This window comes from Staurois parvus, unplaced genomic scaffold, assembly GCF_062004578.1.
Source record: "Staurois parvus isolate SC_StPar_1 unplaced genomic scaffold, SC_StPar_1.0 ptg000303l, whole genome shotgun sequence".
Lineage (NCBI taxonomy): Eukaryota > Metazoa > Chordata > Amphibia > Anura > Ranidae > Staurois > Staurois parvus.
The window spans coordinates 4606038-4822175 of NW_028318099.1; the positions used below are offsets into that span (position 1 = coordinate 4606038).

General features: G+C 42.0%; 2 protein-coding genes and 1 long non-coding RNA gene across 5 annotated transcripts; 1 reads left to right on the forward strand and 2 right to left on the reverse strand.

Moving 5' to 3' along the window:
* Positions 1-17146: 17146 nt before the first annotated feature.
* Positions 17147-127192, reverse strand: SLC16A9 (solute carrier family 16 member 9). 3 transcript variants are annotated; one of them, XM_089683162.1, is made up of 7 exons: positions 127128-127192; positions 51884-51941; positions 48787-49003; positions 32215-32358; positions 27733-27828; positions 24086-24961; positions 17147-21658 (listed from the first exon to the last, which is right to left on the reverse strand). In XM_089683162.1, the coding sequence occupies exons 3-7, from the start codon at positions 48977-48979 to the stop codon at positions 21480-21482; spliced, it is 1488 nt and encodes a 495-aa protein (XP_089539288.1). In that variant the 5' UTR covers positions 48980-49003; positions 51884-51941; positions 127128-127192; the 3' UTR covers positions 17147-21479. The 3 variants fall into 3 exon arrangements, with proteins under 3 accessions (XP_089539288.1, XP_089539289.1, XP_089539287.1); XM_089683163.1 differs by lacking the exon at positions 127128-127192 and adding an exon at positions 67842-68150 and having other exon boundaries at positions 24371-24961; XM_089683161.1 differs by lacking the exon at positions 127128-127192 and adding an exon at positions 67842-68150.
* On the forward strand, positions 18929-96631 carry LOC149457736 (uncharacterized). The gene is made up of 3 exons (XR_016313567.1): positions 18929-19202; positions 40544-40791; positions 96456-96631. It is a non-coding gene; the product is annotated as an uncharacterized LOC149457736 (long non-coding RNA).
* Positions 127193-133656: 6464 nt separating the features above from the next.
* On the reverse strand, positions 133657-205416 carry CCDC6 (coiled-coil domain containing 6). Its single transcript, XM_089683165.1, has 9 exons — positions 205048-205416; positions 171121-171270; positions 163831-163959; positions 155381-155484; positions 151896-152056; positions 143668-143824; positions 142097-142197; positions 138351-138475; positions 133657-135143 (listed from the first exon to the last, which is right to left on the reverse strand). The coding sequence occupies exons 1-9, from the start codon at positions 205303-205305 to the stop codon at positions 134955-134957; spliced, it is 1374 nt and encodes a 457-aa protein (XP_089539291.1). The 5' UTR covers positions 205306-205416; the 3' UTR covers positions 133657-134954.
* Positions 205417-216138: the final 10722 nt, after the last annotated feature.

The following is a 216138-nucleotide window of genomic DNA, read 5'->3' on the forward strand; positions in this document are numbered from 1 at the left end:
CTGAGGGACACAGAATTGTTACTCAGGGACACAGAATTGTTACTCAGGGACAGACACAGAATTGTTACTCAGGGACAGACACAGAATTGTTACTGAGGGACACAGAATTGTTACTGAGGGCCACAGAACTGTTACTTAGGGCCAGAGAAACGTTACTCAGGGACACAGAATTGTTACTCAGGGACAGACACAGAATTGTTACTCAGGGACAGACACAGAATTGTTACTGAGGGACACAGAATTGTTACTGAGGGACACAGAATTGTTACTGAGGGACACATAACTGTTACTTAGGGCCACAGAAACGTTACTCAGGCACACAGAATTGTTACTCAGGGACAGACACAGAATTGTTACTCAGGGACACAGAATCGTTTAATTAAAGAGTATGTCAGACAACATGCAGAGGAGTGGCAGAGGAAGCAATGTTTTAGGAGCGAGCAGACGTGGCAGCAAAGGAAGGGGTCAAGGCAGCACTATTCGCAGCCAGAGGCCAGTGCTCCCGGTGTCATCCAGCGGTCGTGTCTCCACCGACAACCCTGCCGTCATCGATTGGTTGGCTCGGTCGTCTTCCTCTTCCCAGGTCACCTCTGACACCTACAGCCAACGGTCAGTGGGTACGTCAGACACAACCGTTAGTTGGCATGGCCTGGGAGCAAGCCCACTGAAATCACGTGTCCTCTACCTGCCCCTGTCCTTTGGTGTTCCCTCACCAAGCGAAGTATCGCATGCTGTGGGCTCAGCCCCACTGTACAGTGAGGAAGAGCTAACAGAGGGCGGTCAGGAATGGGGGGAGACATCCGCCTCTTCAGCAGCCAGGCGAAGAAGTAGTGGCGAGGAGAGTGGCTCGGTAGCCGGTCTAGAGACTGGTCTGTCTCCTGACCCACACGCAGCCGAGGGGGCTAGTAGTGAGGCGGAGACCCTAATTGATGATGATGAGGCTGATCGCACTTGGCAGCCTCGTCGTCATCAGGCTATTGCTTCCGCATCATCAGGAGAAGAGGGTGGCAGCTTGACAGCGAGCAAAACAGTCGGTGGGTTGCCCAGGAGGCAGCAGGGTCGCAGCAGTGTCAGTGGAGGCAAACGGCCACGGAGTACAGCACCAGCTCCACTGCAGCCTACCACCACGGCCAGTAGTGGTGCTGGTGTGCACGGAGGAAGCAGCAGTCAGCCAGTGAGGAGTATCGGGGGCAAAGTTTCCTACTCGGCGGTGTGGCAATTTTTTGTCAAGCCGCCCGAGGAAGTAAACGTAGCCGTATGTCGACTATGTGGCCAGAAAGTCAAGCGTGGCCAGGGGGCCCATGTTGGGACTACAGCGTTGCGGCAGCATATGCAGCGTCGCCATTTGGTGGCCTGGGAAAACCGTGATAAAGATACGGCGGTTCTGCCCGCCCCAGCCCCCGCTCCATCACCCGCTCCGTTACTTGCTCCGTCACCCGACGTCAATCGCCCTCTATCAGCCAGTCAAGGCTCCAACACCTCTGCTGAGGGGATTTGTCGCTCGTTGCCATCTTCCGCTCGTTCAGATGCTCCTTCTCCTGCTACTCCTCTTCACGGATTCCGTCAGCAGTCTTTCTTGGAATCCGTTTCCAAGAGACAACAGTTTGCGAGCACGCACCCGACGGTGCAAAAGCTGAACGTCCTCCTGTCCAAGTTGCTGGTGCTGCAGTCCCTCCCTTTCCAAGTGGTGGACTCAGCACCTTTCCGAGAAATGATGGCTTGTGCCGCGCCGCGGTGGAGAGTGCCAAGCCGTCATTTCTTTGCCAAAAAGGCAGTGCCAGCCCTGCATTCACATGTAGAAGAGATGGTGGGCCAGTCTTTGAGCATGTCGGTCTCTGCCAAAGTGCACGGCAGCGCCGACGTGTGGAGCTGTAACTACGGTCAGGGACAGTACATGTCATTTACGGCCCACTGGGTGAACGTGGTGCCGTCACAGCCGCACCAGCAACTTGGACAGGTCACGCCGCTTTTGCCTCCACGTTTGCACGTCCTTGGTCCACAAAAGATGTCCGCCTCTACCACCTCTTCTTCCTTCGTGTCCTCAGCCGCCACCCCCGTGCCAAGTCCCATTACCCGACCGGCATATCACATGTGCAGGGCGCAACGGTGTCACGCTGTGCTGCACCTGGTATGCCTTGGCGAACGTAGTCACACAGGGGAGGAACTTCTCAGTGTAATGAACAGAGAAATCGACAGATGGCTGTCTCCGCGCAAACTGAAAATCGGAACCATGTTGACCGACAACGGAAAGAACATGGTGTCTGCTCTGCGTCAAGGAAGGTTGTGCCATGCGCCATGCATGGCTCACGTGTTCAATCTGGTTGTCAAGCGGTTCCTAAAATCCACCATCCCACTGCAAGACATCCTTAAAATGTCACGTAAACTTTGCATGCATTTCAGCCATTCCTACACCGCAAAGCACACCCTCCTTGAGCTGCAGCGGCAGAACGGAATTCCACAGCATCACCTGATCTGCGACGTTGCAACAAGGTGGAATTCAACCCTACACATGTTAGACCGCCTTTACGGACAGCGAAAGGCCATCACCGATTTCCTGATGTTACAAGCGGATAAAGGTACTCCCCTGTGTAACTTCGATGTCAGCCATTGGCAGCTCATGCGTGACACCTGCCGCTTGCTCAGGCCCTTTGAGGAGGCCACGCTATTCGTGAGTCGGCAGGACTATGGGATGAATGACGTCATTCCTCTGTTGCACGTCCTGGAACAAATGCTGTTAACAATGGCTGGTCAGGGTGCGGTAGACGTGGCGCACAGATCTCAACGCCACATGACCCCTGTGGGGGCAGGACAGGAAGAAGAGGAGGAGGTAGAGGAGGACATTGGTGCTCAGGAATTATTGAGTGAAATGGGTGGTTTTTCCACTCAGCGGACAGGAGTGGAGGAGCAGGAGCATCTGGTAGAGGAGGAGGAGGAGGAGACAGAGGACCCAGACGCACCGTGGCAGTATGCTGTGGAGATGGAGGCAGGGAGTCCCTCGCATTCCTTGGCACAAATGGCCCATAGCATGCTCGCTTGCTTGCGTACCGACAGCCGAATAATAACCATCAGACAGAGGGATGACTTTTGGCTGTCCACCTTGTTGGACCCTCGCTACCGTTCAAAAATGGTGGCCTTTTTCACACCTGCTGAGAGGGAGGCCAAAATAACGTACTATAAAAACCACCTATGTAGTCAGTTGGTCTCTGCCTTTGTGCGCCAACGTCCATCCTCAGACACTGTGGGCCCTGTGCGCTCGCGTTCCGCTGCCATGGCAGCAGGGGAGGGGTGGGGTGGTAGGAGCAGTGGTAGCTCCACCAGCAGAGGCTGCCTCAGTCTGCAGTCGATGATGAGTAGCTTTCTTCACCAGCGCAGTGAGGAAACTACTAACCAGCCGCAGCAGCAGCAGCATCAGGTGGACCTGGAGCAGGACCTCAAACAACAGGCTTGGGCCTACTTGGACAGCACCCTGCCAACCGAGGTAGACAATCCCCTTGACTACTGGGCAACGAAACTTGACCTTTGGCCCCAACTAGCTGAATTTGCCCTTGAAAGGCTGTCATGCCCGGCCAGTAGCGTGGCATCGGAGCGCGTGTTTAGTGCGGCAGGAGGTATTGTAACTCCGCGGAGGACACGACTGTCCACCCAAAGTGTGGAGAGACTCACGTTTGTGAAAATGAATCAGGCGTGGATTAGTCTGGATTTCAAACCACCAGTTCCTGACACAACTGACTAAATCCGCCATGAATCATGCCCCTGCCATGTGCCACTTTCAGGTCTCCTCACACACTGCTGGTGTGTTCAATTTTTTGACATAGGGTGCTGGCAGATTACGGGCCTCCCATAGCTGCTGCCAGGCCCCTAATCTGCCATGGGCCCCTATACCGCCTCCTCATGCTGCTGCCAAGTCCAGAGTCTCTCATGGGTCCCTGTACGGCCTCCCATTGCTGCTGTCTCCATCGCCACACTCTGCCATGTGCCACTTTCAGGTCTCCTCACACACTGCTGGTGTGTTCAATTTTTTGACATAGGGTGCTGGCAGATTACGGGCCTCCCATAGCTGCTGCCAGGCCCCTAATCTGCCATGGGCCCCTATACCGCCTCCTCATGCTGCTGCCAGGTCCACAGTGTCTCATGCCATGTGCCACTTTCAGGTCTCCTCACACTGCTGGTGTGTTCAATTTTTTGACATAGGGTGCTGGCAGATTACGGGCCTCCCATAGCTGCTGCCAGGCCCCTAATCTGCCATGGGCCCCTATACCGCCTCCTCTTGCTGCTGCCAAGTCCAGAGTCTGTCATGGGTCCCTGTACGGCCTCCCATTGCTGCTGTCTCCATCGCCACACTCTGCCATGTGCCACTTTCAGGTCTCCTCACACACTGCTGGTGTGTTCAATTTTTTGACATAGGGTGCTGGCAGATTACGGGCCTCCCATAGCTGCTGCCAGGCCCCTAATCTGCCATGGGCCCCTATACCGCCTCCTCATGCTGCTGCCAAGTCCAGAGTCTCTCATGGGTCCCTGTACGGCCTCCCATTGCTGCTGTCTCCATCGCCACACTCTGCCATGTGCCACTTTCAGGTCTCCTCACACACTGCTGGTGTGTTCAATTTTTTGACATAGGGTGCTGGCAGATTACGGGCCTCCCATAGCTGCTGCCAGGCCCCTAATCTGCCATGGGCCCCTATACCGCCTCCTCATGCTGCTGCCAAGTCCAGAGTCTCTCATGGGTCCCTGTACGGCCTCCCATTGCTGCTGTCTCCATCGCCACACTCTGCCATGTGCCACTTTCAGGTCTCCTCACACACTGCTGGTGTGTTCAATTTTTTAACATAGGGTGCTGGCAGATTACGGGCCTCCCATAGCTGCTGCCAGGCCCCTAATCTGCCATGGGCCCCTATACCGCCTCCTCATGCTGCTGCCAGGTCCACAGTGTCTCATGCCATGTGCCACTTTCAGGTCTCCTCACACTGCTGGTGTGTTCCATTTTTTGTCATAGGGTGCTGGCAGATTACGGGCCTCCTATAGCTGCTGCCAGGCCCCTAATCTGCCATGGGCCCCTATACCGCCTCCTCATGCTGCTGCCAAGTCCAGAGTCTGTCATGGGTCCCTGTACGGCCTCCCATTGCTGCTGTCTCCATCGCCACACTCTGCCATGTGCCACTTTCAGGTCTCCTCACACACTGCTGGTGTGTTCAATTTTTTGACATAGGGTGCTGGCAGATTACGGGCCTCCCATAGCTGCTGCCAGGCCCCTAATCTGCCATGGGCCCCTATACCGCCTCCTCATGCTGCTGCCAAGTCCAGAGTCTGTCATGGGTCCCTGTACGGCCTCCCTTTGCTGCTGTCTCCATCGCCACACTGTGCCATGTGCCACTTTCAGGTCTCCTCACACACTGCTGGTGTGTTCAATTTTTTGACATAGGGTGCTGTCAGATTACGGGCCTCCCATAGCTGCTGCCAGGCCCCTAATCTGCCATGGGCCCCTGTACCGCCTCCTCATGCTGCTGCCAGGTCCACAGTGTCTCATGCCATGTGCCACTTTCAGGTCTCCTCACACTGCTGGTGTGTTCAATTTTTTGACATAGGGTGCTGGCAGATTACGGGCCTCCCATAGCTGCTGCCAGGCCCCTAATCTGCCACGGGCCCCTATACCGCCTCCTCATGCTGCTGCCAAGTCCAGAGTCTGTCATGGGTCCCTGTACGGCCTCCCATTGCTGCTGTCTCCATCGCCACACTCTGCCATGTGCCACTTTCAGGTCTCCTCACACACTGCTGGTGTGTTCAATTTTTTGTCATAGGGTGCTGGCAGATTACGGGCCTCCCATTGCTGCTGCCAGGCCCGTAATCTGCCATGGGCCCCTGTACCGCCTCTTCATGCTGCTGCCAGGTCCAGAGTGTGTCATGGGTCCCTGTACGGCCTCCCATTGCTGCTGTCTCCATCGCCACACTCTGCCATGTGCCACTTTCAGATCTCCTCACACTGCTGGTGTGTTACATTTTTTGTCATAGGGTGCTGGCAGATTACGGGCCTCCCATTGCTGCTGCCAGGCCCGTAATCTGCCATGGGCCCCCGTACCGACTCCTCATGCTGTGACGTTGCAACAAGGTGGAATTCAACCCTACATATGTTAGACCGCCTTTACGAACAGCAAAAGGCCATCACAGATTTCCTGATGTTAAAAGCGGATAAAGGTACTCCCTGTGTAACTTAGATGTCAGCCATTGGCAGCTCATGCGTGACACCTGCGCTTGCTCAGGCCCTTTGAGGAGGCCACGCTATTCGTGAGTCGGCAGGACTATGGGATGAACGACGTCATTCCTCTGTTGCACGTCCTGGAACAAATGCTGTTAACAATGGCTGGTCAGGGTGCGGTAGACGTGGCGCACAGATCTCAACGCCACATGACCCCTGTGGGGGCAGGACAGGAAGAAGAGGAGGAGGTAGAGGAGGACATTGGTGCTCAGGAATTATTGAGTGAAATGGGTGGTTTTTCCACTCAGCGGACAGGAGTGGAGGAGCAGGAGCATCTGGTAGAGGAGGAGGAAGAGGAGACAGAGGACCCAGACGCACCGTGGCAGTATGCTGTGGAGATGGAGGCAGGGAGTCCCTCGCATTCCTTGGCACAAATGGCCCATAGCATGCTCGGTTGCTTGCGTAGCGACAGCCGAATAATAACCATCAGACAGAGGGATGACTTTTGGCTGTCCACCTTGTTGGACCCTCGCTACCGTTCAAAAATGGTGGCCTTTTTCACACCTGCTGAGAGGGAGGCCAAAATAACGTACTATAAAAACCACCTATGTAGTCAGCTGGTCTCTGCCTTTGTGCGCCAACGTCCATCCTCAGACACTGTGGGCCCTGTGCGCTCGGGTTCCGCTGCCATGGCAGCAGGGGAGGGGTGGGGTGGTAGGAGCAGTGGCAGCTCCACCAGCAGCAGCTGCCTCAGTCTGCAGTCGATGATGAGTAGCTTTTTTCACCAGCGCAGTGAGGAAACTACTAACCAGCCGCAGCAGCAGCAGCAGCAGCAGCAGCAGCATCAGGTGGACCTGGAGCAGGACCTCAAACAACAGGCTTAGGCCTACTTGGACAGCACCCTGCCAACCGAGGTAGACAATCCCCTTGACTACTGGGCAACGAAACTTGACCTTTGGCCCCAACTAGCTGAATTTGCCCTTGAAAGGCTGTCATGCCCGGCCAGTAGCGTGGCATAGGAGCGCGTGTTTAGTGCGGCAGGAGGTATTGCAACTCCGCGGAGGACACGACTGTCCACCCAAAGTGTGGAGAGACTCACGTTTGTGAAAATGAATCAGGCGTGGATTAGTCTGGATTTCAAACCACCAGTTCCTGACACAACTGACTAAATCCGCCATGAATCATGCCCCTGCCATGTGCCACTTTCAGGTCTACTCACACTGCTGGTGTGTTCCATTTTTTGTCATAGGGTGCTGGCAGATTACGGGCCTCCCATAGCTGCTGCCAGGCCCCTAATCTGCCATGGGCCCCTATACCGCCTCCTCATGCTGCTGCCAAGTCCAGAGTCTCTCATGGGTCCCTGTACGGCCTCCCATTGCTGCTGTCTCCATCGCCACACTCTGCCATGTGCCACTTTCAGGTCTCCTCACACTGCTGGTGTGTTCCATTTTTGTCATAGGGTGCTGGCAGATTACGGGCCTCCCATAGCTGCTGCCAGGCCCCTAATCTGCCATGGGCCCCTATACCGCCTCCTCATGCTGCTGCCAGGTCCAGAGTCTCTCATGGGTCCCTGTACGGCCTCCCATTGCTGCTGTCTCCATCGCCACACTCTGCCATGTGCCACTTTCAGGTCTCCTCACACTGCTGGTGTGTTCCATTTTTTGTCATAGGGTGCTGGCAGATTACGGGCCTCCCATAGCTGCTGCCAGGCCCCTAATTGCCATGGGCCCCCGTACCGACTCCTCATGCTGCTGCCAGGCCCGTAATCTGTCATGGGCCCCTGTACCACCTCCTCATGCTGCTGCCAAGTCCAGAGTCTGTCATGGGTCCCTGTACGGCCTCCCATTGCTGCTGTCTCCATCGCCACACTCTGCCATGTGCCACTTTCAGGTCTCCTCACACTGCTGGTGGTTTCCATTTTTGTCATAGGGTGCTGTATGGCCTCCCATTGCTGCTGCCTCCACCGCCACACTGTGGCTCCACACTCTGGTTTTGGCCCCGTGACTACCCAAATGAGTGAAGTGTGCGGTGATTCTAAGATCGACGGCACTCATCTGCATGTCATGCTGACTGTCAGTATTATTTCTCTTCCCCAGCAGACTCCAAGGGCATTTAAATTAAAGGTACAGTGTTCTGCACTAATATAAAGGCTCTCTGAAGCCTAGAAACACCCTTTTATAAGTTAAATTCGCAGCGAATATATTCGACTCGAATCGAAATTTTTCCACGAATTCGCCGAATCAGTCGAATCGAATTTTTGAATACTTCGCTCATCTCTAATAATAAACATTGAGAAGTGAAGCAGGCAGAGCAGGTGACCAAGCCAGAAAGGGTAAGAACATGGGAAAAATGTAAATGGCTTTCCAAAGGTGGCTGAGGATTTTCTTATGGTCTGGAGGACAATGGGCTTTCGCCTGGAATTTTTCTTCCATCTGTGTTTCACACAGTGCCAAGAAAATTCTAACCCTGCTTACCTTTTGCAGCTAGTCCAGAGACAACATCCGATCACCTAGAACAGTGGTGGGCAACCTTTTTTTTCAACTGAGCCAAATCTCGCCAAAACCACGATTGAAATTTATTTTGAGAGCCACATTTTTAAAACTGAAAATACATCCCCCATATAGTAATTTATCCCCCATAGTAATTCATCCCCCATAGTAATTCATCCTCCATATAGTAATTCATCCCCCATAGTAATTCATCCCCCATATAGTAATTCATCCTCCATAGTAATTCATCCCCCATATAGTAATTCATCCCCCATAGTAATTCATCCCCCATATAGTAATTCATCCCCCATAGTAATTCATCCCCCATATAGTAATTCATCCCCCATATAGTAATTCATCCCCCCATATAGTAATTCATCCCCCATATAGTAATTCATCCCCCACAGTAATTAATCCCCCATAGTAATTAATCCCCCATATAGTAATTCATCCCCCATAGTAATTCATCCCCCATATAGTAATTCATCCCCCATAGTAATTCATCCCCCATAGTAATTCATCCCCCATATAGTAATTCATCCCCCATATAGTAATTCATCCCCCCATATAGTAATTCATCCCCCATATAGTAATTCATCCCCCACAGTAATTAATCCCCCATAGTAATTAATCCCCCATATAGTAATTCATCCCCCATAGTAATTCATCCCCCATATAGTAATTCATCCCCCATAGTAATTCATCCCCCATAGTAATTCATCCCCCATATAGTAATTCATCCCCCCATATAGTAATTCATCCCCAATAGTAATTCATCCCCCATATAGTAATTCATCCCCCATAGTAATTCATCCCCCATATAGTAATTCATCCCCCATATAGTAATTCATCCCACCATATAGTAATTCATCCCCCATGGTAATTCATCCCCCATGGTAATTCATCCCCCATATAGTAATTCATCCCCCATAGTAATTAATCCCCCATAGTAATTCATCCCCCCATATAGTAATTCATCCCCCATATAGTAATTCATCCCCCACAGTAATTAATCCCCCATATAGTAATTCATCCCCCATAGTAATTCATCCCCCATATAGTAATTCATCCCCCATAGTAATTCATCCCCCATAGTAATTCATCCCCCATATAGTAATTCATCCCCCATAGTAATTCATCCCCCATATAGTAATTCATCCCCCATAGTAATTCATCCCCCATATAGTAATTCATCCCCCATATAGTAATTCATCCCACCATATAGTAATTCATCCCCCATGGTAATTCATCCCCCATGGTAATTAATCCCCCATATAGTAATTCATCCCCCATAGTAATTAATCCCCCATAGTAATTCATCCCCCATATAGTAATTAATCCCCCATAGTAATTAATCCCCCATATAGTAATTCATCCCCCATAGTAATTCATCCCCCATATAGTAATTCATCCTCCATATAGTAATTCATCCCCCATAGTAATTCATCCCCCATATAGTAATTCATCCCCCCTATAGTAATTCATTCCCCATATTGTGTCAATTCACTTACCTTTGCTCCGCGCGTTCCTCTTGCCGTGTTCCCGCGCCGTTCCGGTCTTCAGGGCGGACTGTGAGAGGAGAGGAGTTCGTCACGCTGCCCCGCCTACATCCTGATAGCCAATGTTTGCCACGCTCCGCGGTCCGGATTAAAAGTCCTGACTTTTGGGGCGGCCGCCCGAGAGGAGGGAGGGGAGCGGGTGCCCGGCACACAGAAGAGCCGCATTAGAGTGTGTAAAGAGCCGCATGTGGCTCGCGAGCCGCGGCTTGCCGACCACTGACCTAGAACATATGGAAGTCAAAATTGAATTTTTTCCTCTCTTTTACAATATGCGGGGTTTATTTCACCCTTTTCTGAACAAATGCTTATAAAACTGCTGAGAATTGCGAAGTTTCCAATTTTTCCTATAATATACTATAAAAATCAAGAGGTGGAATGTGTTGCTATGGCTATAATAGTGATTTTTTTTAGCAAAATATAAGAAAGATGCAGTTAGATTAATGTATTGTTTTTAGAAGCCAGGCTTCCTGTCAGGGATCTCCTCGATCCCCGCCGCGATGGTCCCGGCGCAGGCGCAGTGCACCGCCCTGTGAAGGGACACGGGCACTAGGTCCGGGCCGGCCGCGGCGTTCGAGTTCGCGCATGCGCAGTAGAAGCCGCGGCCGCCCGCTGGGCACCAATGGCAGCGCAGGGCGGGATATTTAAATGGCCCTGAGCTGTCATTCAGTGCCTTCTGGTCTTTCCTGCATCCTGTATCCTGCGAACCTGTAACCTGTAAGTTTTTGACCCGGATTGTACCTGACCTTGCTGCTTTCTCCTATTCTGACCCTTGCTTTGCCTGACCTCTCTCCTGAATGCCCCCTATTGGATTTGACCTGCTGTTGCTGACCTGGCGTGTGACCCGACCATTCTATGCCCGCTGCCTTGTACCTTGCCGTCCTCTCTGTTACCGACCCGACCCGTCTGACCTTGCTCATCCATCCATCCATCCATCCCTTGCAGTGGGGTCTTCTGACCTCCTCATACCAGACTCTTCCCCGTGGGAGCCCTTGGCACATACCACTACCACTGACGGACGCACCCAGTAGCCACGACCTGGTCTCGGGGGGCTCCAAGTCCATCCCCACCATCAGGGGCCCTGGTGAACAAGCACCCTGGGACTTAGACTCCGTGCGCTGGGGACGCCTATTCAGTGGAGTGCTAGTGGTACCACCAGGCGGTCCCTTACATTACCAGAAAGCCATGACTGAGTCTAGAGGAGGGCCCTCGCCGCTTGAGGAGATCTGCAGGCACCTGTCTAATTTGACACAGGCCGTATCGGCCCTGCAGGACAGATGTCAGCAGATTGAAAATCAATTCCAGATCTGCACTATATCCGTTCCTGCCCCACAGGCCGCGGTCCCCGCACCCCCGGCCGTAGCAGCCCCTGTGCCGGTTTCTGGGGCGTCCGCACCACTTCCGGCGGCCGAACCCCGAGTACCCTTACCGGAACGTTTTCACGGGGACCGCACACGCTTCAGGTCATTCCGTGAGTCCTGTCTTCTCTACTTTGAGTTACAACCCCGGACCTTCGTGACTGAATCCGTGAAGGTGGGGTTCGTCTTCTCCCTCCTGCAGGGTGAACCCCAAGACTGGGCCCACCGACTGCGGGGAAAAAATGACCCTCACCTTAGTTCGGTTGACAATTTTTTTGACGCAATGGCCATCCTATACGATGACCCACAGCGGGCAGCTTCTGCTGAAGCTACTTTGTACACGCTCCGGCAAGGCCGCCGAGCGGCGGAGGAGTACGCGTCTGAGTTTAGGCGCTGGATGGGGGACACACGCTGGAATGAGTTCGCACTCCTGCATCAGTTCCGTATAGGCCTATCAGAAGGCCTGAAAGATGAGCTTGCCCGGGTGGAGGTGCCTGAGACTTTAGAGGACTTAATTGCGCTGACCATTAAGATTGACCGTAGACTGCGGGAATGCAGGTTTGAGAGGTCCGGCCAGGGTCATGGAAATCCCTGGGGGTCATTTCAAGGTCCCAGTCAAGCACCTAGGCCAAACATCCAGAACCGGCCACCTGGAGATATCCCTGAACCCATGCAACTCGGCCTGGCACGGCCTAAACTATCTCCAGAGGAACACCAGCGCAGACGATCCCAGAACCTGTGCCTCTACTGTGGTGAAGCTGGTCATATGGTACGATCCTGCCTGCAGAAACTGAGTAAGTGCAACTCTTCTTCCTTATCCATTGGCAATGTTGGTCCATCCCAATACTTAGTGGTGCCCCTTTCCTTTCAGCTTCCAGAAAGGACCGTGGAAGTATCGGCCATAGTTGATTCGGGGGCATGCAGCTGCTTCTTGGACATTAATTTTGCTCACCAGCAGGGTATTCCTCTCCAATTGAAACAGAAGGGGTTCAATATTTATTTGGCCGACGGTTCCCGAATAAAATCGGGGGTAGTGAACCAGGAAACCCCCTCCATCGCCACTGTCATTGCCGGCCAGCACCAGGAACTCCTCCGCCTGGATGCTATAGCTTCACCCCTCTTCCCAGTCATTTTGGGGCTCCCATGGTTACGGGCCCATAACCCCCAAATTGACTGGGAGACCGGAGTAATCTCGTTCCCTTCCCCATACTGTCGGGTATACTGCCGCACTTCGGGCCCGGGGGTCCCCCATATCCTCCTGTGCTCTGAGGGGGAAGCCGAATTAAAACAAGTAATCCCTGCAGCCTACCATGAGTTTCTAGATGTGTTCAGCAAACGGGGAGCCGGTACTCTACCCCCCCACCGCCCTTATGACTGTCCCGTTGACCTGTTACCCGGTTCAGAAATTCCTTTTGGGCGAAACTTCCCCCTTTTCAGAGCTTGAATTGGGGGCCCTGAAGGAATATATCGAGGATAGCCTCCAGAAGGGGTTCATCCGCCCCTCCACTTCACCGGCAGGGGCGGGAATTTTCTTTGTTGAAAAGAAGGACAAAACCTTAAGGCCGTGTATCGATTACCGGGAATTGAACAGGGTCACGATAAAGAACCGTTACCCACTGCCGTTAGTACCGGAGTTATTCCAAAGTTTAAAAACAGCAGTGGTTTTTACAAAGCTGGATTTGAGGGGAGCGTACAACTTGGTTCGCATAAGGGAGGGGGACGAGTGGAAGACGGCCTTCCGCACCCGCTTCGGCCATTTTGAATATTTGGTCATGCCGTTCGGGTTGTGCAATGCTCCGGCCACTTTTCAACACTTTGTGAATGATATTTTTAGGGACTTTCTGGATGTCTTTGTTATCGTCTATTTAGACGACATTTTGATTTTCTCCCCTTCTTTGGGGGAACACAGAATACATGTAGCGAGGGTATTGGGGCGATTGCGGCAGCATGGGTTGTACGCCAAGGCAGAGAAATGTTGTTTCGAACAATCCAGCATTACTTTCTTGGGCCTGATTATCTCCATCGCGGGGGTCGCGATGGATCCTCAGAAAGTCGCTGCAATACTGGATTGGCCTGAACCCACGGACAGGAAAGGCATCCAACGATTTATCGGTTTTGCAAATTTTTACCAGAAGTTCATCAAGAACTTCTCGGGTCTGGTCTCCCCCATTACTCAGCTAACCAAGCTGGGAACCCAATTCAGATGGACACCAGAGGCGCAGGAAGCTTTTGAAGCCTTGAAGAAGCTGTTCACCTCGGCACCCATTTTGGGTCACCCAGACGCCGCCCTGCCCTATATCTTGGAGGTGGATGCATCGGAGAATGCGGTAGGTTCCATCCTCTCCCAGCGGAAAGGCACAAAGGAATTGCTCCATCCTGTAGCATTCTTCTCACGGAAGCTTACCCCAGCGGAGAAGAATTATGATATCGGTGATCGAGAGCTACTGGCGATCAAAACGGTGTTAGAGAAATGGAGGTACCTGCTGGAAGGTGCGGTGCACCCCATCTTAATATTTACTGACCACAAAAACCTGGAATATCTGAGAACCGCCAAGCGTCTACGCCCGCGACAGGCAAGATGGGCACTATTCTTTTCAAGATTCAACTTCCACATTAGGTACCGGCCTGGATCAAAGAACACTAAGCCAGATGCGTTATCACGTATGTACGAGGACGCCAAGGAGATCCCAGTACCCGACACCATCCTGTCCTCGGGTAACTTCTTGGCCCTTCAGTCGGACCTTCGTTCCAAGATAATGGAGGCATCCACAACCGTCTCTACCCCAGGCGGAGGGCCCCTCCAGAACAAGGGGGGACTCCTATGGAGGGAAGATCGAATTGTGGTGCCGGAGGAAGCCCGAACCCTGGTCTTGGGGCATTGCCATGACACCCGATGGCGGGGCACTTTGGCCCAGAAAAGACCCTGGAACTTCTCCGACGCTCCTTCTGGTGGCCGGACATGGCTAAAGATTGTAAGGGCTATGTAAGGTCCTGTATCACCTGCCAGAAGAACAAGCCATCAAGAAACAAAGTTTGGGGTCTGCTGCGACCCTCACCGATTCCTGAACGGCCTTGGCAAAAGATCTCGTTAGACTTTATAGTCGAGCTTCCGCCATCACTAGACCACACGGCAATCCTGGTGGTCGTGGACCGCTTGTCCAAGATGGCCCACTTCATCCCGTTGAAGAAAACCCCCTCGGCGGCCGAGACTGCGCGAGTCTTCATTCGTGAGGTAGTAAGGCTGCATGGGGTCCCCGAAGACATTGTCTCGGACCGGGGGGTCCAGTTCACGTCAAGATTTTGGAGAGCACTGTGCAAAGCCCTGGACATCAAATTGTCCCTCTCCTCTGCGTTCCACCCTCAAACTAACGGTCAAACCGAAAGGACCAATCAGACCCTGGAGCAATACTTAAGATGCTACACTTCGTTTACTCAAGATGACTGGATGCCACTTCTACCCCTAGTGGAATTCGCGTACAACAACGCCCGCCACTCAGCGACGGGACAGTCCCCGTTCTTTGCCAACTATGGTTTTCACCCAGTCTTCCTCCCGGATTTGGTCTCGGAATGCCCAGTACCAGCAACGCAAGATGTGGTAACATTTTTCTCCGCGAACAATAAGAAGCTTCAAGAGGCCATCAGTCGGGCCCAGGAAGACTACAGGAAGGCATTCAACAGGAAACGGAGGGGAGATCTGGTGTTGTGGCCTGGGGAGAAGGTTTGGCTAGCGACGTCCAATTTAAAGATGCTTTGCCCGTCGAAGAAATTGGGACCCAAATTTATAGGCCCCTTCTGCATTAAACGGATGGTTAACGAAGTGGCCTACGAACTCGTCCTTCCTGACACGCTCAAGATCCACCCAGTCTTCCATGTGTCCCTGCTGAAGCCAGTAATCCCAGATGCCTTCCCTGACCGAGAATCTAGACCCTCGGAAGCCATAACGGTCGAGGGAGAAGAAGAATTTGAGGTAGAAACAATCCTGAAGTGCCGAAGGAGGGGAGGCCAGACCCAATTCCTTATCAAATGGAAGGGCTATGGCCCTGAGGACAATTCTTGGGAGCCAGCCCATAATGTCCATTCACCCAGACTTGTCCGGAGGTTTTTTCGCGATCACCCGTGGTGGAGAGATCAGGTGGGCATCCGGAGGTTGCCCGTAGGGGGGGGGGCAATGTCAGGGATCTCCTCGATCCCCGCCGCGATGGTCCCGGTGCAGGCGCAGTGCACCGCCCTGTGCAGGGACACGGGCACTAGGTCTGGGCCGGCCGCGGCGTTCGAGTTCGCGCATGCGCAGTAGAAGCCGCGGCCGCCCGCTGGGCACCAATGGCAGCACAGGGCGGGATATTTAAATGGCCCTGAGCTGTCATTCAGTGCCTTCTGGTCTTTCCTGCATCCTGTATCCTGCGAACCTGTACCCTGTAAGTTTTTGACCCGGATTGTACCTGACCTTGCTGCTTTCTCCTATTCTGACCCTTGCTTTGCCTGACCTCTCTCCTGAATGCCCCCTATTGGATTTGACCTGCTGTTGCTGACCTGGCGTGTGACCCGACCATTCTATGCCCGCTGCCTTGTACCTTGCCGTCCTCTCTGTTACCGACCCGGCCCGTCTGACCTTGCTCATCCATCCATCCATCCCTTGCAGTGGGGTCTTCTGACCTCCTCATACCAGACTCTTCCCCGTGGGAGCCCTTGGCACATACCACTACCACTGACGGACGCACCCAGTAGCCACGACCTGGTCTCGGGGGGCTCCAAGTCCATCCCCACCATCAGGGGCCCTGGTGAACAAGCACCCTGGGACTTAGACTCCGTGCGCTGGGGACGCCTATTCAGTGGAGTGCTAGTGGTACCGCCAGGCGGTCCCTTACACTTCCCTTATTCATATACTAATGAACTCATTAGACTGGTGCATGAGCTCAGGACAGGAAGTAATGCTACAGGTAGGAGGAGGGGAAATATTTTCTTATGCAATACATTGAGATAGAGAATTCCACTTTTACTATTGGAGTCCCCAAGCGATGTAAACCTATGTGTGATTTCTTTCATGACCAAAGGAACAACCTTGACACTGTAGTGCTAAGAGATTCTTGAGAAACCAAATGGACTGTAGTGGACAGTCACCATCAGCTCTCAACCTAGACCAGTGTGCAACGTGAATGCTGCCCTCAGGAGATGACGGAATCTTGAAATAACATAAACAAAATAGAATGGCACAAGAGTCTAGTGCATTATCATCAACATTTGTTTAGGAAATAAGAACCAATAAGTGCAAACTAACAAAAGCCAATGATTAAACCAGTGTTGTACATACACCCAGGTGACAATTGTGTCTTCCAAGATATGGAACTCACATGGCCATGACATAGGTCAGACTACCAGCTGACGCATTTCAAGGGTCATACCCTCTTCTTCAGAATAAAGCCAGTGAGTTCCATCTCCTGAAAGACCATATTGTCCCCTGGGTTCATGTACAACGCTGGCTTAATCATTAGCTTTTTAATAACATTAACATTAATGTTCATGCTACTACGGTATAAACCACCCATTTTCACTTCCTACATATTTACATTTTTTTATTTTTAAGTGTTATGTTACACAAAACATTTGAAAGAAGACACACAGACGCAGTATACCAGAAAACGTTATTGTTGAATCTATACCACATGAAAACTTTCAAACATACAGAGTTCCACCTTGACCTGTCTAAGTTAGTCTAATCTTTAAATGTCAAATCCACCAAAAATTATACATCAGTTTTGGGTGGGCACTGGTAGGGATAATGATCTAGTGGGAATCTTAGGAGAGTGCCATTCCCTGAATGATAAAACGTATCTTTTGAAATTGCCAAATTAGTATACCCTACAAAATTCTTGACCATTTATATGCAAACAAATATTTACCCATTTGTACAAAAATTATCTATAAAAAAGTTGCTAATAAAAAGACATACTAAATGTCACTATATAAATTAGATATAAATCATACACTTTGAAAAGCTAATTTATACATAGAATGTGCAGTCTTTATAACAGATGAGGAATATAGACAGATTAGAGAGAGGGATGAACAAATGTTCTGTCCAAAAGATGTAAGGCATATAAGCCTGAATTGTACATTCATAATGATTTATGGCATGAATAAATTTGTATACCTACGAAGGTCATTGGTACTATGTTTATCTTCTCTATTGGACCTTGAATTTTTTCTTTGTCTGGACAAGAATTGGAATAGTTTGTGTGACCTATACAGATAAGGCAGTTGCATAGTAATTATCATTTAATTATCAACAATCATTTGATGTTGAGTTCTGGGCACGGATTGTGTTTTCCAGTGTAAATTTCAGGTCAGTGTCAAGACCATGACTCTGTCCCCTCCTCCGACCTTGTCCGTTTACTTCGTGTTTGGACGTTATGTTCACTTAAGTACAATATGTACATTTAAGTTTTTGGCATTTTGCTGGTAGAGTAGGGAGTGGCTGGCACTTTGATACAGCTGGCCATCTTGAAATTGTATTGCAATATAGTGTATGTGGCTGAGGAGTCCCCTGTTTTTGTGTAGCATTTACTAGAAGGGTGTGTAGCAATGTGAAGAGGGTTCATTTAGAATACTGGTCACAGCTGCCCCCACAATGCAATGGCAGAACTGCTAAATCCAATGTTCAGGTAATAACAAAAGCACACTTTCCAGGAATCTTTTGTATAAATGTTCCTGCAACTGTTAGTTTGTTTCCAATAATGGATGTGGGGAGAGATATATTAACATTTATTCTTGTTTTCAGTTTTTCATGTATTTGGAAATGATAAAATTTAAATTATATTCTTTTTTTGCCTAAACATCTTTCATAGTCAACTAAGCCAATATGCTCTGATTACTATAGCCATATCCAATGCACAATAAACATGACACATTAAACATGATAATAATTGTATTTTCATTTTGTTTCTCAGGTATATGGGCATTTCAAAAGGACTCTCAATTCAAGCGAGTATTTATTTTATCAATTAGTCAATGAGTCAATAACCCCGATAACACATTTAAACTGACTGATCTCTCTCTCTCTCTCTCTCTCTCTCTCTCTCTCTCTATCTATCTATATATATATATATATATATATCCTCCAGGTTAACCAGATACCAGTTTGTTGTTTTATTTTTTTAGGCAGAGGCTGAGTAGCAGCCTGGGAGTGAGGTAGTGAGTAGTGAGGTTACCTTAGGACAGACTAGGGAGGTTCTGAAGGTCAGAGCTTCTGGAGCCCTCCTAGCTCTCCAGAAACCTGAGAGCTTGATGGAGGAGGGGAGAAAGCACAGATATGCATACTTGTGAGTCCTTTGCCAATCCCCTGGAAGGAGGCTGGGTATGGTGACTGAGGCAACCCTTAAGTATTGCAGAGCCTGGGTGTAAGGGGGCAGTGTCGGGTGAAAGATGGAGTGAGAATCTGGAGTGTGGGAGGGGGTCCAGAGAAGGAGACTACCTGTGGGCAGGTGCTGGAGAAGAGGATCTCCACTGTACCACCGTCTTTAAGGGAGGACATCCTGAGCAGCAGGGAAAGAGCCATCTCAGCAAAAGGCCTGAAGACAGCCACCAACCCATCAAGCTATCAGGAGAGGATAGTGTGAGTACTCTTACACACTCTGGGCCAGATAAGGGGAGAGGGCGGTCAACTGGAAAACTAACTAGCTTCTCATCTGGGGATGCTAAGCTGATTTGGCAACTTCTAGGCCCCCTTGCCCAGGGAGCACCCTCTGGCAGCTGGGCAAAGAGGAGGATTCATCTGGGGTCTGAGGATGTACACCAGAGAGCTGGAATGCTTTTAAAGGAAAGACTATTTTGTCCACATCTGTACGTAGTTACGAAGTTGTTTGTCCTCAAGTTTGCAGTTTCCTTGGGCATCTTATACACCCCTAAACCCCATCAAAGTCTTAATAAAATCACAAAACCAAGCTCAAGGACTGTTTACTGACTCCAAGTGCAAAATGTGGAAGAAAATGCATGTTGCCTGGCTGTGCAGAGTTAGGGGGACTCTAAAGTGAGTCCATAGGGGGGTAGTGCTATCTATCGCTCTCTCTATATATATATATATTTATATATAAAATCTTTACAACAGCCTTTATCAGCCAAGTGTGTCAAGACAAACATTTATTTTTACAGGTATATACAGTATATTTAATTTTTCCCTCTAGTAACTGTGTATGAATGCATGGGTTTCAGAACCATTTCCTGAAGGGTGTAAAGCCTAAAGAATGGATCTAAGTTATTCTACAATCTTGTATCTTCCAGTTTAAGTTAGTCGATAAATGGGTATCACTTCAACTGAAAACTTTCAGCATCAAACCAATTTTAACAGAATATAGGTAAAAAAGCTACATAAACACTGTTTTGGATTCTATAGCACATTTGTTGGTTAAGCTGGCCATATATTTAGCCAGTTCAGCCTACGGGCTTAACAAAAGAAATCCAACAGATTCCACCATCCACACTAAAGAGCAGGGACGGATGAACCTTTCTTGTTGGATCCTATATTCTGAAAATTGGCCACTGCAATTGTCAGAATACACAAACAGTGTCTGCATCTACAACTGCAAGCACTGTTCAGGGGACAATTTCACACCCAGCTCCTTCAATAAAAGTCAAATGAGCAACATCTGTCAAGCTGGGTTGTGCTGACAGGAGCCTTTGAATTTTGGCTGATTTAGCAGGATTTAGACAAAGTTTGCGCTGTACATAGCAATCCTTAGTTTTGACCAACAGAACACTAGGTGTAGCCTTTCCAGTTACATTTATCAATATGTAAGGATAAACTGATATCTATAAAAAAAACAGCACCAATCAGAAAGAACTGGTATACTTCCCAGCATAAGATAATTGCAAATTAATAAAGGGAACACATATTGCATTTCCCTCAGGGAATATAATTCTGTTTGTTGTGTGGTAAAACATATGTATGACATATTACTATTTTTATCACTAATACATGTAGCTGAAAACTGCTTATCAGATCCACTGAGTCTTTTTCAGCTTTGAAGAATAGCATTGCACACGGAAGAATCTAAAGTATTATCTCAAAAATCTGATATAATATAGTAGAACTCGGACATATTATTGCAGGGAGCTCTAAAAGATTATTGCAGAATTCTGATAATAAGTTCTGATGGTAAGTTCTATGCAAATTAAAATACTTTTTTTAGGTGGACTCTGGGCTTAGATCTTTTCTGAAAGCTTAGAAAAATGTTGGCCCAAAATGGCAGACATGGCATTAGTTTTCTTTCTTCTCACCTATAAAACATTTAGATTACAAAAAAATACTTCTGCTATTTAATCCAAGGACTGACAGGAATGAACATATAATTATGGTACTGGTTAAACGTATACATTTCCTGAGAAGGTGCCTTCTGAGATAGAGGCATACGCATATCAAGTTAATAAAACACTGTATTGATTTTTAGTTGTCATCTAAATAAACTTTCACGATGTATTACAGGAAAAGCACAACAATCTCTTGCGTATATAAAAGAAAAAAGCACCAATATTCCCTGGGTGTTTGCTAGCTCCCTGTTCCACTGACATCCCCATAACCTTTGCAGCCTTCTTTATTTTTCTATGTGAAACACAGTGTTATAGCAAACCATCTGATGTATGTGCTGGTGGACTATGATGGCACCTCCATGACATCGCCTGATATATGCAGCAGGATCTGTAATCAGAATTTACCTAAAAAAGGAGCACAAGCTGGAGCAGTCCAAGCACACAGGTATAACATCTTATAGATGCCATGTGTACTGATGCCAAGTTGAAGGCATTTGTCATGCAGTATATTAAAGAGCATTAATCCTTTAACAATAAGACATTGTTCTTCAATCCTTTTAACAATAAAACATTGTTCTTTAGCCTCTCAGACACTTGCAGCAACTTTATAAGAGTAACTCTTTGAAAACGGCTCTGACTTATTTGATCCACAGTTCTTCCAAAATGGTAGTGCCACAAGGAACAAGGCAAGGCCTCCCATAAGAACACAAATGCCGCAAAAGTAAAAGGCAATATCATACGTTCCCGTCCAGTCAAAGAACCAACCTAAAAAAGAGCAACAATAATTGTAAACATTAATTTGTCATTAATTGATAACTCAGAATAAAATATAAGAATGCTATAAGTAAGAGCAACTTCACAGTATATCAATTCACAGCATTAGCCTACAGACTCTGCCTTTTTTATGTTAGTATTGTGACATTACAGGGAATATATCTTCCTTTGTTAAGTTTTTTACATTTTATGTGAATCCAATTCTCAATATGTAACGATACAGAACAGAAGTGATTGGATGTAAACAAAATGCAAGTCTGTTTACACCCAAATACCTACAGATCGAATATAAGTCCAGAAAGCTCCAGTTTTTAAAGGAGAATGGCCAAAGCTCTTCTGGCCATACTTCTCCTGTGGGTCACAGGAGTGCACCTACTACCTAAAGCCCACTGGCGGCGGATGTCACAGAGCCGGGCTAGGATCTGCAGGGATCCTGATCAGGTGATCTGCCCATAATGTCAGGCTCTACCCAGATTCCTGACCAGCAGCTGGCTCTACCTCTTAGTGAGTCACTGCCTGAGTCAGAAGCTCCTGCCTCTCCACAGCTGGGCCCTTCAGTGAGCGCTGGAGCGGCAGAGCACAGAGCGGTGACTGACAGTCACCGCTCTGTGCTCAGAGTAGATCCGAGAACTGAGCAATAATCCTTTTTTGATCACTCAAAAAGTGTAGAGCTAGGGAGGAACAGCATCAAATTGATGCTGTAGCCATCTAGGTGAGTAAGTAGGGTTTTTCTTTTTTTTTTTTAATCATGCACTTCTCTTTTAAATGCAGAAAAAAAAAAAGTATCAGACATGGGTGTCACAAAAATAACTTCTGTTCTGTTCTGATTCAGCAGGGAATCCGTTTACAGATCCCATGATGATTTCACCAGGGGTCTAAGTGATAAAAAATAAATAAAATTCAGCAGCAGAAAAATTCTGAAAAAGTGTTCTTTCAATGAACTTTCCCTGTGGTTTACTTAATACACAGAGCCCACAGCTTTCCAGTTTTCACCAGAAGCACTATGGATAAACAGAAAGTGTACCAGCAATGTGTGACACCATTATCAAACAATTATTTATAAAATGGCATAGGCCAGTACTCACAAATGCCTCTTTATGAACCTGTCTTGTCAATTAAAAAAATCTAGGAAGACACCCATTTCACCTTTGGTGCATTCAATAAATCTTTCTAACTGATCCTGTTTGCACAGCATACAGTTACCATCTACTGCATGTATTTCCACTGACCAGTTTCAAGGGCAAACCCTCTTCATCAGAACCCTGTTTATAAAGAGATGTTTGTGAGTACCAGTCCATGTCATTTAATAATGTTTTTTTTTTTTAAGGTGTCACACGATGCTAGTGTGCTTTCTATCTATCATAAATTGTAATTATATGTTAGCAAAAAATGTATTTTGACTTATAAAACTAAGGAGCTTGCTATATTTGTTTATTACAGAAACATGTTACTACCTCACTGAAAGCCTGCAAATGGTTCAAGAAAGAAAGCTTCATTGAAATATGCGGACTTTCATTTGGCAAAGCCAGTTCAGATCAGTCCCAACACAGTGTGCATTATACCCTATGCAGATCGTATTGTCTCACTTACAGTTAAAGGACACTTATACCTTAGGGGGTTAAACAACAATTGTTTTGGAAGTAGTACAACCTGTTAGGGTTTAAATGCTATCTGCCTTCCCACAGAGGAGATTTCACTTTTCTTCCTGTTCTTTTTGGCATCACTCCGCCCCCCCGATGCAGTGATCTTTATTGTGCAGCCCTGCTGGGTCCTCTGCATACTTGGCATGCACACCGCTGCTTTTCTGATTTCTATGGGAAAAGTCATACTTCACAGGATGTCTGAAGGCAGCCATGGGTATGGCTCCCCATATAAATTAATTGGGATGTGGAGCACTTGTGCAGGAAGAAAGAGACCCAATGGGGGCACTTTTAGAAGAAATTGTATGCAGGTCCAGGCAGGGCAAAACAGTGAAGATTGCTAGAATGGGGACAGAGGTAAGTATTGCACTAGGTGCACTGCTCTCAGGGGTCGGCTGCATGCCTTAAAGGACAACTTGTACTAGAAGTACAGCTGTCCTCTAAGTGTGACCTTTAATAGCAATATATATATATATATATATATATATATATATATATATATATATATATATGATATATGCCTAGTACCATCATTAAAGGTATGACAACAAACAGGAATCCAGACTTATGAGATTCATGTCAAAAATGAAAATGTAAATGCCACAAAAGTAGACGCATCTGTTTTTTCACTGACATATTGAGAATATGTGACAATTATTCTTCAATTTGTGTACAGTTTTTTTTAAATTTCTTTTACTGTAAACGATCTTCTCCTAAAGAACGGGAAAGTCCTAAATAACTATCCAATGAGTGGGTTACAACATAAACAATAGCTTACCAACTACAGGTGGTCCAAGGCAATTCCCGACACCAGCAAAGAACATCAGTATCCCATAGGCGTGAGTGAGTTTATCTAGGCCAACAGTGTTTGTTGTTACGTATGGAAATATTGACCAATTGCCAGTAAAAAATCCTACTGTCCCAGCAATAATAGCCAGGGTGGCATATGTCTTGGCGAAAGGGACTGCAAATATTGCCAAGCCTGTTGCCACTATAGTAAAGACATAAAGATATAAGGCATTCATCCACTTAAAATCAGCCAGGATGCCCAAGATGAGCTTACCGATGGCCATCATGACGCCAAGGATGAACACTAGGGGCACTGCCATCTCTTCTTTGCTTATATTGGCACTTTTGGCTACATCTTCCAAAAGAAATCCTGGAGGAAACCCTCCTGTGTCAAAAAGCAGAATGTTTATGAAAAGAGCCGCAAACACTTTGTTTTTGAAAAGGTTTTGAGTGTCCTCCCAATAATCAAGGTAGCTGTGGCACTTGTTTTTAATGAACTGTTTGCAGCTTTGTTTCTCTGCAGCTCCATGGTTGATGTTAACCTTTTCTATATCAAGCTGAGTGGTAGTTTTATTATCTTGAGAGTTGCAGTTTTCATTTAATGTGTGGGATTTCACAAGCATCCCCAGCTGTTCCTCAGTGTTGAGTTCTTTTTCATGATAAATGAGGTAGGTATCTGGAGCTCTCTCTTTGTCTGCTTTCTCTTTTCTGTTGCTTGATACTTGTGGCAATGGCCTCATCAGAATGCCACATGCCAATATATTCAATGACAGAGCCCCAACGATCAGCAAACACCCATCTATTCCATAGATAGATATCAACTCTTTCTGCAGGCTTGCATATATAAAGGTTCCAACGCTAGAACCTAAAAAGTGTAAATACAAACAATTATGTATATTTAATGTATTTTTATCCCCATGTTTAAAGGACAACTATTATTAAAAAGCAGTACTTACTGGTGTGCTTGTGTGTACCATATTTACCTTCAAGCTCAAGCACAAAGACCCAAAAAGGCTTAATTAATGATAGAAAAATAATAACCATGCCTGTTTTGGTGACATGCATGCTCAGTATCATTAGTCTATCCCTGAATCTAAACAGAGCAATATAGTTAAAAAGGAATTCTGGGTATGGATATTTTATACAGTACATAGTTACATTGGTCTGGCTTAGACCAATATAACAATGCATATACATATACAATACCTGGCCAATGCCCCTGGAAGCTCGAAATCACTTAAAGTAGAACTACACTGCATCTGAGCACCCCAACCCAATATGCTATTTAATTTTTATTATCCAAAGCAAACACATCAATCCATCCACGTCTCCATGCATTATTTTTCTGAGAAAATATTTTTAAAAACACCCCCTAGCATTTCTGGCAATAGCCATCTAGCATTTATTTCCTGTAATCCATCTGCCCTTGGCTGAACCATGCAGGCAGGATGGTGTGCATAGCTAAGAAAACCCTCCTTCCCTCCTGAAAAATCCTATCTATTTCCTATCTATTTACTAATGCTATCAGCATAAGAATTAAAAATAGTCAATGTTGATTGATAGACTGAAGTCCCGTTTTAAGAAATAGACAGCGCTAATCCAGTGATCTCCACTTTCTTCTGAGTCCCGTGCTGAGTGGCTTGCCTGCTGTATTCTGAACACAGAAGGTTGGATACTTAGCACAGGTGCAGTTCAGAGAATAAATTGCATTTTCTGAATTAATACAAAGTGTTCTCTAAATGGACGAGAAAAGGTGGGGAAGAGATGTCACAGTGGACCAATGTAACTGTAAAAAAATACAGGTACCCTACCTGGAATCTATTGTACGTACTTATACTTGTAGCTATTAAATTATGTTTCCTAATTCCTAAAAGATACAGAAGTATATTTATTTGTATTTGCTGCCATTGCTGGGAACCTTCTGAAAATGCTGGTTGTCTGTGTCTGTATCAGTATTTCTAAATCACCACCCTGAAACTATAAAACGGCACATGAGTTTCACAAAAGTCTCAGGGCTCCTTATCGCTATACTTGTTCCAGGTTAGAAGATATTGAAGCCAAAGCATAAACATGTAAGTCAGACAGCTAGCATTTTTAAAAAGAGAGATCAGAAATGGTAACCAATATATATACACTCACCAGCCACGTTATTTGGTACACCTTGCCAGAGGCAGACTGACCATTTGGAAACTCGGGCACTTCCCGAGGGCCCGGGGTCAATAGGGGGCCCCATGAGATGCCCCTGGTACCTTTTTCATAGGCTTTTTTGAGTTTGGGCAAGGACACAGGGGCCCCATGATCCCCTATTTCCCCATGAGTTGTCAGTCCGCCCCTGCACCTTGCTAGTACCGGTTTGGACCCACTTTCACCTTCAGAACTGCCTTAATTCCTCATGGCATAGATTCAACAAGGTGTTGGAAACATTCCTCAGAGATTTTGGTCCATATTAATATGATAGCATCACACAGTTCCTGCAGATTTGTTGCCTGCATATCCATGATGCAAATTTCCTGTTCCACAACATCCCAAAGGCGCTCTATTTGATTGAGATCTGGTGACTGTGGAGGCCATTGAAGTACATTGAACTCATTATCATGGTCAAGAAACCAGTTGGAGATGATTTGAGCTTGGTGACATGGGGCATTATCCTGCTGGAAGTAGTTATCAGAAGATGCGTACACTATAGTCATAAAGGGATGGACATTGTCAGCAGCAATACTCAACTAGACCGTGGCATTTAAACAATGCTCAACTGGTAGTAAGGAGCCCATTACACCACCAGCAGCCTGAACCATTGATACAAGGCAGGATTAATCCATGATTTCATGTTGTTTATGCCAAATTCTGATCCTACCATCTGAATGTTGCAGCTGAAATTGAAACTCATCAGACCAGGCAATGTTTTTCAAATCTTCTGTTGTCCAATTTTAGTGAGCCTGTGCAAATTGTAGCCTTCGTTTCCTGTTCTTAGCTTACAAAAGTATCACCCGGTGTGGGCTTCTGCTGCTTTAAAGTTAGACATGTTTTACGTTCAGAGATGGTATTCTGCATACCTTGGTTGTAACGAGTAGTTATTTGAGTTACTGTTGCCTTTCTATCATCTTGAACCAGTCTGCCCATTCTGATCTCTAACATCAACAAAGCATTTTTTGTCCACACAACTGCTGCTCACTGGATATTTTCTCTTTTTCTGACCATTCTCTGTAAACCCTAGAAATGGCTGTGCGTGAAAATCCTAGTAGATCAGCAGTTTTTTAAATACTCAGACCAGCCCATCTGACACCAACAACCATGCCATGTTCAAAGTCACTTTCACTTTAATCCGCTTTCTTCCCCATTCTGATGATGAACTTCAGCAAGTCATTTTCACCACGTCTAGATACCTAAATGCATTGCCATGTGATTGGCTGATTAGTGTTATTTGTGTCACCAAGCAACAGGTGTACCTAATAAAGAGGCCAGGGAGTGTATATAATCTCACTACAGATGTTTAATTACTTGAAATACATTCTGCGCATATGCATCTATAAACAGGTCAAGGTAGCTCTCCCTCCTCTCACTTATCACTTATATATGTGTAAGAAATACTAGAAATCTAATTTGCATTTAAATTTACAGCTGATAAATTTGTTATACCTGTTGAAACAATTCCAAGTGCAAGTCCTCGTCGCTTTTCAAAATACTGGCAAGTTGCAGTCACCGCAGCTGTATACAACAGGCCACACCCAAAACCTGAAAAAAAGAAATGACATCCTTAGATCCAAATGCAGTAGTACCTGTGCATGATTACACTTTGCTCTGCCTAATTAAAAGATAACATTACCAGACAGGGGCGGACTGACAACTCAAGGGGCCCCCGGGCAATAGGGGATCATGGGGCCCCTGTGTCCTTGCCCAAGCTCATAAAAGCCTATGAAAAAGGTACCAGGGGCATCTCATGGGACCCCCTACTGCCCCGGGCCCTCGGGCAGTGCCCGAGTTTCCAAATGGTCAGTCCGCCCCTGTTACCAGATCTTCTCCAGGTATTATCAAAGAAAAGAAAATGATACCATGGGGTCATAATAATATGTACATGTGAAGGGTTGTCTTCATCCACATGGGATGTTCAGACAGAATACATTCTGATCTGTCCATCAGACTCACACAGATGTACAATCTGGGATGCATTTGGATATCCCTGTAGGTCCATGCAGCCGGCACCTGTCATTGATTTCAACAGGCTGCCCGCACAAAACATCTATGCATCCCACATGGGTGAAGCCAGCCCTTAGCACAGTTGTGCGGATTGGTACATCTGTGTGAATGAGACTCAATGCTATTTCTAACATGATTTGCCTGTCAGACAAAAGCAGAATGTGTGTGGTTTAATGCCTTCCTTCCCTTTGAAAAAAAAAGATATGTTGGCACCATTGTACAGAACATTTTCTGCAGATTTGAACATTTCGAAGTGTAAGAATTTACACTTTTGACATAGAAAGCCTTCAATTTTTCACCCTAGGTAGCCTAAACAGACTGGTCATCACCTGATCATTCCTTTTTCCCCATTTATCTGTAGTGGGATTAGGCTGTTTATGGTTAAAACACATCCATGCTATGTCTAGCTTTATTTAGGAACTGGTCATGTACACAGTGGTCTCCATTCCAGATCCTTGTTAAACTGTATGTCAGGAAAAAAATGCAGTACATCTATGCAATTCATGCACATTTCTCCATGTTTTATTCCTTTGATGACTCTGCAAGCTCAGAACAATACCCATTGATCTACCAGGATTGCACTCAGCTCCTACATCCTGTTGCTGGCTGCAATTTTGTGATCTGAGTGGTGTCAGCCCTGCCCAGTTGTATTTTGTTATAGGATGTTTGAAAATCCTTTTAATTTTACATTTAACAGAGCAAATGGTAGTAAATAAGAGTAGTTAATTGTTAGGCTTTACATACGCTTTAGTTTATAATCAACATACAATACCCACAAAGAAGATAAAATGTAAACATGTCTGGCCATGGGAAATCTGAGTGAGCCTTGAGTCTCACATCCTCCTTGGCTAATACTTGCAAGTTGTTTTTAGCTGCATCAGTACTGGCAGGCAGCCAGCAGTTTTTTGCTGACTGTTCTATATGTGGTGTCACTTCTGTACACGCTGAATAACAGTTAACCCACAGAATACAGAAGCAGATGTGATCAAAGGTTTTCAGTTAATAGCATTAGCAAAGTAAGCGATTCACATCCGTTAAAATAAAACAATATCAAAGAGCAGATTAGTCTCACTTGCACTAGGCGAGAAAAATATGGGAACAAGCAGACCCATAAGAATATGCTGAAAATACTCTTTTTTTAAAAAGTTCATAGAGTACAAAAGCATATTAATGTGTAATTCACAATCAAAGGAAAAGATTTTAGACAACCAGTATATGCATTATGCCTAATATATAAGGCTCAGTGTACCAAATATATATGATAATGTATGTTTATTTACGTAAAAAGTTATTATCTGTAATTAGAATCTATACGATGCAATGTTCTTAATAGGTGTACTCAAATGTACAGCCTATGATGCACCTGGAAAAGATAGTATATCAAAGAAAAGCATTTGCATAAGCAACACAGTATCAGATAACGTTGTGCCTTCTATAGGGTTATAGGCTGAAGCATAATAATGTAGAATTGCAGATGTTGGTGGGAGGTACATGACCTTCCTTACAGTGGCATACCTTGGACTTTGCAAACTTATGCAAATATCAGGCAACACAGTGGCTCAGTGGTTAGCACCCCTGCCTCACAGCACTGGGGTCCTCGCTTTAAATCTCAACCAGGATACTGGAGGGACAGTTGGCACTTGGGTAAACGTCAAATGGCAGTTGCCCTTATTGTAATGACACTTCAAAAAAAGATACTGCCATTTGACATTTACCAAAGTATCGACTGTCCCTCCAGAGGTTCACAGTATATAGAAGCAGCAGCACCTGGTCTGAGCACCGGGTGGAGCTGAGGATTGAAGGAAGGTAGCAGCACCACTACACTTGTTTGCATTGATCAACCAGAACACTACCTGCATGGAGATGCCATGTTCTCCCTGTGCTTGTCTGGGTTACCTCCAGGTAATTCTATTTCCTTCCACACTCCAAAGATATGCTGGTAGGTTCATTTGCCCCTGTGTAAAATGGCCCTAGTATGTGTATGTATGAATGCTAGACCTTAAAGTGGTTGTAAAGGCCCAAGGTTTTTTACCTTCATGCATTGTATACACAAAGGTAAAAAACCTTCTGTGTGCAGTAGTATCCCCAGACCCTCAATACTTACCTGAGCCCCATCATGTGAATGGACACATGGAGCATCGGGCCCCCTCATAGCAAGCTGCTTGCCATCGGGCACCCAACAGGAAGGAGAGCCAAGAGAGCCTGTGGGGGACCCAAGAAGAGGAGGATCCAGGCTGCTCTGTGTAAAACCACTGCACACAGCAGGTAAGTATAATATGTTTGTTTTTTTCCCAAAAGAAAAATTAACCTTTAGAATAGCTTTAATATGTAAAATGCTGTGTAAACTGTCAGATATAGACCAATAAACTGTACAGATAAACTGTAGATATACCTGTAGTAATAATACTGATAATTTCTGTGTGGTTTAATCAGTAATTCATATTTTCCTGGATGTCATTTAGCAAGAGTACTCACTTACATTTAAATTAGATACTAGAGCTAAAAAAAAAGGTTTTATTCAAAAAAGAACAGTAATAACTTAAACTCAATCCTTTGTCCCTACTAGTTTTTCTTTCAAGCAGTGGTCTCCAAACTGTGGCCCAGAGGCCGGATGTGACCCTTTGCTTGCTTTTGTCTGGCCCGTGGAGTACTATTTTATTCACGGACACCAATGAAGGGCACAGTTCTTATTAAAGTCACCAATGATGGGGCAAAATTCCTCCCAATGACACCAACGGTGGAGTACAATTCCTCATAATGACACCAATGAGGGGGCACATTTCCTAATGACACCATTTCCTGATGACACTAATGAAGGGCACATTTCCTCCCAATGACACCAACAATGGGGCAGGCACAATTCCTCCCAATGATGATGGGGGATTGTTTACTCCCACTGATACTGGGACATTTTGTACTCCCAATGGCCACAGTCTGGCTCCCCTAAAGTCTGAAGAACAGTAAACTGGCCCTCTGTTTAGAAAGTTTGGAGCAGGGGCAGACTGACAACTCATGGGGCCCCTGGGTAATAGGGGATCATGGGATCCCTGTGTCCTTGCCAACACTCAAACTACATAAAAAAAAGCCTATGAAAGGTACCAGGGGCAACTCATGGGGCCCCCTACTGACCCTGGGCCCTCAGGCAGTGCCCCCTGGTTTGGAGACCCCTGCTTTCAAATAATTACAGTTCAGATATGCATAGTCAAAAAGTTTTAGAGTCTTTGGATAAAAAGACAGACCGGAATTGGCATTCTCACAAGAAAATGTCAGCAGTGGCAGCCTTCATATTTTCTCAGTCCAGGTTTCATTTAAGTCATAGTGACATACACACAGCATGTTTAAAGTGGTTCTAAAGGCTGAAGGTTTTTTTTATTTTAATGCATTCTCTGCATTAAGATAAAAAACACCTTCTGCATGAAGCTCTCCATCAGTCACCTCTTATGCTTACCTGAGCCTGATATTGATCCAGTGATGTGCATGAAAGCAGTGGCTCTCTTCCTCCTGATTGGCTCAGAGACAGCATCAGGAGCCATGTCCCGCTGCTGTCAGTCACAACCATTAAGGAGGAGGGGGGGCAGGCTGAGCCACACTCTGTGTCTATGGACTTGCTATGGTGGGCATTTAGTGGGGGGAGGAGCCAGGAGCAGTGGCCGGGACCCAAGAGAAGAAGGATCAGGGCTGCTCTGTGCAAAACCATTGTACAGAGCAAGCATGACAGGTTTGTTATTTTTTTAAATTAAAATTTCATCCTTTACAACCACTTTAATATCACTCAAACATAAGAGCAGTATATTATAAATTAAAAGTGTTTACACAATAATGTAAGTTGTGATCTCTATTTCACATACAATACATTAGCATTATGATCTTATTCCAGTGCATATTATAAATGAAACCTGTAGTTTCATGAAACATGTTACTTACCAACCATAAATCCATATGAAAAGTAAAGGAAGTAAATATTTGGAGCAAAGCTACTCAATATCAATCCCCCGCTTATCAAGAATCCGCTAAAAATGGCAACTGGTCTAGCACCAAAAGAAGAGACACAAGCGCTACACAGGGGACCTGCAAAGAAAAGATAATAAACTGTTTATAGTAGTTGTTTGGTTTCATCCTGTATATATAACAACTGTATCTATTTGAGTGGGACAATCAGAGTGCTAAGGCAACAAAGGAGTAGCATAGGGACAACTTGAAGCCCTGAAGCTATTGATGACATTCTTGTCCTTTTATGCCCTGTGCGTGGCCACTAAAGTAGAATAACAAGTCTAGTAATAGCATCTAGACCAGTGGTTCTTAACCTGGGTTCGATCGAACCCCAGGGGTTCAGTGAGTCAGTCTCGCGGGTTCGGCAGAGGTGAAGACCCACACCAGACTCATATGATTCGTGCAGTAAATATTCATTATTATGTTTTTGTTTTTGTGTGAAAATCATGTTTTAATGGTTTTGTTCTTTGTTCTTAACGGTTTTGTTCATTTTGTGCACCTATGTATAAATATATACCTATGTTTTGAATTTTAAAAATCATATTTTATTTTTCCAATTAAGAAGGGTTCGGTGAATGCGCATATGAAACTGGTGGGGTTCAGTACCTCCAACAAGGTTAAGAACCACTGATCTAGACAATCAATACAGATACCATTGATGTGCATACCTGTGTGTACAGTTCATGCACAGATACATAATTTTAGTACCTCATGCTTGTTACCACATTTAAAGGCAAATTTGTCTTTATTATTTTGCATAAATTTAACAGACATAGTATTAGAAGTATAAAGAACATGTACAAGTAGATAAACAAAAAAATAGATAAAAACATCACAGATGAGGTTATGATTCATATGGATGTATGAAAATGATGCAGTAAAACTGCAAGAGGAAAGGATCAATAACTTATATTACAGAGGTATAACATAATAAAGTATCAGGGGGGTATCCCTATGTGAGATGTCTGAAACAATATGAGAGAACTCCATATAACCAACAATGTAAACTAAAGAAAGAGGAAGATAGAATAAAAGGGGGGGGGGGAAGAAAAAAGCCAGCAGAAAGGAAAGCAAAAGAGGAGAAGAGAGAGAAGAGATTGGTTTGGGAGACGGGAACAGTAGAAAGCAACAGTAGGGTGGTTCCTCAACCGAATCTCACCGAAGCGAACCCGCTGCCCGCATCTCGGCACAGACCGCAGGGTCCAATTGGCGGATAAGCCAAAATGAAAATTAGTCCTGGGAGCAAGGCTCAACTCCACTAGAGCACAACAGGGGAACACATATCTCGGAGAGTCGCAGAGGAGGAGAAATGGAGCCAGATCGACCACAGCAACTTATGTTTATCATAGGTATCATTGGTAAACACCAGCATTTCCTCCATACACATGGTATCATTAAGCACACATTGGGAAAGGAGGGGGGGTGGCCATTTTCCAAAAGAGGGGTATCAATTGGGGGGGCCACAGACAGATAGAAGCGCAACAGACTTTTCTTTTGTGCTGCCCGTGTGCCCGGTAATATAGATAGAAGGGCAATTTCTGGTGAAGGGGCCAAGGACTCACTGTGAACCCGGTTATATACAGCAAAGACTTGTTGCCAGAAGGGTTGTATTTGATCGCAATCCCACCAGATTTGGAGCTGTGTACCAACAGCTCTATTACAGCGCCAACAAAGATCAGGTGTAGAAGGAATGATTTTGTGTAGGGAGAGGGGATTCCTGTACCATCGAGAAACAAACTTAAAATTCTTTTCTTGTGAGTAGCAGGAAATAGACGGTTTATGAGTAAAGTTGAACGACGTGGACCAATCTTCCGCCGAAGTGTCCTTACCTAGGTCTCGAGCCCACGTCTTAGTGTAGGGAGGGAGTTCAGAGTGAAGAGCATTGTGGAGCACGTTATAGAGAGAAGCTAGGACGTGCCTCGGTGGTTCAGAGAGGGAACAAAGCCGCTCAATCTCAGAAAGTGTTGAATGTTGGAGGAAGATTGCAATTGCTTGCAAAAGGAGGATAGGTGTAGTGTGGTTAACCAATCCCTAGACCCACCCTGAAGGAGCAAAAGACCTGATGTTACAACATTTAAAATGGCACAGGTCACAGCAGTGGGACTACCTTTAATGAAGAATTCTAGGTATGGCTATGTTATACATAATTACAGTGGCCCAGCTTGGGCCAATGTAACTAAACATATTCCATGCTCTCCATGTTGCTCAATCAGAGAACACATTGCATTTATTCAGAAAATGAACCCTCTGAATGGTGCCTCGTTTACAGAATAATGTCTGAATTTCACCACGATACCCAAACATTCAGGCATTTTAATTATCGCCTAGCACAGTCGTGAAAGTGCAAATATATAGATAAAACCCATTGTGATGTACAGAGCTGGCATGCCTCAGTATACTGACTGGTAGATTGGTAGAAGAATGGAGCTGCAGCACTGATATCACTGTTTGAAAGAAGTCTGTTCATCAGTGTACACAAGTGGATAGATGACTAATACTCTTATTGCTACTCAAAGGAAATTTGTCATAGTTTATATGTGAGTGTTTTAGACAGATTGCTTACCAGCAAACACTATTTATTTGGGCCCCATAAGTAAAAAACATCTGGTGCCTTTTTGTTGGTCACAGGTCACCCATGCTTGTATACATCACTACACTTAGTCAGGGAATATACATTCCCTGAATAGATTCTCCCACATGTTACATCAGTACCAAATTTAGACCTTGGGAGGCCTGGGACATTTCAAGTTTAGGGGCCCCTCAACATAGAAATTAAATTATATGACAAATAAAAAAGTGAACTGAAATTAATGATCAACCACATTTGTTCTAATAAAAATCTCTTATGTTTCGAAGGATACACATTGCATGGATAATTGGAACTGGAAAGTCATACATCACTTTTGCATTACACTATAATATTTACCAAAGTCCTTTCTTCCTGCACTTTTTTAATAAAAAAAAATAATTTAATCATTATTAATTTTTTTTTTTAACATACATGGATAAATGCTATGTTAGATTTGCAATAACATCATATAATTGTGTACAGTGTAGTGACTCATTAGGACAAACATAGTAGAAAAAGAACATATAGGACACAAAGGGTACACGTCAGTAAAACAGACACGTAAGGTACCGCTAATGATTCAGTGTCATAGGTGGAAGTACCTACAAAAAAAGCTAGGCTGATTTTACGATCAACAAACTTCATAACAGTATAATTAGGCATTATACAATTCAAGCCAAGGTTTCCAAGCTTTCTCAAAGCCAGGCAATGTGTCAAGTTGGACAGCTAGTAATCTTATAGATAATTGGTGTATAGTGTGCACAGCTTCTGACGGATTAGGAATTTTTTACATTTTTTTTATGAAGGAATTCTGAGGCCCCCTCTGGCAGGGGGGCCTGGGGCAATTTTGCCCCTTTTACCTTTTAATAAATCCAACACTGTCCTGCAGATTTTCCGGTGTGCAGGAATGTTTGACTTTGGAGGTTTTTGTTTTTTAATTAATTGTCTGGTTTCTTTAAAACCTATAAGGTTCAGGTGGTGATTGGATAAGATACATTACGAGAAATCACTGACTTCAATGCACACCTAAGCAGACCTATATTGGCTCTCTTTAACCCACAGTCTATTGCTTCTGAGTCCTGACTACTGAGATAAGAGCAGTGGCAGCAGTGTTTACTGAGCACACAAGCATGCGTAGGGTATGAGCATGTGTGCTTATGCACCTCTGTGACATCTAACTCCCTCCTTCATTGTAAAACACCAATCAGTCACTTTATACTGTAGTTTCTGCACACATTGCCTGATGGAAACCTCCTGAAATGAGGAGTCAACAATTAAAATGCCTATTAACCTGTGGCCATCTGTTCACCTTGTGCTAAATGTTGCTCAAATAGCTTTCATCATCATTAGCTACAACTAGACCAACACGCTAATTTCAAAGAACTGCCAAATAGCCATCTCAATAACTCTAACCTCCTAGTAAACAAGAATTCTGCTGACATGCTATATAGGGAAAGAACAGTCCTTAGGAAATCTGTCATGCGTTTCAATACAAATAGTAACTAAGAAACCAATACCATGCGCTCGTAGAAAAGTACAAGGAAATGTGCAATCAGCAGCTTTACCTGGAACATCCATTGCTGTATTCTGAGACAATGAAAACATACTAGAGCTATAATCAGAAACCCATAAGCTTTTATCACCCACTGTGTATTACTTTATTGCGCACGCATATAGATAATAACATAATGGTAAAACACACTGTTGTTTTATCATTTAAGTTTACTACTTTTATAGACAATTGCTAAACTTAAAGGAGAACTTCACCTGAAAAGGGAAGTTCCACTTTTTTTAATTGTTCCTCCTAACATTTTTGGAGATTTTTTTCTTTTTAGGGAGCAGGTACCTACTTCTGACAGGTACTCACTCCCACTTCCAAACCTCCTGGGACACATCACAGGTCCCAGGAGATTCACAAAGCACAGTGCAACTGACGCGCAGTGGATTGCTGGTGGACATCATTGAATCATTAATTGCCCTCTATGGAGCAGTGGATGCAAATAGACATGTGCCACATTTACACCCACCTGCATCCGATCCGATCTGCTAAAAATAGACTGGTGGAGGATCCTTTCCCTATCCATCTAGCAGATCAGATCAGATCGGATGACAGTCTGATGTAAACAGAAATGCAGTCCATTTACATCCGACATACAGGAAAGAGGGCTGTGTTCATGTCCACTCTGCATAAGCAAAGCATACACGGACCTGTCATCTGCCTGTTCAGCAGGGATCAGAGGACAGATGCCCCGCTGGTGGAGTTCACCCATGTAAAAAGGGCCTTAGCCTCTAAGACAAGTGGATAAAGGAAGCAACATATAGCAGACATAAATGGAGCTAAATAGCAAGGCTGCAAAGATAATTTTGCCACCACTCCTAACTTCTACTGTACATGGGCAATAACACAGGTTTACTTAAGGAAATGGTTTGTAGCTTTGTATATATTCTCTTTATTATGGCCAGGGTTCATAATACAAATTTTATTTTATTTTTTGGTAAATAAAATATGAATGTTTGTGAATATTTTGCATGGTCATTGCTCTCATAATTGAAACTTTGCAGAGTCATCTTTACACAGCACGAAGGAGCATTTGCTTATGTGTGAAGTTTAGTTTGAGCTATTGAGTTCTGTAAACATATGAAAAGGACCCTAGAGCTTTCCCTAATAGGAAGTATGGGAAGTCACTGCTCCTAAAAGTAGAAAGGGAAAATACAGTACAGGCCTGTTCATAATATTGGTAACCTCAAAATTCATCCCTATAGGGATTCTAGTTTCTAGAGTAAAAATCCAATACACCTCCCTTTCTATTCAACAGAGAGAAGCTCTCCCCTCCTCTAATCAGGTTATCAATCTCTGCACAAGAGATTCAGAATGGGATCCATGTCTGTTATCCATATGTCTTAATTTTGGAAATATGATCTTCAAAGCAATCACATAAATGCCTGGTCACCCTACCTACATACGTCAACATTTTATTATTATTATTATTATTATTATTATTATTATACAGGATTTATATAGCGCCAATAGTTTGCTCAGCGCTTTACATTATAATGGGAGACAATACATGAGACAGTACAGTAACAATACGATTCAATACACGAGGGGTTCAAGGGCCCTGCTCCTTGGAGCGTACAATCTAGGAGGGAGGGGATAGTGGTACAGGAGGAAACAACTGTGGGGGATGAAGTGGTAGGAAGAGTGGAGGAGTTCAGTAATTAGCTGAGGGCGGGGTAGGTTTCCCTGAAAAGATAGGTTTTCCAGGTGCGCCTAAAGGTGAGGAGAGTAGGCAATAGTCTGATGGATTAGGGTAGGGAGTTCCAGAGGATGGGGGAAGCCCTGGAGAAGTCCTGGAGGCAGGCATGGGAGGAGGACACCAGGGAACTAGAGATTAGGAGGTCTTGTGAGGAGCGGAGAGTAAGTTTTGGGTGGTATTTGGATACCATGTCACAACAAGTGACATGTCACAACATGTTACACAAGATGACTTAAACCAAACATCTTGTCTGACAATTACCTAATCGCTAAAAATGGAGAGAATGACCATTCTGACTAACAACAATAAGGGCACCAACCTGACTGAACATGAACTGAGTTGAATATCTGACTTAACAATAGGAGCACAGCTCGAACAATAATCAGATCCACACCTGATCATGCCCATAGTATACAGTCAGGTATTTTTCTACTTTAAGCCCTGGTTCTCACCAGTGTGGCTTTGAAATTATGCTACTCCATGCAACTTCACAGCTAACTATTCAGTGCAACTTCATTTAACAGATGTCAATGCAAGTTGCAATGAAGTCGCACATAAATAGTGCAGGAACCTTTTTCAAAGTCACTGTGACTTGAGTCACTGATTTGAACAGTTCCATTGTGCTAATGGGGTGCAACTTGTCATGCGACTTTAAACTCTCCGGTCGCAAGTTGCAATGGTGTGAACCAATGCTAAGAATTAAATAAACTGGGTGATAAAACATTTCCAATTGTTGATAGAAAGAAAGTCAATATCTACAAAGACACTATACATTCCATTTACCTCATACTACGGGGAATGTAGCAAAAGCACAGAGATTCTATTGCAAGTGTAAAAGGAAAATCCATGATTTCAGGGGACAATTCTAGTTATTTCCACAGAAGCCTTTGAATATATGGGAAGTCCATGGATGATTAACTCACCATTATCCTCCAAGTCATCTGGAGTGAAGGTGAAGGAGGAGAACCAGTTAGATTTTAACCTTAACCTTTAAATCTCCTCTAGAAATGAAATGAAATACCTTGTAGAGTCTCGTCCTGTTTTATAAATAGTCCCATTGGTGGTCCTCCACCTTAGATAGTGTGTCCTCTATTGAACTTACAAACTCTTTTATTTATATGACTTGCTAATAATTAATCAGATAACAACTCGAGATATTTAATATAAAGCTTTCCATAAGCTTAACACAATAATACAATAATGCTTTCTGTAATTCCTCTTTATTAAGGCATTCAGAGTGTTTGACTGTAACCACTACTTTCCACTGCTTCATACAAAGGAACCCTTGTAGAAATTTAACAGCCTCTCTACAAAAGCTACCCCGCACTTCCTGGGAACTGCAGATATTAGTCTCAAGAAGCTAACATAAGTGAACCCCTGAATGGCACAAATGTGTATTTGAATAAGAACTTATTCTCAATGGTTCTCAATGGTTGCAAATATGAGAGAATTTGCCTTTGAAAAGAACTTTTAGTAATCTTTTACAAAATCATATTTTAGTACTAACGCATATATTGTACCTATTTCAAACTAGGCAGTTAATGTCCCTGAACCAATGTTTTCCATTCAAAGCCTAAAACCTTTACTTTTTAGGAGAACCCTGGCACAACAAATAAGATAAACAAGAATGATTCATTAAAAGAAAAAAAACTGCTTTTGCTGCAATATTTAGCTTTAATTCCCAGTGACTGTGACCAGGCAGTGGGAAAAGCTAATAGAATTGTAGGATACATCACCAGCAGGAGGAAGGAGGTCCTGATTCCCCTTTATAGATCTTTAATTAGACCTCATTTAGAATACTGTTTCCAGTTCTGGAGATCTCACTTACAAAATGATATTGATAAAACAGAACTAGTCCAGGTAACAAAAATGGTGAAAGGTCTGAGGGATACAACATATCAGGAGAGACTTCAGGAACAAAAAGGGTAAGTTCCACTTTAAGGCCTCGTCCCCCGCTGCCCATTAAGGATTGGCACCTTTGGAGAGCGGGTACCCATTTTTGACAGGTACTCATTCCCACTTCTGCTGCAATCGCCTAGGCGATTGGAAGCAGAAGTTGTCCTCCCCTACTCCCTCCCAGTAATCTTCTGGAACACATGACATGTACGGGACCATTCACAAAGCACAGCGCTACTCGCACATGTGCAGTGCAAGCTGTCACAGCCAGGACCCACACTGAAGATGCTGGCACCGGGGAGAGAGGACGGCTGGTGAAGCCGGCTGTGTGCGTACATCGCTAGATCGAGGGACAGGTGAGTGCTTGTTTTTTGTAGCTGCTGACTTTTATTTTTTTACATTTACATACTTTAAATACATCAAGTGGTGAATGAGGTTCAGGAGGGCAGTATTTTCAATAGACCACTTGGTCTTTTTTCTGCCGTCACTTTTATATGTTTCTATGAGGTTTCCCTACTGTACTATTTTTTTCTGTTGCTAGATGGCCAGCATCATCCAACCAACGTCCTCCGAGTCTAGGTCATCATGGACCCACCCTAGCCTGTGACTGGACAGTGCATGGAGAAGACGCTCAGTGATAAGCCTGTCTCTCTATCACTCTGCTTTCTCTTCCTAGCAGCATGCAGCTTCCCAACACGTGAACTGATTTATCTCCTTGTATTGCCTTCCACTCACAATCCAGCTCTGCTATACAAGGACTTCAAGAGGCTAACACCAAGTCAAATTCAGGTACTTACACTGGGTGCATTTAAAAAATGCATTGAGTGTATTAATGAATACAGAGCTGCATTCATTTGTATCTGCCTAGGGTAAGCACCTACAATTTTTCATTTATAAGAGTGGAGCAGAAATAGGTATACAAAAGAAATATGAGTACATGTGTGCAATTTTATAAATCATTTATGTGTTTTTCAGTGTTATGCAGTTTCAGGCTCTGGCTTTAAAGTGTTACTAAACCCACAACAGTTAAATCAGTCGGTATATGCAGTAAAGCATGCTTGTTATACTCACTGTGGAACCTAAGGGGTTAATCCTCTGCATTGTGTAAAATGGCTGTTTGAACCTTTTTTTTTCTTGGGAAAGTGCATGTGATCAGCACAGGGCCAATCAAGATAGAGGACAGGGGTTTTACATCCTCCTAGAGCAAAAAGAAAACTCCTCCTACAAGCTCTAACTGCTGATGAGAAAAGGTATTTAGTAGTTTATATTTACTAAAATAATTGCATTTCCATATTCTGTGTACTGTGGGGGACCAGATATAGTGAATGCAGGGTCCTGGGTTGCATGCTTGTAATACTCACTGTGGAACCTCATGGGTTAATGCTCTGCATTGTGTAAAAAGGGCTTTTGCTGCTCCTTTCTTCTCTGATCCTCCCCTTCTTCCACAGTGCCTTGGGGGCAAGCTGCACATGTTCAGTTTGGTGTGTATTGCTAGAGAGTTGTTTTTTTTCTTCGGAGGGTACATGTGATCAGCACAGGGCCAATCAGCACTGTCCAGACCAGGGGTGGACTGACAACTCATGGGGCCCCCAGGCAATAGGGGATCATGGGGCCCCTGTGTCCTTGCCCAAACTCAAAAAAGCCTATGAAAAAGGTACCAGGGGCATCTCATGGAGCCCCCTACTGACCCTGGGCCCTCGGGCAGTGCCCGAGTTTCCAATTGGTCAGTCCGCCCCTGGTCCAGCCAGAGGGTCAGGGGTCCTATAGCCTCATAAGAGAATCAGGGGAGAATGAAAACTCCTCCTACAAGCTCTAACCAATGCTCTGCTGGACACTGATAGAAGTCACTAGACTGCTCTAACTGCTGATGAGAAAATGTATTTAGCAGTTTATATTTACTAAAATAATTTCATCTCCATGTTCTGTGTACTGTGGGAGACCAAATATAGTGAATGCAGGGTCCTGGGTTTAGTATTAAGTGGTCTTGGCTCTCACATTCATCTCTACGGAACCCAATATCACACAGATGTACTGATGCATAGGTGTCCAACTGAAAAAAAAATGTAAACAATCCCTGGTGCTTTGCAGAGCTAGGCAGTGGGGAGCGATGCACTACATATGAGGTCTGTGTGCATATTAAGTAGAAAAAGGATGCCCCCCCCCCAGGGTTTCTTTTACAAACATGAATTGGAATTTGTGTTTAATTTCAAGTTGAATCCCTGTATAGGAAAAGCACAGGCTTTTTGAAAACTTAGTATATAAATGTATTGCACTGTCGAAAAGTGATAAACATACACAGATACAGGTGTAACTCATTAAGGAGTATACATATACTGTAAATGAAATAACCCAAAGCCATAAATAAATAACATACAATTCATGAAAAATCCAACCACATATAGTACTATAAATAAAAATAAAGTCTGAAAAAATTCATTAAAAAAAAGTTCAGCTAAATAAAGTGCAGAGAAGATTCTGTGTAGAGTAGGTGCTCTTAGATAAGTAAAAAAAAACAGCCAAGTGTTCCTATGCAAACACAATCTTCATCAATGTGCATACCACCAAGAAGGACATTGAGGGTGAATACAGGAGGTCTAACAGCATTTTAGGGAGAAATCCCACAATGGATAGATGGATGGGTAAACAATCTCCTCTAATCCTACATACAGCCAGTAGGGTAAATGGATGGATGGGTGGAAAGTACATCTCCATTAGTACCGCCACTACTCACTGCTCAAGCTGTCCGCCCAAACTTAATCATACTGGCATACTCCGGGAATCAGTCACACTAAATCACCACTTTTTAGATGCTCTATTCTGAACTCTCCAGAATTTATAGCACTATATGTGGTTTGATTTTGGTTTAAGGTTGTTTCAGTTACAGTATATATATTCATGTTAATGAGTTACATCTGTATCTGTGCATGCTTATCACTTTTTGACATATACTGTAAACATATGTTTATATACTTGGTTACATTCTATATCTGGTGTATGGATAGCGTGAGTGCTGCTGTAGGTAGTCTGATGAGCTGGTTTAGCATTTGATATTGATTTGCACATATTTGATCATCAGACACTTTTAGCGCAAAGGAATTTTTAACTTTTAATCACTTGAAATCGTATTTACACTCTGGCCCTTCCTGGTGATTTTTGAGCATTTGGTAGGCATTTGGTTGATTCTAGCCTAGCACCTTGCAAATGGCAGGCATAAAGGTGTCTACTGGGCTAGGGAGAGGGCCATTGTGGTATCTGCAGTGTTTGAACAGTGAATGCCTATTGTTTGTTAAGGATTTACTCTAAAAAGATACCTATTGTATATTTCCATTACAGTCGAACTCCTGTAATTACACAAAAACACCCTTGGCATTGTACATTACTAGTGGCTCAGTGGTTAGTACGTTTGCCTTGCAGCACTGGGGTCCTCAATTTGAATCCTAACACTATTTGTATGGAGTTTGGATGTTCTGTGCTTCTGTGGGTTTCCCACGCTATAAAAGACATGCCAGTAGGGTATTTGGCTCAAACGAGTGTACTCCAGATGGCTGCCTCAATTCTTAAGAGCTTTGAATCCTCAAGGAGAAAAGTGCTGTATAAATATTAATTATTATTATTATACAGGATTTATATTGCGCCAACAGTTCGTTCAGCGCTTTACAATATAATGGGAGACAATACAGCAACAATACAGTTCAATACAAGAGGGAAAGGAGGGCCCTGCTCCTTGGAGCTTACAATCTAGGAATAAGGACTGTGTGATTATATTCATATTTAAGATTGCATTGGCCATTTGTTTTTAACTACCCACCCTGGCTGAACTGCCTACTGAGAGACCTGAAACAAGCACTGACAGGATTTTACATTTTCCAGACATAACAGTTTTTCTAGGTCAAGAACCTCCTAGATAATAAAGCCAAGGTTAGGATGACTAGAACCTGCACCTTCAAAAGCAAGTGAGAAATGGTGATGCCCATAATTCATTGCAAATACATTTCTATAGTGAATGCACTCCAATATTGCACCTGCAGATGCTCATACTTACCTGCCATTCATGTCCCCACCACTTCATTTGTCCATAGGAGCAAGAAATAGTGAGCCGGATAAACTGCAAGTTACAAGCTAGAGCATACACATGGCTGAGGACATTGCCCTATTATGCTGGATTCTTAAATGGTCAACCACATGTTCCACCAGACCCTCACGCAATTTGTCGCTCTTCACTTTCCTGAGCATGAAAAGCAAGTATTGACAGTTTAGAAGACCTGCTTGGGCACAGCACGTGTTCACTTGAAGCCAAATACATGTAAATATCTAAAATATATGTAAAACAAAAAACACGTTTGAATCCCTACTAATTCCTTAGAAAACCCACATTAATCTTGGCAAGAATTTCTATGGAGTAAACAACCGTTCAAAGCTTAGAGTCTGTGCTGCTAGAATTCTTTAGTAACTGCTCATTTTATACAGAAATTCTTCCCTGGATTTCACGCCATGCCATTAAGAAAATAGGAATCAAGAAATGGTGCCCACCAACAGTTTAAATCACTCAGTAATCACCTACACATGACCATTCTGATCAATATGATATTGTGAAATAGGATAGGGAAATAATCAAACATTATAGATCGCCTCTCTTGTTCACTCCTGCAAAGTCTCTTGAAATCTCTTTGTCTTATTCAGTAGCAAAATGTAAGATTTTTTATGTAAAACTATTAATATAAAACATTTTGTGTTGAAAGTCAATCAGGGAGCATTTTACTGACCACAAAAGTTATGTTAGATAACTGTGTCCACAATTTCTTAACCCCTTCCCATCATCGCCTCCTGACCCTTTAAGAGGTTCTAAATGCCCGGAGGCGAGCATTCTGTTCATGTGATTGCAGTGATTGGCAGTCACAGTGGTCACATGATCATAAAGCTCCCAATAACTGTGCTGGAAGCGCGCATTCTCAGCACAGAAAATCTTTACATTGCACATATGCAGCTTCTACCCTCTGAGAGGCCATATATATGCATATGCCCAGTGGGAACAGGTTAAAATAGTTGTAAACCTCAGATGTGTCATTTGAACAAAGCATATCCCTTTATACAGGCATACCTTGGTTTATGAACACATCGGTTAATGTAATTTTTGGTTTACGAATGAAAATCCATTGAAAATAATGGCTCAGTTTACAATTTATTTTTGCAATACGAACGGATTAATTGGTTTTCAAAGAGTTTTGAACAGATAAAATACTTTTTTTTTTTTTTACTATTTTCTGACTTCCAGAACAGATTAATTGGTTTTCAGTGCATTCCTATGGGAAACCGCGTTTCAGTTTACTAATTTTTCGCAATACAAAAAGTCCCGCAGAATGCATTAAATTCATAAACCGAGGTACCCCTGTAGTGTGTACTTGTCTCAATCCAAAGAACTACTGTAAGTGTTATTTCTGTCAGCATGAATCACTGATAAGTATTACTGACACCAAGAAATAAAAGGTGACAAGGGATGGATCTGAAGCACACAGCCCTTGATTGACAACCTCAGTTCTGTTCCTGTGCTGTGTGAAGGGGTGTGTGTTCCTTTCCTCCAATCAGCTCTCAGCACTCCCTTCACAGTTCATTGCAAAGTGTAGTTTCAGCTATCCCCCCCTCCATTTTCTGAAAGCTGTGTATCACTTCACTGGGTATACATAAGGGTTTACAAGCACCTTAAATCTGAACTACAGGCTAATCTAATATTTTCCAGCCATGCGTATTCTTACTTGGATTTGGTGTCCTATGTGTATTTCTTACAGATCTGTACATTAATTTCTTTAATAAGGACTGCCCCTGTATTATTCTGCATACAGACTGTAGTGGGAGGAGCTGCACAGGCTATCTACAGCACAGTGATGATGTCACTTTTAAGTTTACAAGCTAATATCTGGGTTTGGAAAGGTATTTGGTTTACACAAATTGACTTATGATTTATATAATACGTTGTTTTTGTTTCTGTCTGGTTTTACTGATATCTAGGGCTCCATTCAGAGCAGTATTTCCCAACTTTTTACAGTCACAGCACCCTTTTAGGGTATGCAAAATCTCGAGGCACCCCAATCTAAAATGTAAAAAGTCAGAAATGTTACTCATTAATTGGAAACCTGAGCCTTAGATGATGGACACCTCCACCCTGATGAAATGAACTTGTCTCACGCAGTCTCCCTATTATGGAGCCCCCATTCACACAGTTCCCCCATCACAGAGTCCCCCAATTACAGAGTGCTCCAATCACACTGCAGCACACAGCCCTCGATTGACAGCCTCAGTTCTGTTCCTGTGCTGTGCGAAGGGGTGTGTGTTCCTTTCCTCCAATCAGCTCTCAGCGCTCCCCTTGCAGTTCATTGCTAAGTGTAGTTTCAACTATCCCCCCCCTCTCCATTTTCTGAAAGCTGTGCATCACTTCACTGGGTATATGTAAGGGATTACAAGCAGAGCCCTACCTTTTGGCTTTGTGACAAAGGTTGAGAGGTAGAGCAGGTCTGGAAGAGGCACACTTCTGTCCCCTCCTAAATGCTGGGGGAGGCCCTGCATGCCGCTTGCTCTTGATCAACATCATGCATTGCCATGGTGTGGGTAGGCTGGACGTCAACACCATAGCAATGAATGACACCATGTATCGTGGCCATAGGGCATCATTGGTCATTATGGTGCTGTCAGCTGTCTGCCTGAACCATGGCAGTCCATGACACTGACCCAGGGCAAGCAGGGCACCCCAGTTGAGAAACACTGGTTTAGAGAGATTTCCTGTCACTTCCTGTTCTGCTGACAAAGGTCTCACCAGACCGAAAGTCAGGATAAATCTTAGCAATAGCAACTCCAATAGAAATACAAATGCTTTCATTTAGTAGAGTAGGGATGTCTATCAGAATTTATTGCTGTCTGTGACCTTGTTAAATATTTTCCCTTAGTGTTCGTTCACATATATGGGGAGTGGATGCGGTTTGATCCACATCCAATCTGCATGACATGTGAAATACCACTGCTTCCTATGGTGACTGTTCACATATGTCCGGCGCACGGCAGGTGCAGATTCAGTGCGGATTCAGTGCGGTTTTAAATGAGTCATGTCCGATTTCTGAGCAGTGGCTTCAGGTTTAAGTGCAGATTACAGGCTATTGATTTCTATGGGAACCGTTCCTAAACCACATATATGTGAACAAGATAAGATCCTGAGCTAATCCTGTCCTGAACCTGATGTAAACCTGATGTGAACCTGTGGACAGCTACACTATCAGTTAGCTGTGAAACCTGAGCTTCAATCCATACTGCATATGTGTGAATCAGATCTTACTTTCTTCTTTGTTAAACTCTTCTCCTGGATAGCAGTAAAACCTTACATGGAATCTAACGCTTTTCCACCCAAAAAAAAAAAATTTTGAATGTACAATTTTAAAGGCACTATTTAAAGTGTTACTAAAGGCTTGTGTTTTACTTTTTTTTAAATAACAAACATGTTATGTTTACCTGCTGTGTGCAATGGTCCTCTTCTTTTCCAGTACCCCACTGGTCATCCTGGCTCCTCCCACCTGCTGAGTGCCCCCAATAACAAGCCTCTTGCTATAGGGGCACTCGAGCAGGCTTGCTCCCAAGTCACGCTCCTGTAAATGGGCATTGTCCATTCACACACAGAGTACAGCTTGACCAAGCCCCCCATTTTTTCCTCATTGGCTCACTGGCTGTGATTGCCAGCAGCAGGAGCCAATACTTTCCATTGCTGTGTGACCCAGTGAGGAGAGAGAGACCCGGGAGAGCTGCTGCTCTCATGTACATAGCTGGATTGAGATGGGGCTCAGGTAAGTATAATGGGGGCTGCAGCCAGAAGGTTTTTTACTTTAATGCATAGAATACATTAAGATAAAAAAATCTTCTGCCTTTAGAACCACTTTAAATGTTCAATGCTTTTAAAATGCTGGTAATAAATTAATAAATATGCTAAAATGTGTGCAATGAAGGCAGCTTGTGTCATATTGCTAAAGTAGTAGAAGTCTCCTTTACTTACAGTACATTAGATCCTAGGAAATAACTTTGTGTAACATCATTTATCTACAATGTACAACTTTTATCAAAGACACTTCTACAGTTTACAAAGTGTTAGAAAGCAGCATATTGTCACAACTTTAAACCTTTTATTAAGCGTGTACTGGATCTATGCACCAGCTAATATTTACTACCCATTGTATACATACACGAGTACATAAAGTACATAAAAAGCTAAATGGTCTCATTCTTAATGGTTGACTTCAACTTTAAATAAATATTTTATTCCAGGAGGACAAGATGGAATTATACATGTAAACAAAACATGGGTGAAAAAAAAAAACTAAGAAAATCATTTATACCCTCCGTTGACACGAATTAGAGTTCTCTGATTTATATTTGTGCCTGATTAAACTGTCAATTCTAAAGTAAGTAGGAAAAGGCTAACAGAATGAACAGCTGTGTCCTGTCCCCATAATTAAAGAACAATATTCATACATAATTAATGAGTCATAAATGTGCAAAACAAATTAGGCTCTTCTTTGATCTCATTTTCAAATAAGAATTGTATATGATACAAAATATTGAGGTACCTCTGCAGCCTGTTTCACCCAACCTTTCCTTTTCTGATACACGCAATGGCCTACAAAGACTGACATACATGACACACAGAAATATCTATTGTACTATAGCTTTCTCCATGGATAAGCTCGAAGATAGCTTTGGCTGTATGCATCACTAGTAAATTCAAGCAGTTTCAGAAATAACTAAACAACTTACTTGCAAGCAGTCCCACTCCAGCCGCAAGTGACCCAACCCATGCAGTCTTCCCTTTTCCTTCATCAAAGACATCTAACCATTCCACGTACAAGACACCGACAGCTAATGGAGAACCATAGCACAGGAACTGAATAAAGAAGGATGCAGCAACAATGATCCAGCCCCATCCTCCATCTGGTGGCTTCTGATACATTATGAAGGCTGGCAGTCTAAAATTCTGTGATAACAAGAAAAAAAAAATCACATGGATATATATATATATATATATATATACACTACAAGAAAAGTAAAGTTTAGGCTTCAGTACCATTTATATGTGAAACAATAGTACTGGTAATATTAATAGTATAATTCAGTCAAGCATGGACATTTGACATTTAAGCTTGCTTAAGACACACAGCTTTTAAACGTTAAAGCGATCCGTCAGCCACTTTCAACCTTTAATTGTAAATGTCCGGTCTAAGGGGCTACAGTTCTTTTCTATGTTACCCAGAAACATCTCCCCTGTGTGTTCCTCTGATACTAGTTTCACTTTGTCACTCAGTGCTTGAATTTCTTAAATGTGGGTCTAACTTCTTGCAACCAGCTATTTCCCAGTAATTTCGGTCACTCTCGCTGGACAGGTGTACAGTGGGTGATGCTAATCCCCAATGTCAAGGAACGCAAGCTTTTTGTAACAAAGTCAAACCAAAATTAGAGAGGTGCAAAAGAAAGAATATACACTCACTGGCCACATTATTAGGTACACCTTGCTAGTACCGGGTTGGACCCACGTTTCCCTTCAGAACTGCCTTAATTATTCATGGCATAGATTTAACAAGGTTTTGGAAACATTCCTTTGAGATTTTGGTTCATATTGACATGAGTTACTGTTGCTTTTCTATCATCCCGAACCAGTCTGCCCATTCTCCTCTGACATCAACAAGGCATTTCCATCCACACAACTGACGCTCACTGGATATTTTTTCTTTTTCAGAACATTCTTTGTAAACCCTAGAGATGGTTGTGTGTGAAAATCCCAGTAGATCAGCAGCTTTTTAGATACTCAGACCAGCCCGTCTAGCACCAACAGTCATGCCACATTCAAAGTCACGTAAATCCCCTTTCTTCCCCAATCTGATGCTCAGTTTGAACTTCAGCAAGTCAACTTCACCACGACTAGATGTCTAAATACATTGAGTTGGTGCACGCGATTGGCTGATTAGCAATTTGTGTTACCAAGCAATTGAACAGGTGTACCTAATAAAGTGTCCGGTGACTGTATATCACAAATGCATATAAATAACATTTGAATGCATTATTTAGTAACTGTATTCTAGCACATTTTTTTTTTTTAATTTCCCGGTTCAGCCCCCTGGTCTCTGGTAGCCCCGAGGTATGTTTTTTTTTATAAACTTACCTTTTCTAGGAATCTTCATGCAGGTTATGTAGTGTACTGGTTCCTCCTTCTCCTTTCCCCCTTCTTTCTCAAATGTCTCTAATGGCGAGTGGTCCTTGATGATGCAGAGTGTGCATCACTACATCACTACACTGCAAATGAAGGGTTCTGTGTTGATGCCCCACAGGGGACAGGCTTATGACATCCCACATTCACAGTACGTCCTTAATCTTCCTGGTTCAGTCTTGCTGGGCTTTTTTCAACCCAGCAGACTGAGTGTATCTTGAGGAGAAAATCAAGTACTGTAGCGGAGAGCTCCAGATTGAAGGTGAGTATTTCAGAATATTTCAGTATGAGCTATTTTAGGCAGCTAGGACTTTGGTAAATCAGTGTACTGCCTAATAATTCCCTTACCTTGTGGTAAGGGTATCCCAGGTGGTACACTGACATGTTTAGGGGTATTTCCTAAATTCACTTCAACGTGATATTAAATTGTAACATTGAAATATAACAACATTAAATTATACGGGATTAATAAAATAAATTACATGGGAATAAAAATAAATAAATAAAATGTGTATATAAACCTAAAACCAAAAATGTAATATATTGCAGTTTACCATTACTTAGATTTGATGGCTGTTTTTTTTTTCCAGCCCTTTTTATTTTTATTTGGCAATCTAGTGAATAACAGACTTTTACCTCTTTGTGCCTTTACTATTTTTTATGGCATCTATTGACGGAGGCAAGCTGGACTTCAATTCTAACATGTCTCCATTGGATGGTGGATTGATAGGGTTAGTAGCTCTCACAAGAAAAAATAAGAAGGTTTCTTTTCAGCTTACAGAACATGACAAGGACACTGCATTCCTGACAAGATCAGCAGGTATTGTCTGAAGGTATTTTCTGCTGAAAATGTTTTTAGACTGGAAAATGAAAATGAATGCAGCCTCAGATCTGGTAAACTTAAATATTTTACACTTTTTATTAGATTTGGATATGCTTTAAAAGAAACCTGTACAAGAAACAATATAGAGGATGACCCTGCGTATCTCCTGGGGGAGATGAGGGGACTTAACTCTGAGCTCACTAACATAATGAATGTTCAAGCTGAATGACTCAAGATATTAATAAGGCCATTGGATTATCATGGCAGCAAAGCAACTATTATTTTCAGGAGGGCAACAGAATTGGTCAATTCCATTCCCTTTCCATTAAAAATAATTATCAGTACAGGCAAAACATGTACACACATTAAGGGGTTACTTGACATAATGTGACTCATACTGGGAGCACTGGCCCTGAAGATGTACTCAGTGTAATCAAGCTGATAAACATTGGCCTAGCACAGCTAGCAACTCTAGTACTAGATAAAGAAAACATTTACTTCCTTTCACCTACACATTTATAACCTTTTCATTTCACTACATTCTTCCATTAACAATAAAAAAAATACTATAAAGTAACTTTCCAACAAAAAACATGACCACCTACAGGAAATGAAATGTTAATTAGGTAAATCGGATGTCCTTCAATGAAATCTACAAAGAGAGAATATATGGTACCAAATAACAGTACTTTCTGCTATGATTTGCCTTTTAAACACTCGCTCAAAAAAACGTTGTTTTATAAATCAGACTTTTTGATATTTAATATATTTCCAAATATGATATCTCAAAACTTCCATATTTTAAGGACAAATATGAAGCTGTCACTTACAGATACTGATTTGGATGTCTTTGGTATTCTGAATATTTTCAGAGATCATCATTTAGATCTGTCAAAAGAGGAGAAGGCAGTGAGAACTATGGGACTGTAGGCAATATTCTATATTCTATACATTAAAGACCACAACTCTTTTTGTTTTGGTGCTAACTTGGCCACGGCAGTTTTATTATTGGTTTAAAAATCATTCTTTATAATAACACTTTATTTTTACATATTAGCTTACTAATAATTGTAAAACATTTTTACTTAAATTAATCTTACTCAAAAACTCCAGCTTAGTCACTACGACTCAAGCTGTACTTATTAACACAACACTTATCAACCATACTCATTAACCATACAACTTTTTTCAATTTACATACTTATGTATTTTACCATCATTAAATATGATACTTACCAATAATAATTGGCCATGACGAAAAGGGGCAGGTGGGAGGGAGCACCACAGAGATGCCTCCCAGATTTCTGATTTTTTCCATTAACGGACCCCCCTTTTATAGCCCTCTCCTATCTCCAATTCTTCTGCCTATTGGTCACTTTTTTCTTCCAGGATTGTCCAGGTGTAGTGGGGGGCTAAAAACTCCCAATTCTAGAATCTTCCCCATTATATAATATACCCTGGGGGGGGGCTTAAAACTTCACAGGTGTAGTGGGGGGCTTAAAACTCCTTTTTTCTAGAAGCTTCTCCATTATATTAGTATATCATGGGGGAACTTGAAACTTTAACAGTTTTTTCTCCTCCTCACACCAGTGGGGGGACTAAAAACCCTTCTGACCTTCTAGAATGTTCCCCCACTGTATTTATACAGTGGGGGGACTTGAAACCTTATTTCCCTGCTACAGTCCCATAACAAAACGGGGGGCCCTATTTATTCCCTCTCTCTTTTCCTATGCAGAATTGCATGCCATGCTTGCCCACATGTTCTGGATCATGGCTGTGGGCAGTGCTGGATTTAGAATTTGGGGGGACCAGGCAGTGGCATCCTGAGGCAGGTGCGGGGGGTGCGGTCTGCACCGGGTGACACCGACCGAATGGGGTGACACTGGACCCACTCCACAAAAAGGTAAGTTGTAAAGCATGCCCACGGTCCTCGTTGGCATGCAACCTATACGGTGTGGCGCCGGACCCGCTCCAAGAAAAGGTAAGTTGTAAAGAAATGGAATCAGATCCATTATGCTCAATCCGCAGATCTGATCCATTCTGCGGGGATCATCAGAGGGGGTGTCACCAAGTGTTACAGCACCGCGTGACACCTACCCTAGGGATGTCTCTGGGACCAGGGCACTTCAAGTTCAGGGGGAGGTCCCACAACTTGGAAATTAAATTATATGACCAATAAAAAAGTGAACTGAAATTAATGATAAACTACATTTGTTCTAAAAAAAGGTTAGGTTCGGAAAAAAACACTTGTCTGATTTTTTTTTCTCAAGTTTTATGACTGTAAGAATACAGATTGCACAGGTGACTGAAACTGGTAAGTCATACATCACAGTTATGCATCACAATACACTATTTACGAAAAGGTCTTTCTTCATGGACTTAGCATTTGCAAAATCTTTATCTTAAGCTGGCCATAGATGGATCGAATCCCAGCCAGTTCAGCATGCCGTCTATGGGCAAGCTGGTCAATCGATTGACTTACGGGCAAACAAGCTTGTCGGGTTTTTTTTACATGCGATTACTGCCAGCGGCTATAACTGCTAGCAGTAATCATTTTGTTATGTTTGCCCGGAAGGCTCCCCATGCCCCCCTCCTCCCTGCCGGCAAAACACAATAGGCATTTCTACATCAACACTGACTGTGTTGATGGGGGAATCAAGCAAGGCACAGAGTACCTAGTCTTTCATGGGTCATCATGGTTCTCAGATAATTCTTTATTGGTGCCAATATGCTGGATGACCTTTCTCCTGAACAGCTAGTAATTATCATGCTCAAATATATTCTAAGAGCTACAATAACACCTGGAAAGGTATCAGCAAGCCCATCATCATGTAATAAACCTGCCTGTTGAGATGGAGTGAGACACGACTGGAAGTTGGCAAAGGCTGCAAACTGGGCAATTTCCTCAATGAACACACTGATGAAGTCTCAAAGGAAAAAAGATTTCATCTTTTTTTAATAAAGGAAGTCTGCAGCCCCCTCTGGCAGGGGGGCCCGGGTCAATTGCCCCTTTCCCCCTTTTAAATCCAGCTCTGGCTGTGGGCACAAAATGGGTAATCCCAAAAAGAAAGGATAAGAATTTCAAAAACAAAGGATCCATGCTCCCATATGCCCCCGCAACCAACACAGACACACACAGCCTCATCCCTGGTTCACCAAAGCCCAAGCTGGGAGTGAAGCCTTGTGTCAACTGTTAAAGTGTAAGTTCATCTTTACCAAAGAGCCCACTATGCTGTCCCTTGTGGGTATATAAATATACTGTCCTAATTCTTCCTTCCAGCTAGGGCTCCATTTCGGTTTACAGAATGTAGTGCAAAACCACATTTAAAAGAGGCCACATTAAAATCTCCAGCCTGTGGAGATTTCTCCAGCCTGTGGTGGCCCTGTCCTGAGTTACTGTAGGGACAGAGCAGCCATTGGACCCAGCACCTCCTAGTGCCATGCATGCGCTGTATGTTCTCTCTCCTGCCAGTGATGATGAGCTCAGCAGCTGCAACAGGAGAAAGTACACACTGCACATATGCGTCCAGAAGAACGCGGCAATGCTCCCTCCTGTGGCACTAGGGGGTGCTAGTCCCAAAGGCTGTACCATCCCTAAAAAACTTGGGAATGAGCCATCACAGGCTGGAAAGGATGTTAAGAAGGCTCCATTTAAATGTGGTTTTGGACTACATTCTTTAAACAGAACAGGAGCCCTGGCTGAAAGGTAGGCTTAGCACACTATGCTGCTATGGGACAGCACAGTGTGCTTTTTGGTAAATGTGAACTTACACTTTAAACCATGTATGCCAAGTTAAAACAAAACGACAGCTGTATTTGGTAGCTGTGGTGCAGTGCACTTGCCAGAGCTCTACTCCAACCAAGAAGAAAAGAATAATTTACTGCCAATCACCTATGTTTTGTAGCATGATAATTGCACTCCATTTACTCTCACAGTAAGAACAGGAAAATATTTACTGCTTTTATCTAGGTGAATTGAATGTTAGAATTTGTTATGAATGAACGTACACAGGATATCTGCACCATGGGCCACATTTTAAAAGAAATATATTTTGGATCAAGAACAGCACTTTAAAACCCAAGGTTCTCCTCAAATCCCTTTCCCTCACCCTTTCAGCAGTTCTTAAAAAATAGTCATGTAAAACTTTTTTTGCACTTACCTAACTCTGCCATCCATGACCTTCGCCAACGCTGCTTCTGGGACTGAGGATTGGCGTTTCCAGTGCTGCAGTTTGCACCCATGCTGACTGGTAGCCTCTTCATAACATGACAGTGTCTCTCCACTGTAGAACGGGTCACATCACCTAGACAGTGACATGGGCACCTAACGATGGGCCCTCCTGCTCTGCAGCAATGAACATAAAAGCCTGGGGACCTAGCACATTTTGTGACTACATATTTATAGTAATTTGAGCTTTTAGCTGTTTTTTCTATTTTAAACTATGCCAACGATAAGTGAAGGGGGTAGTGCCCAAAGTTCAGTTTAGGTTAATCTTGCCTGATAGAAATACAGGTGCTGCTATTGCTCACATCCTTCTGAAATTCTAGTTGCTTGGCTATACAGGATTTAATACTTCACTGACAGATTATGAAATTCAGAGAAAGGTCAGATGTCCTTATGTATGTTAGAGACTCAAAGTACTGAAGCCTGAGGGTTAGCGTAACAGCCAGGGAACCAGAGTCTGCAAAAACGAGAGTCAGCAAAGCAACCACTTGTAAACTGCACCTTTATTGTATTAAAGCTAAAGAATTTTGTTTCACAACCAAAAATAATTCAACCACAAATGTGGCAACACTTTCTAAAGAACAAACATATTAAGTAGCCTGCTTCTGTGGTGTCCCACTTAATGGCAAAAGTATTTCAGTAGTATTCCCAGAAAGGTCCATGCTCATCATAATCTGCTTCTTAGGGGTAATTATAACTGCTTCGCTGGGCAATTCACCCAGAAAATAATGATCAAAACAAACAGCATACTCTCCTCTATGTGATTTGGTTTTAGAATTAATAATAATTACCCCAAGTGAGATTCAGTGGGATTCACCCTGAATTCCACAGTCATATTTACCCTAATTACAGTAGGATGAATATGTACTAGATGAATGCAGTTACTGGGGAACAGTTGTCAAACCTCACTTATACAGTGTCAGTGAAGTGCCAGATTTAGCCTATAGACTAGGGTTCATCAACCAGTGTTCCATAGACCCTGAGGGTTCCTCCAGAGGTTGTTAAGGGTTCTTTGAGCAATGAGCAATGCCTGCCTCAGTTGAGTTCCCACTGACACCATTGAACTTTTTAGCTATCTGAAAGGGGGTAATTCTTCCCAGTGACACCACAAGTGTGAAGAACATTCTTCCCACTAACCCTCACACTAGTGTATCATGAGTTGTAGATATAGTAACTTTTAGCAGGGATTTCTCAAGACCAGAAAATTAGTTCAAGGGTTCCTCCATGTTGAAAAGGTTGAGAAAGGCTGCTATAGACCAATCAATGGATAAATAGCTCTCCATGGTGCTGAAAATGTTTTTCAGGACAAGGAAAGGTAACTATCATTCATTTTTTTCAACATTAATCTGGAGACACTGTCAAATTCCATGAGAGCCAATGGAGCCTAATGATGACAGATGTCAGCTCCTGGGGCTTTAGAGCCCACTTGAAAATGGGTTTCTTTTTGTTTTCCAATCTCCTAAGCAAAAGCTAGAAGTGCTAACTGCTGCCTTAGATTTTGCATAACTGGGCATTAAAAGTCGAGGATGTATACACACGTTCGCCTGGTCAATCTAGGCCCTGGAGTTGCCACCTCTCATCAGTAAGCTCCAATTTGGTCTGGTCCCAGCCCTGAGCTAGATTTTGATCTCTTAAAATGTAATGAGGTAAAAATGTGAAAGTTCTTAGAGAGGCAGTCAAAGTGTAGGGATGTAATTGGTGCTTTGACAGTATAAGAATGGGGAGGTGGGAAGGCATCCTAGTAATCCAATTGCCAGTGATTATCAGCTTTACTAAATGTTGAGGAACTCCATTCTGCATGATGTGATTAGTTGGAGTATTGATGCTGTGATGGGAGTGACTTTTGGGGGTGGGAGGACCCCTTTATCATCTTCCCAAATTCTTATGTTTAACCTACCCTGTGCCTGTTAAGGGGTACAGGGTGGGAATGTCTTAGTATTGTGTATTGGTGTGGGGATTGTCCTTTGTTCACTACCATGTGGTTGTCCATTGTTCTCTGCCATGTGGTTGTCCATTGTTCACTGCCAGGTGGTTGTCCATTGTTCTCTGCCATGTGCTGTATCCTGTTGTTCTGTGTCTTGGTTGGGTAGGGAGTGTTTCCTGTAGCCCTTCCCACTGATGGGGTGGGCTGATGATGTGTTTCCTGTTCCTGGTTGTGTTTCTCCGCCCTGTGTATATATCTTGTGTTTGTGTAAAAATAAAGGAGTTGACTTCCTGTCTTAAGAAGAGTCTGGTCCAGTCTTATTTCCTGTATGGTCAGGGTGGTGTCCGGGAATCTGTGTTCAGACAGGGAAGTGAGAGTATAACGGAAATACCCAAGTGCGGTCTGGATTCGGTTCCATGACAGATGACTCTCCTGAAATCTTTTCTACAAGAACTATAAGTGAATAGACCACCTGCCAGTAACTTGGTTATAGATACTTTTTTGAAGTTTTCTTCCTGTCTTAATCATAGTCAGTATTCGTGTTATCTGCATCTCCAAAATTGATGCTTGAAGAGAAATAACTAAAACTGTAAGCTAAAGTCAACTCATTAATGTTGAGAACCAAATTTCTGTTCATATTTGTCTAACGAGTCCAAAATGTTTCTGCTATCTTTTCACTACAACAGTCCAGTAGAATTACTCAGCTTCACGAGTTCTTACATTTTTACCCCCAAACAGGATCTTGACCAGTGCCTTATGACGCATAGCCACTCAAAAAAACACAGCTATAATCAAGAGAACCCTGGTTACAGAATCCCAAAACCCATAGATTCCAACAGACTTACTGTGGTACCAGTGATGATGTAATATAGGGTTTGAGGGCAACATAGATCTGCAGGCAAGTGTTCATAAGAGATTTCAAACAGCTACTTTGGTGACTCCCCTGTATATTTAAACAAGACTAGAAGACAACTGGTCCAAATTTCTTTTTATCAACTTATTAAATTTAAAGTATAGGAAATGTGTAAATGTGCATCAGGAGCTAGATACACGGTTTCCTAACTAGTCAGTCAGAGTGGGGGGGACAGCAGGTGTCCTTTATTACTTTTAGCCCTGGTTCACACCAGTATGACTTGCCATGCGATTTGACAGTTTCAGATTGCACCCTATTGTCTGAAATTGAACTGTTCAAATCAGTGCGACTCTGACTCCATCAGAGTCGCGCCAATTTTGAAAGTAGTTCCTGCACTACTTTTTACGATTTCAGGTGCGACTTGCATAAGCATCTGTAGATGAAGTCACACATATGTCTTCCAAGTTGCACCTGAAGTCGCACTGCCATGCGACTTTGAAATTGTTTGACTTCAAATGAAGTCGCACAATTTGAAAGTCAGTTCCAGTGTAAACCAGATCTTAAACTTTCTACAAGTTGATATATAAGTGAGCAGGATTATTGTAGTAATGTGCACTGTTGTGTGGAGGGACTAAGATCGTGATTTTTCACAAGATGTCATTTATCACATGTCCAGCAGCTTCTATTGACCAGGGGAAAAAATTAGACAGCCTATGCAAGTGTGGTGGATTGGACAAATGTTTAAACAAATTCTCACATAATGCAGACATCGGTCAAAAATGTGAGAGAGAAAGAAAACAGTCACAGCAAAGGAGAGTATTACTGATGTATCACGGGGAAAGGCAATGACATGGGTGTGACATGGGTGTATTGCAGCCACTACATCTGCAGCTGCAAGTTTTCTAGCAAATGTTTTTGGAATCAGCTGCTGTCTCATTTCAGGTTTTTCCAGCAGCCAGTATGAACTTCTGTCCTGTTCTACTTGGCAGTCAACCCAGCACATTTTTAGCATATAGAGCGTATTTGTAATGTCTTGCTTTGTTTTGTTTTGCACAGTTAGTACAAGGTGCAAAATCGTGACATAAATGCAGAAAATTAAAAATGTTGAAAACAACAGGGACCATTGCTAAACAAAAGTAGTTCTATAGTTGTGTGACAAATGGTACATTTCTGCGATATGGTTCTTTACTTTTTAGAGATGCACACAGCATTCCCACTGTAATCACTGCACTGGAAAAAAGGAAATAAGCGTTAACCGTTGCTATTTGGCTATTTCCATTTTGTCAATGTTTTCCTTTTATGCATCAACTGGGGATGTACTGTACCACCTAAACCTTCATTCTGTGGCCGACTCTTTTAAACAAGGATGATATAGAGGTGTTGCTAAAGAATCGTGTCTCTCTGCTGCCCGACCCTCAACTCTGGGCCCAATTCGGTATTAAAACTCTGAAAGACATCTTTGCCTCGGGATCCCTCCTCTCCCTTTAGAGACTTCCTGAGCAAGTTTAGGATCCCTAGGTGGATGTACTTTAGATTCTTCCAATTACGACATACAGCTAGCGTACAGTTTCCTGTACCTTCTCAGTTGACTACTGAGGGCACTCACATGGCAGATGGGATTATTCCAGGCAGTGGTGTTTGAGCTCATCAATCTAAGACTGCAGTTGACCTTACCAGTCTGGCCAGCCTTGGCATTGCTTGGCATCCAGGATGATGAGCAAAGGCTTCAGTATACCAAATTGCTAATCTCTTACCTACTACACTACGCCAAGAAAGTAATTACACTTAAATCCTAGATTGTAAGCTCCAAGGAGCAGGGCCCTCCTATTCCTCTTGTATTGAACTGTATTGTTGCTGTATTGTCTCCTGTTATATTGTAAAGTGCTGGGCAAACTGTTGGCGCTATATAAATCCTGTATAATAATAATAATAATAAATGGAATGCATCCTCGCCCCTCTCCATTGATTCCTGGGAGAAAGCTGTCAATGATGTCCTTCCTATGTACAAATTGACATACATTAATAGGAACTGTCCACAAAAATTCAACAGGGTATGGCAGTCGTGGCTGGCCCAATAAGAGAGTCCCTCCCTCTGGCGATCCCTCCTGGTATGGGTATGGCCATGGCTGTGATTCCCTCTCAACTACACGTTGTGACCTATGTGGGTGTTTGCTTTTGTGATGCACTGTATTAGATGCCTAGTTCACTGCCAATACTTGTTTTCGTTTATCCCGATGTCTATGAATCGTGCCATTTCCTTCAATGAAGGAACATTTTGACTGTTATAAAAAAAAATAAATTGTGTCTTTTGCATTATTTCATAACGTTGAAATATGCTTGCGAGGTCAGGGTAAACATTGGGGACAAGCATTAGTAAGCAGCCCCTGCGGGGGTAGCATTACATAGAGACAAACTGCATATTTTTTTGCCCCTAAACGCAGATCTATGTTAGCCTATGTGGCTACGCACATCAGGCATTCACATCAGTATTGTAAGAGCAGCTTTTAGAGGAATAAAAAATGCACTGAAGCTGCGTTCAGAGAGGAGCTTATGCGCATGATGTAAGCACGTACGTGTGTAAACTTGCATAAACACGCATGTATGAGCGTAAAATTGAATCTAATAGCTAGAATAAATAAGTCCTTCAATCAAAATGATGTTGAGGGTATCTGGGGCAACCTGAGTATATACACTCACCGGCCACTTTATTAGGTACACCTTGCTAGTACCATGTTGGACCCCCTTTTACCTTCAGAACTGCCTTAATTCTTCATGGCATAGATTCAACAAGGTGTTGGAAACATTCCTCATTGATTTTTGTCCACATTGACCTGATAGCTTCATACAGTTGCTGCAGATTTGTCGACTGCACATCCGTGATGCAAATCTCCTGTTCTACCACATCCCAAAGGTGCTCGATTGGATTGAGATCTGGTGACTGTGGAGGCCATTGGAGTACGGTGAACGTGTCATGTTCAAGAAACCAGTTTGAGATGATTTGTGACATGGTGCATTATCCTGCTGGAAGTAGCCATCATAAGATGAGTACACTGGCACCCGGTGTGGTCTTCTGCTGCTGTAGCCCATCTGCTTCAAAGTTCATGTTGTGCATTCAGAGATAGTATTCAGCATACCTTGGCTGTAACGAGTGGTTATTTGAGTTACTGTTTCTTTTCTATCATCTCAACCCAGTCTGCCCATTTTCCTCTGACCTCTGACATCAACAAGGCATTTTCATCCACACAACAAATTTTCTCTTTTTGGACCATTCTCTGTAAACCCTAGAGATGGTTGTACGTGAAAATCCCAGTAGATCAGCAGTTTTTGAAATATTCCGACCAGATCATCTGGCACCAACAACCAACACATTCAAAGTCATTTAAATTCCCTTTCTTCCCCATTCTGATGCTCAGTTTGAACTTCAGCAAGTCGTCTTCACCATGACTAGATGCCTAAATGCACTGAGTTGCCGCTATGTGATTGGCTGATTAACAATTTGTGTTACCAAGCAATTGAACAGGTGTAAAGTGGCCAGTGAGTGTAATTATATTTAAATGTGCATACCCATAGTAAAGTTACTTCTGGGAATTGCACTTCCTGGTGCACATGCTTCTGTGTGAATGAATCCCCATATAATTCCCAGATACATCCACTCTACCAAAAAGCAGCCTTTCTCATCCTTTTTACCCCAGAGGTACTCTTTAAATAATTTTCAGGTCTTGGGGAACCTGTGCTAAAAGCAATTAATTGAGGGTCAGTTTGAAAATGCCCCTCACATTGCTGAACAGTGGAAAGAGTGTCCATTTAAAGTGGTGGTTAGACAGCTAAAATGATTATTGGTGTCATGTAGCTGGCTCTGCCAAGTGGTATCTGCCTTGGCACATTTCAACCATAATCAAATGGAAACTTTAGTCAGCCACAGCTCAAGGAACCCGTATCTACCTCTGGAGGAACCCTAAGGGTCCACAGAGCCCTGATTGAGGATGGCTGCATTATAGAGAACAAAGTCTACTGGAAAACAATCTTAAATATGCAGTGTCTCCAAATAAATATCTAATGGTGACATTAAATGCTTTACTCTGTTGTTTACAGGAACAGTAACTGATAACGTTATCGTATTTTTATGAATGCTCACTGCTAAATGTTTTGGAAAGAGTAAAGCAGATTATTGAGCGTGAACTGATCCCATACTGGATGTAAAATGATTCATCAACTCCAAGAAAGGACAGCTGTTGACTGGTAACTGAGGTACGCTGCAGGCTTGCTAGCACATGACTGAAAGTTACTGGTTATAAACAGAAAAACACAAGAGAATCCAATAAGACTGAAAAGACACCATTTTTATTCAGAATAACTGTGACTGAAACATTGCTTATTGTCAGTATTTCCAATACAAACATCATCTTTAAAATGGCACACGTTCTGATCATTTTATAACTCCTTAAAGCTGGACATAGATGGTTTGAATCTTGGCTGGTTCAGCAGGGACCAGCTGGGATTCAAAATATGGGCAGACTGAATGTACCCAAGTTGGTCAATCGATCACATTGGGTACAACCAGCCTGTCACATTTTACATGCGATTATTGCTAGCAGCTATTATAGCTGCAAACGGTAATCACTGTGTTCTCTGGGTGGGAATGGCTTCCCCCAGCACCAGGAGAACACAATGGCTCCACAGGAGGGATTCCCTCATCAACACTGACTGTGTTGATGGGGGAGTCGAGCGATTGTTTTTCCTGCAACCTTGGTCCAGCTTTATACATCCTCCTGAACATTTGAATAGTTTCCCTATCCATCTGAGACATCTATTGCTCCTCTTTTAAAGTAATATTAATCCCCCAAACCAAAAATGTAATATATTGCAGCTGACCAATCATTAGGTGTGGTGGCTGCATTTGTTTTCTTATTTTAGTTTTCACCTGGTGATCTGGTCAGAAACACACCTCCTATATTAGAGTGCCTCTACTCTGGATGAAGGAGCACCAGCGCACCTTTGGACAGTGGCATTATCAGGTCTGGAATTTAGATACACTAAGAAACTGAAGCCAAACTCCAGCTCACACTTTATAGGCAGTTACAGCAAACATTTGTTTTCTTATTGGGATAAAAGTTTTACAGGAATAAAAAAAAAAGCTGATCCTTGTAATTTTATATTTCTTTCATACAATTCATGCTGTGGCGCAGAGCTTGCAGTCCAGTCCAAGATATCACCTACACACCATGAATAGACAGAACACTTTAATGTCACCAAAAGAAAGCAGCAACATTTTGAGGTCACTGAGGGCTTCAGGCAGAAGACGCCCTAATGCAGGTGATACATGGGTCGAATTCCGAATTAATTTTCTTTAGAAAATCAGAAATTTAGTGCGTTTTGTAACCCGATGGTGCCACCATTGATTTTGAAATTCGACCAACCATGCCTTCAATTTCATCTCGTGTTGCTACAGAAAAGAATTTTTTGTGCCCAAGAATTTTATTTTCTTTCCAGGTCACAAATCACACTCGTTTCTTTTTTGTTCACATTTCTCGCACAATTCTCCCATCATTGTTTCAAAATTTGTTTGTTTTTAAAAAAATTTCCAACATGCACAATCACTCAAATTCGATGGTTGCACGAAAATCGGACGTTTCTCTGCCTCGCTAATGGAGCGAAATTCAAATGAAAATTCTTAGAAAAGATTTTCTAAATATAATAATTTTTCGGAATTCGACCCATGTATGGCCGGCTTTAGTGACCTTGAAATGTCCATGTTTTCTGATATGCTTACGTTTGGCAGCGCCATCTGCCATTCACCCCAGCACCCTTCTTTGACTGGGTCTCATGGCTGTACGACACATGCTAGATTCTTTGTATTTGTAGAGCCTGTAGTGTCTGACGGATGTACATTTGTAACACATACCGCTGGACTTCATGAGGCTGGTGTCAGAATGGCAATTCTGATGCAAAAATTAATCTCCAGTGTCAGATCCGCTAAAGGGACTGCCTGTCTGTCCCTATGAAATCGATCCCCCTATAGCCATACAGAGCACAATGTCGCTCTGTTACTGGCCTGAACACTGCTGAGTCTCAATCCCTAGTATTGAGAGCAACATCTAGCTGACTCACTTGTAGAGGAAGTGCTTCCATGGGGCAAACAGGCAGTCTCTGGGCAATCCTCCCGCTGATGGTTTTAACAAATTCAACATTTGAATAGCCAAGTTCATGTGTTCCTTATGTTTGGTAAATGCTTGTTTTTTTTATTTTCTGAAATATACACTACCTAAAATTTTAAACTAAAACAAACATTTAAAAACAAGGAGCTGTTAAATATGGCACATAATCAAATGGTGAGTATAGCTAGAACAGGATATGGAGGAGAACATATATAAACAAAATTGTTGTGCTCCTCCAATGATGGACTGTGCTGTCCATGAAAGAGCATGGAAAGTGCCCATTGCAGCATTACCAAATGTTCTGCTGTGATCTATTTACTATTGGATGAACATGAGCTTTATGTAGTTGAACATCAAGGATGCGCAGTGTACACAAGCATTTAAATTATTGTTATTATTCTTATTATTATAGCATTTATATAGTGCTAACAGTTTGAACGGTGCTTTATAACATAATTGGAGAAAGAACAAGAGGTTTAAGAGGGCCTTGTTCATGAGCACTTAAAATCTGAAGGGAAATTCCAATTTAACACGTATTTTCAGAAAACTAACATTTCTAATATAATTTCCTTAAAATTTAGATGTAAACAGTAGAAAATGAAACTTCTTATAGCTACGTGCTCATAAATGTGTCATTGTTCTGCTTTGCTACATGACAGTGCTTGTTTTCTTGGGCTTTTATCTTGGAACTATTATGCTGGGGCTCCCTAACAAATTACCAATACAGTGCTAAATATCCAAATGGACCTCATCTACAAATTCCACACATCTGGTCTAAATCATCTGAGATTCTTCAATCCCAAGAAGAATATGTAAACGGAGCATTTTTAGAAAGAATTATGTACATTTTTCACAGTAAGAGCTTCAAAAAAGTGCAAAGTGCAGTAAATAGCAAATCGTAGCAGCCAGTCAATTCCCAGTTTATTTAAATCAACCTATTCATACCTGATTGGTTGTTCTTGGTTGGGTGATTTTTCACAATGCCATTAAATATTTTTTAGATCGTTTTAATAGCATTTAAAGGAAAAGAAGTTGACACCTGCATATCTATTATGTGTACGATAGAGAACAGAATTATTATATGTGACATCTCCCTATTGTTCTAGCCCACATATGTCTTGCTCTGACAGCCTGGCCCAGGATACCTTGTATAAATCTACTGTAAATATTAGTAATATGATTAATGTTCTGCGGCTGGTTTTAAAAATATGCACACATTTCACACATCTGGTCTAAATCATCAAAGATTCTTCAATCCTAAGAAAAGTATGTAAACTGATCACCTTTAGAACACTTGTTTGTACAATTTTCACAATAAAAGCATTAATAATGCGCTAAGTGCAGTAAACTGCAAACCTAGCAGCCAATCAATTCCCAGTTTATTCAAATGAAACTATTTTTGGGACAGTGATATCTGATTGGTTGTTTTGGGTTGGGTAATTTTTCACAATGTCCTTAAATATTTATTAAATAACTGTAATAGCATTTAAAGGAAGAGAAATTGACATCTGCATATTTATAATGTGCATTCTACAAAACAGAATTATTATACAATCACGGCCACTTTATTAGGTACATCTGTTCAATTGCTTAGTAACACAAACTGCTTGTCAGTCAATCACATGGCAACAACTCAGTGCATTTAGGCATCTAGACATGGTGAAGATGATTTGCTGAAGTTCAGAATGGGGAAGAAAGTGGATTTAAGTGACTTTGAACGTGACATGGTTGTTGGTGCCAGATGGGCTGCTCTGAGTATTTCAAAAACTGCTGATAGACTGAGATTTTCATGCACAACCATCTATAGGGTTTACAGGGAATGGTCCGAAAAAGAGAAAATAACTAGTGAACAGAAGTTGTGTAGACAAAAACATCTTGTTGATGACAGAGGAGAATGGGCAGACTGGTTCGTGATGATAGAAAGGCATGCTATTATGTCAATATGCTCCAAAATCTCTGAGGAATGTTTCCAACACCTTGTTGAATCTATGCCATGAAGAATTAAGGCAGTTCTGAAGGCAAAAGGGGGTCCAACCCGGTACTAGCAAGGTGTACCTAATAAAGTGACCGGTGAGTGCATGTGACATCTCATTATTCTTCTAACCCACATATGTCTTGCTCTGACGGCATGGCTCAGGATACCTTGTATAAATCTATTGTAAATATTAGTAATATGAGTAATGTTCTGCGGTTGTTTTTAAAAATATGCACATTAGTTTGTGAAAAAAAAATAAAATAAAAAGAATAAAGAAGCCATATAGCCTAGACCAGTAAACATGTAAGAAGTCCATTCATCTACAATGGCTCCATTACAACAAAACTTGACATTTTTATTTGCCACTATATTTAAGGCTAGACTCCAGGCAAACAGCTAAATACACCATTGAAATACACCTTGAGGGCAGGGACTGATGTGAATGTACAAATATACATGTAAAGTGCTGCCTACATTAACAGCGCTATAAAAGTACCTATAATAATAATAATCATAATATGGTTGCACTGTTTTACTCTTGAGAAGAGGAGATTAAGGGGAGATATGATCAACATGTATAATACATCAGTGGTTCATACAGTGAACTCGGTGTAGAGTTATTCACCCTGAGGTCATCACAGAGGACAAGGGGGCACTCTTTACGTCTGGAGGAAAAGAAATGTAATCTCCAAACATGGAAAGGTTTCTTCACAGTAAGAGCAGTGAAAATGTGGAACAGACTCCCTCAAGAGTTGGTTCTGGTCAGCTCAGTGGATTGCTTTAAAAAAGGCCTGGATTATTTCTTGGATACACAGAATATAACTGGATATAACATTTATAGGTAAAGTTGATCCAAGGAATATCCGATTGCCTCTTGGGGGATCAGGAATTAATTTTTTCCCTGCAGGAGCAAATTGGATCATGCTTTGCCTTCCTCTGGATGAACTATGGGTGTAGGATTATAACTTTTTTTTTTAATGCTTGAACTGGATGGACTTTTGTCTTTTTTCAGCCAGACTAACTATGTAACATGAATCTGTAATTTTGTTTAGCCAGGCTTGTGGTTCAGCCACCGCTACCTGACAGCAGAGCAGCGCCTGCGACCTTAGCTACAGCACTATATCAGAACCTGAACACACCTCCAGCTAGACAATGGGGCAATGATAGAGAAACAGAATAATGAGGAGGTCATCCCTCTGCTCTCTTCTCCTGTCAACATGTGCACTGTGGAAGGCCTTGATTGGTTCCAAGTGCTTGCCCTCTATCTCAGTCTAAGTTCTGCTCTACAAAGGATCACAGGTGACTGGCACATTTTGCTACTTACACCAGGAATATTTAAATTACATTTAAACAAACCGAAAACTGCAATAATTGTTTAGTATGAGTATATCTGCCTGCAGAGCATCTCGTTGCTGACAATCCCCTTAGCTGAATTAGTTGTAATGCAAACTAATAGTCAATTATAGGTTTACAGTCCTAACACCTGTCATCTGGAGCATTGCTGGCATTCCTCAGAAGAGTTTGCAGCATCACCAGCGATACAATCAGATAAGTACAGAGGAGAACATAATAGTATAGTAATTTACTGCACTCTACATAATACTAAAGCAATAGTAAACCAGCCTTAAGGCAAAAAGGGTGATTGTGCTGCTTTACCTGTGTATGCTGCTGGCACAGAGGATCTCATTGGGGGAAGGCTTCAGCTGTCAGAGTGATGACATTGACAACCAGCACAGGACTTCCAGCTACTCCCTCCTGCTCTCTAGGACAGCTCAGTGCACTCAGTGAAAGCAATAGTTCTCTTTTCTGTTTTGTATCTCCTATTTATTGCGTCCTCCTCCTCCTTCTCCACCCCGCTTTACCTCCTTTCCTTGGCTGACATCAGTCCAGTCTGAACCGGTTCCTATGAGTGCAGAATGTGGCAGATAATGAGCTCGGGGAGGGGGTGCTGCCAATGCAGTGACAACCCAGGAGCTTTGCCTGGTGCTGGGAAGGAGCTCACTGGATGCTACCTGGATCTAATAGTCACCAGTGACAAAGTACCAGCAGCTGCACAGACCAGGGATTAGAGGCATCCTGCTTGTCAATCAGTCCATGCTGCTGTCGGCTTGTAATTGCATTGCTTGTTTTCTTCTTCTTATTATTATTATTATATAGGAACAATTTTTTCAGTGTTATAAAAAAAAATAAAGGGAGTTAAGCTGCTTTCACACTGATCCATTAAAAAAAAGCGGAAGAAAAACACGTGCCCAGGGGTGGACTGACAACTCATGGGGCCCCCAGGCAATAGGGGATCATGGGGCCCCTGTGTCCTTGCCCAAACTCAAAAAAGCCTATGAAAAAGGTACCAGGGGCATCTCATGGGGCCCCCTACTGACCCTGGGCCCTCGGGCAGTGCCCAAGTTTCCAAATGGTCAGTCCGCCCCTGCACGTGACCATGTATTCCTATGGAACTCTTCACACTGATCCCTTGCAGGTCTGATGTGTTTTTCAAAGTCCTGCTTGCTGCATTTGTGTTGCAGGTTTGGGGCGGTAAAAAAACTGCACCAAAAACGCACCTCCCCATTGAAAATCAATGGAAAACACATCAAAAATGCACCTGCATTGTGTTTTTGGTGCGGTTTTTGAGTCACGTGTCTTTTCTAAAACACAAAAACACGGTACTAATGCATATGCGCTTTTGTCGTGTTTTTTCCATGGATCAGTGTTAAAATAGCCTTAGGACTGCTTCACATGTGTGCGGTGTGTTTTTGTCGCGGATCGTTTTTATACCATTTTGACACGTATTTTTAGCAGCATTAACATTGAAATCTATTACAATGCACACTTTAATGAAAGCACATCAAGGATGCAGCATGCAGGATTTTGAAGCACTTTCGTCAAAACGCATGTTCTAGTAGAGTTTAATGTTAGCCTGGCTGTAGTTGCATGTAAAACTCGCATAAAAAAGTGCCAGTCCACACACATGTGAATGGGCCCTTAAGACTTTTTCTACAGCTGCAGTCAAAGGGAAGTAAAGGGCAGTAAAAATGGCAGTTAAGCTGCATTTTTAAGCTGTGGGCTTGTTATTACATTGGTTGTATTATTATTTTTATTACTATTATATAGGAACAATTTTTTCAGTGTTATAAAAAAATAAAGGGATTAAGCTGCTTTCACACTGATCCGTTTAACAAAAAAAAAAAAGCGGAAGAAAAACACATGACCATGTATTCCTATGGAACTCTTCACACTGATCCCTTGCGGGTCTGATGTGTTTTTCAAAGTCCTGCTTGCTGCATTTCTGTTGCAGGTTTGGGGCGGTAAAAAAACTGCACCAAAAACGCACCTCCCCATTGAAAATCAATGGAAAACACATAAAAAAATGCACCTGCATTGTGTTTTTGGTGCGGTTTTTGAGTCACGTGTCTTTTCTAAAACACAAAAACACGGTACTAATGCATATGCGCTTTTGTCACGTTTTTTGCCATGGATCAGTGTTAAAATAGCCTTAGGACTGGTTCACATGTGTGCAGTGCGTTTTTGTCGCGGATCGTTTTTATACCATTTTGACACGTATTTTTAGCAGCATTAACATTGAAATCTATTACAATGCACGCATTAATGAAAACACATCAAGGATGCAGCATGCAGGATTTTGAAGCACTTTCGTCAAAACGCATGTTCTAGTAGAGTTTAATGTTAGCCTGGCTGTAGTTGCATGTAAAACTTGCATAAAAAAGTGCCAGACCACACACATGTGAATGGGCCCTTAAGACTTTTTTTACAGCTGCAGTCAAAGGGAAGTAAAGGGCAGTAAAAATGGCAGTTAAGCTGCATTTTTAAGCTGTGGGCTTGTTATTACATTGGCTGTATTATTATTATTATTATATAGGAACAGTTTTTGCAGTGTTGTAAAAAATAAAAGGAGTTAAGCTGCTTTCACAATGATCCGTTTAAAAAAAAAAAAAAAAAAGCATAAGAAAACCGCATGACCATGTATTCCTATGGAACTCTTCACAATGATCCCTTTCTGATATGCTTTTCAAAGTCCTGCTTGCTGCATTTGTAGTGCAGGTTTGGTGTGGTAAAAAAAATGCACCAAAAACGCACCTCCCCATTGAAAATCAATGGAAAACACATCAAAATGCACCTGCATTGTGTTTTTGAGTCACATGTCTTTTATAAAACGCAAAAACACGATGCTAATGCATATGCGCTTTTGTCGCATTTTTGCCATAGATCAGTGTGAACATAGCCTTAGGACTGGTTCACATGTGTGCGGTGCGTTTTTTGTCACGGATTGTTTTTATACGATTTTGACATGCATTTTTAGCAGCACTAACATTGAACTCTATTACAATGCACATTTTAATGAAAACACATAGATGTATGTAAAACGCGCATAAAAATGTGCCAGACCACATACATGTGAACTGGCCCTTAAGGCTTATTTACAGTTGTAGTCAGAGGGCAGTAAAGAAATGTAGTTAAGCCAGATTTTTAACTCCACCCTTAAGCTGCAAAGGCAACTGGGAAGGGATGTACACACGGTGCAGCAAAAATTTTACCCCTTGCTACGTTCGTTATGCAGTACCACCAGAGAACATGACCCATTTAAGTGAATGGGGCCACAGCCGTATGAAGTGCATGTGGCTGCAGTGCTGCCCATTTACAGACTACTTAAAACAGGCACCTAGGGGGTGACACATCGCCTTCTTATCACCTGTCAAATGCCTTTGAAAGGCAACCCACCGCAGATTGCTTTTCAAAATGCCATAGTGGGAATGGGGCCTGAAGGGTTCAAGTGCCATCAGTGTAAGGGTCCATACACACTGATTTAGAAAATGCTGCTTCTGCAGGAATTTAGCATTTTGCCTGTAGAAGCAGCTAATGTTATCCTCTGTGTCTATGCACATTAGGATGTTTAGGGGCATATTTTAAGCTCAGCATTTAGTGGTAGAAAAAAAAACCCTTCTTTTGTGTGTTTTTGAGAGCAGTTTTCTGGCAGAAAGAATTGCTAAACACACCTAAACATTTGTAAAAAAAAATACTCAAAATGATTGTTTTTTTCTGTCAAGAGCCAGAGGCATCCTGAGACACGTGAGGGGGGTGCACGCTGCACCAGGTGACACCTACCGCACGGGGTGACACCAGACCCGCTCCACGAAAAGGTAAGCCGACGATCCCCGCAGGATGGATCAGATTCATCCTTCAGGGATCGTCAGCTTTCTTTACAACTTACCTTTTCGTGGAGCGACCCGCTCGATCCCCGCATGATGGATCAGATCTGCGGATTGGGGAGCATAATGGATCGGACTCCTATCCATTATGTTCAATCTGCAGATCCGATCCATTCTGCGGGGATCGTCGGCATGCAACCTAAACGGGGTGACACCGGACCCGCTCCTAGAAAAGGTAAGTTGTAAAGCAAGCCGACAATCCCCGCAGGATGGATCAGATTCATCCTTCAGGACTCGTCAGCTTTCTTTACAACTTACCTTTTCATGGAACGACCCGCTCGATCCCCGCATGATGGATCAGATCTGCGGATTGGGGAGCATAATGGATCGGACTCCTATCCATTATGTTCAATCTGCAGATCCAATCCATTCTGCAGGGATCATCAGCATGCAACCTATACGGGGTGACACCGGACCCGCTCCACGAAAAGGTAAGTTGTGAAGAAAGCCCATGATCCATTATGCTCAATCTGCAGATCCGATCCATTCTGCGGGAATCGTCGGCATGCAACCTATACGGGGTGACACCGGACGCCCTCCACGAAAAGGTAAATTGTAAAGAAAGCCCATGATCCATTATGCTCAATCCGCAGATCCGATCCATTCTGTGGGGATCGTCGGAGGAGGTGTCACCAAGTGTTATTGCACCGGGTGACACCAACCCTAGGGACGCCCCTGTCAAGAGCACTGGCCTTTTTTTTTTAGCCAGTGTGCATGGACCCTAAACTCAACCAAGGATTACAAAGAATTGACGTGTGAGTTGCTGCCCGCTTCTAAGTCTGGAGTTGTGTCTTAATGTTGATTTCACATGACAGCAAACTCCTACCTAATGTTTAGGCATTGCCGAGTGCAGTTTCTTACTGCCCCACTCACATGTTGCTCCCTCCGACCCCCCTTTAAACCTTTACCTGAGCCTGCACTCGATCCAGCGCTGTGCCCTTCTGCACCAGCTCTTCTCCCTGCTCTCTCTCTCTTTTCACAGCATACTCAGACACAGTGGTAGCCAGTGGTTCCTCCTGTTGTCAGTCAAATCCTGTGAGGAGGAAGTGGGGGACGTGTAAAAGCCACACTGCATGTGTCTGTAGGCGCACACAGCCCGGCTTGGGATTTAACCTGCACAAGTGCCCCCATAGAAAGTGGTTAGAAGAGGAGGAACCAAAACTGGCAGCAGGGGACCTTAGAAGATAAGGTTTAAGGTCACTCTGTACAAAATCATTACACAGAACAGGGAAGTACAGCATGTTCATTATTTTGAGACAAAACAAAAAGCTTTACATTTACTTTAGCTTTCTGAGTCGCTAACCCAGAGCCAGTTGCGAAAAAAAGCAGACTAAAATGGCCTTAATGTGATTAGACCCTGAAAAAAAAAATATCAACTTCAGGATTTACACGTGATAAATAGCCAGCCGCTCACACATTCTTTAATTGTCCCTTAGTGTTGTTTCCCATGCATGCTTGGAGGCCTCTTACTAAAGAGAAACCTTTTATCTTAATCTTTTCAAAGAGCAACCAAGACAAGCTAAGCAGTTTTAATAACAGAACATTAGGACTTAAAATCATTAACGCCATTAGCTAAGATAAACAGAACTGAAGAGTGAAATATGCCATGTACCAGATTGTGGGAAGATGTGTAAACACGTGAAATAACTGTGTAGACATGTTTGTTGGTAGGAGGAAATATGTACAGAAATAAATCACCTATAAGGTGGAGCATACAGCTGTACCAAATAGTGGAAAAAAAAAGAAAAAAACAATGAGGTGGTGCATGGTGTAACATAAATTGGTAAATCGGTGACAGCTGGCAAGTATATCGGAATGACTTTGGGTTCTTATCGGTGTTAGTCATAGCCTGCACTGCTTATCACCCAGAACTTCTGCATCCAAGATCACAAAGCAGGATAAGGGTGATTGCTACACTTAACGCCACATCAGAAAAACATATGATTTGATTTGTACCAAAATAATGCTGGAAATTGCAATAAAATGTAGCTTGATATGTGAAAGTGATGGGGTGGCATCATTATAACAGTCATATGATGTGGTGTACAGGCAGGCGCCATGTAAAATATGGAGCACTGTACTGATATCTGTGGTGAAGGTAGCACACGTGGGTGTGTGCAGCATGGTGCTGTGGCTGAGAACACAGTCTGGTTATCATATAAAAATCAGTGTTGTGCTAAGAGTGAACAAATATAAACAAAAAATGTTAATAAATACACAATAAAGTGCTCTAAACACACAAGTGACAACAGTCGTTGAGGGACCCTATAGTGCTCAAAGTCCACATATGCAAAGAACAATCAAAAAACAATCCTTGTGAGTGCAAGACAATTTCTTGAATTAACAAGCAATGGTGAGTATTCTTCATTCCATCCAAAAATCACCAATGCGACTGGCTACCACCATGTTAGCAGGTCAAAGGCTTACCGGATTCTCAGACCCCTTAATTATAGGAGGTCGAATTGGGCTCAGTGTGTATATGAATCCATCCGGACAGATAAACTATAATAGAACCGGTGCTCTGCTCCGATACAGTCAAGCCATTCTAATAGTAAGGATCAGGTTGGCTCATAAAAAACAATACAGAGGTGCCTCTCATAGTGCAGTAAAATCAATTACTTAATTGAAACAAACAAGATTGCACTTACAACAGTGCTGAAGATACAGGCATCAATCTTTACATATGGGTGTTCCAAGATGTTGGACAACACGATGACGTCAGAAGGGAGGCTCCACCCGTTTTGTCATAAACAGACATCTTCCGAGGCCCTCTGTCACCGTGTTAATATAGACCAAAACCAAGCCTCAATCTGGAATAAACCAACTTCAGGATATTTCAGGATATTACAGAAAACAGAAGGAAAAAACACATCCGGAAGTAAAAGGCTATTATAAAAATGGAAAACAGTGCGATTCAAGTCTTTCTATCGTTACTAAATTTAGAATCAAGAATTAGTTGTTTGATTGATAAAAAATACCGTATCAACATCGAAAACAGCCAATTAATGATTCATGAAACTAAGAGGTATGACACCATAATTAGATCTAGTAATTAAATAAATCATTAGATATTCCAAATTAATGGCATTGGATGATCGAAGAACTAAAATGCCAGGGAGCCATCTAATGGTTAAAAACCACTACACTGATGAACAAATTAAAAAATAAATAATAAACACATTATGGGTTTGCAGTTAACTTAAAGGAACAGTTCAAAGATACAAACAGCCCAGCTGGAAGGCTTCTGGCTGGTAACACTCACAGTTCTGTGCCAAAAATGTAGAGCAGACTAGGTTCTGATGCACCGACAGCATCTGTCTCCGAGGTTGGAATGCAACCTGGTCAGTCTGAGCCCAATATGGGAGGTTTCCTAGCAGGGGCGGACTGACAACTCATGGGGCCCCCTGGGCAATAGGGGATCATGGGGCCCCTGTGTCCTTGCCCAAACTCAAAAAAGCCTATGAAAAAGGTACCAGGGGCATCTCATGGGGCCCCCTACTGACCCCAGGCCCTCGGGCAGTGCCCGAGTTTCCAAATGGTCAGTCCGCCCCTGATTCCTAGGAAGGATAGCGTGTCCCTATCCTGATCCCACTCTGGAACCTTTCCCGTCATTTACTTTACCGTCATTTACTTTACCTGACAGATGGGTAACCTGTCCCTACCCTGTCCACTTGCAAAATGTGCAGCAAGCCCAGGACCCAGGGTCTTAAATAGACTCTGCCTGACCCAAGATGGCTGCCAGAGTCACATAGGGTGGCAGCATTCAACCAGATCACTTCTCCAGGAACCCAGGAAGACATAGAGGAATATGTTTCTCATGACCTTCTCTCCCTCTGCAGTACTGCTGTGGTTTAGCGCCACCTGCAGTAGAGAAAAGAGACTGCACGACCCTACACACGTATACCATTCTACCCTTTCTATCCAAAACTCCACTGTAAAGACCAATTCGGTTGAAATTAGAGTTGAAGAGTCCTCACAAAATATATGTTTTCATGCACTATCCAAAGCATTTTCCAAAGCTGTTTTGGGATTTTTCTTATTGATAGCATGCCCAAAGCACAATGTTGTCAGGCTACAAACCAGTTATGTGCTCTGCCCCTCACAGAATAAATAGGGGCTTAATATATTCCATTACAGATTGAGCTGTCTATTGCCTAATAATCACATGCCTGTTTGCTAACCTGCTGTACAGTTCACTTTCCCTAAGGATCAAGAATGACAAATCATGTTATTTGGAATGGGTTCTTAATAGTCTAATACCAATTCAAAATGTAAATGTATCACTGGGAAAAAACCAAGACCCTCTGAAATAATTTGATGTGTCACACCCTATAGGTGTTTGAATTCACACATGAAACTGTTTGGCTAGAAAAGGTTTACCTATGCACATATTCTAGTAATACAGAATATATACCAAAAAAAGTGCAAGTAGCTCAGTTCAAGGATAGGGATGTCTATTGCTTAATAATCACATGCTTGGCTGCTAATTTATAGTACAGTTTACTTAATTTCCCAGGATCAAGAATGAACAGATTATGTTATTTGTAATTAGTCCTTAATAGTTCAATAGCAATCCAAGAAGAAAAGAAAAAACCTCTCTTGTTAAATATAAATATTGCCAAAACCCATATTAGACATGACCCAGGGGACCACTCGGCACAGTGATTATACAAATGTAAACCTTTTGATATCAAATAGCACTAGACAAAATCTATCCTAGCCACAATACCTGATAAAACAATTGGCCAAGTATTAAAAAAAACAAAACAAGGAGAACCCAGCAGCAGCTGCAGAAGTAAGCACCCCTCAAGGACAAAATATATCCTCTATATAACGTTAAGAGACAAAAACCAATATCCAAAACACAGATAACAGATTTCTCAGTAATGTGTAGCCCAATAAGGGTCTATATGTAGCATCCCTCTAGTTAGCTAGGGGCAGCTAGATAGGTTTTGTTTTTTTTTCAACTAGGAAGGCTGAATAGCAGCCTGGGCTGAGACAGAGGGTTATTTCAGGTCAGGGCTGAGAGGCTCTGCAGATCAGTTCCTTGATGCTCTAGAGATCTTGGAGACAATTTTAGAAGCAGTGGGCAGGGGTGAGAAGGGGCTGACCTGCACACTTAGGGGACCCTGGCCAATCCCCAAGCAGGAGGCTTGGCATGGGGCCAGGGCATCCCTTAAATGTGAGAAAGCCTGCTAAGCAGTGGAAGAGTTCGGATGGCAGAGGAAGTGAGAGGCTGGAGACAGGAGCCTGGGAGGGGGCCAAGATGGGAAGGGGCTCACCTACAGGCAGAGGAGCTGGAAAGGATGAAAGTTGAGGACCTCATTGGCATCCAGTGCGAGGACCATCTGTGCAGCAGGGAAGGAGCAGTTCAGCAAAAGCCCTGAGAGCAGCCACCGATCCATCAGCTCACAGACAGAGGACTGAATGAGTAGACCTACACCCCCTGGGCCAGAAGGCCAGAAAGGAGCACTCTAATAGGAAGCTGGTTTAGCTTGCAACCCGGGACTGTCTTGCAATTTAAAGTGACAGGCGCGGGATCCCCTGCCAACAGAATCCTTCAGACAGCTGGATAGAGGCGTATCTAGAGTCTGGCGTGGTACACAAGGAGATGTTGGATAGCTCTCCTAGAAAATAATGTTGCTCTTAAAGAGACTTCCGTGGGCATCCCATACACCTTTTACTCCATCCAAGTTTGAAATCCCCTAATAAAATCCAAAAAAAAACCAAACTCATAGACTGGTTACTGTCTCCTGGATGCAAGTCTGTGTGGAAAATGTGTGTTGCCTGGCTGTGCAGGACTACAGGGGGACTCAAAACTTCACCAACTCCTAAGAGGCACTGTTCCTCCCACTGATATGAGACATTATTCCTCCCCCTGACACCAATAATGGGGTACTTTGCCTCCCACTGTGACCAATAATGGGGCGCTATTCCGCCCACTGGCACTGATGACTGGGCATTATTCCTCCTACTGAAGCAAATGATGGGACGTGATTTCTCCCACTACCAATGACGGGGTACTATTCCTCCCATTCACACAAATTTCAGGCCCCCCCTAAAGTCTGAAGAATAGTAAACTGGTCCTTTGTTAAGAAAGTTTGGAGACCCCCATCCTAATAAAACAACAAAACCAAGCCCATGGATTGGTCATTGCCTTTGGATGCAAGTCTGTATGAGAAATACCTGTTGCTTGGCTGTGCAGAGAGATGCTTAGGGATACCCACTACATAGCGGTCCTCACCAGGTTACCTCTACAGAGGAAAGCTTGGGACCTCATCAGCCCCCAGAGCGAGGACCATCTGTGCAGAAGGGAAGGAGCGGCCCATCAGAAGGCCTGAGAGCAGCCACCGACCCTTCAGTTCACAGACAGAGGACTGAATGAGAAGACTTACACAGCCTGGGCCAGAAAGGGGAGGGACCACTCTAGTGGGAAACTGGATTAGCTTGCTACCTGGCACTGTCTTGCAATTGAAAGTGACAAATACTGGATCCCTGGCCCAGGGAATCCTTAAGACAGCTGGATAGAGGAGTATCTGCAGTCTGGTGTGGTACACCAGAAAATGTTGGCTAGCTCTCTTAGAAGAAAATTTTGCTGTTAAAAAGACTTGTATATAGATAGTCCCAGGAGGATTGTCCTCAGTTACCATTCCCTTGGGCAACTCATACACCCTTACCCCATCCAAGTTCAAAATCCCCTAATAAAATCCAAAAAAAAAACACAAGCTCAGGGACTGGTTACTGACTCCTGGATGCAAGTCTGTGTGGAAAACAGTGTATATGTGTTGCCTGGCTGTGCAGGACTACAGGGGGACTCAAAACTTCAGCAACTCCTAAGGGGGTAGTGCTACATATATAACAGAGAGAAAATGTGTACACAGTTCCATACAAAATATATGAAACAGGGGTTGTATCACTGGAGACATGTAGCTCCAATGTACCATAGTATGAGAAAAAAAAAACTACAAGTCCCCGGTTATGATTCACGTGAACTTATATGCATATATGGGTGGTTTGTACTGTATACCTTCGCAAAGGATATTATATTATTGAATATACTTGATTATATTATTGCATTGAAAAAAAGCAATCCAAAGTATATTATATAATACAAAGATGGTTTGTACAGTCCCATAGTCCTCCATGATATGATAGCTATATGGAAAAGTACTAAAAGTACTACAAGTCCTAGATTTCAGACTCAATGAACCACCATCATCACATGAGCTCTTCATGGATGGATTTATATTGGACATTGTTGTACATGTGGTAGCATAGATTCACCATCATAGATTTAATGCATTTAGCCTGAATCCTCTATGGTATATAGACTGTAGCTAAAAAGGAAAGATACTGAAAGACTCAAGTTTCAGGTTTAATAGGACTCCATGGTTTCACACACACACACACACACACACACACACATATATATATATATATATATATATATATATATATATATATATACACACATACACTATATTGCCAAAAGAATTGGGACGCCTGCCTTTATACATACATGAACTTTAATGGCATCCTATTCTTAGTCCATAGGGTTCACTATTGAGTTGGCCAACCCTTTGCAGATATAACAGCTTCAACTCGTCTGGGAAGACTGTCCACAAGATTTAAGAGTGTGTCGTGTCTATGGGAATCTTCCTGAAGCGCATTTGTGAGGTCAGGCACTGATGTCGGATAAGAAGGCCTGGCTAGCAGTCTCCGCTCTGCTTCATCCCAAAGGTGTTCTATCGGGTTTAGGTCAGGACTCTGTGCTGGTCAGTCAAGTTCCTCCACCCCAAACTCGCTCATCCATGTCTATATGGACCTTGCTTTGTGCAATGGTGTGCATTCATGTTGGAACAGGAAGGGGCCATCCCCAAACTATTCACACAAAGTTGGGAGCATGAAATTGTCCAAAATGTCTTGGTATGCTGATGCCTTAAGAGTTCCCTTCACTGGAACTAGGGCGCCAAGCCCAACCCCTGAAAAACAACCCCACACCATAATACCCCCTCCACCAAAATTTACACTGCCACACCCAGACACATCCATAGGATTTCCAGACAGAGAAGCGTGATTCATCACTCTAAAGAACATGCCTCCACTACTCTAGAGTCCAGTGGTGGCATGCTTTACACCACTGCATCCAACACTTTGCATTGCACTTGGTGATGTAAGGCTTGGATGCAGCTGCTCGGCCATGGAAACCTATTTCATGAAGCTCTCTACACACTTTTGTTGTGCTAATTTGAAGGTCACACCAAGTTTGGAGGTCTTTAGTTATTGACTCTGCAGACAGTTGGTGACTTCAGTGCACAAATAAAACTTCAGCGCAACAAATAACTCCTTAAATTCCTGTGTATACCAGTGCTGCTGACACTTACATGCGTTTCCACACACAAAAGATATATCATAAAATAGTGCCACGCATATATCTCTATAACCTGATATATGAATTGAAGCATCCAAACCATGTGATTATACATCAATAGTGAATACACTGAATACAACTTAAAAGTCCATAATGTGTGCTTGATCCATGCGTTTATAATTTGTTCCCAAATAGGTGCTCTTTATTGCTTATATCCACATATATTCCTATAGGTGCTCATCCACCAGAGACATACATATATACTCTCACCTCCTTTTATGACCCAAATTGCAGAGGTCAAATACCGCCTTTCCCTTTTAACCCGGGTAGGCATACTGCGTAGATGACTCCACTTTCCTCATCACTCTGCTGCAAATGGTCCCGTCTCCTCTTTATCCCACAAATTCTCCGCATATGTAAACAGAAACGCTTGCCATAGTGTAGTATATAAATATAGTGTGATTTATTAAAAAAAACAAAGTGCACTCACATTTAAAAGTTTCCTGCTGGGACACCACAGTAAAAACCTTGTTATAATGCGTTTTCAATGTGTTCAGGAATTTACAAGATGGCGGCTCGTAAACTTCCTGTTTAGCAGCTTGATGTCATTGGCCCACTCTATGCGTTACATCACATCACGTGACTTCCTCAGTTTACGAGCTGCCACATTGAAAATACTTTATAACTGTACGCTTCAGCATGCACTGACCCTGCTCTGTCATGTTACGTGGCCTACCACTTCGTGGCTGAGTTACTGTTCCCAGTTGCTTCGACTTTGTTATAATACCACTAACAGTTGCCCATGGAATATTTACAGCAAGGAAATTTCACAGGTGGACTTATTGCACAGGTGGCAACCTATCACGGTACCATGCTTGAATTCACTGAGCTCCTGAGAGCGACCCATTCTTCCACAAATGGTTGTAGCAGCAGTCTGCATGCCTAGGGGCTTGTTTTTTTACATCTGTGGCCATGGAGGTGATTGGAACACCTGAATCCAATGATTTGGAGGGGGGTCCCAATACTTTTGGCAATATACTGTAGTGTGTGTGTGTCACTTGAAATTTATGTAATTCAATGCATCTGTATATTATAGTAAGATGAGTCCTCCATAATCTTAGGCGTAAGTCGTTATATTAAAGCAGGGGTCTTCAAACTATGGTCCGCAGGCCAGACATGGCCCGCCAAAGATGTTTATCCGGCCTGCCGGAAAATAGCTAGGCTGCTTGCTGGGTCCTCGGCCACGAGGACCCAGCGAGCAGAAGCCTGCAAGCCCAGGATTTCACCTGCTGCAGCCAGAGGAGCAACAAGACAGGAGGAGAGCATACTAGGCACCAGGTACAGTGCATTGCGGTGTCCAGTGTATCATTGTCCAATGCGTTACAGAGTACAATGCATTACTGTGTCCAATGCATTACAGTGTACAGTGCATTGCGGTGTCCAGAGCATTACAGAGTACAGTGTATTGCGGTATCCAGAGCATTACAGTGTACAGTGCATTGCGGTGTCCAGTGCGTTACAGTGTACAGTGCATGGCAGTGTCCAGAGCATTACAGTGTACAGTGCATTGCAGTGTCCAGTGCGTTACAGTGTACAGTGCATGGTGGTGCTAAGTGCGTTACAGTGTACAGTGCATGGCAGTGTCCAGATCATTAGAGTACAGTGCATTGCGGTGTCCAGTGCCTTTCAGTGTACAGTGCATGGCGGTGCCAACTGCGTTACAGTGTACAGTGCATGGCAGTGTCCAGATTAGAGATGAGCGAATCGAACCAGGCGAAGTGGAATTCGTTTCGAATTTCAGGAAAAATTTGATTCGCGTCGAATCCGAATATTAGCATACTTCGGGTGCGCAAATCGGATTTTTCCCGATCAGCCGGCAAAAGTGTCCCTGCAGAGAGCTCCGCTATTTCTGACAGTTCTCTGACAGTTCCTTCACATGTACAGCGGTTGAAACATTGTATCTATTTGTTTCCATTTATGATACAGATGTTTTTATTCGGAAACAGATACAATGTTTCAACCGCTGTAAATGTGAAGGAACTGTCAGAGAACTGTCAGAAATAGCGGAGCTCTCTGCAGATACACTTTTTGCTGTACTGGAATACTTCTTCTTTTCATTCTTTTTTTCATTCTTCTCATTCTTCTTTTCATTCTTCTTTTTATTCTTCTTCTCATTCTTCTTTTCATTCTTCTTCTTCTTTTCATTCTTCTTTTCATTCTTCTCATTCTTCTTTATGAAAAGAAGAATGAGAAGAAGAATGAAAAGAAGAATGAAAAGAAGAATGAGAAGAATGAAAAGAAGAATGAAAAGAAGAAGAAGAATGAAAAGAAGAATGAGAAGAAGAATGAAAAGAAGAATGAGAAGAAGAATGAGAAGAATGAAAAGAAGAATGAGAAGAATGAAAAGAAGAATGAAAAGAAGAAGAATGAAAAGAAGAAGAAGAATGAAAAGAAGAATGAAAAGAAGAAGAAGAAGAATCTTTTCATTCTTCTCATTCTTCTTTTCATTCTTCTTTTCATTCTTCTTCTTCTTCTTTTCATTCTTCTTCTTCTTTTCATTCTTCTTTTCATTCTTCTTCTTCTTTTTCTTCTTTTCATTCTTCTCATTCTTCTTTTCATTCTTCTTCTTCTTCTTTTCATTCTTCTCATTCTTCTTTTCATTCTTCTTCTTTTCATTCTTCTTCTTCTTTTCATTCTTCTTCTTCTTTTCATTCTTCTTTTCATTCTTCTTCTTCTTCTTTTCATTCTTCTTTTCATTCTTCTTCTTCTTTTCATTCTTCTTCTTCTTCTTTTCATTCTTCTTTTCATTCTTCTCATTCTTCTTTTCATTCTTCTCATTCTTCTTTTCATTCTTCTTTTCATTCTTCTTCTCATTCTTCTTTTCATTCTTCTTCTTTTCATTCTTCTCATTCTTCGTTTCTTCTTCATGAAAAGAAGAATGAGAAGAAGAATGAAAAGAAGAATGAAAAGAAGAATGAGAAGAATGAAAAGAAGAATGAAAAGAAGAAGAAGAATGAAAAGAAGAATGAGAAGAAGAATGAAAAGAAGAATGAAAAGAAGAATGAGAAGAATGAAAAGAAGAATGAAAAGAAGAAGAAGAATGAAAAGAAGAATGAAAAGAAGAATGAGAAGAAGAATGAAAAGAAGAATGAGAAGAAGAATGAGAAGAATGAAAAGAAGAATGAGAAGAATGAAAAGAAGAATGAAAAGAAGAAGAAGAAGAATGAAAAGAAGAAGAAGAATGAAAATAAGAATGAAAAGAAGAAGAAGAAGAATCTTTTCATTCTTCTCATTCTTCTTTTCATTCTTCTTTTCATTCTTCTTCTTCTTTTCATTCTTCTTCTTCTTTTCATTCTTCTTTTCATTCTTCTTCTTTTCATTCTTCTTCTTCTTCTTTTCATTCTTCTTTTCATTCTTCTTCTTCTTCTTTTCATTCTTCTTTTCATTCTTCTTTTCATTCTTCTCATTCTTCTTTTCATTCTTCTTTTCATTCTTCTTCTCATTCTTCTTTTCATCCTTCTTCTCATTCTTCTTTTCATTCTTCTCATTCTTCTTTTCTTCTTCATGAAAAGAAGAATGAGAAGAAGAATGAGAAGAAGAATGAAAAGAAGAATGAAAAGAAGAAGAAGAATGAAAAGAAGAATGAGAAGAATGAAAAGAAGAATGAAAAGAAGAAGAATGAAAAGAAGAATGAGAAGAAGAATGAAAAGAAGAATGAGAAGAAGAATGAGAAGAATGAAAAAAAGAATGAGAAGAATGAAAAGAAGAATGAAAAGAAGAAGAAGAAGAATGAAAAGAAGAATGAATGAAAAGAAGAATGAAAAGAAGAAGAATGAAAAGAAGAATGAGAAGAAGAATGAAAAGAAGAATGAAAAGAAGAATGAGAAGAATGAAAAGAAGAATGAAAAGAAGAAGAAGAATGAAAAGAAGAATGAAAAGAAGAATGAGAAGAAGAATGAGAAGAATGAAAACAAGAATGAGAATAATGAAAAGAAGAATGAAAAGAAGAAGAAGAAGAATGAAAAGAAGAAGAAGAATGAAAAGAAGAAGAATGAAAAGAAGAATGAAAAGAAGAAGAAGAAGAATCTTTTCATTCTTCTCATTCTTCTTTTCATTCTTCTTCTTCTTCTTTTCATTCTCTTCTTCTTTTCATTCTTCTTTTCATTCTTCTTCTTCTTCTTTTCATTCTTCTTCTTCTTCTGAGGATGAGGATGAAGAAGAAGAAGAAGAAGTAGGATGAAAATAAGAAGAATTCCAAGCCGGCAAAAAGTGTATCTGCAGAGCTCCGCTAAGTGTATCTGCAGAGCTCCGCTAAGTGTATCTGCAGAGCTCAGCGGTTGAAACATTGTATCTATTTGTTTCCATTTATGGAAACAAATAGATACAATGTTTCAACCGCTGTAAATGTGAATGTCAGAGAACTGTCAGAAATAGAGGAGCTCTGCAGATACACTTAGCGGAGCTCTGCAGATACACTTTTTGCCGGTTTGGAATTCTTCTTATTTTCATCCTACTTCTTCTTCTTCTTCTTCTTCATCCTCATCCTCAGAAGAAGAAGAAGAGGATGAGGATGAAGAAGAAGAAGAAGAAGTAGGATGAAAATAAGAAGAATTCCAAGCCGGCAAAAAGTGTATCTGCAGAGCTCCGCTAAGTGTATCTGCAGAGCTCCGCTAAGAAATAGCGGAGCTCTGCAGATAAACTTTTTGCCGGCTTGGAATTCTCCTTCTTCTCATCCTCCTTCTTCTTCTCATCCTTCTTCTTCTTCTCATCCTTCTCCTTCTTCTCATCCTTCTTCTTCTTCTTCTCATCCTTCTTCTTCTTCTCATCCTTCTCCTTCTTCTCATCCTTCTTCTTCTTCTCATCCTTCTTCTTCTCATCCTTCTTCTTCTTCTCATCCTTCTCCTTCTTCTCATCCTTCTTCTTCTTCTCATCCTTCTTCTTCTCATCCTTCTCCTTCTTCTCATCCTTCTTCTCATCCTTCTTCTCATCCTTCTCCTTCTTCTCATCCTTCTCCTTCTTCTCATCCTTCTCCTTCTCCTTCTTCTCATCCTTCTCCTTCTTCTCATCCTTCTCCTTCTCCTTCTTCTCATCCTTCTCCTTCTCCTTCTTCTCATCCTTCTCCTTCTCCTTCTTCTCATCCTTCTCCTTCTCCTTCTTCTCATCCTTCTCCTTCTCCTTCTTCTCATCCTTCTCCTTCTTCTCATCCTTCTCCTTCTTCTCCTTCTTCTCATCCTTCTCCTTCTTCTCATCCTTCTCCTTCTCCTTCTTCTCATCCTTCTCCTTCTCCTTCTCCTTCTCCTTCCTCATCTCCAAGGGCATTTAAATTAAAGGTACAGTGTTCTGCACTAATTTAAAGGCTCTCTGAAGCCTAGAAACCCTTTTTATAAGTTAAATTCGTAGCGAATAAATTCGCATCGAATCGAATTTCTTCCTCAAATTCGGCGAATCAGCCGAATCGAATTTTTGAATAATTCGCTCATCTCTAGTCCAGATCATTACAGAGTACAGTGCATTGCGGTGTCCAGTGCGTTACAATGTACAGTGCATTGCGGTGTCCAGTGCGTTACAATGTACAGTGCATTGTGGTGTCCAGTGTGTTACAATGTACAGTGCATTGTGGTGTCCAGTGTGTTACAATGTACAGTGCATTGTGGTGTCCAGTGTGTTACAATGTACAGTGCATTGCAGTGTTAAGTGCATTACAGAGAACAGTGTATTTTAAATATTGTATTGTTTTTTTCCTGTTTTTTTTGCACTACAAATACAATATGTGCGGTGTGCATAGGAATTTGTTCATATTTTTTTCAAACTATAGTTTGGCCCCCCAACAGTGTGAAGGTCCGTGAACTGGCTCCCTGTTTAAAAAGTTTGAGGAGCCCTGTATTAGAGCATAGATCAGTATTCCTCGGTAAGTAATCAGGTATTGTTTCAGATGCCAGAATGTACACCATGTAGTGTGAATACTTCATTACACTTCATGGAGACACCAAGAGAACAACCATTGCATAAAAGGATAAAAAGAATACTTAACCATCCTCTCCAGCAGGGGTGGACTGACAACTCATGGGGTCCCCGGGCAATAGGGGATCATGGGGCCCCTGTGTCCTTGCCCAAACTCAAAAAAGTCTATGAAAAAGGTACCAGAGGCATCTCATGGGGCCCCCTACTGACCCCGGGCCCTTGGGCAGTGCCCGAGTTTCCTAATGGTCAGTCCCCCCCCTGTTCTCCATTCATTGTTCCATTCCAGAGTCATATAAGGCACTTGTATTCCCATGTGTCCATGATGTCTTTCTGGTCTGGTCTTTGAGGAAGGTTAGAGGGGGCTTCTGAAAGTGCTAGGGATGCAGAGAGATTGAAATGAAACCTGACCAGTTTTTCTGGTCAAGCTGGCTGCATCAGAGGTTTCTTCTCATACATATTGGCAGTTCCCTCTTATGGTGGTGGTGGTGGTGGGGGGGGTTATAGGAAAGTGCTTATAAAGTGGTCATATGTTGCCTGACTAGAATCTGGAGGACACCTTTTATTATATGTTATTTAAATAATCAATAGCAATCCTGCTGAATTGCATCTCTGAGAAAATACACCAATATTCTCTGAAATGATTCAATGTGACTCACACTTAAGAGGATTAGAATTCATAAAAGTTGCATATACTGAATCTTGGCAATGCAGAATATGCTATATATCAATTAAAATAGACATGTGCAAAGTGCCGTAACTCATAGAAACCAATCAGAGCTCACTGTATCTTGTACGCAGCACTCAGCTCTTTGTACCTCTCATGGTTTCATTGAAAGCACCCAGTACATGTACAACAAAGCAAAGTAAGAACCTTGGGCAGTTGACACCTTCTAAAGATAGTCCTAAACCAACGCTAAACCAGCGCACACGCTAGCAGTGTCTCTACACATTTTGTGAGGCATGTAAAAGGTATGGAAACTGTGCCTTCCTCTGCATGGAATGGGGAAAGTTTGGGTAAGAGCCTGTGTAGACAGGCTGTTTGCTTCAAGCAGGTTCTACACGCCAATACAAGTCTATAGAATTGCAAATCCCACTATACAGTCATGGCCAAGAATATTGGTACCCTGCATTTCTGCCAGATAATGCACCACTTCGCCCAGAAAAGTATTGCAATTACAAATGTTTTGGCATTCTCATGTTTACTTCTTTTGTTTGTATTGGTATGACACAAAAAAGGTGGAGAAGCAAAAGGCTTAGTGGTTAGCACGTCTGCCTTGCAGTAAATGGGTCATGGGTTTGATTCCTGAACATGGCGCCTCCTGCATGGAGTTTGCATGTTCTCCCTGTGCTTGCGTGGATTTCCTCTGGTTTCCTCCCACACTCCAAAGACATGCTGGTAGGTTAATTGGATTCTGTCTAAATTGTCCCTAATATGTGTATGTATGAATGTGAGTTAGGGACCTTAGATTGTACACCCCTTGAGGGTTAGGGACTGATGTGTATGTACAATATAGATGTGTAAAGCGCTGTATATATTGACAGTGCTATATAAGTACCTGAAATAAATAAATACATCTGACACATTCCATGCAAAATGCAAGGCATTACAATGAAATTGAAATGATAAGTTTACCAGTATTGTGCATTATATTTAAAATGATTATGTCCGTGCAAAAAAGACTTAGCCCTTAGTATTACTTTAACAACTTGCCCTCCAGAGGATTTACCCCCCTTCCTGACCAGGCCATTTTTTTGCATTACAGCGCTGCGTTACTTTAACTGACAATTGCAAGGTCATGCAACGCTGCACCCAAATGAAATTTACATCCTTTTTTCCCCACAAATAGAGCTTTCTTTCGGTGGTATTTGATTGCCTCTGCTTTTTTTATATTTTGTGCTATTACAAAAAAATAGACCAACAATTTTTGAGGAAAACACAATATTTTTTACTTTTTGCTATAAAACATGTCCAGTAAAAAAATTTAAAAATCAAATTTAGTCATATATTTAGGCCAAAATGTATTCTGCTACATGTCTTTGCTAAAAAAAAATCCCAATACATGTAAATGAATCAGTTTACGGAAAAGTTATAGCGTTTTCAGATGGCGGTATATATACTGGAATTTTGTTTTTAATATTTACTAGTAATGGCAGGGATCAGCGACTTATTGCGGGACTGCGGTGGCATTCTGACACTGGGGAGAACTGACTGACATCCCCAGTGACACCAATACAGTGATCAGTGCTAATAAAAATCACTGACACTGTACTAATGGCACTGGGCAGGAAGGGGTTAACATGTGGGGCGATCAAAGGGTTAACCGTGTGCTGTTTTATTGTGGGATTGTGTGTTTGTGCTTCACTGTAAGCACACTGCTTTGCATGGCTGTGCTATGCACAGCCATGCAAAGCAGTGTGCAAGAGCTGACAGGGGAGAGAACTGTTTTGTTTACAAACAGTTCTCCCCCCCATCAGAGATGCTCCGCACCTCACTGGGCGCCGGCGAGTAATTTCCAGACAGGGCCCGGTGATTGACAGCCGAGGCCGCTAATGGCAGCGCGGGTAGGGCACGCCCCCCCTACCCGCAAATGCAAAATCACGTATATATACGTGATTTTGCGAAACCGTGCTGCCCTGTAGCAGTACTTTTGCTATAGGGCAGACGGGAAGCAGTTAATATAAAATATTAATACCCCCCCCTCCACCCTTCATATAGCTTCATATCTGACTCCCAGTTAAAATATCCTGTATATCCTACTTTCGGGTATATACTCTTATAGTAGTGATTATCTGCAGTTTTTGAACTATAAATGGCTAGTTTTTTTTTAACCCTGTCATGACAGCTGATGCAAAAATCATGCTGCTGCTTATATATGTCTTCGTGACAGCAGGTACAGGTAGCTTTTGTATCAAGTTACCTGCCTACAGCGTTACTAACCTCCCAAAGTGAAATTTACAGACAAGATCCCAACAATATACTGACAGCACAAAGTTTTTTTTACTAGAAAAACTCATAAAATTTGCTGACAGAGCCAATTTTTTTACTGACACTTCACAAAAGCACATAAAATGACCATTTTTTCACTGCAAACCAGTGCAAATATCGATAGTTAAGCTAAAAACATGTAGCTAGTGTGAATAGCAATGTGTTTAGAGTATATCAAAAGGCCAAAAAAAATTTTTTTCTCCATTTACATGAAGGTCAGGTTAAGACAACTTAGCAAAGAGTTGCCCCTTACATCAGAGTCTGCAGGAGGATTACCCCTTACTGTGTAAGTGGGGACTTTGCAGACCCTGAATTAAAGGGAAACTCTGATTTAAAGGGAAACTCTGTGGATAATTATGTGAGGGAAAATGCTCTGGTCTGGTCTCTGATCACCAGAGCCCCCCCTTACATCACAGTCCACAGCAATGCCTTTTACATCAGAGTTCCCACTTACATCAGGGTCTGTAGCATTGCCCCTTACATTAGGGTCTACAGAGTTCCCCGTTGCACTGTAAGGGGGGAGCCTGCAGACTCTTATGTAAAGGGGAACTCTGAGAATACTGATTTAAGGAGGAATGCTGGGATCTCTGATGTGGGGGGGGGGACTCTGGTGACCCTTCCGCAGAGTGCATACACTAATGTAAGGGGGGCGGGTTACTGATATAAGGGGAACTTTTATATTAGTGTCCCCCCTTACCTTACTGTGGTCCCCCCCCCCTCAGACTAGCTTGGCGGCGCTGTCACTGACATTCCCCTTTTGTGCACTGTGAAGGGTACAGTCAGATGGTCCTCTCAGGGCTCCAACTTGGTGGGATTGGTTTCAACCCATATTCTCCTCTCCACAGTTCACACCCGTCTGCCTCCTGTGACCCCCCCATCCCAGTGGTGCTCTTGCTCTTGACTCCTCTCCAGGCTCCCCCTCAAAGACTGCGCAGACATGATACAAGAGATGGCCAGAGATTGTGGACATGATACAAGAGATAGTCAAACATTGCAGGCATGATACTAGAGATGACCAGAGACTGCAGATATGATACAAGAGACAGCCAAAGATTGTGGACATGATAGGAGAGATAGTCAGAGTCATTATACACCACACTTTTTTGATGATTTTATCTGATTAATTGATTAATTGAAACAATAGTCGGCCAACTAATTGATTATAATTGTTAGTTGCTGCTTTAAACTAAATATCCACCTATGTACAAGATCCACTATGTAGTTAAATTCCCTAGCCAGGGTCATTTAGCAACAGAGCAGCAGTAGTCCATGAACCCATAAGTAGTCCATAAACCCAAAGTAGATGATAGAGAGCTTATCACAACTGAGACTTGAAGTAACACCCACCCTGATGCGTCAGGAGCACAAACTCTTGTCTTAAGAATCCACAGCCGTTGTTGAACCTTGTCAAGGGATCCTTCCTCTGCAGAGTAGAACATAGAGCTTGTTCACACTTGACTAATTTTTAACTCTTGCCAAACACCCCTATAGCGTTTGACAGGCGTTAGACAGGTGTTTGGGAAGCATTTTTAACACTCCTCAAAAGCTCCCCAGACACCCTATGCGCGTTTTTGGGGCTATTGATAGGCTTTTATCAAGCGTTAAAACCGCACCACAAATGCCTATAATGAAGTTTAATGGTATTAACGCTCCGCAAATGCCTCACAATCGCCTAACAACCACCTTGCAAGCGCCCCGCAAACGCCTGTCAGGCATTTGAGGAGCATCACCATAGACTTGAATGGAAGGCTTCAACTCCTCCTGACTGGATATGAGGCGTCAATTTTGCCGCGATGTGACACTGACTCTTCAGAGTGAATAGCACTGTGTGCTGCCATGTGTAAAATGCTTCCCAAACATCTGTCTAATGCCTGCTAACAAAGCTAGTGTGAACTTAGCCATAGAGACTTGCAAAGAGTCTCCTTCAGTCAAGCCGAACCTTCAAGAAAGGCGACAGCTTGGGTAGTTAAAGAGCAAAGACTTTTCCTGAGGAAATAGCAACGGTGTCCCCCTATGTTGGGCAGCAGTTCTTTTCATGTAATAACTTTAGAACAGAAGACTTCACAAGAGTTTCCTTGCCTTGGGTAGACTTCTTCTTGTGGTAAGCTATTGCCCATTGGCACAGCAATAACTCACCTGGACCTAACCTCAGCTTGGCATCTGAACATGTGCTGAAGTATGCTTTCCCTGAGTTGAAGGGCTAGAAGGAAACGGATCTGGGGTAAGGGGATTGCTCCTTAAAGTATAAGTTCAGTTCAAACTTCAAAACTTGAGCCTTGAAGAACTGGAAAGCTTTAGTAGAATCTTGGCAGAGGGTTTCTTCCTCTGTATACATGTACAGTTCACTTCATTCCCTGAGGTTCAAGAATGACAAATGATGTTATTTGGAATTGGTTCTTAAAGCGGAGCTCCACCCAAAAGGGGAAGTTCTGCTTTAATGCTTTGTCCCCCGCTCTCCATTAAGGATTGACACTTTTGGGAGTGGGTATCTGAATTTGACGGGTACTCGCTCCCACTTCCACTGCGGATCGCCTAGGCAGTCGGAAGCAGAAGTTGTCCTCCCCATAGTTTTGTGGGACACGTGACAGGTCCCAGAAGGCTACAGGGCCATTCACAAAGCACAGTGCTTCTCGTGCATGCACGGTGGGTACCCGGCTGTGAAACCGCAGGCTGTCACAGCTAGGTGCCCACACTGAAGATGCCGGCACCAGGGAGAGAAGACGGCCAGTGAAACCAGCGGTGGTGACAACACCGTTGGACCAAGGGACAGGCAAGTGGCTGTATTTTTAAAGTCAGCAGCTACAGTTTTTGTAGCTGCAGTCTTTTTTTTTTCTTTTTTTAGCTGGAACTCCGCTTCAAGCAAGTTTGGCATGCCAATAGGATTGCAAATCCCACTGTAAGTAGGTAAAATGCAGATCAACTGCAGGTCAAATGCACCTGTTAAAGAATTATCAAAGCTCAAGTGTAGCTAAATGAAAAAGAAAAAAAAGAAACATCAGCACAGGGGCATAACTTTCAGTCAGTAGGGTGTGTCCCCAGCCCTGTCTCAGGTGTTCCATTCACAGAAGCCGTACTACAGCTTCTATAAAAGAAACAGGATCTCTGAATGTAGGGGGCAAAGCTTCTATGAATGGAGCAGCTGGGCAGAAAGAAATGGCATAGTCGGGATCTCTTGATCCTAGGGCTGTGGTGGACCCTCAGTTGTATTAACCCCCTTCTTCCTGCATCTTGCAGACTGTTCCCCTCTGAATGTAGAGATGAAGGTCTCAATTTTTTTTTTGGCAGACCATTGTTTTGGTGAATGCCACTGATCCTGGCCCCAATGGCAACTCCACTGCTACTTCACTGCTTCTGAGAGTCTTGTATGCAGGATCTGGCATGTCCATGGTATAGCCCATCTCCCAGTTTACTAACAGGATGCTGGGTTGCTGATTGCTGGGCTGCAACTTCAGTAGCATCTTGCCACAATGACCACATTGGCCCCAGGCTTGCAGCTTGACAGTAACATGCTACCATCTGCTATATATTATTATTATACAGTATTTACAGTTGCAAGAAAAAGTATGTGAACCCCTTGGGATTCCGTGGAGTTTTGCATGAATTGGGCATAAAATGTGCTCTGAACGTCATCTAAGTCACAACAATAGAAGAACACAGTCTGCTGAACATAATACTACACAAACATTAGATATTGCCATGGTTTAATTGCACATAACATGTAAACATTCACAGTGCAGGGAGGAAAAAGTATGTGAACCTTTGGACTTAATAACTGGTTGACCCTCCTTTGGCAGCAATAACCTCAACCAAACGTTTCCTGTAGTTGCAGATCGGACCTGCACAACGATCTGGAGTCATTTTGGACCACTCCTATTCACAAAACTGTTTCAGTGTAGCAATATTCTTGGGATGTCTGGTGTGAATTGCTCTCTTAAGGTCATGCCACAGCATTTCAATCGGGTTGAGGTCAGAACTCTGACTGGGCCACTCCAGAAGGCGTATTCTGTGCTGTTGCAGCCATTGTTTTGTTGAATTACTTGTATGCTTTGGGTCATTGTCCTGTTGCATCACCCATCCTCTGTGGAGCTTCAGTTGGCGGACAGATGGTCGTACGTTTTCCTGCAAAATGTCTTGATAAACTCTGGAATTCATTTTCCCATCAATGACAACAATCCGTCCAGGCCCTGAGGCAGCAAAGCAGCCCCAAACCATGATGCTCCCTCCGCCATGTTTTACAGTGGGGAGGAGGTTTTGATGTTGGTGTGCTGTGCCTTTTTTTCTCCACACATAGTATTGTGTGTTCTTCCCAAACAACTCAATCTTGGTTTCATCTGTCCACAGTATATTTTGCCAGTAGTGCTGTGGAACATTCAGGTGCTCTTTTGCAAACTTCAAACATGCTGCAATATTCTTTTTGGACAGCAATGGCTTCCTCCGTGGTGTCCTCCCATGTACTCCATTCTTGTTTAATGTTTTCCTTATTGTAGATGTGTCAACAAAAATGTTAGCATGTGCCAGAGATTTCTGTAGGTCTTTAGCTGACACTCTGGGATTCTTCTTTACCTCATGCAGCATTCTGCGCTGTGCTCTTGCAGTCATTTTTACAGGACGACCACGCCTAGGGAGAGTAGCAACAGTGCTAAACTTTCTCCATTTGTAGACAGTCTATCTTACCGTGGACACATGAACATCAAGGCTCAAGGAGATACTTTTGTAACCCTTTCCAGCTTCATGCAAGTCAACAATTCTTGATTGTAGATCTTCTAAGAGCTCTTTTCTGCGAGGCATGGTTCACATCAGACAGTGCTTCTTGAAACCAGTAAACCCAAAACAGGTGTGTGTTTTTTAAAGGCAGGACAGCTGTCAGCAACACATCCAATATCATCACACTGATTGGAGTCAATGTTGGCTCACTCCTGGCTCCAATTAGCTCTGGGAGAAGTCATTAAGCTAGGGCCTCACATACTTTTTCCTCCCTGCACTGTGAATGTTTACATGTTATGTGCAATTAAACCATGGCAACATCTAATGTTTGTGTAGTATTATGATCAGCAGACTGTGTTCTTCTATTGTTGTGACTTAGATGACGTTCAGAGCACATTTTATGCCCAATTCATGCAAAACTCCACGTAATTCCAAGGGGTTCACATACTTTTTCTTGCAACTGTATATAGCGCCAAAGGGTTTGCTCAGCGCTGTACAGTAGCAAGGGGGACAGAACATGAGACAAACAGTAACAATACAATACACAAGGGGTTCAAGGGCCCTGCTCTTTCGAGCTTACAATCTTAGCGCAATGTGCTCCTTATCATCCCAGCTGCACAAAGCCAAACACTCCTAGGGTGCCAACTGCGCTCCAGTGTCAGTCAGCATCCTGCTTTGCCAGCCTATCTGGACAATTGAGGCTGTTACCATTTGTCCGGTAATTGCTTGCAGCCAGGGGCGGACTGACAACTCATGGGGCCCCCGGGCAATAGGGGATCATGGGGCCCCTGTGTCCTTGCCCAAACTCAAAAAAGCCTATGAAAAAGGTACCAGGGGCATCTCATTGGGCCCACTATTGACCCCGGGCCCTCGGGCAGTGCCCGAGTTTCCAAAGGGTCAGTCCACCCCTGCTTGCAGCTCATTACATCTAGAGTGTGCCTTCTTGGTGCTCTCTCCACGTGAGTCTCTCCTCTGTACTCATTGATGGCACCTCAGCCCCTCCCATTGCTCCAGATTGGCCGTGACTGAACATAATTTCTGTAATATTACCCTCAGATATTCCTCTTCTTTCAAAAAAAGTGTAGGAAAAGAGGTGTGCACCCCTAGTGAAATGTTTGACCTTTGCCTACAAATGTTTTGAAGATCCCTCTCTCTATGACATTTTTAAGGAATTCTGAACAAAGCATACCTCTGTGACTTTTGATGTGGCTGGGTATAGAAATATTACATTCTTACACAACATTCTAACCAAATGTATAAAGGAATAGATATTTGAAACTATAGTTTCATTGAAATAGTGGGCAAGGCTGGCTCACAAATTATCTGTCACTCTTTCCCTCTTAGATCCTTGACTATATAACAACATTTTATAAAGTGGTATTACAGAAACCTACCATGGGTAATAATGATGAAAGACTGAGGAAAGCAAAATTGTTGAGATTTCAGCTTAGCAAGAAGAAGCAAAGTCCCATCTCATTTATAACCTCTGGATGAAGTTACAGTTTAACAAAGATGATAGAAGAAATAAGTAGTATGCTGTAGAAGGACACAGAGTGCTATTAAATTTGGCAAGAGTCATAACTTGTGAGAATAGCACAATAGATAAAGAAAATAGCCCTTCAGTGAACACTGCGTGTGCACTGCAAACAGGTCTTCAAAGATGTACAATATGTGTGCAGTGTTTGTAAGTGAATGTCAGGGCAAACATGCAATACAGGCATACTAGGACAGAACAGTCACCCATTCCCATATGGAAGAAAAATATATTTGAAATATATTTTAAAAATATCCTTCCTAAATATATTGACATATTTGAAATACTACAATTTTGGCCATATTTTATATATATATATATATATATATATATATACTGCATGTTGAAATGTGGTTTTATTACAAAATATATGAAAAATATTTTTATGGATGTGTTTGAGTTAATTTCTTTATTTCTCGGCAGTCACCACAACATCAGTCATATTATGACACTTTACTGCGCTGGTGATGGTCTGAAAATCTGAAGAATATATTTTAAAAAATATGTATCTTTTAAATATATTCTTCAGCTTTTTTTAACATATAAAAAAGTAATTTTAACATATATTTTTACATACATTTGTAAATGCATTAACAAAATGTAGTTTTGTATTTTTAAAGACAAACTGTATATTTGAAATGTACTTTTAAAAATATTTTTCTTATATTTTGTTATATATATATATATATTTATTGAACTATAATTTGAAATACATTGAATATGGCCAAAATTGTAGTATTTGAAATATATGTCAATATATTTGGAAATGATATTTTTAAAATATGTTTCAAATATATTTTTCTTCCATGAGGGTTAAAATGGATGTAAACTCTAACCATGAAGGAGTTTTGCTTTATCTTTATCCACTTAAGCTCCAGGAGATTTCACCCTCTTCATGACAATGCTATTTTTGCTTTTCGGCACTGCGCTACTTTAACTGGCAATTGCAACACTGTAGCAAATTAAATTTCTAAAAACAATATCACTCAAATAGAGCTTTATTTTGTTGGTATTTGATAACCATTGTTCTTTTTTTATTTTCTATTATACACATGAAAAAAGACAGAAAATATTGAAAAAAAACCCGACATTATTTTCTGTTATAAAACATATCCAATAACAGAAATAAAAAAAAAATCACATTTCTTAATAAATTTAGGCCAAAATGTATTCTGCTACATGTAAACAAAAAACAGTAAGTGTATATTATTTAGTCTATAGGAAAGTTGTAGTGTCTACAAAATATGGGATATACAGTATACTGTATTTCAAAATTGATCTATTTTGATGTGCTGATGGCTGATCTAATTTCTTGAGACCATTAAAATGCCAGGACAGTACAAATACCCTCCAAATGGCCCCTTTTTGGCAAATAGACAGTCTGGGGTATTTAGTAAGAGGCATGGAGAGTTTTTTTAAGTTGTACTTTTTGTCACAATTTTTTTGGAAAATAAAGAAATTGAATAACTTTTTTTCACATTTTTGTTTACAGACCATCACCAGCGCAGTAAAGCATCATAATATGACTGATGTTGCGGTGATTGCCGAGAAGTAAAGAAATTAACTCAAACAACATCTATAAAAAAAATCATATATTGAAATGATACTGGACATTAAACCGAAGACATCTAGTGGTGGGAAATACATATTTTGGATGACAGCTCTGATTTAAAGGTGAGTATTGCAGCAAAAGCATTTTTTATATTATATTTTAAAGTACTCTTAATGTCACCTTATTTTTGGCTTGAGTTTACTTGGAGTATAATTTCTGTTTTCATTTACCATTTTATCACTAAATGGCAACTGGCATCAACTTCCCCATTTGCATGTTAGAAGTTGTCTTGAGAAAATGAATATGTTTTGATATCAGCCTTTTATTACATCAGCATTCAGGAGGAAAGTGGGAGGGGCAATGTTTTGTTCCAGTCCGGCACTATTGTTTACAGGGAACATGCTTACAGTAGGTAAAGCATTCTGGTTGACCTCAGCACTGTGCTGTTACTGATCCTTTATTGTCCAATCAGCAGGCTGGGGTGTTTCCTGAACTAAAATGAGTTACTAAACTGCAATTTAAATTCTAGGTGCTGTCTGGCAGGGTATCTGGATCATAAGGATGGCTGAACAGAATCACAAATCTAATGGAATGTATGTATTTCTGCTGTGTATTTACAGTATCTGTTAGCTCTGAGTTCAGCCTTCATTTTCTAGGTTGATTGTCACCTAACAGTTGCAAAGGTCAACTATTCCACATCAACAAAAACAATTTGCAGTGAGAATTTTTAATTATATGTAGTAAAATTCTTTGAATGTGCTTTGGTTTTGCTGATAAATTAACAGAAGTGCAAGAATAGCTAGTAAAACTACAACTTACCATAGCTAATGTGTGACCAAAGTTCACAGACTACTTTACTGGCTCTCTATCAAAATATTTGTAATGTTAAAGGAGAAGTATTGTCAAAGCTTTTTTGGCTGTACTTCTCCAATGGATTACAGGAGTGCAGTTCATTTTGCACGCCTGTGACCTGTTTTCAGCCAAAAGTGGGCTAAAGCCCGCTGTCGGCCGATGTCACTCAGCTGGTCCAGGCTGGGGAAAGATCACGATTTTACAGTCGGGATCCACTCAGGTGTGCCACTGGGAGTCTAAGCCATCCGCTTCCTCACCTCCCCAGTCCAGCTCTCCAGTGAGCACTGGAGAGGCAGAACAAAGAGCTGGTCACTGCTTAGAGTGGAGGGGGGAACTGAGCAATCAGGAATCTTTAATCGCTCAGTTTTCAGTGCAGAGGAGGCAGGGGGGACAGAAGCAGCATTGGATCGATGCTGCATCCACCTAGGTGAGCATAAGAGAAGTAAGGTAAACCACATACTTCTTTTTTAATTGCTTGCCGCTTACTCACAGTACACATCTACTGCAAGCAGGTGCCAGCCACAGGCTAGGCAATGTACATGTAACTCACCAGCTGCTTCCAGGTATTCGAGCACGCGTGTGGCACCCCCCTTCTGACCCATGCTGTGTCAGCAGGTTTCAGCCAATGATTTCCACTGAAACCTGCTGATTAATTGTGTCCAATCACATCACAGAGTTGTTTACCGTACACTGAACTATGTGTAGATAAAACAGAAAGCTGGCTATTTCTTTTCCCAGAAAAGCAGGGAGAAAAAACAGCCAGATCTGTGAGTAAAAGCAGCATACATTATTCCTGTTAGGCACACAGGTAACCAGTTCCTAGCCAGTGCCATTAGTACACTGTACAGTATTATCACTGATCACTGTATTAGTGTCACTCATGACATCAGTGTCAGTCAGTTAGTGTCCCTCCCAGCCAGTGTCTGTTAGTGCCAGTTTGTCCGCCACACTATTACAGTCACACTAACAGTCACCGATCACTACCATTACAAGCATAGTGTCTATAGTTAAATTGTAGTGTAAATTTTACATAGTGTAAATTCCAGTATATTGTATATACCATAGTTTGTAGATACTATAACTTTCACACAAACCAATTAATATACACTTATTGGGATTTTTTTTACAAAGACATGTATCAGAATACATTTTGGGCTAAAATTATGAAGAAATTATTTTTTTTAATTGGATACTGTATGTTTTATAACAGAAAGCAGAAAACCTTGGTCTTGTTTTTAAAAACGTTTGGTCTTTTTTTCATTTACTGTATGTAATAAAATAAAAGCCCAGTGGTGATCAAATACCACCAAAAGATAGCTCGGTTTATGTGGCAATTTCCAGTTAAAGTAGCATAGTACTGAAAAGCAAAAAATGCCCTCATTAAGGGGGTAAAACCACCCGTAAATCAAGTGGTTAATGATGATCTAAACCCTTACTAAATGACATTGAGGGCCATGTCACACTGGTGATTTTGGAGCAGCACCCCTCATAATTATTTTCTATGGAACTGCTAACTTGCTAATTTTAAGGCAATATTAGTTCAGTTGCTCACCAATGAGTTTGTGCAGTTTCATGTTAGCAACAAGCTCACCGCGACAATCTCTCTTCATTCACCTCTGTAGCATAAAATTCTAAATTTCTAAAAGAGAGCAGTTTGTAACTGTGAACACTAACATATTGATGTAGCACAGGTTTTACTTATAGCTGCAAAAGATTGCTTAATAACAACAACTCACCAGCAACTATACTTATTATTGCTGGCATTAGAGGTTTGTAGCAATCATTAGTCGCTGCTGCAAAATCATTAGCGTGACATAGTACTTAGTTTGCTAAAGTGATGTTTTAATTATTATTTTCACTTTTTTTTTTTTTTTGCATGTGCTTTTTCCTGCAAGTAAGTTTCTGATTGTACATGGGGTCCCTTTAATCCCTGATGAAGGAGAAACCTCAAAAAAGGCGTTGGATGTTTACTGAATACAAAGATAAAATATACAGTATATCTAGACAGAAAAACTAGTCCCCTGCTTTTATTCCCTCAAGCTGCAAGTGCTGTGAAACAATTCATCCTTAAGGATCAGAACAGAGAAGCTGTGTAGCACCTTCCTAGAATAGGTTCATGTAAATTTAGTTCTTTAGGTCCTTTGTAATCATTAGAGCGGTGTGATTGTTTTTGATTGTTCTGGGTCTCACTGGCTGCAGGCTCAACTGCTTTCCCCTACCTTCTAGTAGATTCTAGAACATAGTCCGTCAGAAGAGGCAGACCTAATGCTTAAATATTCATGTGGTTCAGCCAAAGCTAGGGTAGAGGATGTCCAATATGTGGCTGGGGAGCGCATAAATAGTCTGGAGCTTGGAACAGCAGGGTTTTTGTTCAGGAGGAGAAGATCCCATCCTGAATGGCTGCTGCCATTTTGGGTAGAGTATCTAAAGCCTGCAAGCATCGGTGTAGCTACAGGGGTCGCAGTTGCGACCCGGCCCCATGTGGCCTCCTGTATGCATGGATAGGAAGAGCAGCGGGGGTGACTGCATATAGAGGAACCGATCTCTCCATGTTCCTCCTGCAGCCACTGAATGCCTGTGGGAGGGAGAGTTAGGAGGAGTAGTGAGGGCCGCTGAATGCCTTTCTCTAACAGTCCCTGTGTTCCCCCCCTTTTCCCAGTGGCTACAGCCTGCAGGACTCTGAGATGAAAGAGAGCTAACAGTTCTCCCCTCCTCCCGCATGGACTGGAGAAAGACCTGCTTGTGCTCCTCCTCCTTCTGCAGCTCCCTCTGCTACTGAGTCTGCCCATCAACACTGCATGTCCAGGAAGTTTGAAGCCCTGGCAGAAGAGGAAAGGTGCAGCCAGCCAATCCATCCATGCACTGTGAGTGAATTATTTCCTTTTCTCTTTTCTTTTCTTTCCTTCCTAGAACCCCGAAATCTCATCTCCTAAAAAAATGTAAAAAAATAAAAAAAAACTATTGACACCAGTGGTGGAACTGTCAGGGTCACAAAAGTCACACTTGTGACTGAGCCTTGGCATTCCGCCACTGGGCTCAGAGGGAAGAGCCCCGGCCGGGGGGCCTTTCATGGTTTCTTGCACTGGGGCTCTACATGTTCTAGTTATGCCACTGCCTGCAGGAGTTCATCGAGGTCCCAGTTGAGGGAGAGCTGGGGGGGGTCTAATTTCTGAAAGGAGCTGAAGCTAATTCCAAGGGGGTTCACTGAGGACCTAGACTGAAAGTTCACAGGAGAAGAGTCTGGCCAGTATTGGATGGAGGCATCTAAGTACACAGGGACATTGCTAGCATAGGCCAGAGTATGAGTTCCCAGTGACTATTTCTGCTTTAACCTTTTGAGCATCTGCTCCAGTATTGCGAATTTGGGACCGTTCCTTTGCTCAGAGTCCCAGGGTTGCTTGTTCTCCTATGGTTTGGAGTGTCCTCTGCTTATTGTGCATTAATTCTCGAGTATCTCAAAGCTTACCCTGCACCCTATCCATGTTCAATGAGAAATAAATCTAAATTAAACAGTCTCACAACTCAGGAACTGGGCAGGGAATGTCTTTGTAAGATTTACTGCCCAATCCTCTTATTAGCCTAGAAGTGTTTGATTAATTCCCTCTCAGTGCACCCATAATGAGGTAAAGCAAAAAAAATCCTGGAATTTCAATGCAAACCTGTCCCAACTAGATACTCCAGTTCATTATTAGGTCATCAGGACAAAAGTATCAATTTTAAACAGATCCAGTAGCTTTATGTTACAGGATTATCAGTGAGTGTGAGGTATGACAAAGATGCAGCCTGCGGTATCTGTATTTAAAGAGGAGACAGAAAACACATGTGCTCACTTGTTCATTCCGAGTTTTATGTGACAAACAGAAATGGATCACATTATACAGATATTTACTTTCTTTATAATGGCAGCGCAGGTCTTACGGAAAAGTACATCAGTTTGTGTTTGAGAGTCACCATTATTAACATATAGGATACAGAGAAAGTGAGTGTCAGAGCAAACACAAAACTGAACAAAGATAGCATGCACCAAGTATGACTAACCTGTATTTAAAGAGGAGACAGAAAACACATGTGGCTCACTTGCTCATTCCGAGTTTAATGTGAACTTGTTGGTTGTTAGTCTCCTGAAGTCACTACAAATCATTAGAACTCCCTCTAGCAGCAGCCTAGTAATAGCATTACTGAAAAGTTTATTCATTTACTTGCTACTACTTACTTTCATGTTTTGTACAAAGCTCAGTGTTACATAACATTTCACACACTCACTTCCCTATAATTTTGTTGGGAATGAGCACAGCAGAATCTATTTGATTTCAGGCTCTCTCTCATTAATCCCTTTTCCAGATCATATTACTATGTCTAAATGTCTTCTGCACTAAGCACATCAGTGTTTTTTGTGATATCTATATAAAACTATATATATAACTATCTATATAACTTGGTGGAACTCAGTTCTACCACCTCTGGCTCAGGCCCCTTGCTCCCTACAATCACTTGTAAATACAGAAAACTGGCATCTTTGTTTACAAGTGATAGCTTTTCTTACAGTGGCTCCCACAGATCAGATCTCCTGAGCAGATCATATTAACTTTAGAACAGGGACAAGAGAGATGCAGGTGCCGAGGGTGCAATGCAGTCATGGGCAGGAAGGGCCGTGTGGTAGGCTGCAACCTCTTTGATCTCCTTTTTTTCCCTGGTGTGCTGATGCGGATGCCCCCACTGGATGATCTCTCTACAAGTGAGGGAGGCAGAGCCATCTACAATGTGCTGGGAGGTTCTAGAGCCTAATGGGTGCTTCAGTCTAATATGTCAATAAAATTAAGATATGTGGAAGATGGTGGAACTTTTAAGGAGGTGAGGGAGAAGATGAGGGTACCAGTGGTGGTGGTGGTGGGTGGGGTTCTGTGCAGAGGTAGGCAACTGTGGAAGAGGGCTGCCCTCTGTGTGAATTCTACACTCTGTGTGCACACAATCCTGAACTTTGCATTCTGTACTTATATTCCTGCAATTTGTACTCTGCGTGTAGCGCACCCCTGAACTATGCACTCTGTACATAGTGTACCCTTGAACTCTGCATTCTGTATGTAGTGCATTCCTAAATCCTGCACCCCTAAATGCACCCCTAAATTCTGCACTCTGGCTGTAATGCACTCCTGGTATTTAATAATTTAATAACCCTATAAGACCCCCCCTCCCCCTGTTAGTGAAATTTGGCCACACCTAGTATTTGATGACGCTTGGCGGGTGTGCATGTGGGGGTTTGTTTTGGGGGGGGACATGGTTGAATTCCTGCACCTATTCTCTGAGGAAAAAAAGCCCTGCAGAAGGCATACATGACCAGTGGATTAGATTTTATCTGTAGGCAATGAGGAGATACTGGTGAAATCATTCAACTATCCAGGAAAACTACTATCTAATCACACAGCCTAGTATGAGAGTAGTTTTCCTGATGGAAAATAGGAAAATGACTGTGACTAGATTTACGTTCATTCTATGAGGATGCTGCTTGTATGAGATTCCCACCTGTATGTTATCAGAGCCAAAAAACATCATACATCTGACAACAAATTTGTAACATTATATACTAAGCCAGCCTACCTAATCCTTTCCTCTATTAACGTCAGAGAGTATATTATTAATTGAAAAACATTGACTTGCAACATTTAAGTTATAGCAAAAACTGGGACACAACTAAAGTTTGGAAGTAACGCTTCAGTTACTTATTGCAAAAGTCAACCTGCCTTAGCCAGTCTTTCCATTGTTCTTATCTATTTTTGTTCCTAATAGCTTAGGACAGATACTCTTTTAACATACATATTTTTTCTTGTTTTCGTATTGCATTGCTTCATTAACTGCTTTCAGGTCACCCACAGTACAATTATTGAAGGCGAGCTGCACAGCCAGGCTGGGTCACGTACATGTATGTGATTCAGCTTCTTCTGGATTTGGGACACTGCCCCCTGCCGACCTGCACTGTCACTGGCTATAGCGCAATTTTGTTAGAAGGTTCCAGGCAATGATTTTGTCTGTAGCCAAACACAGTGTGATTCTGTGTCTTGTTTGTAAACATAGACACTGGTTCTGGATGGATCCTCTTTCTCTGAGCGCATTTCATTCAGAGAGAGAAGAAAGCCAGATCTGTGTGAGTAAAAGCAGCACATATACACTTGCATACACCTAGTTAGGCACCCTCCCAGCTAACATCACATAGCGTTAGATTGCCCACAACACTATAACAGTCGCACTTTCACCACCATTACTAATATAGTGTCTGAACGGATCAGTATTTTGATTACGATCAGAACTATACTAGTATCCACAATAGTATACTGTCCCCAAAAACAGTGTTAGCAGGATCAGCTCCTTTAACTGCCAGTAATTGTGTTTAGTTTCTCCCTTCCCTCCCAACAAGTGCAGTGTCAGTATAATTTCTGATAGATTTTACACAAAACCGCAGTGTTAGCAAATCAGGCCTAATATTAGCACTAGCAGGTAAAGTTTATTTCTAGCGCACAAGCAGTCCCTGGCAGGAGTTCTTTTTCCTATAGTCACACTAGGTACCTGTAATTTAGTGCCCAACATGTCCCCAGAAAGGTACACTAGTGAAGAAGCCTACAGGATTCTGAGTATGACAGATGAGAGCTAAGGAGAAGCTTCACTGTCAGAATCAAGCTCAGTATATGAACCTTTAGAATGCAGCAGCACCCTGAAAAGTAGTTCAGACAAGAGGTCCCCATGTTGCTGGTGCTAGAAACACATAAATAGACTCATATGCAGCAGAGTGCCAGCAATACTTTTTGGTGATCTGGCAAGCACCAGCAGCGTAGTATACCCAACACCAGCACTGCAGTATTGCATGGTGAAGTGGCAAGCACCGGAAGTGCAGTACAAGCTGCTGAGCTGGATAGCAGCAGAATGCAAACACAACCACCAAGGATTCGAGCAGAGGCCTGTAGAGCCTATAGCAGAGTCTTCCAGAGGTGCTTGCAAACCATAATTGGCTGCCTCCAGATTCAGCAGCACCCGTTATCCCTCAATTCACAGCCCAGCCCAGGGATCAGATGGAAACGGCAAACTTAACTCTCCTTGATTGTTTTAGCAGTTTTTTAATGAAGACCTGTACACATTGATTGTGGACCAAACTAATCTTTAGTTTGTACTGCCAACCGCAAATTCATACCTTGCCAGGCCATTTGAGTGGAAACCCATCATGGTTTCTGAATTGAAGACTTTTTTTGTCCTAACCCTTAACATGAGCATTACAAAAAAGAATGAATTGCGGTCATATTGGTCCACAGACCTAATTCATCATATGTCCATGTTCTCTGCTGCAGGCCAGGTGCAGATAAGAGAATATAATGCGTTTTATGAATTTCAGTGACAATATACTATCAACCTCAGGGTTACCCTGACTATGATTGGCTCCACAAAATTCATCCCCTCATAAATATCCTGTCCTAGAAATTTGCAGATGTGTATATGTGCCCAAAAAACATCTGCATAGACAAGTCCCTTGTACATTTTACTGGCAGGCTTGCATTCAAGCAATATCTCCCCAGCAAGCGTGCCAGATATGGTGTCAAACTGTATCAGCTTTGTGAAAAGGCAGCAGGCTTTACATATTGTTTTAGATTTTACAAGGGAAGAGACAGTCAAGTGGAATCTCCCAAATGCCCAGACTACATGAGGAGCAGTGGCAAGATAGTGTAGGACATGTTGTCACCCTTGTCCCATAGTGGGTACCATTGGTACAAGGACAACTTTTATGCAAGAGTGCCACTTTTTAGATATTTGTTCAGTCAAGAAAATGGCTGCTGTAACACCATGCAACCTAATTGCAAGGGCTTCCCCCAATGGCTCATTATACACATTCTGTTACATTCTGGCAACAAATGAGATCTGCAAAATACTTGCCGTATCCCTCAGCAAATACCTTGAGGAGTCTACTTTCCAAAAAGGGGTAATTTGGGGGGGGTACAAACAAATGGCAACTGCCCACTATAACTGGCCTTTGCAGCAAGGAGCAACGCATGTCAAACACTAACAGAGGAAAAATTCCCAGCTCAGCTTGCCAACTAGCCTGCAACCAACCGAATAATCCTATCTAACAGTTCATGTTAAAAACAGGGGTTTAGTTTGCACACATTTGCAAACACATTCGTAAGCTGCAGAGCCTCTTCACGGCACCCCAATGTTCTGAAGTTCTGAACTCTATGAATTTTGAGAGTCTCCAAAGTAGAAGCACATGTATAATGGATAGACTGAGGGCAGGTAAGCCCTCAGTTTGTACTGAAAGAGGAGGGGGGGGGGGTGTTTGTATTCTCCTGTCATTTCAGGGCCTCCGAAACTGGGAAGGGTAGTCAGGAAGTGCATTAAGGAAATCATGTCCTTTGAAAGTCTAAAGATGGTAATTGGTTTTGGGCCCCCAAAAGGTTTCACACATGTGGCATCCCCATTCCCCAAGAGAAGTAGCAGAATGTGTTTTGGGATGTAATTCCACATATACTCATTGCATGCATAAGAAATATCTCATTAAAGTGACAACTTTGTGTAAAAAATTTTTTTATTTTATTTGTAATTTTTCCAAAAACTTGTGGCAAAAAATAAAATCTTCCATGGACTCAACATGCCTCTCTGCAAATAACTTGAGATGTCCTATTTCAATAAAGGGGTAATTTGGGGGGTGTTTGTACTGCTCTGGTATTTTAGCACCTCAAAAAATGTGATAGGCAGTCAGAAAGTAAAAGCTGCGTAAATTCCAGTATATATACTATAGTTGGTAGATGCTATAACTTTAACACAAACCAATAAATGTAGACTTTTTGTGATTTTTTTTTTTTAACCAAAGACATGTAGAAGAATACATTTGGCTTAAATTTATGAAGAAATTTGATTTCATTGAACATATTTTATAACATATTTTATAAATAAAATATTTATAAATAGTTTAAAAACTTTGTTTTTCAATAAATGTTTTATCTTTGTTGTTTATATAATAAATATTAAAAACCCAGTGGTGATCAAATATCACTATAAGAAAGGTCTAATTGTGTGGAAAAATGTTATAGATTTCATTTGGGTACAGTGTTTGTATGACTAAGTAATTGCCAGTTAAAGTAGCACAGTATTGATTAGCAAAAAATGCTCTGAACATGAAGGGGGTAAAACCTTTTGGACCTCAAGTGGTTAATTCATCAGTTACTGGATAGAGCCATTTAAACCAAACTTCATCTTCCACAACATTCTGACAGGTTTGACACTGTAGGGCAGTGAGTCAAAAATTGGACATAGCATTTTATCATTTTGCCTGTACAGGCTATTGAAGTTCATGACTTGCTCAGCAAATATAAGAGAATAGTCAGAATTTCCCAAATATATACTTGTGAGTCCAAAACCAGAAAAATATGGAAGCCATTTGATCAGCATAACAGACAGTCAACTAGAATTTTCAGAAGCAGAGGTAAGCAATGTTAGCTTGCTTATTTTCTCTTTTACCTACAGGAACCTGTGAGGATAAAAATATGGTTTCTGCCATGCTAACATGTCTTCAAAGGCACATGCTCAGGGGCTGTCATCTTGATCCTGCTATCACTACCTAGTGAATCAGTGACCTGAACTAAGCATACAGGAAGAGTAGACTGCATCTGTAAAAACTAGGTGACAATGCCAGCTTTCATATATTCCTCATCATAGGTTCAGTCATGTCCACATCGCTACCTTGTCATTTTACCTTCTTCAGGATATTATACATAGGAGATATGTCCTGCAAACATATCAACGTTTCTATGGCATATATCTTACGTTCAACCTCCTCTCCCCTTGCCACTATTATGGGTTGTCAAAGTGATAGCCAGGAGTGTCTCATGATTGGGAGCCCCCCTACCAGCCTTGGGTATCACAGCACACCTAAAGGGCTGGCTCTGGCATAGGCAACATATTAAAAGAAGAATGTACTTTTAATTTTCCAAGTATAACTAGGTAAAAGTGGAAGGTTGCATTTCTTGCACTGCCTACTTTCTTTTACCAATAACAGGTTTTTTGGTTTTTTGCCATGTTGGTTGCATACATTTTTGTTTGCACTTACAATATGTAGGGGATTTAACAGAAAAATGTATCTGCTGAACTTTCCACAAATGGAGAAATTTGAGATTACAATGCACCTTCCTCCACATTATGTTCATTTTTGGCAGGATCTAAAAAGAAAGCAAATGTATCTTTGCAGCCAGAGCAACATTTATCTATTTGAGTTTATGTTTCACCATGTCTTTTGATACTCTTAGAGTGTCACAAAACTGTGACAGAGAGAAGGATCCATAGAAAGGGGAAGAATACAGAAAAAACAAATGCGTAATAAAAGAATAGATGAGGATTTAGAGGTCTGCCACTCAAACATATTGACCCAAAAGTTTTATAAGCTATCTTGAGTCTATGCTCCTTTGCACATCAAGCTCAGCTGCTGAGCACCTCTTTGCATTTAATCTGGAATAACTGAAAATGAGCTAATTTACTGTACACAAACCCATTAAAATTATAAAGGAATTTTAAATAGCCCTGCAGTGCAAAGCTCAAAGATCATCTAAAATAAATACATGGCCTTAATATTTAATCTATGTTTGCTGGTGGCCATATCAACTGACCTGTGCTCTATAGGGATTATTGATCCTCCAGGTTGACACAAGGATGCATTGGGGAGGTCCTTCTGAAACACAAGTTTTATTGCACCTAAAAGCAGTAAACTAAACATTTGCCTGAAGGGGATAATGGATGAGACAAGTTCCAACATTTGCTTTATTTTAATTAAAAATGACCTAATAAAATTCCACATTGTGTTGATATTCTCTGCGTAATCTCAGAGTGCAAGTCAACTGTAAATTCTCTGAACATATCATTCGCATTTTATCTGGCATTGCCTTTCATCCTTGTTTGTGAGAGTATTTTTATAGTGTATCTAAACCTCAAAACAAAAATGTAATACATTAAAGCTTGCAGGTTTTTAGATGTGATGGTTACACTATTTCTCTTTTCAGGCTTTTTCCTCATTTTACCCGATGCTTCTGCCAATAATACATTTCCAGTTCTAGGATGAAAATGTTCACTCACTGCACATTATCACCCAGGCTGCTCTCCTAACTTGGGCTAAAAACTCCTCCTATTCTCCATTACGTAGAGGCACATTGATTTGTACACTTTATTAGGTGCGCCTGTTCAATTGCTTGGTAACACAAATTGCTAATCAGCCAATCCCATGTCAGCAACTCAATGCATCTAGACGTGGTGAAGATGACTTGTTGAAGTTCAAACTGATCATCAGAATGGGGAAGAAAGGGGATGTAAATTACTTTGAACGTGACGTGGTTGTTGTTGCCAGACAGGCTGGTCTGAGTATTTCAAAAACTGCTGATCTACTGGGATTTTTACGCACAACCATCTCTAGGGTTTACAGAGAATGGTCCGAAAAAGAGAAAATATCCAGTGAGCGGCAGTTGTGTGAATGTAAATGCCTTGTTGATGTCAGAGGAGAATTATTATTATTATTATACAGGATTTATATAGCGCCAACAGTGTACTCAGCGCTTTACAGTATAACGGGAGACAATACAGCAACAATACAGTTCAATACAAGAGTGATAGGAGGGCCCTGCTCCTTGGAGCTTACAATCTAGGAGGGAGGGGCAGACTGATTCGAGATGATAGGCAACAGTAACTCTTGTCAATACCGTCCAAAATCTCTGAGGAATGTTTGACAATGAGTTCACTGTACTCCAATGGCCTACAGAGTCACCAGATCTCAATCCAATAGAGCACCTTTGGGATGTGGTGGATTTGCATCATGGATGAGCAGCTGCAAATCTGCAGCAACTGTGTGACGCTATCAGGTCAATGTGGACCAAAATCTCTGAGGAATGTTTCCAACACCTTGTTGAATCTATGTCATGAAGAATTAAGGCAGTTCTGAAGACAAAAGGGGGTCCAAACCAGTGCTAACAAGGTGTACCTAATAAAGTGGGCAGACAGTGTAATTTGCAGAATAGAGCTGAGACTGCTGATAACATTGTTTAAGATTTTGGTCCACAGAAAATTACAAAGAAAGTGCATTTCTGACACCAGGTATTATTACCAGGTATTTTCTGTACTTCCAGAAAATGTTCTTAGCCTTAAAAAGAAAACTAATATAGCCAACACGTCCAAGGACTTGTAAGCTGCACTATATTACATTTTGGTTCTCCGGTTTAGATATACAATACTCTCAAGCTTTCCACACTAAGGAACCCCAGGAAGTTTAGATCTGTAAAAGTGTGAAATGTAAGTGTACAGTAAAAATAACACCTCCACTGTGGCCTTGTTTAGATCTGCTGTTTTACCTTCTTGGTATTCTGTGTGATCTGCAGCAGCTGGGTAGTTGGTATTTCTCCATAGGCATCTATAGAAGTGTTGGTTTGGCCATTCTGGGTATGTATTGTGACAGGGTTGTGTAAAGGACAAAAGTGAATTTACAAATCTTTGATAGTTAAACCCGTTTAAATATATGACGCAGCAACTGATAATGTACTATCCATACACTTTACACTATCCATGTAAAAGACATATAAATAATTGTAGCACCCACCTGGTTTAGCTAGGGAGAGCTAGTTCCCAATGGCTAGTGAGGAGCTGGTTAGCAGCTTGGGAGTGATAGCCAGAGGGGTCAAATTGTGGTCAGGGCTGAGAGACTGCAGGCCTGCCCCTCTGGAATTTTCCCCTGCTCTGAGGCTTTTGGAGGAGGGCCTTGGAGGCAGAAGGGGGATCTGAGGAGTGGCTTTTTTCACTCCTGAGGGGTCCTAGCCAATCCCCAACAGAAGGTTTGGCAAGGGGCTGGACACCCTTAAAAGTGTTGGAGCCTACCCAGTAGCAGGAGTGGGGTGGTGGGAGAGGTATGGAGATTTGAAAGAAGATGTGAGGCTGGAGAAAGGAGGCTACCAGCAGGCCTAGTGAGCTGGGGCCTGCCTGTGAGCCTGGAGCAGGAAAGGAGGAAAACTCAGGACTCAATGGCTCTGTGAGCAAGGACCATCTGTATGACAGGGAAGGAGCAGCCCAGCTGATAGGCCTGGTAGCAGCAGCCACCTAACAAGCAATACAAGAAAGGATCTGAGTGAGTACACCTGCACCCCCTGGGCAGATAGGGGAAGGAGCCCTCTGGTGGGAAACCATATTTGCCTCTTACTAGTGATTGTTCACCTCATTTAAAGGAACAGGAGTCAGATCCCCTGTTCAGGAATAAAATCTCCAGATTGCTGGGTGAAGAGGAGTTCATCTAGGGTCTGGGGCGGTATAACTAGGAGATGCTGGCTAGCACTCCAACAGAGACAGTGTCACAGAAGAGGAGTTTGTGAATAGTTCAAGGAAGTTTGTCCTCGGTTATGGGTTCCCTTTGGTATCCTACACCCCCCTTACCCTATCCAATTTCTAATCCCCTCAATAAACATCAAAACAAAAGCTCAAGGACTTATGACTCTGAATGCAAGTTTGTGTGGAAAATGCTGAATGCCTGGCTGTGCAGAACTATAGGGAGACCCAATGCATCAGCAATCCCTAAGGGGGTAGTGCTACATAATCCTATCAACATGTGAATATATAGGGAAAAAAAGATTGTTTTTCTGTATCTTGTATGTATGTACTGGGGTGCAACCATTTGCTTAAAAGAGAAGCAGGCTCTAGTTACAACTTTGCAATGCTGCACAATGGTTGTGCTTTACTGCTTCTATTTACAACAGATGTCACTGGGGTTGATTTTACCAAGGGTAGAGAGGCCGTTTACTGATTTCAGAGAGGCTGATTGCATGGTCACATTGCAAAGTAAATGTTAGTGAATAAGGTGAAGTAGTGTTTCCTTTAAATACCCAAAACTGTGCTAGCAAAAATGGGATTTTTGACTTAGCTATAAAATCTTTTTCTTGAAGTACATCTCGAGATACAGGACAGTTAATTCTTAGACTGTTAGGATATGCTCCACCTCCAGGTGATTACACTGGCAAATAGAAAAGCTTGATCAGCCTGCATAACCACCACCCATTCTCAGCATTGCCCATGACTTGTGATGTACTCTGAAACTGGAATTAGGCTTACCGGTAACTCTGTTTCCAGTAATCTTCCAGGACAGCTCTTAAGAGATGGAGCTCCTCCCACCAGTCAGAAAACACGTTGCCCTTTCAGTCTTTTTAAGGTGGTCCCTCAGTCCCATGACCAGGTATCCACAAGAACTGAAGGACGGATCTGAAAAATGTACCAAACAACAACACCCAACAAATTAAACTCTAGGGTGGGAACATGCTGTCCTGGAAGACTACTGGAAACAGTTACCAGTAAACCTAACTCCAGTTTTCCCCCAGTCATCTTCCAGGCCAGCCCTTGAGAGGATAAACATGTACTCACCAGACTAGGGGGGACAACCACATGGAGGAACTCACCTCCAAAGAGCCTGGTCTTGGCTGGAAATTAGGTTCAGATAGTAAGGCCAGGCAAGGGTGGAGAACCTTGACCAGGTTGTTGCCTTGCAAAGATGCTTCAGGTTAGGTTTTCTGTCCACGTAGCCACCAAAGCCCTAGTAGAGTGTGCCTTTAGAACCTGTGGTGGAGGAAGCTGCACGGTAAATGACCCTAGTATTTGGCTTTCTGGCACTCAGTAACTTTACCACAAGTCTCTCTGAGAGCCCTTTTGATTTCAAAATGTCTTCTTGTGCCAGAAGCCAGGCTGTCTAATGGAAACATCCTCGTTTGAGATGGCGCAATGGCCCCTGATGCATCAGATCCTCTCTGACAGTAAGTGACCAAGGCTCGTCTGCTGAAAAGGAGAGAAGCTGTGAAAAACAAACTTTTGGGCCAAAATGGTGCAATCAAAACCAACATTGTCTGTTCCTGTAGGAATTTGTTCAGAACTCGGGGAATTAGATGAACTGGGGGTAGGCGTAGCCCTACTCGGAATTCCAGGGATTTTAAAGAGCTTCGACCTCCAGAGCTGGATCTTGCAAATTTAGGGAATAGAAAAGATCCACTTTTGCATTCCTGCCTGATGCAAATAGATCTATTTCTGGTATTCCCCAACACCCTGAAATCTCTGCAAACACTTCTGGGTATAGTTCCCACTGTGTCAATTCCTGGCAACTGAGGAAATCCACCACTTGATTATGGTCCCCTTTTAGGTGAACTGCAGACAGGGATAATAAATTATTTTTTGCCCATGAGCAGATCTGATTCGAAATCTTGATTAAGGATGGGCTTCTGGTGCCCCTTGTTTGTTTACATACGCTACTGTGGTTGAATTGTCGGATAGGATCAGGACATGATGCCCCCTCACCTGTTCTTGAAAATAGGATGTTTTTTCTACTGCCATATGCTCCCTCTAATTTCAAGATGCCTGAGCTTCTTCTGGGGTCTACTTCCCTTTGGCTGGCTGACCTTCTAGATGGGCTTCCCAACCCTATCTGCTTGTAACCGTGCATCCGAGAGATAAGGAACAACCAGACTGAACCCTGACTCAAATGTGTGTCGTTCATCCACCACCACAATGCCTTCTTCACTGCTGCTGGAAGAAGTAGTTTCCTTTCCAGGTCCCCCCGAAAATGCCCTATTCCCAAAGATGAAGATGCAGCTCAAAGGTCAAATATACAAAAAATGCAGCGCAATATTACAAAATAAATAAATATTAAATATGCATAAATCTTGCTCTGTGACAATAATAAATACCATATAAGTGCATATTCTGTGTTCAAAACATATTGCTTTAAATACAACACAATAATGCACACTTCCTAATAATACCATGCATTATCTGAATTCTATCCACTGTGCGTTTATCTAATAATAGTGTCCCAATATAAATCTTGGTGAACCGTCCCTTTAAGACTCAGTGCTCCAAGTGGTAATGTGCAATTTCTTCTCTATATATATTCATCCAGTGATATCGTGTGACCCCCAGTGTTAGATCCACCTCCGACACACTTATGCGCTCAACTTGTGGTTTGACCCGAACCGTCAGTTCAAACCACGCCTTTCCCTTTAACCCAGGCGGGTATACTGGTGTATCAATCTCCAACTCCTCCTGCACCTCCAAACTCCAAAATGCACCACTTGGACATTGACCTGAACTGCCAGGTCAAAAGCGTGCCTTTCCCTTTAACCCAGGTGGGTTTGCTGGTATATATATCCAACTCCTCCTGCTCCTCCAAACTCCAAAATGCACTACAGAAAATGGAAAAAATGCTCCAGATGGTGAAGTATATTGTAAACTTTCTTAAAACTCTTAAAATCTCCCACTCATTTTTATTTGTGTCCTTCTGGAACACTACAGGATCAATATCTCTTTGTATAGTAATTTTGTGAATGAAACTGCATTGGATCCCCTATCCAAGATGGCGGTATGTGCACTTCCGGTTACAGCTTGACAGCTCAAAGGTCAACAACATTGCGGAGATCCAGCAATTTGACCAGTTTCACGCAGGATTTCACATTTGTGCTTTGTTGCTGATGAAATAGCAGACATGGTAATGTATGTGGTCAGAATAGCATCAGTTGCATATCTCCCGATGCACACAGGACAATGTCTTTTGGCACACAGACTTATAAAGGTTGGTGCTTCCTGTGACTGTGCTTGCAGCCTTGTGCTGCCATCTGTTGGCGTGTTAAAAAACTGGTCTCGAATCTTTTTGATACCACCCATCGTATGTAAAACAATGGTAAATAAGATATATGGTTGGTGACAAACAAGTGGAAAAGAGAGTAGTCCTTAAACCCTATACTAGGGGTAATCCTTCCTAAAGGGAATAGTATGACATTAATAGTTTCTAATAATAGTTTGTAATATAAACCCCTTTCCCTGCTGGCCAGCACGATGGTGCCAAAATGTGATGTTTGAACACTCAGGTTAAAGTTTCTCCAAATACTGGTAAAGATGCATGCCTTGTGACCTACAGGCAATGCTGAGCTAGCTCTCCCACAATCCTCAGTTCTTCCCAGCATTTGCAGAAGTCCATGCAGTTCCTATCCAGGGGCAGACTGACCATTTGGAAACTCGGGCACTGCCCAAGGGCCTGGGGTCAGTAGGGGGCCCCATGAGATGCCCTTGGTACCTTTTTCATAGGCTTTTTTGAGTTTGGGCAAGGACACAGGGGCCCCATGATCCCCTATTGCCCAGGGGCCCCATGAGTTGTCAGTCCGCCCCTGTTCCTATCCTTTCCCTCTGGGCTGGGAAGACTCTGTAATAACAGTCTCCAATTACAGCTGTGTCTGTCAGAAACAATGAAACTGCAGTTGCTCCTCTCCCTCTCAGCTGCAGCGAAAGGCAGGGGTGGGAAACAAGGACAGACACAGTGCAAAATGACAGCCTGAATCCTGCTGAGGCTCATCTTCTGAAAGCGCTGCAATCCAGAACCAGACATGACAGGGCATAGGAGAATTAAGTGTTAAACCATTGGGATGTACAAAAGCAAACCGAGGAGCGGGCAATAGCAAACAACGGTTAACATGCCCAAGAGCAAATCCTTTCAGAAGAATAAAAAGAGGAATAAATTGACAGGGTCCCAAGGCCGATGTCCAATGAGGCTTGTACATCCACCTGGTAAAGTTTGGTAAACGTGTGCAGAAGACCAGGTGGCAGCTTTACAGACTTGAGAAATCAAAGCCTGAAGTTGGAAAGCCCATGCAGCACCAACTAGTGAACCTTCACTGGGAAAGGGGAACCTTCCTTCTCAGGTCATATGCCTGAGTAATGATCTGCTAAATCCACCTAGGCAATTTTGGATTGAGAGGAGCTGGTCCCTTTCAGGATCCTAAGGTAATATAAGCAGAGTGTCAGATTGACAAAGCAAAGCCATGGCTGTGAGATAAACACACACAGCCCTCATTACATCCAGGCAGTGGAGAGCAACGTCCTCAGGATGCTTAGAAGTCAGACAAAAGGAAGGCAACACTATGTCCTGATTTAAATGACCGTCAGTCTCTTGAGGGGGTCCATTGCTGAAGGGCAAATTAAGTTGCCCCGCGTTCCAAGACATTGTTCTGCTTCCAAGCTTCCTCTGATGACCAAGTCCCCTAGACTGATCCAGGACTCCTCTCCAGCCTGACAGGCTGGCATCCATCATCAGTACCTGCCACTCGATGGAGTATGCACTTAGCCCAGACCAGCAAGACTTGACAAACCTGAATGTATACAATGGTGGGTTGCATTGGCACACTTCCCAAGAATAAGGGACGCAGACATTTTGTCCACAAATAAGATAAAGCAGGATTAACTGCTAGGACCTCCCAATTTTTGCAAAAGTTGTCTTCTATTGGATATTGTTGAGCAACTTCTTGGGGGGGAGCAAACACTTTTTCCAGATGGGCCCAGCCCATGTACAAATCCTCCTCAGAGTGAGGATGCATCGGAAAGCATTTGGCAGGTTTGGGTGATTTCCATGACCCCAACTTTGTCACATTAGGTGCAAAGGTTTCAGCAGTGAGAGCTTCAGATTTTGACAGACCTCCCTCACTAGCAAACTCACTATGGACCTTTCCAGTTTAGAAATATCAGAGGGGTCTTCTTCCTCCTCAGCCTCTAGCCATAGAACATGAGAGGGGTACTCACCAGGTAGATCCTGTGGTGGTGGAGACCCAGACCGATTTTTGTCACTCTGCCATAAATCCTTGTGGCTGTCTGCCAATTGTTCCAATACTGTAGTGAAAACAGCAGAAAATTCATCTTTGGGCACAAAGGTCTCTGAGGAAGGAGCCAAGAGTGAGTGAGAAATTGAGTGAGAGCAAGGGCCTGTTTGGTACCCCAGAAATGCGTTAGTGGAAGCCTGACCACTCCCTGCAGCTCCCAGGCACAGCAGGGTAAACAACATCAACAGAGTCCACATTCCTCACAGCCCAATGGGCAAGGACCAGCACTGGGGGTCCCAGATAGCAGAAACTTACTCTGAATGCAGCAGATCCAAAACAGCTCAATCTTTACTTTTCCAGGGTCCTGAGGGACTGGGTTCTGTCACAGCTGACCACAGCATCGGACCTGTAGAGCACCCTGCCAGCTAACTCATGTGATGCAACAGCCTGTCATGAACAGCCCATCACAGGATCCGGTGCAAGTAGCAGCTTACTAGCCATCACTGTTCCTCAAATCTAGATTCAGGTACAGTCCCTCTAGGTATAATAAAACCCATATTATTATTATTATTATACAGTATTTATAAAGCGCCAATAGTTCGCTCAGCGCTGTACATTACAATGGGAGACAGAACATGCAACAGTACAATAACAATACAATGCGATACACGAGGGGCTCGAGGGCCCTGCTCCTTGGAGCTTACAATCTAGGAGGGAGGGGATAGTGGTACAGGAGGAAATAGCTGTGGGGGATGGAGTGGTAGGAAGAATGGAGGCGGTCGGGAATTAGCAGGGGGTGGGGTAGGCTTCCCTGAAGAGGTGGGTTTTCAGGGTGCGCCTAAAGGAGAGGAGAGTAGGTAATAGTCTGATGGATTGGGGTAGGGAGTTCCAGAGTATGGGTGACGCCCTGGAGAAGTCCTGGAGGCGGGCATATGTACCGATCCACCTAACCACAGCTGTTCTTGAACACCTAGGCTCAGCAGCTAAATGCAGTGATTCACTTTCAGGTAGTACATCAAAGTAGAGCAATAGGTCCATCAATGCTAGGAGTGGGTGGGGTTGTGCAGAGCTGGGTCAGGCTTTGCAATTTGCCAGTGTTCAATCACATGGCAGTAGAATATATCTCAATGCAGACCATTGGAAATAACTTTCCTGTCCCCTGTGATGTACGATTAAAACAAACCTTTTTTTACACTTCCAGCATATGTGAATAATTAAGTAACATGAACATGGGTTCACATTATGCACTAAAATCATTTTGCAAAATGAAAATACACGTTGCAAAAACATTAATTTTTCTAGATGAACAGCTTCCAATCCTTTAATATACCAACCCCTTTGGGTGGAACAGCTTATAGTAAACAATGCACTGAGTGGTAGATATCATCGCAACAGTTAACTGGCCATACATAACATACCAGACATACAGTACTGTGCAAAAGGTATAGGTAGGTGCGATGGCATGCTGTAAAGTAGGCAGCACAGTGGCTAAATGGTTAGCACTTCCGCCTGGCAGTACTAGGGTCATTGGTTTGAATCCCAGCCACGGCACCACCTGCCTGGAGTTTGCCTGTTCTCCCTGTGCCTGCGTGGGTTTCCTCCGGGTACTCCGGTTTCCTCCCACACTCCAAAGACATGCCGATAGGTTAATTGGATCCTGTCTAATTTGGCCCTAGTATGTGTATCTATGAATGTGAGTTAGGGACCTTCGATTGTAAACCCCTTGAAGGTTAGGGACTGATGTGAATGTACAATATACAGTCAGGTCCATAAATATTGGGACATCGACACAATTCTAACATTTTTGGCTCTATACACCACCACAATGGATTTGAAATGAAACAAACAAGATGTGCTTTAACTGCAGACTGTCAGCTTTAATTTGAGGGTATTTACATCCAAATCAGGTGAACGGTGTAGGAATTACAACAGTTTGCATATGTGCCTCCCACTTGTTAAGGGACCAAAAGTAATGGGACAATTGGCTTCTCAGCTGTTCCATGACCAGGTGTGTGTTATTCCCTCATTATCCCAATTACAATGAGCAGATAAAAGGTCCAGAGTTCATTTCAAGTGTGCTGTTTGCATTTGCAATCTGTTGCTGTCAACTCTCAAGATGAGATCCAAAGAGCCGTCACTATCAGTGAAGCAAGCCATCATTAGGCTGAAAAAACAAAAAAACCCATCAGAGAGATAGCAAAAACATTAGGCATGGCCAAAACAAGTGTTTGGAACATTCTTAAAAAGAAGGAACGCACCGGTGAGCTCAGCAACACCAAAAGACCCGGAAGACCACGGAAAACAACTGTGATGGATGACCGAAGAATTCTTTCCCCGGTGAAGAAAACATCCTTCACAACAGCTGGCCAGATCAAGAACACTCTCCAGGAGGTAGGTGTATGTGTGTCAAAGTCAACAATCAAGAGAAGACTTCACCAGAGTGAATACAGAGGGTTCACCACAAGATGTAAACCATTGGTGAGCCTCAAAAACAGGAAGACCAGATTAGAGTTTGCCAAACGACATCTATAAAAGCCTTCACAGTTCTGGAACAACATCCTATGGACAGATGAGACCAAGATCAACTTGTACCAGAGTGATGGGAAGAGAAGAGTATGGAGAAGGAAAGGAACTGCTCATGATCCTAAGCATACCACCTCATCAGTGAAGTATGGTGGTGGTAGTGTCATGGCGTGGGCATGTATGGCTGCCAATGGAACTGGTTCTCTTGTATTTATTGATGATGTGACTGCTGACAAAAGCAGCAGGATGAATTCTGAAGTGTTTCGAGCAATATTAGCTGCTCATATTCAGCCAAATGCTTCAGAACTCATTGGACGCCGCTTCACAGGGCAGATGGACAATGACCCAAAGCATACTGCAAAAGCAACCAAAGAGTTTTTTAAGGGAAAGAAGTGGAATGTTATGCAATGGCCAAGTCAATCACCTGACCTGAATCCGATTGAGCATGCATTTCACTTGCTGAAGACAAAACTGAAGGGAAAATGCCCCAAGAACAAGCAGGAACTGAAGACAGTTGCAGTAGAAGCCTGGCAGAGCATCACCAGGGATGAAACCCAGCGTCTGGTGATGTCTATGCGTTCCAGACTTCAGGCTGTAATTGACTGCAAAGGATTTGCAACCAAGTATTAAAAACTGAAAGTTTGATTTCTGATTATTATTCTGTCCCATTACTTTTGGTCCCTTAACAAGTGGGAGGCACATATGCAAACTATTGTAATTCCTACACCGTTCACCTGCTTTGGATGTAAATACCCTCAAATTAAAGCTGACAGTCTGCAGTTAAAGCACATCTTGTTTGTTTCATTTCAAATCAATTGTGGTGGTGTATAGAGCCAAAAATGTTAGAATTGTGTCAATGTCCCAATATTTATGGACCTGACTGTATATGTGTAAAGTGCTGCGTAAATTGACAGCGCTATATAAGTATCTGAAATAAATAAATAATAAGGAAGAATGCTTTCAAAAAATATATATTTTAAATTGTTTATTTTTATCAATTTACAAAATGCAAAGTGAGCAAAGAAAAATCTAAATCAAATTCATATTTTGTGTGACTACCCTTTGGCTTCAAACCAACATCAATTCTTCTAGGTACACACAGTGCTTATGCACAGTTTTTTAAGGAGCTCTGCAGGTAGGTTGTTCTGTGGGTGTAGGCTGCCTCAAATCCTTCTGTTACTTTATGCAATCCCAGACAGACTAGGTAATGTTGAGACCAGGACTGTGTGGGGACCAAACCATCACTCCCAGGACTCTTCTTTACACTGAAGATAGTTCCTAATGACATTGGCTGCATGTTTGGGGTTGTTGTCCTGCTGCAGAATAAATTTGGGGCCAATCATACGTCTCCCTAGTGGTATGGCATGATGGATCTGTATATGCCTGTATTTCTCGGCATTGCAGATACCATTGATCGGGGTAACATTGAGGACTGTAGATACAGTGTTCGCCATGGGAAACAGCAGATGAAAGACACATCATGTTTACTTCCCTTCGACATCAGAGGATGTCCAGCAGTGCCATCACTACAGACCCAGGTAAACCCATCTACGACGTAGAAGTGGTCTTCATGAAAGAATTGCAGCCAAATAGCCATTGTGGAAACAAGGCTAAGTGACTCAACTATGCACAAAAACACAGGAACTGAGGTGCAGAAAAATGGCAGTAGGTGCTCTGGAATGATGAATAAAAAATATGAGGATGTGATATGATGTCCACCCGGAACGACAAAAGAGAAGTGGTTAAAAAGCGCACCAAAAATGCAGTGCATTTTTGTACGTGTTTTACATTGATTTCAATGGGGAGGTGTGTTTTTTCAACATGCACCAAAAATGCAGCATGCAGGACTTTTAAAAATGCACTGCACCATTAGCGCACTGGTGTGAAGAGTTCCATAGGATTTAAAAAGAAACAATTTTTAAGCATTTTTTACCAATTTGTAAACATGAAAAGCGCATAATAAAAAAAATCATTGTTACACACAAGCTACAGCATTACATGGTTCAAGTGGCTTCAACAGCTTGTTGCACACAGTACCAAATTACATTCACCCTAAACCTGTTACATGGAGTATAGGGAACGCTATGAAAACATTGGGGGAATTCAATAAAGCTGCTGCACCACTTTTCTGGTGTTAATTGTTCTTGTTATAGTGTTGCACATAATTCAACAAAACATCTGGGACAGTTTTGGTTCTCACAGCAACTCATGCAACAAATTCAGCAAGTTCTAATTTGTTCCACTTCTACACTGTGTTGCAACGCCTGCACCAAATTTAAAATACAATATCAACAGTTCATATCTTATGTGTACCAAATTAAGACCAACTTTCGATTGGTGTACAGAGACAGATTTTGTGAAAGTGTCTCGCGTGTGTTTGAAAAATGGAGCAGCATGCGCCAAATGCAAGTACAAGCTCTAGCTGCACCACTTTTAGTACGCTGCAAGACACTTTCGTAAAATATGTCTGCACCAGTCTTTATTAATTCAAGAGATAAAAATACCAATAAAGCAGCTAACCTTGAACTGTGTGGTACATCCAGCTTCTAGATCCAGACACTATGCTATCTGTGTTCAGTACTGCTGGAGGTGAAACTACATTTAAAGGGACTTTTACAAAGAAAAATATCTGGTTAAAGGGTACAATGCTATTTCATGATTTACAGTATCACAACAGGAAACCACTGCTCCAATTCATGGGGAGATTTACTAAATCTGGTGCAGCTGTGCATGGTAGCCAATCATCTTCTAACCTCAGCTTCTTCAATTAAGCTTTGGCAATAAAACCTGTTCATACCCGTTCGTATTTTATTTTTAATAAATTGCAAGCATTTCAAAACGATCTTTCATGTTGTCATTATGGGGTATTGTTTGTAGAATGTTGAGGAAAAAGATGAATTTATTCCATTCTGGAATAAGGTTGTAACATAACAAAATGTGGCAAAAGTTAAGCGCTGTGAATACTTTCTGGATGCACTGTATGTGTGCGTGTGTATATATATATATATATATAATTTTTTTTTTTTTTAAATTTCTTTACTACATACACTTCACAATTCTGTTGATAGTATGTTTCATATATATTATACATACACATACATACACACTATATTGCGAAAAGTATTGGGACGCCTGCCTTTACACCAGTGTTTCTCAATTCCAGTACTCATGGACCCCCAACAGGTCATGTTTTCAGGATTTCCATTATTTTGCACAGGTGATTTGATCAGTTTCACTGCCTTAGTAGTTACCACAGCTGTTTCATCTAAGGGAAATCCTGAAAACATGACCTGTTGGGGGTCCATGAGGACTGGAGTTGAGAAACACTGCTTTACACGCACATGAACTTTAATGGCATCCCAGTCTTAGGCTGGCCATACACTATACACATTTCTGTCCAATTTCCTTTAGATTTACCTTCAACTATGTAGTGCAAGAGCCTGACTAATTGGATACAATTGAAAGTGCTGTTAGATTTGACCTCCTATTATATGGTTTGTGGTAAATCTATACCAAAAATCTCAAGAAAATTGTATAATGTATGGCCAGCCTTAGTCCATAGGGTTCAGTATTGAGTTGGACCACCCTTTGCAGCTATAACAGCTTCAATTCTTCTGGGAAGGCTGTCCACAAGGTTTAGGAGTGTCTATGGGAAAGTTTGACCATTCCTCCAGAAGCACATTCGGGAGTTCAGGCACTGAAGGCCTGGCTCACAGTCTCTGCTCTACTTCATCCCAAAGGTGTTCTATCGAGTTGAGGTCAGGACTCTGTGCAGGCCAGACAAGTTCCTCCACCCCAAACTCACTCATCCATGACTTTATGAACCTTGCTTTGTGCACTGGTGTGCAGTCATATTGGAACAGGAAGGTAACATCCCCAAACTGTTCCCACAAAGTTGGGAGCATGAAATTGTCCAAAATCTCTTGGTATGCTGACGCCTTAAGAGTTCCCTTTACTGGAACTAAAGGGCCAAGAACAACCCCTGAAAAGAACCCCACACCATAATACCCCCTCCACCAAAGTTTACACTTCACACAATGCAGTCAGGCAAGTACTGTTCTCCTGGAAACTGCCAAACCGAGACACGTCCATCAGATTACTAGATGGAGAAGTGTGATTCATCACTTCAGAGAACACGTTTCCACTGTTGAGTAAAGTGGCAGCAAGCTTTACACCACTGCATCCAACACTTTGCATTGCACTTGGTGATGTAAATTGGAATGCTTCGCTGCCACTTCAAAAACTGTGAGACACGGTATAAAGTGATAAGTATGTATGTGAATCCCCAAAAAGTATGTTAACGTGATTGGGTGAGTGAATTGTACTACAATGCACCTCCCTCCTCAATATGCAAATATGTGGTCACAACTCTAAAAATAAGAAAATACCTACAGTGTGTGCCGTGCTGCAATGACTTGTGTCCTCAATTTGAGGGATTCTACACACCTCCGTGGTGCATCGTACTGCAGTGCACCTCCCGCTATAATAAGGATACCTATGCAACATTTTTTAGCAGATATAATCATGATTTTTAGATCTTTAGATTGTAAGCTCCACGAGCAGGGCCCTCCTATTCCTTCTGTACTGAAATGTATTGTAATTGTACTGTCTCCCTTATATTGTAAAGCGCTGTGCAAACTGTTGGCGCTATATAAATCCTGTATAATAATAATAATAATTGTGGTGAAAATCATTAAATATAAAGTGAAAACCCCTATATACCAACATATAAATATTAAGGGAAATACAAAACACCTTCCCCAAATACAACATACTATATTAATTGCGCTGAAAAATGTCCTTCAAAAAGAGTCAATGTGTATTGATGCAATAAATGTGTTCATTTTATAGAGTCCCGGTACTATAAAGCACCTTACACAGTTTAAATACAATAGTGACTTGGTGATAAACTGGCGATCTTGACAAGTAGGTGTGATACGAGCTATCACTCGTGCTCCCCTCCAGAACCTCACTCATCGCAATGAGTTGATCACCTAAAGCTTAGGTAGGTCAAGAGCGCTTTTGGGTGCTTTCCCAAGCCCCTGAAATGGACCAGCCTCCTGTCCTTGTCCCCAAATCTCTCTCCTTTTTCCTTCATGCTGTGAGCTTCAGTACTATAAAGCTTCCTTCAGCCTTCCTCTCTAGCTAAGCCAAGACTTACAATCAAGGCTAGAAATGTACATATTTAAAGTAACATATAGTTTTTGAGAACATGGAGGGGAGGAGAATTTCCAATAAGAGAGTGACTGTTCTGAGCTTCAACAAAATGGCGGCCTCCAAAAAGAAGAAACAGGAGAAAAGCTGGAGGCAATTTACAGCACACTAATTTTGGTAGCATAATTATTAATGTGGAACGTATGTTCTTTTGTCAAAGAACAATGTTTGTCATCAAATTTTTATGGATAAAATTTCATTTTAAGCACTCAGCTTCCACTCACAGTCATCAGCTGGTTCACAACCTGCATGACACAGGCTTTGTTTACATGTGTAATTGGTCAGAGTGATCACATGGTACAGGGCCAATTTCAATGGCCCTGTACCCTGATCTGTGATCAAAAAGCATGATGCTGTGTGCCCCAGAGGATGTGCATGAGATATAGGAATGGGTAGACGTACGGGTATGTCCACCCCCATCAAGGAAACTACCATGCGGCTGTTTATATGCATATGAAAAACTGTAACCATTGATCTGAAACACGATTTTCTCTTCAAAAGGTATAGTAATAAAACATTTACATGAAGGCAAAAGGATTTTACAGGCAAGTCAAAATCCAATTTTCTTAATTGTGCATTGCAAGACACAGGGAGGAGTTAAAGACATAGGGACGCTCCCAAAGCAATGCAACTGGGGAGTGGGCCAGACTGAATACACAGAAGGCAGCATTTGACAATCCAGAGAATGTGCCCTTCTTGTCCCATTAGAATGTTCAGTTGTACCTGTCTGGAGTGCAATTGGACATTGTGCACTGCTGTAGGGAGGCTACCATCAAGTCAGGGACCCTAATGCAACCACGGATGGAGGGTCAGCTCCCAGACTGTAGAGCTTAAAACATGGGAGCAGAGTCTGAAGTTTCCCCCCTATGAAGAAAGACTCTAGACTGGGTCATATCCAGGAGAAGACCCCAATACTTCAAGCAATGCGTCAGCTCCAGCGCTGACATCTGGAAGCTTAGGATCTACCCTAACCTTTGCAGAGTATGCAAAGTCTGTCAGACATTGGTGGGCAGGGCCAGTGTCGACTGCTATCCTGGTAGTTGGTTGTCCAAGTAGCCCCTTGAGTAGAGCAGAAGTTGTTTAGTGAACACTTGAGACACAGTGGCCAGCCCAAAGGGAACAGGTAAGATTTGGTAAGGTTGTGTGCCCACAACATAACACAGGAAGCATTGGTGCACTGGAAATACAGGGACATATACAGGGGTTGAAGTGGAGCAAAGGCATAGATCAGAGAAAACAGATTCCAAGGAGTCACTAGTGCATCCAACAAGATGACTACAGGACACTAGTGATGGATACAGATTTGTCCAGTATGTTGTTACATTTAGATGCAAAGAGAGCAACATCCAGCACCTCCCACCACAGACAAATTTCGGAATACCTCCAGTTGAAGGGGCCATTCCTCTAGATTCAGTTTTTAATGGCTGGGAAATTAGCCTGCCAATTTTCCATTTCAGGAATGTGGACAGTGGAGATTAATCCTGCCCAGGAAAAATCAATTCTGCTTACCCCTTGATGGTTGATGCATGTCACCGCAGTGGCATTATCTGACTGCACTTTTATAGGGAGACCCTGAAGGAAGATAGACTAACCTGTGAGGACCAGCTAAACTGACCAAAGTTCCAGGATGTTGATCAACAACTTCCACTGCTCTGACAACCACGTTTCCTGAACCAAAAGGTTATCCAGAAACCAACCTAGTCTGATGGGCTGGCATCCATTGATAAAACCTACCCCCTTCATTTGAGAGATGGATTTCCCTGCATCTGAGGGAATATCCACTGTCCCATAGCCACTCTAGTCTTGGGAGTCGGATGCATTGGCTGATCCTTGGACTCATGACACTTGTCTCATACCACCAAGATATGCAGCTGTGTAAATCTGGAGTAAAACTGTTCATGGAGGACTGCCTCAAAGGTGGTTACCATCTTCCCCTGCACTCTCATGCATGTCCAGATCCAACTGTGAACAGGTTGCAGTAAAACCCTTGAGACTGTCCTCACCTGGGACAAGCACAATGACCCCTTTAGACAGTAGCCTTTCCAGGGCTGCAAGGAAAATTGCTCTTTTTGTGGATACAAAAGCACTTTTGTACACAAAAAATTCAGCTTGTATTCTTTGGATGTCTCCTGTGCCCAAGTGACTCTCTGATTGAGTGGTGGGGCACCCTTTCACTGAGAGGAAGATTCATCTTCAGAACTGGAGGACTTGGGGTTCCAATTCTTCCTTTTAGGAAACTGGTATGTGGACTTTTGTTTGGAGTCTGAGGCTGGTTGCTTACGAAAGAAACTCTTCTTGGACTCTGAAGACATTAGTGGCTTCTGATGTAACTTTTGCTTCGGGGCAAGACAATGCTTTTCCCTACAGCCACCTTCTGGATGTAAGTATCCAAAAATGGTCCAAATCAGTTTGCCCTCAGGGGAAGCCACTCACTGTGCTTTTTGCAGAGAAGTCACAGCAAGAAACACTTAAGTTATAGGATTCTTTTCATGCCCATTAGTGGAAGTTACCTTATGGAGTCCTCCAAGGCATCTACTGAAAAGCTCAGGGCTGTTGGAAAATATTTCAGTAGTTGTCAGTGACAAGGTCTTCTGGAACAAATTCCCTGGAGGAGTGCATCTGATTCACCAAGACCTAAAAGAATTGGAACACTCCTACAGCAAATATCACAGAGCCACTCCGATCAGAAAGAATTACACATTAAAAAAGACCTCCAACCTCTTATCAGTGGCATCTTTAAACATGAGGACTGTCAGTCTTATTTAAATAAGAACCAAATGGGTGAACAGCCATCAACCCCCCATTTCTTGTAGAATCTCTCTCTGTGGGGTACTGGTGAGTAAACCATTTCTGTAGTAAAAATAACCTTCTCAGGGTGAGTCCAATCAGCATACATTACATCCTGCAAGTGATACATGAATGCTCTGAAACGTCTTGGGAATTTTTGGTGGCCTCCGGGACCCCAAACCAGTGACTTTAAGGTTTAAAAAAAAAAAAAAAATAATTCAGGTAGCAGTAACTTATGGTTAGTGCGAACCACATCTGCCAGGAAGACCACTATGGTCTTCTGTGTCTGAGACAACCCTGGACCCTGAGATAGCTCCTCTAGAGGATTTCTGATTCTCAGCAGCTACCACTTTTTCTACCTCCTTCCCCAAAGGGCCTTCCTCCTACACCCCACTTTCCCACAAATGGGGAGGAGGGGCAAACAATGCCCCATCTTAGGCTAGTAATAACCACTAGTAACTGATCTCCTAGTCCAGAAATTGCTGGGGAGAATTATTCCCTTACCACAAAAGGAAGGAATGTGCCCCTGAAACAGTGGAAGTAGCAGACAAGAGCAGAGATTCAGAACTAATCTGTCCCACAGGGGAGCCAATGCAGGGCAAACTTTACAGGGGAACTTCCTCACCTGATAAAGAATCTGGTAAAACTCTTGGTTCTTTTCCCCACCGCTCTGCCTGCATGAAGCCATCGTTTGCTGAGAAATTATGATGAAACCCAGTGGGAAGTGGCCACTCAGCTGAGAGGAGTGTCAGCCGCTCCTAAAAATACCTGTACTTGTTGTGCCTATAGACAAATGTCAGCTCAGGACGTGGAAGGCAGAATGGCTGTGATATTAGGTGGATGCTAATGAGCTGTGTGGGCAAGGAAAATCGCACACAAGTGAACAGGACTCAAAATTGTTATTTCAAGGGTTCCTCCATATTAAACCGGTTGCGAAAACCTGCTGTATACCTTCTTCACCATGCCACACTATTCTATAAATTAATGTCTGTATAGTTCCATAATCACATAGATCAAGCCAAATCTATTGTTTCATCGCCATCTGCTGTCTATACAAGGTAATGCAGTTTTTGAGTAGGTATTCAAACATGGCTTGGAAATTTAGGCAGATTTTAGCGATAAACTGGTTTAAAAAAAAAAAATAAACATGCTCAAAAGTAGAACTCCTCTGTTCTGTCAACCCAAGTTTGGTCTTGCTTGATAGCAAAACATTTTTTGTTCATGGTGAAGTGATATGACCATTTATTTTGCCAATCTAAAACCACATACCACTAGTAGAACACCAAGAGCACCTGTTTCACTTACATATACCTGAATGATCTAGGACAGTGATGCAAACCTTTTGGAGCCTGAGTGTCCAAACTGTGACCCAAAACACACTTATTTATCGCAAAGTGCCAACACTGCAATTAACCCTGAATACTGAGGTTTTAGTTTAGAAAACTCACACGTTAACATCTTTTGTTTCAAAAAGAAAAAACACAATAAGAGCTTTCAATGATACAAGCAGCTTTTTATTGAAAAGTAAAAGTTTGCATTTGGTGTGCTTTTGCACAAATTTGCTGACCACAGGCACAGAGGGGCAATGTTCCACTGACCCCCGGCCCAGAGGGGCAATGTTATACTGACCACCTGTGCAGAGGGGCAATGTTCCTAATGCTGCAGATTTAAATGCCAGGGGACAGCACAACATTAAAAGAATGTCAGTCTCAGTTGAATATGTATACAAACTCACATCCAGTGCAGCAAATCAGCATTCTTGTTTGTAGCCGCTAGCTATTGTAGCCGATCCACTGCTGGCTGACCGCGCTGGATAAAGGCACACTGAAAGCTCCAACGAGTAGCTAGACGCGGCTCATGACATCATCAGTCGGTGCTGCCACTGCACAGAACCCAATGCTCAGCTGCAGGGCAGTAGTGAGGCAACGAGGGCTCTGTGCTCATTGCAGCACACGTACCATAGGTTCGCCACCATGGATCTAAGAAGATTCTACTTGGAGTCAATTCTACTTGGGACATCAGAGTCAGCTCGAAAATCTTGCAATATAACCTATTCCAGCAAGGTTAACAAAATGAAGAGAACTAGTAAAAGAACAAATTGACTTACCTGTAAATGTCATACCTTTAAAGTAATCACAGGCACGGGACTATAGACTGGTACCTTCAGCTGATTGGACACTTGCAAGCTTTTTGAGACCATGCCCATAGAAACCCCCAAGAACACTACCCCAATCTTTGAGTCCTGAGTTATGTAGCAAGCAATGCAGAGTAACCCAGAAAATGAAGGGAGAGAAGCCTGTGTCCTGTACTGTACTCAAAGATAAGGCATTTTCCTTTTTTCCTAAATCACACAGTACAGGACACAGAGTATTCAAAGACCCTGGAATGTCTCAAAGGAATGAATGAGAAGGGTAGCCAACAACTAGGCAAGCAGAGCTCTGCAAACAGGCCATACAATGTCAACCAACCCAGCTTCAGCGTGCAGCAGTATAAATCTGGCAAGCAACGCCGTTATCAGGTGTAAGAAATGTTCCACAGCCTGGTTCTATGTCTGCCTATCTAGGCCAGTCATAATTGGGAATCAACTCCTGTACAGGGACATTAGCTGAAGAAGCCTGCATTTTTTTTTTTGCTCTGGACATGCCCAAGATACAGCTAGAATCAGTGGCAGAGACCAGGGTTATAATCAGGTCCTATGCTGGAGCAAGGGACACATTGTCACTCTGAGGTTGCATGTTGTGTGGGCATTCAGCAGAGCCAACGTTTGCCTGAGCTTTTGCCATGACTCCCTTTTTACCTGGTTTCCACCTTAGATATGGGTATGCCTCTACGGGGTACTCATGCAGAGTAGAGTGCGGAATAAATAGTAAGCCTGTCCAAGGAGGAGCAACTTGGGTGCAGAAGGTCATGAAGAGAAGCCCTCATTACAAAAGAGTGGGAGGAAGCATCTAAGTAGCTTACAAGGGGCTCTAGGTGGAAGCAGTGGTAAAATGTGTGACTTACGGTGTGATGTAACACCTGCTCATCAACATAAGACTAAGCTCTAACTGGTTGAGTTTTAGGGCCAAGATTGAAAAGTTTACACAGTAAAGTGAATACATTCCAAACACTATTATGGTTTTTGTATAGGAAAATCCTGTCTCACCTTTCTATGTTGCTGGCCACTGCATAGGGCCCAGGATTCACCAGTCATGATAAGCATATTCCCTCAGAAGAGTCTTCAGGATCTGAGTATTATAAGAATTGACTTTGGCCCTGGTTCTGTATAGCACCCTGTGGCTAACCACACACCTTGCACAAACTGCAGAGGTGAGCACCCATGTAGGATACAGAGCCTGAAGCAACATTACAGGCTGTCCCCAGAGCACAGGGTTCATGTGCACTTCAAGGTTTTTCTGAAGTTGCACCACTCCAGATGCACTGCTACTACTGTTGTATTAGGAGACAGAGAAGCGCATTAAAGAATCCGAAGATAAAATAGTGTTACTAAACCCAGGACCCTGCATTCATTATATCTGGTCTCCCACAGTACAAACATGGAAATGCAATTTTTTTTAAAAAATATAAACTGCTAAATACATTTTGTCATCAGCAGTATATAGCAGTCTTGTAACTTCTAACAGTGTCCATCAGAACACTGGTTAAAGCTTGTAAGAGGAGTTTTAATTCTCCTTTGACTGTGCTATCAAGGTGCATGACCCCTGACCATCTGTCTGGACAGTGCTGATCAGCCCTGTGCCAAACACTCTAGCAAAACACACCAAACTGAGCAAGCGCAGAGTTTCTCCTTCTGCTCTGTACTGTCAGCAGACAGACTGGGGACTGTGGAATAATGGGAGGGTCATAGAAAAACAGGATCAAACAGCCTTTTTACGCAATGCAAAGGATTAACGCCTTACGTGTCACAGTGATTATAATAAACATACTTTACCGATTTTACTGTTGTACGTTTAGTAACACTAAGCTAAGAGCAATTTCCCCATAGGGGAGAACAGGTCCATCACCTTAGGACACAAGAAAAATAACTGAGGACTAACGGAGTGGGGTAGGGTTATAGGAGGGACGTCCAGGATGTGTATCCTCAAAAGCTTGCCAGTATTCAATCACCTGCATGTATCAGCCTATAACCCATGGTCTAGGAATACTCATTCTCTGTCCTGTACTTTAAGACAAAGATAAGCATCTGAAAGAATGGCGTGATCCATGGCTACACCATGCTTTAACTGACAGATTTAGAAATGTAAAGACTGGCTGCAATGAGTTATACAGATAGCCCTTTGAGATATCATACATAAGGAGTATGTTTAGAGTAGTGATTGGCTCATTCACTCACAACATACTATATGGCCGTTTATTCTGGCCCGAGTAACTAGTGTGACAACATAACCATGGAGGTCATTTGAAATCTAAAACATGCTTAAGTAGATCTTTTTTTAGCTACAGTGCCAACCGCAATTTGAAAGATACTCTGGCTAGCTTGCTATTGGATATAGCCTCCCATTTTCACAAAATATGCTTGCGTAACTCATTACTCAACCACGTCTGGAGGCTTTAAAAGTGATGTTAAAGAATTGTAGATGGCTCAATGATGATCTCATTAAAGACGCAAGTAGTTTGTAGTGCTGAAACAACTAATCAACGATAACGGATTAAAAAAATGAGTCGTCAACTATTTTCATTATCAATTAGTTGGCCTGCCATATAGAATGCACTATTTGTTTACATGTCAGTATACACAGTGCAGCACACAAAACGCAGTACATAGTTCATGTCAGTAAGTGCCTGAGAATGTGAATGTGTGAGGTGCAATGCCTCATGGGACAAGTAGCTCTGGGCAAGAGAAGAAAGTGATGTAAGGGCTCTGTGCAGTAATGATCAGCATCTGAACCCAGATAAGATGGAGGCTTATAGACTGGAGGTCAATTAATGCATTACAATTACATTTAAAAGGTAACAGATATATTATTGCATTATATTTAAAAAAAAATTATTATACCCATGCAAAAAAGTCTCAGCCTTTAGTACTCCTTTAATATATATTTCCTCCCACCTACCCTTCATGTAGCTTCATGCCTGACTCCCAGTTAAAACACCCCATATATCCTACTTCCTTGGATAGTTTATTATTTATATAAGTTATATAGTGCATTTTTACTTTCACGGTCTCACAGTATAAATTGACCCCTTAGAGTACTGATTATCTGCAGCTAAGCTGCAAACATTTGTTTTTGTACTATAAAGGGTTAATTTTTGTTTAACCCATCATGACAGGTGATACAAAAAGCATGTTGCTGCTACCAAATGTCTTAGTGACTGCAGGTGCAGGTAGCTTTTATTATGCAACTTGTCGATGACAAGGGACTCGGTCATACATAAAATTCTAATATTACAGTCCTGTCTGAAAATCTGCAACACAGTGTTCTACGCATTTCATTTTTATTCATTAACCACTTGCCTACTGGGCACTTTTACCCCCTTCCTGCCCAGGCCAATTTTCAGCACACTCGCACTTTAAATGACAATTTGCGCAGTCATGCAACATTGTACCCATAGGAAATTTTTTATCTTTTCACACAAATAGAGCTGTCTTTTGGTGGTATTTAATCACCACTGGGGTTTTTTTTTTTTTTTTTTTGCACTATAAACAAAAAAACTAAACTTTTTTTTTGTTTCTGTTATAAAATTTTGCAAACAGGAAATTTTTCTCCTACACTGATGTGCGTTGATGAGGTGGCACAGATAGGCTGCACTAATGAGGCGTCACTGGTGGGCATTGATGAGGAGGCATTGATCATCAGGGCACAGCAGATGTGCTCTGTGACAGTTGCTGGTTATCGGCAGTACTTTCCTCACGCTGACAGCATGAGGAAAGTGCAGCCGTTAACTGGCAACTGTATTTACTCAGTGATCTGCTGTATCATTGGACACAGCTGATCACGTGGTAAAAGGCCGCTGTGATTGGCCATTTACCTCATCACATGATCAGCTGTGTCTGTGATGAAAAACACTAGATGATAAAAGCTAATAGCATTTTTCTGCCAGCTCATAGTAATATTGGTAGCGCTTAGAAGCAATTAAGAACATTCAGTGTTTTTTTTTTTCTGCCAGGAAAATGCTTCCAAAATCTCTCCAAACACAATTTTTCTTCTGCTAAATGCTGAAGCTTGAAAAGCACTTCTAGCATCAAACAGTATGCATAGACAAATAAGATAACACTATTAGCATCTAGGACCATAACAAAACACTAGTGTGCATGCAGCCAGACATTACGTTCCTTATTATAAATAAAAGACAAAATGGCATATTGAGGTTTTTATCTAATTGATAAATAAAAACAATAATCAGTCAACTAATGGATTATAAAAATAATTGTTAGTTGTAGCCCTAGTAGTTTGGTTGTCATGCTCATTCCAGTCAATGCCCTATAACATGTATGTGAACAGCATTGAAGGGGAAGTCATGGAACCAAGGTTGCCATCTCCCTTTAAACCCAAGCGCATTAATTACACAGATTCTGATGCTAATTTCATGCAGATAAGGCACTAAGCAAGTTTAATTATCACCTTAATCAGCCACAGAACCTGTGTAATTAATGTGTTCTGTTTTAAAAGGAAGAGGTGACAACCCTGCATGGAACTAGCAGCCAAAGAAATAAAATATATTTAGCAAATTATGCACACAAAAAGTCTTTAGTCAATTAACATAATGAAATGACCATGAGTGAGTATCCTGTAATAATCTGAACAGCAAAGAACCTTTGCAGCCAGTGATCGGAATGCCATGCATTGCTGTACACATGAACAAATTAAATTCAAAGTGCCACTGTGTTTCTTATAGTCTTTATGAGGCAGGAAAGTGTCATTCTAGACAACAAGTAGTAGCACAGCAGACACCAAATAAAATATTTACATAATTTGTGATGGCATTGCAACTTCTTGCTATAAGCAGTTGTGCTTTGCAAGCTTACAGTTAGACCTAAGTCAAGGTGGTGTGTACGAAGATATTCACACAGGTTCACAGATTCAGGTCTGTATATAGAAGGACAGAAGAAAATAAAGGTTCAGCTTGCATGACTGCCTGGTTCAGAAGATCACTATACCTAAAATATAAAGACTGGCTGCAACTCCAGCAAAGAAAAACACACACAGTTCCACTGCAAAGTGAAACCAAACAATTTATTTGTGCTAAATGAAAAAAAAAAAAAAATGTACTCAGAAAATAATTCTTTATACATTGTACCGGCTTACAGTATTCTGCTAATTAAGCATTCATTAGTGCCAAGCTGTGCTATTTTTCTTTAACCTGTCTTGCTTTTGTTGAATACAAAGCGTCTGGCTGCGCAGCCAGTACATAGCTAAAATTTACTCTTCATCTCACATGGGTGTTTCCGGGTTCAATTTAAATTTGCATTTTAAAATACTCTGCAAAATTAAAAAAAAATTGTTCCATATATATTTTACATAGCTTGTAAAGCCAATTTATACACCTAAAAAAGAAAAAAAAAAAACCTAAATACTGAGAGTCAGAAATGGATTTGCGGACAGTTTATGGTATAAGATCACCTAAAACTGATACAATTAAATCTTAAGATCCATTTACAATACATTCCACATATTTAAACAAAGTTGCCCACATTTTTCACTACCATGTTTATTTAATCAATGAAAATTTGGTTTATGTGACTTTGCATCAGTTATGGGCTGTGTGCAATAGACACTGAACTTGGGGTTGGGTTTATGGATAGCTAGCTAAAAATGTAAGTGATTTACAGGCACTGAAGAACTTCAACCTACCTCCGCATAAAGCCATAAAACACATCCTTACTAGCACATGATTTATACAATTTAACACTGTGCTTTAATAGGCTTTTTTTTTGCAATAAAACATGCTGTTATATCAGCTTACTGCTCTTCTATTACACAGTAAGACTGGCTCTGAGTGTGATTAGATTCCAAAGTTGGAAGCCAATGGGCCTATGATCACAATATGCACTTTAAAAAGTCAGATTATTTAAATGTAGTGATTTACGGTATGCATGGGATACTAGTAAACGAACGTTCAACCCATCATGCTTTAGAATACTTAAGCAAATTCCATGGAAACAAAAATAAAAAAACAGTATCCCTTTTATTACATAAACCTAAAAGCCTCAAGAGAAAAGCCTTTGAGCAGCATGATATAACATTTAGTAAGGTTGTCCCAGCCAGGGTAGTAACGTACATGTAGCGTCAGTAAACATGAAGGGGGAATTTTGTGGGAACATGAACGCTGTAAGACCCACAACACTGGCTGTATTCTGAGACAAACATTTACAACACAATTAGACAGTGAAGCCTATGTAAACTCAGTGCAAATAAAGTCAAATCTGAATATGACAGGTAAGCCTTTGGCTTTGAGTAAACTGTTCAATGTTTAGTCCAACTCAAAATGCAGAAACTGCAGAGGACATGCACTAGGGCTGAGAGGGAGGATGCACTGAATTGTGGGAAGTGGCAGACTGAGATGCGGTTGACTGGACTGCAGGTTGTGCTGGAGGAGGTGGCGGAGGCGGAGGCTGCACTGGAGTCTGGGTGTTTGGAGATGGAGGAGGAGTGGGGCGCTTAAACTTGTCAGGACTGTTGCTCCTTCGTGGCGAGGGTCTCTGAAGAGAAAAAGATACACAAAGTGTTTACCAGACATGCCATTTCCCAGTTTGCAATGAACGCCAAAGTAAATAGAACTCCAATATACCTCATGTCGGAAACTACAAACTATTTTACATAAGTATTTAATGTCTAGATACAAAAAATTTCCCATCAATGGGTAATTTTTGTTCTCAAGCTAGTATTTTGGGAGGAACAGAGAAATAAAAGGAAAAAAATGTGGTTAAGCAAAACTCCAGCTGAAAAAAAAAAAAAAGAAAAGGCAAATAATATGCCAATCATTAATCTGGTGCAGTCCCCTGCAGTACTTCTTCCATCATTAGATATCCTTAGTCTTTCAGGGTGGATAGCAGCCCAGCATCATTCAACCCACATCCTCTGAGCCCAAGCTGGCAAAAAGATGAGCTTTTCTCATCTCTTCCTATCAGTAAGTTCATTCTCAGCACATGCAATGAATATTGGCTCCTTGTCCTGCGTCTTCCACTTTCACACAGCTCTACTGTACAGTGGACTGCAAGAGGCTGATACCAGGTCAAATCCTGGTACACTGCATGCACTTAATGTTATGCATTAAAATGTGTGCCTTTTAGTTGTGTTCCTGGAGTTTAGCTTTATATTATTGTACTATAATAAATAAGAAGTGCAGCGCTAAAAATGTGTAAATAAAAGTGACAAATTAAACTTAAAAAGTTCATAAATAATGAAATGATAGCAATACAGAATCCCAACTGCAGCAGAACTCAGATTCTTGTGCTTGGAAGTTATAGTAAAATTGCGCACTCACCGGATGTGCATTGAATATGCACATATAAATAAATCCACCACGGTCCTCTTATGGAGTGGGATATGCCAGGCGTATGGTAAACTTCCTTTTAGGTATGGAACAGCACAGCAGAATTTCTTGGGTTGGATAGGTGGTCTGCTCATCCAGAGGTCCCATTTAAGGATGGATGGGTCTGCAGCCTGTGTTACAGGGATTCCCTCCTCTGGGTGCTTGGATGGGTCAGGATTATGAGAAGGCTCTCTAATTTAATAGCACTGTCCATAGCTCCACTAATTCAGCAACTATAGAATCAAGAACCTGGACGGAGCCCCGGATCTCCCTCTAGATGAGCGAACAGAGTTCAGTTCGGGATGTCGCCTCCTCCTCTCACTGCCACTGCTCCGTCCATGAGCCGAATCCCAACCAGGCACTGAGAGATGCTGGGTGGAGAGAGCCGGAACTACCACTCCCAGCACCCCCCGCGGCAGCCACAAGCCTTCAATCTGCGGAAACTTTATTCAGCACACACCTGTGTTTATCGTGTGTGCTGAATAAAGTTTCCGCAGATTGAAGGCTTGTGGCTGCTGCAAGGGGGTGCTGGGAGTGGTAGTTCCGGCTCTCTCCTCCCAGCATCTCTCAGTGCCTGTTTGGGATTCGGCTCATGGACGGAGCAGCAGTGAGAAGGAAGCGGCGACATCCCGAGCTGAACTCTGTCCGCTCATCTAGAGGGAGATCCGGGGCTCCATCCAGGCTCTTGATTCTACAGTTGCTGAATTAGTGGAGCTATGGACAGTGCTATTAAATTACAGAGCCTTCTCATAATCCTGACCCATCCAAGCACCCAGGAGTAGGGAATCCCTGTAACACAGGCTGCAGACCCATCCATCCTTAAACGGGACCTCTGGATGAGCAGACCACCTATCCAGCCCAAGAAATTCTGCTGTGCTGTTCCATACCTAAAAGGAAGTTTACCATACGCCTGGCATATCCCGCTCCCATAAGTGGACCGTGGTGGATTTATTTATATGCACATATTCAATGCACATCCGGTGAGTGCGCAATTTTACTATAACTTCCAAGCACAAGCATCTGAGGTCTGCTGCAGTTGGGATCCTGTATTACTATCATTTCATTATTTATGAACTTTTATGAACTTTTTAAGTTTAATTCGTCACTTTTATTTACTAACTTATATTTAGCGCTGCACTTCTTATTTATTGTTTGACAGAGGTTTTTTATGGTTACCTTAGTGCAATAGCTGCTTTTTCTTGAGCGCTCACTTTGCTTTATTTTATAATTATTGTACTATAAAATTTGCTCCTCTTTACAGTCAAAGGGACCCTTTTAGGCTCTGTTCACACCTGTGAGCTGCAGGAATGTGTGTGTACCTAAAGCACAGGAAAGCGCTATGTTTTTCCTGAAGTTCCACTGAGGTGTCATTCATTCTTAATGGCACTCCAAAACACCCTGGTAATGCACATGGGCTGCAGCATACAAGGCATAACTTATTACCATACATTGTGGTGCTCTTGAGTTTTGCACTTCTTTGGTGTGAACTTTGTGCATTGGATGGCCCAGTCAAACTCAACCCATCCAAACCTTCAAAATGGGTTGTCCTAATGCAATGTGCATCAACACACATGCATCACAGGGCACGGGTGTGACCCTAGCCTTCAGTGAGGACATATTTTTGCACCTCCCAACAGTGTTACAGATCCTCTCAGGAATTCAATAATCTAGAGTACATGTGCAATATATGGGTTAAAGCAACCTGTACTGGAACTTATGGGGACAACCATTACTGATCTCTACCTCTCAAAACACTAGTTGTCTGACTCTCATACTGAATAAATACAGTACTATCTGACCCATATGTATGCAGATCAGGAGTTCTGACTGCACTTTGACTTTTGTGATCTTAATATTAGCCCCTTGAAGAGTCACTTTTGTTCATATGTGGGTTGAACAAAAAAATAAATAAAAAAAAACTTGATTCTCCCATTCAAGGTGGATGGAGGAATCCTCCTGCTGAGCTATTGCATTCTGATAGCAGGGAGACTTCCCCACCGTGAGAACACACTGATCAGCGTTGTAGGCTATAGCCTGTGGTGTTGATCTAGCGGCAAAAATTGACAGGGTGGTTGTACAGAAGTCGACAGATCTACTTCTGTACATCCACCCTGCCCATACATGGATTGAAAAATTGGACAGACCCTACTGAACAGGACAAATTTTGATCCAGTGTCAGCAATTACAGGTTTGGTTGTTTTTTCCCAAAAAGTTTATTTTAAATGTGTGACAAGGTGAAGAATGTAATGTTTCAAATAAATGAACACAGTAGATTCCGGTGTGATTTTATGAGCCTGGTTTCCTCATAGGGGAAGAATTATATGAATGTAACTGGCACAGTGAAGGCGACATTATAATTTTTTAGAGTACTTACTGTTATCCCGTGGGATGAGCCCATGTGCTGCACATGTAAACCTGGAGAGTTGAAGTAAGACATTCCAGCTCTAGTGAGGGAGGTTGGAGGTGTGAATCCCACATTGTGACTTGCATAGGACAAGCCTAGGATACAAAACTGGTTTAATCACATTCAGGTAGCTCAATCTTTATAAACATAGTTTATATAATGGTGGACGACACTAGATCAAAGAACGGATTGAAAGAAAAAAAAAATGTATATAGGGATAAAGGCTGTTCAATAAAGAACAGATATCATGTGAGGGCATAAATACACATCTATCCCTTCTTACTTTTCTCTGCAAAATACTGTGGCATACACTTCTGACAGTATTTCTATCTATATATATTTTATCTATACACACACACACACACACACACACACACACACACACACACACGCTATAGTTATATAATGGATATGGGCAGGTTTAATTTGAGGGTATGTACATCCAAATTGGAGGAAGGGTTTAGGAATTACAGTTTAGGAGTAGCCATCCCCCTTTTCAAGAGACCAAAAGTAATTGGACAATTGAATGAAAAGCAGTTTCAAGGCCAAGTGTGGGCTACTCCTTCGTTATTTCTTCATCAATTAGAGCTCGTTCACATTTGACTTTTTTTTTTCCAACTCTTGCAAACACCCCTATAGCGTTTGACAAGCGTTGGTCCGGCGTTTGCGGAGCATTTTTACCGCTCCGCAAATGCTCCAATACCGCCGCATGCGCAGTTTAGCGGCGGTTGCTAGGCGTTTGCCAAGTTTTAAAAACACCCCACAAACTCCTATAATGAAGTTTGAATGGTATTAACGTCCCGCAACCGCACCGCAAACGCTGGTCGGGCGTTTGCGGTGCGGCACCATAGACTTGAATAGGAGGCTTCAACTCCTCCTGACTCGACCAGAGGCGTCCAAACAGCACTATGTGCTGCAATGTGCAGAATTTTTCGAGGCGTTTGGAAAATGGTAAAAACGCTTCCCAAACGCATGTCTGTCGCTTGCTAACAAGGCTAGTGTGAACGTAGCCTTAAGCAGGTAAAAGGTCTGGAGTTGATTCTAAGTGTGGTATTTTCATTTGGAATCTATTGCTGTGAACCTACATCATGCATTCAAATGAGCTGTCCATGCAAGTAAAACAGGTCCTTGTAAAGATTAAAAACATAAACAAATCCATCAAAGAGATAGTGGCAACATTAGGAGTGGCCAAATCAACAGTTTGGTACATTCTGAGGAAAGAAGAACACACTGGTGAGCTCAGCAACATAAATAGGCATGGACGTCCATGGTAGACAACAGTGGTGGATGATCGCAGGATCCTCTCTATGGTAAAGAAAAACCCATTCACAACATCCAGACAAGTGAAGGACACTCTCCAGAAGGTGGGCGTATCATTGTCAAAAGTCTACAATCAAGAGAAGACATCATGAGAGCCAATACAGAGGGTTCACCACAAGGTGCAAACCATTCATAAGCCTGAAGCATAGAAAAGCCAAATTAGACTTTGACAAAAAACATCTAAAAAAGCCAGACCAGTTCTGGAAAAGCATTCTTTGGATGGATGAAACTAAGATTAACCTGTACCAAAATGACGGGAAGAAAGAAAAAAAAAAAAGTGTGGAGAAGGCTTGGAACAGCTCATGATCCAAAGCACACAACATCATCTGTAAAATATGGTGGAGGCAGTGTGATGGCATGGGCATGCATGGTTTCCAGTGGTACTGGGTCATTGGTGGTGTTGAAGACAGAAGCAACCAGTTGAATTCTGTAGTGTTTAGAGATATACGGTTAGCCCAGATGCAGCAACGTTAATTAGAGGATGCTTCACAGTACAGATGGACAATGATCCAAAAACACACTGCAAAAGCAACCCAGGAGCTTTTGAAGGAAAAAAAAGTGGAATACTCTGTAATGGCTGAGTAAATCACGTGATCTCAACCCAATTGAGCATTCATTTCACTTGCTGAAGGCAAAACTAAAAGGCAGAAAGACCCACAAAGAACAACTGAAGACAGCTGCAGTTAAAACCTGGCAAAGCATCATAAAGGAGAAAACCCAGTCTTTGGCAATGTCCATGGGTTCTAGACGTCAGGCAGTTATTGCCAGTAAAAGGATTCTCAACAAAATATTTAAAAAAGAAGAACATTTTATTTATGATTATATTAATTTGTACAATTACATTTGAGACCCTGAAAATGGAGGGACTGTGTATAAAGATGGTTGCAGTTCCTAAAATTTGTATTTGACATTCATGTTCAACACCTTGAATTAAAGCCAAAAGTCTGCACTTCAAATTCATTTGAATTGTGCTTGTGTCCAAATATATATGGACATGTGTGTGTGTACTTATATTACACACACACACACACACACACTATACACTGCTAACACAGATGGCACATCTTCATTATGAGAGCGGGCTACTACATCCGAATAGTTCCCCACCCCTGGGTGCAATGGACCTACCATCTTATTTTTAGGCCTCCAGGAGACAAAGCGCAAAAAAAGAAAGAGCGACACTCTCACTTTTTAAATTTAAATGTGATCGTAAAAAATGCTACATGCGGAGTGGTGTTCTTTTTTATTTTGGTGCCTATTTGTCAGTGGGAGTTCCCTGGTTTCGGTGTTAATGAGAGAGTGAAAACACTATCACTGAAGTCCCCTGAGCACAGACTCTTTAGTTCAACTGGCACATCCCTATTTATTGGCTTTAGGCAAATGTCTCCATTCAGCATTTCATGCTATTGCACCCTATGGTAATATATTATTATTGTTATTATTATACAGTATTTATAAAGCGCCAATAGTTCACTCAGCGCTGTACATTACAAAGGGGGACAGAACATGTGACAGAACAATACCAATACAATGCAAAACATGAGGGGATCAAGGGCCCTGCTCTTTCGAGCTTACAATCTAGAAGATATACATATGGCTGAGTATAGGGGCTTCCTTTTTTGCTGAATGTATACAAATTCTTGGCCTCCAAGAGAGGTTGGCCATTATATTTGAGTGGCAAGATGCACAAGTGCAGTTGCTGGCTCCTAGGCCAGCAATGAGTTAGTCATGCCAGGCAGCAGATTTTTAAGACTTATTTAATGAAATATTTGCCATTGTGTTCGATATTTTGCAGCATACAACAGGACTAAAAGCAAGAATGGTTGTAAAGCAAAGCTTTAGAAGAGAAAAAAAAAATCATTCAATCTGTTATAATATCTTAACAGCTGCAAAATGTTTCTCTACTTAACTTAATCTGTGCCGTCATCTTCCAGGTCTCAGTGTGGTTTCCTTGTACATGCCTGAAACTTTTCATAAGCAAAAAGATTGCAGTCCAAACACTCCCTTAGCTAAAGGAAAAAGCTTGTAAAGCTGACTGTCAACCATTCCTACTCTGCCTTTCTTACCGAAAAAGCTTGTAAAGAAACTCCCAGTCAGCCATATTTTTACATCCCTTGTGAATCCTTCAGTGAATAAGACTTCTTTAGTATATATACAGTATACTACTGCTGTTCATGAGAATTTGGCACAATGCAACACTATGTGGAAAGGTCATGAGTAAAGAACCCATTCTTTGACATCTAGTTCTGGGGCACAGTCTCCGAAGGTTAGTCTCACTGCCCCAGATCTGAATTGTGTCACATGGACAAGGGAATATACGATTATAATAGTCTTGCCTTTCATGTGTTTTTCTTTGTGATAATTATAGTCGAAGAACTAAAAAAAAAATAAATTACCAGGAGAAATGGGCCGGCTGGAACTTGGGGATGGGGTGTAGGGAATAGGACTGGATACAGTACGTGGTCTTAATCCTTGTGCAGACATCTCATTAAAATACCTGTAGAAAGAAATTATTAGTTATTACAGCAGCATTGGGCATAGAGTAAAAATAATAAATACATAAATGTACAATTTAAAAACTAAATGGATAAAACAGGTGATTATAAAGAACATGTTTAGAGAAATACAGGGGCTGTCACTTCTATTAATGCCGGGATGTCATTCTGATATAAAACAGTTCTGATACTTTGTCTTTGAATAATTATACATATCATTTGTTTTGCCTAAAAACATAGAAGAGTAACAGGGGGAAAAAAAAAAAAGACCAAGTTTTTTTTATTTTACTTGGAGTAAAAATCTTTGTTTGCCCCAAGCATATATCTACTTACTGTCAACTGACTCACTACCTCCGCTGGAAGTCCATCAAACTTTAGTGGTTTAAAAGTAAAAAATAAAAATAAAAAAATAAAAAATACTTTCTAGGATCAATTTTGACATTTCCGGTGCTACTTTGAGGTCATGGCCTGTGCTCTTGATCTTAAGTTCATATTGAAAATACTGCCCTCCTGAACCTTATTCACCCCCTTGATCTATATCGAATGCTTTCACTTCTTTCCTCCAGACTGTACATATTAGATTTCTGAAGTCTCTCGTGATGAGTTTTATCCCTCAGACCTTTTACTATTTGTTGCCCATCTCTGGATTAATTCTCTCTTATCACCTAAGTTTTATATCTGATCAGTGACTTAGGCAGCCCATACATTAGTCTTTTTATTCGACCAGTGGGATGAAAAACAAAAAATAAAAATAAATAAATAAAAAAAAAGACCACCCCATCCACATTAAATCACTCCTGCTAAGATATTATATTCGGGCAGCAGGACATCTTTCCCACTGTCAGAATACACAGAACAGCGTTGTGGGCTATATGCTGTGGCACAAATTGATTGGGAAAAACCTGACAAGGTGGTTGCCCAAATCAATCGGTAGATCAACTTCTGTATAACCACTGTCCCCATACATGGATCGAAATTTGGTCATTCCTTGCTGGACTAGTTGAATTTCTATCCATGTATAGCCGGCATAAGAAGTACTGAAGGTGGAGACTGACAGTAGGCAAACATTTATTTGAGGGACAAACAAATATTATATAAAGGAAAAATGTTTGATGCTGATATAGGATCTCAGGCTGCCGACAAGGAAAGCAGAGTCTCATACAAAGTTAATGAGAAACATTGTCTCTGTGTCCACTCCATCACAAAATACTCAGTGCCTATGGGTATAGCGGAGCATGTGATGGCCTCTACTGATGCAGTGCCTGTGCTTGAGTACGAAGACTGAAAAAAAACAAAAAAACAGACATCACTGCTATCTCTAGGCTTTGGAGAGATAAGTTGTGCATACTTTCACTATATGGCAAAAGCCCTGAGGACCCTCAGGGGACTTTAATTTTGCTGTAAGTCAACTAAGAAAAAAAATTCCACCAGGAATATGACTATTTATTAAAAAGGTATATCAACCACAAGACCTCTCATCATCCATTTCTAAGCTGGACTCGCTTTCCGACAGCTGTCTGCACAAGGCCTCTCGTCTCTCCATTTCTCTCTGAAGTTTCCTCTGAAGTCGCAGGTTTTCTTCCCTCATGTGACGTTCTTCCTCCAAATACTGGGCCATCTTCTCTGTATCTGCACATGATGAACAGACATTAAGCTAATATTATAGCACTGACAAAGCCCAGCGTAATATAGGATTTTTTTTTACTCACTGTAAGATCCTTTTCTTGGTGTCCATTTAAGAACACAAAAGTCTTCACCTCCAGTTATACTGCCACCAACAGGAGGATTGGCAAAAAAAAAAAAACACAAAAAAAACAAACAAAAAAACTGCAGAATAACCCAGCATTACCTCTGCTATCAATTTCAGCAGGCTCAGTTAGGACAGTTCAGCATTAAAATGATCCACTTTATTAATATACAAATGGCAACTCACTGGGTTAACAGATGAAAGGCATGTCTCCACATATCTCAGTAGCTACGTGTTTTAGAGCTTCATATTCTTTCTTCAGGCCCTGAGAGTGGTCAACGAACACATGACATTCAAGCAACAGTGTAAAGATAGGTAATTCCCTGAACAAATGAGGACTTAAGAGCATATGCTCTGGCTTCTTTAACCAAAGGAAATCTGGTTAACGTTGCCTGCGGGACACTGCAAAACTTGGCTGAGTCTTGAAACATTTGGACCATTCGGAATATATTTCCAATAATCAGACGTTGGCTGTTTCCCTCACAGAAGAGTATATCAATGGGGGAACCATGAGAGTCCACTGAGGCAAACAATGGAGCCAGCACCCAGGAGAGAAATCGGAATGCAGGGGAGCAAATTCAAAAGCCTTGGGAGGGTAGTGATCAGTATAACATGCAAAATGTTTGGACTCAAAGATCCTAAAAGAGACCAATGTTTTTTCTGGAGGTTTTCCAAGGCTAGGTTGGGATAGATTTCCTGAAACCAAACTGACACAGGAGCTAGGAAGGAAAAAAAAAAAATCTATATTTTAGACTCCAAAAAAGGAGAAGGGTTGGGTCTGCTAATCTATGTGTTAAGATCAGAGGGTTGGAGCTGAGGAACTGATGTACTGGTGGCAAAGGTCTAAAATTCAGAAGAAAAAAACAAAAAAAAAAACACCACAGAATGGTGTCTGGAAAAGTATGTTGCACACAAACCAGTGCCCAAAGGTCACTTCTAGGCTAGTCCTGCAACTTGTGGTTTAGTGGGGTTCAATCACAGCACTCCAAAGTGGAGGATAGGTCACGCCAGACAGCTGCAATCACAGACACCACCTCTAGCACCAATGTAGGGAATAATCTTAATTGGAAATAAAAAATGGATAGGCTTTTTCAAGCAGAGCTGAATAAACATAAAAACAAAAAAAATTATCCATTTCCCTTGGACAGGAGCAAAAATCTGAGACACACTGGTAGCAGGAGGAGCCATCTTGGACTGACCTAAAGGTTATGTTTGCCAGTGCCCAATCTTCCTGTAGGCAGCAGTATGACCAAAAAGGTACAGACTTCCCATAACACAAGAACTGAGAGAAAAACACAACTGTATTAAAATCAGGTGTCCAGTAGCCATTCCTAATGCACTTGAAGCAGAAATGTTTGTTGAGCTAAGTAACTTACAGTATAATTGTACTTTTTTGATTTAAAGTGAAATTTTAGAATATTTGTTTATATTCATTATGTTTAGGCCTGAAAAACTTTAAACTTTTTAGCCAGGTAAGTGCTACTGCAAAAAAATATTTCATATTTACCAATGGTACCGGCTCAGCAGGTGCCATTATTAAGGTCATTCTGCTCTTCACCAAGCTCACAATGCAATGATGTGAATAACCTATGATGTGGACCTGAATAGCAGTTAAAGAAGTCACAGAAGGGACATCTCCTCTTTCCACACAGTTTTCCATTACATAAACAAATTTACCAGGTTAGCAGACAATGCTGGGCTCTCTCATTAGAATGCCTAGCATGCTCTTAAAACAGTGTGTGTATATCTATCTATATAGATATCTCAATCCAAACACTATATAAAATCAGTTTATAAAGTTGTACACATTAAAGCACTAATTTCAGCAACAACTTATATCTATAGGTTGCCCAAAGACAGCCAGGCCTACATCTATGTAGCTAATATTCTTGCCCCAAGCTAATAAAGTGCTGAAGATTTAGACCTCATGCACACTGGACATTTTTACAGCTGACATTCTTTTCTACAGCCAGTAAACACCCCAGCATGTTATCCTATGTGTCCAAGTACACAGACTGTAATCAACGTTTTTTTGGCAGGGGCGTTTTTTTGGCTGGAGAAAAAACCCAGAATTAGTGGGTTTCTAGGGGAGTTTTTTTAGCTGTAAAAACACGAACGCTGAAAATTGCGGCAAACCAGCACTTTTGGACATTTTTTGTCCCCCCCCCCCAAAAAAAAAAAAAAACACCACCACCTCAAAAAAAAAAAAAAAACACACGTGACAAAACGCCGCTGAACACGAATACAAAAATGCTAAAAACCCCTGAAAAACTCACGTTTTTAACATGACTTTACACAGCCAACGTTACCTGCCTTATTAAAACGCTCAGTGTGCATGAAGCCTAAAAGAAAGATCCCCCTACCAGCATCTAGAGGTCTGGCTTATCCACAAACTTCCAAGAAGGATGAATAATTGCAGTGACTAAGTCTTAGGTGATAAATGGATGATGCCTGTAGCAAGGTTGCTCATTGCTTTAAGGAAAAGAGGCAACTGATTAGCTGTGAAAAAAACAGAGCCGATTCATGAATTCACAATTTTATTAGTACAAAAAGGGTAACCTTTCTTATCTCTTGGAAATGCCAGAAAACAAAGCACACAAGGACATGAACAAGATGAAATGCTGCAGATAAAATCATCAAGGGGCATTCATCATGAACAAAGTCATGTCCAGATAGGGGTTTGTTGGTTTTAGTACACATGAATGATGACAGTATTAGCTAATCTCCGACAAAAATCTCTAGTCCGAGAGAATAATATTCATATAAAAGTTAATGAAAAAGAATGGAAGCTCACTCCAGAAATCAATCAATATCCAGGTACCAGTCAGGTAGAGGACAAAGCTCATTGTAAACTGCAGGATCATTGCACATTATGAATGCATACTGCTTTTTCAGTAGCACAGCTGTGAAAAATAAAGCTTTCATTTGGGGAGAATCAAACCCTCCCCAAAATCAGATTTTACTCTTTTCCCTTTACTTGCACAAAGCCACTCCCCTTCCCACCCCCCTTTTCCCCCATATTTCTTAACCCCTTTCCTTTCACTGGAATCTCTAATATAAATCCAAGTAGTTTCTCTCCATGTCTTAAATAAAAAATGTTATCTTTAAATCATAAAAAGACGAAAATATACTTGAAAACGTATAGCAACTGACCTCCTTCGACAAAAGATACCTTTCTTCAAGAAAGCATTTTAATGTAGATCAAATTCATTCAATAAAAGACAGATTCTGTCCTACTACAAATTATAGCCATTGATTCACGAGCATCTCCGAGAGGGAGGAGAACTGTACGTAAACAATACAGTTCTCCCTGTCAGCTTGTGTACACTGCTTTGGATGGCTGTGCACAGCACAGGTTCCATTGTAAATCCTCAGGAGGACAAGTTGTAAAACTGAGAACCACACTTAAACATCAGAAACAACAAATTATAGATCTATTCTGTGAAATTGGCATGCTGGAGATGATCCTTATGGTAACCAGTATGGTAGTTCTTCAGCTCATGCCCGCAGACAACAGCGATCCAAAACCGGTGTCTTTTATAAAAGTTTAACTGAATATTGGGAAAACACTCGTGTCAGATGTCTACACCAGTCAATAAAGATATAGCCAATGGCGCCTGCTGCTGTTTGAGTCCCTGTGTGCAGAGGAAGTGCGCGGAGAAGAGATGCAGTCATGCACAGCGCTGATCTCTTGTCCCCTCTCTTCCCCTTCCCTGTGTAAAGGGGAAGAACTGGGAACTTAAAATATGTTTTACCTCAATGCATTAAGGTAAAAAAAACATTTTTTAGGTTTTGTATCACTAAGTTGAGCGCATACGGAAATACCTCTAACAACCACCTTCCTACCCTTGATGATCAAACCAGTTTAGTTCTAAAACATCCTATAACCTTACAGGAATTGGATCTAACTACTAAAACAAATCAATGGTGGTAAAACCCCAGGTCTGGATGGGTTCACACTTGCATATTACTATTTTCACAGTTTCTCTCTTTACTTTATTAAAGCAATTAACAAAATACCTTCTTTCAGAATAAACATAATGTAAGCCTAAATGGTATCGAATGGTATAAGGTAAAGAGCCTACAGTCTGTTTCAGCTACCAACCTATCTTCCTGCTTAATATAAAACACAAAATTATTTGTTGTGTCTATGTCTCCTGAAAATTATTCACCTCAATCAGGTGAGCTGTATGCCTATGAGGGATGCAAGAGCCACCACAACATGGATCACAATGGATAATGGCATATTACCATAACCCCTTCTGGCAGGCTCTGCATTAATGGACTCTTATCAGATCATTCACCGTTTCTAAAAGGAGTAGGCCGGGTTGCCCCTTATCTCCAATTGTATTCCCATTGACACCTGAACCGCTAGGTCTCTCTATCAGGGCAAACCCCAATATCAAATAGAATCATTAGTCTGCACCATAAGATTGCTATTGCAAACAACCGTGTTATTTCTTTCTACCCTGAATAATTTCTGGTCCAAACCGGTCAGAATTCCAGAAATATGGAGATCTTTAATATTAAGAAAACCCCAAGCCTCAAATCTCTTCCACACCTGTATTCCATTATATAAATGTAGATACTCATCCACCTAGCAACCTTACTGAAGCACCTAATCAATACTTTTGCAATATAGGAACTGATCTATGGACAGGTAGATCAAAACAAAATCTTTAACCCTCAATCATTGCTTGCATTTGTTTGGGGCAAAAAAAACAAAAAAACACCCAGAATAAAAAGCTATACTACACAAATTCAAGACTGAAGGAGACCTGGCCCTACCAGATATCAAAATATACCACACAGCTATTCATTATGCTCACATTATTGACTGGTGTAGACATCATAAAAACAAACTATGGCTACTCTTGACACAAACTACTTCTTTTCCCCTGTTGGTTCTGCCTTGGTGCCTCCAAATCATCTCACAATCAGTTAAACTTTGAAAACTGCCCAATAGGCCCTGCTTTCTTTTTACTACATCATAACAACATACCCTTCAAGCTTCACAAGAGGTTGATCATTATCAGTTTGGTAAAATGCTGCATGTGCATGTATACCTGCCCTATGGGAAAAGTCACACCCATCTACAATTGTTTAGTTCAATAAGCAACATTAAAACACTGGAGAAAATTCTCTTTCAATTTCAATGGATAGATTTTACCAATATGGAAGAATATAAAAACACTAGTGGAACTCGTGGGCAGTGCTGAAACTTGCCACACAGTTGCTCTCCCCCGCGCCAATTTTTCCCTTTTATTCACTCTGCTTACTTCCTTCCACTTCTATTCTGTATTTCAACAATTAGTAATTTTAGGGATTCTTATATATTCCTACCATTGTTATTTAAATCTCTGCCTTAAAGCAGAACTCCGGGGAAAATGTACTTACTGATTTCCTACCTTCACTGAATATGCCATTCATCTTCTGGTTCACTCAGTAGTTGCTCTGAAATAGTTAATAGTCTTTAGTTTCCAGTTTCTAAAACCAGTGGCTGCTATGTCTCCTATTGCTGCAGCCTATAATTCAGTGGCTGCTATGTCTCCTATTGCTGCAGCCTATAATTCAGTGGCTGCTATGTCTCCTATTGCTGCAGCCACTGGTGTTGGCAGATCCCTTCTGTAGTTCTTCTCCAGGAAGTATTGCTGTAATACAGCCCCACTTGCAGTGGTGGGCGGACTGAGACCCTCAGACACATTCAACATGCAGGGTCGGTGCCAGCATAAGGTGGCTTAGGCAGCAGCCTGTGAGTGCCAGAATGGGGGGGAGGGTAAGGTGGGTAGTAAAATCCGAATCCCCAGCCACCTGCCGGGGATTCGGATTTTTGAACTACCTGTCTGTTCCCATACTTCCCAACAGTCTACACTAGCGCATCCTTGCCCGGTAAGGCACTGGGTTCTGTTTTGGGATTCAGCATTGATTCTTACAAGTAATCCCAGCACGGTCCCGGTGAATTACAGCAGAATACGGAAGCAGAACCCAGTGCCTTTCTGGGCAGGGGCACGCTAGTGTGAGCACTGGTGACAGCTGGCTGCCCCGTACCTTGTTAATTTTATTTGCGAGTCCTCAAGACGCAACTGCATTCCATAAGATGCACAGCCACTGGATTGCATGGTACTACTGTACCATGCTATCCAGTGCATGCAACTGCACTGCGTTTGGGCTGAAAGGGTAAAGTGGGGGAGGGGGGAATTATGCACTCTGCTTACCCCTACACTGTGCGTTACACGCTCTTGACGTCTGCACTCTTTTTGTTTTGTTCTCCTGACTATGCATTACACAATCCTGTCCCCTGCATACGGTGCATTACATACTCCTGGACCCTGCTGTCTGTGTGTCATATACTCCTAAACCTGAAACTGACTACAGCCCTCAGTGCGTTACATACTCCTGATCTTTGAATATATTACATTACACACCATGGATCCCTGCAGTCTGCATTATCTCTTCTAAACCCGATACTGACGGCAACACCCTGTACATTGCACATCCCCAATCCCTGCACTCTGCCTTACAGACTCCTGCATTTTATACACTATATTGTACATTATGTACTTATCACCAAAGCGTTCATTGCCTCAACAGTTGCTGGTTGCTATGCAGTCCCTGACTATTAATGAAGGTCTTTTTTTAAAGGTAGGGGAGAGTGGCAGCGGGAAGACTGGGCACCAAAATACACTTTTGCCTATGTAAACAAAAATCCTTGCAGCGGCCTTGTCAACATGTACAGGCCTAGAGTACCTGCCCAAATTCGTTATAATTCCCTGTGGGTGATAGTAACTGTTTCCTTTTACTGCAGAGAGGAAAGAGTATGTAATCCCTGCTGTTACTCCTCCTCCTTGGCAGAGCAGATGCGGTTATCTTTTGAATTACAGAGATAAGATCATGAAAATTAAACTTCTCTCCTAAATGGTAAGGATTTTCAAAATGTTAGTACACTCCCCTACACAAAACTGTTAACAGGTACTTTTTTAGGCTTATCCCAGAGTTCCCCTTTAACTGTGATCTCAAAGTTGTTCATTTTCCCTTTTTTATATGTATTAAAATGGAATAAAATAAAGATATTTAAAAAAAAAAAAAATCACTTTGTATCCTTCCCTCTAACTTTGAAGACTTCTCTAACTTTCAAACACACAAAGAAATTGAAAAGGCGAGTAGCCAATTATGGCATAGCTGAGCAATTTGTAAAGTGTTTTTAAAGGCTCAAGGTTTTTTAACTTTCATGCATTGCATAGAGGAGAATCAGGGCGGTTCTGTGCAAATCCACTGCACAGAGCAGGTAAGTTTGACATGTTAATTTAAAAAAAAAACAAAAACACAACAAACAAGACTATAGTATCACTTAAGTAGAAAGAAAACCGCTTAAGTCACATGTTACAGGAGCATACACTATTCTGTTCTGAGTATGCAGTGCCATCAATTATGACGCAATGGAGACACTGGGCACTAAAAAAGGTTGCAGGGTAACAGGTCCTGGGCCATTATCTTTTCTCTCTCATTAGAAAGGTCTTGTACAAATTTGTATGTTACGGCTTATTTAACACTGCTGTATGATAACCACTGGCTAGTGTAATAATTCATAGAGCCTTGATTGCAGAAGGATTGAATAGGCAAACACTTCCTTTATTCTATAGGAAAATACTAGATATTACATACATTTAACTACAGATGCATCCTATGGGTATTATACCATGTGTATTATTCTTATTTTGCTTTGTAACTCACCCCATGTAGCTGACATTTTTATACATGTCAATGATCTGTTCAACTACGTGTGCTTTAATATATTGAATTGTAATAAAAATACTGGAAGAGAAAGGTCGGATACAACTTGTAACATGTAGTGATTACAGCAGTTTCTAAGTTAAAAAAACAATATTCTGCTATACAAATTGGCTGGAGTTTGCCAACAGCAAAGGGCATGTATAACTAGAGATGTTCACTTACGCTGTAACTGAGCAGCCCTTAGTTGCTTCTTTAGCCTCTCTACTTCATTCTTTAGGAATCGTATATGTCTCATCATGTTTTCCGGAGAGTCTATTTCCATTGATATGTCTCGTGGTGATGGTGGGGCAGACACAGGCTGGTCTAATTTCTCTTGTAAAATTCTAAAAAGAGAAGTTGCTGCCATGAAATTTGACATCCAAGCTTTACACATGCAATAAGTAATAGGTCAGGCCCTGTAAATGAACATTTGTCTAAGAGAATGTATTTTCTTTTGTTTAATAAAATCTTTTTTTTCTTCTCCCTTTTGTATATGTAAAAGGGCTAGACTTTTTTTTTTTTTTAAATTACATTTGAAGGCTCTGAAATGACCCACTGGCTTCAATACTTTGAATCAATGATCTACATGAATTATGAGGGCCAAATATTGACTTCCCGACAAACCTCTTGTTGGCGGAAGGAGAAAATCTGAGTTTGATGGGTATGGGTGCATGACCCCAAAGACCGTGTTCGATCGGGGCCGTGCACATATAAGCACTCGATGCTTGGCCTGAAAAGCCTGCTCACCAAGCGAGCTGTCCAACAGGGCAAGCATTAGGCAATTCCAATAGCTCTGGATCTGGGAAGCAAGTTCTACAGCTGCTTCACCTCTATTGACTAACAAAGGCTGACTGCATGCTGCTCCAGAAACTAAAGGCTCTTCGCGCTGTACAGTCCTCTGTGCCTGTGTGGATGAGCAATCACTGTAACTGTTAAAGTCGTAGTAAAGTCTTTGTTTATTTACACCTACAGGTAAGCCTATAACTAAGGCTTACCTGTAGGTACAGGGAATATTCCCTAAGTGTGCATTCAGTTTACTTGTATAGCAGCCAGTGATGTCACTGGCACATGTGCACTGCGCTCTCAATGGACGGCATCCTGTCCATTGAGAGAGCAAAGCATACTAGCACATTATGCTCTTTACCTGCAGGGTGAAGACTTGTTAGTTTTTCTTTTTGCAGTTTACTACAACACTCAAATTATATTCCTGGTACTAAGCTTGTCAAGTTTATTTACAAATAAAATAACTTATGTTATACATAGACGAAAACTTTTCCCCATGGGCCTTCTGGGCAGTCCAATGGTATCACAGGTTCTTTTCTGCTCTTGCAGCAGTCATTACCGATGCACTAAATGGTGCTCACTAATTTTGTGAGTGCCACTCAGTACAGCAGTATGGACCACCCAGAGTGGGGCCAGAATGATATGACAATCATTCGCTGCAGTAAGACAAACAAAATTCTAAGGACATTTGTAAATCACACTCATACTTACATTTTAAGCAGCAGAAAAGCTACTTTACAAAATGAGCATCTTAGTCTTTATAGCTTTGACACTTTTTTTTTTTTTAAACCTGATATGGCTGATAAAGCCTGATGTATACATCATCTCTATTTATCAGCCTGTGCATGATTGGCTTTAACGGCACTCCCTTTAAAACATTAACCACTTCACTACCACCATACATTCATGTGGGAAACATCTATGAATGGCACTTCAGAAATCACCCTAGAGTGGCCAGAACACCTGTTAATGGCTGTATAAAGACAGTATACAGAGCTGATCTGAGCAGATTTGCACCTTGTAATCATTAAGATGAACAATCACAATGATCACATATGCAAACAGTAATACTGTTGACATTGGAGAGCCTACCCCCTTCCTCTCACAATGAATGGATGAATCAATCACAGGGAGCAGCAGATTGGGGGTGAGAGGTTTTTATTGTGGGATCACTTTTATCCATCCCCCCCCCATTTACTTCTCCTTCCCTCCTGTACATTTGAGCTCCAACCTGCCTCAGAATTTGACCTGTATATTAACCCCTCTTAATCCTCCCACTGTACTTGACCTCTACATTAACCCCTTCATCTCCTTCCTCTGCCTACAATCTGTACATTTAATAATGCACTGTATCTAGTGCACCATTACCACTGTTTGACCACCTAAATACCAGCATGTCCATTTCCAAAAAGTTGTTGAAAATTTTCATTCGAGGCATTTGTGCTGATGTGAAATTTTTTAAATGTTTATAATGAAGGAAAAACTTTTTTTCCTCTTCATTCAATGAAAAAAAAGAAGAAAACAAAAAAAAAAAAACCACCAAACAAACACCACACAAAACGCACAGCGGTTATTAAATGCCACCAAAAGAAAGCGGTCTCAAAAATTATCTAAAATTAGTTCAGTCTTTAACCACTTCCAGTAAGTGCCAATTCTAGCATTTCTCTCATACATGTTAAAATCAGCACTCTTTTTTTCTCTTACTTAGAACCCCCATACATTTTCTGAAAGCGGAGGCACTTATGAATAAAATGGTGGTTATTGCAAATTTTTATGCGGCACAATGTTTGCGCAGCCGTTCGTCAAATGTAGATTTTCAGGAAAGATACACCTAAATGCATTTCAGTGCACACACAAACAATAGAATGTAATATTTTTGGTAAAATATAAAAGGATGATGTGACAAGTAAATAAAACAAAAAAATCTCAAAAGGCGACGCTTTAACAGCCTTTACAGGTTACACGTTTAGAGTAAAAATGTGAGCTCTGGTGCTAAAATTAATGCGCTCTTTTGCACATTTCAGGCAATACCTCACATATGGGTGCATTTACCACTTACATATGCATGCAGGACCTACGTGCATGTTTAAATTTGCGCATGAGTACAAGGAAATGGAAGCGCATTAAAAAATGTTTATGTTATGCATTTACTTTCTATAAACATGGTTCTTTAAATTTATTTAGTTTTTGATCAACGTTATTGCTATCACAAAGGATGAACAACATCCCTTTTGATAGCATGGGCAGTGACATGTACTCAGACCCCTGATCTCTCCTCTGCCCTCAAAAGCATCTGATCAAAAAGATTGGTTTTGATCAGATGATTGCCTCGCTAGTAACAGCTAGTAAACCAGAAAGGCTGTAAAACATGTCACTCCAGGCTCCATTTGTCACAGAAAAGGGGAAAAAACCGGATGTCCCTTCTTCTCTGTTTGTAGCCACCCCGACCAAGTGAGGTGGTCTCGAGCTCTCCAATAGCACAGGAGAGCCTGGGAATGACGGCACCGGAGGGAAGGGGTCCCTTGGCACCCTATAAAAGTGATTGGGTGACTGTAAAGCTGCTCAGATCACTTTTACAGTAACACCCATAGAATGTTGATACCAAGATCATGGTTGAGGTTTCAGTACATCCTATGGATGGGAAGTGGATAATGACTGCGTAATTTTTAAACTATCACAGCAATGACAGGAGAAAAATGGCCTGGTTAACAGATATTACAGGCTGGTACTCAAGTGGTTAATTAAACAATCATTTTTGGTGCACCAACACACGCAGTAAAGCAATGCCATCTGCTTTTTTCTTTACTGGCAATTTTAATATTTATATTTACAACAGGAAGAGTTAACTCATGTTTTCAGACATTTTAGAGATGTCGCACACATACCGTTTCTCAGCTTCAAGTTTGTCCATCCTTTTCCATAGACGATTTACTAGTGCCTCTTGCTCTTGCTCCAATGTATTTTCAAGGTCGATTTTCTCACGCCTTAGCTGAGTGCATAAAAAGATTTCAGTTAGAAAATGAACTTGTGCAAGAGCTGTGCAAAATGGGACAAGATTAAACCAGATGTTCAGATTCAGTAAATAAATTGACACAAAATAAAATCTTTCAAAATCAACTCCAGGCACAACTTTTTTTTTTTCAGCTTTGGAGAGAGTGGAAAAATGTTAGAAATCCTTTGCTTTCTGCCTACCTGACGAAAAAAAGAAGTGAAGAGGAACCTAGCCTTTAAGGAGGTATACACAGCACACATTCAGTGTGCAGAAGGGCTGGAACCGCCTTCAGGGTTTTATTTGTCCGTGTCCCATTAGAAGATTCCCTCACTTCTTGTCCAAGTGATGAGTGTCAGACAAAACAGGAAGTGAAGAGAAATCTCTCAAACACAATCTATATTTTTTCATAAAAATATAGAAAGGAATATTTTAATCAAAAACTCCAAACTGCTAAAACAGTTGAAATTTATAAATGGTATGATGTTACACCTGCCAAGCAGAACATCAGCCAAACCAGGAGGCAGTATTGATGGTCCTTACTACAAGAGGAATGTGAATAACATTTGGCCTGAAAATCCTTTAGCAAGAAAAACATTAAAGCGGAGCTCCACCCAAAAGGGGAAATTTCATGTTAAGGACTGCTCCCCCGCTCCCCATTAAGGATTGGCACCTTTGGGGAGTAGGGGGGAGCGAGTACCCGAATTTGAAAGGATCCCGCTCCCACTTCCGGTCCAATCGCCTGGGCGATTGGAAACAGAAGGTGTCCTCCCTCCCTGTAGTCTTTTGGGACACATGACAGGTCCCAGAAGACTACAGGACCATTCACGAAGTGCAGCACTACTCGCGCATGCACATTGGGTATCCGGCTGTGAAGCCACAAGCTATCACAGCCAGGTGCACACAGTGAAGATGCTGGCCTCCTGGAATACAGGATGGCCGGTGAAACGAGCTGTGGGGGGACACACCACAGGACCGAGACAGGTAAGTGGCTGTTTTTTTAAAAGTCAGCAGCTACAGTTTTAGTAGCTGCTGACATTTATTTTTTGATAGGTCGAGTGGAACTCTGCTTTAAAAAGAGACACGGCCACCTTACACATGATGGGCAAAGCAACAGTGTCTTTGCAAGGGTTAGGCCCAACCCGGTTTTACTCACCCTACCAGTGCTCTCCCACAGTTCCTTTCACTCCCGCAACTGGTAGAAATAACCTGTACTTCCGATAGTGCCTGAATGTGTGTGGTTTCCACTCCCCCGGGACCATCAATAATTTTCTTTTGTTTACCCCCTCCCCCACCACCACCATCATGTACTGTTCTCCTGGAGTTTCGACAATTCTGGGTTTTTGGATTTATAAAACTTCCTTTTATTAAGCTTATAAGAGGTCTTGTGTTTTGAAAAGCTGTATCAAAAATTGCACTTATATAGTGTATAATTAAAAAAACATTTAGTTTGCATGCTTTAGACCAGGGGTGTCTAACTTGGACCACATTGGAAAAAGAATGATCTTGGGCCACACATTAAATACACTAATAAGAATAGTTGAGCAGAAAAAGTCGGGCAGATCACAAGTTAACTAATCACTGAAATCGATAAAGGTACCTGAGTAATAAAGAACTTAATTTTTTGTAATTTTTTTAATTCTAAAAGTAAAAGAAAGCAATGTAAAACTAGCACGATATTTGACACTGCTTTGGATAAACGAATGCATCAATATCTGGTTGGATGGATATAGTTGCAATTCTCAATGAATTCTCAAGGTGCTCACCAGATATTTTGGTTCTAATTTTGCCCCGTGTGTTTCATCCTTGAAAATATTTGCTCACAAAATGCACGTGCCGATGAAAACTGGTAATAAAGGCATGATTGTAAAAAGCGGGGGATTTTTCTTTGGAAAGATAACATTTATAAAAGTAAAGAGACAAAAAAAAAAAAAAAAAAAAATCATAATTTTTAAGTAACTTCACAGTTTGTGTTGGGCCGCATTCATAGCAGTCTTGGGCCGCAAGCAGCCCATGGGCCACTGGTTTAGCACACCTGCTTTAGACTTTGTAGCAACCTGGCAACTTAATAGGTCACAGTAAAAAAAACAACAACCTATACCTGAAATGGATTCAGCGACTCTTGTGTCTGCTTTTGGTTGCAGAACTCAACACCAGAGGATTAAATAACAAAACATTATCTGTGCTTTGACCAACCAAACCCTATGAAATGTGAACTGCTGCAACTGATTAATCTAAATACTAAATTGTTTCAATCTAAATATACAGTGCGCGGTCCCTTTAAATAAAATACATACAGGTAAATAAATACCATGTGTCTATATAAGTGTATCCACCTCTCTCGCTCTATCTATAAAATCAGTGAAAACATGAAATATATAAAGTTATATTTTGTACATGAATTTTTATTCATGAATTGATTTAAAGTTCCAAAATGAATCGTGCTCTGTGCTGCAGGACTTCATATAAAGTGCTTCCGTATTCAAAAGGTGCACTTCAAACACCAAGCAAGCCTCTTACCAAAATGAAACGATCTCAGGCTATAGAGATCAAACAAGTATGTGCATAACAACGCCAGGCTGGCACTTTGTTAAACCACCAAAGAAATGGCTGCATTCAACAAAACGTTTTGTGGTCCCACCAAGAATCTACTTCTAATCTCCAGTGCTGCTCATCATGATAATATAGAAGGGTTAAACAAGGAGACGCCTCATAGTGCAGTATGATTAAAAACGGTTTATTAAAACGTATTGCACTTACAATCAGGTGAGCATAATAGTCAGTGTACAACACTATACAACCGTCTGGCCACTGTCTCAGCATGCACGGTGGTGCGCGATGATCTCACAGACTCCACCCGATGAGTTTCCCCCAAAAAATTGCATCCACTGGGATTGGAAATCTCTGGTGGTTTGACAGTGAGTGCCAGCCTGGGGTTATGATGCACATGCTTGTTTGATCTCTGTAGCCGGAGATAATTTCATTTTGGCAAGAGGCATGCTCGTTTTTTGAAGAGCACCTTTTGAGCACGGAAGCATTTTATATGGAGTCCTGCAGCACAGAACACCAGAGGATTCCCTGTCTCACAGGAGTATGCAGTTGTTATGCGAGAGACAATTACTCCCCTAAAAAACAAAGTCAGACAGAGGCCAAGCAGTATTCTATGGATACAGAAAACACTCTTCCATTCCAATATTAAGCAAAGAAAATCTGTACTAAAAGAAATAAGGCAGTTGCTATTGGTGACCTGCTCTTCTGAAAATATGAATTGCCTAGCTGTCCTGAACATCCAAAATAGCTTTCATTCCCAGGGTCACAGATGTGGAACAAGTGTGTAGATAACAGGTTCTGGCTTCAGTTCTTGCATGCTTATTCAAGGTCTGAGTCTAAAGTGAGGCAAGTGTTTAGATGGGGGGTCGTCAAAGCAAGTCCTAAAAAGTTTTCTACCTTAATGCATTCTATACATAAAAAGGTAAAAAACATTTTAACTTTAGACCCGATACTAAATAAGTCAGCTAGCATTGTCAGGAAGTCAGCAATGACAGCAAAGGTTTATGTTACAAACCCTGCCTTTAACACAATGTTTAGAATTAGATTTAAGCAATTTATTTAAAGAGATCCTGTCACAGAGGGGGAGGGGAAGAAGGCAAACTGCTACAAGTAAAAAAGCAGAAACACTTTCTAACAGTGCTGAAGCTTGTCATGTTATTTCTCTTCACCAGTAAGGCTGACAATCATTGTGATGGGTGAATAGGAATGTGGGGCAGGGCTCAGTAACGAGCTTCAAACTACCCAATGTGTCCAAGCTTACCTGTCAGAAGGCTTGTCATTGCAATGTGACAGTAAAGTTAAACACTTGCAGCAGTCTGCCCCTGGTTACCAAAATAGTTTTGTTGAGATGCTAGACATGTGAAAGCATGTTCTACCCAACATGCAACACAAACCACTAATAAACCACTGATGTAACACTGTAGCACACACTTAAAGCAGTTCTAAAGTCAGTTTTTTTACTAAAATAACAAACATGATAGAATTACCTGCTCTGTGTACAGAGCAGCCCAGAACCTCCTCCTCTGGTATTTCCTGCTGGCGCGGTCTGCCCCTCCTGGATCGATCCAGGAGTGAGGCAAGTGTTTAGATGGGGGGGGGGGGGGGTCATCAAAGCAAGTCCTAAAACATTTTCTACCTTAATGCATTCTATACATAAAAAGGTAAAAAAAACATTTTAACTTTAGAACCACTTCTGTACCTCCAAGGCAGGAGTTTGTAGAGAAACAGAATATATCGCCTCCTAGTGGCCAGCTTACTGAAGCTACTAAAGCAGAGAGTTTTTTTTGCTTTTTCTGCAAGCACTCTAAGGCTCCATGCACACTGGCTTAAAAATCTCTGCTTCTACAGGAGTTGTGTGTTTTGCCTATTTAGAGACATATTTTAAGCTCAGTGTTTAGAGGCAGGACTTTTTGTGACTGGAGCTTTCTGGCAGAAGTCTAAAGGCTCCTAAACCGTGTACTATCGCAGCATGGTTTTCTTGCAAGGAAACTGGCGGTTTGGGTTTTTTTTTTTTTTTTTTAAGCCCAGTGTGCATGGAGCCTAAGGTTCATGCACATTGGCTTAAAAGAAAAAAAAACCCGCTGCTTCTAGAGGAGTGTTGTGTTTTGCCTGTAGAAGCAGCTCAAAGTTGTCCCATGTGTAAATGCTAATTAGGATGTTTAGAGACATATTTGAGTCTTTTGGCATTTTTTTCTACAGCCAGTAAACTCCCCAGCATGTTATCCTATGTGTCCATGCACACAGACTGTAATCAGCGGTTTTTGGCAGGAAAAAAAACCCAGAACTAGTGGGTTTCTAGAGGAGTTTTCTAGCTGTAAAAACACTCCAACTCTGAAAAACGTGGCAAAACGGCGTTTGACTTTTTGGAGCTAAAAAAAAAAAAGTAGCTAACCGCTAAAAAAAAACAAAAAAAAAAAAAACTGTACACAGCTAATGTTACCAGTGTTATTAAAACTCCCAGTGCGCATGGAGCCTTAAGCTCAGCATTTAGTGGCAGGAAAAAGAAAAAAAAAAAAAAAAGTAAAAGCTAAAATGTTCCTAAATGCCTGTACAAAAACAAACACTCTATGTGCTTGGTCAAGGGAACGGTCAAGGAAACTAGTGTTTTTTTTAAGCCCCGTGTGCATGGACTCAAACTGCAAATTAAAAAAAATGCAAGCACACTTGTGTTTTGTAGCTTTTCCAGGTCTCCCGAGTGCTGTGCACAGTGCAGGACCTGAGGATTTCAGTTTCTTCGGCTGCACAGCTCAGGTGTAGTAGGCCTTTACAACTCCCTCACTGCACAGAATGTGGCAGCCCAGTTCTGCCCTGTTCTCACTTAGTAAAGTGTCTGATAAATGAGCAGAAGACAGGGAGGATTAAGGAGGGACATAAATACAATAGTACAACCCAGATGTCAAGGTATGGAAAAAATCCCTACAGAGAATTCCTGTAAGGGAATGAGCACATTACTTTCACCAGAGAGTAGCAGCTTCTTCATCACACCCCTCTAACGTAGAGGTAGACATTAAGATGGTACATGGATTATATTACATACAGATAAGGTACTGCAGATCAACAAGTATTTAGGAACAAAATTTTAACTTGCATTTTCAACGTGTTTGAATATTCTAAGTGATAATACTGTAATAAATAACATTGTCCCCTCTTCTATCTCCTTTAATTTTGCGTTGAAATAGAGAGCCGCTTGGACCATGAGCTCTTCTGAACAATGAAGGTAAAAAAAAAAAAATTAAAGTTTCAGATAAATCTCAAATTCTTCCTATTGACTGCTTCCCCCTTCTGCTGCCCAAGCCTCCTTGCCACTAGAACGTGTTAACACTATAAAATATCTAAGTGTACGAGCATCTAGATCGCCATTGGGAGTTATGGGTAGAATTGGGCTGCTAAAAATGGTCCTATTGCCCAAAATCCTTTATAATTCTTTGGCACTCCCCAGTCTATATCCCATTAAAAGGTACTTTAAGACTATGGACATGAGCCTTGAAATCTTTTGTTTGGGGCAGCAGCACATATAAACCAGCATGGCGTTTACTTAAAAATTCCACCCCTTTGGGAGGCAAGGCCCTCCAAGATCTTAGCCTTTATTATTTGGCTGCCCAACTTTCCCATATTGGTAAAACAGATAGGGAAAGCTTCTGTGCTTTGGTATCAGACCCAGAAATTCCATCCAGTTTACACCCATTCTGTGATATTATTAGAGGTGTGCGGGATCTACTACACAGTCCTCCACTAAAATGGATAGCTTTCCATTATAAATTAATTTGGGATCTCTCCATCTCCCAGCTCAAAGCCCCACAGTTTCATATGGACACCCCACTTTGGTCCAAGCAGCTGTTTCCCAAACTCTTAACCGACCACAAGTTGTTGATCTCTAGAGACGTATACCTCCTCTCCCATGTAATAGCCAATGGGACACTAAAAGACATTTGAGGTCCCAAAGCAGTTCCCTCTCCCAAACTTTATGCTATTCCATTACATTCAGGTACGACATGCCCTAATGTTTCAAATCACTAATGGCATCCCAGCCCTCACATCATCTTTACTGGATGTGCTATATGGGGAATAACCCCTGCAAATTGATCCCTTCTCTGTATGATCTTCTTCTCACCCCAGATGCCTCTGCTCTAGCCTACTCTCTCAAATCCCGATGGGTAACAGACATTGGGGCTATTGACTATGAGAAATGGGAAGAGAAGAAGTCCTAGACAACTGCAAAAAGGTTTCACTTCGGATGCCTGACTGTCTTACCCAACTCTACATTGTGAATAGAGCATATCTCACCACAACTCAACTTGCACAAATTAAAACTGACAGGGATTCTTATTTTCCTAAATGCCATATATCCCCGGGCACATCTGCCCATTTGATATGTCAATGCCCACGGATAAATGGATTTTGGACCCAGGTAATCATTTTGTACATGACCATATGGGTTCCCCTCTACCCCTGGATCCAAAACCATGCTTATTGGGAATAATCCCTGATTCAGAAGCTGATAGGTACTTTACTTCTTTTTTACATGAAACATTGTCTAGTTCCAGGAAATTGGTAGCCTGCCATTGCATACAGGCACTTCCTCCAACATTGGAGGAGTGGATGGCGGACATTAACAATATTTTACCTTTGAAGAAAATGATAAAATGTAAATAGAGGCTGTCCCAGCAAATACAATAACATATGGGATTGCTGGTTGCAATCTGTGGATACCTGCACCTAGATGGGATGGGTTTGGCATGGCCCCATATATAGACTGTACATTTATTCTCTCTCTCTCTATTTCTAGTATAGATACATGTATTACTCAGACACACACGCATTACCTCTCCTGTGGTAGACTTGCTCTCTCCATAAAGTGGTGATGACTGGCTGCTTTTCCCCAGCAGCAGGCAGATATATACCCTGTACAGGTTTTTATTCATATTTCATGATCGGTATTTTTTATTTTATTTTTCTTAGTTTGTTTGGTTGTTGGTTACCATTCCTGCCTAACCTTTATATAACCCAATTCTTTGTGCTGTAAACTTCAGATTTTTTTTCATTCAATGAAAGATTTTGCCTTTTTGGTAGAAAAGAGTTGGGTTTCAACCAGTGAGTTAATTCCTGCCAAAGAAAGGAGAAACTTTCCATTGTAAAGTACTGTTTATTGAATAAAAAACACGGGCGGATGCACTTACATCCTCTGAAAGAGGCTCTGCCTTTTTCTCCTCTCTTTTTTACCAAGGTGTAGGGGTGTGGGGTGTGTATGTGTCTAACCAAAGAAGAACAGTGGAACCGGTGCCAGGAGGGTGATACAGGGCTTTTTTCTTTTTTACTTGCTTGGTAGAAACAAGGAGTCAACTCCATCCAGTGAGTGGTGGTGAAGTTGGGGGCCACCTGGATTGCACCTATGTGAAGTTTACGTCTTTACTGGATGTATTACACATAAGTCACAAATTGACTGGGAATATTACAAGCACTGAGCAGTTTATATACAAGTCAGACTACATTTTATGGAGAGTATTTATATCTTTCATTGGTGCATGCAGTGATTTTATTTTGCTCAAATAGTGCTGCATCCTTGAGTTTTTAATTTTAGTTTGAGGTGTTGTGGACACCTTGCAGCAGGAGCTGGGTTAATACACTTTTCTTATAGGTAGCACAAGTGTTATTTTTTCCATTTTGTACACATTTTCTATTTTGATGCATGTATAAAACCTTTTGAATGAATAGGTTTGCCTTTTCATATTCTTTAATATGACTTCAATGTGTTAACCTTTTGTGTGTGAAAAGTAAATCCTAAAAGCTCCAATTTACCTGTTCTAGTGTTAGCTGTTTGGAGATGGTGTCATTTTCCAGTTTCTTGATTTTCTTCATTAGTTTGTTAACCTGAAACTCTTGCTCTTGTTCCAGGTGCTGTTCAAGTTCTGCTTTCTCATGCTGCAGCTAAATTAAAAAAAAAAAAAATGCAGAGGTCAGTGATCAGGCATGAGACTCTAGTTCTCCGGCAACTCTGTCATTTTACTGCATATTGGCAATATATGCCTATTAAAACATACCATGAGCAAATAAATATTTGACATTTTGTACAGTTGAGTAGGAAATGGCCAGAAGGGCATAATATTGATGCAGCTGGTCAGCTATAAATGTATTTTCATGTTAAGACATTATTTTGAAAAGGATCTTTGATTACCTGCAAACAAAACTAAAATCTCCAATAACGGTCCCAAGGTTTGTCTGTTGGGACTCATGAAGGACCTCCTGCTTCGTTCTCATACAAAGAAACTGCTACATATACTCTACTTTTATGCCAAAAAGATATTAATCACTTGGAAGAGGTTCTTACCACCAACCCTCTGAGTGGAAACAGTTGATTAATACAGCCATACCGTTTATCAGCTTACATTTACAGCTAGGGGGTCTCCAAAAAAAAAAAAAAAAAATGTAACTGGGTTTCATTACGATAATGGATGCACATTTTAAGTTACACAGGATACAGACTTTGTGAAAGGCTTTATGCTTGAGGTGATTGTAGCCGTATTAGTGCATTTGTGACAGAAACAATTGAGTATTGTCCGTGATACTTTTTTTTATTTGCACTAACATACAATTTTGAGGACAAGCTTTCGGGGAGTGTCCCCTTGTTCAAGGTCCAAGCAGTACTACTCACAAAGTTTTAGCAGAATGTTAGAAGAGATGAAAAAGAAAAAAAAAAGATAAGACACAGCAAAAGCAAAGGAGGGGGGGGGGGGGGCTTGGGGAGACAACACTCAGAGGGAGTCATGCTTGAGGTGATAGTCATAAAAAAAAAAAAAAAAACTGTTGGATAATGATTGAGGAATCCCATGTCCAAATGGGACACAATGGGAGACCTCAATATGTTAGTTCTTAAAGGAAATTTCAAATCTATTCAGGAAAGAAAAAAAAAACAAAAACTTTTGAACATATTGAGGTCTCCCATTGTGTCCCATTTGGACATGGGATTCCTCAATCATTATCTAACAGTTTTATGACTATCACCTCAAGCATGACTCCCTCTGAGTGTTGTTTCCCCCCCCCCCCCCCCCTTTGCTTTTGCTGTGTCTCATCTCTAGCCTCTTTTTTTTTTCCTTTTTCATCTCTTCTAACATTCTGCTAAAACTTTGTGAGTAGTACTGCTTGGACCTTGAAGGGGACACTCCCCGAAAGCTTTTCCTCAAAATTGTATGTTAGTGCAAATAAAAAAAGTATCACGGACAGTACTCAATTGTTTCTGAAAGGCTTTATAAAAGCTTTGTCATCTGATTTGCAAACTGTGCAGGTACAAATACGTGTAAAAAAAAAAAAAAAAAAAAAAAAAACCTAAAGTCTAGTACACTCGGGCCAAATGTTAAGCAACACTGACTGGTTCAATAGAAACTGGATGACATTGGGCCAGTGTGTACAGCAGCTGTCCAACAGAAGCCGGCCGTTCGGCCAGCTTCTGACGAAGGAGCATAACCGAAAAAGGTCTGCCAATCAGCTTCTGATCAGCGCTTTATGCCAATGGCTGCGAGTGCTGACCGGAGCGTTCTGGCAGGGGGGGCTGTCCATCCTGTAAGAACACAACAGCATAGCAGAGGATAATTGCCGGAACAACATCAGATAGTACAGCAGATCCTCCTGGGCCATCCGGTTTCCCCCCCTTCAGCCCTCTGGGGCTAACAGGTTAGTACTCCCGCCTAGCAGCACTAGGGTCCTTGGTTTGAATCCCAACCATGGCACTATCTGCACTGAGTTTGCATGTTCTCCCTGTGCCTGTGTGGCTTTCCTCCGAGTACTCTGGTTTCCTCTCACACTGCAAAGACATGCTGATAGGTTAATTGGCCCTAGTATATGAATGTGAGTTAGGGACCTTAGATTGTACGCTCCCTGAAGGTTAGGGGCTGATTGTCAATATACAATATAACTGTAAAGCACTGCATAAATTGACGGCACTATATAAGTACCTATAATAAATATAAACAGTATTGCATTGTGGGCAAATAACTTTTCATAACCTAGTCAGGCAAGGCAGCTATCAATCTGAATTACAACGAAAAGTTAATTTGTTAGTCACTGGTCTACTGGTAACACTTCATCAGCCTTAAAGAGAAACTAAACTCCCTATAGCTGATTTTTCCCCATTACGGACGCATCTTTACTTGTTTTGCACTGCATCATTATATGAAGGCACCCAACATGCTAGAGGCAGGGCCTTGATTCCTCCGGTCAGTGAGAGAACAGTGAGCTGCATGTTAGCAACATCACCAGAATTGCACTCCAAATCCCCTGAGATTAGCTGTCAGAGACAGCAGTGACTTAGATTTACACTGCAAAACACAAAAAAGTACCTTTGTTTTTTACAGTACCACTTAGACATAACATACCTAAACGTTCCATAGAACATAGCAAACCTTCACTTTTGGAGTTCAGTTCCATTTTAAGGCTCCTGAAGCAGAAAACATCCAGCATATTACACAGTGCTTTGCATTTAACCTTCCCTATCAGTCCATAGATACACACAGCTGTACCAATCTGCCTGAAAGCCAGCTACCTTAACAGAATGTTTTTGGATTGTGGGGAGAAACTGAAGTACCAGAAGAAAACCCAAAACCGGGGAGAATGCAAAAGCCCCATACAGAGAGTGCACAACACATGCCATACATTTAAGACTGATGTTCCTTTTTTTTTCTTTTTAAATTGTGCTAGTTGGATCAGTCCATGTGTACAATAAAAGGAATCCGCTGCTAAGCTACACACTGTGGGTTTCTTGTTAATGGAATAGCCAGTGGAGGGGATGTGATGTGGGTGTAATGTTTGAGTCAGGCATGTGCTATAAACAGAGTTATTTGATTATGGATGAAATTACAGTTACGCTGCCTTTCAGCAACAATTGCAAGAATGAGCAGGCAAAAGCAGCAGCAAGTAAACGAACATCAAATAGCAGCTGTAAAAGGTACCCAAAGAGAAGAACAAGAGAGTTTGATTTTATATCCCTGTAACGGCCTCCGATTTGTAACCTAAATAGGCATGTGCAAAGATCAGAGAGTTGGTCTGCCTACATGAAACGATTGTCTGCCTGTTGTCACACAAGGTCATTGCATAGAAAAAGCTGTAGAAATAGTTGGCTACATCTTACAGCTGATCCCCAGTGCAAACAAACTGGTTACTTCACTAAAAGATGCAGCAGCTGGGAGCGCTGTATGCGAATTATGTTGCGTCAGCTACATACAGTATACAGAGTTGTGTTCTGACAGCAAGATACAACCTTTCCATCCCTCTCCTGGAACAAAATCAAGCCAGTCTGAGCACTGCTCAGCCATTCAATGAAGATTTGTATTCTATGAATGAATAGAAATCTTCCTCTGATTGGCCGAGATGGAATTCATGGCATCATCAGCCCACCTGTACAAATCATTCACAGAATACAAATCTTCTGATGAATGGCTGAGCAGCGCTCAGCCTGGCTTGATTTTATTCCCGGAGAGAGGATGGAAAGGTTGCATTCTGTTGTTGAAACAAATTGTTGTACACTGCCATGTAGCCGAGGCCATATAACAGTTCATACAGCACTCCCAGCCACTGCATCTCTTAGGTAAACCGTCCAACCCGATTTCACTGCAGGAGCGTGGTGTGAACCTCTCGTCCCACTGCTGGAACACAGCACTGTATACTGTATGCAGCTAAGGCTACACACTGTAGGTTTCCCGATTATGTCCTGGAGTGAGAGGACACCCTTCAAAATGTGAGGGATATTTCTTAGCTGTCATGGGAAAAAAAAAAAAAAGTGTCCCCTGTGGAAGATTTCTTCTCAATGTCTGTTCTGGAGGCAACCCAGCTTTATTCTCAGGGACACAATTAATGGAATGAATCTCCAAAACAGGGACAGGAACAGAGGTCCTAACACCTTTACACACTTCCCAAAAAACAAACAAAACCCACACGTTTTGCTTTTACTTAAAACTTTAGTTATGATTGTATATGAAAACAAAAAGCTGAATGTTTCTGCTTCACTAACTGACAACTTAAACCCTCAAACATTTATTTCACAACTATACAGTAATAAAAAGGACTTTACTGACAAGTATGGTGACATCAAAATTCAATGATTTACCCACTCTAATTTCAAGATCTTCGTCCTGACTAGCTATAACATGAAAAGCCCAAGACATAAGACTGAGACAATCTGACAAGCAAAAATGTAGCAACAACTAAACTTGTCCTGCACAAAAATACTTTGAAAAGGATATACTGTTTTTTTTGCATACTTATCCCTTCAAATCACAAAGTCATTCATTCAGTACTTCAGTTATGTAAAATATTCTGGGAGATATATACACACATATATTCTCTCTCTCTCTCTCTCTCCTCCCCCCCCCCATAAGCACACATTAAAGAAATTGAAAAAACATTTTAAAATCAGAACAGAAAAAATATACAAAATCACATAAGTGTCAAGCAGGAAAAGAAAACAATTGCTGCTACTATTTTAACCACTTGCCTACAGGGCACTTCTACCCCCTTCCTGCCCAGGCCAATTTTCAGCTTTCAGCACTGTCGCACTTTGAATGACAATTGTGCAATCATGCAACACTACCTATATGAAATTTTTATAATTTATTTTGAGACAGATAGTTTTCTTTTGGTGGTATTTGATCATCTCTAGTTTTTTTTTATTTTTTCCTAAACCAACCAAAAACTAAAAAGTTTGAAAAAAAAAAAAAAAAAAAGTTAGTTTTTGTTTTAAAATTTTGTAAATAAGTGATTTTTCTCCTTCACTGATGTGTGCCAATGAGGCTGCAGAATTGGGCACCGCACGCGCGGTTAGAGTGGGAGGACGTCATATGAAAGCCTCACAGAACGAGAGAACCACCTTGCGCCTGTCATTACCTTATATGGCGGGCGGGAGGCGGTTAAAGTCAGTTCACTAAAAACAGATTATTTCATGTTGATAAATAATGGAGAGTTGATGTACCGGCCAGTCAGCTCATGGAGTTGGGGGGGGGGGGGGATTCTAATGCTCCCTACACCCAAAACTCAAAGTAGGACTAGAACAGAGTTGGAAATTAAAGTATGAAGCCTTTGATGTTTGAGAATTTAAAAACCAAAAAGCCAGAGGTTGATTCAGACCACCGGGCTCCACTTATAGTCAAACACTTTTGGGTTTTACTGACCCCTGAAGTGCCAGTTCACAAAGATTTGGATTGGATGCGATCCGCATGACATGTGAAAAAACATTGCTGCTTATGGTGCCTGTTCTCATATGTCCAGTGCACTGGTATTGTGGTTTGAAAAAGAGTCCTGTACGATTTCAGGTGTGGATTACAGGCTATTGACTTCTATGGGAATCGTTTCTAAATATGTGTGAACAGGATAATCCTGAGAGTTAATCTTGTCCTGAACCGGATATGAATTGGTGAACTACTAGCTGTGAAACTCGAGCTTCAATCCGCACGGCACGTGTGTTAATCAGCTCTAAAGGCCAAGTTTACCTTTTTAGAAAAAGGGTAATTGTAAAGCACACAGAAGAACTTATCAAAGCTGGAGCTGCCAAAATTCGGAGTAGCTGTGCATGGCAACCAGTCAGCTTCATTTTCAAAGCTTTACTGAACAAGCCGATTTGTTGCCATGCACAGGTCAATTTTCTATTTATTCCAGTCTTTTTTTTTTATTATTATTATTATTATTTAGTGTCACACGTCTTGGCTGTTTGGGCCCCAACGGGAGCCTGGCAAAAAAACTACCACAGGGGTCGTTATTTTGTTCGGTCTTACTGGCCCCAGCATTACCCATTAACAATGCATGCACAGTGTGTGCTCTCATTTGACAGCAAAGTCATCAGGGGCGGCAGGCACGTGCACACAGGCTGTTCTACAAATTTGCTGCTGATGTTCCTTATTTCCAATCCATGGCATACTGTATGCTTCATGCATGTTCTCCCAGCCAGAAATGCCCTAAAGAAGCTTGTGCATGTGCCGGCTCTGCTCCCTGGTTGATGTCAGCGATCCAGCCTATGCTTTATAATCAAAGACGACAACACACTGCACATGCGCTGAGATTTGAATGAGGAACGCGGTTCACTCCCACGCAGGACAAAGGATGATGCCTATAGGAGCTTTTCATCCAGGCTTCATGGGGTGTCCAAATGGTCTACAGATATGACATTAAAACGTTTTCACAAACTAGTGTATTTTAATCCTTGTCTGCACAGACCATTTTCCTGAAAAGGTGAAATTAGAAGTTTAAATCCTGCAAAACTAAAAAGAATAAGTAAATCAAAAGAATTACCTTGGGGTAAAACACAGTTTAATAATACAACAAAGAGAATGCATACATAGTTAATATGTGAAAATGATCACAAGGGTACAAACAACACTCTTTGCATAAAGAAGTACAACCAAATTGGAGATATGCACTCTTAGGCTACATTCACACAGGGGATGGGGTGTGAATAATTTCCTGCATTAGAGGGGGTAAAACGTCCTCCCCGGATGAGGCAACAGTCTTGTAGCGAATTGGCAAGTTTTCACTCAGCCAAAGAACAGCCAGTTTGTGTACAACCAGAACGCTGTACAAACGCAAGCCCTTCATACACACCATTTCCAGGGTCAGTCGGAGGTTCCATTCTCATGCAAACGCACAGACAGAAACCTGACAGCTGTCACACAGTGCGCAGGCATCATTTAGTAAATTCACATGGCTACAGTAGCGGCCAGGGGAGGCCACTGGCAAAAAAAAAAAAAAGAATCACTAGATTCTCCACGGTCGCTGCTGTGGGGCCATGTGAGTTTAGCCTTAGGCCAGCAAAAATATTGGTACCCACAATGAGCTGTAACAAGAGTTACATTTTAACGGTCTTGTCTGTATGCTACCAAAATACACGGCATTGCTGCTACCGTGACAACCACCTGCACAAGAATTGGTGCTAATGAAAAGCTACATTTCTATGCTTCGTAATGTTTTGTCTGATTTCTGAATGTTAACCTACACGTTTTCTAGTGTCTAGACGTGAAATAGATGTGTAATATCCAAGTGAGGAACATCTTCCTGCATTATGCACAGCTCATAGTATGTTTGCAGCAGTAATGGTGCAGATAAAATAATCACCTGCATGAGTTTCCGTGACAGTTCATTAGTGAGGAATTCCTCTTCTTTCTCATAGTTGACTGCAAGTGTTTCCTTCTCTTTCTGCAAGGCCTGGATCTTCTTAAACAATGTGTTACTGATGAATTCTTCTTCTTGCTCAGCCCTCGCTTGCTGAGAAACGAACAAACATGTTAGAATGAAAACAAAACAAATCACACGAGAAAAGCACAAGGTCTACTGGGAATACATTAGCAGCAAGCAATATATCAACACAAAGTCATTTCTGCACACAGTCTTATCAGCAGCCTTTTATGTGAACTTCCAGGCAGCCATGTTTCTAGGAGAAAAGCAGCTACTACATGGGCAGTAAATCCTTTTATAATCTTATTCATTAAAAACACTCATCCAAAAAACCCAAATTCAGGCTATGGGGTGTATTTACATTTTTAAAAATTGCAGCTGTTTAATCCAGCAATTTATACAAGTAAATTTGTTCTGTGCCAATGGTGCAATTGAATGTTATTAGGCTATCTTTTGCCATTCAAATTTGTAAATGTGGAAAATATCACATTGCAGCCACTAGATGCCGAGAAGCATACTTTATGATAGTGGTGGTAATACTACATTATGGCCACTTGATGGTGCTGACTATCATAGGAAGCAAGTATGCTACTCAGTACCATCCAGTGGCCACAATGTGTCACACATTCGAATAACAGAGAATACAGACCAAGAACATTCATTTAATTTTTCCCCATTCGCACAGAATACATTTTCATGCAGTTTAGATAGCTTAGTCTATATTAGTTTTTTTTTGCTTTTAATTTTTTTTATAAAATGAATCCCTATGTGCAAGTATATTAAAGTGGCAGTAAATGCATTTTATTCAGTTGTACTTACAGGTAAGCCTATAAGACTTACTTGTAGGTACAGTGAATATCTCCTAAACATACACCATTTTAGGACAGTGGTCACTAAATGGCGGTCCGTGGCCCGAGAAAGACCCAAGCAGCGTTCCCACCCACACCCCCAGACTAGAATGACAGATCCGCCACTCAGCAGGCTGGTCAAACCGGCAACTAATGACATCTCCTTTGCAGCTCACTGTCTCTCCTGGCTCCCGCTCCCTGCCTGTCCACAAGCACCCCACCCCCTTCAGCAAGGTTCCCAGCAAGCTCCTGCCTCCCTGCCTGCCCTCAAGGTAGGAAAAATTCTTTCAGGGGCACTCTGATGGCACATTTATATTAAGGGGCACATTTTATGTTAAAGGGTAATTCTGATGGGCATATGTTATGGAAATAGAAAGGAAGGCGCCTCTAAGTGCAGTATGCAGCAGTTTTAGTAAAAGGTTAAAAGCACTTACAAGATAGCAGTCAGATGAAGGATCATCAGTTATAATTCCAGGGAGACACACTGAGCCGACCAGTGGTAGTGAGTGTGGTGGAATGCACGGGCAAGATGGTCGCCGTACTGCCAGGAGAGGCGCGGAACACACACACACTGGACGTGACATTAAGGGGACGGTAACGTGTTTGAGCATGCGCAGACACTCCTTCCTCAGACCGTAAACCCCTGTGATAGGAGCCACTACTTATAGAAAGTAGGGGCTGGAACTGGTATAAATAAAGCGACCAATCAAAATGGGTACATTAAAATGAATGGGTCTCAAAAGTTGTTTTTTATATATTATGCACAACCATTGTATGTATGTTCATATGTACGCAGTCTGTTTATATAAAGTATGGGTACACACACACTTTTTGTTCTATATTTGTAATGCCAATGCAATCCCCTAGGTGTCGCCACAAAAACTCTTGAGGCCCATTCATTTTAATTGGTCGCTTTGTTAATTATTCCTGTTCCCTCCCCTACTTGCCATAAGTAGTGGCTCCTATCAGGGGGGATTATGATCTAAGGAAGGAGTGTCTGCACATGCTCTGAAACACGTTACCGCCTCCTTGATGTCATGTCCGGCATGTGTCCTACACCTCTCCTGGAAGTACGGCGCCCATCTTGCCCTTACGTTCCACCACACTCACTACCACTGGTCGGCTCAGTGCGTGTCCCTGGCATTATACCTGATGAGGCTTTATCTGACTGCCATCTTGTAAGTGCTTTTAACCTTTACTACTCAATCAACTGCTGCATACTGCACTTCGAAGCGCCTTCATTGCTATTTACTAGAGTCCGCTTTCACTCTTGAAAAGCTGCTCCAGTGCAGTGTGCTCCCATATTATATGGTCTCCCTTCCCTCCACTGGATGCCAAAGATCCTTTTCACCTGGAGGTCATACCATTGCAGAGCGCCCTATGAACATGGTTATACATGTTAAGGGGCACTCAGGCACAACATAAAATGTGCCCATTAGATTGCCCCTTAGCATAAAAATGTGCCCATCAGCATGCCGCTTATTTTATGGTAAGGGGGCACTCTGGCGGGCGACGCCCAAGGTAAGGGGGCACTCTGGCGGGCGACGCCCAAGGTAAGGGGGCACTCTGGCGGGCGACGCCCAAGGTAAGGGGGCACTCTGGCGGTGGCAACTGATTTTTGGGGGAAGTCTGATGGTGGCACCAAATGTAATGAATTACTCTGGAGGGGGAACCTAATGGGAATATTTTAGGACCTCGGCCAGAAGATGATTTTAGTGACCAGACCTCCTTGAATTGATTTCTGGAACAGTTACCCAATGTGCTTCCCCAGGAATCACATTGACAGACCTTGTTTAAATCAGCTGGAACAGGTTACAACTGACAAGCAATACAGTAAATATTACAGAAAATCTCCCCAGGCAAGGCAAGAGCTTTATTAAACACAGACTGAAGTCTCTAAGGTGTGGCAGGAGGACTCTGCAACTAGTAACGACACACTAAAACAAACTGGGGGGGAAAAAAAAAAAAAAAAAAAACACAGAACATTTGTCAAGATTGCATAAATAACACATGCATATGGTTACTGGGTAGTGAACGTGTTGTTTTTTTAATGTCTTTTTGTGCTTTAATGTTCTCAAATCCAGAGTAGAAAAAAGTATTCCCAGGGCAAACAAGAGCCTAGGCATGCTTCTATTGCATCTAGTAGCCAGATGAAAGGGGCACTGTGCAAGCAAATGTCCAACCATTAGCTCAGCCAGAAATAAATGTAATTTAGGAACTTTTTCCTGTTGACACGTGCCAGGTATACAGTGCATCCAGAAAGTATTCACAGGGCTTAACTTTCGCCAAATTTTGTTATGTTACAGCCTTACTCCAAAATGGATTAAAATTCATTTTTTTCCTCAACATTCTACAAAACAATACCCCATAATGACAACATGAAAGAAGTTAGTTTTGAAATCTTTGCGATTAAAAATAAAACACGAAAAAAAACCACATGTACATAAGTACTCACAGCTTTTGCTCAATACCTTGTTGAAACCCCTTTAGCACCAATTACAGCCTCAAGTCATTTTGAGTATGATGCTACAAGCTTGGCACACCTATTTTTGGGCAATTTCTCCCATTCTTCTTTGCAGTACCTCTCAAGCTTCACCAGGTTGGATGGGGAGCATCGGTGCACAGCCATTTTCAGATCTCTCCAGAGATGCTCAATCGGGTTCAAGTCTGGGCTCTGGCTGGGCCACTCCAGGACATTCAGAGTTGGCCAGTAGCCACTCCTTTGTTATGTGGGCTGTGTGCTTAAAGTCGTTCTCCTGTTGAAAGATGAACCTTCACCCCAGTCTAAGGTCCAGAGCTCTCTGGAACAGGTTTTCATCAAGTATGTCTCTGTACATTGCTGCATTCATCTTTCCTTCGATCCTGACTAGTCTCCCAGCCATGGCTTGGTTTGTGCTCTGACATGCACTGTTAACTATGGGACCTTATAGACAGGTTTATGCCTTTCCTAATCATGTCCAATCACCTGAATTTCCCTCAGGTTAACTCCAATCAAGTTGTGGAAACATCTCAAGGATGATCAGTGGGAACAGGATGCACCAGAGCTCAATTTTGAGTGTCATGGCAAAGGCTGTGAATACTTATGTAAATGGGTTTTTTTAAGAAATTGCAAAGATTTCAAAACAAATCGACTCCAGTGTGTGGATTATCAGTCACTGACCTCTAACCAAAAAGATGCAGTTCAAGTGCAAGACAGGGAAAGCAGAACTCTCACATTATGCAGTACAGCTAAAGTGTGGTATTTGAATGGTGCTGTTTAGATATTCACAATTGCTTTTTCCTTCTTGGCAAATAGAAGTACAGCTTCAAAATAGCCAACTTTCAGAAATAGCTTTACTGCCCATAGAATGTGCAAACAAAATCTTGGCTGAAGTAGGCAAAATGCTTCTGATTCTGCAGCGTCCTGTTCAGCCAGCACTCACTGTAAGGGAGCTCAGATTGGGACCTGGTCTTCATCCATTCCAATTTCAGAATAATTCGATGAGTAGTCCTAATGGACTGGATGTGTCTGACACAGCACTGTGCCAAGGGGAATGATTCATGATAGGGAGGGGGCAAGCGAATGCAAAACCTGGCACTTGGCTATCCACCTTTATTATTTATACAATTCCCTATTTTTAAAAGCATTAATTTGGTAGATCTACAGTCTGATTTCAGTTGATGTATAGGGCTCCTTAACATTATCTGCTTCTGGAACATCACACCATTAATTTCAATGATGTACTGAATTTTCTGTAGGCATGTTCACACACGGAAGTGAGGAAATTTCAAAGACGCTACATAAGATTCCTCCTACATCAATCTCTTATAATTAGCACTAGAAACACTGCCGTTTGAAAGATCTAAAGTCCTGTTCTATGCATTTCTACATTCAGCAAATATTTGTATTTTTTTGTAAATTTCCTGCTAAATACTCATTTTGCAATTACAATTCATGGATAAAATGGCAAGTCTCCACAGAGAAGTGTCTTCATCTATTCCATGGAACGCTCTGGGCTGCTAATCTGCAATTGTGTGCAATCACATGATGCTACAACGCTGGGTTCACAAGTTAGAATTGGGATCAAGTTACAGATGAAGCTGAATAAAACATAAGTGATTACGGTTTAGCAAATGTATCTATAAAAAAAATTGTTGTAGGAAACTATAGCTTTAGTGAGTACACATTTTAAACGGTTTGGATTAGTGTATTTGATGGCTTTTATGTTTTTAGATCATCACTATTCCATGTTTTGAAAAGCGCTGCACGCACTGTTGGCACTATATAAATCCTGCATAATAATTAAACTATCAGTCCTTCATAACCTAAAAAGGGAATTCTCTATCTCATTGCTTTCTACACAACACCATAGTCACCATCCAAATATATAAGAGGAAGAGCACACCATCTCACCATATTCATTCTGTCTGATGACAAAACTAGAACTAATAAGGAGATGTAAAGGAAATGTACAGTCACTGCACAGCAGTGCTAAGCCATAAGGCCTGCCTGCACATATATCAAATATGGCTTCCCCTGTCTGCATACATAATTGAACACGAAATACCAGGCCTGGACAAATCTCACCCAGAACTAAAAACCAGCTTTAAAAATGTAGCATCCAGCATTTAGGCACCTGCATATGTCTTAAAGGGATGAGTGAAGGTTCGGTCCAAACGTATGTTTGAATCGAACACCGACGTAATCTATTACTGCATCTACATCAGCTATAGCCAGGGCATTCCCTAGCCTGCAGCCACAAGTAACAGAGGGGGATGTTTGTGACATTGTTGCCCTAATACAGCCACATGGACATATTGGGGTTTATTTACTAAAGCTGGAGAGTCCAAAATCAGACTCCCTTCTGCATAGAAACCAATCAGCTTCCAGGTTTCATTGCCAAAGCTTCATTGAACAAGCTGAGGTTAGAAGCGGATTGGTTTCTATGCAGAAGGAAGTCTGATTTTGGACTCTCCAGCTTTAATAAATAAACCCCATTTTGTCAATCACATGGTCTATGTGGGCATATTAGGTCACTATGTCATGAACCCCCCCCCCCCCCCTTTAGACACGGTTCACACTAGTTTGCTTGGGCACGGCAGCCCATTCATTTGAATAGGATGTTGTGACATGTGTCCCACACAAGAAAGGTGCATGCATCTTTTCAAAGATGCATCCGCAGGGAAACCATGCAATCATGCAGCAGGCCAAGATGTGTGGGGGTGCCATTCAGAATAAATGGCAGTCCTGTGCGTCTCGCAACGGCAGTGCAATTCTGCTACGGGTATGGCAACAGGTGCGATTGCTGCACCCGCAACCAGCCCGCAGCCTGAGGGCTAGTGTGAACCCAGGATAATGAAGTTTAACTGTAGGCCAGGGAATGCCCTGGCCACGTCTCATTGATGCAGATTTGTTGGAGGTAACAGCTGAAGCAACTATGACCTTAGCAGTAGGGGGAATGCTAAAGATGTAAGGCTTACCTACTTGCCCCATGGAAGGGTTTGCGCATATGTAAGCCTTACGTCCATGGCAGCCAAATGGTTAAACCATAAATAATGTAGCAAATGTTCCCATGGCTTGTTAGCATTGTGGTAGCTGCACCTGTCTCTCACATTGCAGACAAGTCATGGTCCTGGAGATGACAAATGCTAGCATGAGAAGAACGACGAAGCATTTGGGCATGTAGATTCCCCCCAACATGCTGATATAGTAACTGCCAATTGAGAGGCATATGCTAAAATGCCAAAGCCATCATTAGGTGAAGATGGTACTGGGCTATAATGTAGCAGCTCACAGCCGGCATTGTGCAAGGCTGAGCTAAATATGCATTTCTCAGCACAACGTAGCTCAGCCTTTCATGGGCAATGCCGAATGTCAACAGTCACATTAGCTGCAACATTCCCATAAGTTGCCAGCTATACCCAACAATATGTGACTGTGTTATTAACAAATATTCCAAAACAAATTGCAATTTTATAAACACCCACTTATTATAAAATAAATCCACTACCAATATAAAGTCCACTCTGGTTTATATGAAAATACGCAAAATGTCCCATCAAATAACTCCAACGGTGTTCAAAATTAGTCCACCTCAAAAAAAAGGAAAACTTATATAGTGCATTAACCTTTATCAAATAGACTTTATCAATACTTCCTCCAGTGAAAAATAAGTGAAAAATTAGTGAAAAAAGCGTGAACCACACGTGATCAGTGAAAAACCACTTCAATGTGCATAACACTATTTCAGTGCCACATCACAAAAAACTCCAAAATAAAAGGGTGTATCCACTTCTAAATGCAGTGAGGATACCCTTACCAACTTCCTAATATAATGGGCTTTGTAGTCCTCCAAGGAACACACAGACCGATCCACTCAGGAACCTCTGCTGTATCACGCAGCCACCCCACTCTCTGGATTCCTTAGACGCTTTACTCCCAGTGTCACCAAAAAAAAACACAGGACATAGTGTGATACCGCCAAACAATATGTAACATACACTTTATTAAAAAACTGCTCACATTGCCAAAGCTTTATAACCGCATTAGAGGGAATACAGAAGAAATAGGAATCTCACGGTCATCCAGGGAGACGCGTCCCGTTGCTCCTGCTCGATCTCTCCCTTATTACAAATGGCCGCCAGGTAACTTCCAGTTTCCGGGAAAAACGTCTCGAGGTCACTCCACCTTGACGCGTTTCGTCATCGACTTAGTCATAAGGGGTGTGGACGTCAAGCAACACAGTTCTATTTAATCCCCTCCTCATCATGGCGCCGGAACACTCGTCGCCATATTGGAGATGGGAGCAGTGCCAGTACTATCCGGTAACTGCTTACAAATGATCCGGCATACCTAATCTCATATAAAAATCATCCGGCATACCTAATCTAATATAACAATCGTCCATCAACGTGCCATACTACAAAACTCTCCCTCATAATTTCCATTAGCAATCAATAATCAATATATAACCACATAATTATTACATACATAAAATTACATCATTAACCCCTAAAACCATAATCAACTAATCTCCCAACTCCAATACTACACATTCTAAATGACATAATATGTGTGTTAATTTTCTTTTTAAAACATAGCCACAATCTAAATCATTATCAGGGTGGATTAAGGTCTTTATAATCTACCCATCTATAAAGACCTTAATCCACCCTGATAATGATTTAGATTGTGGCTATGTTTTAAAAAGAAAATTAACACACATATTATGTCATTTAGAATGTGTAGTATTGGAGTTGGGAGATTAGTTGATTATGGTTTTAGGGGTTAATGATGTAATTTTATGTATGTAATAATTATGTGGTTATATATTGATTATTTATTGATTGCTAATGGAAATTATGAGGGAGAGTTTTGTAGTATGGCACGTTGATGGACGATTGTTATATTAGATTAGGTATGCCGGATGATTTTTATATGAGATTAGGTATGCCGGATCATTTGTAAGCAGTTACCGGATAGTACTGGCACTGCTCCCATCTCCAATATGGCGACGAGTGTTCCGGCGCCATGATGAGGAGGGGATTAAATAGAACTGTGTTGCTTGACGTCCACACCCCTTATGACTAAGTCGATGACGAAACGCGTCAAGGTGGAGTGACGTCGAGACGTTTTTCCCGGAAACCGGAAGTTACCTGGCGGCCATTTGTAATAAGGGAGAGATCGAGCAGGAGCAACGGGACGCGTCTCCCTGGATGACCGTGAGATTCCTATTTCTTCTGTATTCCCTCTAATGCGGTTATAAAGCTTTGGCAATGTGAGCAGTTTTTTAATAAAGTGTATGTTACATATTGTTTGGCGGTATCACACTATGTCCTGTGTTTTTTTGGTGACACTGGGAGTAAAGCGTCTAAGGAATCCAGAGAGTGGGGTGGCTGCGTGATACAGCAGAGGTTCCTGAGTGGATCGGTCTGTGTGTTCCTTGGAGGACTACAAAGCCCATTATATTAGGAAGTTGGTAAGGGTATCCTCACTGCATTTAGAAGTGGATACACCCTTTTATTTTGGAGTTTTTTGTGATGTGGCACTGAAATAGTGTTATGCACATTGAAGTGGTTTTTCACTGATCACGTGTGGTTCACGCTTTTTTCACTAATTTTTCACTTATTTTTCACTGGAGGAAGTATTGATAAAGTCTATTTGATAAAGGTTAATGCACTATATAAGTTTTCCTTTTTTTTGAGGTGGACTAATTTTGAACACCGTTGGAGTTATTTGATGGGACATTTTGCGTATTTTCATATAAACCAGAGTGGACTTTATATTGGTAGTGGATTTATTTTATAATAAGTGGGTGTTTATAAAATTGCAATTTGTTTTGGAATATTTGTTAATAACACAGTCACATATAGTTTGGTACACCTTCAGGGGAAGGTGTTGTTTGTGTTATAGGGCAACTATAGTAGAGTAGGAGGTGGTTGATATTTAATTGCTTATACCCAACAGTCCTGACATTTTAGCACCTGCCTCCTCACTGGCAATGCCTCTCAATCACCCAATAGCCAGTGTTTTCTGGTGACCAGGAATTATCAGGCCCTTCTATACACCAATGTCAAGTTTTGGAAGGAGAGAGTGACTGCAGAAAAAGACAAAGTGGCCCACTGAGGTTTTTATCCGAATATACATCCATGTTTGTCCCAAGCACATTTAAACTCATTTACTGTTGACTGACTTACCATCTCTTCTTGAAAACTGTTCCAAGCATTAACTACGCTTTCGGTAAAATACTTTAAGGCTAGGCTTGAACTTTCTTCCTGGTAGTTTGAGGTCACATTCCTGTGTTGTTGCGCTCAACTTCATAATGAGAATAACACCCACCTGAACATTATTTAAACCTCAAAAAAAAAAAAAAAAAAAAAAAAAAAAAAAAAAGGCTGTACGTATTAAGTTCCTGCAGTCTCTCCTGATATATTTGATGCCTCAGACCTTTTGCAATTTTTTTGCCCATCTCTGGGTTCGCTTTTTTTTTTTTTGTTAAGTAAAGTCATCATATCTAGACAAAAGAGTAGACATTAGGGATGCACCAAAACATATCGGGCGAAAACAGCCCTGTCAGCATTTTGCAGAAAGGGGAAAAAAGGGAGCTGATGCAGGTGCCAATAATGAGACCCGGCACCAATAAGGAGTAGACTGTCTTTTTGGCTGGGATTTATTTTTTTTTTTTGGGGGGGGGGCAGCTGAGAAAGGCAGGAGAGGAGATAAGCAGTGTATACAGTGAGGGAACAGTGTATGCAGACAAGTTCCTTCACTTGCAGCCGCTAAATATGTAATTGCCGGTTTTTAAATTTTTTTTCCGTCACTATAGCTCCGAGAAGGACCTGTCATTCGCCCTGCTGCTAAAGTAAACAAAGGGGCGGGGCCACACAGTGACACTAACCAGTGACCCTGCCTCTTAGTTTACTTTAGCACCGGGGCGAATAACAGCTACTTCCTGGAGCTTAAGTGAAGAGCTGGTAATTGCATTTAAAAACCGTCAATGACATTTAGCAGTGGCCAGTGAGGGAGCCTGACTGTATACACTGCTCCGTCACTGTATACACTACTCTCCTGCCCCCTCTCTGCACACACTGCCCTGCCCCACTCCACCCCCTCCACAAAGAGGAACTTTCACTTATATGCTATAACATAGGGGACTATTGGTCCCCTATGTGATAGAAATCAAATCATAAGTTAAAAACAATAAAAAAAACCAAAAAAACAAAACATTAAAAAAGTAGTGGTGCAGCCAAAATTAAGATTCTGGTGCCAAAACCAATACGTCTGTGTACGTGGGGGGGGGGCTCCAATATTTTTTTTTTACTTTTTTTGATTTTATTGCTAATCACGTAGGGTACCAATAGTCCCCTATGTGATAGCATATAAGTGACAGGTCCTCTTTGTAGGGATTTGGGGGGGGGGGGGGCAGTGAGTGCAAGGAGGGGCAGGAGAGGAGCAGTGTATACAGTGAGGTAGTAGTGTATACAGGGAGGCTCCCTCACTGCCTGTCACTGTAACCAAGTGCCGGATTTTAAATGCAATTGCTGGCTTTATTTTCTTCACCATAGCTCAGAGAATGAGCTGTCACTTTCCCTGGAGCTAAAGGAAACGGTTTCTTTTAGCTCGGGGAAAGTGACAGCCGATTCTCTGAGCTATAGTAAAGAAAAAAAAAAAACCCAGCAACTGAATTTTGCAAACTGACACGGACATATAGTGACAGCCAGTCATTGTATACACTGCTCCTCTCCTGCCTGTCTCTGACGCGCCCCCCCCCCCCCCCCCCCACATACACATGAGCCTCCTCACATATGCAGACATTGCAGTTTTCGGCCAAGTGCAACCTAAATTTTCGGATTCGGCACCAGAATTTTCATTTCGGTGCACCACTAGAAGGAATTTACTAAAACTGGAGCAGACAGAATAAGGAGCAGCCGTGCATAGTAACCAATTGGTCTAGTTTCAGCTTGTTCAGTAAAAGGATGTTCACTTTTCGGAGCATGATACACCCATAATTAGGGTGTAACATACACCTATGTACCCACCGCCAGCACTCTCCTCTCTATGAAGAGGGCAGGGGTTCATTTACCTGCACCCGCTGTCACAATCTCAAAACAGCGAGGCAGTGTGGGGCTCTGAGGCTGACTACTTGTCGTTCTCAATTAACTGCCGAGTACTCTCATAGATCATTGATTCTTCCTGCCATTCACCAAGTTCCTACCCATACGGGAGGTAAGAGCAAACCGCTTACTGGGAATCTGCACCATCTAGGCATTGCTGATCCTGAGGGCAACATTTTACCCGATGCAAGGTAAAAAAATAAGCACGTGGTCTTTGTATAGGTTTTTTTTTTTTTTCAAAAAGGTGAACTGATTGGTTGCCATGCACATCTGCTCCAGATTGTCTGCTCCATTCACGGTATTCTAAAACTGGGTCTAACTAGTGATCTATATAACCCTGTATCGTTTTCCAAACTTGCCAGGTGCTTCACTGTGTTCTATATATTTATGTGCTTGAACAATGCACAGATTTTTCATGCCAACAGCAGTAATGAATTAGCAGGTTTGCTGACACCACCAGTACACATCCACAAAATATGCAGCCTTTGCAGATAAAACGCCATACTGCCAATCTGTTAACAAAAGCCAGCCTATACACTTTTTAAACCAGCAAATTTAACTTTATTGTTTTCATTTAAACTAAGACATGAATATCTGTACATTTAAATTATTAAGCATTTTTTTTGTTAAAGGGGATTTCCAGCTTAAACTCAAAGTAAGGACCATTCAATGTCAGTACAAGTCTAACTCAGAGCTAGTCGGATACAAATAACCAGGCAGTCATCAGGAAACGTGACCTGTGAATAGGTCATACTCATACTTGACTAATGGGAATTAGAGAACTGTATAGGTCGAATTACCAAACTGGAGCAGGTGTCTGCAAACCAGCACAGATGATACGCAATAAAAGTTAGACCATCAGTATCTTAAAGAAGGACTAAAGTTTATTTTTTTTTAAATGCAAACACTTCAAAATAGCAAGTGAATAGTGTGTGTGTGTACAAGTGCAAATCCAAAGCGACCTTTTGATTTATCCTTATGCGTCTTGCAAAGTCTTTTCCACTAACAGTACATCTATAACATAGCAGTAGGGGATGAAGGTGGTACTACCATCCGAGTAAAGTGGGGTAATCATTTTTATCATAAGAAGTTGTTTGAAGGAACTACTTTTAATCTTTGCCCAGAACTGGGGATGGGGAAGTTCTATCCCCCCCATTTAGTTGTTTGTTTTACTAAATGCAGCTAACAAAATGAGAAGGAATAAGGGCAGAACTGGGAGGAGCCGCACTGTTCCAGGCACCAATGGCCTTTGACCCTTACGGAAATGTGGGTGCATAATGACAAATGGTAGAGGGAGGTGTGGAAAGCCCATGACTGCTGAGTAGTACAGCCAGCTAAGATCAACTTAGGAGATCATACAGAATCCTATTGAAGAAACCACAAAACACAATTTCGCTAGCATGCCCACTCCTTCAATCTGTCTGGTAAAAAAAAAAAAAGTCCCAAGAAACTGACTTTTAAAAATTATTAAAATGGTGAGGCAGACTGTATTTAACAGTGTTCTGTCAGTCACATGAGTGATTTAAAAAAACCAAAAAAAAACAAACAAATCACGATCTAAATGTAAATAACACCATGGGAAACAAAAACCCAAGCAGCACTGCTTTCATCAATTTGTATCACATGTTTTTCTTTTCCTTTTTAAATCAATCACATGGCAGCCAAAGCTCTGTCCAAACTGACAACAATGATAAACACTGGAGTAAAAAAAAAAAAAAGGAAATTGAGTGCTGTCAGTCACAATCCTTGAGAAGCCCTGGACGATGTGCAGGAGTGTCAAGTGGAGAGCTTGTTGAGGAAAGCAGAAGTTTGTACTCTTCTGTGTTGTAATTCTGTCCAGAATGCCCACTAAAAAGTTGCCATTCTGAACACGGAACTGGCAGGATCCCCAAAAAATTACAACCATGAGACAACTTTAAAGAGAACACAACAGCACATATAAGATGAAACACTTCTACATCTTAAGAGAAAAAAAAAAAGTTAAAGTTTAGGATTTAAATAACACTAACTTTATTGTGTAATCTACTAGCCCCATCAATCCACTGTGTAAATGAGAACAAAAACAAACAAAAAAAAAAGGATAAGTTCACCTTTTGGAACATGTTCCACCCATTTTTATGGTGTACCATAGTCCCACTGCTGCAGGTGCCGCTCACTGTCCTCTCTCCCTGTGACAGCAGTTTAGATGGGGGGGGTTCCCCAAAATAGCTGTCACTTTTTAAAAACAGCGTGGCTCCGCCCACACAGCCATGTCACTCATTCACAGAGTTCTGTGAATGAATGAACTACACGTCCCGACAGCCTTTGTGGCTGTTGGTTTGTAGTCCTCAATGAACCATCACGGCGCTGTGGAGAGTCTTCCTGTTAGACTTCCTGGGATGTACGGGTACACAGATACACAGACAGGTTTGCAGGAGTCCTGCATGGCACCTGCTGGATCTGCTTATAGCTGGTACAATATTTTCCGAGCTACAAAATAAAATACTAAATGCATTTTTTTCACCTGCAAAAAAATAAAAAAAAAAAAAAAAATGTTTCTTCTTTAAAAAAGTGAACTTATCCTTTAAAGTGTTGTAAGCCTGAAGTTTTTTTTTACCTTCATGCATTCTATTATAGACACACAGAGCGGGGTTTTGGAAGTGAGCACGAACTAGTGCCCTCAGAGCAAGCAGCTTGCAAGCAGGGAGGAGGAGCAAGGAGAAGAGGATGATTGGGACTGCCCTGTGCAAAACAATTGCACAGAGTAGGTAAGTATAACATGTTTGTAATTTTTAAAACAATAAATCTGAATCTTTAGTGACACTTTAAAGTCCAGCTCGCACAATAAATATGGCTCACGTCATACATACAGAAAAAAAAAAAAAAACACAACACAGACATAAATGGATATAGATGAGGTGAAAATAAAGAAAAGAAAACCATTGCAGCCAGCACGTCATCTAAGGACTGGCAAGCTGCAGTACATAAAGTTTTTGTGGGAGCCGGATACATTGACAGACCAAAAAGGGAACGTTCATTGTTGGGGTTTCCACACCCTTTGAGCAGTTCCTCAGTTAAATGCGTTTCAGGCTACATAAGTTGAAATGTTTAGTTATTAGATCTTTTTCTACTGCAGAAAGGCTTTCATTAATTATGTAAATCAACTGAATAATGTCCAACTAGCCAAAAAATCAATACAGGAACTTTACAGGTTCTGCCCTACCCTCCAGCAGATCTAGCTGTTTGAGAAAAAAAAAAATTTCAGAAAAAGAATAAATTATGCCAGCTAGTACAGGTACAATGTTTTCATATTCTATACAGCTCCACAGATCTACCATCACTCCATCAAAACCAAACAAAAAAAAAAAGCTCTCTTAATAAGGCAATAGAAAGATTAACACGTTTTAGGACCCTTCTTATAAAAGAAACTTCGGTCATCTGTGCAAAAATTAACAATCTGCGGCTACAAATACTGCAGCTGCTGACTTAACACACACTTACCAGTTTAGGGACCAAGTGCTGTCATCACCCGACGCAATTTTTTGCAGCTACAAAGATGGTTCCCCACTGCACATGCGCAAAACAAACTGTTTTCTCTGAATGGACCCGCAGCCTCTAGGTACAAGTTACGTCATGTGGGTGAGGGAACAAACTTCTGTTCAGCTTGCATAGGCATATACAGGCGTACCTCAGTTAATGTAATTTTCAGTTTACGAATGAAAATCCATTGAAAATAATGGCTCTGTTTATTAATTTTTTTTTTCACAATACAAACGGATCAATTGGTTTTTAATGCATTTACAAACTTTTTTTAATCATGTCCCTGTACAGTACTAAGCTTTTAAAGTGCACCTTATAAAGAGTTTTGAACAGATAAGACTTGACTTTTTTCTGACCCCCGGAACGGATTAATTGGTTTTCAATGCATTTACAAATTAATTTTTAATCATGTCCCTGTACAGCATTTATGCCTTTAAAGTGCACTTTATAAAGAGTTTTGAACAGATAAGACAACTTTTTTCTAACCTCCGGAAAGGAGTAATTGGTTTTCAATGCATTCCTATGGGAAACCGCGTTTTGGATTACAAATTTTTCGCAATACGAAAGGCCCGCAGAACGAATTAAATTCGTAAACAGAGGTACGCCTGTATCTTGTTTAAAGCAGAACTTCCCTTTTTAGGTGAAGTTTTGCTTTAAACAGAATGCTTTGTTGACTGAAAGCAAAAAGGTATCAGACTAAGAGCAGTTTTAAATGGTGTAGAGGAAATTATAAAAATGTTTGTGGTAAGAGCATCGCTGTAAAGCCCAACTCCATAGCATCCACCCTTGCAGTACCCCTTCCCTTGCCCCATCTGCAGGGGGTAATTGCTCAATAATGAACTGCAGAAGAGGCTGTTTCACTTACCTGATTCCTTACTCCAGCAGGCTCTAGCATTCTACTCTTCCCTCCAACATGCCAGTCTATGGGGGGAGCCTCAGCACATCATGTACAATACAATACTGGAACATTAATTCTGTATTGAATGTGTAAGATGCAGGAATCAAACCAGAGCTAGCTGTAGCTAACACAGACCCTGCAGGATACTGGTTGCAGCACTGGAAGGAACCTGCTGGTGCAAGGAGTAAGGCAAGTATATGCACCTTAGGCTGCATTCACACTTGAACGGTTTGTAGCTTAAAGCTCCAAAAAAAGCTCAAAATGTAAAAAAATCAATTGTTCTCTATGGTGCCTGGTCACATCTGATCGCAGGAACAGGCACCATTGAGAACAAATTGATTTTTTACGTTTGAGCATTGCTCAAGTGTGAATGTGGCCTCTGTCCTTACACTAAACAAGCATTTAATTTAACCCTTGCAGAGCAGGTGGACCCCACTGCAATGGTGGATTTTTTATATTTTCCTGGAGTTGGGATTTACATTAAATGGGCCTTAAAAGCCTTATCATAAAATCAATGAAGAGCTCTCACTCATCCTGTATTATCTGAGGCTGCAGGAGAGTGCAATGTTCATGCGTGGGTTTGGAATGAGCCCCTAAGGGTTGGAGTGTCCTGGAACGTGGGCAGCACAGGCTGATAATCTCAGCGGGAGTTGTTTCTGGCAGGTTTTGGTGTGGTCCCTCATGAAAAGGCTTTTAAATCAAGGACAATAATGGAATATTTAACACACTGGGCCTGTAGACTATATAGCTTATTTTCTTAGAAAGGTGAACCTGGCCTTTAATAGCAAATCAGAAAGCTTGTTTCACTTTCTTTAAAGAAAAAATACTTATACATAAACCTATAAATACAATTTTCTGTTCCAAAACATCAAGCACTTTTTTTTCTTTTTAAAAACAAATACTTTATGACAGAACCCCTTTAAAGCCCAACTCCAGGCACAAAAAAAGAAAAAATGTAATAGAAAACCTTTGCAGGGCAGAAAAAGACCAATTTTTACAAAAAAACTAAAATTGTATATGTGCTATGCAGGGGCTGCTGCAACAGTAACAGGTTACACCCTGAATATGGTTGTAACATGCTACAAAAAGTGGACTTTTCCTTTGCATGTATTTAAAACTTTTGGAAATTAAAAAAAGGGCACTTAAAAGATCAAATGTTCAGTGTTGTACTGTTGCTGGCTCTGTCTTTACAAAATACCGTACCAATAACAAAAGCAAAAAGACAAAATGTCCAATGATATCACTGTAGACATTTCTGAGGCAGCTGTAAATGCCTGTTAAAGAGGCTCTACGAGCCCCACCAGAGTCTGGCTGGAATGGTTAGTTTTCCCAAGAGCAACGGAGAAGGGCGAATGCTAAAAGCAGCAGTGGACGGGGCAAAGCTCTGGTAGCTTTGGTGTTCTTCCAAAGACATCGATAGAACACAAAAAGTTAGGAGCCAACTATAATAACCATCCAAAACTATTAGCATTGTAGACAACACCAAAGTATATCCTTAATTGCTGTTGCTAAAGCTGTGTTGGTATCTGTAAGAGAAGTTTCAAAAAAATGAACTAAAAATAAAACAGTTTAAGAATGCTGAGCAGAGCTTCCCTCTTTAAATATCAACGCATCAAATCACTTAGTGTAATGAACATGCAGCTATGACCACGACGAGTACTTGCCCTGAGGATCAATGCTTTAAATAAAATATATTACTTTAATTCCATTTTCTCTGCAATACATGTTGCAATCATGCTATTACTTTACTTCTCTGGTTACAACTATAGACTTGGCTCACCGACAGACCAATAAGCATTTCAGATTAATTTGGCCCCTATTGCACAAGCAAAGCTTTATCACAATGCCTGATACAGTTCAACATGAAAACAGGTCAATTTTACCTCTATGGCAAAAACAGGTTTTATGCAACCGTATATTGCAAAATGAAAAAGGGGACAAGAACTGTGCCCCTGTGCATGGTTAGGATGTGTCTGCCAATGTTTTTCTTCACTCTTGTTCAGACTGCTGTAATGTCATTTAATACAACAGTGACATTTATTCTAATCATGCACTGTCAAAATTCTGGAATTCCAAATTAAATAGACGTCATTCATGACGAAACTAGTAGGGCTTGGCTTGCTGGATGCTGACGTCTGTGGAGAGGATTGAGTCACGAGCGCTGTAGTGAGTGTGCGGGGAACAGACTTGTTATACCATTTGCTGTTTTATGCTGTTATACTGGTGAAGACACCCTTTTTGTGAGTGTAAATCTTTATTAAATTGTTGGATACTTTTATAAAAAAACTGGCTGCACCATGATTTTTTCTTTCATTCCCAAACATGACCTCGGTGGAGATATATAAAAAGAGAGAGTGATATAATGCTCCTGGAACTGTTATATTGAGTGGTGGATACCTACCTTATGGATGATTGTGTAGCTATTGATCATCACACCTGAGAAGTTGATTTATTGCTCCCAGAGCAAAAAGCGTTTTTTGCCGATCTAGAGATTGATCAGCATGGAGCTCTGGTGAGTTACCCAACTTTACTTTGGTGGTGGATTTTGGCACAATTTCTTTGAGAGCACTTGAATTTGAAAAGGATTTGTTTGGACATTTGAAGAAATTCAAAATTGGACAATTTTTATATTCACTGATTTCATTATTTAAATTACTTATGCACTAAAAAATAGTTTTGCACATAATTTTGATTTTTTTTATATTAATTGAGAATAGAGATATATATATATCTTTTGCACTGTTTCCACACTAAATTAGGAATAGTTTGTGGTTTTAGCGCATTCCTTTATTTAAGTTAAGTATTACATGGCACATGGTTATGTACATCCTCCTCATTATGCAACACTGACAATTATCTGCACTCCACATCCATATCAAACAGAACAGTCCTGGGATCCCTATAGCTGAAGACTGGATCTTATGTCAGTCTGGGTGTGCCAAAGACAAATATGTGCAAAACAGGGCATTAGACAATGAAAACACTCTTCACACAATAATATCCCAAATGCAGTGAACTGACATGAAGTCTTTGCAAGTCCCAATCATTGCCAAGTTAGGTCCCAAAACACCATGATGTGCTCAATCAGCATGAACAGAAATGCCATAGAAAAATAAAAAAAATAAATATTTCCATGTTTAAATTTTCCAGCTAGATTTTCTATTGCTCATTACCAACAGATGTGATGTTTTCCAGTCCGCAGTACTTTAAACAAGCAATGGCATGGTACTGTAAAGAATCATTTATTTCAGCGGGGCTTGTTCTTACCAGAACCATGCATTGCATCCTGAAAATATTCTGCAATTTCAGTTTTCAGCATCCTGACCTCTTCTGCCTTTCAATTAACTGAATGGAGGCCTGTAAAATCCAATCACATACACAACTCATAACATTGTGTTCTCATTCACAGTGAATACAATCTACAGCCAAACTAGCAACACCCAATACTTCAATAACCCAATAAAGTCCATAAAACTCCTCATGAAGGCAATATAGATAGATGCACTGCATTTTGATAATATCCTGCATGTTGCAGTTTCTTATCGAAGTCAACTGAATGGAGATGTCCCAGTTTCCAAAACATGGTTGCCACTCAATACAGTGTCCAGCTATCACGTTTTTCAGCCTGTCATAGATTTTATAAGGCTTCAGGCATTAGGGCTGGATGCTGCACCTGCATCTTCCAGGACCCCAGAAACACTGGGATTTGACACACAAGACTGAAATCGCCATTGTGCATGAGGCCCAATATCTATTTTCTCTACCCTACCTTAAAGATAAAGTTCACCTTTCAAAATAAATACACAATTTTTTTGCAGGTAAAAGAATGTGCAATTTTTTTTATTTTTTTTTACTGGAGCCTGCAGAACGTTGCACCCCCAATCAGCAGGACACAAGTGCAATGTCAGGCTCCTGCACAGTCTTCCTCAAACGCTGTACCTGTATCCCTGTATGGGCTTGCAATTGCGAAGCTAAAGGAAGACCGAATGAACTAGGAGCATGCTGAGCAGTGCACTCGCAGCCCATTCAAAGTACATCTGCCATGATGGCAGATAGCACTTGTAGTTTTTTAATTCACAGAAATCTGCGAATGAACGATGTGTGTATTACAGGAACCCTGCACAGCTGCGCCGTTTTCAAAAAGTGACCTCAGATGCGGGGAGAGGATCCCCTGCCCACTGTCAGAGACGAGAGAATTGGCAGCATGTGCATAGAACGTATCCTTTAAGGCTCAGTTCACACCTATGCAGTTTGCTTTTTGTCCGTTTTGCAGAGTTTTTCGCAGGTCGTTTTGCCTTTTTTCTACATGTGTTTTTACCGTATTTTTTTTAGCACTTTTTTTTGTTAAAGTGGAAATTTTTTTGTTGCTGGGCAGAATAAAAATGCAAAACGTGGCAAAAATGCACTACCATGCATTTCAGCAGCTTCTCCATTGAACTCTATTGTAGCAAATCGCTGCTTTTTGCTTTTAAAAACAAAGTCCCTAACCCTCTCCAAAAACGCATCAGCATAGATGTGAACATGTTCCATAGCAAAACAGGTTAAGTTGACTATGTATAAAATGGGTAAATGTGAGCACATAAATACACTTTAAAAGTGAAAGCAGCCAAGCACAAAGTAACCAAAATAATCCTGAAATGAATCTAAAAGTGATGTGCGGCGCTAATAAAAGGTATAAATATAAAAATAGTGTCTAATGATAAAACATAAAATAAGATCAAGATTCATTGATCATAAATCATAAATAAGTTCATCAGGTGACTAAGGTGCTCATTACTCCTGCGTCTTCCTGGAGAAGGTAAATGTGCAAATAGGTGTATAAGCAATGCGCACTCACCAGAAAGCACAAGTAAATGCGCGTTATAAATTTATCCTGATGTCATCAAATGGTCATCCTGGGTGATGGTAGGGATCCTGGTTAAAACACATCAATAATGAAATGCAGGGCATGAAAAGCAATGTGGACTAACCGTCCGCTCCGGCGGCGTGACGTCACGGCGTTACTGGCTCCTCAGGAGGAGCCAGTAACGCCATGACGTCATGCCGCTGGAGCAACGTGGAACTCTAGCGACCACCTTTAAACTTGGACGGTTAGTCCACATAGCTCTTCATGCCCTGCATTTCATTATTGATGTGTTTTAACCAGGATTTTTTCAATAAATGACCTCTAACTTACTACACTATGGGCATTCTTTTGGGAGTTTCTGGTTTCACAGCTATCCTAACCTTCAGAGAGGGAGCCTCCATTAGACCCAGAGGATTGCACTTACCTATCCCATAAAAGGGAACCCTGGAGTACCCTGATAGCAACCAGCTTACACCTTGGGACCCATCCACCCACAGAGGAGAGGCACTAGATCCCCACTATCACCCACGATAACCATTTAATGACATCAGGATAAAATTTATAATGCGCATTTACTTGCGCTTTCTGGTGAGTGCGCATTGCTTATACACCTATTTGCACATTCACCTTCTCCAGGAAGACGCAGGAGTAATGAGCACCTTGGTCACCTGATGAACTTGTTTATGATTTATTATGATCAATGAATCTTGATCTTATTTTATGTTTATCATTAGACACTATTTTTATATTTATACCTTTCTTAGCGCCACACATCACTTTTATGTTAAGTTGACTGTAGTGCGTTTCTGCAAAAGGCACTAAAAAAAAAAAAAAAACACGCACTGGTGTGAATGGAGCCTAAAAGGGCACGGTGATAGGCTAACTTTAAACCAGAGCTGGGAAAAAAAAAAAAAAAACCAGGAGTCAAGCACACATTGCGAATAAATGTATTTATATTTTTTACTTGCAAATGGAAGCCTGTGTAACGGCTTCCTAAAGATGCCAGCCAACTCATCAATTCTACACTGACCAGCCAACATCGGCTTTAAAACCACACCATAAGTGTGAAATACATAACTTTCTGCATATTGCAGGCACCTCCGAGGTATCTGCATGCCAGGTTCATTTAAAATGTAACCACTAACGGTGCCCAGAATGAGGAGTTCTGATATGCACTTACTTCCGTCAGCTGGTAGGAAACACAACCCTTTCACCTGCGGAACAGAGGCTGCCCACCACAGTAAAGGTACTTGCATAGGGTACAGATATATTGCATCCGTATTCATGGCCAAAAAGTTTCTTGCATTTATTTTGCGCATACACAAAAAAAGAGAAAAATTAAATTAAAAGTTCTAGCTTTTATAATGCAATTCTAATTTCTCATATTAAAATTGTACACATGTAAAAAATACTGAAAAAGGTCCGTTTTCTACATTATCTTTTTTTAATGCTCTATACACAGCATATGTTTGTGTACCTATTTTAAGGCAGTGTGCAAGAGGTCCAAGAGGCCAACAGTGAGGCTTGGTAACAGAAAAGCGGAGGGACCAGGCTCTCAACTCAACGACAGCAAGTGCCGGTTCACATATATGCGGATTGGATGCTGTTCGAACCAAATCCAATCCGCATGACACGTGAAATCACATTGCTTCCTATGGTGCCCATTCACATATGTCTGATGCACTGGCAATGCAGATTCAGTGTGGTTTGAAAAAGTCATGTACGATTTCTAAACAGTGCCTTCAGATTCAGGTGTGGATTACACGCTGTTGACTTCTATGGGAACTGTTTCTAAACCGCATGTGTGAACAGGATAAAATTCTGACCTTATCCTGTCCTGAACCTGACATGAACCGCTGAACAACTACTGTGTTAATTTAGCTGTGAAACATGAGCTTCAATCCACACAACACATACGTGTATCAGATCTAAGTGTGCAAATCAGAGAATCTGGTGATTACAGGCACTAAATAGGCTTACAATGAAAATAAACCTGACATGTAGACAACCAGAGAAGGTGTCCTAACAGTTCTGGATCTTACACCTCAAGTTTGGTTTTTAGCTCCACTCTACAGAGCAGCATCACCTTTACACAGTCATTAAAAAAAAGGCCCAAACTATGTTCCCACCAGATACAGAACATGCTTTCTACAAACTGGTCACTAAATAGTTTGGCAAGCAAGTCATATGTAGGAAGCAGGTATGACTTGAACTTAAGCCTTCCTGCAGACACAATTCAACATAAAAGCAAAAATTATTCTCCAAAAAGGACTTACAGGTATTTTGAGCCACTGAACATACTGAGCAAAAAAAAAAAAAAAGGATGCATCTCAAGTCAGTATTCCTAACACAAGCAGCATGCCTTCTGTAGACACCCATGCAAATGTTGCCTAAAGCACAAAATGTACCAACCTATAAAAACCAGACTGCTCCTTATCAAATTCAGATCATCGAAAGATGCTAACAGCAGCACAGATTTTTGCAAAAATGTCTCTGGCTTTGATAGTTTCTATGTATATCACTGACAGTAACAAAGCACATGACTGAAATCAGAGCTCAGGATCTACATATTTGTTCCACATCAATTAGGGGTCAGCAATGACAGCCCATGCATTTCCCTCAGCACACTTTCTCATTATTCCCTAAAATTTCCTTACTATTCATCGTGCCTACATTTCTGAGAGGGGCTTTCCCAACAACTGCTAAACAAAATGCTTAGTTTCCTTTCAGCAAACATTTTAAAATTAAATTATAAAATTTCCATTCTTCACTATGGGAAATTTAAAGCAGAACATGAGCCAAAAATAGATAAAGAATAAGTCTGTAAAGGTTCATATAAATCTAAGTCATGGGGTAGCTAGTAATAGACACATTGAACTAAACTTGTTCAGTAATTTTGTAGGTTTCCTAACTTATCCCTAGTCCCTTCGGTTCAACTGAGTGTCAGGAACATACCCCAGCATTTACATCCAACACAGATAGCACTGATACCTTAGTCCAGTCATCACAGAAAGGCAGACGTTATCATCCAGGGAACTGCAAAAATTGTTCATTGAAAAAGCTTTCCTGGAGCATTTCAGTCCCTGATTGTGAACCATAGTTGATTGTTTGCTTCAGTTGCACTAAGGCTCTGTCAAAAGATCTCCAAGATAAAGCTGTGGACAGATACAAGTCAGGAGATGGATACAAAAAATGTCAAAGGCTTTATCAATGCCTAGAAGCACAGTGAGTTCTACAATTAAGAAGTGGAAAGTATTTGGCACAACACAGACCCTCCCTGGATCAGGACGTTGCTCCAAACTGGATGAAAGCCAGGAGGAAACTGGTCAGAGAGGCTACCAAGAAAACTACAGCAACTCTGATGCAGTTGCAGGAATTTATGACAAAGAGTGGTCATTGCGTGCATGTGACAATATTACAAATTCTCCACAAATGTGCCTTGTATGGGAGAGTTGCAAGAAAAAAGCCACATGCAGTCACGACTGAGTTTTGCCAAAACGCACCTTGAAGATTCTGAGACCACATGGAAAAAAAAAAAAAAAGTGTTCTGGTCAGATGAGACTATATTTGAATAATCTGGCCTCAACACTAAACAATATGTCTGGCGGAAATTCAATACAGCTCACCATCCAAACACCATTCCTGCAGTAAAACATGGAGGTGGTAATATCTCGTTATGGGGGTGTTTCTCTGCAGCATGGACTGGAGCACTCGTCAGGATAGAAGGAATAATGGATGGGGCAAAATAACGTCAAATTATTGAGGAAAATCTGCGCCCTCTGCCAGAAAGTTGTCAATCGAAAGAAGGTGTAGCCACCCTAGCGGTGTGATTATGTCAGTATTTCTGTGCTCAAAGCGGTACATTTTTTTGCATGAAAATATATCTTTTTTGTATTGTAGGCCTGTAATTTTTAGGAATAACTCACTGAAATCTGTCCGAACAAGAGTCTAGTAAACATCCCGGGTATGTTAAATTTGAAACACGAAATCAAATTATAATTTAATAAATCATAAAAAATATAATAAAATTCAATAATATAATCAAACCAAAAACACTGAAATTTGAAATATAGCGCCAAGTTCGCACATCACTGAGCAAAGTCGCAAAATCGTTTTCAGTGTCTGATGACGAATTTCCCCACGAATCATTATCACTCAATTCTGCAAGTAGATCTAATTTACTATCGCTGTTCACTAGCTGGTCTAAAACCGCTTTTGACATAAAGGGGCGCTTTTTGGATGCCATGGACATTTCTCAGTTTCCAGGCAGAAAGAACAGTAAAAATGCAGGCAGGGCACAGGACAAAGAACTAGGGACATAATGTATGTGAAATGGTTTGATACAGTAATGTTTTACTATGAGATTTTAGTGTATTTAGTGAATGTCACTTTGTCATTTTTAAATTTCCCGCCAGTTCCATTCCCCGTACGTCCTGACGTCGCAAGGAACCTGGAAGACAGATGCAGGCATCGCAGGAGGAGATGGCCGGGGACGCTGCAGGGGGGACATTGCGGGAGCGCAGGACAAGGCAAGTACAGAAGAGATCCCGGAGCAACACTGCAGGGTATTAACGAGTGTAGCTTGGGGTTACCACTTGTGGTGCTGACACGTTACCCCGAGCTACACTTGGGAATACCGCCAGAGAGGTTAGCTAACAACCTAAAAAAAAAAACCTATCATCCTTCATGGTTGTCAGCAGTACCCAAGGGACAATTTTTGTGTCACAGACGTAATTGTACCTTTAGAGAGGATTATGTAAAAGAAGCTCCGATACTTAAGTCAAGGTTTCTTGAAAAGGGATATAAAAGCAGAGGATTTGGATAAATTGATGTGGGAGGTGGGTTGCTATGATCGTGAAAATCTCATCAAGGAGAAAGCCGGTTCAGGGTAGTTCTGATTGATTTAGCCTTGCATTTGTTACCAACATTATGTGGTTAAAAACATAATTCGGAGACACTGATCTGTTCTAAAGAACGATCGACTTTTGGGCCCCATCTTGCCCAATCATCCTACTGTCATCTTTAGAGGTGCGGGTAATCTTAGGAATAAACTAACACCTAATGTGCCAGATCCACCCACTAGGCCAATATTTTTTGCGAATATGGAGGGTTACTACCTCTGTGGTAAGTGCACAGCTTGCTAAATTAGTTTCAGAGGAAGATGACTAATTGTGTTGCCACACAAACTGGTTGCACATGATATAAACAATCGTATTTCATACATTATACCAAACATGTGGTCTATATGTCAAGGTGCCCATGTGGCTTACAATATATACGGAGTACAACACGTGTCTTGCATGTTTGTTTAGGTGAACACATTGCCAGATGATGTTTTTATTGATACTTTTGTATTTGTGCTAATACTGATAGTCTTTAAAGTGGAACTTCACTCTAAATCAACATGGACTATCTTTAATCCTTACGCTGCTAGCATTAGTAAATGGATAGTTAAGTATAACATATTTACTCGATTTCCATTTTTTTGTTTTTACATTTCTTTAGTTACTACCTCGTTTCCATGCCTAGGCAAATTATGTCATATCCCAGCAGTCTTCAGGAGGGGAGAGAGGGTTCTCAGCTGCCTGAGCCAAGGGCAGATGGATTCCAGGGAGTAAAAGTTATATGAATCATCTGTCCTTACTCAAGATGGTTACTGCCAGAAATGCAAGGGAGGTGTTTTTCAAAATTATTATTCAGCAAAATAAAGCATTGAGACATGAATGGATGGGGGGTGTACAGGAGTTTGCTTTGAATATTAGAGAATTAAACTAAATGTTTGGCTTGTGGTGTTCAGATGCAGTGCAGTTCCACTTTAAGACTGGATTTCATTCCGAACGTGTGAGGATTTTGGGTCACTAACTGAGGTCAGCTGTCTTGTTACTAAAGCTTTCATCAAGTGAACTTCAGTTATGAGAAAGCACATCTTTGTGTGAAACGCGTTAACTGTCATCTGTCCATATGTTGGAACTGTGATGTATACACTTTATACGTTTTGAAGATTTCAATTAATAAACTACATTCTACCAGGTACATTGTTATAGTGCTGTCAGCCTTTCATCTTCACATTGCACTGATCACGGATTGGATCAGCACACCTGTTGATTTAGAGAGGGGTGACTGATCTATGCATTTGCCTGGAGTGGTGAATCTTTTTATTCACTTCCAAAACACTGCTGCCTAAAAGGTAATAGTATACACACCATCATACAACTAATGTGTTTGGTTCTGTATCCCCCCCCCAAAAAAAAAAAATTCAGCATTAAACTACCCACAAAACGTTATGCACACTAGCAGACTAACTGTAGAAAGATTCCAACGCCCCCTGCTCTCCTGCCAAAAATACTACAAAAATGGACAATTAATTCCATAAAAGGTCCTGTTAACAGGCATACAATTCAACGCTGGCACTTATTACGAAAGAGGAACACCACAATGAAAATTTCCAACCCAGCTGATGCACCTTCCAACCTGGCTGATGCACCTTTCCCCAGACAAAGCTATACAGTCTGTTAATACTCACTTATGAGTATCTACTGACATCCTGATCATCTGATTCTGACAAATTCACAGGTATATGTCTATAATTTAAAGTGGCACTAAACTCTGGGTTTAAAAAGGAAACTCTACTGATGTATTAACTTAAAAAGAAGGAATTAGTAGTGTCAGTGCTTTTTATTAGCACAGATCACTGTACTACTGTCACTTGGGACATCAGTAGCAGTTAGTCAGTTCCCACATGTCAGAATGCCTGCCGTAGTCCCTCTATAACTTGCTGATTGCCGCCATTTATAAAAAAAAAAGGAAGAAGTTTGATTTTTTTTTTAATGGATATTTTTTATAGTAAAAAGTCAAAGATGCTGTTTTGTTCAAAATTGTCAGTCTTATTCTGTTTATAGCGCAAAATAAAAAAAGAAAATGCAGAGGTGATCAAATACCACCAAAAGAAAGTGTTAAAAAACCCATAAATTTTATTTATGTACAGCGTTGCACGACCATGCAATTGTAAGTTAAAGTAAAGTAGCGCCGTATTGCTAAAAATGTCCTGGTCAGGAAGGGGGGTAAATCCTCAGCAGGGCAAGTGGTTAAAGAGACGCTCTCATTGGTAATTCCAGTCAAAGCGATAGTGCATTTTTTAAGGTCTGCCCCCATTTAAACTCACTTTACCAGCACTAGCTTGCCACTCCTGCCTCTGTTACAGAGGGCGAAACTAACCAGCGCTTCCAGGTATAGGGAGGACATATGGCCTCCTCACACGAGTATGTGGGTCTAGCAGACAAATGCTATGCCTTGTACTGTCACATGATTCTGGGAGCAATGTTGCCGTCCCACTTACAGTCCGACACCATAGATTTCAGTATCAGATGCTAAAGAGGCAGGAGCTGCAATAGAATGCTGGTTAGGGTGGAGGGTGGGTTTACAAAAACAGTCTCCTTGCCCTGTATGAGCAAGGTGACAGTGTATCTAACATAGGAACTTGAAATTTGCTTTAAAACCATCCAACAGTTTCTTATATTTCCAGAGGCTCTCAGATTAAAAAAATGGATTCTGACCTTGGACCCCCTTCCCAACAAAACAATAACTCCCCCACCCCCTTTTAGCTAATTAGTACAGTATTTTTTTTATTTTTTTTTTAGTACTCGAATTGCCGAATATACTTACCTAAATCTGTGGCCACATGCTGCACCAGGGGTCCACATTACTGTACCAGGGGTCCACATTACTGCATGCAAACTCCTGCGGTGGCACAGAGATGTCATCAAGGAGCTGCAACAGCAGCAGTTGATGGCAGGCTTAGCCTGACAGCAGCACTGGATTAGCCATATCCACTAATGGAAAAGGCACTGACAAGAAACCGCATTGTCAAGCAAAAAAAAGAAATGAAGAATGGGTGGCAAGGATTGCATGCATTTTATATATGCCCTTTAGAAAGGAGCAGCAGGGAGTACAGGTACGGTATGAGGTGGTCAGGGGTGCCCTTTTGTATGGACATTGTCACTTTCCCTGGCAGATGCATAGACCTGGTTACCTAAAGTGACTATCACAACAGGGTCCTTTATACCAAGGAGGTCACCTGTAAAAGAAGCGCCATTATGCTTACCTTTCCCACAGCCCATGTATTGAAAAGCTGCCACATCTCCACTCCCCAACCACTGCATGTATTCCACCATCTAATGAAATTCTGACTGCGATCCCAAATCACATGGCAATCACAGCACAACACTCTGCACACATTTGGGGGCAATTATTCTTCAATAGCACCCCAAATGCAATCATCAGGCAGCAAACCGCGCCTTTAAAAATCGTGAAGCTTGTCGCCAGAAAAAAAAGAGGAGACTCCTTTTGGGCAACAAACGCACATAGCTATGTGATACGCAGGATATCATCAAAATGTGAATGGGGCCTGAGGGAGAGCAATTATTCTACTTGAAGGATGAGCACAGGTTTGGTCCGAACATAGGTCCAGGCTGAATCCAGACAGAAGCTATCACTGCCACCAAGACATTCCCTGCCCTGCAGCCACCCATAACAAAGGGACAGGGATGTTCATTACATCCCTGACCTAATAGGACTACATTTTGTCAATGACATTGCCCAAACATGGCCTATATTGGGTCAGTTATGTCATGAGCTTCCCCGTCCCTTTCTAAATGCAACTGTAGTGTGGGAAATGTCCTAGATGTAGCTGATTGGGTGGCAATGACAGTTTCCTTCTAAATTCGATCTGAACGTAAACATACCCAAATCCATAGATCCGCTCAAGATTTGCTCTTCTTATCATACATAATCTTGGTGTCAGCTATTAAAGTCTGTCTCCACTCTCCAAAGATATGAAACAATATCAGCTGCACTCCAAACTTGGCTCCTGTTGCTTATTTATTGAATGTCAGCAAAGTGACTACAAACATGTCTCCACCCAAGAACCGACCTTCCTTAAATTTGGTCCACACCTGTGCTTATCTCTAGTCTACACATCTGGACGTGAAGAACGCCCTCTGGGGCAGGGAGGTAGGAATGTAGTGGCTTATCAATACACTGCATGCATAAAAAGTAAGTACAGTAATACCTCAGTTTACAAACGCCTCGGTTAACGGAATTTTTGGTTTACGAATATAAAAAAAAAAAATCTACTGAAAATAATGCCTTGGTTTACGAATATTTTTCACAATACAAAGTGTATATCAGTGCTGATTTTTAAATGCAATTGCCGGCTTTTTTTTTTCTTCACTATAGCTCACAGAATTAGCTGTCACTTTCCCGGGAGTTAACGGGAATTTTGTTTCTTTTAAGAAACTAAAAGGAAACACTGATTCTCTTAACTCAGGGAAATAAACTAAAAAGAAAAAACTCTGTTAGCCGGGGGGAAGTGACAGCTAGAAGAAAAAAAAAAAAGCAGTAATTACATTTAAAAACCGGCACTATAAGAAATAAAAACAAAACTGTGTGGGCTCCCCCCTCCCATCCATACCAAGCCCTTAGGGTCTGGTATGGATTTTGAGGGGAACTCACGCCAAAACAAAAAAAAAAGAAAAAAAAAAAAAAGATTTGCGTGGGGGTCTCCCCCAAAATCTATACCAGACCCTTATCCGAGCATACAGCCTGGCAGCTCAGGAAGGAAGGAGGGGTGCTGGGCACGAACGCCCCCCTCCTGAACCATACCAGGTCACATGCCCCCAACATGAAGGGGTGCTGCTGCTGACCCGATAAACAAATTAAAAGAAAAAAAAAAAGGCTTCCAGCCTTCTGCCTCCTCCGGTGGTTTGACAGTTCTTAAATATGTAAGGAGCGGGACCACCCAGGGACATCACCCGAGTGACCCCGCCCCATGTGATATCATTGATGTGGGGTCACATGCGTGATGTCCCTGGGTGGCCCCACCCCTTACATATTTAAGAACTGTCAAACCACCGGAGCAGGAAGATGGCTGGAAGCCATAGCCGGGAACAGAGCCTTTTTTTTGGTCGGCGGCGGTGACAGCGGGCATCGTAATTGATGCTGGATATACTGCGGGGGGACACTCTGTTTTTTCTTTAAATAAAGGACCCGTCAAAGACCGTGTCCTTTCTTTTTTCACTCTACACTTTTTGTGAATGAGTAGGGGTACCATTTACATGGGGGGGGGGATCTGGGGGGGCTTCCAGATTCCGATAAGCCCCCTGCCTGCAGACCCCCACAACCACCAACCAGGGTTGTGGGGAAGAGGCCCGTTTTCCCATCAACATGGGGACAAGGTGCTTTGGGAGGGCCCCAAAGCACCCCCCATGTTGAGGGCATGTGGCCTGGTTCGGGTGGGGGGGGGGGGTGCGCACACTCATGCCCCCCACCCCCTTTCCTGACCTGCCGGGTTGCATGCTCGGATAAGGGTCTGGTATGGATTTCGGGGGGGGGGGACCCCCACACCATTTTGTTTTTTTTTTTAGGCATGGGAGTTCCCCTCAAAATACATACCAGACCTGAAGGGCTCGGTATGGATGGGAGGGAGGAACCCACTCCGGTTTTTAAATAATTTTTTTAATTGCTGGCAATTCTTTTACATTCAGCTGTCAGTGGGGAACCCCGCTGACAGCTGAAACATTAACACATTATTGTAATTACTAAAATACCTCATGATAAAATAACTCATGCGGTATTTTAGTAGCATTTACTTTTTTCTGAACCTCCAGAACGGATTAATTTGTTTTCAATGGGAAACCACGTTTTGGTTTACGAATCTTTCGCTATACGAAATGTCTTGCAGAACGAATTAAATTTGTGAACCGAGGTATTACTGTACATGAAAAACTCCTTGACAGGTTACCTCTTCTGTAGAAGTAATCCCTTGGTGATACACTCACTTTGGGTAACCAAGTCTATGCACTTGTTCTGACCATTGTGAAGGATTCACTGGACTTGTTGAATTATTCTGGAATAGAATATTATGGAGTGTGCAAGAGAAGGAGCTGAACACCAGAAACTCTGTGGCAGGCAAGATGATAGCCAGGCCCAAGAGCACAGGCACCTCACCATTACTACACAGCTTGTACAGGGAGCCTAGAGGTGTCCGTCTGTCCCTGTCAATCTGACTCCATCATTTTAATGTCACTTGGGAGTACAGCACCCCCTTATGTATACGCAACAAAGGCCAGTGCATGATCTCACCACAGAACTACAACTATACCTTAACCACCCACCCAATATTGAATAGCTGCCAAAACATCTCTGAACTGTTGAGGTATGGACACCACTAGACCTCTGAAGGTATGCTGTGGTATCTGGCACCGTCATCAGTATCAGATCCCTTAGGTCCTGTAAGCTGTGAAGCCTCCATGGATCAGACGTGTTTTTCTAGCACATCCCAGGGATGCTGCATCGGACTGAGATCTTGAGAATTTGAAAGCCAAGTCAACACCTTGGGGGTGTTGGGGTCTCTTCTGTTATAAAGCCCTGCCTGTCAGTGGATTCTGTATTTATCAAGTTCACCAATATGCTTGCCTGATGTAGTGATGCGCATGAGAGGGGCTGCTGTCCTGGCTCTCTGCCTCCTCATTGGCTGCATGCTCGCCACTGGCTCCCGCTACTGTCAATCACAGTAAGTGAGTAGGGAGTGGAGGAGGGGCTGAGCTCTGTTCTGTGTCTCTTATGGACATGCAGAGCAAGGCTCAGGAGCAAGCATGCACGAGTGCCCCCACAGCAAGTAGGGGGCAACGCAGCAGTGGGGAGGAACCAGGAGTGCCAATGGGAGACCCGAGAAGCAGATCGGGTCTGCTCTGTCCAAAACCATTGTACAGAGCAGGCAATTTACCTGTCAGTGGTCATAAGCGGATGGCTGTATTTACTGGAAGCTGCCTTCTGGGTGGAGCAAGCACACCTTTCTCTACAAACATCGGAGGTCACCTATGTATGATCTGAACATGGGACACTTGATGTTCTAACCTGTGCTTGTACCAGGCGATATGCACAGGGCAGGCCTCCCCAGCTCTCCTGGGGTATCAGTCTGGCCATCTCCTTCGCCTGAGAACACCCAGTGCCTGCAGAAGCCATGAGGTCCCCCCACGACACAGGTAGGTGCGCAATCGCCGAGCTCCCCCCACCACACAGGTAGGTGCGCAATCGCCGAGCTCCCCCCACCACACAGGTAGGTGCGCAATCGCAGAGCTCCCCCCACCACACAGGTAGGTGCGCAATCGCAGAGCTCCCCCCACCACACAGGTAGGTGCGCAATCGCAGAGCTCCCCCCACCACACAGGTAGGTGCGCAATCGCAGAGCTCCCCCCACCACACAGGTAGGTGCGCAATCGCAGAGCTCCCCCCACCACACAGGTAGGTGCGCAATCGCAGAGGTCCCCCCAAGACAAAGGTAGGTGCGGTCGCAGAGGGGCCCTATGACAAAGGTAGGTTGTCCCCCCTGATAAAAGTGGGTGCCCCCTCCCCATGGTAAAGGTAGGTGTGATAACAGAGGGCTTCCATGACAAAGGTAGGTGTGATAGCAGAGGGGCCCTATGGAAAAGGTAGGCGTGATAGCAGAGGGGCCCTATGGAAAAGGTAGGCGTGATAGCAGAGGGGCCCTATGGAAAAGGTAGGCGTGATAGCAGAGGGGCCCTATGGAAAAGGTAGGCGTGATAGCAGAGGGGCCCTATGGAAAAGGTAGGCGTGATAGCAGAGGGGCCCTATGGAAAAGGTAGGCGTGATAGCAGAGGGGCCCTATGGAAAAGGTAGGCGTGATAGCAGAGGGGCCCTATGGAAAAGGTAGGCGTGATAGCAGAGGGGCCCTATGGAAAAGGTAGGCGTGATAGCAGAGGGGCCCTATGGAAAAGGTAGGTGTGATAGCAGAGGGGCCCTATGGAAAAGGTGTAATAGCAGAGGGGCCCTATGGAAAGGGTGTGATAGCAGAGGGGCCCTATGGAAAAGGTAGGTTGTCCCCCCATGATAAAGGTAGGTGTGATAGCAGAGGGGCCCTATGGAAAAGGTAGGTTGTCCCCCATGACAAAGGTAGGTATGATCGCAGAGCTCCCTCTAATGGCAGGGATGTGATCGGAAGCCTGGACTGTACACAGCATGGCAGGGATGGGCCCCCATCTTGTGTGGAACTACAAGGGTCAGCATGTCCCGGAAGCTAACTCCCAGCTGGCACTCCACAGGTGCCGCCCGCCCTCCTCTCTCTCCCTGGGGGGCGCTATACTCACAATGGTGACGCTGGCTTTGCGCAGGTCGCGGTTCTCCTCCTGCAGCGCCTTGCACTTCAGCTTGTAGGTCTCCAGCTCGATCTTCAGCACTTTGTTCTCCTGCTGCAGGGAGGCCAGCCGGTTGGTGAGCTCCTCCAGGCGGAAGGGCGAGATGACGATCCCGGACTTGCTGGAGGAAGCCGAAGTAGAAGTCTGCATGGCGGCTGAGCTGTTCCCGCCGCCTCCGTCTGTGTCACTCTCGCTGGCGCTGTCCGCCATGGCCGCGGCTTGGCTGGGGGAGCAGAGAGGGAGGGAGGAGGCAGAAGGGACACAGGCGGCGGCACCACACACAGCACACCCGCCCTCTGTGAGCGCACACTGCACTGCGCACACTCTGCAACACGCCACCGAGTCTAGACAAGAGGGCGCTCCGCTCTCATCACCAACAACGCCGTCTTTTCACGGCGACCCCTACAGGGCACCTGCCATAGTACAGGCAAGACCCCACCAAAGGCAAAACTTTCTTCATGTTGGATAGAGGGAGGGTTATAATCCGTGTCAGCGGTCAATGTGGCCCTTGGGGAAATTACCCTTGACTTCCTGTCCCATAGCAAAAACAGGAAGTGAGAGCAAATCCCCGCAAACTGAGGGAATTCTTGGTTGTCATCAGAACTAGTGTCTCCATTTGAGGATTTCCTCTCTATTCCTGTTCTGGGGACAACCCAAAACTTGGGATTTTTTCACTTTCACTGATAATGGTAAACAGGTCAAATAGAGAGGGTGAATCTCCCTAATGGGGGCACCGACAACAATACAAACCTGACAAGTGTTCTAGTCCCTCTCCACTGTATCCAGAACTAAAACACATTTTGCCTTTAGTTCTACATTGAAGCGGTATTAAACCCAAAACCAAAAAATTGAATGACTTCAACCTACCAATCATTAGATGTGGTGGCTGCATTAGTTTTATTATTTTCAGGCTTTTCCCCTCTGTATTCACTTGGTGATGTGGCCAGTGGCACACCTTCTGTATTAGTCCTGGTTCAAATATATGCGGCTGTGCAGGCCGCATTTTGCACAGGCACGAGAGCCCATTCATTTGAATGGACTCCCGTGCTCCGGGACAGGCAGGGAAGAAGTCCCTGCACTTCTTTGGAAACCCGGGCCTACACAGGAACCTCGGTTCCCAGTACAGTTCCGATTTCCAGTGCGGGTGGCGTGCCATTAGAATTAATGGCACCCTCCCGCTGGTCCGCATTTTTCTGTGCGGGTGGTGCGGCCGAACGGATTTTTGTGCGGATCCACAGCGGCACAACCCACACAGATGAGAACCAAGCCTAAGAGTCATCTGTCTCACTATGCAAACAGTTTTGCTATTTTTGGAATAAAGGTTTTACATAAGAAAAATAAAATCTGACCATTATAAGCACCCCTGTCAGTGGAAAATGGTTTGTCTCAACCCTGTAATTGCTATATTTGCAGGACAGCTTGTTCTATTGAAAAACAACAGACTTACTGGCAAAATCACCAGATGAAAATAAAAGAAAAAAGCTAATAAGAAAAACAAACACAGCCGTCACATCTAAAAATTGGTAAGCTGCAATATAAATGTTTTCTTTTGGGTTTAATACCACCTTCATGTGGACTTTCACCCCCCCCCCAAAAAAAAGACAAGTTATGTACTTGGCTGCAGCCCCCCCCCCCCCCCTTCTCCCACAATTAGAATTGTTTTTGTTTTGTTTCTAGGTGAGAATAATGTTGCAATCCATTCCATGGGCAGCACAGTGGCTAAATGGTTAGCACTTCCGCCTGGCAGTACTAGGGTCGTTGGTTCGAATCATGCACTGATGTGCGACAGGTCTCTGCCAGGTCGGCAGGCACATCTCACGCTGGACTTTCAAAGATAGTGGTGCCAGTGAGGTGGGGTGGGGCTAGAATTAGCCTGGCTGAACTCCCCCTGTAAAGGCCCCAACCCCGCCCCCCGCTTTTTTTTCACTCCCCTCTTACTTTTTTTCCAAGTTACCTGCAATTCAAAAAATTATATGTCAAGAAAATCCAGCATTGTCCTGCTGCAATCTGTCGCTCCATTGCCACATGCCTGGTTCTGCACCGCCATCTCCTCTTCTAAGTCTCAGTTTACACCAGAACGCAGATCGGGAAACTTGCATTCCATGCGTATTTCCTGCACCGTATTCAAAAAGCACTGCAATTGCGATCTGCAATGGATGTTAATATTAAGTTAATGACACCCCAAACGCAGTTTGCAAATACAGTGCATTTGCCCACACCAGATTGCATGATAAGTACCAGAAGTACCACGCAGTGCAGTTACATAGTTAGTCTGGCTGAAAAAAGACAAAAGTCCATCCAGTTCAACCATAAAAAAAAAGTTATAATCCTATACCCACAATTGATCCAGAGGAAGGCGAAAACCCAAGCAAAGCATGATCCAATTTGCTCCTGCAGGGAAAAAATTCCTTCCTGATCCCCCGAGAGGCAATCGGCTATTCCCTGGATCAACTTTACCTATAAATGTTAGTATCCAGTTATATTCTGTGTATCTAAGAAAGAATCCAGGCCTTTTCTAAAGCAATCCACTGAGCTGGCCAGAACCAACTCTTGAGGGAGTCTATTCCACATTTTTACAGCTCTCACTGTGAAGAAACCTTTCCGTGTTTGGAGATTACATTTCTTTTCCTCCAGACGTAAAGAGTGCCCCCTTGTCCTCTGTGATGACCTCAGGGTGAATAACCAAGTTCACTATATGAACCACTGATGTATTTATACATGTTGATCATATCCCCCCAGTTGCAGTGAGTTTCCAAAAGTACTGCATGCACTACTTTTGCTGCGGTGCGGTATGATTTCAAACCCATTTAAAAATCACGGGCTGAAATTGCTCTGTACAGAACTGCATGTGAATCGCACAGGAACAGACAGCGCGTTCCTGTTCAATTCCCAGTGTGAATTGGCCCTTAGGCTCCATTCACACTTGTGTGACTCCAGAGTCGCACAGTTTCTAGCTCGACTTTGAGTGAGACTTTGATCTGACTTTATACTCTCTGGCACTTAGTCACGTCAAAGTAGTACAGGAACCTTTTCAAATTCGCTGCAACTTTAAGTCTCCAGAAGTTGGCTATCTCATCTATATTCTTGCAGCCAATGATGCACTGACAAATCTGCCCTTCCAGTTGCTGTGTGTATGTACATCTGCAGCCTCCTGGGCCAGGAGTATGGATATATCATTCAAGCCTGGCAAGAATGGAGAAGGGGATAGGTCAGGGCAAGAAAAAAGTCCACAACTGAATCAAATTGCACAGTTCCTGTTCAGTATTTTTTTATTAAGTATAATAAAGGCACCGTACAAACTAGTGTCAGCAATTTTCATTTTAAGACACATCACCGATGATAAGGAACATAGTACAAGTTTGTATGGCAAAGGTTTTGCATAGGAGTCAACCTCGGGGTCGGAGTGCAGCTTTCGAGTCCATGGACTGCAGTGCAGTAGAAGAATTGCAAATCACAGCATGCAATGCCCAACAAACTCACTCACGACTCACAGCCCCACCCTGAGTATTCCTATTAACAATGCCAACAGGGCATTAATTGTGAATGAAGAGATCAGGGAACACCAGATAAAAGAGGTGGTGTTAAAGGCAGTAAAAATGGAAAAAAGAAAAGAAAGAAAAAGTAACAAGAGTCTCCTCTTGGCTTGCTCTATCTCCACCCTTAAAGTGTTACTAAACCCAGGACCCTGCATCCACTATATCTGGTCTCCCACAGTACACAGAACATGGAAATGCAATTATTTTAGTAAATATAAACTGCTAAATACCTTTTCTCATCAGCAGTTAGAGCAGTCTTGTGACTTCTTTCAGTGTTCAGCTGAGCACTGGTTAAAACTTGTAGGAGGAGTTTTCTTTCTGCTCTAGGAGGGTGCAGAACTCCTAACCTCTGTCTGGACTGTGTTGATCACGTGCACTCTCCTAAGAAAAAAAATATCTCTAGCAATACACACCAAACTGAGCATGTGCTGAGTGTCTCCACAGGATATGTCTTATCAGGAGAAAGTGGGGGACACTGGAAGAAGGGGAGGATCAGAGAAGACAGGGTCAAACTGCATTTTTACACAATGCATAGAATTAACCCCTTAGGTTCCACAGTGAGTATATCAAGCATGCTTTACTGCATATACAGACTGATTTTACTGTTGTGGGTTTAGTAACATTTTAAGTTCAGTTAGGGTCTGTATATAATTTATCCATGGGTAAGGCGGCACAGTTCCACTGGCTACAAAGGATTGTGTTACAGACTAGCTTCGTTTTCTCGCTACATGCTTCCTCTGTACCATAAAAGTGATCGGGTGACTTTTCCATGAAGCTGGCTGAGAAAACAAAAGGCATGGGTAATCTTACTCGTTTTTTAGATGTACAGTATATGTATTAGTGGTGTATGAGAGCACACTGGATCAAAGTATATTGAGGGAAGTACATGCAGCTCTCAACTATTTCACATACATTATACACTCACTGACCACTTTATTAGGTATACCTATTCATTTGCTTGGTAGTACAAATTGCTAATCAGCCAATCACATGGCAGCAACTCAGTGCATTTAGGCATTTAGATGTGGTGAAGAGGACTTGCTGAAGTTCAAACCGAGCATCAGAATGGGGAAGAAAGGGAATTTAAGTGACTTTGAATGTGGCATGGTTGTTGGTGCCATACGGGCTGGTCTGAGTATTTCAAAAACTGCTGATCTACTGGGATTTTCACGCACAACCATCTTTAGGGTTTACAGAGAATGGTCCGAAAAAGAGAAAATATCTAGTGAGCGCCAGTTGTGTGGATGAAAATGCCTTGTTGATGTCAGAAGGAGGAAAATGACCATCCCTTTATAACTACAGTGTACCCATCTACTCATGGCTACTTCCAGCAGAATAATGCTTATAGTAATTCCAACACCTTGTTGAATCTATGCCACAGAGAATTAAGGCGGTTCTCAGGGTCCAATCTGGTACTAGCCAGGTGTACCTAATAACGTAGTCGGTGAGTGTATATGTATATATATATATATATATATATATATATATATATATATATACACTATATTGCCAAAAGTATTGGGACACCCCTCCAAATCATTGGATTCAGGTGTCCAATCACCCCCATGGCCACAGGTGTATAAAATCTAGCACCTAGGCATGCAGACTGCTTCTACAAACATTTGTGAAAGAACAGGTCACTCTCAGGAGCTCAGTGAATTGAAGCGTGGTACCATGATAGGTTGCCACCTGTGCAATAAGTCCATCCGTGAAATTTCCTTGCTACTAAATATTCCACGGTCAACTGTTAGAGGTATTATAACAAAGTGGAAGCAACTGGGAACAACAGCAACTCAGCCACCAAGTGGTAGGCCACGTAGAATGACAGAGTGCATGCTAAAGCGCACAGTGCGCAGAAGTCGCCAACTGTTTGCAGAGTCAATAGCTAAAGACCTCCAAACTTCAGGTAGCCTTCAAATCAGCACAACAACAGTGCATAGAGAGCTTCATGGAATAGGTGTTCATAGCAGAGCAGTTGCATCCAAGCCTTACATCACCAAGTGCAATGCAAAGTGTCAGATGCAGTGGTGTAAAGCACGCCGCCACTGGACTCTAGAGCAGTGGAGACGTGTTCTCTGGAGTGACCAATCACGCTTCTCTGTCTGGTAATCCAATGGATGTGTCTGGGTTTGGCAGTTGCCAGGAGAACAGTACTTACCTGACTGCATTGTGCCAAGTGTAAAGTTTGGTGGAGGGGGGATTATGGTGTGGGGTTGTGTTTCAGGGGTTGTTCTTGGCCCCTTAGTTCCAGTGAAGGGAACTCTTAAGGCATCAGCATACCAAGAGATTTTGGACAATTTAATTCACCCGACTTTGTGGGAACAGTTTGGGGATGGCCCCTTCTTATTCCAACATGACTGCGCACCAGTGCACAAAGCAAGGTCCATAAAGACATGGATGAGTGAGTTTGGGGTGGAGGAACTTGACTGGCCTGCACAGAGTCCTGACTTCAACCTGATAGAACACCTTTGGGATGAATTAGAGTGGAGACTGTGAGCCAGGCCTTCTTGTCTGACATCAGTGCCTGACCTCACAAATGTGCTTCTGGAAGAATGGTCAAACATTCCCATAGACACACTCCTAAACCTTGTGGACAGCCTTCCCATAGGAGTTGAAGCTGTTATAGCTGCAAAGGGGGGGCCAACTCAATATTGAATCCTATGGACTAAGACTAGGATGCCATTAAAGTTCATGTGCGTGTAAAGGCAGGCATCCCTATACTTTTGGCAATATAGTGTAAATACTAATGTTTTAGAAAATCTCTGTCTTGCACTTCCTTTGTAAGCGTGGCTACATGGTCTACCTGTTGGGCTAGTATAGTCACCCTCTTTGGCGTGACATGGGCTCAGCGGATGTGGGCTAAATGATGTTGGTAATAAGACTGAGGACATCTTGTGGTGGAAAAGAAGTACTGTCTGGGAAAACTCTGCATTTGTAAGTAAATATTGCAAGATAAAATTTTTTACTTTATTTTTTAATTGGCTATTAATATGTAATTTGATATTTCTGACTGTAGTTCTGGTTCAAAATAATTACATGTAATTTTATATAGCAGCTAACATAAAAACCTAATTCGGTCTTCAAATCAGCCAATTCACAGCAACGCTTAGAGTGTGAGAGGAATGGTGAGCACTATTAGCCAGCTAGGCGCTACTGCCTGCACATGTGCTTTCGGGAAAATACTAACGGGGGAGGGAGCAGAATGATGACCTATTGGTGTGTTTCTGCACCTTCACTGTCCTGTCAGTAAGTGGGTATGTGACACTACTGTACTGCTTAACTCCAATAGAGAATGTGTTGTCACCCTCCTGGCAATGCTGTGTGACATAGCCGTATAAATTACAAGTATGAATGGACAGACTTACTGTACATAATATTTGGCAGATAATACTGTCCACATACTGTATAAACTGTACATATAAACTATAATTGGAATAATTGAACGTGTGTTTAAAGTGTTAGTTACTTGGCGCCCCTTGGTAGTTTGTTTCTTTCTTGACAGCAAAGGATAGAGGAAGGTAGAATATAATTTTTTTTTATTATTATATTATACAAGACTTTTAAAGCGCCAACAGTCCACGTAGCACTTTACAAAATAAGGGGAGGAGGTATAGATTCAAGACAAGATGGTTCAGAGGGCCCTACTTATTTACAATTGGTGAGCTCGTTCACAAGAAGCGCCAACCTTTGGTGCCCCTCTGAAAAGCAATCTGCAGTGGATTGATTTCAGAAGGTGATAGAGTGCCAGCTGCAAGGCATTCCGTATGCGATACTACCGCTTTCTAAATTCCTGGGAGGTTTTTGACAGCTGACTGGGCATTTTATAATTAAATACTTGTGATTTGCATTGGGGCTTTATTCATTTGAATGGGTCACGTTTTGTGTCATCTGCCACAAAAGCATTGCATCTGCAGCATGTGTAGAGCCCTGGGTGGCTGCATGTTTTTTATAGGTGGGCCTTTGGGAGGCAGCAAAACTGGAACTCAACTTTATCTTTTTACTTTTTACCTCCCCCCATCTCCCCATAACAAGGTCTTAAAGTGGAACTAATCCTTCCTATCCTTTGCAGCCAAAGAAGCTGCCTTCTTAGCCTCTGATTGATCGCACTTGCGATGGTGCTGAACTGTTGATCAGTTAGAAAACCAGTTATTTGATAGCTTGACAGATCGTTGAGGGCACAAGCAACTGTGACAGTCATCATTCATTGTTTAGTTAAATTAGTACCAATTTAAAACGATGGCAGATGTTCATGACAAAACAGCAACAACCTTTGAAAGGTAATAACTGTCAAATGGCAGCATTCAACATCAGTAATGCCCACACAGCCCTTATTAAAACTGCAGCTCTTGTGCGATGTTCCCATCTGTGGTGCTCAGGACTGCTCAAAAGTGCTGCAAAGAAGGAGAACCAGCAAGAGGGTTGTGGATGGCCAGGGCAAATTGATGTATTGATGGTGGGGAACAAAGGCTGTTCCATGTAATCAGATCCAATAGAGTAGCTACTATAGCTCAAATTGCTGAAAATATTAATGTTGGTTCAGATGTAAAGGTGTCAAAACAAACAGTGCATCCCACATGTGATGTGTATGGGGCTGCGTAGCTGCAGACCAGTCAGGGTGTCCATGCTGACCAATAGCCAAAAGAACCTACAATGGGCATGTGAGCATCTGAACTATGGAGAAACGGAAAAAGGTGGCCTAGTCTGATAAATTCAAGAATGGTTAGAAGGACACAACCAGTTTGAGATGTTGACTTGGCCTTCAAGTTCTCCAGATCTCAATCTAATCGAACGTCTGTGGTGTGTGCTAGAAACACAAGTTCAATCCATGAATGCCCCACCTCGCAACTTACAGGACTTAAAGGATCTGTTACTAACGGCTTGGTGCCAGATACCACAGTGTACCTTCAGAGATCTAATGGAGTCCATGCCTAGGCAGGTGGTCATAATGGTATGGCATTTTCTTTTACATCATGTGGATGGTCAGGTGTGTGTGCATCACTTACCTTGGGGAGAGATGGCACCCAGACTCAATATAGGAAAAATGCAAGCAGCAGAGACAGTGTAATGCTTTGGGCAATGTTCTGCTGGGAAACCTTGGGACCAGTCATTCATGTAAATGTTACTTAGACTTGTACCACCTAAACGTTGTTGCTAAGCAAGTACACCCATTCATAGAGACTTTATTCCCTGATGGCAGTGGCCTCTTTCAGCAGGAGAATGCACCCTGCTGCAGTGCACAGATAGTTCAAGAATGATTTGAGGTACACAACAATGAGTTTGAGGTGTTGACTTGACCTCCAAATTCTCCAGATCTCAATCCAATCCAGCATCTGTGGGATGTGCTGGAAAAATTCAGATCCATGGAGGCCCTACTTTGCAACTCACAGGGCCTAAAGGATCTGCTACTGATGACTTGGTACTAGACACCACAGTATGCTTTCAGAGGTCCAGTGGAGTCCATGCCTTGAGGGGTTATGGTTGGCAGTTGCTACAAAGGCAAAAAGGATTCTGTATAACTAATAGTATTGGGAGTGGAGAGTACAGAGCAAGTGGCCCCTGCATATGGGGCTATGGCATGCATAGTTACCCCTCTGGGTGCAGCCTATCCTTGTTTTCCAGTGCCAGTAACAGATTTTGAAGACACATATCTAAGAAACATTACCTGGTAAATGGCCTAGTTTTTCAGCACAGATCAGAATCACAAATCTTGTATTTTTCAAAATGATACATTCATTTTTATCTGCTTATGCCATATTGCATGTGAAGTTAAAAGATTTAAAGTGGTGCTTTTAAAATTCAAAAGTACTCTCCAATCCAATTCCATAAATATGCCAAGACAGAATTAGTGCTCTATCAAAAAGCATATGTAACACAGCAGCCAAGCGGCTATGGGAATTATATTCATGGGCAGCTCTGTTGGAGTAAATGCTTTGTGATGTATACTTCTTTGTGGCAGATTCAATAAAACTAGAGAAAAGAAAATGAGTACAAAATCAGAGTTTTTCCCAGAAGCAACCAATCAGATTTTACCTACTGTTTTATGGAGAAATTAAACAAGTATTGTAATTTTTATCAAATCTTTGTTCTTCTACATAAAATGAACAAGTGTATCGCTACTGCAAAATCTTTCTTGTGTCTTTTGGATGGTTAGAGAAGAGTTACACCCCTGCCTGGTTTTTATTGCTGTGTGCTCATTGGGGAGATTCACCACTCTACTTTTACTGGTGACCATTGTAACTAAAAAGAAAGTGAGGGAATTCCAAAATTTTAGTTCCCCAAGTAGAGGAGGTAAGGGGAAACGTTTCATCGGGGATACCTGTTCTACGAACATCTGTCTAAGAGGGTTTTTCCCCTCACTTTGGGAGATTTCCTCTAACTTTCTGTTGCAATTCTGGGACAAGAAGTGATGGACAGTTTCCCCATTGGTACACAGACATTACCAAAATAATCTGGCAGGGGTTATGACCCTTCAGTTCTCTTTCCAAAACTAAAAGGAACATTTTTTATTTTTAATAAATTGCAAAGATTTCAAAACGAACTTCTTTCATGTTGTCATTATGGGGTATTGTTTGTAGAATGTTGAGTAAAAAAATGAATTTAATCCATTTTGGAATAAGGCTGTAACATAACAAAATGTGGCAAAAGTTAAGCGCTGTGAATACTTCCTGGATGCACTGTATGTGTATGTTTAATTTTTTCAAATTGAGGATTGCCCTTACGACTGCTGCTAAAGCTATTGCTGGTCTACAAGGGAAACTGGTCAAGTAAGATGGAACACCTAACCCCCGGATGCTATTTATTTGATTGACAGCAGACCAATCTTGAACTGTGTGCATATTTTCTTGATCGCTTCCTTGTATTAAACATTTTGTTTTGCTACTATTGAAGGGATTACATTTTTTGGTATAATTTGACATTTGTATGTCAATTTTTAACCTGGTTGATATTTCTGTATATAACAGCAACAGAAATCTTATTGGTCCAAGACTTAAACAATGTGCAGGGAATTATTGACACTTTTATCAATTAATGGATTATGGACAATGGATTAATATGACCTGAGGTTTATATTTTATACAAGGAGCGCTGGAATTGAATTAAACACTATACTATCTAGTAAGTTGAACTCTTCCGATGTGCCATAGGTGGGCAGATTGAGGAAAAGTTGGATTACATACATCAGTTTACCTTAGGTGGAAAAAACTTGAATACATAAATAACCGATAAAGCTATATGCATGAAATTCAGCAACCATTATGTATGGAATGAACGCTTTCAACATATACCGATGCATTGTACAAAATGATGAATATTAACATTTGTTGCTGATTGATAATTTTATGCAAGATGAGTTTATTCAATGCACCAATCCATTGAGGATCTGAAGTTGGTTGTCATGATGATGATGTGGTCTGCCTACAAACTGTATTTGGAGATTACTGCCAGTCATTAATGTAAAGTTAGATCAAATATAGTGCATTATGACAGATAAGATAATCAGTGCAAT

Bases quoted from the DNA above. Each gene is read 5' to 3' on its own strand.
- SLC16A9 (XM_089683162.1), bottom strand. From the start codon at position 48,979: ATGTATCAGAAGCCACCAGATGGAGGATGGGGCTGGATCATTGTTGCT. The intron at 32,359-48,786 runs GTAAGTTGTTTA...TTTTCTTTGCAG, and splicing joins TGGAGTGGGACTGCTTGCAA to GTCCCCTGTGTAGCGCTTGT. The intron at 27,829-32,214 runs GTAAGTAACATG...TCTTTTTTTCAG, and splicing joins TTCATATGGATTTATGGTTG to GTTTTGGGTGTGGCCTGTTG.
- CCDC6 (XM_089683165.1), bottom strand. From the start codon at position 205,305: ATGGCGGACAGCGCCAGCGAGAGTGACACAGACGGAGGCGGCGGGAAC. The intron at 152,057-155,380 runs GTATGTGTGCGA...TTCTCTTTTTAG, and splicing joins AAACTTGAAGCTGAGAAACG to AATTTTACAAGAGAAATTAG. The intron at 142,198-143,667 runs GTCTTGTGGTTG...TTCTTTCTACAG, and splicing joins TTAGAAATGGATGATGAGAG to GTATTTTAATGAGATGTCTG.